Source organism: Pogona vitticeps, chromosome 5, assembly GCF_051106095.1.
Source record: "Pogona vitticeps strain Pit_001003342236 chromosome 5, PviZW2.1, whole genome shotgun sequence".
NCBI classification, from domain to species: Eukaryota; Metazoa; Chordata; class Lepidosauria; order Squamata; family Agamidae; genus Pogona; species Pogona vitticeps.
This window is the reverse complement of record NC_135787.1, coordinates 20,573,920-20,862,277: the sequence shown is the minus strand read 5'-3', so window position 1 is coordinate 20,862,277 and position 288,358 is coordinate 20,573,920. Positions and strand designations below refer to the sequence as shown.

The 288,358-nt window shown below is 40.7% G+C and overlaps 12 protein-coding genes across 21 annotated transcripts; 10 read left to right on the top strand and 2 right to left on the bottom strand.

Moving 5' to 3' along the window:
* Positions 1 to 8,449: 8,449 nt before the first annotated feature.
* C5H4orf54 (chromosome 5 C4orf54 homolog) lies at positions 8,450 to 31,019 on the top strand. Its single transcript, XM_073001880.2, has 2 exons — positions 8,450 to 19,219; positions 23,335 to 31,019. Exon 1 carries the CDS (start codon positions 14,183 to 14,185, stop codon positions 19,190 to 19,192), a length of 5,010 nt encoding a protein of 1,669 aa, XP_072857981.2. The 5' UTR covers positions 8,450 to 14,182; the 3' UTR covers positions 19,193 to 19,219; positions 23,335 to 31,019.
* A 10,184-nt stretch (positions 31,020 to 41,203) lies between these two features.
* On the bottom strand, positions 41,204 to 87,846 carry MTTP (microsomal triglyceride transfer protein). Of its 6 annotated transcripts, none has more exons than XM_078394618.1 (22): positions 87,717 to 87,843; positions 84,334 to 84,587; positions 82,875 to 83,051; positions 79,134 to 80,110; positions 78,317 to 78,408; positions 69,062 to 69,249; positions 67,992 to 68,135; positions 66,081 to 66,188; positions 64,057 to 64,164; positions 62,677 to 62,816; positions 61,945 to 62,095; positions 54,993 to 55,153; positions 53,223 to 53,391; positions 52,261 to 52,368; positions 51,033 to 51,245; positions 49,872 to 50,083; positions 47,119 to 47,216; positions 46,912 to 47,033; positions 46,105 to 46,332; positions 44,724 to 44,848; positions 44,086 to 44,256; positions 41,204 to 42,941 (listed from the first exon to the last, which is right to left on the bottom strand). In XM_078394618.1, exons 4-22 carry the CDS (start codon positions 79,160 to 79,162, stop codon positions 42,773 to 42,775), a joined length of 2,736 nt encoding a protein of 911 aa, XP_078250744.1. In that variant the 5' UTR covers positions 79,163 to 80,110; positions 82,875 to 83,051; positions 84,334 to 84,587; positions 87,717 to 87,843; the 3' UTR covers positions 41,204 to 42,772. The 6 variants fall into 6 exon arrangements, with proteins under 6 accessions (XP_078250744.1, XP_078250741.1, XP_078250743.1 ...); XM_078394615.1 differs by having other exon boundaries at positions 79,866 to 80,110; XM_078394617.1 differs by having other exon boundaries at positions 79,866 to 80,098.
* On the top strand, positions 87,757 to 101,369 carry TRMT10A (tRNA methyltransferase 10A). 2 transcript variants are annotated; one of them, XM_073001888.2, is made up of 8 exons: positions 87,757 to 87,845; positions 89,283 to 89,565; positions 91,164 to 91,326; positions 93,905 to 93,976; positions 94,931 to 95,005; positions 96,404 to 96,553; positions 98,679 to 98,784; positions 100,947 to 101,253. In XM_073001888.2, the coding sequence occupies exons 2-8, from the start codon at positions 89,366 to 89,368 to the stop codon at positions 101,114 to 101,116; spliced, it is 936 nt and encodes a 311-aa protein (XP_072857989.2). In that variant the 5' UTR covers positions 87,757 to 87,845; positions 89,283 to 89,365; the 3' UTR covers positions 101,117 to 101,253. The 2 variants fall into 2 exon arrangements, with proteins under 2 accessions (XP_072857989.2, XP_020671307.3); XM_020815648.3 differs by lacking the exon at positions 87,757 to 87,845 and adding an exon at positions 87,862 to 88,410 and having other exon boundaries at positions 100,947 to 101,369.
* A 6,126-nt stretch (positions 101,370 to 107,495) lies between these two features.
* On the bottom strand, positions 107,496 to 121,127 carry C5H4orf17 (chromosome 5 C4orf17 homolog). The gene is made up of 8 exons (XM_073001889.2): positions 117,984 to 121,127; positions 116,402 to 116,581; positions 115,063 to 115,130; positions 113,717 to 113,866; positions 111,763 to 111,844; positions 110,392 to 110,563; positions 107,988 to 108,031; positions 107,496 to 107,730 (listed from the first exon to the last, which is right to left on the bottom strand). The coding sequence occupies exons 1-8, from the start codon at positions 118,093 to 118,095 to the stop codon at positions 107,519 to 107,521; spliced, it is 1,020 nt and encodes a 339-aa protein (XP_072857990.2). The 5' UTR covers positions 118,096 to 121,127; the 3' UTR covers positions 107,496 to 107,518.
* An 8,310-nt stretch (positions 121,128 to 129,437) lies between these two features.
* Positions 129,438 to 145,657, top strand: LOC110091497 (alcohol dehydrogenase 1A). Its single transcript, XM_020815644.3, has 9 exons — positions 129,438 to 129,595; positions 134,240 to 134,341; positions 134,758 to 134,896; positions 136,603 to 136,690; positions 138,090 to 138,309; positions 139,420 to 139,683; positions 141,706 to 141,841; positions 143,106 to 143,244; positions 145,340 to 145,657. The coding sequence occupies exons 1-9, from the start codon at positions 129,578 to 129,580 to the stop codon at positions 145,362 to 145,364; spliced, it is 1,131 nt and encodes a 376-aa protein (XP_020671303.1). The 5' UTR covers positions 129,438 to 129,577; the 3' UTR covers positions 145,365 to 145,657.
* Positions 145,658 to 158,497: 12,840 nt separating this feature from the next.
* Positions 158,498 to 178,191, top strand: LOC110091492 (alcohol dehydrogenase 1B). The gene is made up of 9 exons (XM_078394614.1): positions 158,498 to 163,652; positions 166,370 to 166,471; positions 169,282 to 169,420; positions 171,284 to 171,371; positions 171,494 to 171,713; positions 173,716 to 173,983; positions 174,872 to 175,003; positions 175,331 to 175,469; positions 177,676 to 178,191. The coding sequence occupies exons 1-9, from the start codon at positions 163,635 to 163,637 to the stop codon at positions 177,698 to 177,700; spliced, it is 1,131 nt and encodes a 376-aa protein (XP_078250740.1). The 5' UTR covers positions 158,498 to 163,634; the 3' UTR covers positions 177,701 to 178,191.
* An 865-nt stretch (positions 178,192 to 179,056) lies between these two features.
* LOC110091498 (alcohol dehydrogenase 1B) lies at positions 179,057 to 193,339 on the top strand. Its single transcript, XM_073001896.2, has 9 exons — positions 179,057 to 181,907; positions 182,466 to 182,567; positions 185,181 to 185,319; positions 187,046 to 187,133; positions 187,233 to 187,452; positions 189,273 to 189,536; positions 190,701 to 190,836; positions 191,183 to 191,321; positions 192,754 to 193,339. The coding sequence occupies exons 1-9, from the start codon at positions 181,890 to 181,892 to the stop codon at positions 192,776 to 192,778; spliced, it is 1,131 nt and encodes a 376-aa protein (XP_072857997.2). The 5' UTR covers positions 179,057 to 181,889; the 3' UTR covers positions 192,779 to 193,339.
* Positions 193,340 to 201,011: 7,672 nt separating this feature from the next.
* On the top strand, positions 201,012 to 213,971 carry LOC144582975 (alcohol dehydrogenase 1B-like). 3 transcript variants are annotated; one of them, XM_078394612.1, is made up of 9 exons: positions 201,012 to 201,150; positions 202,183 to 202,284; positions 204,234 to 204,372; positions 206,661 to 206,748; positions 206,872 to 207,091; positions 208,267 to 208,530; positions 209,733 to 209,868; positions 211,942 to 212,080; positions 213,173 to 213,971. In XM_078394612.1, the coding sequence occupies exons 1-9, from the start codon at positions 201,133 to 201,135 to the stop codon at positions 213,195 to 213,197; spliced, it is 1,131 nt and encodes a 376-aa protein (XP_078250738.1). In that variant the 5' UTR covers positions 201,012 to 201,132; the 3' UTR covers positions 213,198 to 213,971. The 3 variants fall into 3 exon arrangements, with proteins under 3 accessions (XP_078250738.1, XP_078250739.1, XP_072857999.2); XM_073001898.2 differs by lacking the exon at positions 202,183 to 202,284 and having other exon boundaries at positions 201,049 to 201,150; XM_078394613.1 differs by lacking the exons at positions 211,942 to 212,080; positions 213,173 to 213,971 and having other exon boundaries at positions 208,267 to 208,655; positions 209,733 to 209,865.
* Positions 213,972 to 217,622: 3,651 nt separating this feature from the next.
* On the top strand, positions 217,623 to 228,870 carry LOC140707633 (alcohol dehydrogenase 1B). Of its 2 annotated transcripts, XM_073001893.2 has the most exons (9): positions 217,623 to 217,759; positions 219,093 to 219,194; positions 221,355 to 221,493; positions 223,724 to 223,811; positions 223,937 to 224,156; positions 225,343 to 225,606; positions 226,039 to 226,174; positions 227,508 to 227,646; positions 228,074 to 228,870. In XM_073001893.2, exons 1-9 carry the CDS (start codon positions 217,742 to 217,744, stop codon positions 228,096 to 228,098), a joined length of 1,131 nt encoding a protein of 376 aa, XP_072857994.2. In that variant the 5' UTR covers positions 217,623 to 217,741; the 3' UTR covers positions 228,099 to 228,870. The 2 variants fall into 2 exon arrangements, with proteins under 2 accessions (XP_072857994.2, XP_072857996.2); XM_073001895.2 differs by lacking the exons at positions 227,508 to 227,646; positions 228,074 to 228,870 and adding an exon at positions 226,387 to 226,610.
* Positions 228,871 to 234,176: 5,306 nt separating this feature from the next.
* Positions 234,177 to 249,402, top strand: LOC140707632 (alcohol dehydrogenase 1B-like). The gene is made up of 9 exons (XM_073001890.2): positions 234,177 to 234,330; positions 235,264 to 235,365; positions 238,095 to 238,233; positions 240,684 to 240,771; positions 240,896 to 241,115; positions 242,865 to 243,128; positions 246,885 to 247,020; positions 248,333 to 248,471; positions 249,230 to 249,402. Exons 1-9 carry the CDS (start codon positions 234,313 to 234,315, stop codon positions 249,252 to 249,254), a joined length of 1,131 nt encoding a protein of 376 aa, XP_072857991.2. The 5' UTR covers positions 234,177 to 234,312; the 3' UTR covers positions 249,255 to 249,402.
* A 2,392-nt stretch (positions 249,403 to 251,794) lies between these two features.
* On the top strand, positions 251,795 to 262,781 carry LOC110083977 (alcohol dehydrogenase 1B). The gene is made up of 9 exons (XM_020802930.3): positions 251,795 to 253,083; positions 254,320 to 254,421; positions 257,061 to 257,199; positions 257,416 to 257,503; positions 257,624 to 257,843; positions 258,059 to 258,322; positions 259,593 to 259,728; positions 260,832 to 260,970; positions 262,227 to 262,781. The coding sequence occupies exons 1-9, from the start codon at positions 253,066 to 253,068 to the stop codon at positions 262,273 to 262,275; spliced, it is 1,155 nt and encodes a 384-aa protein (XP_020658589.3). The 5' UTR covers positions 251,795 to 253,065; the 3' UTR covers positions 262,276 to 262,781.
* An 8,800-nt stretch (positions 262,782 to 271,581) lies between these two features.
* LOC110083973 (alcohol dehydrogenase 1B) lies at positions 271,582 to 287,949 on the top strand. Its single transcript, XM_020802926.3, has 9 exons — positions 271,582 to 271,714; positions 272,895 to 272,996; positions 278,312 to 278,450; positions 284,136 to 284,223; positions 284,330 to 284,549; positions 284,779 to 285,042; positions 285,810 to 285,945; positions 286,354 to 286,492; positions 287,498 to 287,949. Exons 1-9 carry the CDS (start codon positions 271,697 to 271,699, stop codon positions 287,544 to 287,546), a joined length of 1,155 nt encoding a protein of 384 aa, XP_020658585.3. The 5' UTR covers positions 271,582 to 271,696; the 3' UTR covers positions 287,547 to 287,949.
* Positions 287,950 to 288,358: the final 409 nt, after the last annotated feature.

The window sequence follows — 288,358 nt, the reverse complement described above, 5'->3', positions numbered from 1 at the left end:
TTTGGGAATCACTAAGCATATTGGTAGGGACGTGGTGGCGCTGTGGGCTAAACCGCAGAAGCCTGTGCTGCAGGGTCAGAAGACCAAGCAGTCATAAGATCGAATCCACACAACGAAGTGAGCGCCTGTCGCTTGTCCCAGCTCCCGCCAACCTAGCGGTTCGAAAGCATGCAAATGCGAGTAGATTAATAGGGACCATCTCGGTGGGAAGGTAACAGCGTTCTGTGTCTAAGTCGCACTGGCCATGTGACCACGGAAGATTGTCTTCAGACAAACGCTGGCTCTATGGCTTGGAAACGGGGATGAGCACCGCCCCCTAGAGTCATTGTCAAGGGGAACCTTTACCTTTACCTTTAAGCATATTGGTGCCATAAAGTACAGCTGTACATGGAGAACACAAATATAACTTCTACAGAATAATTACATAACTTTAATATTGACAATGAACAAATAAAAAGGCTGAGGCATTTCTACACCATTGTTTAATTAGCTAATAAAATTTCAAGTCGAAAAAGCAGTTATGGAGGAAGTGCAAAGATGTGTTGCTGGAGAATAAGGTAATGATCATCCACATCAAATTCCACACTATCCCAATGACTATGTAAACTGGATAATGAAGACGACTAACGGGAAAAAAACCTTGACAAATTCTAAATATGGTTCTGTAAGGGTAACATTACCATGGGCTCCTAAAAAGAAATAATCTGGTTTAAAATCAATCCTAAACTCTTACTAGAAACTAAAGCAACTAAATTGGGGCATGAGAACCTGCGACTCATTGTCAATCGCTTCAGGAAAAGTGGAAGGCAGTCAGAAAAGACAAAGATGTAAGATGAAATGGATTTACTCAATAAAGGATGCCTTTACTCTGCAAGAACTGAGCAGGGCAATATTTGGAGGTCATTAATTCATTACGGGTCATCGTAAGCTGGAAGTAATGTGACATGAGGAAAAAATTGCATATTTAAAGAATTATTTCCTGCTTTTCAAAACAGATGGGCACTTTTCAGAGGTCCAGAGCCACCGCAAGTCCAACCTGGGGCTTTGAGGAAACCTACTCACTCTGATGTAACTCTACACTTAAAATGTTTCACTTCTTTTTTAAAAAAAGGAAAAGCTCCCTTGTGCCCTCTCATGGATGTAAGGAGCCATTTCATAACTGAAACTTACTCTTGAATTTTAAATGACATCTAGCTCTGAAAACAGGGCCCTTTACAGGGGAAGTTTTGAATAACAGGGCAAAACATACAGACTTTTGGAGGGAAATACACTTTTAAAAAAAACAGGGGGCATTTGAGACCTTGGGGAGTCAGATATGTTGAAAGAAGCATGGAGCCCATGGTTTTCATTTTATCCATCCCAGTTAAAAATAATCTAAGTGTTTGTACTCACTAAATACAGGATTAGAAATCCAAATAAAATTGCAGTATAGTAACAAATGGCCTTTATACAAATGACAGCCATCTCTTAAGATTTAAATGGAAATTCCCATCTCATCTAAAAATGCAATGGCTTTTCCAAAAGCCTAAACTTACTTGGTTCTTATCCAGTTGGTGACTAAGAAAAATTAGTTTCGGACTGTCTGAATTCCACCATTGTTGTTTTGGCACAATACCTTGGACATTACCATATTAGTGAATACATTCTAGCAATGACTATAGAAAAATAACAGTAATCACATGCTACTGAGTCACTTCTGACTTACAGTAACCCTTTCCAGGGTTTTCTAGGTATAGAGTACTCAGAAGTGGTTTACCATTGATTTCTTCGGGGGGGGGGTGTCCTTAGACTGTGCAAGCTTGCTAAAGGCTTCATAGTCTGACTCTTTCTCCTGGGATACACAGCTCTGCTGCCCGGTACATAACTCTGTGAGCTATCCAGCCAGCGTTATAGTAAAACTAAGCCATTGCATATTTGGGAAGACACACAATAATCCACTAAAAAAAAGCAACAGGAAACTACAATATTTCAACACTAGAGGGCTGTTCTGCACAAGGTAAATGAATTATTGGTGCTAGGAATAATCAGTCCGTGAATGACCTGTTAGCTTCAAAAAAGATAAGTAAAGAAATACTCTGCAGTTCTTGTATTCCACCTTGACTTTCTTTATTGGGAGAAAGGTGAGATATAAATAAAATGAATGAATGAATTTTATAAAAACATAATTAAACATACTGTATGATAAATGGCAAGCTGTAACTGGAAAGATCTTTACAGGTATATAGTATGTTTTATGAGATACTGGTCCCTTCATATCAATTTCACACTCAAATTTCTTTCCTGGAAAACTTGTTTCTCTCATCTGACTTTCCAAGATAACTTGAAACAGTCCTTAATGAGATGCTAAAGTGTGAAATTGCAACGCTTTCCTTTTGCTTCCCCAAGGACTGAAATCCTTCCTGCTTTATCTCGGACACAGATGGCCTGATATGTGATTCATGATTCAAGCTGATTCCCAAATTTGGGTATCCTGTATAGTCGCTTGTTAGGTTATGAAAGCTGCATGACTGGCTCAGTGCCTCATTCTGACTGAATGTTCAGCGTGTAATATAACCTGAACATTCCCTTTTCTTAGAAATGCTATATTCACTCTAATCAAACTTCAAATTGTCTTATTTTGTTCTCAGTAAATCTCTCTTAACTAGTTGTTCTTTTTAAATTACCAGACATCAATAGACTACAGAACAGTACAAAACAGATTATTTTATGCTTCTTGATGTACTCCATACATTCTGCCACTGGTGAACCCACTTCATTCTTTTATCACATCTGAAGAACCAGAAATTAGCACACATTTCACTGTTTTTGCATTGTTTATTTGGATGTACTCCCATTCTGTTTCAATATTAATAGTCGATCATGCTTTTCTCTAAGAAGGGACCCAACTTCTGTTCTATCAGAACAGTGATACCTTACTCAGCAGCTTAAGATTGTATTACTCATAACTAAGTCTAGAAACCCCTTCACGGATTGCTGCCTTGTCGTGGCAAAGGGGCTTGAGTAATTCAGACAAGCTATGGGCTATGCTGCGCAGGGACACCCAAGATGGACAGGGCATAGTGGAGACTTCTGACTAAACTTGATCCACCTGGAGCAGGAACTGGCAAGCCACTCAATGGACAGAAAAAAAGGCTAAAAGATATTGTGACAAACCCAGACCTACTGGGATCTGCCACACGTTAACTAAGCTGCCACCAACCATTCCCTATAAGAAGTCACACAGACCAGGGATGGATTTTTAAACAAATAAAGAATAAGGTTTATTTAAATCACACACAGGGAAAATAAAATGATCAGGTGAATAAGATTCAGTAACGTGGCTTAGTTTCACTCATACATACACACAGTTTGGTTCACACAGAACCCTTAACTTGAAGCACAGACCCTGAACCTATCAGTTCTGGCTAACCATTCAGACACCTGAACCTATCAGGTTGGTACTCTGACACACAGTAATACCCTGTCTGACACACAGACTCCCACACCAGCTTCTTCTTCCCAGCTGCTGCTTCGTCACATCCCAGCGTCTCCTGCTTCTCCACACACGCATCACATATATATCCAGTACAGCCCCTCCTCCTGATGTCCCGCCTTCCACTCCCCATAGGATGGAACTTTCCCTCCAAACCCATGACAGACAGGTAACATCAGTGCTGTATGTAACACCTCCCCTCTTTATAAGTTGTTTTGTAGGGGGAAAGCTAAGGTGCTTTTTCCCAAAAAACAACCTGGATAAAACACACAACAACAGTTATACATACCATATCATACTTACTTATACTTACATTCTAAGTTAACCATAGCAATTAGGCATTTAAACATTTACCATATACATTACAACAAGTTACCTTTATTCATACAAACCAAATTCAAAAAACAGGTACATTTAACTTTTTGTTCACCAAAATATATACATAGTCCATGTTCTTTCGCCGTCTTCAATCTTCAGGTCTTCTTGACAAGGCGTCAGCAACACAGTTCACTGACCCTCTGACCACCTTCACTTCAAAGTTATAGTCCTGTAGATTTAAAGCCCACCTCATAAGTTTGCTATTGTGGGTTTTCATTGTCTTTAACCATTGCAGTGGTGAATGGTCAGTGCACAGAATAAAATGTCTTCCCCATATGTAAGGCTTGGCCTTCTGAATCGCGTAGACTATTGCCAGACACTCCTTCTCCACGGTTGCCAAATGTCTCTCACCTTTCTGAAGTTTCCTACTCAGGTAGGACACTGGATGCTGGTCACCATTCTCATCCTCCTGGCACAGAACTGCTCCTACCCCGCTGTTAGACGCATTGGTGTAGACGATGAACTCCCGGTTGAAGTCTGGAGCACGCAGCCCTGGACAGCCGACTAACGCCTCCTTCAACCTCTGGAACGCCGCCTCACAGTCGCTGGTCCACGGGATGCGGTCATCAGCCTTCTTCCTCGTCAGATCGGTCAGCGGAGCCGCAATCTCGCTAAACCTCGGGATGAACTTTCTATAGTAGCCCACCAACCCAAGAAATGATTTGACTTTTTTCTTGGTGTGGGGTCTAGGCCAATCACGAACTGCTTCTATTTTGGCCTCTAGGGGTTTTATCACTCCTCCCCCTACTATGTGACCCAAGTATTTTCTTTCCGGGATACCCAGCTGCAGTTTGCTCTCTCTGCAGGGCCCAGGCCACAGCACTTCCTCCCCTGGATTAAAGCGCCTCTCCCTGCCTTCCTGGTCTTCCCAAGTTTTCTTTCTGACCTTTTGAGCTTGCAGGGTCTCTGCTGCTAGCTCTAGGTTTCTCTTTAGGTCTTTCCTTAAAGAGTCTATATATGTCACAACGTCTTGTGGGTCATCCTGGGTGATCTGCTCCCAATTTTGTTTGATCAAATCAAGGGGCCCTTTCACTCTTCTCCCAAATAAAAGTTCAAATGGACTGAACCCGGTACTGGCTTGTGGCACTGATCGATAAGCAAACAAAAGGGATTGCAGCTTCTGGTCCCAATTGTTTGGATTCTCTGCCAAGTAAGCCCTAATCATGCGCATTAGAGTCCCATTGAACTTCTCAGTTAACCCATTACTTTCAGGATGATAGGCAGTAGTTTCCTTGTGCTTAATTCCACAGATTTGCCATAAGCGTTTCATGAGCTTTGATGTGAACGATGCGCCCAAATCTGTGATTATTTCTGAGGCAAATCCCATCCTGGACATATACCCCACCAAGGCATCTGCCACTGTGTTAGTTTCAATGTTAGTCAAGGGTATGGCTTCAGGGTACCTCGTGGCATGGTCCACAATGGTGAGAATGAACCTGTTCCCCCTCTTTGTGGCCTTGGGCAAAGGTCCCACAATATCCACCCCTATGCATTTGAACGGAGTGTCAATCACAGGCAAAGGGCACAACTTTGCTTTGGTCCTGTCGCGGTTATTCCCCTGCCTTTGACACACATCACATTGTTTACAGAACTCCCTGATCTGCTTCCCTATGTCAGGCCAGTAAAAATTCTGTGTGATTCTCTGCTGTGTTTTGTTCACCCCTAAGTGTGCAGCAAACATGTCAGAGTGCCCCCTTTGTAAGATCATGGGGCGATACTTTTCAGGTACCACCAGCTGACTTCTGATCCCATCTCCCCCTTTTGAGATATTCCTCAGGGTCTCTCTATATAAAATCCCCTTTTTCTCCAGAAATCTCACTGGGGTTTCAGGTGTTAGCTGGGCGCCAGTCACCTGTTCAAAACACTTTTGGAGAGTGGCGTCTGCCTTTTGCTCTTGTCCAAATCTGCTGTCTGTGGTTAAGGTTTCCACCACAGCTTCTGAACTCCCCTCTGCTTCCGTCTCTGGCTCATCATTACCCCCCTGAACTGTCCCCGTGGTGGCTTGTGAACGTGTAATCACTAGCACCCTTTTCACATGTTCAGCCAGGTCATTTCCCACGAGCACGGCTGCTGGCAGAGTCGATGAAATCGCTAGCCGCCAAACTCCCCCCCAGCCTTGAAAGTTGACAGGTACCTCCGCGACTGGCAGTGAGATCACCTGCCCCTCAATCCCTGCCACCTTCATGCTCTCATTTGGGATCACATATTCCCTAGGAATAATATCTGGATGGCACAGGGTCACCTGAGAACAAGTGTCCCGCAGCCCCCGATACTGACGGTCAAGTATTCCTACGTCCACCCCTGCTGTTTCAAACAACTGAGAATCTGTTCTCACCAGCAGGCAGCGCCTGACCTCTACAAGAGGACCATTTTCCTCAGCCTGATCAGCAGATGTAGCTGTTCCAGATTGAGTAGCCATGGCAACAGGCTCCCTCCGTGGCAATGAGCCTTGCTCTTTCTGGACACAGAACACAGCTTTTGGCTTGGTTCCACTAGAATCCTGAGGCACCATTCCTTTTAGCTGCTTTAATTTCTCACACTCTGAGATTAGATGGCCCTTTCCCTGACAGAAATAACATTTTCTGGTGTATTTTGATTCTCTCTCATCTTGTTTTGGTTTTCCCTCCAAAATCTGAGGTCTTGGTTTCATGTCTGAGGGCTTCCCTTCACCATGGGCCCCTCCCCCTTGCTGGCTTTTCCCTGGTCCCTGAGAGTACTTGCTGTAGGTTTCTTTGGGTTTTCCTACAGATTTCTCCTCACCTAAGGGCTTTCTTATCTGGTGAATAAAATCTGCAATCTCGGCGGCTTCTGCCACAGATTTTGGTTTCCTTTCCCTCACCTGGAATTTCAATTCCCCATGCAGGACTGAATAGAACTGTTCCAGCGCTATCAAATCTTTAAGCTGCTGAAAGGTCTCTGTCCCCTCCTGCGATAGCCATTTCTCAAGCAGCCTCACCAATTGGGCCCCCACTTGGGTAAAAGTCTGCTCTGGCTTTTTGGTGATTGACCTAAATCTTTGTCTCAACTGTTCCGCATTTATCCCATGTCTTGCAAACACCAGTTTTTTAAACTCTGCAAAATCTTTCATCAGTTCCTCAGGCATCTCGGCATAGACCTCAGCCAGGCTACCACTGATTAAAGATCGCATGATGGTCATCTTCTCAGTTTCCCTCACTGAGAAGTCCACAAACGCTCTTTCCACTAGGGAAAAGAACACCTCAGGACAATCTCCCTTGTGGTACACAGGGAATTTCTTCAGGTCAGCTTTAGACAATTGGCCTCCCTCAGAATCCCTATTGTTATTATTGTTCTGGTTCATCATTTCCAGTTTTCTTAATTCAAACGCCATCCTTTCTTTTTCCAGAGCAATTTTCTCTCTCTCTCTCTCTAGTTCAAATTGCCGTTGTTTCTCCCTTTCCTCCATTCTTTCTCTCTCTAACCTTTCCTCCATTTCCCTCACCCTCAGTTCATGCTGTTGGGCTAGGAGCAATTTTCTGAGTTCTGGGTTCTGCTCTCCTGTGCTGTCACCCTGCACTGAGCCAAATTCATCCTCAGAACCTTGGTCAACCTGGGGGTCTCTCACTTCACCCATTTCTGCCACCTGGCCTCGAGTCAGGGGCATAATCCCCCCTCAGAACAGGCTGCTTTAAAAAGTCAAGCCTCAAAATAAAACGACCACTTTTTTTTTTTCTCTTTTGCCTCAGAACCAGCTTTCTACAGATTGCCGCTGTTCTTCAGCACTCAACTTGCAACTGTAGCCAGCCAGAGTCTACCCCCCTCTGCTGGGCCTCTCAGCAGGCAAGCTAGCTCACTTCTACTACAGTTTTGCCTCAGCTTTTTTCCCGCCAAAAACAGGCTGCCTCAGAGCACCCTAATCTAGTCTCCCCAGTTGGCACGTTCTTCCACTAGCGCACCTCCCCGTGAGGTACACCTAGAAGATTACCTACGCGCCTCAGATTGTCCCTGACTAGACCCCCCTTGCTCTGGGCACACTTGCCAAGGCTTTCCTGGACCGCTGGACAACTGGACCAGTCGTATCCCACACGCTGGACACCAATCAATGTGACAAACCCAGACCTACTGGGATCTGCCACACGTTAACTAAGCTGCCACCAACCATTCCCTATAAGAAGTCACACAGACCAGGGATGGATTTTTAAACAAATAAAGAATAAGGTTTATTTAAATCACACACAGGGAAAATAAAATGATCAGGTGAATAAGATTCAGTAACGTGGCTTAGTTTCACTCATACATACACACAGTTTGGTTCACACAGAACCCTTAACTTGAAGCACAGACCCTGAACCTATCAGTTCTGGCTAACCATTCAGACACCTGAACCTATCAGGTTGGTACTCTGACACACAGTAGTACCCTGTCTGACACACAGACTCCCACACCAGCTTCTTCTTCCCAGCTGCTGCTTCGTCACATCCCAGCGTCTCCTGCTTCTCCACACACGCATCACATATATATCCAGTACAGCCCCTCCTCCTGATGTCCCGCCTTCCACTCCCCATAGGATGGAACTTTCCCTCCAAACCCATGACAGACAGGTAACATCAGTGCTGTATGTAACAGATATGACGATGGAAGATGAGCCCTTCAGGTCGGAAGGCATCCAACATGCTACTGAGGAAGAGCGGAGGAAAAGTACAAGTAGCTCCAGAACTAATGAAGTAGTTGTGCCAAAGCCAAAAGGATGCTCAGCTGCGGATGTGCCTGGAAGTGAAAGGAAAGTCTGATGCTGCAAAGAAAAATACTGCATAAGAACCTGGAATGTAAGATCTATGAACCTTGGGAAGCTGGATGTGGTTAAACAGGAGATGGCAAGAATAAACATTGATATCCTGGGCGTCAGTGAACTAAAATGGACGGGAATGGGTGAATTCAATTCAGATGATTATCATATCTACTATTGTGGGCAAGAATCCTGTAGAGGAAATGGAGTAGCCCTCATAGTCAACAAAAGAGTGGGGAAAGCTGTACTGGGATACAATCTCAAAAATGATAGAATGATTTCAATACAAATCCAAGACAGACCTTTCAATATCACAGTAATCCAAGTTTATGCACCAACCATGAATGCTGAAGAAGCTGAAATTGACCAATTCTATGAAGATTTACAACACCTTCTAGAATTGTATTTTAATTGTCTTATCTTTTTATTGTATTTTAATTGTTCTAAGCTGCCCAGAGACCTTTGGGTAGTGTGGGCAGCATATAAGTTAAACAAACAAACAAACAAACAAACTGACACCAAAGAAAGATGTTCTTCTCATTATAGGAGATTGAATGCTAAAGTATGGAGTCAAGAAATAAAAGGAATAACAGGTTAGTTTGGCCTTGGAGTTCAAAACAAAGCAGGGCAAAGGCTAACAGAGTTTTGTCAAGAGAACAAGCTGGTCATCACAAACACTCTTTTCCAACAACACAAGAGGTGACTCTACACATGGAAATCACTAGATGGGCAATAACAAAATCAGATTGATTATATTCTCTGCAGCCAAAGATGGAGAAGCTCTATACAGTCAGCAAAAACAAGACCTGGAGCTGATTGTGGCTCTGATCATCAGCTTCTTATACGAACAAAACCCAAGTTTAAACTGAAGGAAGTAGGAAAAACCACTGGCCTAGTCAGGTATAATCTAAACCAAATCCCTCATGAATATACACTGGAAGTGAAAAACAGATTTAAGGAACTAGATTTGGTGGACGGAGTGCCTGAAGAACTATGGATGGAAGCTCATAACATTGAACAGGGGGCAGCAAGAAAAAACATCCCAATAAAAAGGAAATGCAAGAAAGCAAAGTGGCTATCCAACGAGGGCTTACAAATAGCAGGGAAGGGAAGGGAAACAAAATGCAAGGGAGATAGGGAAAGTTACAGAAAATTGAATGCAGACTTCCAAAGAATAGCAAGGAGAGTTAAGAGGGCCTTCTTAAACGAACAGTGCAAAAATATAGAGGAAAATAATAGAAAGGGAATAACCAGAGATCTGTTCAAGAAAATTTGAGATATTAAAGGAACATTTTGTGCAAAGATGGATATGATAAAGGACAAAAATGGGAGGGACCTAACAGAAGAAGAAAACATCAAGAAGAGGGGGCAAGAATACAGAGAGGAATTATACCAGAAATATCTGGATGTCCTGGATAACACAGATAGTGTGGCTGCTGACCTTGAGCCAGACATCCTGGAGAGTGAAGTCAAGTGGGCCTTAGAAAGCTTGGCTAACAACAAGGCCAGTTGAACTATTTAAAATCTTGAAAGATGATGCTGTTAAGGTGCTACAATGGCCAGAGGACTGGAAAAGATCAGTCTACATCCCAGTCCTAAAGAAGGGCAGTGCCAAAGAAAGCTCCAGCTAGTGTACAACTGCACTCATTTCACATGCTAGCAAGGTTATGCTCAAAATCCTCCAAGGTAGGCTTCAGCAGTAGGTGGACCGAGAACTCCCAGAAGTACAAGCTGGATTTCAAAGGGGCAGAAGAACTAGACACCAAATTGCTAACATGCGCTGGATTATGGAGAAAGCCAGAGAGTTCCAGAAAAACATCTTCTTCTGCTTCATTTGCTACGCAAAAGCCTTTGACTGTGCGGACCACAGCAAACTATGGCAAGTCCTTAAAGAAATGGGAGTGCCTGACCACCTTATCCATCTCCTGAGAAATCTATACGTGGGACAAGAAGCAACAGTTAGAACTGGATATGGAACAACTGATGGGTTCAAAATTGGGAAAGGAGTACAACAAGGCTGTATATCAGGGGTCTCAAACTGTGGCCCTCCAGATGTTCTTGGACTTCAACTCCCAGAAATCCTGGCCAGCAGAGGTGGTGCTGAAGGCTTCTGGGAGCTGTAGGCTAAGAACATCTGGAGGGCCACAGTTTGAGACCCCTGCTGTATATTGTCTCCCTGCTTATTTAACTTATATGCAGAATACATTGTGCGAAAGGCTGGACTGGGGGAATCCCAAGCCGGAATTAAGATTGCCGGAAGAAATATCAACAACCTCACATAGGCAGATGATACCACTCTGATGACAGAAAGTGAGGAGGAATTAAAGAACCTTTTAATGAGGGTGAAAGAGGAAGTTGCAAAAAACAGTCTGAAGCTCAACATCAAAAAAAAAAAAAAACAACTAAGATCACGGTCACTGGTCCCATCACCTCTTGGCAAAAAGAAGTGGAAGATATGGAGGCAGTGACAGATTTCACTTTCTTGGACTCCATGATCACCGCCGATGGTGACAGCAGCCACAAAATTAAAAGACGCCTGCTTCTTGGGAGGAAAGAGATGACAAACCTCGACAGCATCTTAAAAAGCAGAGACATCACCTTGCTGATAAAGGTCCGAATAGTCAAAGCTATGGTTTTTCCAGTCGCGTATGGAAGTGAGAGCTGGACCATAAGGAAGGCTGACCGCCGAAGAATTGATGCTTTTGAATTGTGGTGCTGGAGGAGGCTCTTGAGAGTCCCCTAGACTGCAAGGAGAACAAACCTATCCATTCTGAAGGAAATCAACCCTGAGTGCTCACTGGAAGGACAGATCCTGAAGCTTAGGCTCCAATACTTTGGCCATCTCATGAGAAGACTCCCTGGAAAAGATCCTGATGTTGGGAAAGAGTGAAGGCAAGAGGAGAAGCTACCAACATGAATTTGACCCAACTCCCCGAGGCAGTGGAAGACAGGCGGGCCTGGCGTGCTCTGGTCCATGGGGTCACAAAGTCGGACATGACTTAACAACAAAACCACAACAAAAGTCTAAAAAACAGCTTTTGAAGGTTTTATTCAGAGGCCTAGCCCAATTGTTTCTGCTGTAGACACATTAAACAAAATGCCATGGATAAAATGTGAAGTCTCACATATAAAAAAAACGCACCCTATGTCATTAATCTCCTTCCCTTTTCAAATTTGCTAATAATGAAAAGTGGTATGTTCAAAGAACCATTTTCAAGGCAAAGCAATGTCTGTGCTCAGCACAAAAGGGGAACAGGTTGTCACAACTATGATTTCTGTCATACTAACTTACATGAACCTTAAGATCTGCTTCAGAAGTCCTGATCACTAGCCTGACACCTTGGAAGCAAAGGATGCTATCCTCACTTTGACTCCCTCTATATCATACAGTAGTTGAACGAGGTATCTTACCTAGTTTGGGCATAAGACAGAGCCTTTCTGGTGACAAGTGTCATGATTACTTTCTCTTGAGATCTGATTCGTTTCCTCTAGTCTTGTTTTCAGGAATTCTACAAGTTTTCAAATTTAGCCTAGAATCTGATGTATTCCTATACCCCGATGTTCAGTTTCTTGCTGTGTGTTCTTTTTAGCACTAGGCTGTCATTTTATTCTGCTTAATCTAATATTTTTATACACAATCGTTTAATGCAAAAGTGGCTTTTAAATGAACACAAACAAAACATGCAAATTCATGAAATTGTTTTATTGATTTGTATACCAGCAAATACTGCTTTAAGGATTTTATTTTACAACTCAAAACTCTAATATAGAAAAGGGTATGTTTTGAACACTGTTTTTCCAAAAATAGGTCTTCTATATTTTATTTTTTAAATCTAGAGCCAAAATTCTGTTGAAAAAAACATGCACAAAATGATAATTGTACTAAAGATTTGTACTCTTTGCGGGAATGTCTGCCATGCAACTGATTTCACAACCTGTACATAATTAGCAGACACCTACCATCTGCACCATTACCACTACACAGGATTCTGACATACATTCCCTATGTAAGTACATGCTTGCTCAGTTCACTCTACCTGATCCTTAATCTAAATCTTTCACATGCTTTATGTCATTTACATTTTGCTTCTAATTTGCCGTCAATAGCAGCTTCTCATCTTAAATAACTGAAAGAAGAAGGATAGTCAAGAATATTTTATTAGAAGGGTTTGGGCTTCTAGCTGGGAGTGATGGCTGAACACATTTATTTTTGCTATGTACAAATGCAATAGTTTAAAATAGTACTTTATTCAATCGGCTGAAATGACACACAGTCTATGTATAGTTAATGGTTCTGACCTAGCATGCTATACTGATCTTACAAAAATGCTCCTCAGTTTTCGTTCTGACCAAATGGCCATGAAAATCCAACCCTGTTTGACATTTTAACTTCGATTCCTTTCCCATTCATTTAAAGACAACTGAAGATCTGTATGAAATTATTTTCTTCTTGTGATATACAAAGAAGTGCTTGCTTCCATGGATCCACACCACAGAAGTCAGAGAAAAGGTAAATGATTTGTTATCTAAGATTAGCATTTGTCTATGTTGAAATGTGATTAGAACTTATTATAACAGGTGGCCACTATCCAGCTTAGTTAGAGAAGCTTAAGTTTCTTTGGCTCTAATGGGACACAAGGGCAATTAATTTTGGCTGACACGCTTTGAGTAAAACTCTTAACTTTTATGGGTTTATGGGTTTGAAAGCTTTAAAAATAGCTTGTATAATTTAAACTAGCTAAATTCATCTATTTCATTACTTGTGTCAAACTGGGTATCCAAGATATCCAGAGGCTATCTATTTGGGGGGGGGGCAAGAATCCTGATATGGAAGTAATTAAAAATATTTGGGGTGAGCTGGAGGACATTTTAAATGTTTTTTGCACAAAATTTAAACCATGTGGTAGATAAATGAATATATCTTAGTAGAGTATGAATTGGAAAGCTGACCTTTTTAAACATTTATCATTAAAATGCAACTGCTTCATATGTTCAATGCCTTATTAAGGCTCAGTTCTTTGTTATGCTCTTGTAAACATTATCTGGGGACCTATACCTTTAACAGTAGTATTTCTTGCAAAAATATGTATTTTCCCTAATATCAACTACAGAGTTTTCCCACCACCTAAACTACTAATAGTCTTTTAAAAGAGCTGTACAATGAACAGGATTCCCCATCTTCACTTCAGATAACCAGAAGTATAAGAATTTCTATTTGCTTTATCTTCATTTTGGGATGTTGGGGGAAGCTGAGCTGCAGATGCTGCTAATGCTGCTACTTCTATTACCAATGGCATTCAGACTGACAGCTCTTCGTGCCAAACCAACAACTGTACTTCATAGCTCTGGAATAAGACACTGGAAGCAGCAGCAGCAACAGCTACCCCCCCCCCATCTCTGCAGAGAAAACAGCAGCCAGCAACCCTACTACTATCCCAACACTTTCGGGCGTCTCTCCAGGGTCTACCACTAAACTGCAGGGAGTCAAGTTCGGAACCACACTGCTGGAGACACGTGTATGTCTCCCAGCTTAGAGCTTTGGGTCCAAAATTCTTTGTTCCCTTCAGCAAGCTTGCAAAGCGATCGGCATGGAAGCAGTTACAAAATCGCCTGCTGAACAGATCACTGTTCAAAAAGGGAACGTTGGAGAAAGCTGCCGCGGAGTGATGAAGCAACATTCTCAAGAGCCATCAACCTCCTCATCCGAGGAATCAAAATATGTGGAGATTTATGATTTCCCTGGAGGGAGGGGAGAGAGTCCTCAGACTCTAAAACTGACTTTGGCAGGGAATGGAAATAAAGTGGCCTTTATCAGACCTAAAAATGGACCTTGCGGGATCACTGAGGTGAACAGATTGGCTAACAATATGCTGGCAGACGAATCTGGAAATCGAGAATCCCAGGATTATAAATCTAAAATGGAAGGCTCTCTTTCTCCCATGGGGATGAAAGCTGGTGAGGTGGGGGGAAGCATCACTGGCACCAGTTCAGAAGGGTCTGAGAACACTTTGTGCCCTAGTATCTCCAACATTCAGCTTTACACAAATGGCTGCTCAGAATCATCCTCATCCTCTTGTCCTTCACCGGTAGAAAAAACAGGATGTTTTCCAAAAATGGATGACTTGGGAAGAGGGGGGAAAACCTCATCCTCTTCATTTGGATATGACAGTGATGAAGACGACGATGCAGACTGCAAAGAAATCTGTATGACTAACCAGAGAGGAGGATGTCGGCGTGCTTCACAATTGCTACAGCCGGCAGCACAGAGCAACACCATTGAAAACAGCAACAATAACGATGAAGCTCATTATATTACAACCCATGAAATCCAGCTTAGCGAAGTGGACCACGATATGGATTTTGATTATGGATTAGCCTCCCGGTGGGACTTTGAAGATAACAACGTGATTTATTCCTTTGTGGATTATGCTTCTTTTGGAAGTGAAGAGACTCTTGCAGATACACAGACAGAGGAAGACAATAGTTGTTATCTCAGCACAACCACCAGTGATCCCAATAATCAGACTGACAGTATCGATAATACCAGCAGTACAGAGATAGTCAGCATTAATTCTGAAAACGATACCCCTAGTACAGACAAATGCGCCAGCTCGGAAGAAAGTCAGTCCAAGAACCTCAGCAACATGAGTGAGAATTCTGCAGGCCAGATACTCCTATCAATCAAACCAACTTCCAGAGCTATAAATGAGCCTAGCAACCAGCACGAAAAGCAAAACATTGTTTATGCTGCCAAGCATGAAGGCGACATGAGCCTCTGTGTCTCCACAGCTCATGAACGAAATGCAAGTTTAAAACAAGATGTGTTTCATGACTATGCAAAAAAATTTATTGCAGTTCCTGCAAGGTTGCAAACCAAGTGTGGAGCCATAAGAGCAAGGGAATTGGGAGGATATTCAAGTGGTGCCTCCAGCGTGGTAAGTGAGTTGGATGATGCAGATAAAGAAGTAAGAAGCCTTACGGCACGAGCATTCCGGAGCCTAGCTTATCCCTACTTTGATACCTTGAATCTAAGCTCCAGTGAGTCTTCCACCTCTCTTTCGGATCATAACCTAGGAATCAACCGGTGGTCAACCTACTTGGATTTAAAGTGTGGCAGCCTTGGGCAAAAAGCAGAGCAAAACCTTTTCAAAAGCACCACTGCATCAGCTGCATGGAACAGAAGCACTGGAACAAAGACATCCAGTGACCAGTTCTACATTCATTCCAATAAATCACAGACTAAAGCTTTGGAGTTTGTTGTCAGTAAGCTCGATGGGGAAATAACACACGTTGAAACACCAGCTTGCTTTGAAAAACGGATCCAGTCAGGGTCCCGGGTTGTTACTTTGTTAGAGACTTTGAATTTCAGCAGCAATAATAATGGGGGAGTCCCCAGACCTGCTAAACCTTCTGAAAATGCTGCTGTTGGATCAAGTTGCACAGATGAAGTTACCGAAATATTGCCAAAGGAGCTGGGCAATGAAGCCTGCAAACAAACCAGGGTGGCTGCAGAAACCATGGAAGGCACACAGAAGAAATCAAAATTTGCATCTAGCCTTCTCAAAAATGTTATCTCAAAGAAAATGCAACTGGAACATGAATTCAAAATGGAAAGAGGAGAGATCACAGACACCACATACTCTGGTATGTCTACTTCCTTATCTTCTAAAGAGGTAGATAGTACTGTAAAAGAGAAATTTAAGGATGGGGGGTTGCAGAGGCAGAATTCTAGATATTCAGAAGGCAGTTCTGATTACACTATTTTAACAGGAGATGATTTGGGGGAGTTTTTTGATAGCAAATCAACTACCTCCAAGCCATCCACTCCTCGGGAAGGAAATATTAGCCTGGATCGATCCCTTTCTGAAACATTCATAGAAGAAACATGTAAAATAAAAGACAGCGCTTCTGAAACACTCAAGGCAACTTTTCTCCGTAGCCAGAACAGTGCATTTAGAACATGGAAAGAAAAAGAAGCAGAGAAAAAGGAGGAAAAAGCTCCTGTGGGTAAACTGAAAATTTCATCAAAAGGAGATTGGAAGGCTGATTTGGGAGAAATCTCAGTTGGCAAATCAACTAAAATGTCTCGTCTCTTTGTTCCAAATATTCAGCAAACAACTAAAGAAAAGCAGTCCAGCATGCAGGTGACAAAATATTGTTCGGCAGCCAATGCAGCAGCTCAGACTGCAATTGCCACCACAATGTTAAAGCCAAAACCTCCTGAGATCAAGATCAGCTTAGGCAGCGTGCAGCAGAACAAAGATCCTTCTTTCAATATTGCTAAGCTCCTAACACCCAAGATAGTTGGAAGTATCCCAAACTTTTTTAAGACAGTTGAAGATACACGATGTCAGCCACAAAAACAATTCAAAGGAGAGTCAATGGATAAAGTGCCTCAGTTTCAGGTACGTGATGTAAGAGAAAGCAAGCCTAAGGTCCAAGGGCCTATCCATCAGGTGAGAGATGTCAGGAAACTGATCAAGAGTAACTATGGCCATGAGTCAGGGGATAACAACAGTGACAGGGCCAGTGTCAACTCTGAGCAGGGAAACTCTGAACAGAAACCCAGGCAGCTGGTGGCAGCAGGCATCCCCAGGCCTCTGTCTCCCATGGTGATAACTTGTCAGGCAGTGAGCAACAGCAAAGAGGACAAGAAATTCAGCAAGACTTCTGAGGTGGGAGCCAAAGCCAACAGCGGTGGCAAGATGTTGCCTTCCAACCAAGATGGGACAATCCTGGTGCACAGGACCTCAGGAAGGCTACCTGTGGCTACCATTGCTCCCAATAAAAGTGACCCTCGCCAGCCTGCTGTGCTGAAGATAGTCTCCAAAACATCTGTACCCTGGAGACAGCAATCACACCCTCAGCCCACAACAGTGGAGAAAAGCAACAAGGTAGGGCCACTGGTGGCAACCAGAGAAGAAGAATCTCCACCAGAAGAGCTGACCAAGGCACCAGTCACTGTGAACCATCAAGCCCTGGAGAAACTTACAGCAGCGGTACGGAGCATGGAGGAGCTCTACAGCTTCAACAAGAATGAATGGAAGCGCAAGAGTGACCCATTGCCCATAACTGACAGTCATGTCTTGTCCCTCATTGCCAGTGAAGAAGGGGCCACCGGAGACATGCCCAATGCCAGGGAAGAGTCAGCGACAGGTGCCAAGGCTGGGGATCTGGAAGCAGGCCAGGCTGGGGGGGTTGCAGCATCCCCTAGCAGCATCCCCAACAGCAGGTCTGCCCCTGAGCGCCCACCCCGCGGCAGGACTGCCAACCCAACCAAACAGGCGGATAAGGTTTCAGCCAAAACAGCCGCCTTTGAGAGCCTGGCGCTGGCCCGCGACCGTCCACGGGGCCCAGGGTTCCGTGGCGAGGCAACCGCTGCAGCCGCCACCGCCGCCGCCGGGCCTGCCGAGAAGGGGCGAGCTCCCGTGGTGCCCCGCAGCACTTTCACCTTCAATGCCCAGGCCCAGAAGGCCAAGGCGCCACCTCCAGAGCCTTCTCCGCCGCCACTCTCCAGAGGCCTCAAGGGCCAGTCCAGGCCCCGCTCCATCAAACTCTTTGGGGACAGGCAGCAGGGGGGCTTTGCGGAGGCTGACAAGGGGCCCAAGCCCGTGGCTCCCGACTGCGGGAACTACTTGGCCATCCCTCTCAAGACGTCGTCGGGGGAACAGCCGGGCACAGCCGCCTCAGGGGACGGAGAAGGCCGCCCGGGCCTAGTCTCCGCAGCCTCGACAGCCGCCGCCCTGTTCAGTCACCAGCCCTACAGCTCGGGAGGGAACCCGACAGGCTCCAACCAGGCCACGTTGCCACAGCAGCCTGGGGACCGGAGCAGAGGCCCTGCCACCGCCAGCGCCGCCCCTCAGGCTCAGCCGCCTCCTCCTCCACAACCTCAGGCGGCAGCCGCTGCCCCTCAGCTCGAAATGTCTGCCGCGCCCATCTTCCCTCAAGCGTTGTCCCTGGCGGCCGCCGCCGCCTTGACCGGGGCAGCGGCCCAGCCCGCGCCTCTCCTGTGCTTCTCGCCGCCCATGCCCACGGCGGCCGCCGAGCCCTCCGCTTTCCCTCAGACGCAGCGCAAGGTGCTGTTGGACCTCAGCACCGGCCAGTGCTACCTGGTGGACACGCCCGTCCAGCAGCCGCCCCAGAAGCGGCGCCTCTTCGACCCGGAGACCGGGCAGTACGTGGAGGTTCCCTTGCCCGCCCAGCAGCCTCCGCCGCCCGCTGCCGTGGCCCCCATGACCCTCCCCATGTCCCCCCTAGCGCTGGGCACGGCGGCGGGAACCTACGGCGCCCCGGCCGCCGCCTACATGATCTACCCGGGCTTCCTACCGGCCGTTTTGCCCGCCGGCGTCTTGCAGGGACAGCTTACTCAGCAGCCCACGGGCGAGCTGAGCACCGTCGCCCCTTCCAGCCCCGGAGCAGACAGCCCTTACTACATGCCCACGGGCAAAAGTGTCCAGCAGCTGCAACCCCAGCCGGCTGCCCCCGGCGAGGGGAAAGCGCCGCTCATCAGCATCACCTCGCAGCCTTTGGGCCCCAGGATCGTCGCCCCGCCATCCTTCGACGGCACCACCATGCGCTTCGTCGTGGAGCATCGGTGATGGAGAGCCCGAGGGCAGCGGCATCGTGTAAGTTGACCCTTTTGTCTTGCTAGCACCCTCCTCAAACCAATGCCATTTCACCATAGTCTGCTGCCAGAACTTGGAAACGATTCTTGGTGTTTGTGTGTGTGCGCGCCTGTGTGTGTGTGTGTGTTGGATGACAGCTCCCTGATTTCTGCAGCCAAGGTGCTTGCTGGAGGATACGGGGAGCTCCCCACCCCACTCCAAGTAACTTTTTCTACCAGCTACTCAAAAGAGTGAAGTTGAAGGCATTGTGTTTCATCAACATTGCCACTGGTGAAAAAAAAAACCATGGAAATGTCTGTGTTCCAGTGTTGCGTACAGTGTATGTCTGTGGGGAATGGTACACTGGACAGAATAAAAATATGAGTGATCTTCATTTCATCAGGTAAGTTCATGATTAGCAGGAATTAAGTTTCTGCTGAATTCTTGTGTGTTTAATTCTAGGGATATATATTTGGAGGCAATGAAAAATGGCGGGATATGGGTGCATTTACACTTGATGGCGTATATGCAGTTGGCACATTTGGACATGAGAAGAGCTAATCTGACCTAGACTAGAGGTCTGTCAAAATCTAGTATTGTCTTGCCACAGTGACCTGTGGGAAAGCTACAGGCAGTAAATGAGTACGATAGAAAGCATCCTATCAGTTATGTTCCCAGCAACTGGTACGGTGGTACTGTTTCTGATATTGAAAGTTATACAGTACTGTATATGGCCATTGTGTGTAGTAGCCATTAGTAGTATTGTCTGTGCTTTTAAAGCCATCCAAAGCAGCCATGATTATATTTTGCAAAGTTTGATTATGCGCTGTGTGAAAGAATTAAGTTATTTTCATAAAGGCAATTATTCCATGCACAAAGATTTTGATTAGAGCAAGTGAAGCATTTCTATGTACCCATGTTCACATTATTGCACAGCTGAGGGGCAAGAGGAGGAGAGTGTAAATGAGGAAATGTGGGGATGCTTATAAAAGGAGATTGTATAGCAGAATAAATCATTGAAAGATCAGACATACCTGTTCAATGCTCCCTTTCTGACTCAGGATAAATTCAGATATTCTATTGTGTTGGGGAAGCCAATACAGAGTGTTTATACTGTTAAGTGTGTCAGTATTCTAACATACCACAGAAGTGGTGAGATTTCAGATCACCACCTGGCTCATGCTACAAACTTCAAAGCAATACCACTAACCACTGAGATGCAATTTCATCACTCATCTGTGATATATGAGACTGTTCATAGTGAGAGGAGAGTTGCCAACTCTTTTCTCTTGTGGCTTTAGCAGCAGCTGCTCAACAACAGAAATTCCACAAACTGAGCTTTTTCCCATTAGGTAGAGATATTAAACGTTTAAGATTCCTGCCAGGATAAAAAAAAATAGCTAGAAGTCATGACTTTCGCCAACACCAAGCAAATTATTGCACCACATCATCTGAAAAATGTATAATTTTAAAGATGCAAGGCATCCTTTTCCATAAAGAGAAAGACATGTTAGTCCCAAGCACAGTAGTAAAAATATAATTAAATTAATGTCTGCTTTGGCTTTGGTTCCATCTGAGAGACAAGAATAAGGTAATTGAATGTTGTATTTTTTCTACATGGGTTTAATAGCAAAGGATTTTTACGCAGTGTGTTGTGCCTTTATTTTCTGGGTTGTTTGTCCCACAAATGAAACATAGAAGTACTGTACCCATATTTCTTCAACTGTCTGAAGAAGGACACTTTGTGAGTAATAAATCCTTCATCTAAATGGGAGGAACTTATGGTTATAAATAGCCAATATAGATGTCTCTGTACACTAGAACTGCAGGCAAGCATGCTCTTTTAACTTGAGGAAGCAGCAGGAGATCCACAGTCACTCACTCATTTTTAAGATTTAAAACTGCTACGTGGGAACCTACATTAGGATTACAGGATTTGTGGTGAAATTAAAGGTCCTCCCATACCCACATTACAGATATAAATGTGCCTTCAGAAGGATTAGTTGCTGTACATACAGCAGTAGGGAACCAAACAGTTTAGGGCAAAGGGTTAAACAATCCCTCCCATGGAGCTATGTCTCCAGGCAAGCTTGAGTTTCCTAGTAGCTGACCTCTTTTTCAAAAAACACAGGAGTTGCACTATTTCATCTAGTTTGCTCCTAATTACGGTGACTTAATTGAGATATAACCTCTAATAGAGCATTAAAATGTATTTAAATGTTGCTTGAATGTTTGAATCCTTCCAGGTGCCCTCATTTGTTTTATTATAGGCACTGCCCCAAACATACACACACAAGTCTTTGTCCAATAGAGTTCAAAATGTATTTTGGATTTGCACCAGAGAAGTGCAGTATATAGAAAACAATGTGAAGCTTTTTCTTCACCCAGTTGTTTCTTGAGTTGACAGCCAGTAACAATCATTCCCTTTCCAGGGAAGGTTATCTAACAAACCTTCCTTTCATTCAAAATATTGCACTGTTGCTCATGTGCAGTGTTTAGTTACCCAGTAAGTAAAACAGATACACAGAGAGAAATTGTAATGGATAAATACATATTTTATTTATATTATTTATGTATAATTGTGCTTAACAGGAACTCAGTTTTTAAATGGTGTGATTGAGATCTGGAAATATGTATTGAATTATTTAAAGTTAGAATAAAATACAATAGAATGGCAAATGTATGTCCTACTTGGATTTTATCATGGATTTTTTTTGTATGAAATAATACCCTGTTTCCCCGAAAATAAGACAGGGTCTTATATTAATTTTTGCTCCAAAAAACACATTAGGGCTTATTTTCAGGGGATGACTTTTTTTTTCATGTATGGCAATCTACATTTATTCAAATATAGTCCTCCCATCTTCTTCTGGTTGCGGCACAATGGTGGAGGCTGGGGCTTCACTCAACTGGGACTTATTTTTGGAATAGGGCTTATATTACGAGCATCCTGAAAAATCCTACTAGGACTTACTGTATTTCCAGGTTAGGTCTTATTTTCAGGGACACAGGGTAAAAATCCCTTTGTTTGGCTTTTAAGATAGAACTAGCATACATTCAAGGTCTTGCAGCTGTTTGAGCACCACTATGAATTGTGGGACTGCAAGCATCGCCAAACCTAGCTACCATCAACATTCATGGGGAAATATGGGACTATCGAACAATGCCCAGGAGGAGGGCCACAAGTTGGCTATCTCTAGTTTAGAGCCTGTGTAAAGCTGAACAGATCTCAGGCTCACACATATTCTTATGCTGGTGGGTGGAAGACTTAAAACATGATTCAGTTTCTGAGACTCCCAACATTATGCACAGCCCTAGAGCTGTGGCTTAAAACAACTTCTAGATACAGTAGCTAAGACACCTAGAGAACCAACCAGAAGTTTAGAAATGACTTGAAGTCCTGGCTTCTATTTTATATACTGTATAATGGAAAGTGTATAATGATAGAAACTCAAAATAACCATTGTTAATTCATCTTTCCAGACATAAAGGACAAGAGAGCAAAAGACGGGAGACTTATTTGTGTAGGAAATTAAGAGATATTTATTAAATGCTGTAGTACGTCATAGACATAAGTGCTTGTAGCGCTATGGGGCGGTATATAAGTCCAATAAATAAATAAATAAATAAATAAATAAATAAATAAATAAATAAATAAATAAATAAATAAATAAATAAATAACTATCTATCTATCTAGAATATGTTCATATTGGCCTTAATATCCTATTGACATCCATATAGTGTTTGTGTAATTTTCCGTAGCTGGTTGCAGCTAATTGATTAGGTGCCAGGCCATGTCTCTGTTGTGCAATGGGCACGTGACCAGGATGTTCCCAAGACATATCCCGTCACTTAGCTCCAGTTAACTGCGGCAAATTATGCAAACATCAGTAGGATCCTGGTCTTAATTCTCTACGTTTAAGAAAGATATTTGCTAATTTAGCAAAATGTTTAGAATATATATTTTATTTATATAGCTTCTCCACTATGTGCTGTATCAGAGTGAAGCAGAGAGTCCAGACCGAATTATGCTGTGGATAGGATTAATCATAGGAGCTTTAGTTTTAAGATGCTTTCCAGTAGTTTTTATGCATTAAGTCAGCAATTTAATTTGTTTATGTGATTTATCTTACAGGTCACAAAGAACAAGAATTTGCCTCCCTTAATCTGAAAACAACTTGGTAATGTTAAACTCCCAGTTAAGCTGCTGCTGCTTCTCATGTATTTCTCAAATAGTGCTTTGTATAAAACAAATATTATTTTTCTTGTTTGCTAAACACACACATCTAATTCTAACTGTGTGTAAATTTAGTTATGCATATGTGGATGGATAGGTTGTGATATTTTGGGTAAAAGCATTTTGTTTAATCTACAAGCCAAAGGATCTTTACACTTGTGTAATATAGATACTACATGATAAATGCAAATGTATTTGAAGACACACCAAGCATCGTTTTTAAAAGTAGAAAAGAGTTAGAAAAGCCACAAACTTTAGCATGAAAGCAAGCACTTATCCATTTCTCTGACTTCTCTTTCTATTTTACTTCTTTCCATTGCTTTTTTAAGGTGGCTATAGGTGCTTTGTTTGTATGACATGTCATGCGTAACATGTAGCTCACCCTTAAGATTAACTTGATGCATATTATAGGCATCACTCCATTGTCTCAGGGAAAACATGTATGTAAAAAGCAACATAAAGTCATTTCAAATTTAGTTCTGTCTCTTTAAAAGGTTTTCAGAATTTGCAAATAATAGCCAGTGGATACACACTATATTTAGAGAAACTGGTTTCTGTTGAAATAAATTGCCACTTTCTGTTTAGTAGGAGCTGGATTAAGATCTGATTTACATTACAGATGTGCACTTTGATAATAGTTCAGAGCATCTACATCTCAGTTTAACTATAGTTATCTCCATGTCCCACTGAAACATTTTAGTGACATGATTAACTCGTCCCATTGATTTCAGTGGAATTTGATGCCTAATCCTTTACATATTTGCTTTGGTGTAACTCTCAATAGTGGAAATCCTGTTGATATTTGTATGAGGTTGGCGTAACGTCCTGTGGCTAATTGCTGCTAACTGATGATATGCTGAGTGTGTGACCAGTCATGTGACTGAAATGCGCACTAGCATCTTGTCATGAAGTGACAATTAGCAGTGGCAAGTTAAGCACATGTTATACCAGTTGGTTTGTGGCAAGTTCAATGGGGCTTGCTGCCAAATACTCATAGTATCATAATCTTAATTATGATTAGCATTTGCTGGATTGGGAGAGTGATCTTCAAATGATATTTAACATGGTTACCCCTCAAACCTGGTTGTGGAAATAGCTGGAAACATGCTTTGGTTGCTTTATTACTTAAAATTTGCTGCTTTGTATTGTGATATTGTTTGGAGCCTTAAAGTCCAACTTGGAAAAAAATATAAAAACTAAGAAAAGAATATAAACACATAGTTATCACCATTTTCCCTGACAGGGTTTGGTGACTATCGGTTTTGAAAAAGGCAGCACTTCAACTGTTGAACCTTTTCTCTCTCGTTATTCCCATGTTGGCAACAGTATTCCAATGACACCGTAATGTTATTCAGTTACTTCATTGGTATTAATCCTGTTTTGAGACCTTTATTCCAAAGGAGAAAATAATATTTATTTTCCTTGCTATCTAATAATTTAGGTATAAGCTATTTTGTTTTGTTTGCAAGTGTTTGCATTTGACTGTTTTTAGAACATATTTTGTTAATGTTAACATAGCTGTTTCTTGTCAGTGTCCTAAGCCTGAGTAATAGGTAGCCAAAGCTTAAACATTTAATTTGAGAATCCATTAAGACAAAATAATGAACACTTTAGTGAGCTTTAGCGAAGTGGAGAAGTTTACATAATGCAGGCAAGTATACTATACACAGGACACAAGAACTAATACCCCCAAACACAGACACCGCATCTTCCAATTCCTCCTGTATCTTTCTACTACATAAGCTGCATCTCTGATGTTTACTTTTACGATTCTCCTCAGCCTATCATGTTATATAGATATAGTTTCCATGTGGCTTACATTGACATGCTTTGTCAAATATGTAAGGATGTCTCATGGCTGAGCGGAAACGGGTTGCCTCATCATTTGAGGGTAAAGCATGCCCCCAATTCTGATCATGACCACCTGTGAAAATATGCTAATTGTTACTCATCCCCATCCTCCAAGCAACCAGGTATCTCTTCCTATCACAATGGCTGAAGTCCTGTTGCTTAGCATAGTATGTCTCACTACAGCCACAGTATGTCCACTGAATGAATGGAGATTTGATGAGTAAACTCATAAGTTCCATTGATTAAAAAATAGGCCTACTTTACTTGTAACTTAGTATGCTAAAATAAGTTGCAACTAATGTAGGCCCATTTGAATCAATGGAACTTACAGAAAAATGGACTCACTAAATCTCAATTCATTCAATGGACCTACTCTAGTGTAATTTACTGTGCTAAACAACAGAATTTCAGCCTCTATTTTACACTGAAATCAATACAGACCAATAACAAATCTGTTCGTTTTGAGGTGCCACTCTTCTTTACAAAGATGTTGCATTGGCCTGTTTTGATTCTAGCTGAATTGACAGTGGAGTAAATTTGTTTTTTTCTCTCCAGCTGAAACATCTGGGGAAGTTCAAGGTAGGCGAAAATAGTTTTCATAATGTCCTCAGGGTGATATTTATAAGCTATTACAATATTTTGAAGAAATTCTGAGAGAAGCAAAAATAAGTTTTAATATTACTTGTATCATTTCTCAGGGGAGATTTCCTGCATTGTTAGATCTACATGAACATATGTTAACAGTGTGTTGACATTTAGTGTACAGTATTAACTTTGTTGGCTAGTTGAGTTTATTTTCTGTGTTGCATTTGTTGTGAGACATGCATTGTGCTGCTATAAGAAAAGTGTAGTAGAATTCAAAACTAGAAACATGTAGATGCCATGCAAGGAAATGTTTAATAAGAATATTAAAGGTTGTACCGTATGTATGTTACTGCTGTGTAACATGTTAGGATGCCAAAACTTAAGAAAAACAGATATTTTATTTAATGAACCATAAGAGGCTGTGGATTTTCTGTTTCAATATTAACAAGTCTATGACCAAAGCATGTCAAAACATAGGGCATAAACTGCAACTGGGTCATGCTGTGCTGATAAACCCAGCAATCAAACCACATTATCTTATTACAGTACTTGTTGGCACGTCTTGTAATTAAGAGGAGTTGCAGCAGTTTGCAGCCAGCAGTAAAGGCACTGTAGGCATGTGGCTTCCAGGTGGAAATGTTTGGAAATGCTTCTGCCTATCACAGCATCTGTCAGGGCTCTTGCACAGCATATGAACTCTGCAATTTCTGGACCTAATGTAGTCTTCAAATTGCTGCAGCTGGTGGACCATCAACACAGTGAAGCACTTGGCTGGTTACATTTTAAATCAGGGATGGGCAAAGTGTGGCCCTTCAAATTTTCTTGGACTGAGACTCCCAATAATCTTCTCCATTGGCTTTGCTAACTTAGGCTGGTGGCCATCCAAAAGTATCAGGAGGGCTGGACATTGGCCATCTGTGGTTTAAAGCAGACAATCATGATTATTTTCTTAAGTATTTGGCTCAGACAAATAAGCTGTGCCCTGAAAATGAGCCTTACTTTTCCCCCCATTGCTGACCTGTAAAAAGTATGTTTTGAGGAACTTAAAGTTATCTATCTCTTAGGCCACAATCCAGCACAATAAGAATTAAGTACATATAACCATCCCTTTGATTGTGGTCTTCATTTCAAATCCTGAATTTAAAACATTGATAGCACTTGTTGGATGGTTTCATTTACCACAGTGTAAGAGCATTTCCACATGATGATTTTTACACAAAATAATGCAATAGTTTTGGTGGACTGGAATTTTTTTCATCAGGTAGCTATATAAATTCTGTGCATTAAAATTCTTGTGCTAATTTAATCTACTGCAGAAAAGGGCATTCTTCCACATGCTTGTTCATATTTACTGGTGGCATCAAAATCTCTTGAAGGGCTGAAAATATAATTCACCTTCTTTCAGTCTGTTTAACTTATTTAAAAACTAGATTCCTGCACAGCTAGAGCTGCATTGTAGTAATTCAAGATACTTTCTGTGGCATATGTGAACAAACTCTAATCTCTTATATCATTATTAAATGCTCTGCAAGTACATACCTAGTTAGGGAGTGATTTCAGACTTGTCGTTTCTGTTATCTTGCATTATGAAAAGAAGTCATCTTAACTCTAAAGAATGGATATATGAAGATTCCCTATTTAAGCTCTACCTATTTCTATAGAGTCTAGTTTTCATTTGAAGCTGGGGGTATGCTTTTGTTTTTCAACTTAAAAGGCTGCTTAAGACAACGGTGTTGGGGGTTTTTGTTATAAAAGTTCCCCTGATTCTCAAAGTGTCCTTAATTTCATAAACCTGCTTGTGCTGCACAAAAGACATCTGTGTGATCAAATACATGTAAGTTTTTTCTGACTGCTGGTCAGTACAGGCACTCAAGTAGTGCATCATATCTGCAGGCGCATATCTGCAGGCACTAGCATCTCTTCTTCTAATGGCATGTTTTTCCTTCGTCTTGGTGCTCACAGAGATGATTCATCTTATAGTTTACAATACAGAGATTTGCAAACATACACACATAGAGACACACATCACAACCTGATACAGATTTAGACACATTTAATTCTTGTCTTGGATTTGTGACCTAGCAATCTCAGGGCCTACAGCTTTGCCAAGTGTCCTTGAAAATAGTAGTAGACCTATATCTTATCAGAAACATAAGGCTGCTATTTTGCTGCCCCAAATAGCAGCTGTATGTCAGGTTTGCTGTGCTTCCATTTCCTGTACAACACATCATTCAACTTGCACCATTTCCTGGCTTAGTTGCCTGGAGGATTGTGACACCCCGCCTTTGACTTTTGGCTAACTGCAGCATCATGTCATCAGACCATCAGATAAGCAATTCAAATGGACACCTCACACTTAAATGTTTGTAGAGCTTTATATACCTATAAAAATATTTTCTCAGGGCAACTCTGAGTTGTATTGCCAGATGCAAAAGCAGACCATGCTTCTGTAATTCTAATAAATGGGTAGGCAAGATCATTTCAGCAGGTGCACTACACTTTAAATGTCCTTCTCAACACAGTTAGTAAAGTGGAAGATTACATTTGGCCATCCTACTCCTTGTTTAATGTTTTATTCCTGATGTTGGGTTGTACTTAATTTTTACTGTAAAATTCTACATATACACAGTGGTCGCAGAGAGGAATCTGTAAGTTTCTGCGAATTTCTTGACCCAGTATTCTGAACCCAAGCCAGCACAGCAGTTAACTACATGACTTAATCTTAGCATGGCAACTCTCTTGGTGATTGCACTGGAAGTTAAACATAGGTGTAAATACCTTACTGCATCAGACCCAGGAGATTTACAGCATGTTGCAGGATTATGTCCCAAATCCTTATGATTAGGCAGATTTCTGAAAATGGTCAAGCTGAAAAAGGTTAGGAAAACTGAGTAAATATGGTGCTCTACGTATGCCTCAGTCTTTTAGAGAGGGGCAATTATTCAGTAGTAGAGTATGTGCTCTCATGTATCATCTTGCAGATTCAGTGCAGCTGGAGGATCTCAGATAGCAGAGCTGCAAAAGCCTGTCTGCCTCAGACCCTGAAGAAGTTATGCCAGGGATCATTGATAGTACTGTACTGTATTAAATAGTTCGTTGTCTTCTGTATGCCAGTTCCTTGCTGATCACTGGAGTGATCCAGCTAGTTAAATGCAATCAGATGTCTGGAATTCAATCAGGGATTTGGTGTATAGCTTCCCCAAAAGCCCACTGTCACCTAAAAATAAACAAGTGTATAGTCCTCATGATTGCAGAGATTATAAAGTAATGGGAGCAGCCTTACAGTCATTTGTCTTATCTTAATCCTTTTTTAAAAAAAGAAAGAATAGAATAAGCTTTGAAGTTGAAAACCTTTCAAATTACATTCAGCCTGAAAGTGAGGGAAATGTGTGTGTCAAGAGTCAGATTCTTCCTTGCTTTCATATATCTCCGTCATTGTCAATAGATATTAGTTTCATCTGTTTCGCTCCTGTACTGAATACCATTCATTCTCACTTTATTTATTTACAGTTGTCAAATCAAGACCAAATATCTAACTTGATATGCGCTGATGCAGAACATTACTTAATAAATCACATGTGATCAAATAAATTTAATTTATTAACTGGGCTTTGGTGTCCAAGCTATAAAGTTGGATGAGGAACTGTAAGCAGAATAGTCGTGTTGGTCTGGAAAAGCCTAAGAATTTGAACTTCTCTTTTCTCAAACATTCTAGCATAGATGTGAATAAGCCTCATTGAACTCAAATGGGGCTTGCTTTCAAATAGCCACGCATAAGCTAATACAGTTAGTGCATTGTATCCAATCGGTGAATAGCATTTATAGAACAAGCTCTATTCAGGTGTTATGCCTGAAACTGTGTAGAATGCTGTCTTCATCATGGGGAGGCCACACATGTAAGCCTAGGTATATGCCGTCCCCAGATGTTAGTCATACTGTCACACCATGCCTGTGAAATCTGGAGTCTGCAAGCACCTTTGGCTGAAGGTGCTTACAAGCCCCAATGATCAGAAATGGAAGGCAAGGGCTCCCAGAATTCTTCACGTCCAATGAGCTGAATGTGTTTATGGAATCTACTTCAGACTTTTGCACTGCGTACATGAAGGTCTGATTGACATCTTGGAGTAGGGGGAGTCTTGCCTTTGTGTACCCATCCCAGCCACAAATCTAGTCCTTAGCATACATTTAGGCATAACGCCTGAACAAGGTTAATCTCTGGTAGAATTTATGTTTCCATGTCACAGCAATTTGGCTTTTGATTTGTAATGAACCATAGTCTCCAAGCTGGTAGTTCAATGCGTTTCACGTTACAATGTTACAGGTAAAAATCATCTCATGTTTTATATGCGGCCACAGTTCCAATCCTGAAATGGTTTACTATAAGTGTATACCTAAGGATGACATTGGCAGTTATTCATGTTTAATTCTCTTTGGAGGTGTTGCCTTATGTCCGCAGTGAAAGATACCTTTGCTATATACCTTTATAGCCATGGTGTCATTCCTTTTCTTTCTTCGTTACAATTTATGCCAAAGTTTTGGCTACCTAACAGTAGCAATTCTAAAAGGCTTGCTTCACAAGGCCCTCTTTGTGGTGGTGGTATCTCCCTTTGCCTTCTCCCCCTGCATTTTCTGGGCAAGGATGATTAATTCATAAGAAGTAAGAAAGGAGACATAAAGGAAGTGCAATGGTCATGACAGAGAATGTTGGTTGCATGTTTGATTTGAATGCTGTTGAGCAAAATAGAAGGAGCAGAATGTTTTAAAGACTGTTTTGATGAAATGGACTGCTGCTTATGGGAAGTGTTAACAGAATTATCCTGCAATTTTTTACTCTCTTGTTATTTTGGCTGCTTTTCAAATATATGACATTGTAGCATGTTCTTGGTTGAAGTCAGAAATGGTCCCAGTCCAGAAAGTTGTGAGCTTGGAATTTTAAGGACAAAAAACCCAGCAAAGAGCTTTGGGAATAGCACTGCCAGTGTATTGCACATAGCGAAGATTTAATTGTATTTCGATCATGAGAATATATAATAAACTGTTTAAATCTTTTATGCTCCAACCTTTGTAAGCATACAGGCAAGCATTTGTATATTTTTTGAATGTTATGACAAATAAAATGTATTTTTCAATAAACTATATTTAAAGAAGTCAGTATATTGTGTGATTTTTAAAAGCATTTTGTAATAAAGCTGTAAACATACAAACCAAGTTCAAAAATTATTTGCATCTTATTAATCTTAAAGTACATCAGTAAAGTTTAAAAAATCTGCCGATTATTTTTTAAGTGTGCCTTCCCTTCCTAGGATCTTTTCAGACCTTAACATTGCTTTATATCTGTAACAGTGACATGTTTCTTACATCTGTTATAGTAGCATATCTAGGGATATTTCTAGCAGTGTACATATTTTGGTGCCACTTTATTTTTTCAATCAGTGTCATATCTTCAGCTATTAAGCTGAAATCAATTCATGATGCTGTTGTCTGATGGATTTATCAAAGAAGGTAAGAAGCATTAGGTGAAGATTAAAATTTACAGGAAATTTAGCACATGGTACTGTATATCATACAAGCAACTGGCAGGATAGCTCAGTGAGTTGAGTACCTGACTGTGGCATCAGAGGTTGGGAATCTGATTCCCCATTATGCCTTTTGGAACAGGAACCACCCTGGGTAGCCTTTTGTAAATTGTATATTCCCAGGGCATCCCCACAAGAAGGCACTGGCAAACCACTTCTGAATACTCTATCTAGAAAGCTCTGGAAAGGGATGCCATCACTATTTGATGGCATATAATTACTATTTCTGCATTGGGTTGGAAGGACCAATGGTCTGAATCAGTATAGGCTACCTTTGTCAATTTTTCCCTGTCTTTAGGAATACCTTTTTTTTTCTTAAAAAAAGGCACTGGGCTTGCCTGTTTTAGCTAGTTATCTATTTTTCAACTATATACAGTAGTGGTTTCCTGTTTTTGTGTGTGTGTGTGTGATTTGTTTTTATATTTCTGTTAATAAAGTGATTTTATTGGGGGACAGTTGAATTACAGGAGTAGGGAACCTAGTTCTGAGAAGAAAGATTATTATTATTATTTTATTATTTTTTTAATTTATATGCCGCCCACTCTACCCAGAGGTCTCTGGGCGGCTTACAATAAATTGCTAGATATATATAATAAATAAATAATAATAAATAATAGATATAATAAATTGCTAGATAGTACAAAGCCCTGAATAATGATTATAGAGAATAATGATTGTAGAGATTATAAGCAGGTTATGCTTAGCTGTGGCAGAAAAAGACTGCACTTTCACTGTCCTGGCACAGCATATTCCTATCAATGCAACCATGGAATTCAGTCCTTTGAGATTGGTGTGAATTTAAACTTCATCATTCAGCCATACATGGAATACAGATAAAGATGATCTAAAGGGCACATGTTCTTTTTTTCAGTCAGAACAAAAAGAAAGCACTACATAACAAATATACAGTATAATAACAATATATTTTATGTTAATAGGGGGGCAGTTAAAATAGAAAAATATGCTACGAGAGGTTTTATTTATTTTTATTTTATTTATTTTATGTATTTTATTTTTTTGCCATTCTGCCAGCAGCAGGTGGCAAAATTTACAAGGTTAAAGTTAGCAGTACATTTTCAAAGTACTGCTGAGCAAGGGCATTTCTTGCTTAACTAGTGCAGAGTACATTTCAGGCTGTCACAAACCACTTTAAGGCATGAGACTGAAATAGTCTCCTCTTGAATAGTAAACTTATGAATACCATCAACTGCATAGACATTGACTTCTGTCTGATTATTTGACTTCCTTTTAAAAAACAGTTCTAAAGGGGTTTTTCTTTCTGTGATCTTTGCTGTGAGAGCGCCATCTTGTACATGGACCGGAGGTATTCTTTGGCCAACAAATATCCATTTTAGTTGAAATTCTATAGCAAATTATTAGTAGTAGTACACAATTCCATGGCAGGTTCACTTTGAACCTACAGAATTTTGGGCTAGCCTATTGTATATATGTTTGTAATAACATGTATTTGTTACCGCTGAATACCAAATAATATCAAAAGAAAAACAGTAAAAAATCATTTTATAATTACAGCAATGACTTCAGCTGGATAGATCATGAAAATACATTTATCATTTACAAATGGGTGTGCTACAATGTATATTGCCCTGATGCCTAACCTATACCATGGACAAGAGTCTACAGTTACAATAGAATCTGGAGAAACAGAATGGTTTCCAATTGGCATAGATTTTGGGCAAGGGTATATTTTATTTTTCTGTCCAATCTATATACAACATATCATAAGGAAAACTGGGTTAGATTCAGATGAAAGTGGAATGAAAATTGGAAGAGGAAGCATTAATGATTTAATATATGTGGTGACTACATTAGCGACAGTAATAGTAGTTATTTGACACTATGGCTAAAAAAGGTTAAAGGACAAAGTGCAAAAGCACGATAACAGTTGAAAATTAAGAAGACAAAAATAATGACAACAGAAAATTGATAATTTAAAGTCTCAAAATGAAGAGTGAACTTGTAAAAAATATATACCTTGGTCAAGCATTACTCTAAATGGAGATAGAGCCAAGAGGTCAAAATGTGAGACTTGGAAGGGCAGCATGAAGGAGCTAGAAAATATTCTGAAGAGTAAGAATATGTCTGAAAAAAAGAGCAATCTATGGTACACCTAATTGCAATTTATGGTGCAAAAGTTGGAACATGGAGAAAGTTGACAGGAAAACACTTGATTTGTTTTAAATGTGGCTTGAATCAGGGCGTTATGAAAAGGCAAGTAATTGGCTTCTATATCAAACAGCCTGAACTCTCATAAGTTAAAATAACTAAAATGAGGTTATTGTACCTCAGGTGTATTATGAAAAGGCAAAACAATCATGATGGGGAAAATGGAAAGTTATTGGAAAAGAAGAAGAACAAACTTGGAATGGATTGACCCAATAAAGGAAGCCTTATTCTGCATGACCTCAGTAGGTCTGTTAATGATAGAACCTTTTGGAAGTCATGACTTGATGCCAAGTTAACATTACTGCTTGTTGCCATGTGCACAGGTTTCAGTCCTGGAAAGAACAGTAATAGAGTGAATAAAGACAAAACAGGTGAATTTGCATCTTCCAATAATGCATGTACGAATAAGTCCCAATAAAACCAGAAGGCCTTTGGAAAAAACATATTCACGATTTCCCCTCAGGAAATCAAAGGGTGAGTAGTTTACAACCATTAGCAAACTGAGGATAATGTTTTCCAGGGATGATCCCAGGCTTGAGAGGACCCGAAATCAACTTAGTAGGTCTAGTGAGCCTAGTCCAACTTTCAGAACACGGTCAAAGAGCCCGAAAAACCCACAACAACCACTAGTCCAATTTAATTTCCCACAAAAGCCCTTGGTGATGCTGAGGTTGTAGAACAGTGGTTCCCAACCTTGGGTCCCCAGATGTTCTGGGGCTTCCACTCCGAAAAACTTTGGACAGCACAGCTAGTGGTGCTGGCTTCTGGGAGTTTTAGAAAAACTGGGGGTCCAAGGTTGAGATTCACTATTGTAGAATTTTTAAATGACAGTCAGACCGAGCTGTTTGGAGATCTGGATTGGAAGAACATTTGTTAAAAGGGATCCCCAGGTCAAATGCTGGAGGGGCTCCCTACAGAGGCATTGTGGCTTGAGGATATTAGCTTCTGACACTGGCCCTCCAAAACTCCTGATACATAGTTGCACCCACATTTGTTTTTCTGAGTCCTGAAAGGGGAGTTAGAGATAGCCCAGAACTGGAAGAGGAAAATTCTTAACTAATTTGTGCATCTTCCTTTCACACGTTACCTTCTTTCACTTCCAGGATTATGCTGGTTAGTTTGCTTTGTTTGGTGACTGGTCTTCAGGATGTAATCAGAAGAGGAGGAGCATGTTACTCTGAGGTTTCATTTCATAAACATGAAAAAGCTACCTTAGTCACCTCTCTGGGACCTTAATATGCTATCAGCTCTAATTATGGGCTGTCTATAATGTCTGTTTCTGGCCTGAGTCAAAATCACAGGCACTTATATAACCAAAATGTTTTCCTTCATTACTGTATAACAAGAATGACTATCTGCATATACTTAGTTCTCTTCTGGAGTTTGGAAACTGTAACGTTAAATGCTGCTAATGAAACTAATTTTTATATATATTTTTAAACGTAGTGTCTGCTTAATATATATGTTTAATTGTGTTTTAGCATTGTAACTTGATGTCTTCTAGTTCTGTCTGCTTTTTAATTATGCTATAAGCTACGCTGGGTCTCTGAGTTGATAGAAAAGTAGAATATAAATGAAATAAATAAAAATGTTAAAATCTTTTGTTTGAATTCTCCCTGTCCTATGAGAATGACAACGAAAGGTACCTGCATGTTAAAACTAAGCTAAACTACAACTCTTATCTCTATTGTTTGATGAAGTAGATCAGGGGTGTCCAACCTTTCACCTTCCCTGGGCCACATTAGAAGATGAAAATTTGGTTTGGGCCACACATAAATTTGGTTTGGGCCGCATTGGGGGGGGTAGCCCTAGCTGTCCTCCGCAGCCCCGCTCCAAGTGCGCTTACCGGCAGCTGCGATCTCAGACAGCAGAGGCTGCCAGCTTCGACTCAGGCGGCTTTATGGGACCGGAAGGGGGTCCACCTATTGACTGGGACAGCACAATGCAGTCACACAGTCCCCCCCCTTCCCTCCCCTCCCACACCTTCCTTCCTTCCCTCTCCCCCCCACTGTTGTGACATGACCCAGCTGCATTCCGGCCGCAAGCGCCGGCAGAGTAACTTGAAACTTTGGAATTTCTTTAAAAATAAAAATTTGCACTGGGCCGCATTATGAGCCAACCTGGGCCGCATGCAGCCCTCGGGTCGCAGCTTGGACAATCCTGAAGTAGATCCATAAAAGGATGTTTCCTAAGAAATTTATTAGTTTTTAAAGTGCCACAGGATCCATCCTTGTGTTTTGTTGCAAAACCAACAAGACGACAACTCTAGTAATGCATCTTTTCTATGTGTGTTTAGGGATTTTAAGGGAACATTTGAATTGCAATTGCACCTGCAGATTCTAGTGGTACAGTTTGTGCCATGAGATTTCTCCACAAGCATGCTTGTATTCTAAATTATGATTTCATATGTATGCTGAGGCTGCCTTTGGCTGTGACCATATTTTTGTTCATTGCAGGGTTGCCATAACAACATGGTTCTTCATGTTAGTAAACTATTTCCTCCTGATACCCAGCTGCTGAGCTAAAAAACCTTCCTAGAATTCCCATTATGTCCAGCTGTTTGGGATCAGATATCTTCAGAACCACATGCATGGCTACGATACAAGGGAGAATCCAGAAGGGCATTTATCACATCTGAAGGAGCAAAGCTGGGCTTCAGAAGCTCCCATTTGCTGACAGCTCTGTTTGGATTTAGCTAAAAGGGGCACAGTCAAAAGTAGGGGCTGGTAGAGCTCTCGGCCTGACTGAACAGAGCAGCTGCTGCCTTGGGAAGGTCTTATTTCCACTACATCATATGCCTTTCCCTAGTACTGTGATCTGTGCCACTGACAAATAGTCAGTGAAGAGAGAGACAGTGTGGTGTAATGGTCAGTGCAGTAGACTGGGAATCGAGAGGTGCCGGATCAAGGCCCCACTCAGCCATGACGTATTCCAAGAAACCTTGGGGCAGCCACTTTCTCTTACCCTGACCCTCCCTCAGTGTATTGTTATGAGAATAATGTTGGGAGAAGGGAAGAGGTGTGAACAACCTCAAGCTCATTTGAAGAAAGAGCATATAACTGATAACATCAATAAATAAAAGCAGGTGTGTGTGTGTGTGTGAGAGAGTGAGTGTGTGTGAGAGAGAAACAACTCACTGTAAACTATGTAAGCTCTCACAGAAGAATTGTCATCTATGCAAGAGCTGTAACCTGCTCTGAAAAGCAGCTCCTTCTCTTACCCTGCTCCCCGCTGGCTGTATGCCTGAAGTACTGTAGCAAGAGAAGCAATAAAAATGTATTAGAAGCACAATTTGAAATGATGGCTCAGTATCTGTCTGAGGTCTCCAATACCATAGTAGTGTTTAGATGACTTGTGGTGATGCATCTTAATGTTGGTCATGTTGCTGATAGAAAGCACACCTATTATATTTCTTCCAACAAGCTTCTTCTCCCAACAAGCTCTGTGCAGTATCCATGGCCCTCTTTACAAGAGTCCATGAGGTAAGTTAGTAAAAGGTCTGGAGTAAGCTTCCAATGGTTGAAGTCCCTTATTAGATCTTTTCTTGTGACCAATATAAGGTGTAAATACAGTGGTGCCTCGCACAATTATGTTAATTGGTTCCAAAAAAACACAGTTCTGTGAAACATCATTCTGTGAAACACCATTTCCCATAAGAATGCATTGAAAACCGGCTAATCCGTTCCAATTGGAACGGATTGCCGTCCTTAAGCGAAAATCCCCATAGGAAACATCGTTGAGGGAAACGCGGTTCCCCAATTGAAATGCATTGAACCCGACTCAATGCATTTGAATGGGTTTGCGAAGTCCCTTTTTGCTCCTGTAAAAGTGCCTTAAACTGTTTGAAAAGTGTTTTAAATGCTTGCTATCGTTAGCCCACCTCCTGAAACGTATGCAAACTTAATTTGGTGTTGTTCTGAGGCGTCCTTAATTTTTGGTGATTTTTTGTTTTCTCCATTGAAAGCCATTGGACGGTCCGTCCAATAGTAAGATATGAGGTAGTTTCATTTCCAGATTATCAAATAATGGAGTCAATATTTTTTTTGGCAGAAACAGCTTCCATCACCGCAGTTTTTTTTTTACACAGTAGCATGGGGGCGGGGATTAGAATGACTTCAACCATTTCTGAGGAATTTGACCAATGGCATGTTCAACTAATATCTGGGAACGCATTCTCTTATTTGGGCTCATGTACACTATTACAGGGGGACGTGGTGGCGCTGCGGGCTAAACCGCAGAAGCCTGTGCTGCACGGTCAGAAGACCAGCAGTTGTAAGATCGAATCCACGCGAAGGAGTGAACTCCCATCGCTTTGTCCTGGTTCCTTGCCAACCTAGCAGTTTGAAAGCATGTAAATGCGAATAGATAAATAGGTACCATCTCAGTGGGAAGGTAAAACGGCGTTCCCTAGTCACGCTGGCCACGTGGCAATGGAAACTGTCTTTGGACAAGCGCTGGCTCTACGGCTTGAAAACGGGATGAGCACCATCCCCTACAGTCGGACACGACTGGACAAAAAATGTCAAGGGGAACCTTTTACCTTACACTATTACATTCGGATCCGGCAAGATATGAGGAGTAATGATATTGCATAGGTTCATCAGAATAAGGAGGTGACCTCAGCCAGCAGAGGTGGAACAGCAGCAGCAAGAACTTCCTGGCCATTCACTTGCCTATGGGCTTTACCATGTGGTCTGTTCACCACTCTTTGAGCTACTTTACTCTCGTGGATGAGATGGGAGAATCTGGTCCATTACCAGTGTTGAAGCTGATTCATAGATTCATCTGCCGGTCAGGTCAGATGCTGTATGTGGAATGCAAGGGTGCTATCCTGTGCTTTGGCCAGGCAGCAAAATATCTCGAGTTGGCCCTGTTACTGCTTGCAATTCTACCAAAATGAGGAATAATTGTTACTCATTTACAAAAAGAGAACCCTCTTTGGTAACACTGTACACTTCTCCCTTGAATAGCACAGGTTTGAGCAACACCATTTTACATTATAGATTGCTTTTTAATAAATAAATACATATTCAGTAAATAAATATTCAATAAATATTGTGCTGCTATTCAGCTCCAGGACGTGGCCTGAGAAAGGTGAGTCTTGGACTTACTGAGGCCTCTCTTGTTGGCAGTGAGGCACCCCCCCACCCCCCCATCCAAAGGCTAGCTCCCTCTCCTGCCATGGCAGCTTTACATGACAGCTGGCAAGAGTGTTATGGTATGCCGTGCAGCTAATACAGTCAACTAATCTGTTCTCTCTTATGCACTTGCGTGTTAATCAACTGTTTATGCTTTGTAGCTATGTTCTGAGGGGACATAAGAGTTACACAGATTTTGAACTACATGGGGGTCCAGCGTTTTGGAAGGGAGAACTGTACTTTCACAGGAGAAGGTATGCAATGTCCTACTCTACTCTAGAATCTTAAAACCGTTTAGATAGTTATGGCAATGCTTTAAAGGCTGTGAAGACTAAAATGGAATGTGCCTAGGGGACCAGAGTGAGCAGCTGCTGCAGTGGAGCTGCAATTGGAAAGCAGATTAGAAAATCAATAGACAAAATTCTCTGAAGAATGGAAGTGCTAAAATGGAGCCCACGCCACTCTTCAAAACATGACTAGGATTCCTCATTCTCATCACTCCAGCTAAGCAAAAGAAGTCACGAAGAACACTGACATAACACCATCCTAATGTGTGGTGAAGGGATAGCTTGGAGGCCACCTGGTTTCAGATCATGAAACGCTCTTGCAGAATAAAGGCAATAACAATCACTTATTAGCAGCTTGGATCTCAGATTCATTAGAAAGAGGCCAGGAGGAAAGAAGACACCACATTGTGGTGTATAGAAACAGTGTGGGTACTGTCTAGGATCAGAGGGAACAGACTTTGTCAATTTATGATTTCAGGAGGTCTCTAATCCAAAGATCCTGTTTAATGCCATCTAACATTTCCTCTGGTATTATATGTCTCGAATAGCCAAAACAAAACACTTATCAAAAGTGGGCCCCATCATTACCTTACTCATTAACTCTATTAGCAAGCTCAGTAATGAATATAGATAGTGTACTATTGTATAGCCAGTGTCTTATTGAAAACCTGTAAGCCCAATGCACGAAAAAGTGAAACATAGTATCAAACAGGGTATCTGCATTTTCTCTGCCATAAACAAGTAAAGAATTAACCTTATCGTGTTACTGTACTTTCTGTTCCAGACCAAGCACATACCTGGTTCTGAGGACAGAAAAGACAATCTAGATTGATAGCCAAATGGCTTAGAAATATATTCTTTTTAGGTTTTATCATGAGCAATGCTTACTTGAAAGAATCATGTCTTTAGACCTTTGTTATTGACTTTGTTTATAAAAAGCCCACCTTTCACTTTGTATTCCATACTTGGCATGCAGGTATGTTTTCTCCACTAGCACAATAAATGGCCTTTGTTGCCCCAAGATTGTTTTCCTAAGGTAAAAGGTCTTGCTACTACCATGTTTTGCCCCAAAATACTTAATCTGAAAATAAGATCTAGTATGATTTCTCAGAATGCTCAAAATATAAGCCCAACCCCAAAAATAAACCCCAGTTAAGTGAAACCCCACCCTCCACCATTGTGCAGCAACCAGAAGATGACGTGACTGTATTTCAATAAATGTAGATTGTTGTACATGAAAAAATAAAACCTCTCCTAAAAATAAGCCTTCATGTGTTTATGGAGCAAAAATTAATATAAGACCCTATCTTATTTTCGGAGAAAACATGGTAGTATCAGACAATGTAATCATTTGACATTTTGGGGAGGCATAAATACAGTGGGGAAGAAATGGATGTGCTTTCTCCAAGTAATTTCAGATGTTTTCACAATATCTTCATCCAGTTTTGAGACAAGTCAACACATTCTGACCTTACTTTAGAAAATAATTTTCAAAAGTATCGAAATGCACTATGTATATTTCCACTGAACAACAAAATTCCAGGGCAACAAAATTCAAGTTTTGAACATTAGCCTCTTCCAGTTTTTTCGTTAAGTATGTCTTAACATTTTCACTCAGATTTTAAAGTGAAACCTAAGAACCCATGGGTTGTTAAGCTAGGTTTTTTGAGACAATTGATTTCTGATTAAATAATCAGGTGGTGATGGGGTGAAGAATCATAAAGGAATACTAGCATAAGTCTCCATCTTACGTGGTCTTGCTAGGGTACTGAGCAAAGCAGGTAGTACTTTTGAGAAGCCATGTGTAAATTCTGAACAGTTCCCTACACAACCAGCAGAGCTGGGATAATATATGGACAAATTATGTATAAATACATATATGATGTGGATTTAAAAATAATCAGTTTCAATGTTGTATAGTGTGTGTTAAAATATCTTCCTAACACATCAAGGTGGTTTTTTTTCTTTCTGCTTGTTGTTGTTCCAGCTAGATGAGCCATGCAAGAACTCACACATTTTTGTACTGTAACTATTCCATTCAGCTAGGTTTACACAAATGATAGGTCTGCATAGGCTATGCTAACAATATCTTGAGATATCTCGGCATGGAGCAGGGATGGACAGAGAAATTCACTCCATTAAGTTTTGTTTGTTTGATTGTTTTATTTACCCAATTTGCTCTTTCCAGATCCAAACGTAAAACCAAATGCAATCTGAAGTTAGAAATGCACACATTTCTAAGTCTGAGGTGTACTCCATGAAAGAAAAAAGAAATTATTCAACAACAAGTGTAGATTTGAAATATGCATGAAGAAATATATCCGGTTTTCCAGTTGCACACAAACGTACCATGTTTCCCTGAAAATAAGACAGCATCTTATATTAATTTTTGCTCCAAAAAAAACTCATTAGGGCTTACTTTCAGGGTATGCTTTATTTTTTTCCTGTACAATCTACATTTATTCAAATACAGTCATGTCATCTTCTTCTAGTTGCTGCACAATGGTGGAAGGTGGGATTTCACTTAACTGGGGCTTATTTTGGGGGTAGAGCTTATATGACGAGCATCCTGAAAAATCATACTAGGGCTTATTTTCAGATTAGGTCTTATTTTCAGGGAAACAGGGTACTTTAGTACGTTTGGGTACATACATTTGAGGAACATGCACAAAAATACATTTGAAAAATGCACATAAAATACATACAAATTTCTGTGCCACTAAAAAAAAATCCTCATACACTACCAGCTGAGCAGTGGCAAAAACAAGAATCTCAACAAAACCAAGCTTGACAGATGCACCATACTAGTACAGAAAACTGTTGCCATCAGCATCTGCTTTTAAAAAACATGCTACTAAATTGATCAATTTTTGGCAGCAGGTCTGGTATGGAGTAAGGTCACTGTATAGTGCACTATCTATAGATAGGGAGACATAAATAATAATTATTTTTCTATGTTACAACCTAATTTTCAAAAACACCAATGAAAGCCATATACATTTACATTAGCTAGTTTAAAAAACAATTGTATGCTTAATGTGTTTCTCAACAAAGTGGTACTGAGTCTCAGTGACTAGCCATGATATTTGTACGGTTAAAAACAGCTGGGTGCATCAACAATTTGGAACAGAGCTGTTGTGTTGAAGAAAGGAAGATTAATTTGTTCCCAGTCTGAAAGTACTGAAATTATTATATGTAGGGGTGTGGAAATGGCAATACAGTACAAAACGTTTTCCTGCCTCTAAGAGATTTTCTGGCTTTAGTATCAGCAGGAGAAAAGCATACATTGCAGAATTAAATTGGAATAATTTTTGGAAAAAAAGAAAACATGTCCAGCATTATAGCACCAATTCAAGGTGCCTGCTTGTCCTGGTATTTTTCAGCTACTTGGCCCCCTCTCTCGAAAGGAGATACTTTGAAAGAACCAAGCACATGTCTTCATATTACCTCTAGTTAGGCCCTCTGTGAGTACCTGGAATTGCATCAAGTTAAATTCTTGCTATAGCTTGTTACCGACAAAAAAATCTTTTAAATATATGAAAATATGTAAACACAGTGCACATACGCTCAAGATTTGATTCTGGGCCTCCTGAAGTTGTTCTCAAAGTTCTCATCAATGTGAGCGTCATAGATTTAGGCCCTAAACTAGTGCAGCGTCATGGGAAAATCAACACCAGTCAAGATCGGCCAAATTAAACTTCAAATATTTGTCTCAAAACCAACTTTCTGAAGAGTCAGGCTGGTCACTGAAAACATTCCTGCACATGTTGGAGTTTTCTTGGTGAAGTGGGTATTCGGAACCCTCCAGCAGTCTTACTTTTCCTTTCCGGGAAATATAATGTTTTCCAGATGGTAGGCCTTCATATTTAGTTAAATATTGCCTAAAGAAAAGACAGACATTATGTAGTTTAACTTCAGTGACAGAAAATACTTATTCTCCAAGTATTTATTCCTAATGGGGCTGAGCACTGCAATGACTTAATAGCTTGTGATACAATCTCATCCCATCTAACATTTTCTATAGCAGGAATTAGCAACGTGTGGCCCTGAAATGTCATAGGGAAAGCATGGCTCTCTGATGCCATGGTATTGCAACTTCCACTAGCTTGAACCAGCAGAGTCAATGGTAAGAAACTATTGAAGTTGCAGTAGAAGAACATCTGAAGTGGCTCACATTTCTTTCTTTCTTTCTTTCTCCAAACCTTTATTGGCATAAATACAGCTGGGATTACTAACAATAAACACAACGGGTTATAATTTGAAAGTTAATTTAAGAATCTCAAGCAGAAAAATAGCGACAGCTTCAGTGATACGGGAGGAAGAATCATTCAGAAAAATCTCAGGGGTGGCTCACATTTCCAGGACCTGCTCCAGGACCTCCTGTGGCTAATTTCAGGTGGCCCTCAGCTTCAGGTGACCTTCTGACTTCAAGAATCATTTGCAAGCAATCAGATTAGACCTCTTGGAAACGGGTGGGGGAACCCAAGGAAAAGGCACAATAAGTGCTACCAACTCTGAGAGAGTATCAGTCCCAATGCATCAGTACCCAGTGCATTTCAAAGGAAGCCTTCTTCAAGAATACACTCATGAAAAGACCACATTATCTTGGGAAAACCTTTTTCTCTCCCCAAAAAGTCATATTTGTGAAATAGGATGCGTCCTCTAAAATTCTGCGTACCAATAAAATAAGACACTTTATGGAGATCCTGGTTCTCTGGCAATAACCATCCATCAATTCTTTAGCTACTGATACTGACAGATAACTGGGCTTGACACAGCATCCAACACTTAACTTGAGCTTGTAACAATAATAGTGTCAAGGTCACTGCGGAGACAGACAATATTCTCCTCAAAGGGCTTAGCAAAACAGCTACAGGGGGCTATCAAAGGTTCCAGACCTCCATTCACTGGAGCAGGCATTCAATAATCCCCAGACAGCAAGCAAGAAATCTCTCAGATAACTACTTTAAAAGTTGTTCACCCTGTCAATAGGGATGGAGCAACCCTGCACCATCAAATTCCTACCTGAATGGGCTTTCACTTTTGTCCATCTGTATGCAGACTAAAAAGGGATACTGTGAAAACTGCACAGTTGAGACAAAATCCAGTGTTGCTTCAATTTCAGAACTAGTTTCCATGCCAGCTTTCACAAAAGAAGCATCCACAACAATGTTGCCAACTACTGCCACTGCACCTCTGCAAGAAGAAATTGTGGAATGAGCAGGTTGTTAAATACTGAGTGGAAATAAACCATCTGAATTTCCCCAGTTCCACAAATTACAGTGAAGCAAGCTGCAATATGCCATGATGTCATCAAGTCATGTCATTCTCCCCAGCTCTCTCCACATCATTAGCACCAAAATGCAAACCTTTAGTGGTCCTATCCTGGAAACCAGAGTCCATCAAGTCAAATCACTAGAGGCCTTCAGGAAAGCCTTCAGAACATATTTATTTTCTGTCTACTTTTCTTGAATTGTTTTTTTTTCCAGGTCTGCTGATAATTTGAGTCTTGAACGTATCTTCACCTGACTATTTCTGCCAAAAAAATTGTACATCTAACTATTTAAGATTTCAATTCCTAAATCAGATTTTAAAAATCCCCCATGTGTAACAATATTTTCCAAATCACTTCTTTTAATTATGCCTAAAGTTACGCAACTCACCGGGTTTTAACAATAGTTTTGGATTCTCTGTACCAAAGGCTAAACTCCATTCTTCCGGAGACATCAATGGCTATGCCTGCTTGGAATTCAGTGCTGCAGGTCAGCCCAGATTGCAGCTGGATTTCCTAACATTTGAAAGAAGCATTCAATTAAGTATTCTTTGTTCCAGTCAATGCATGGAATATCTCCTGTGGCTCTACATTTGCAAGTGGAAAGGCACATATAAAATGACTTTCATCCAATGCTATCAATACCAAGGCTTGCTTAAGCTTCCCTCCTACTTCTGGCAGGAAGCCAGGGGTCATCCTCCCTACATGACCCATGACTATTTGCCATTTGGTGAGCATTGCACACTCCAGCCACCACAGAAGAAGATGGCTTCACCTCTAGTCAAAAGCCAGTTCTACACACAGCAGTTCCTGGCTACATACCTCTTTGTACTACGATTTGCTAGAAAATAGTATGAAACCCTCATAGCAGAAAATCAGTAGATTTGTTGAAACATTTTTAACCTATTTTTTTCTTTTTTGTGAAAAAAGGTGGCTAAAACTCTGAAAGTGGCAAGTGGCTAAAACTCTGAAATAATGTTTATAACAATCAAAGGGTCAATGTCACAGAATCCCTAAACATTGTAAGTCAATTCTGAAACAAATTAACTAAAATTCTTATTTTAGTGCATGAAGTTTAAAAGTAGAGGCAGGCACAAAGGCAAAAATACATCAGTTATCATATATCAAGTGCAATCAGGAATACTGTACTGCATTACATGGAACTGTTACCACAAAATGAACCACCCCTGTCATCTTTTCATAGCCACTTCCCCTCATGTACGTGCAATCAAATGATGAACTAGTGGAAATAAACCACTGGAAGGGTTAGGGGAAGATATACAAAATTGTGTTGAATATTGCACCACATTAGAAAAATGGTTGATCTTCTATAATTAAGAAAAAATATATAGACGTGATTTCGCCTTCTGATGAGACTTAATTTTGCAGCACAGCAGCACAGTTCTTGCTACATTGTTCACCCTCATGATTCTTTCAAGAGAAAATTTTGCATCCCAGTTATATGCGTATGCAGTTGGAATCAACACCACCTTACATTTCCAATGGTTCTTACTTCCAGGTAAGCATTAGACACAGGTTGCAGCATTAGATTTTTGTTTTGTTTTGTTATACCATTCCCATAGCTGGTTAATGCATCAGTTGATGCATCAGTTGGCACAGACACACAAGAGCAGACCACCAATCAACCTTGCTATATGTATTTTGGATCCCCCTTGACGGTAGAACTTGTAAGAGTAGAACACACTAAGTATGATGCAGAGTACATTATGTACATTAGGAAGAAAGTTAAGTATCTATTATGAAACTCCTACCTGTGAGTAATCTGTCAGGAGAATGAGTCCTTTTACAACATTTATGGGGTCTCCAGTAGCTGAGAACATTTTAGACATTAAATCGCCATATCCATGGAAAAAAGTAACTGGCCTAAGCTGAACATCACACACAATTGCTGACATGCCAGCAAAGGACTCCAGATCTTCTTCTCCTTCATCTGCAGATGCTGCTATAATCGATTCCAGACCCTGAGCTTCAATCACAACCTAAAATGAGACAGCGACACAACGTTTGCATGACAAAGGCTGATGGCCAGTTGCATGCAAATATATGCTTTCAGTTCAGGATGGCAGGTTTGCTTAACTTCATTGTCTGTTTTTCCTCAAGGCCAATCAAATGGGGAGGGAGGCAGAGCTCTTCTTGGTAACAGCTGCCTAATCATCCCCGATAACTATCTTTGAACATCTCGAAGACTATCAGGCAGAAGATGGAAAAGACTGGTTCTTTGTTGCTTAAGAGCAGAGTGGGCAAAGCACAGAACGCATCAGGCCCAATCATTTGTATCTCCATTTAAAAGGCTCAGGTGATGTGAGAGGCTTAGACATCAGAGAGCCTTTGCTAGTCAGAATAAATAATACTGAACGATGCAGACTAAATAATACTGAACAAAAAAAAAAAGGTAGATACCATATAAGACAGATTTCTGTGTTTCTTATGGGCGATCATAACCCTACCAGTTGCTAGAAGACACTGTGGTAGAACAAACCAAACGTGTACATTTGGTACAAGCCATAAAACTAAGCTCTTTTTGTGGAGTTAATATTCCAGAGGTACGTCGCATTTACCTGGTTGGCATGAAATTGACCAAATTTGTTGAAAAGTAAGATATTCATGTTACTTCTTCTTAAGATGCCGGAGCCAGAGTAGAGTATGTCCAGGCTATACGTAGAGGAAAGATCTGGGCTACCTTGATTAAACAGAGGCACATGTGGGTAAAACTGGCCATCAAGAAATAACAATGAAATCTATGATCTAGTATGTTAGTCACTTACGTGTCAGATATCCAGAGAAAGCCGAAGAAGAACCCATCTTTGAGAAGCGGTCATAGTTATGAATCAACATGTCCTTCAGAGCTCTGCGGATCATTTTACTGAAACAAACAAGTCAGGAATTTTAAGTTACCACAATATTAGTGACCATTTTATCACTAATCATTTTGCAAACACAAACCTCTTGAGCATACATGATTTTCAAAAATGAAAAAATAATAAATGTGGCTTGATAGCTATAACTAAAACATAATGATTTGCCTTGTATTGCATTCTGAGTTCCTAGTATATACATGGAACTGCCAACTTGTTTAAAAAACATGGACTAGAATTTTGTTGGTGTATTTTTGTTGCATGAGTAAGTTAAATTGTGTAACTTTGTGGTGAATTGCCACTAGCTACCAAGGTGCTGGTTGTGCTACAAAGTGCACACCTGATTGCTCAAAAGGTATACACTTAGTAAAGCAACCAAGCCTCTTTAAGTAGCAGCAGTTCACTACAGTGAGTTATGCAGTTTAATATGTCAATGTAAGTCACTAATAGGATTCTGGTCAAACAGAAATTATCTGGATAAAAAGATAATAAAGGAAATATCATCCATACTATTGTATTCCTGATCACTATGTAGGGGTGTGAAAGCAGGACAGTAAAAAAAGCCGACAGGAAAAATATTAATTCATTTGAAATATGAAATAAGAAGAGATTTAGCGATACCCTGGCCTGCCAGAAAGATGAATAAGTAGGTCCAGGAGCAAATCAAGCCTGAACTATCTTTGGAGGCAAAAATGATGAAACTGTAGCTGTCATATTTCGGATACATCATGAAAAGGCAAGACACACTGGGGAAAAATAAAGCAAAAACCAAATAAGAAATGGATTGACTCCTTAAGGGAAGTCGTAGACTTGAGTTTATAAGAGCTGAGCAAGGCTATTAAGGACAGGACTTTTTTGGAGATATTTCATTTATAGGGTCTCTGAAAGTCAGAGAGGTGTTGACAGCACAAAGAAATCTAATTCTCAAGTGAACTCTACTGTGAGTTCAACTGGACCATAGATCCTGAAACTTTTAGGATTCATAATGAAAAGATTAGCATCTCAAGAAGGATTTGGTTTGTACTCTACCAACCTAAAATGTGAAGAACAATTTAAAAAATTGAAATATTAGATTGCCTTATAGAGAGCATTTAGCTCTTTGCACTAAGAATTAGAGAGCCACTCTGCACCTGTTCCATTTCTGTTCTCCTTAATCAATTTCACTGAATAAGAAAAAAGACTGAAGGAGGGGTAGGGAGGAGGACAGAAAGGATTATGAGTCAATTTCTTCTGGCACTCTCTTAAAACCATTTCTTTTCTGCTCCTTTAAATCACTGGTTCTTAACCTTTGTTACTCAGATGTTTTTGGACTGCAACTCCCAGAAGCCTTCACCATCAGCTCTGCTGGCTGGGGTTTCTGGGAGCTGCAGTTCAAAAACACCTGAGTAACAAAGGTTAAGAACCACTGCTTTAAATCTTTGTTTTACTTTCCCAGTTTTTTCCTAGTAAAGATTCCCCTTGACAATTTTTGTTCTGTCGTGTTCGACTCTAGGGGGTGGTGCTCATCCCCGTTTCCAAGCCACAGAGCCAGTGTTTGTCCGAAGACTATCTTCCGTGGTCACGTAGCCAGTGTGACTTAGACATGGAACGCTGTTACCTTCCCCCCGAGGTGGTCCGTGTTTATCTACTCGCATTTGAATGCTTTTGAACCGCTAGGTTGGCGGGAGCTGGGACAAGCGACAGGCGCTCACTCTGTCACATGGATTCGATCTTACAGCTGAAGACCTACAGACCTTACAGCACAGAGGCTTTTGCGGTTTAACCCACAGCGCCACCACGTCTCTTTCCTAGTAGTGCTTCTTAAATTATTTTAAGATGGCTCACACATCAAGGAGTGCAGTGCTAAACTTACAACTGCAGAGCTAGAAAGGATCCTATGGGTCATCAAATCTAGCCCATCAAGGAGGGACAGCAAGGAATCGAATGTCCAAACTTGACAACATAACTCTCAGATTTGGATTTTATGGGAGTCTGTTTACAATATGCCTCTTGAACTGCCCTCAGTGAAGGTGCAGGATACAGTAGAAGTGTTCTTTCCTTTCTTTTCCTGTCAGTTTTTCCCCCCTGCAACTTTGCTCACAGTACATTCTTGGGATATGATGAGCATGTGCAAAATGTCTTGTTCTTGTCAATTTTCTATGGCCCATACCAGTGATTACTGCACAGGCAATGTGCAATTCTGTACAAGAACTGTAACAATCCTGCTCAGCTTGATGTTCCTGTTGCCCTTTCCAGATGAATCCTGCATGGTGAAGATGCCATTCCGCACACAGATTTTAGCAATCTTGTGCACCTTGGCAGTTCTTTCAGAAAAATTATTATAAGACATCTGCGAGATTTTGAAAGCTTTCCATGGGGGAGGTGATATCGCACCGTCTTGCCAGTTTCTCTCTTACAGCGAGACCTACAAGATTCATATCCTATACCACTCTTGACTCATAGTAGCGTTTTCCTAGAGCAAGGAAGTACACAGTACTTTTCTCTTCAGATGCTGAAGAGGTTGCCGAAGCTACAAACTGCTCTACCTATCATGGGAGTGCTCATGCTGTTGGTGGGGCCACTGCCCCCTAGAGATTATTTTGCTACCATACTGTTCTCCCATATGCTATACTGTATGCACAAACACATGGAGACACATAAATAACAAATGAAATTTGATATACCTGGCAGGCATTTCAAAACGCAGAATGTCCTGGACTAGAGAAAGCATGTACTTATTCATTTCCAATGGCAGTTCTCCAATGGAAAGCAGGAGGTTTTTAACTTCCATAAAAGAAGGATTGTTGCTGAGGATAATGGCAGCTGCTGTGGTACGGACAGTCTTCTCATGAACCTTACGATTCTGGTGATAAATTCTGTTCATTGACTTCTTCACCTAATTGAGATACAGCCCAGTCAGTTACATTAAATGCACCAGCGAGGGAAACCCACTTGTCTCAAACTGGAAGGAGAAAATAATCAGAATAGCCTCTGATTAACAAGCAGCTGGTTTCGTAGGCTAAACAGATGGGAAGTCATGGGGATGTTGTATCTAGCCTCAACATTGCAGACGTGACTGCCAAATGGTTCACATAATTGCCCACAATTCTTCCCAACACCTCTTCCCAAAATTGCTTTCCCCTCTGTCTAGGGCTATAAACCCCAGATAGATGATCCATCACCCAACATCCTGTAATAAGGGTACAGACAGAAAAGAAACATATTACTACAGCCATCTGCAGCCTTCATCACTTAATTGGAACTGCTTTTGTGCAAAGCAAGGGATGAAGTTCCATTGCACAATTCTCAATCTGGTGCCCTCCAGATGTGCTGGGCTGTTCTTGCCATCATTTCCAGCACCCAGGTCCAATTGTCATGCTGCCTGGAGTTGATAGAGCTTGTAGCTTAATGAGCTATGGATGACAGATACTGTATTCCAACACTCAAGACAGTCATAAAAGCTATTAGTGTGTCCATGACTCCATAATGGCCATAATCCAATAGTGAGTCGCAATTGGAGTAGGCCTAGTGCATCAATGGAACTTAAGGGGGAGTTGATTCACTAAATCCCTACTGATTCAATAGGCCTACTCTGGTTGTACCTCCCTACATGACTTCAGCCTTCTTGGGAACTACTATGGACTACTTTTGAAGTTGCTTCTTAAGACTCTTCTGGATACAGAAATAAAATGGCAAAAGAAAGTGTAATGAAATGTTTTGCTTAAAAAAACACCTATTAAAATGAGAGGCCATTATTGGGCTACACTTAATAGCAGAAAAATCTTCGAACACTATGGATTGTTATCTTCTTATGGTTTTTGTGTTTGTTTGTTTTGGTTTTTTACCTCACTGTTTATGAAAGAGTAGTCATATCTCTGCAGGGCAGTAGCAGCAACATTGCTGATGGGTCCTTCTCCTGACTCTGCATATTTCAGGAGCACCGGGATAGCTTCTGGCAAAAGGGCATTCTTTAATGCCAAAAGATAGACCTTCACATCATCAGCTTTATTTGTCTTTTCCAAGTTGCCCAGTATTAATTTTTTGGCTTCCATAACAGCCTGGAAAGAAAATGTCAGAAATCCATCTGTTTTCAGTTTTTGAAGAGACAATTGGGAAAGCTGCCAGAGCAGAGATTTTGAAGAAATCAAGAAAAGTGGAGAGAGAGAGAGAGAGAATGAGTTTCATGTAGGATCAGAGAAATAAAATTAGGTTATCAACCATGCTATTAAGAACAGAAAACGGACAGAGTGCTGTACAGGAGAGGGACAAATGATGAACAGGAAGTAGGGATATACAATGCTGGTGAAGCAGAAATAGTAAAGTATGAATAGTTTGGGAATGGGAATGGTTCTGCTAAAGAAATGGAGCTTGAGGGGGAACTGGGGAATAGGCGGAAGAACAGATATTTAGAAGAGGGTTCCACATACAGTATACAGAATAGTAAAGAAGAAGGCATCAAGGCAGTAGTGGGTAGAGAGAAAAAGGAAGTGGGCTTTGCATGCTTCAGGGTAAAGACATGCCAGTATTTCTAATCAAAAGATATTGTGAAGCTATTCTGTATATTCTTCCTTAGCATGGTAATTATTTTGTTTTATTTCATTTTATTTTTCTGTGGAAAGACAAGGAAGAGAAGATGTTGTGAGAAAATATAAAAGGTTTTTGCCATTGGGGCATGAAAACACATTTGACAGCATCAACACAAGAACTTTAAACTGTTGAGGTACTTTACTTCATCATTGACATAAAACCACCTCTAACCTCTGTGCATAGAAGCCCCTCAATTTTTAGAGTAAGGATTTTAGGAAAAAGTAGTGTCTTATACACGGAAAAATACAGTAATTTGTTAAATTAATAATATTAACTTGTTACTTCATTTATAACAAATTATTTTCAAGTTCTACTGGACGTACAGATAGACAGACAAACACACACAGAGAGAGAATTTGATGAATGAGGTACGGTGGTTGTCTGGCAAAGGGTTTTTCTATGAGCACACTTCTAGACAAGAACCACCTTATTTTTTGTGTTTTAAATATCCACAACTTTGAAAAAAAGATAAGAGAAAATACATACAGGCAGTTTGCAGCCACCAATGTCACACAGCTTTCTTACGAGTGCTCCAGCAATGATAACAACCATTTCTCGAATTTCACTGCTCCCAATCTGGCTGTTATATATTTTCTATTATATAAAGAAAAATACTTTGTTACTGTCTGTGATGGAACCCTAACAGAAATGTGCTTGATCCCTCTGGATCTGTCTGCTGTGGATTTCCACCTACCCACAGGACAAGATTCTCAGGAATGGGAAAGAAATGTGTAGAACTTGAATTTTCACAGAGAATTGCTCATTTTGCATGTTCAAAGATTGCCAACAGAAAGTAAGGTGTCATGAACATGTATAATTGTGATCCCTATTGTAGGAAGTAAATCTGCAATTAAAACATGTGAACTAAAAGGTGCACAACTAAAAAAGATGTACATTTGAAATATGTGCTGTCAAAATCGGGTTCAGTGCATTTCAATGGGGGGGGGGAATTCGCCAAAAATTAACGAAGAGTCAGAACAAAGCCAAATTAAGTTTGCACACATTTTAGAAGGTGCACTAACGATCCCAAACATTTAAAACTGTTTTTGAACCTTTTAAGACACTTTAAAAATAGCGAAAATGGAACATCGCTAAGCGAAACAGGGGACCTAAAACTGTCATCGCTAAGCGAGGCAAGGTCCTGAACATCGCTATGCGAATTTTCCCCATAGGAAACATCATTAAACGGAGTGCAAAATCGCTCCAAAAACCTCATTGCTAAGCGAATACATCGTTAAACTAGGCAATCGCTAAGCGAGGCACCACTGTATGTGCAAAGATGCTTACTTCCAGCAGTAAGTACACAAGACTTCAGTCTTTCTGTCCTATTCACTAGTTCATCACCAGTTCAAGTGAAAGATTGGGCAATCCCTTTGTACAGCACCATTTTTGCTCTTGGATCAGTGAAGCAATCAGCATTATGTTTGCTTTGCAGTCAAGACACTTACAATTAAAGATTTGAGTAGTAACTCATTAGGATGAGACGTGAACCCACAGGCATAGAGGAACCGTTCCTGAAGGACAGACCCACTCTTGTTCTTGAAATCCAGAAAATTCACCATAGCTTCTAGAGAGGCTGAGGTCTGTGCAGACGCTACAGCGTCAACTAGCTGGGGACTGTATGACAAGGCAAGGGAGAGAATTAAATATATATGTATGTATGTATATATTGAAGTAAAATAGCTTGAGGGAGTATGGGAAAAAGTTGTTTTTCCCTCCCCTTTTTTCTTTTTCATGGAGTACAAAATGCTCCATGCCAGAACAATTTGAGTACCTTTTAAACATTTTTCAGAACACTGTTTCGACAATACAGGGTTTTTTAGCAGTATGATTTAGTAGATCCATCATCTAAAACAGGGGTAGAAATACTGGGTCATGGCCTCACACAGCCCCCTGCACCCCTGGAGTACCTCATGTTCCCCGAAACTTTTTTAAAAAACAATAAGTCAGGGGGCATGAGGAGATAATTTTGCCATAATCTGATAGCCTCCATCACCCCAGGAGCCATATATCATTATTTCAAAAAAATACATTTTGGGGCAGTAGAAGGAGTTGGGGCTTTTCAGTCATAAAATCCAGTTTTTTTCAGTTAAACATATGTTCTCAGTTATCAAAAACCCATGGTAGCAAACTTTGCCATATATAACCAACAGATTTTAAGGAGTAATATGTGTGTATGTGTGGGTTGGTGTGGGTATGTACCCATACAGACATATAAAGCAAAGTATGCCACTTATATATAGCATTTAAAGCACTCTCTGGGTGGTTTACAATGGAATTATGAAGGCTACACATTGCCCCCACCCCAGGAAGCTGGGTACTCAGATTACCAACCTCAGAAGGATGGAAGGCTAAGTGAACCTTGAGCCAGCTACCTGAGATTGAACCCAGGTTGTGAGCAGAGTTTTGTCTGCAGTACAACAGTTTAACCACTGTGCCACAAAGCTCCTGTACAAACATATATGAAAATTAGCTTCTTTGGTTACACACTTCCTATCTATCTATCTATCTATCTATCTATCTATCTATCTGTCCGTCCGTCCGTCCGTCCGTCCGTCCGTCCGTCAGCTGCCTTTCTTTTGGTAAGGGGACCCAAGGAGGCTCACAGTATTAGAAGAACAGAATTAAATGAGCACCACCTCTTGTACAACCCTTTGACTCATGGCAAATATGGAAAACAGCACTCATCCCCACCGAGGTCTCCCACCCTGAGCTACCAGAACACAAAAAAGGGCTATAAGGGAGAATCAGGTATATACCTGTGGTTAAACCGTTGTACTGCAGCCAAAACTGTGCTCACGATCTGGAGTTCAATCCCAGGTAGCCGTCTCAAGGTTGACTCAGCCTTCTATCCTCCCGAGGTTGGTAAAATGAGTACCCAGCTTGCTGGGGGGGGGGGCAATGTGTAGCCTGTATAATTAACTTGTAAACCGCCCAGAGAGTGCTTGAAGCACTAGGGGGCAGTATATGAGCAGCACGCTTTTTGCTTTTTAAATTGCCCCAGACTGGTTTGGTCTAAATTTTTCCTTATAGATTGCATCTCGCTAAACCTACATAATTTTTACTATATTGGAAGCCGCCTAGAGTGGTCTTTTAGACTAGATGGGCGGGGTATAAATCAAATAAATAAATAAATAAATAAAATAATCCTCCTTCAGTATATGCCCAAAATTATGAATATTCTAGAACCTACAAGAATGGGTGGCAGGTTAACTCACAGTATTTCTCTGTTGCTTTCGCTTCTCAGTATCTGAAAGATTTCTTCTTTGGTAGCTTTCCTCAGATTTTTAATGAAGGACAAAAATCCTTTTGCAGCATCAGCTTTTGAAAGGTTTTCAGGTTGCAGCCGTTTTCGGATGTCCTGCCACTGCTGGAAGAGCTGCCAAAAACGGGAGAGCAATCGGTGGTTGACAAATATATCAATATGATAGAACTGTGAAGTATTTATATGGGAAGGCAGTTTTGAACATAAGCTCATCAGACACAAGACTTTATCTTTACTTTGTGTTACTATGGATTCTCCTACCAGGGAAATTTTATCTGGTTCCATTTGTACTGTATTGCCTTTCCTTGAGAAACCAAGTCTTATTTATTTCCTCAGGTCTCTGGTTTCTAGTTGGTTGTCTCTGATCATCATCATCATAATGTGCCATCAAGTCAATTCTGACTTATGGTACCCTTTTCAGAATTTTCCAGGTAGAGAATACTCAACAGTGATTTCCCATTCTCTTCTTCTGGAGGCACCCTGGGACTTTGTAGTTTCCTCAACGCTTCACAAGTTAGAATCAAGCTCCCAATCTCTGGCTGTGCAACGAAATACTACTTTATTCAGCAAACAACACTTGATATGTAATTTATCATTATTTAATGACACATCTTGATGACACACATGTTCCTTCAGCCCTCAAAAATGTGGAAAATATATGATGGGGCCCTCACACTGAAAAGTTTGGAGACCCCTGATGTAGAGGAACAGTAAAGCACTGCCGAGATCTGCTGAAACGACGGACAGCCTGTCTTTCACATGACCATGGCAGAGGCAGTAGATTCTTGAGGTCTCTGCCCACATTCCCTTCCCATCTAGTTCTCTGATACAGGCTCAGTCACAGTGCATGCTGGTCATCATAACATCAGGCATTCAGCTACTGATTTGCATCTCTTGTACTCTACACTTAAGTTACTTACATTATCAGAAAACCAAATGGTATTTTGATACTAGGTTTCAGAGAAAATATTTTGATTCTGATTTCTTATACCAGAATGCATGTATAGCCAATGGTTTCAATTAGCAGTGCTATGAATTTGTAAGTGAACTTGTTTGGCAATTGAAAAGTGAACCAGTAAGCATGAAAATTATCTACTACTAACTGCTTTAAGAGGGTGCCAGGCAAACCTACAGAAAGTATTTATGGGATCATTTAACATAAATTGTTACCTTCCACATTTATAATGTATCTGCCACAAAATAAAAAAAAATAATGTGTTTATCTTTATATGATGATTTAACCACTGCTTGAATAAACATAGAATCATAAAAAAGTGAAGTTGAAAGGGGCCTACAAGGCCATCAAGTCCAACCCCCTGCTCAATGCAGGAATACAATCAAAAAATAACTGCCAAGTGATCATCTACATTTTTCTTGAATGCCTCCAGTGTTGGAGCAGTCACAAGTTCCTGGTTCCATTGTTGTATTGCTGTAACAGTTAGGAAGTTTTTCCTGATATGCAACCGAAATCTGACTTTGTTTAACTGGAGCCCATTGAATTCTTATAAGCTGTACAGAACTGTTTTTTAAGAAACTCTGCATAAATACTGGATAGAGCCATCACTACCCACAATGAAGACCGCCATTGCTTTTTCTCCCGTCAATATCTTTATCCAAGTTTGTTTTGCAAGTACTTCAAATAGCAACAAAAGGATCTTGCAGTAGCATGAATAGAGCAACCATAAAAGTCTGCAGATACTGTATTTTTCTGTGTATAAGATGATACTTTTGTCTAAAATCTTTAGACTAAAAATTGAGGGTTGTCTTATACATAACCTGAGGAGAGAACAAAAAAAAGGGGAGAGGAAGGGATCAAAGCAATCCTGCCACGCTTTAATCATTGCTTTCCCCTTCCACTTGCTAAGCCCCACGGAACTTAGCAAAAAGAGGGGGGAAACAACAAAGGGCTGCAGGATTACTTTGACCGCTGCTTTCCCTTCCACTTCCTAAGCCCCATGAGGCTTAGCAAAAAGAGGAGGAAAACAGCGGTCAAAGTGACCCAGAAGCCCACTGATTGCTGCTTTCCCCCTCCTTTTGCTACGCCCCATGGGGCTTTGGAAGTGGTGGGGAAAGCAGTGGTCAAAGTGATCCTGCAGCCCTTTGATCCCGGGGAAAGCAGCGATCAAATTTTCTAATTTGGGGTTAGAAAAGGGGGGCATCTTATACATTGGGGTATCTTAAAAATGGAAAAATGCGGTAGCTTTATCTGTTGAGCAGAACCTCTGAGATCACTGAAAGTCTTGAAGAACTTTAGAGACCAATTTATTGTACCTTACGATTTCTGGACTACAATCTACTACAGCAGATGCATGAAGTGTTGTCCGATTGCTGTTAGAGGCAAGAAAACATCCCTCAGAAAATGAAAATCTTGATGAGGAAGAAAGAGAGAGAAAAAGAACAGAAAACTTGGATAAGAAGGAAGATGCAAGTAGAAATGGGGAATGCAGAAAGATAATTTAAGGAACAAATCATTAGATCATTAAGAACCAAAATTTTAAGAGAGCTATCAGAAGCGAGAAGCTTATCAAAGGACTAGATGGGCCATTAGACGACAGGAAAATCAAAGGTGCACTGAAGGAGCACGAGGATAGTAGAAAATATGGACAATGTCAAGCAGGTACCCACACCAAAACTGAATTGCTCAGGAAAGCAGCCCAAAGAACTGAGCAAACCAGTGGTGATACCATCTAAACCTTAAATGGAAATAGTGAAATTGGTAGGTCTTGCAATTACCAAATCCAGCTTAGTCTTAATTTAAAGGATAGGGCAAGGTCACCTCCTTCCCCTACTTCCAGCAGGGGTTGATAAGCTCTTCCTCGCTATCTCACTTAACCTTTTTCAAATGCAATATTTAATGGACTATTCTATATTTTATGGACAATTCTGCGCCACTCCAGTGCAATCAAGAACATTTTAAAGGAATATCTTCTTAAGCATGAAATTGGTACGAAATGAAGCTTTTGTAAGCAGTTATAGTCAATTTTACTCTTCTAGAAATTAAAAATTAACAATATTTTGCAGGCAAATTCTATTTAGAACATTACTTTTGCCAACTTCTCAACTGTTACATGTATATATAGACGTACATAGGATGACACTGCCATTGCCCAATAACATTTTTAATCCTAAAGTCCAATCCTCTGCTTAGAAATATATTCCACTGTCCTCGGAGGGTCTTACTTTTATAGAGGACTGCACCTTGAGGGTCATTGACCACATTCATTTTCAAATTCTGTTCTGCCACTCAAGAGAAAAGCTAAACATTGAATTGTGTCCTTTCAGACAAACTCCCATAGAGAAACTAGGTACTTCGGCCCAAGCTATCACATGCCTCCGCTTCTGTTATCTAGGGATATCTATAGCATTCATTGGAGAAAGCACAGCTGTTCTTCCCAGTAATGTTTATTGCAGCTCTCCTAACTGGGAAACCACACCAGACCCAGCTCAGCCTTGGCTAAAATATCCTTATCTGTGTATGCAGTTGGTGCTGTTAAGACCACAGATGACACAACCCACAAATAGCAGTACTAAGCTACAGAGTTCATTCTACCAGCATTATAATTAAAACAAAATTAGGTAATGATGTGTGAGCTGGAGGCTGTTTCCTGTGGATCAATGGCCAGCAGGAGTGTATTAATGGCCAGGACACAGGTGAAAGCTATTAAGCTCAGCTGGCCAGTACGGCACAGTGCCATGTCTTAGGGGAAACTCAGAACAATCCCTGACATGATGTGTAAGACAGGTGGCTTTGTAAATGAATGGCAGAGTTTACAATGGCAGAGTTTTTATAAAATAACATTGGGAAATTTAGCAGCTGACTTACGAACGGCTCGACATACGAACGTTTCGACTTACGAACTGCTCTCATAGGAATATATGGACTCGACTTACGAACTTAGATTCGAGTTACGAACTCTTTTTTTCCCTTTTTTTAAAAGCTAAGTCATCTTAGGTTAAAAGGGAAAAAAAGAAAAAATATCCCCCTCTAGTGGCAGAAGGCGAATAGCAGCTTCCCATTAGTTTCTATGGATGAAAAGAGCAGATACGGATTAAATGGTTTTCAATGCATTCCTATGGGAAATGCAAATTCGACTTAAGAACTTTTCGACCTGAGAACTGCCTTCCAATACGGATTAAGTTCGTAAGTCGAGACCCCACTGTAAAAGCAAAGACATCCCCAGTTCAAGTGCTGCCTTATTGTTAGAAGACTGTGATAACTCGGCCTCAACCCTTTCTCCACATCTCTAGTAATAATAATAACTGTGTGCCATTAAGTCAACTTCTGGCTACCCTTTCCAAGGTTTCTAGGTAGTGAGTACTCACAAGTGATTAAAAAGCCATACTCTTCTGCTGGTATTATGTATTGCCTAGCAAGACTACACAATGTTTTATTTAATTTGAGCTAGAAATGTAATTATAGTAATGTATACATTGCTATAATAATAATGTAATTATAGGGATTCCTAGTGTGGTGTAGTGCAGTGGCCCCCAACCTTGGGCCTCCAGATGTTCTTGGACTACAAGTCCCAGAAGCCTTCACCACCACCTCTGCTGGCCAGGATTTCTGGGAGTTGAAGTCCAAGAACATCTGGATGCCCAAGGTTGGGGACCACTGGTGTAGTGGATAGATTGTTAGACTACAACCCTGGAGAACAGGGTTCAAATGCTCACTCAACCAATGAAACTCATGGCTGAGTGGAACAGTAGAACTGGTAAAAACACTCCTTATATATTTCTCTTGTCTTGAAAGTCCTATTAAGGACACTGTTAGTCAGTTCCGACTTGACAGCACATAACACACACAATGTAATTATAACCTGATTATGTTTTTCTTTACGCTTTATTTAAATGTTTCAGAAACTGTTCTGATATTTTTCTTCAACAGGAATAGATCACTGCTATTTTTCTGCCTTGCTTTGTTGTAAACCACTTTATTTTGGTTATGAAAAGGCAATATATAAATTAAGTGGGTGGTTGCTCAATTATAGGTGCAGGTTTTTGTTCTAATTTCAGATTTCCTAAGGTCTAACTGAAACAAGGTAGCATGCAAACTCAACTGTGTGAAAAATATGTGGTTAAAAAAAAGGAAGAACAGCTGGGCAGAAAAGTGAGAATAACCTTCTTTAACTACACATTGATATATAAAGGATAAAAATGCACTGCTGGATGTTGTAAGCTCTACAGGAGACCAAGGGGCAGGTAACGAGCTTTCAATCAATATTCTTTTTATGGGCGTCATGTTTGAATAGATCTAGACCATGTTGTTCAGCAAAAGGTTAAAACTGGCTGGTCTATCATCTCCTAGAGGCTATCATCTGCTCAAGGCAACTACAGACATCTCATAATTCTGAAATGTAGCTGTGCTGCTTATTTATATCTGATGCTATAGTTTATGTTTCAGTTGTAGCAGGGTAAACTTTAGTTACAACAGCATCCGATTACTGGTGAGCAAGATGGAATAAGTTGGGAGTGCCTCCCACCCAGGGAGAGACCCATGCCTTGTTCCTAGAAAAGACCAGCATGAAGTTATATTGATTTTCCTTTTGTGGGCCATCCCAAGTCCCAGCACCTTCATATCTATGTAGCAGTCACCTGCTCAGATGCAGGAATGGGACTTGTTTTGACTCATATTTGGAGACAGTAACTGTCTGAAGAATAATAATCAATGTTTTGCAAAGATACAAACACAGCTTTTTTAAAAAGCAGTCACAATGGATTTGAAGAACTTAAAAAGCCCAAAAGTTCGGGGCAGGACGGATTTGGCTAGCCATGGTTTTCTTAGATGTAAGTCAGGAAAGATGCAAGTTGCATTTTTCCCAACCAAACAAAAACACACCATTTCAAAGAAAAGCCAAACAGTGTGCATGGTCCTGCCCCTCTTTGTTTGAAGAATGAGGGTGTGATATACAATCCGCACCTGCCTCTGCTGCAACTTTAAAACAACTCTAATGCAGTCTGCATCTTTCCTGACTTAACATCTAAGAAAAAAACGTATCTGTTGAAATCTATCTTGCAAAGAACTTTTGGACTTCCAGGTTCTTCATAGCAGTACATGCCTGATGAAGTGCACAGCCCTGATCCACAAAAGTTAGGAGATTGTATGATTTTTTTGATTTTTTTTTTTTTTGCAGTGGTCTTGCATTTGTGTTTTGCAATGACCACACCCTTTTAACCCTCTTATTTCAAAAGGTTTGAAGGTGTCGCATGCCTTATTTACCTGGTGAAGAAAATTCTCCATTATACCATGTTATATATGCCTAATTAGAATGAAGCTCCATTGAGCTCAGGAGAGTTAATCTAAAATAGACAAGTTGATAAATCAGAAGACTTAATCAGTGAAACAAAGTTACACAAATGGGATTTCACAAAGCCATTCATCATTGACTCAGTTTTTGAGCCTGTCACTGTCTCTAACGAGCATTAAGGAGTCTAAGTTTTTTTAAAAGAGAAATATTGACAGTGTTAGTCAGGAAGCTGTTGCCAAGAAATTTAACCCTATCCAGGATACTGCTTAATTCTCCAGTACTTATGACTCATACTCTGCTGACCTGCAATTCATGTCAAATATTGTTCTATATAAACTCCAACAGAGTCAAGAAAAGCCCTCATACTTTCTGAACAAAACATTTGAAGTACAAGAGTTCAGCTCTGATGAGCATATTCATTAATAGTGGCATTCACTGATGGACATTTCATAACAATCAATTAAAAAAATTAAACAAGCTTACTAGGAGGAGGAGGAGACGTTGTTCTTCATATGTAAGGCCAAATCCTATGGCTCCCTACGCTTTACTAGCAAGTAAGCAATTAAAACAGGTAATAAAAACAGTGTAAGCTTGACACTATACTGTGAATTTTGCAAAGCTGTTCGGACACAACTGCAGAACTCAGATGTACTTACTTACCGAAGGACAGTTTTTGCATTCATCTGAGACTGGCTCTGCCATTAGTGAAATGGAAACATAATTTGAATCCAGAGCCTTGATAATATTAGCAACTTGCTTCCCAGCCATCATTCTTGGGCCACCTTCTATTGACTTCAGTTCCAGTTTCTGCCTGTATGTACACATATTTAAACAAAGCTTTTAATCTTGGTTGGATCACTGTGCACGTATTCTGCACTGAATAATATATCCCCAGTGTTAATGCCAGCTCTATCTACTGTATGCATATCTCATACGGGCATTTGCAGATATGAACTACAAGACTCTCACATTCCAAGCTATGCAGAGTTGAGTGATGTGCTTGATATATTTTATTACAATATCACACAGTGAAGGAATAAACTGGACACCTCTGCAGAGTCCTGGGAAAGTCAATTTTAAAATGTTTACCTCTGATAGCTCACTTGGATTTTGGAGTAGGACATTTAGTCAACAAACAAAACAAAAACAGGAAATTTAGCACAGAATGATGAAAGCATAATAAAAGCAAGTTCAGGTTAGTACAGTACAGTATAGTATGTTTAGTATTCATGCAATACTAAATGACTTTCAAAAGGCTTTGCAGTTTTGTTTTGTTGTTGTTTAAAAATTGCATTATTGATAACAATGGAAGGGATTACACTGGGTATGAAAACATCACTGCCCAGATTTCAGCCTTAAATGTTTTCTGCAAAATAATCAAAGGAACCTTACTTTGAAACTATTTTTGCATCAGTTGCCCGCCGAACATTTGCACTTAAAACATGGTTCTCTTCTGCTCGCACAGACTTAACAAAAGTGTCCTCCAGTACATAAATGGTGGCTGAAGTGGATTTCTTGCTGACACCTAAGAACTGAAAAATAATTTCATGACCAGAAAATTCAGAAATAAATTCAGCTCCTAACTCCTCAAAACACAAAAACTTCATTCTAGTTTTCTGGGTATGTACTATTACACAGTTATTGTTTTCAAGTAAGAATATGTTTACCTCCCCATTCAAAGACATACATGTTTCATGTAAGCTGAGTTGCACCCATTCACCTCCAGCATAAACATCCACATATATACATGGATGTTTATACTGGAGATGAATAGGTGCAACTCAGCTTACACAAAACATGTATGTCTTTGAATGGGAAGGAATACATAGAGAAAGAAGGACCTCATTGGTTTTGTAGATTGTCCTTTCACCTGCTCTGATCTATGCTGATCTTCCTCCAACTTTCGACTGGTATTCTTTGGGTGACTGATGTCAATTCCTTCTCACACTTCTCTCCTGCTCTTCCTATAAAGTAGCCCCCAAACCAAAAGTGTTGTGTCCTGCATAAGAATTTTAGGAAGGCTATACAATTTTTATTTGCTGGAGGATCAAGAACCAACTGAGGTTCAAGGTGAGGTTCTAAACAGCCTTAGCTGACATGTCTGCTAGACAAGGTATGCTACTGTCCTAAGAGAGGACAGGATTGACCTTTCTACAATTAGGATGTACAGACAGGAAGAAGAAAGTGAAATGATCTTCCTCCTTCTTAATGCTAAAACTTTGGGCCATGCAGTGAAACCCATTAGCAGCAGCTTCCAAACAAAGGAAAAGCAACGTTTATTGATAATTAACCTAGAACCTATTGCCACAGTTCTGAGTGGCTGTCGATTTATATATCTCAAAAGTTTTGGTGAAGGCTATATTAAAAGCTGTTTATAGGCCCTGGTAGCCAAAACCCTTGCAGCCGCTTTATTCAGCTTTTTTCTTTGCCATATTCTTGAAACAAATGGATGCTCTTTGGCAACATTCTCTCTATTTATGTGGTCTCTGAAGACAGCTGGTTGGTGACCACTGAAGTACTGTTCTCGCTGGCTCTTTGGTGGGATCAAACACAGCAATCCTTATATCTTACCATCAGCTCAGGACTAAAACCTGAACATATCAGCATTGAGAAACATATATCCTTCATAAAACTTCATAAAACAATAATTCTTTATAAAACAATAATATCTAACCCAAGATTAGCTGTACAAGCAAGATTCCATTGTTCTTTGTGTTTCATCAGTTCACATTATGCCTATAGAATGCATAGGAGATGTTAAGCATACCGTACCCGATTGTGGCTGGTAAAACCCGTCCTTTCTAATTTGCAAGCTTTAATTTTAGTGATTTGATTTTGTCGCGCTTGGTAAGTAACATTACATTTCCCACAGATATCCACCTGGAAAACAGATGACAAAAACATGTCATGTTGAAGCATCTAAGACCTGCTGGCCCAGAGGCTGACCAGATATGATATTTTCTTCTGGGATAGAGAATGTCCACCTGAGGCCAAAATGGGATTTTCTTTCCAATACAAACAGTACCTTTAAAGGAAGAACTTTCCATAGGAATACAACAGGGGAGGAAAATACTAAATTTCTCCTCCACATCTGGCACAATCTGGATAATTTTCACATCTCCCAAACCATTGCTATTAACATTTTTTTAAAACTCTTAGTATTGAAGCAAAGATGCACTTGATGTAACATCTAATTAAGTCTTCAGGACATACAGCAGAAAGCATAAACAGGAAGAATATTTATGCTTAAGTAGCCACATATTAAATAATTTCAGCCTTTTCAGTTCCCTCTTTAATCTGTAATTTTGTTACCATAGATGCTTGTTTGCTATGTGCCATCAAGTTGAAACCAGCTTATATTGACCCTAACAGGACCTTCGAGATAGGTGAGATATTTAACTGGCTTTACCAGTTCCACTTCCCCAGTGAGTTTTCATGGCTGAGGGAGGTTTGAACCCAGGCCTCCTGAGTCCCAGTCCATCTTTAGTTAGGCATCCTTCAGTCTCGAAAGACTATGGCAGGGGTCAGGGAACTTTTTTAAACCTTTTACCCCCCAAAATTTTTTTTATATACACCGACATTACCCCCTTGATTTGAAAGGAAGGATCTCGGTCACACGTCTCTTGGTCATGCGCGGCCAGTCGAGCACCACCACCGCCGCAACCTCGCTGCCCACGCCTGGGTCGCTGCTGCCACCTCCTCCTCCACCTGGCAGGGCCACACTCAGTCCTTGGCCCCACGGGTGTGGCTCCCCTTCTCCACTGGCAGGTGGCTCCTGGGTGGCCATCGAAGAGCAGCAGGTGGCTCACCCAGCGGGAATGCCCGACGCCGCCTCCGGCACCAGACCAGCACTGGCGGCTGCTTGCCGGGGTGGCTACATCAGGCCTTGGCATTGGGGCTTCTGCGAGCCTCAGCGTTGAAGTGCCGTGACAGCTGCTGCATGGAGGGTGAGAGGCTCTGCCAGGCCTGGCCAGCTGTCGCGGAGGTGCTGCCGAAGGAAGCCGTGCAGCCGGGCAAGTGCCGCTGCCACCCAACGGGCTCCTCCAGGGACAGGGAAGGGGAATGGGGCAGCGGGGGCGGCATCCCTGCACCGGGAGGCTGAGCCTGGCCCGGGCTGCCATTGTGGCCATGCTCACCCCCCTCCACCACGATCCACCTCTCCAGGCACTGGAAGGAGAGGCTCCTCCTGGTTGGGGCGCTCTGGCCACTTGCCCTGACCTTGCCCTCTGCTACGGTCGGCCCCACCGTCACTGCCTTGGCTGCCCTATGCCGCCGGCCTGGGCCCGTCACCGGCCGCCATCCACCATGGCTTGGTTGCAGCCGGGCCAGAGAAGGAGGTGAAGAGGGTGATTGGGCAGCCAGGGACCCCCACCCCCTCTGGGCAGAAGAGGAAGAATTGGAGGAGGTGGTGGAGGAGGAGGGAAGGGGGTTAGGGTCGTGTCCTCATTACCCCCATGATTTTCATTTTTATCCCATTTGGGATAATTTACCCCTGTTCCCTGACCACTGGACTGTAGTAACGTGCTCTGTATGGAGGACTTGGAACAGCATCTAGTGTGGCTGAGAAGGCCAATTCGAGAGTGATAATCCCTTCCACACTGAAAACAAATGCAATCTGCAGTCCATCAGTCTATCCAAAAATTAGCATATATTAATTTTGCTCGAACTGATTTTCTTCTCTATTTTTTTTTTTTGGTACTAAGTGTCTACCCGAATAACATCAAGGGCACAAAAATATATTTCATGCCAGCACTGAACATTTTAGATGGCTTAGCTTAAGTGATATAGCACAGTACCTCACGAGCATCTCCAGAATGCAACTGTATCTGGAACAAGCTGGCCAGACCTCTCTTGAGATTCTGAGTAACAGCAGGTTCTTTTTCATATGAATAAAAGCTTTTAATCTGGATGAAAAGAGAAGGAAGGCAAGATGCCGGGGTGGGGTGGGAAAAGAGAGAAAGAGAACAATATGTATTAAGCACAGCATTTATAAAATAGACTTGAAGAGTGCCTCTCAGAATTCAGGCCTGATTACACTATTGCAGAATTCATAGATTTTTTGGACAACTATTATTGTTCTTACTCTGTATGCCACTTTCCCACCTAAATGTGCCCAACCTGGTCTAAAGCATAAACAACATCAGTGTAAGAGTATAGCAAAGCATTACTGCAAAGAACAGCCTCACATCAATTCATTTCAAAGCATAAGCATAGCAAACTGAAAAAGTAACAGTTGCATTCAATATTTTAACAATTTTAAATTATGACAAAATAGACAGTATCAACCATTAAAATATAATATGAATTGATATCATTTATCAAATGTTAAAACATACAAATGAGAGCCGTTTCAGGCCAAAAAATTAAAATAAAATAAAAAATAAAGAAGACAAAAATGTTGTGGTGCCTTAAAGTCTAATTGCTATATTTTAATGGGAGTGTTCATGGACAAGTCCACTTCATCAGATGGGGGCTTATGTACAAAACCTCCCTTTGCAGTCTGACATAAATCAATAAACACATAAGCTGTCAAATGTTGGAAACAGTGCTATAAAACTGCTAGATGCAGAGGTATGTGTGGAATGTCCTTAATTTTCTTGGCACAGGAGCATAAGAACACATATCTCATATTCAGAAGACATTAGGTTCAAGTGCTAGCATCTTTTATTGTAAATTAAGATGACGGAATAGTCTCTCTGCCTAATCGCGAGAAGAGCTGCTACCAGTCAGAGCTGGTATACTTAGAAGGAGAAATAGCCTAATTCTCTTTGGGTATAATGGAACTTCCTATGTCTGTATCCTCAGATGCTAATACGGCTTTTGTGAAACGGGCTTTGGTCTTGAAGAATTTGCACACATGCAACAATTTACCATTTCATGACAATCTCTCTCTCTTGCCCATCCCAGCAGAAATGTAAGGATAACATATACCTTGCACTTTGACCGAGGCTATAAGCAGGCAAAAAAGAGCAGTGAGTAAAACGGTAGCACTGAGACGTGTCAGGCACTCAGTGACCTTTGAATCACCAGAGAATGCTGCTGCATCAGAACTTAGGACAAAACTTTGCTCCTTCAACTAGCTAGCACTCAAGAAGTTGCAAACTACAGGCTCCCTTCTTCCTGCCGCATTACAAAATGTGACCACAACATAACATGTTCTCTGTTTCTGGTACCCCACAGCTAAATCTATGAATCATTGTGACAAGTGTCATCAATGTCTTGTGCCATTGTAATGAAGCTGTGTGCTGCATGACACAAGTACAGGAAATCTGTTTTATTGTGCCATCTCACCCCTGACACATCATCACTCCATTTGGTAGTGAAACTGATTGGCAGTTGACTCTGCTTCCATCACAGCTGCAGTGTCAGCAGTTCTGACATAAGCAAGTGTTGTCTCACTAGCCTTTGACCTTGGCTTTTTCTCCCTGTCAGAAAACGGTGGGGAGTAATAATCTAGGCTGCTTCTGTATAAATTTCCAAGGCACCTGAGTTGCACAAAGAATATAACATGTGACTCCAGATGTGACTCTATTGCATTCTAAACATAAAAGGTGATGTAATGCCAGATGCCTGCTGAGATTTCTTCAGAGCATGACAATGGCTTGGAAAATATGGAAATGATCTCCAGGAACAAATTGTTTCAATCATACGGGAGGCAGATTTCCTAATGAATAGGCTTTATATTTACAATAAAGATTTCTGCTTACCTTTCCATGAGTCCAGTGCAGAATTACAGGCCTTTTTAAAGACACCAGATGCTCCTTTCCTATTATTTGATCTGTCTTTTTTCTTTCAAAAATGTTTTTCTGCGCAGGTCTCTCCTTTAAATTTTCAACTGTTACATCTGTAATCTGTAACAACAAAAGGGAGAAACAGATGAAACCACCTGTTCTGCACTGCCAGAGGAAGGTAACCTACTAGGATTTTAATTTCTCTCTCCCTTCTCTTTTCAGTACTCATGTCCTGCTAACCATGTATGATGCCTGCAGACTTTGAAAAAAAAAACACCATTAAAATAATCATATAGTCTGGAACTTCTAATATGATCTTCCCAAACCAATGGAGTCCAATGCAACATTAAGGGGCAATTGCAATCCCTGCAATTAACATGTTCTCCAGAAAGATATTTCCGCTATCCCACAGAATGATATTCTGAGGTTTTACTTCACTTCCTGCTGCATCTCTTCCTCCCTTTTCAGTTTGGACTACATGATACGCTCAGCACAGATGCTCCTTCAAATTGTGAAAGATGTTTCTTCACCATCATATGTGCTTTCCTTCACCAATGTAAACTGAGCTTACTCTGCAAAGCCACATATTGCTGAGGCATGCATTTCTGACAAAATCCCTTCCCTGGAGGAAAAACATGTTAACTGTATGGAAAACAATTAACCTGAAATGGCTAAAATAATCAATTTAGCAGATACATCTTCCCTAAAGAACTTTGGATTATAGAAATCTTCTGGCCAAGAAGACGTTAAAATTTGTCACTGGGACTCCATTCCCAGAGTTTCCAATCTTGAGTCCTTACAGTCACATATAGTTAAGACTGCAGTTTTATCCAGTGAATTCAATGGTCCATACTTTAAAGTAATAAAGTTCCAACATTGCAATTCTAACAACCAGAATCTTAAATTTAAGACAAACACAATCCATTCTGTTTCTTGGAGAAACCGAACATTAATTTTATTTTAACTCATGGTCCCACATGATAGAGACTTGACTTTTCTCACATAAAACAATCAGCAGAAAATTTCATTTCATGTGAGCAGCCTACCGTGATTTTGATCAACTGATCATCATAGTTATTGGGATTTCTCCACAACAGGTTGATATCCACTCCAGATGAAATTCGGTAACCCACACTCTCCTGTGGCAAATCTTTTACTCTATTGAGAAATACTTCTGTGGAATAAGTGAATTTATATATCTTGTCGTTGTTTATTCGTGGACCAGTATTGTGGCCTGTGTGAGGGGAAAAAAAGAGTAAAGTATCATGTCGGTGATTATCGTAAATCCACCATTATCTCTCCCTCTCAAGCATTGCATTAAAAAGAGAGGTGGCACAACTCTTGCTCAGACACATAACCATCTTTAGTAATACAGTGGTGCCTCGCATAACGAGCGCACTGTTTAATGACGAATTTGCATAGCGATCTATTTTTTTAGATCGCTAATGCGATCGCATTGCGATGGTTAGATAGGGCGAAAATCGCATTGCGACGATCAGTATGCGTTTCGCTTACCGATCTTCGCATTGCGATGTTCCTAGAACAGCTGATCGGCAGTTCCAAAATGGCCGCCGGACACCCAAAATGGCCACTGCAAGTGTTTCCGCGCCCTGCCCTCGCTTACCGAGGGCGCAAAAAATGGTGGCGCTATGGAGGAACTTCACTCAACGGTGAGTTTGGGCCCCATAGGAACGCATTAAACCAGGTTTAATGCATTCCTATGGGTTTTTTTGATCCGTTTAGTGATGTTTCCTCATAGCGACAATTAATCCAGAACAGATTAACGTCGCTATGCGGGGCACCACTGTACTTAGGATGGCAATCAGAAAGAAATAGTTATCTTTTTAAAAAAACAGCAACCCATATCAGGAGACATAGCTGGAAAGGTAAAATGGGAGACAGAAGTTTGACTGCTGCTGTGATGCAGTAATGAATGGGGTGTATGGCATTTCATCCCTTTACTACTCTTATGGATTGACAAGGAGAGGCAGCAGGAAGACCATATCCAGGTCGAAACAACCAGGGCTATGCCTCAGAGCACCAAATTTCGAAGAAAGAGCCCTTCCCCACTTGTCCACGATGGGTCCATCAGCCTGGACTACTGGCATCAGAAAAGGCAGGTACTGTACTTCTTCCACTGCAGCAAGGGAATTTACCTTGGAACAGATTCTCCAAATGCCATCTTGGCCACTGTATTTCTACTGCCCATTCATATTTATTTTGAAAGCCTTCAAATATTAACTAATAATAATAACCTTAGAACTGAAGAGCTGGAAGGGACCTTCTAGATCATTGAGTCCAGCCCCTGTCAAGGAGGCACAATGGGGAATCGAACTCCCAACCTCTAGCTCTGGAGCTTGATGTCTAAACCACTGAGCTATCCAGCATTTCACGCCCTTACTCTCCCTGCTCCAATGAAATATTTGACTTCATCCAACTACTTCGTCCTTCTCTCCCCAAGGGTAATGAAGCATCTAACAGCAGTAGCCCACATTCTTCCTTTGTTACCTTTGATTCTCCCTTTTCTCCCCTCCTTTTGGTGCTTCCATATGGAGGGACCCCAGCTTTAACATTCAAGAGGCATTTTGCAGCTATTCTGATGTAGTTGTTTTTTTCCCTTTGATTAATTTATTTCTGGAAGAAGTTGCAAGAAAACTTGACAGAATTACCAATGGAAGGCAATGTCATGGACCTCCTGTAACATTTTGTGAACCAGGCAGCACAACTGCACAGGAGAAGCTTTGCCTGGCAGTGCCCTTTGTCGTCACCTCTACCACTATTAAAATTTAGATTGTAAGCGCTTGCTGTTTTTCCTGTAAATGGCCATGTATCCTAATGAAAGGATCTTGCTAACTACCTTCCCCAATGGGAGAACCTGTTAAGTAATGGTTTGTATGGGCTATTTATAAAGGTATTCTTTTTTAAAGAGCTGTCCAGTCCAAATCCAGACTAAAGGTAAGGAATCATGAGAAGTTAGAGAGCACTGTGGACCTTGAACTTGTCTGCCCACAATTGACACCTCAACAGCCAACTGACCAGGCACCTACGTCACCTATTCATGGATTTGCCCACGACAATGGATATGCACTATATTGTTATTTCAAATACATTTCTCCCCTATAAATTATCATTTAAATTAGCTATATGCATATCCAGGTCCTCTTGCTTTTTTTGGATATATTTCTTACTTTTTGATGACTCAGAATGACTATCCTAGGGGAAAAAAAACAGACAGCTGCAGGAATGGCAAGAAGAAAAAGGAGCATCATAAAAGAAAGACTTCATGATTCCTGGCTCTTATTAGGTTCTGATTTCAAATACAGTATATATTTGAAACTACCAGAACTGGTAGTTTATCATCAGTAGATGTTAGAGAAAGAGCACTTAATATCCCAGAATTAAAACAGGGGCCTTTGGAATGTATGTAAACCCCTGTTCCATTCAAAAGGTATCTGCTGAGCCTGCTTCAAGTTCCACTTCATGAAACTTTCAAAAGTTACATCTTGTGGTCACTAACTCTTCTTCAATAATAACTAGTTGGATTATGCTGTCTTCTAACTGAAGAACTTAGTGTTCATAAACTGACCACATCAATTTCTTCTATTGAAACTTCAAAACCTTCAACAAGATTGAGTCACTTACTGCAATAGGTGGTAGTGGTAAGAATTAAAGGCAGTGGGTTATCATGTGTACTGCATGTATCTGCCTCCACTCCAAGATATGAATATGAAGAATATGAAGAACTTGAATACATTTGTATTGTGCCTGTTAGCATAAATAGAAAAGAGCCCCTAATGTTTCTTCCCAAAAGTCGAAATAGGATATAATTAAGTCAGTGTTCTCCCTGAGACATAGTGACTAGACCTGGTAAATGGGATAGTCAAAGCTTATGGAGCAGCTTTGCAACACAGAAATATAATTGATATTTGTGGATCGCTAACTAGAGTTTTTGGAAAGAAAGTCAAAAGTAACAATGGGCTCTGCCGAAAAAATGTTGCAGTATGGAGTTTACCTACATAAAATTTTGCCTATACAGAATTTCTATGATACTCCATTCTGCTCAAATCTATGATTTAACCATATCTGGTATATTGTGCACAGTTCTGATCACTGCACCTTTAAAAAGAGAGTATTTTAGATGTAGAAGAGGTTTAAGAGTCTTTTGGAGCAGGGGTTAAACCGCAATACTGCAATCAAGACTCTTCTCAATATCCAAGTTTGATCCCGATAGGCTCATTTTGCTGGCTCAAGGCTGATTCAGCCTTTCATCCTTCCAAAGTCATTAATTTGACTATCCAACTTGCTCTCTCTCTATGTGTGTGTGTGTATAATTAGATTGTTAACCACCCTGAGAGTGCTTTAAGTGCTATGAAGTGATATATAAGCAGCAAACTTTGCTCTTGCTTTATAGAAAAGGATGTGACACAATCAAGGGACTGAAATAACTCTCCTCTGAGGAAATGTTACAACATTTCAGACTGTTTAACTTTGTTTGCTTGTTTTTAAGGCATGTAATGAGTAACATGACAGGTGTGCAGAATCATCCAATTTCTCATGATTTCTCCATTTCTTATCATATTAGAACCTGGAGCTGTATACTGAAACTGAACAACATAAAATTCAAATGAAATAATAGGAAAAACAAATAAAGGAAGCATTTCTTCACACGGTACTCACTATCATTCCGTAGCGATGAGCCACCAAATTAGACAGCTTTAAAAGAGGAATGATATACAGTAGATCCATGGAAGATAAAACTGTTAATGCATACCAATATTGGAGGCAGGCCATATGCTTCTCAGTACCAGGAAGATGCTATTGTGGCCATGTTCTGCTTATGAGCATCTTATTGGCATCTATGGACACAAAATCTTGGACTGAACTGGTCTTATCCAGGATAGTCCCTATTAGCAGTGACCCAGCATGGTTCTTGTTTCTTCACCCATTACCAGCATTGAAAGTGAATGCTAATAAAAATGTCAGGTTGCTTCTAAATCATGTGTCTGACCCTACGAAAGAGCTGTGACAACCCCAATCATGACTCTACTTATTTAAAGTGAACAAAACACAGAGTCAGTGAGGCTACAGAAGTGAAACTGTTTCCTCCAAAATCCTTATGGTCTGCCAGGTCTTAGGTTTGTACAGTTTGTTTCTAACATTCTCCCACAACAAATATAGGGCTCCAACCTTGAGAAAGATGAGGTGCTTCAAGAAAGCGTGTGTGGCATGTTGGATGGGCTGGGTCTTCTCCTGTTCCTTAGGCCTCTCACTAACAACTTAACTTGATACAGAGCAGCAGCTGATGCTGGAAGTGAATCAGACTGGGAAGCCTGGCCATGGCTTGAAACCACGGAATGCAATGAGGTAAAATATATACCATGGTGGTGTTTTGCTCCCTTTAATGAATGAGACAGACTCCTCACATTTTGTGAGAGGACATGGAAGAAACCTGCCCCATTGTGTCCATTTCTCCAACTTGAGTCTGAGGGATAAGTGAACAACCAACCTCCCATACATTGGCTGCGTTAGGAGGTCCACCACTCATTTGAGTGCTTCCTACCCCCAAATTAGCCTTTTGCATTGACTACACCAGAGTGCATTCCAATAAAATCTATATTTAATAATCTTAATATTGTGTGTGTATGTGTGGAAAGAGGGGAGGAGGGAAAGGGAGAAGGAGGGAGGGAGAGAGAGAGAATACACATACGCACACACACACTATATATACCTGTACTGTACATCAACATAAAACTCATCAGAATAGGTCATGATCAGGAAGAATTAACCAACTGCTATCACCCAGTTAAAAAGTTCAAATAAAAAACTGGTTGCAAACTACCCAACACCAAGTTGACGAGAGAGGTTTTCAAACCTCATCGAAAATTTTCCAACTTTGATTCCATACATGTAAGTAAAGCCAACATTAATATCAAAGTCCACATTATAACACTTGGTACGATACCCATACTACTTGCTTTTATTTAGTTACTCTCCCAATCAACTACATAGCAGTCTTCTAATATTGCTGTAGAATGCATTCATATGTTTTTGAACCTCTCATTTCCTTAAATAGCACCAGACCGGGACTTTAATACAGTATTTTGATATATTGACTCAGGGTCAAGATTGTCTCTGCAGTCTATGTATCTTGCAGGGAAGAGTGGGTGGTTACTAGTGTCTGTCATTATGACAGTCTATAATTAAATCATGATACCTTATAATACAGAAAGTTATGCTGCCTGAGCTGAGGCAGCTGTCAGGTTGTGTACCTTTTATTAGTACTTTTGGCATGTACGATATGTGCAGCTCTGACCACTATGACGATGAAAGTGTACATTTATCCTTTCTGATTCTTACAACATTAGATAACTCTTTAAAGAAAAAAAAAGAACAGCCAGCTATTTGGCAAAATATTGGACTACTTAGAAAAAATATTATTAATTATAATGCTAGGTAATATCACATGATTTGATGTAATCTTACTGAATCAAGTCACATAACAAGTATTATAAAATATTACTGTGTAATATGTTTGGCTAATAATACATAATTTGCTATAACCTGAGTGAATCAACCCAGATTATGTGCAGTTGAAACACAGTATCACAGTAATTTAACATAAATGTAGCTTAGTTATGTCACTGCCTACCTGATAACTCAGATTGGTAATAGACATATCTCTGTGCATGTGTATATATAACAAAAGAATGTTTATTTCTATTCCAACCAGACAGAATAAAATAAAGCTTAGAAATTTTTCCCCCAGATGATGAGTTCTAGCATCCACTAGTTCACATATGATTCTGGAATTTTTAATCCTCTTTTTGAAAAAACAATGTACAACACTCCACAATTCATTATAAGCAGCCCTTGTTCAGGTGGACTTAAAGAGCTTCCGCATTTAAATCTTCCAGCAGGATAGCCATATTAGCCTTTTGCAATAAAAACAGCAAAAAATATTCTTTAATCATTACGGTACTGCAGGACCGTTTGTTTTCTTCCATTAGGAAGTATTACAGTTCTTGCCAAAATTAAAATTGTAGATATGTAGTCTTAACAGTTGCAAAAGTCATCTAACCTTGTTGTTGCTGTTATATAATGACAAATCGTCTACAACTTATGGAAACCTTGTGAATGAGTGACCTTCACAAGGGCTTGTTGTAAAGAATCTACTCAGCTCTTTACCGAGTCAATCCATTTCTTACTTAGCTTTCCTCTTTTCCTGCTGTCATCAAATTTTCCTTAGCATTATTATCTTTTCCAGTAAGTCTGGTCTTCTCATGATGTGCCCATAGGATGATTGCCTCTGTTTTGCCATTTTTGCTTCCAGAGAAAATTCAGGGTTGAGAACTAATATTGCCTGCATATTATTTAATAATACAGGTTTCCAGAAGACATCAGGGGCTTGATTATCTCTGCTTGTTAATCAGTTCAGCACAAACTATACATTCACCGGACATTTTAAGCATACACACATGCACAACATCACTAGTAGCTTTGTTTGAGAAGGCAAAGAAACCACATAGTACCCCAATTTGGTCCCATCATCTCAATTTGGATCAGGTCTGTTTCAGTTTGCCACTCAAAATCTCCTCCCCCAACTCTTATTTGCCCAAGTGGAAATACTTCTCACATTTTGTATATAGTACTATGTGTCATTGACTGAACTGGTCCTAGCACACTGTGCACATCCTCACGTTCTGAAACCTGGAAGCCATCCATGATCAGAGAGTACCCTGGACACTTCTACTAACTGGCTTGTTATATTTGAATAATCATCACTGCATTCCATTCTGCTACCTCAACCTTCTACTGTCTGATTTCCAGTCTATTATCTGGAAAAGGTAACATCCTAGGACATTTAGGGAAAAGCTATAAAAATGTCATTCTCAAAATGTCTCAAAAATGTTACAACATTCTATTAAGGATTGCATCATATCACCAACTAGGCCAGTTTGGAAAGGATTAATAATTATGCAGAATTCCATCAGATGACAGCACGCAATCACAATGGAGGGGAAAATCTAACCTCTTACCACTATAATAGGCTCAGTAATGAACACTTGCTTGTGCTTACCTAAAATCATCAAGAGAGCACCCCCCCTTTACCTATATTCTAGATTAGCATTCATTCTGTGCCATCTTTTAGACATATATCATAGAGTCAAACAAGTTCTCTTCAGCAGGACAGGCCACTTGAAAGCAGTTAGGTCAACTATATACAGTAGATCATCACTGCATTCCATTCTGCTACCTCAGCCTCATACTATTTGATTTCCTATCTATTATCTGTAAGCGCTCGTCTTAGGGGAAAGCTATAAGTTATAGACAACTCATCATTAGAGCTGAAATCACATTAGCATTCAAGAGATATGCATCAGGTAGACCTCCATGTCTGAAAACTCAGACTTGCAACATAAGAACGTTCTTATGTCCTGTAGATCAATCACAAACCTCAGCATGTTTACTCACACATTATGGGAGGTAAGAAAAACTCTTGCTCTCACTTGAAACATTTCCCTCTTCTAATAAAAGATTGTCTACAATGCATTTTTCAGCCCTTCAACAAGCATGGATTTTCAAAACAAACAAACAAAATAAAACAAAACATGATATATAGTCCTGTGAAGTGATCTTAAGTAAAATATATTTCTTAAAACCCATTGAAAACTAACTGCAATTCCTGCTCTGTAATAATTTAGAAGAACATACAGTAATTCTGGATGTAGTTCTAGAGGCTCCTACCTTAGTCATTTTTGTTATATGAATGTTTATATGTTTTTGCAGACAATGGGCCTGGCTGACTTTCTGCCCAGGAACATAAAAAGTCAATGTTTCTAGACACTGACTAGACAGATGCTGAAAAAGTCATTACTTTGGCCTCTTCCGGTGTTTATTTTCTGACTATAAACAAAACACAAGGATGGGGACCAGTTAAGTTCCCTACTTGCATATTTTCTTCATCCTGTATACATGGCAAGTGACTTTCTGAAGGTGAGGCCTCCTCTAATTCATGGGAATCTCCACGTGGTTTTAAATCCTGGAAAAGAAGAGTTCTTACAGAGAAACTTCATGGATACAGAGTGCTGTTCTCTTTGGAAAGTTGCCCGACAGCTCTAGAGGGCACCAGATGTTGGAGAACTTAACAATCTTGTGTGTAGCTGGGTGCAAGCCCTTGCCTCTGTCCTCTCTTCCTGTTCATCTGCTTCCTGTTGCTTTGTTTGCTGTCTCTGCTTCCTGACCTTCAGATCATGTGGTTGCATGGATTTCTCCCTTTTCCAGATGGTTGAGAGATCTACCTCCTTTTTTATTATTTTACTCTTCCAATTGTAACTGAAGATTAACAGTAAGTAAAGATGCTCTGTCAGCCCTATGTACATAGTTGCCATTTGAACTATCTGAAAACATCCTATATTTGAAAGGCTTTCCAGATTGTCTGTGTTAAAGATAAAGAACTATAAATAGGAAGGGCAGAGGCTTTGAAGTTGCCCATCAACCATTAGCATCTGAACAGCAGATTGAACATACACAGGTCATGGTCTTCTATACTGTAGCTAGGTGCAAAATATTTCTGTTTGAATCATAAATGAGTTATGTTTATAAATATAAATTTTATAAATATAATATAAAATATCCGTTGGCACATACAAATGTTATTCAAATCAGTATCCTCTCTCTCTTTTGGCAAAGTGATCTCCTAGTATATTCCACAACTAAATGAGCATTTTACAATGATGATTGAGCACTCTTGGCACAAAACCCATAGGTTAATCACAGTGAATTCCTAAAGAGCAGTTGGATGAGTGGGGTGAAAAGGAAGTCAGCAGCTAACAATCCAGTTTTATTCTATGTAAAACTTTCAACTATGTTAGTAGCATCAAATTTGAATTCCATATCTGTATCAGGGAAAGCAAATCAAGTTCTATTCCTTCTGTAAATGACTCTTCTGCTTACTTTTTCAAATTATAGAAAAGTTGCACTCAGCCTGCCCAAAATCTCTTGAGAAACAGCAAGTTGATCCAAATATTATAATTTGAAATATTGGTAAGGTCGATGTAGACATAAAAAGCCTGACAATAAAGAAGCGTTTAGCACTTTTTCTATTTTGTTTGGTTATTATTCAGTAGCCCTGTTGTCAGTTCTTTTTTTTTTATCTTACTTGTTCACTGCCCACAGTAGCCTTGGTAGCCAGATGGGCAGTATAAAAATCAAATAAATAAATAAGTACATTCTTTTTTTATCAAAAGTCACACCGACACGTTCACCAATGCAAATAAAGACTGTCCAAATTAGTACCTTACCCTTCACAGATGCTGAGTAGGTAGCAATGATGCAAGGAAAAAGCACAGCAAGAAGAATCATGTCTGCTTCTTCTAAGACGTAATCTGTAATACTGAGAAAATAATGTAAGACTACAGAGAAGTGAACTGCTTAGATTGAAGTCTGAAAAGAGGGCTTCTGAATTGGTTACAATAATGTTTATCTAGATGTAGTAAAGGTCAGATTCCAAACTCCACACTTGGGTACTAAGTTCATTGAAGGTCTTCCCAGTTAATGATTAAGGACTGAGGCAACTTGCAGCATTCCGTTTATTGTTCTCTGTCACTGTCATTAATATACATTAAAATACATAAGCATTCACATTGACTAATACCTACTTTCTAAAAAACATAGTTCATATCATAATCAGAACTAGAGACAGGCAATGGTTCACTCCTGTATTAAAAATTGCTCATTCATCACTGGTCTCTATAGAGTGTAGCATCATTTGGATAATAATACTGTATGAGCATATTCAATAAAATTCTGTTAAGTAACTCCGTGGGTGTACATATCAATGATGTTATCACTTGGCAGAATTACTCTTAATTCAATTCAATTCAGGAATTTCTTTCTCCCCCCCCCCCCCCGCCCCCAGGCTCGAAGGCTCCCTATGGATCCCTTTTGACCTAGGGAAACCTTTGGGGACCTGTCTGAAAATCACCACTGACAGTCCCACTGTCTTAATAAGAACTAAAAACAGGCATTGGTGAACAAATACGCCTGCATTAAAAATTACTTGTTCTCTCTTCCTCTCTGTAAGTGGGTAGCAACATTCGAGTAATCATGCAAACATACCATGTTTCTTCAGAACAAGTTTTGTCCATGCCTTGTTCCCCTTCTTGAACATTTTTCTATTGCCACTGGTAGTAAATACCACTCTTGCCTGCCTCCTTATTTTAGTTTTCAAAAACCAGATTTTTCCTCCCAGAACAGCTGATCTTAATTATCAGCACTGTTCTTGAAAAGCACCTGAAGGTCAGCTGAGGCTCTGTTCTGCATGGAGCATTAATGACATTTTGGCTGGGATCCAAAGAGTGACCTCAGGCCTGCCCTTTAGAAATTTTTTTACTTTTAACAAAAAAAAATGTGCACAAGACCACCTCTTCTGCACCACGCTGACTCACAGTCTATGAAGGAAACACAACGAAGAGTCAGGGGGCCCTTTGCGTGGGGAGAGTTGCCTCCCAAGAAACACCATCCCCACAAAGCCCTTCACATCAGACGTCTCTGCAAACAGTCCTGGAAGGCATGCTAGCACTATCCTTCTGGTTAGAAAAATGCCCAGGATTATGATACACAGAATATGGGAAGAATAAAAGAAGTCAAACAATTGGGGGTCCTGCACTGAGGATCTCAAAGATAAAATTCCAATCCACAACACAGTATATTGGGGGGGGGAGAGAATAATTCTCTCTCCTTTTCTTTGAACACTTCATATTCCATTCTGGTTGTGATCAGATGGACAACATTTCTAACTCAGTTGATCCTAACTGGTTACGATTTATCCTGAGCGGTGTTGGAGCTTACTCGTCATTTTGTCCACAGTTAAGTTGAAACATCCATATCTCCTAAAATGCTTTCCTTTGGGAGAGGGTGGGTTCTTGAAACTCTTGCTTGAAACCCACATCCCTTCTGTGGCTCATCTCCTAGAGAATTTTCTTCCCAGTTAGTCGAGTATTAATTGGACAATTCCAATGTGAAGTTCTTATGATGCAGAAATGAATGGCAGAAGAGGTACAGAAAGTGTCTTAGTATTGAATCTGGAAAAAATCCTAGAACAAAAAGAAACCATGTCTTTAGCAGAGATAGAAAAGCTCAGAAAAGCAATTATTTGTCTTATTATTTAAACAACCAAGACATCACATGGATAATAAAAAAAGACTGAAATCTGCCATAAAGCAGATTCTTTCAGAAGAACAAACACTCATCTGGACACTCTCTCAGTTTTTCCCATTTCCATTAGCCATTTTGACTTACCAACAATCCTCATAGCTTGAAGACATCAGTGTATTCCATGTGTGGATAGTTATCTCAGTGAGTACTGCCAGAATTCCAGATTCAGTTCTGAACACACAACACTTGCAATTATATATGGGTACTTGTACTTCCACTCATGTGGCCCTACATTGTACCTTTAAGGAGTTCCATTGTTAAATCTGAGTTAGCAAATCAGAGAGAGCGGAGGGAACTCACTTCAGACATGAAAAGTGGCATCATTAAGTTTGAAAACATCTGGCTTTTTATTTTGTACCTTTTCCTCAACCACCTTCCAAAGGTGGCACTTTCCTAGGGTGAATCTTCTCTCCAGTATTATATTATCTCCAGTTCTTAAACAGTATTTCACACATCATCCCAAATCCTGTTGCTTTATTCAATAAAGTGCACGGAGAGGTAAAGGTTCCCCTTGACAATTTTTGTCCAGTTGTGTTCGACTCTAGGGGGCGGTGCTCATCCCCGTTTCCAAGCCATAGAGCCAGCGTTTGTCCGAAGACAATCTTCCGTGGTCACATGGCCAGTGTGACTTAGAAACAGAACGCTGTTACCTTCCCACCGAGGTGGTCCCTATTTATCTACTTGCATTTGCATGCTTTCAAACTGCTAGGTTGGCAGGAGTTGGGATAAGTGACGGGCACTCACTCCGTCATGTGGATTCGATCTTACAGCTGAAGATCTACAGACCTTACAGCACAGATGCTTCTGCAGTTTAACCTGCAGTGCCACCACGTCTCCAGTATTATAAGGGTGATTAAATCAGAAGAAGACTGACATTCAGAAAGGCAGTCGTGAAGGGACTAAGGGGAAAATCCTAGAGTGTAAGGATGTGTCGCTGGAGACCAAGGCCGCCATCATACCAGTTACTATGTACTATGTAAGGCTGGATTGTAATGAAAGGTGACAGGACAAAATCAATTCCTTTGAAGTGTAGAGAAGAGCTTAATATACCGTGGGCTGCCAGAAATACAAATAAATGGGCCCTAGATCAAACCAAGCCCAAATTCTCACTGGATCCTAAACTGAGGGTTTGGGTAGATGACCAAATTGGAGCAAGCTGGTTCTGGCTAAATATCAGGTCATTTAAGGTCAGGTAAGAATGCATAGAGGTTTGTGGTATAATCTTTGCATCCACATGCAAGGATCGGGTAGGTTTGGATCAGGAAACCACAACACACTGTTTAGCCAAATTCAGATCTTCTCTCCCTTTTAAAAGGACATACTCTTTCCCTTTAAGTAAAGATTTCTCAGGATTGTTGTGGCTGGCTGTCCCTTTAGAGAAGACTCTTTATTACTTTAATGATCTTGCTCTTAACAATCTGGAGAAATTGAAGACGTCCATCTCTCCTTTGGAGAACAGGAGAAGGAAGTTTTGTATTTCTTTTTCATGGTTGGTAACTGACACAGCACATCAGTGATGCTTTGATGGGGCTTTTAATATATAAAATAAAGAAAAACCCTTTCAAAGCATCTCTGATAAGTTAGTAAAATAAACACAGGCTGGAATTGAACCAAAACAGAGCAATCCTGCCTGCACCTAAAAACAAACAAACAAAAAAACCAATAGCCCTGACAGTGAATCAGAAAGTTGCAGGTAGGAATGCTCCGGGTCAGGCTGGTTTGCACTGGTAGTTACATTGTATGGTTGCCCATCTGGCTACCATCCCCAGAGCTGACCAAAGAGCAGGACAAATGCCTGTGTCATCAGGCACTGAAGCTATTGTATTCCAGAGATATCAGAAAAAGACAAGACTCACTACAAATAACGCTAGGAAAAATAGAAAGGAAAAAGGCCTAGCAGAAGATGTACTGATTCTATAAACAAAGGCTGTCTTTAGATTGAAAGAATTGACTAGGACTCAACTAGTTAACTGGCAAAGCATTCTGGACTTCATTAATGTGTATAGTTGCCATAAATGGGAAGCAATGTGAAGACACTTAATGACAGATAGCAGCAACTCTGGAGAAGAGGAAATTAAATCAGTTAGTAAGTCTAAGGATTTACTAACAGCCTGCTCATACCAGAGGTCTATGTGGTCCAGCATCCTGTTTTCCATAATGGCTAATTAGATGCCTAACAGAAGTCCCAAAGCAGGATGTGGGGCAACAGCCCTTCCTTGTCTTTATTCCCCAGCTGGTCTCCCTTGTCACATCTAATTTGTTCCTAAGTAGATGGTAGCTCCACATAATTCTAAAGCAAACACAAACCATTGCTCCGCAGAAACACCAAGAGCTTCCAAAGAACAATCAGACATGTATTTCCCGAAAGACTTTGCCATCCAATGATCCAAGTGCAATTATTATCTTTAATTTCAACAAAGGCTCCCTTCCTGTACATTTCAGTTAAGCCTTGCTGGCCAGCTTTCTGGGGTTAAAGTACTACCCTGTCATACATTTCCAGAGTCCAAGCCATAAATGTCCTATCATTATCACTTAATGAAACTAATTGTGCTTCCTTTGACCAAACGGAGTTCAATAAAAGCATTCTCCTTTTGCTCATCGCACAAGCCAAAGTAAACCTTTAGTAGGTGAAATGTCACCAACCTCACAAAGCTGTAATTTCTTTCATGTTGTCATTCCAAAAGGGTGAGTCCAAAAAGGGGTGATCCATGCTGAAAACTGTGTTCCAACAAAGCAGAAAGAAAAGCTTTTTACAGAAGATTCTGTAATTCACATAAATGCGAGACAAGCACACCTGCTCCTTTATCTCCGGTATAAAGTCTGAGGGATGATGAGAGGAGAGAATTGTTAAAATTGACAATGGTTCATCTTTTTTTTGCATACTAGCACAGGCATGTCACAAACAAGAAAGTGTAATGTGGGAAGCAAGTCATATTAAGAGTGGTACTGAAAATAGGGCAGCAATGAAAGGATTAGAAAAGATTATCAAGTGTAAGGATTATCTTGGAGACCAAGATCATCCACGCTCTTGTATTCCTCCTGATCACTCTGTGCAGGCGTGAAAGCTGAATAGGAAAGAAAGCTGAAAGGGGAAAAAATTATTTGTTTGAAATACTGTGCTGGAAGAGAGCTTCACAGGTATCCTGGACAGTCAGTCAGAAAGATATCATTAACATAAGAATAGAATAAAAATTCAAAAATTAAGGTTTTAATGACTACAGCTATTACATATTATACCAAGCCCTAGTGGTAATGCTTTCAAAATTTTGCTATGTTCTCATTACTCCGAAAAGCACCTAGTTAAAGGCAGCAACCAACATCACCCCTAACAGTAACTGATCACAGGTACTGCTGTTGTTCCTATCAAGGTATGTTCTGATCTCCATCATTAGTGAATGCTCCCTCGTGGTATGTGTGCACATGCCTTTCTCTCTGCTTGGTTTAAAACAGACCTTAATGACTAGCTGCTCCATACTGCTTTAAACTGATTTTTTAAAAAATAAATAACGAAATAATCTATATTATTTTACTACTGTTACACTATTTTCAACATTTTAGTTACCTATACTTTGCTTTGTTTTCACATTTTATTTAAACCAGTGTACGGAAGCTTTGCCTGTAAAGGTGCTGCAAATTATTTTAAATACATAGCTCTTATTTATTTGATTTCTATATCATCCTGTTTAGCGCAAAGGACTATTCTGGGCGGTTTACGAACAATGGATACAATAAGCAATCAGTAAGCAAGAATTAAAGCCTTAGCAGAATAGTAACACAAGGGATAGTAAGGATGGCAATGATCTTATACTACAATACTATATTTTTTTTTAAAAAAAATTTCTGGAAATATCTCTGTTTATTCAACGCCAGTTATTTAATAAAAAAAATTTAGTCGCAAAGAAGTGAGGCATATCAGCAGGACCTGAACTGAGTTTTATACTGAATGATACCCAGCCACAGGCGGATACACACAAGTTAACAAAAGCAACAACCCAAGTTCTGTTGACCAGTGCAGAGGCAGGAGAAACAAAAAGAGTTCTGAAGCAAATCAAGTTTGAACTATATCTGGAGGCAAAAAATTGTGAAACTGAGGTTGTCTTACCTTGGGCATATCATAAGAAGGCTAAAATACTCCAGAAAAGACAATAATGCTGGGAAAGTTTAGAGGCAGCAGAAAAAGAAAAAGATGAAATATGAGATGGATTGCCTTCCTAAATTCCTTCCAGAGTCTTGAGGTTACAAGAGGTGACCGGACATTTTGGAGACTACTCATTCACGCAGTTGCCATATATTGGAAGTGATTTGATGGCATGTAACTGGAAATATGCCACAACCCACAGAATGATGATGTAATTCCTGTTACAGTGGAAAGAAAAATACTAGAAGTTGTAGGAATTCTATTATACATTTCTGCTGGTGTTGACTCCAGCAACATAACTGTCAGCAGCAAATTGCCATGAATAAACTGATGCAGGCATTTTCTATTGCACATGTATCACCTGACTCAGTGTGCAAGAGGAAGTGCTTACACTAGCTTCTTAAGTGATGGCATTAAGTGATGCTGAAAATTACATCACTGGCGTTACTGCTGCATTTTAGTAAATAAAAGAACAATGGTATTCAAGCAGCTAAAGACGACGTAAAGCTGAGTAAAAACTTTAGATAACCTTTCATGTATCCAAATTTGTATATTTTTTAAAAAATAAATATTTTGGCTACCAAAATATGTTTGCCAGCTTCACATGCTTCATTTCACAAATTAGATAAATATATTTGGAAAGGTAAGACTTGCATAACATACTTGGTATATCTAATCAGAAAATAAAGTTAAAGTTTCACATGCCAGCGTGGACTTTTGAGATCAACTCTATAGTGCCTACTCTCAAATGTGTAGCACAGCCATATTTATCTACAGACATATAGGCAAGATTACACAGTTTAATCTGAATTTATGAATCAGTTATGAAAGAACTACTCACATCCCAGCTTTCCAAGTCTTATCAACATTTGACACATAAGAACTGACTCATTCTAACCAACAATTTAGAGGGCAAAATCCTGTCGCTTAGTGAAGCAAATTGCATTAGAGTAGGCCCACTGAATCAGTGGAGATTCAGTGAATCAACTTGGTAAGTCTCATTGATTCAAATGAGCCTACTCTAACCGACTGACTTTAGCATAAGTTACAATTGGAATAGGCCCATTTGAATCAATGGAACTTATGAATGAGTTGACTCACTGAATCTCCACTACCGTGTTTCCCTGAAAATAAGACAGGGTCTTATATTAATTTTTGCTCCAAAAATGCATTACGGCTTATTTTGTACTTCTGGGCTTATTTTGTACTTTCGGGAGTTCTCGGTCCACATACTGCTGAAGCCTACCTTGTAGGATTTTGAGCATAACCTTGCTAGCGTGTGAAATGAGTGCAATTGTCTGGTAGTTGGAGCATTCTTTGGCACTGCCCTTCTTTGGGATTGGGATGTAGACTGATCTTTTCCAGTCCTCTGGCCACTGTTGAGTTTTCCAAACTTGCTGGCATATTGAGTGTAGCACCTTAACAGGGCCATCCTTTAAGATTTTAAATAGTTCCACTGGAATGCCATCACCTCCACTGGCCTTGTTGTGAGACAAGCTTTCTAAGGCCCACTTGACTTCACTCTCCAGAATGTCTGGCTCAAGGTCAGCAACCACACTATCTGGGTTGTCTGGGATATCCAAATCTTTCTGGTATGTTTCCTCTTTGTATTCTTGCCTCCTCTTCTTGATGTCTTCTGCTTCTGTTAGGTTCCTCCCATTTTTGTCCTTTATCATGTCCTTTTTTGCACAAAATGTTACTTTAATATCTCCAATTTTCCTGAACAGATCTCTAGTTTTTCCTTTACTATAATTTTCCTCTGTTTCTTTGCATTGTTCATTTAAGAAGGCCCTCTTGTCTCTCCTTGCTATTCTCTGGAACTCTGCATTCAATTTTCTGTAACTTTCCCTGTCTCCCTTGCATTTGGTTTCCCTTCTCTGCTATTTGTAAGGCCTGGTTGGACAGCCACTTTGCTTTCTTGCATTTCCTTTTCTTTGGGATGGTTTTTGTTGCTGCCTCCTGCACAATGTTACAAGCCTCTATCCAAAGTTCTTCAGGCACTTTGTCCACCAAATCGCGTTCCTTAAATCTGTTCTTCACCTCCACTGTGTATTCATAAAGGATTTGGTTTAGATTATACCTGACTAGCCCAGTGGTTTTTCCTACTCTCTTGAGTTTCAGCTTGAATTTTGCTATAAGAAGCTGATGATCAAAGGCACAATCAGCTCCAGGTCTTGTTTTTGCTGACTGTATAGAGCTTCTCTATCTTTGGCTGCAGAGAATATAATCAATCTTGTGTTGTTGGAAAAGGGTGTTTGTGATGACCAGCTTGTTCTCTTGACAAAACTCTATTAGCCTTTGCCCTGCTTCATTTTGAACTCCAAGGCCAAACTTCCCCTCACCTTCCAACCTGAGGGGCCCATCTTCCAGCGTCATATCTTTTAGCTTTTTGTTTCTGTTCATGTTTTTTTTCTTGGCAAATATACTGGAGTGGCTTGCCACTGCCTGCTCCAGGTGGATTGCGTTTAGTCAGAACTCTGTGCTATGACCTGTCTGTCTTGGGTGTCCCTGCACGGCATAGCCCATAGTTTCTCTGAATGCTCAAGCCCTTTCACCATGACAAGACAGCAATCCATGAAGGGGAAGTCATTTGTTTAGATTTCTTAAAAGTAAGGTGTGGTAAGTTTACAAGAAGTGCAAAATTAAATTCATCCAAAAAAGCCCTCTCCATTTTATGAATGTGGGATATTGGGCTTCTGTATCTGATTCAAAATGCAAGGAAATGACCCAACATTGCTACACAAATTCATGCCCTCATTGCCAGCAAGAAAAAAGATGCCAAGCTTTACATAGCTTGGTGTCACTTTGTGAATGTTAGTGAGCACAAGAGGGTACCCTGTATACCATTTTTACTGGTGCCATTGATGTTGTCAACATTCAGGCTGCCCTTTCATTGTATAAAGCAGCTTTTCGGGAAGGGAAGGAGGGCGGGGGAAAAGATGTGGACAGCTTGCCTTTAAAAAAGAAGGGAAAAAGCCAGAGGCAACCCCATGCGGGACTTAGTCACGCTGAAAAAAGGAGGAAGACCCCACCCGAAAAGCGCCTACCCAGCGGCTCCTCAGGATCACAGCCGCACAATCATCCTTTTGAACCCAGAGGATTCAGATGGGAAACCGGGGGGGGGGGGGGAATGCGATCGCGGGAGCCTCGCGACGGCTTGGCAAGAGGAGGACTTACTTCCGAGCAGTCCTCCACCCTCCGCGGCCGGCCGGACTTTACTCCCGAGGAAGACCCGAGGAGTGTTGGAGCCGCCGCCGCCAGGCCCACCCGTGTTGACTCATCTTCCCCCCCCCTTTCTCCATTACGTTTCCCTTGGCAGGGGTGGGGGGGGAGAAAGAGAGGCTTACTTTTGAGTAAATGCGCTTCCTCCGGAGGCGGGTGGGTGGGGAGGAGGCGGAGGCCAGGGCGCGCCTTGCTCGCGAGGAGGCCGCCTTGGCCAAGCTCCAGCCCAGCGTACGGAAGCTTTGCCTGGAAAGGTGCTGCAAATTATTTTAAATACCTAGCTCTTATTTATTTGATTTCTGTATCATCCTGTTTAGCGTAAAGCATTATTCTGGGCGGTTTACGAACAATGGATACAATAAGCAATCAGTAGGCAAGAATTAAAGCCTTAGCAGAATAGTAACACAAGGCATAGTAAGGATGGCAATGATCTTATACTACAATACTATATCTTTAAAAAAATATATTTCTGGAAATATCTCTGTTTATTCAACGCCAGTTATTTAATAGAAAAAATTCAGTCGCGAAGAAGTGAGGCATATCAGCAGCATCTGAACGGTACGCAGCCACAGGCGGATACACACAAGTTAACAAAAGCGACAATCCAAGTTCCGTCGGTCAGTGCAGAGGCAGGAGAAACCGCTGCGTCTTATTAAAGCGACTGCGATAGAGAGGGAGGGTGTGACGTCATTAGAATGCGCCCCCTGAGTTAAGGCTGTTTCTTGCTGCCGGAAGTAGTGCAGGTGGAGTGAGAAGGGTTTGTTCGGGGTCGAGGCGATTCCTGGTTGGCCTTTGGGGATCTTGCACGTGCAGATGCGAGTAAGTATGCGTGTCTGTTGCGTGTCTTCTGATTTACTTCTGTCAACGCGGAAGAACTTCTTCGCCTCATTGCCCTTCCTCGCCTTGGTATTTAGTTATACAGTATTCCTCTTCCCCCTCCTCCCCCATCTCTAGTCGAGATCTGGAGAGAGATATAAATTTTCGTAGGCCATTGGAAAATTCGCCTTTCAACTCTTGTTATAGACCCGAACCTATTGGAAAAGTCTAGGGGGGAGGTTAATATAAACGAGTAAATAAAACTTAAGGGGTGAGTTGTGTTAGCTCCATCACAAAAGAGCCAAGCGTCTTGTGGCATTTTTGAAGTTTGGCAGTTTTATATTCTTTCCTGAAGGAAGACAAGTGTTTGAAAAATTGGTGTTATGAATGGCAGGGCGGAAATCAAAGAGTTGCTGCCAAATCCTCTAATAAAACCATTAAAAGAAAGACATTGACTCAGTAATATTAAGACTGTAATCAATACTGCAGTTATGTGGTGTAACTAGTATTGATTGCAGTCTTAAAGAAAAGGTGATGCAGCACAGCATATAATCCTTGATAATGTCCCTTTACCATTCTGGTGCATCTGCCTATCATTTGGTATATATGACAAGTGAGTTGTGTTAACTGTTGGACATGTTCTTTTTGCTTATCTGAATAACAGTCTTTTCATTTTAGATATATACTCATAACATACTATTTTCTGTGTGATGCATTAATTTCTATGCATTGGTGACTTTAATGTTATAAATATGCCATGGGGTGGGAAGAGTATTCCCCTTTCCTAGTTATCAATATTCGGTGACTGACTGGGATTAATTTTTAGATGTACCTTTCTTTTCTTAGTGATGTTACATATTCTGTTTTGCATGCAGTTTCAGCAGTTGAAGTCGTACAAAATAGATCTTACAACTCATAGCATCTTCAGAAAAGACCCACTCAGATACATAGAAGGCTCATGTCATCAGGAATGCCTCCAGAAAGTGTTACAGCAACCAGCAACAGTGATGTTCAGTCAAAAACAACATGTAGCATTGATCAGATGAAAGCCAAAGACTTGGTGTTGGAAAAGGTGGACAATATTAAAACCATGTCAAAGAGACAAAGGAAGAAGCTAATGAAACAGAAACAGTGGGAAGAACAGAGAGACTTGCGCAAGTATGTTTTTTTTTCTTGGCAATAATTGGCTTTTTTTGTTTTGGCACCTATGGGCAAATTTACATTTCCTCCTTGTATTGTTATAAAATAAGAGTTTAAAATGGTGGTTAGGATGGCATGCTGTATCTTTTGTTTCCATTACAGCGGGGAGAAAGGAATAAATGTACGTAGTGAACCAATGCCTGTTTAGACATGAGATCTCTCTCAGCCCTTGTGATAAAAATGTCCAACAAGCTGCTATTAAATACATGAGCACACATATCTGTTTGATATCACACAGTACAAGTGGTCTACCCCTTTGGTTGTTTGGATCAGTGGTTCTTAACCTTTTTGAAAGAAACGCCCCCTTGAGCCATTGAGGAAGTTATCATCGCCCCCCTCCCCGCGCTGATATCCTATTTATTTATTTATTTATTTATTCATTTATTCATTTATTCATTTATTCATTCATTCATTCATTCATTCATTCATTCATTCATTCATTCATTTATGACACTTAAATCCAATGACCCCTGAAAACAAAATTCAATTCCAAGAAAATGAATTGCCCCCCAAAAGTAACATTTAATGATTTAGTTGCAAGTAAATTTTAAGACGCAAAAAGAAATATAAAAAGGGCATAAAAACAAACTGCAATGCAGGAACTAAAAATTTCAAGACGAAAACTCTGAAACTAAATTAAGATTGGAGGAAAATATGTATTCATGCACACTGTAAAAAGGCTGCAGCCATCTTCACCGGTTTGGCTTGCTCCAGCGCCCCCCTACCGCCCCCCTTCTGCTCCAGCGCCCCCACGCCACCCCTTTTCGTTTTACTGCCCCCCTGAAAAATGAAATCGCCCCCTGGGGGGCATTATCGCCCACGTTAAGAACCACTGGTTTGGATCAATGAGATAGTGGCCAAATATCTATTAGGCTCATGCACCGTAAATCCAAAATTATATCACTATTCCAATTATAGACAGTTGATCCATTTGCCTGTCAGACATTTGGGTCATGAACTCAGTCATGTGTTCAGTTGCAGTTCAGTGGTGCCTCGCTTAACGACGTTAATTCGTTCCAGCAAAATCGCTGTAGAGCGAAAACGTCATAAAGCGCAAATAAAAAACCCATTGAAACGCATTAAAACCCGATTAATGGGCTAAAAACTCACAGTCCAGCGAAGATCCTCCATACGGTGGCCATTTTCGGTGCCTGTATAGTGAGGAATCCATCCCTAAGCACAGTGGGGAGCCATTTTGAAAACCCGATGATCAGCTGTTTTGATCGTCGTAATGCGAAGAATCGGTTCCGGAAGCAGGGAACCGATCTTCACAAAGCAAAAAAACCCCATTTAATTGCGATCGCAAAAGCATCGTCATGAAGCGAATTTGTCGTCATGTGGGGTAATCATTAAGCGGGGCACGACTGTAGTCTGAAAATTATTGAAACCACTTGCTCAATTACCCTTGCACACAAAGTATTTTGTGATATGATTCTGGCCAGGAGATAAAGTTGCACTGGTTCCTACTGAGACTCAGAAGTCATTTGTGGAGTAGGAGTAGTATAGCACCGTACAATGTACTAACAGTTGGAAATTTGAAAATGCCAATGTTTCAGGCAGAGACGTAAAGAAAAACGCTTGAAAAGAAAACTGGAACGCCGGTCTCAATTGGAATCAAGCAATGAAGGAAGTATCAAGAAACAGATGCGTAGAGATGTTGTCCCTAGTACACTTCGCCTTATTATAGACTGCAGTTTTGACTGTTTAATGGAGCTAAAGGTAAATTGAAGTAATATATGTAGAAGCAATTTATTCAGGGTGCTTTAGTTTGGCTATTTTTAGAGCTTTACTAAGATATGGAGACAAATCAATATGGAATCAGCTGTTAATTCACAGAAAATGTTTTCAAGGAGTGATTTTTCACTCTGCTAATGATGGCTTTATATTGATGCTGTGTTATATTACACCAGAGTAAGACCAAGTTCTTGTAGAAATCTTTCTTTGTAGTTAATGTGGAAAATACTTAGTGCTAGATACCTGGCAAACATCACAGATACCCAGTAAACCTCAGGAAGTTTTCATTACTTAATGTTTTAAGATTGTTTCTATACTTTAGTCTAGGAATGAAAATGTTTATTCTCTTCCCATAATTCTACAGTGGGGTCTTGACTTGAGAACTTAATCCGTATTGGAAGGCGGTTCTCAAGTCAAAATGTTCTCAAGTCAAATCTGCATTTCCCATAGGAATGCATTGAAAACCATTTGATCCGTATCTGCTCTTTTCCGTCCATAGAAACTAATGGGAAGCTGCTATTCCGCCTTCGACCACTAGAGGGGGATATTTTGTTTCTTTTTTTCTTGGGTCAAGAAAGGTTCAGGGAAGGCAGGGAAAATACAGTCCAGGCAGTCCAGTACCAGGCAGTCTGAAGACTGTCTCCCAATCCACTCTCTAAATGCTGGGAGGAGTGAGGAAGCAGACAGGCACCCTTTTCACTGGCCAACAGTTAACTGAAAGTTCAAATTTTGCCTCCCACTTGGTTTTTTTTCAGTTCTTAACTCAAATCTAAGTACTTAAGTCAAGTCAATATTTTCCTATGAGAGCGGTTCTTAAGTCAAAATGTTCTTAACTCAAGCCGTTCTTAAGTCAAGACCCCACTGTATGGCATTTAATGACTAGGAGCTGGAAATATAAAAAGATACTGTAACAAGGATGCTATAGCAGTATAGGAGCCTCGTGGCGCAGTGGTTAAATCGCTGTACTGCAGCTAAAACTGTGCTCACGACCTGGGGTTCAAATCCCAGGTAGCCGGCTCAAGGTTGACTCAGCCTTCTATCCTTCCGAGGTCGGTAAAATGAGTACCCAGCTCGCTGAGGGGGCAATGTGTAGCCTGCATAATTAAATTGTAAACTGCCCAGAGAGTGCTTGAAGCGCTATGGGGCGGTATATAAGCAGCATGCTTTGCTTTATTACCATCATGTGTATTTATATTTAGAAGCAAATCCCATTCATTTCAGTGAGACTTACTTTCAAGTAAGCCAGCACAGGTTTGGTTGCTGTGGATTTTTCTGACAGTTTTTCTTCCTAATGTTATGCCAGTCTCTGTGGCTGGCATCTTCAGAGGATAGGAGCTAGAACTCTGTCCGTGTTCTGGTGTAGTGTGTGGGTTTACCAGCAAAAACAAGATAATTTTTTTTTTAAAATCTGACTGTGAAAATGGACTCGTCTATGAAAGCTCACATTAAAATATAGCAGTTAGTCTTTCAGATGCCATATTTTTTGTCTCTTAATTACCTCTTCTTTAAAAAGCACAGGTTTGTCAGTGTACTTCCTTCAAACTGACTTGTAGATTAGGTTGACCTTGTTATTAAGTACGCTAGCAAAATTAAGCAGGGACAGGGGAAAAGAGAAAAAAAGGCAAAATATTGTGGCACTTTAGAGACTAACACATTTGTTTCAGTGTGAGTTCTCATAGATCAAAATCTCCTCCAGACAAAAGGAGTAAAAATACATGACCTGTATATTTATGCATACCCCCATGGTGGGGAGCATCATGACCAGGTAAGGATACTAATGAAGTGACAATCCTTTGCTAACACAGGAATGGGACTGTCAGTTACTTGAGGTTTTAGTCAGGGTGATAAACTGTATGTCAGGTAGATTTAACTCTCCATGGAAATAGTAAGCATTGTTTCTAAGACATATATCAAAAGAGGACAATTATTTTATATCTGTAAGATATTACAGAAAGCCAGATTATAAATATTTGTAGTCTGTTGAGAAACCGTGATCTCTATTTAGGCCATTAGAGACACATTGGAACTTGTTTATGTAGACAGTTTCTGCTGTCTCACTCCCGCAATTCCCTTTTTAATTCCTTTTTTTCTACAGTATCCTTTTTAAAATTGATCATGACTTTCACCACCATAGGGATATGTATTTGCACTCCTTTTGTCTGAAAAGGTGGATTTTACAAAAGTCCTCACTGAAATAAATCTGATAAAATGCTACAACATATTACTTCTCTCTGTCTTATTATTTCTTGTTTCCCTTTATTTTTGCCAATCTGATGAGATAGACTAACATAGCTACTTTTAGGAGCTTGTTTTAATCATAATTTTTGTATGATGAGCTAGTACTGCATAAACGATATGTGGGAGAAGGGAATTTATAACTGTAAGGCTTACAGACTTTCTTTGTGTTGATATAACACATCTCTCTCCAGAATAATTGTCCTGTTTTAAAATACCTTTGAAAGTTAAAAGTGTCCTTTCTCTCTCTTTAGCGTCTCTCTTGGTTAAAGCGTTTTGTGATGCTTTCTCTGAAGGACAATATAAAAACAAATTGTGTTGTATACAGGATGTCAAGAAACTTCACAAGCAAATTCAGAGGTGTTATGCAGAAAATCGTAAAGCACTCCATCCTGTGCAGGTATGCCAGTGCAATTTTTTCCTTGTTCCATTTTGTTGCCACGGATGTGGGGGCACTGCGGGCTAAACCGCAGAAGCCTCTGTGCTGCAAGGTCAGAAGACCAGCAGTCGTAAGATCGAATACACTCGATGGAGTGAGCTCCCGTCACTTTGTCCCAGCTCTTCGCCAACCTAGCAGTTCGAAATCATGCAAATGCAAGTAGATTAATAGGTACCACCTCAGTGGGACGGTAAAACGGTGTTCCCTAGTCACGCTGGCCACGTGACAACGGAAACTGTCTTCGGACAAGCGCTGGCTCTACGGCTTGAAAACGGGATGAGCACCGCCCCCTAGAGTTGGACACAAGTGGACTAAAAATGTCAAGGGGAACCTTTGTTGCTTAGTCGTGTGCAAACAATAGAATTGCAGCTCTTACTAAAACGAAATTCAGTCTCAATCTCCAATACAGATGAAACTTTACAATATTTTTGTCACATGTTTTAAACATGGTTAACGTTTACGTTTGAATATGGAACCAAACAAATGTCTGTGTATTCCTAATTTAAGTGTATTTTGTATCATAATGGTTTTCTTAGAATCTTAGAACTGCAGAGCTAAAAGGAACCCTGTGGATCATCGAATTCAGCCCCCATCAAGGAGGCACAGTGGGGAATCAAACTCCCAACCAGTGGCTCCACAGCCAGATGCCTGAACCATTGAGCTATCCAGCAGTTGTTGATGATTAAGCTTTTTTCCTGCAGAGTACAGATATGTCTAGAATGTAATATCTATTTGAGCTTCTGGTTCTAAGTAGTCATTCACATGACTGCTTAGTCTTTCATATAAAACTAGAAGAATGAAAATTCATTTGGACAACTTCAGAATAATATTTGCATAGAAAGTATAAGAGAATGGTTAACTGGGAGTTAATATTAGCAATTATGATTCTTTTTTTTTTCTTTCCATCTCCCAAAGTTTTATTTGACCAGCCATGGAGGCCAGTTGAAAGACAACATGAATCAGACTGACAAAGGTTGGATAAACTGGAAGGTAAAAGCAATTTAAATGCATGCCTTGACTAAGCTTTGACATGATTGATGTTTCTTCATGAAAAATGTTAGACATTTTCAAAATAGAAGTGAAAAACCAATCTCTCCCCCTGTTTTTTAGAAACATATGAACTGAGGAATTTTTCTTTCGTACAGCTAACTACCTCACTGTTGGCTTATGAGATTGTGTTTGTAAAGTCTTCACCTTGTGCTTATTTATCTGAACTGATGAAGGTGTAGTTGAAGGCAGGAGGTAGAGTTCCTGTAATGATAGGTGAAGCTGGCCAAGCCGTTGTTGTTGTTTTTAAGAGTACTATGTTGCCAAAGTGCATAGAGTTATCTACAGAAGGATCTTGTCACAGCTTTTGAATTAGAGATCCAGAAAGTTATACCCTGTTTCCCTGAAAATAAGACCTAACCTGAAAATAAGCCCTAGTATGATTTTTCAGGATGCTCATAATATAAGCCCTACCCCAAAAATAAGCCCCAGTTAAGTAAAACCCCGTCCTCCACCATTGTGCAGCAACCAGAAGGAGATGACATGACTGTAAAATAAAACATCCCCCCAAAATAAGCCGTAATGCGTTTTTGGAGCAAAAATGAATATAAGACCATGTCTTATTTTGGGGAAAACACGGTATTATTTTGGAGGCTAGTTGTCAGCCAAATTGCTGCTCTATTTCTAGCCTAATTGCAATTGTTTCTTGATTAGGAAGTGACTTGGTTTGGTTTACAGCAATGGTTCTCAGCCTTGGGTCCTGCCAGGATTTCTGGGACTTGTAGTCTTAAGAACATCTGGTCACCCAATGTTGGGAAACTATAGTCTACAGATTCTTTTTGAGATAGACAAATTGACTTTTGCCTTACAAGTGGGGTTGGGAATTCTATGTAGACTCCTCAATAAATCTGGTGTGATTATACTGGATAATTAATTGAACTTTGGTCTGAGAATGATGTGTTGAGATCCCTCTCTGGCGGTAGGGCTTAACAGATACATTATTGACCCAATCAAAAGGGATAGATCCAAACATTTCATCCTTAGCTCTTTCAGAACCAGCTTGGCACTTTCCAAATGTTTTCGAATACACTGTCTCGGCAGCATGGCAGAGATTCGGGAATGATAGTAATTGTAGTGTGAAACGTATTTGAGGGCATCGTTTGTGAAACCAGCTTTAAAGAAAGCAGTAGGTGCAAGTGTGTTAAATAATCTTAAAAAGTCACTGACTAGATCCTCCTTTTCATAACTAGCATTGACCAAAAAGCTCTTATAGCCATATTTACAACATTGCTGCTGTTCATGTCTTACATTAGAATCAAGATGAGTCTGAAAAACACCTTATATAACCTGAAGGTCTTTGGGTTTTTAAAGTTAGTTTCTGTATGTATTTATGTCTTGAAGGACATTCACATTAAATCAGAGCATTATAGTGAGCTGGTGAAGAAAGAAGATCTTGTATACCTTACATCAGACTCTCCCGATATTCTGAATGACCTAGATGAGTCTAAAGCCTATATTATTGGAGGATTAGTGGATCACAATCATCACAAGGTAATTTAATAGAGACTGCAATCCTGTGCATGCTTAGGAAGAAATCGTGACTTACCTTTTTAAATTAAGAATGTACAGGATGTTATAGAACTTAATTCCTTTAAGTTGTTATTTTGTATTCTAATTCCATTACACCACACAGGTAGTTTGTTGTTTTCCTGGACATCTGGGGGAACATCTAAAGAAATAATGGACTTCTAATCTCTATGTCACTTTATTGCTTCTCACTTTCAAAGCAATCAGACATTTTAACAAGGCTTGTTTTGGAGCCTTGGAGCCAGAGATTTTTTTTCTGCCCACTTCTGTGGCTTTCAATAGTTTTTACCTCAGCTTGTATTCTAGGAATGCAAGTTCTTTGTTATGGATTATATTTAGAGTTGGGTAGTTACTGTTGCCTGCCGAGTCAGCACAATTCAGAGGATTGGACCCACAGGTGTTGCATGGGCGCCCTGGATTCCATTCCCATTGGCGCCCACTCAGAAGAGGAGGGGGCAGGGCAGGGAAGCCTGTAGTGCTTCTTTCGACAGGTCGTTCGCGGGAAGAGGTAAGGCGTGGAATCTGGGGTCCCCACAAAATACCTGTGGGACCGGTCCTTAGACCTGCGCTGACCTGCTGAACCATGGTAAATGCCCATCTCCAATTATATTCAAAAAAAGAGATAACAAACTATGACTTTAAGTGGATATGCTAGAAGAGATGTACTCACTTTCACCTCGTGATTATGAGAGGTGGAGAAGAAAATGGAGGACAAATTACTAGTATCCTAGTGCTCCATTTTGAGACAAGTCCTTTTGTGGGTGTGAGAATGGAGAGAAAATTAGCTGGGGAAACAAAGATGTTAAAAAGCCAGGCTGTTCTCTAATGAAGCCTTGTGTAAGATGCTTAGAGTATGCTGAACTGTCTCTATAAGCGGGTTGATCAGAAACATTTGAAAGAAGTGTGCAGTTTTAAATGGTGGCTTTAGCCCCCCGAAACCATTCCCTTCATAAACTTGATAATCCTGTATTCATGACTTATGCTATTTTGGATGACTAAAATAGCTACAGCAGTGTCAGCAATGCATCGCTGGCTGCCAGAGCTATTAGCAGACCATCCTCTGTGATTCTGTTATTTTTAATTATGTTTATGTAGTCGCTGACCAAGGATAAACTCCCAAGTAATGAAGTCCCCAATAAAAGTGCTTATGACATAAGTAGACAAGGTGGACAAAAGCTTAGAGGGAAATGTTTAGAATGTGCCAGTATGGCAAACTGTTCAATGTTTGCCATGTTTATTATTGTTATCCATCACCATCTTCTTCCTGAGCTCCCTTTAGAAAGTTTTAATAGCTTTTTTGGGATTCTCAATAATTTGCTGTTCAGACAGAGATTCAGGCCACACCCTTTTAGCTTCTTCAGGATGATTTTTAAAACTTCTGTTGACTGTATGTGCTTAATAATAGTTTTTATTTATTTGTTTTCCCTTTGTTTTTAACTTCTGTATGAGCAATCGGTTCTGTTTATTTGTAAGTGGATGAATTTGGGAGCATTGGTAGTAGAAATGTGCATAGTGGCGACAGAAATAAGGAGGCAATATCACATGGATCCCGGAAACTAATAAGACATCTTTCTGTAGACATACAGTGATATAAAAACCAGGGTGAAGATAGTAAGACTTCTTAACTTTGCCTGGAGCTCTCAGGGGCTGTACAGTGGTGCCTCGCATTATAACGTTAATTCATTCCAGCAAAATTGCTGTAGAATGAAAACGTCGTAATGTGAAAATTAAAAGCCCATTGAAACGCATTGAAACCCCTTCAGTGTGTTCCAATGGGCTGGAAACTCACTGTCCAGTGAAGATCCTCCATAGGGCAGCCATTTTCGGTGGCTGTCTTGCGAGGAATCCGTCCCAGAAAACAGCAGGGAGCCATTTTATTTATCTGGCGGCCATTTTGAAACCGCTGATCAGCGGGAACCGATCATCGCAAAGTGAAAAAACCCTATTCAGACCATCGTTTTGCGATCGCAAAAACATCATATTAATGCAGTTTCGTCGTAATGCGGGGCAATTGTAAAGCGAGGCACCACATTACGCATCTCTCATCAACTATGACTGCCTTACTTTTTCTCTTCCCCTGCTTTTTCAGGGAATCACATACAAAAGAGCACAAGAAGAGGGCATCCGCCATGCACAACTTCCGTTAGGTGTCTTTGTGAAAATGAACAGTAGAAAAGTTCTGGCAGTTAATCATGGTAAGAATTAAGCTAAGAAATAAACGATCATTGAAGACTTGGCTCTTCCGTCAGGTTTTCCTGGAGCATTAAGATCTCGGCCTCCCCTTTACCATCCTTTGTGTCATCATCTCCATCCACCCTTTTTACCACCTTTATTGCCATCTGTTTTAATTTACCCTGTTTGGCTTGTATTAATTTGTTCATTTTTATTGTGTTTTAATATTGTTGTTTATACTGTTGTTAGCCGCCCAGAGTGGCCTGGTTGCCAGATGGCGCGGAGTACAAATTTAGTAAATAAATAAATAAATTATAAAGATTGGTATAAATATAAGGATGCATCTATCCAGAGGTTATTACTTATTTTTCTTTTAAAAGTGGCTGGTTTATGAGGGGTACTTGGCACTTTTATCCTAATTTGTGATTATGTATCCATTTAAGATAGCTGCCATCCATTCTATCATTCAGCCACATGTATTTTTGACTTTCCATCCATATATTCTTGGTTATCCTACCACTGGCAGTATCACTTCATAGCAGGAAGCAGTCATCAGTACAGTAGCATAACATAGCTTCTACACATAATATAGATAGTCAATTTGTGTGTGATAGATTGTAAAGATCTGTAAATGAGTTGATTCTAAGCAGTCTTATAATTTTCTTCTTGATTTGGGATGCTGGCTTCCAGACTTGAGTTCATAAATAAAAGAGACTTTCACCATCACTACTTAGTGCTGACATTTTTGATAGCAGGTTGTATTTTTTGTCCATTCAACTTCAGCAGTAATCTCGTAGTTATAATGTATATAACATGAATAAATCAGTCATGCAGTTAATTGAGACAATATGCTTTATACTTCATTTCCCCCCAATTAGGTAAAGGTAAAGTTTCCTCTTGACATTTAGTCCAGTCGTGTCCGGCTCTAGGGCGCGGTGCTCATTCCCGTTTCCAAGCTTTTTGTCCAAAACTGTTTCCGTGGTCACCTGGCCAGTGCAACTAGACACAGAACGCTGTTCTGTGTATAGTCCCCAATTAATTTGTTATAATAGATGATCAATTAGATTTACCAGCTAATGTAACTTAGTTGCTATATCAATTTATATACTGTTAAAGAATTGTTTTTTTAAAACTAGATATTTATCTACTCCCCCCCTTAATTTTGAGCACATTCATGTATGTTTAATATTGCTGGTATCTCTTTATTTTCTTTCTTTTTATAGGAAACGTACATATAATTTTAAATATCAAGTAATTGTCTAATACTGTATTTATGGAATTGTAGATTTAAATATTCTATAAATTTCAATTTATAGAATTCAGTTCAGCTATGAAATATTAGAGGAACCTCATGTACCTTCAAAAGAAACATCATGCCCTTTTTATATTAACAGTAACTGAAAAAGCTGTATAGGAAAATCTGTAAGATAAATATGCCATACTTTAGTTGTTGAAACTTACTGTGGTGGTCAACAAAAAATTATACAGTGGTGCCTCACTAGATGATGATAATCCGTTCCACTGAAATCGCTGTTTAGCGAAATCATTGTCTAGCAAAAAGCATTTCCCCATTGGAATGCATTGAAACCTGTTTAATGCATTCCAATGGGGAAGAATCGTCGTTGTCTAGCGAAGATTGGCCATAGGAAAGCTGCTTTACGAACTGCTGATCAGCTGTTTAAATTGTTGTCTTGTGAAGCTTAGGTCCTGAAAACACCTGTTTGCGAGCGCGGAGGGAGCTGTCAAAATTGTCGTCTAGCGAAAATTGGTTTGCATTGTCCAGCAAAATTCTCCCATAGGAATCACTATAGCGATCGCAAAAAGCCAGTGTCTAGCAAAAAAACTGTCATGCGGGGGTAACTGTCTAGCGAGGCACCACTGATAGAATGCTATTACTTCTATACCGTGGTGTAAGTCAAACAATGTACACTATAGTGGCAGGTTGCTGCTAGTTAAGGAGTTGAGACATGTATTGCTTCTCATGGGCCAAGCCACAGGACTGGTCCATGATGGAGAAATACAAGCATTGTCATATTGACTATTTACACTCTGTGACTTAACAGTGGTATACATAGCTATCAAGGTTCTAACCATTATTTAGTTTCACAGCATAAATCAAAGAATAAATCTTACTCTATCAATCTCAGTTTTTATTTATTTGAAACATGTCATCTTTTGGTTGCAGTATTTGAGATAATTCTCGCATACTTGGAGAAAAGAGACTGGAAAGAAGCATTTTTCACAGTTTTGCCACAGAGGAAAGGAGCCAAGCCTCTGAATGAGACAACTGATGTGCCTACGAGCAAGTCTCAAGATTCTGAAAGCATTCAAGATGAAATCTCAGATAGTGACTAACCATCACATATTCATTAGTGGAAAGGGGCCACGGATACCAAAGTGTGGAAGCTGAATGTATATACAGCAGTGATACGCAGACTGCTCTGGAACTCTTTATGAAATAATGTAAATATATACTCCAAATTACAGTAGGAATATAAGACATAAGACATAAGACATAAGAAATTTATTTGTCATTGCGCTCACAAGTGGGTGCAACGAAATGAGGTGCTCTTCCCCAAGGTAAAACTGGACAACACTACAAAAAAAAGTTAAAATATACACAACTGTATATTTACCTATAAAATACTTGATTTTTAATATGTAGGTACTAAGCAAAATTGCAGTTAAGAGTTTTATGTTTCCCAAGGAAGCTGATATTTGATGGTGGTTATGGTTTTTTTGGACTCTGGCCATGTTCTGAAGGTTGTTCTTCTTAACATTTCACCAGTCTCTGTGGCCGGCATCTTCAGAGGACAGGAGTCAGAAATCTGTCTGTGCTCTGGTGCAGTTTGTTTGGCTAGTTGAGTTAGCTGATATTTATTTGTTATTTTTAATGTTTTCTTTTAATATTGCTAGAAGACAACTTTCTCACTCTGAAGCAGGTAACGGAATTTTAGACATAGTGAACCTTTAGTTGACTGAAATGTTTAACGATACCATGTTTATGTTCAATTTCTTCCTGTTTTTTCTGCCACTATAGTGTCTCTTGCTCTGCATGTTTGCTTATTTTTTGTGTAGTTTCAAGACTTTTTTGACGGGATGTCATGTTGCAGTTGAAGTTCTAATATTGGACTGAAATAAAGATTTACTTTTTCCTCACCCCCTCAACCATCCTCTGTAAAAGTGACCAAAATCCTATTGGATAAGTTACAAGAAAGGTGATGGTGTCACTAGCAGAGGGAGATGTTTTTGTTGAAAACATCCTCCTTTTTTCCTGCAGCATGTTCTGATTCATGAGTAGTCCATTTCATTGCATGGAAGGTGTAGAAAGGAAGGAGGAAGTAATTAATTGCCCGAAATATCTGCCATTGGTTGACATCACTGACCGAGACATAATCTGTAATTAAAGGCTTCTTTCTTCCATCTTACAGCTCCTGCAGCTTCTGTGCAATGAAATGGGTTATGCACAAGTCGGACAGAAAGAGGAAGTCTAATTCCCAAAAAATCTCCCCTATACCAATGATATTAGCAGTCTTCCACAGGCATAACTTATACAATAGGATTTTGGTCACTTTATCTCATGTATGTAGAACCAGCACAGACATTTTTATTTTTTGCTTAAAATGATTCCATTACAGCTGTCTAAAGCATTTTTCTCAAAAACTACTAAATTTTGAATTTGAACAGTGGAGGGCACATGTGGCTCACATATAGTCATTCTTGTGTTGGGGTGTTTTGTAAACATTGTTAATGGTGCGGCTAAAAAATCTTGTAAAATAAATAAATACATATTCTATATAACGGTTCCAAATCCCATTAAAACTTTGTTCCTTCAATAATCCTTTTCTAACTTTCAATTCACATGTTGCAATTTTAAAAAGTAAATCATTTATCTTTGCTTCCTTAGGCAGTGTGTTCATCTTCTGGGCTCACATGGTGTTTTGTTTCAACTTTTGATTATAAACAATATGTTTATATTGTAATTTTCAAGTGGCACTACTGGCTTATTTTGTAATAAATAAACCAAAAAATTGAGCTATCCAGGGAAATTGCTTGTTTCAAGACATGGGCAGCTTCCCTACCCAACACACATAGCTTCCCAGAAAAATCTATGACTCTGATAGCTCCCTTTAGGTCATGGAGTTAAAAAATAACCACCTCTGGGGAACAGCAGCAGCTGTCCTGAGTTTCGGGGATGTTCGAGTGGTGGCAAACTGGTCACGGCAGGAGGGCTATTGCCTAAGACAGCTGCCTAATTTTGGCACCATACACCACACTGCTGACTCACGGTTAGGTTGTTTGTTTAGTTGTTAAGTCATGGCAGACTCTTTGTGACCCCATGGACCAGAGCACGCCAGGCCCTCCTGTCTTCCACTGCCTCCCGGAGTTGGGAGGCAGGGTCAGACACAATATCAAAATCCTTTTTCAAGTACTTTTGCTAAACCAATATATTCTCTATCCTATACCTGCTGTTCTGTTTTGTTTTCCCCCCTAAATGCAGAACACTGCAGTTTTTCTTTCCAATTTTTTGTTAGTTCTCAACTGTCCCTTTTTAATGGCAATTTTTATATCTCTCCCCTGCCCCATCTTTCAACACATTGATTTTGTGTAATCTACCAGGTTGAATAAGCAGTCCCTTGATTGAGTCATTGCAAAATTTATTCCATGTTGAAGTTCTTGCTAAAATCACTGTGCCAGTGTATTTTAATTCATTATATACAGAAGTGTACCAAGAAGCACCTTAATCAAAACTTTTCCCCAGTTTGCTAAGAAATCAACAATGTCTTTGAATAGAGTTTGGCAGCCAACTGAAAATATAATCACTGGTACCACATTTGACTGGTGTATTGACAATATGAGGCATTTTCTAAAACCTTTTGCTGAAAACAAGCCCTAGGTTAAAGAAAAAAAGCGATGGGAAATTCTAATTGATTTATCTTGGCTAACCTAACCACCTTAGGGTGTGATCCACAAATCCAGCAAGCGAGGAACTGTTTCTTGTTGCTGTTTATTCATGAAAATAATATGCAACCATAGTTTGTTTCATTTTTACTAATGCAGTAATACAGCCTTTAACCAAGGTTAATAATCACACCTTTCATATGATAATTTGCGTGGTCCTTCAGTATGGTGTGTTGCTGTGAAAATTGCAGGAATAACATGAGGTACAGTTACAGTCAGCTGCATACCCAAAGTGGTCAACAGCAAGGTTTTTGGTATCAGTGGAATGTAACTTAGACAGTACTAGCCTGGGACACTAATCAACTGCATGGACACTAAAATACTTTCACCTTTGTGTTACTGTGCTTCTAGGAGAGACTAAGGTAATAGAACAGCTGCAATGGAAACTCTTGAATCCTTTCAGTTTTCCCTTTGCACCCCCTTAAGAATGAGAATGTCTGTTTTTGTTAGGTTTAAAGTATTGGTTTACAGCCAAAGGCAATTTATGGTTTTCCAGATGATGTTGGAATGTATGCCACCAACAATTCTAGCCAACATTGGAGGGCTATAGATTGCCTGCTCTTTGTAGGATGTACGCCCTCCACACCCCACTGGTTCTTAAGCAGTACGAACCTTCCACATAAGTGGGGTTACTAGTACGTGTTGCCCATCTCGTGCAATTTTTCACATCTTTTCAACTTTCTTGCGTACATATTGAACATTATAGTGTGGCTCCCTTTAAACCATAGGCTATTTCAGTTTTTTAAAAATTAATAATTGACTGCTTGTAGAAAAGGCTTTCATTCTTGGTACTAGTGCATTGCTAGCCTTTTAAGAGAATAGTCTCATGCAAAAAAAGGCATGCTTATTGTGCATTACTAATGTTTTTCATTTTACTGACAAGTTACAGTTCTAGTGATATGTTTAATGGCTCCCTAGAGTAAGCTGCCTAAATATGTGCCCAGGAATATTAGGTTGCAGTCTGAGCACTTTTATGAAGTGTTTGACATGGATGTATGACTGTTTAAATTAGTGTATCTGAGTCTTTTCAGTAACCCAGACAGACAGGACCCTAAAGACTGTAGACTCAGCTGTTGATGTCTGAGTAAAAGAGTTTGAAGATGTGCCGTATTGCTTTATTATAGTACTATGAAATGTGACCACCTCACCAGAATAGTCTTGTGTATCTCTTGTTTCTGTGCTCTGCCTTGTTTTGGTTCTGCTTGTTTTGGTGGAGAACTCATGAGCAAAAAGAGCAGGTGGACATGGATATTGGATAGACGGAGGCACAGGAATTATTTCCCCCCATGCAACTTTAAGCTAGTTAGATTGCTATGCATTAGTTTAGAACATGCTCTCCAGAGCCAGGATCCAAAGGGCCATGTATGCCACACATACAGTTCATGGGACTTCTTTGTCTCCCAACCCACTGCAGCATTTCTCACATGCATGTAAAGCTTCCCAGAAGACTGGAAAACCATACATTATGATATTCTATGTGACACAAGGAGCTATGGCTGGAAAAAGAAATAGTTATCCTGCCTACATAGGTATATGCAGAAGGAGTTACTCTTTTGTATATGTACTTTGGATTCCATTATTTCTTGTAAAGTGCTGTGTAATATAGGAAGACTTTAATTCTAAAATAACTATCCTGCTATATTAACACAGTATGTGTATAAAAATACGTTGCAACAATTCATATTTGTATTTGGCAGCATTTTTTTTGTTATGGTTATGCATCTCCATGAGCAAATTACTCTAGTGCTGGCATGCAGGGTACGTGAGTATGCTGTTCCCACTGACCTCACACATGTGAAGCTGTAATTAAACTGAATTTTTAATTGTGGCTTCATATTGCTTTATTGGCCAAAATCTTCTTGCGTAGCTATGCAAATATGTAGCCCTTAGAGGTAAGTTGTGTCAAGTTTATTAACTACTATATAGACATTAACAATTGCATACTGAATTACACAGATCATTGTGTAAAAGATGTGTGCTCATTTCTTGAGGCAATTCATCTCCAAAAGTTACACCATTTGTGTTGCACTGGTGTAACTAGGCAAGAGGATTTTGGCCATTGATTTGTATGCACTTTGGCCTCATATCTTAAAGGAACAGTTAAGCTAGACATCCAAGAAATGTCCATATAATTCTATATTCCGCCAGCATCTGTTGCCCTACTGATTAATAAAATTAATTAAATTTTAAAGAATTTTGCTTGATTCACATATACAGCAAACACGTTCGTGCGCCTGTGATTTAAAAAGTATTGGCATTCTCCTTCACTATCCCAAAAAGGAAGGAAACGTTCAAAATGGTAGTAGCACCACATTCATTTTTGCCTTCATGCTCAAGTTTCTTAATACGACTGATTTGAGATAATATCTCAGACAACCATTCAGAAATGAGTCCCTCGATATTGACAAACCTAAAAAATAGCTGTCAACGGTGAGGATGGGTGGGGGAAGAAAAAAGTAAAATACTGTAGCACTTTTAAAAATTAACAGATTTATTTCAGTTTGCACTTTCATGAGTCAAGACCCACGTCTTCAGACACAGGAGTGCATACACATATCCTCTGTATTTATTACCTGGTTGCGAGATTCGTGTCTAGGTAAGGATATTGGTAATAGACAAATGGACAGTGGTTTGTTCACATAGGAGGGGGACGCTCACACTGTTAATCAGGAAATCCCAGTCATGCTATAAGATTTGACTGTCACGGGAATCCTAAAAGTTGCGTTTGGGAGAAAGGTCAAGGTCTGTTGAGGCAGACAACTTATATATACCCATATTACAGAAAACTGGATTGTACACTGGGAAGCCTTGTTCTTTGCTGAGCCCTTAAGAGATTCATTAAAACTTGTTTGTATAGTCAATTTCTTCTGTCTCCTTTATGTAGCAGAAATTGACTACATAACTAGAAATTGGCCACTATGAAATGCAGGTACATGTCTTTGTACTCCTGTGTTTGAAGAACTGGTTTTTAATCTGAAAACTCACACTGAAATAAACCTCTTGGTCTTTAAAATGTTACAATATTTTCCTTTTTTCTCCTTTTCACCAGTGTGCTAAGAGAGACTTAACACAGCTGCATCTTCGGAAACTGCAGAAAAGAAAGAGAGAAAAAGAGTGTGGATATGAGTTTAACGTGAATCCATAACTTATAGATTTGTAGGAAGCCCAGTAAAAGTACAGTGGACCCTTGACTTACAGACTTTTTGAGTTACAGACTTCTCTGGCCGCAAAATTTAGGTTTGACTTGCAGACTGAGATTTGACTTACAGACCAGAAAAAACCCAAAATGGAACAAAAACGGCCTGTTACGGGATTAATCGGTTTTCAATGCACTGTAGGTCAATGGAGACTTGACCCACAGACTTTTTGACTTGAGAACCACCTTCCAATACGGATTAAGTTCTCAAGTCAAGACCCCACTGTATAGTAAATTATAGTCTGTTAATAGATCTCCTAGAACTGACTTTTGTTATATTAGTCAAAAATACATTCAAAACTCACGTTTATGAAGGAATAAACTGTCATCTCCCTTCTGACAGCATGAAAAGTGCCAGGGTTGCTTTTTCTATTAAGAATCAGATGTCATGAATTCTTACAAAGCAGCAACAAAATTTATTTATTTCAGTGTACTATTCACGATTCAGATGAGATTTTGTATGCTCCCATCAAACTAGGTGGGACATAGCAGGTTTGTTGCTTCAGTGAAATCTCAAGAGGTCTGGGCTGATTATTAGATGTTTAAAGTACATGTTTTGGGGTGGTTTTTCTTAAATTGTGCGTTGCTTTTCATAGGTGCTAAACATGAGTATATTCTCTTGAAGTCCTCTGTGACCGCTTAGAGCGTGACTTGCTATATAGCAACTGGGTGCTGTTTTGTGACGATGCTGGAGAATAGGCTTGACTTCCGTGGACTGTAGATCTGCTAGTGGAATGTTCTAACGGCAGGTGATCCGAAGTCGGGATTCTGATTTTTCCAGTCCTGGAGAGTAAACGACCTCTGTCTTTATCTAAAAGAGATTTTGCCAAGCAAAATTGCCCTAAAAATCAGAGCTATGAAGATCCCTTTTCATGCATCTGATAATGCAGCTATTACAATTTATGATACCATGAAAGTAATTGTGTGAGGTGCCAAATGGCAGGCAGAGCAAGTTGGGAGAGGGAGGCTTAGTCTTGTTTTGCTAAATTACTTGAGTTCTTCTAGTCTCCTGAAAGCAGAATGTCATTTTTTTTTTTGGGGGGGGGGTTCCAATTGCTTACAACTTACCTTGTTTTGATCCTTTATTGGTTGCTGGAATTTGGCTTGGAGTCCTAAAGGGAAGAAGGAAGGCTTATGTACTTCAAAATAACATAAATATTAGATACATAAAACCTGATGAGGAAAAAGAGACAGAAGAAAATTCACAGTATACAGAATATAAGGAATTAAATAAAAGGATACATTGCATGCCACAACAAGCTACTGTATTATGTTATTTTTTGAAATCTGCCATGTGGAGTGGAAATGTATATGCTCGTAAGTCCTGATTCGAAAGGACAATGTGAATTCATGGTTTCTGCTTGGCTTACAAATTCTGACTGGTTTAAGCCAGTGGTTAACCTTGGGCCTCCAGATGTTCTTGGACTACAACTCCCAGAAACCTTCACCACCACCTCTGCTGGCCAGGATTTCTGGGATTTGAAGTGCAAGACCATCTGGAGGCCCAAGGTTGGGGACCACGGGTTAAGCCATGGCTTGCTCTGCTGCATAAATCCACAACCATAGCTTCTTTTTTGCTTCCTTTCCCAGTTTTTCACCCCAAAATGGTAGATAGCAAGAATCAAACTAGAAGGAGGAAAGATAAACCATGATTTGTTTGGTCTTCAGCAATGTAAGCAAAAATGAATGGATAACACAAACCATGATTTATTGTGATGTGAAAGTGCCTGAATTGAGCACAGTGATCTAAGCATTGCTTCCTTTTTTTCCTATTTCCTTTCAGTAAATATTCTAAGTAAAGGAGTATTAACATCATCACTTTTCAGCTTTCTTTATTATAGTGAGTAGTTCTTAGTTCAGGATCTCAGGAACAAATAAGCTTCCGCATCTGTCATTTAAAATTGATCACTGCAGTGAAGTCCAATAGAAAGCAAATCTATTTGATCACTGGGCAGTTGTGCCCAGTTCCCATCCAATTTATTATCTTGGAAGTACTGCTTTAAAATATGACCTGGACATTTTTAATTATGCCCCCATTACAACTGATTTGCAGGTTGTGCCAGTATGTATGTGTCATTTGTGGGCTGAAATTTACAACCAAACATCTTAGGAAATGAAACTGACTTTATTTCTTGCATGACACACTTGTGGGCAGAGCTTTAAAAGTTACTTCTTAAAAGTAATTTATTTTCACTACTCACAATAGTGTTTGAAAAGTAATCTCTTGCCATTACTTGCTAGTGTGGGGGAAATAACAAATTACTTCTTGCTTTTTACTTTTCTATTAGTTTTCAATATTTCTTTAAGACAAAAATTTGGAGAATAAGAGAATTGATGAAACTTGTAAAGCTCTCATGTTTCTTGTAACATTTTAAAGTAGCTCTACAAACTAATTAGAAAATTAGAAACTTCATTCTCACTTGTAAAATTTCTTTTGAAATGTTGATTCATTCTATCCTGTTGCAAACAAAGAAAACTGTTTACATTAATTGTGATCCTTGTAATATGTTTTTTCCCCAAGCTCTATTTCTGGAAGAATAAATTATGAGAGTTGCTGTAGTGCCAAGTAAAGTTATAAAACACAGCATTTCCATATTTGCTGAGCAAAGCACTGGTTGTGAATAATCTCTTAAATCTAGGTCAATGAATTCTGACAATCAATTTCAAATTAAAAAATGGATTTAGTAGGATTTTCGTACTAAACTCTTGGCTCTCCAGATGTTTTGGTCCACAGTTCTCATGAAGAACAAGTTTCTTTTTGGCAAGGGGGTTGGGGAAAGGACAGCACAAAAAACAACTAAAAACATGGATGTTTCGGCAGGCCTTCCCCCCCCCCAGCCAATTCCTGATCTCCCCTTTCTTTCCTCATCCCTATTGTCTGTCCTATCTTGTTGAAAGTTTCTCGTTATGTAAAAATCGTTTTTATATATATTGTGTATTCTTTGTTGTAAGCCGTCTAGAGTGGTCTTAACTGACTAGATAGGCGGGATATAAAATGAATGAATGAATGAATGAATGAATGAATGAATGAATGAATGAATGAATGAATGAATGAATGAATGAATGAATGAATGAATAAATAAATAAATAAATAAATAAATAAATAAATGAATAAATAAATAAATAAATAAATAAATAAAATAACAACCTTCAGATTGGGAGTTGTAATTTGGTTCAGTAGATAGGAACAGCCAATTTTCCAAAATTAAAGTCAATGAACATTTTTACCTGATGAGCATAAGGAGATGTTTCTTCAGTTTATGGTTACCTCTGTTAGATGTGAAGTCCCCATGAACTTTCCCAGCATGGCCAGTGATAAAGAATTATGAGAGTTTTAGTCCAGAACATCTGAGGACACAAGATTTTCCATCTCTCTTGCCAATGCTCAAACAAAGCATATGCTGAAACATATGATAATTGTCTATCTCACTCTATTTCCTAGAGCAAGTTCTCTAAATGTATCTAAATTTACCTGACTTGGTTTGTGTCGTCTGCTGTTCCTTGCTGAACTGCTTGCTGATTCTTCAGCATACTCTGCAAATTCAGCCTCTCTGCTTCATTTTCCTTCTGCGGTTTTTGCTGATAATTTAGCAGCTCTCTGCTGGTTATATCAGCACGTATGAAATTCGACACAAATTCCTTCTCTGAAACACCAGGAACATGGGGCAGCTTCTGTTTAAAAGGGATGCCTTCCAACTCAAAAACAGGCACAATATCACTGAAATGTAATACAAGCAATTGACAGTGCAAGGTTTTTTGAGAGTAGAGATGGGCATGAACCTCTGGCTTGGCAGTTCAGCATGGTTTGTTTCCTGGCTGAACAGCTGACCCATGATTTGGCATCCCACCTTTCCAGTAGGCATCCACTCAGAGGCAATGCCCAGAGGAGGTGGGGTGGAGTGCTGCTGCTGCTAATTGGACGCCTGCTGGAGGAGGGTGGGGCACCAAATCATGGGTCAACCGTTCAGCCAGGCAACAAACCACTCCGAATCATTGAGCCAAGAGTTTGTACCCATCTCTATTTGAGACCTTGGAAATTTTACTTTTTTGGAAAAAAAAACCAAACTTCCATGTTCTGGAGTTTGTAAAAAAAAAAAAAAATTATATTTCCATATTCTGGTGCTCTTCTGTAGGCAACATCCATCCTCCTTTGTTGCTAAGAATGTTTTGCACAAGCCCATCATGTAGACAGAACATCTCCAGAAACAGAAAAAGATCTCTGTGGACGTCAGTAGGTCCTGAATGTACAGAAGGTCCACTGCTTCAGTGTGACCTAGCCTTGTAAGGAATCCAGTAGATACCTGAATTGGTAATCTTACCAGGGAGGGAGGACAGTGCATATATATACGTCTCTCACTCACTCACTCACTCACTCTCTCTCTCTCTCTCTCTCTCTCTCTCTCTCTCTCTCTCTCACACACACACACACACACACACACACACACACACACACACACACACACACACACACACACACACACACACACACACACACACACACATACGTACTGTCCTACCTCCCTATATATAAAAACTGACAGAAATGAAGATCTTTTGCCTTAACCTTTATTTAAACAAATGTGATCTTAATGTAACTCATCTGTGTTATGAAATATCACAATATTGTGAGATGAAATCTTCCAAATTAAACGTCACAGTCACCAGAGTTTCTGATTGGAAGGAATGATGATGATCTGATTAGAAAACATCTAACACCAGTTGTATGCCTCTTGAGATATATCTCAAACATAAGTTGCAGGAATCACCCACCCACATATGCAGCTTCCTATTTGCATAGCCAAAGATCAGTTCACGTTCTACCTGTGCACATTTTTTTTCATACCTTGAAGAGTTGCCTTTCCCAGCCATTCTTGGATCTCTGCAAGGGAGTCTGTCTGTAAAATATCACGAAGCTTCTCAAGGATCTAGGGGAAAGGCAGACCGCTACTCAATGGAGGAATTTCAGCTAGATCTATTGTTCAGCTATTACAGCTGTGCAAGTTTTGAGAATGTGAACTGCATGTCTCTCTTCAACAATGCTGGGGTTAGGGGTGCAGAACCCCCCTGTAGTTCAAAATCCATCTATAACACTCATGCCCCCAAAACATAACTACAGAGCATAAACACTTGGTTCATATATAGAGACACACAGACGTCCTCTGACCCACATCAGCCTCCCTGCATGCCCTGACACCCTCCCTGACCACTGCATGGAGCCACAATACCAGGAGAGGGGGACCATCTGGGCTGCTGCCATCAGATCGGGGACTGTCACACTGCCAACAACAGGGGCTTCAATAAGTCTGAGTTCCACCTTTCTCAGGCCACTTCCTGGAGTCAAATAGCAACATAGTATTTATTGATTTTTTTTCATATTATTTATTTTAAAAAATCAATGCATAACTAAATCTGTGTTGCTCAAAACCATGCAATTCAAGGGAGAAGTGTACATTTTTTGTAGAATTTGTCTGGCTCAGGATTAGGGCTGAGCTAGAAAATGAATGCACATTTTATGTGAGTCCAGTACATGTTCTCATACTGGGCATACAATGTCACTTAATTTACACTGTTCAATTAATTTTGTTCATACATACATGCATGGTATGTTCTGATTACAATATTGTCCTTTTCCTATGATCTCAGTTGATGGGATTTAAGCAAATTGTAATTGAGGAAACAAAGGGCAAGGTGTGTGTATGAAATTTTGCAATTTCTCTAGCTCCACAAATACTGTACTGTAATTTATCCATTATAGTTGAGCAGGATCTAATCTAGAATTGCAAAACATCTGTTTTTACTTCTATCTGAAATTTTTGGGGGACTCTGACTCTGTCCTCCAGTTAGATCTACTATAATGAGAACCAGTTTTCTTATTTTTCTGAAATTATGAAAGCTGAAACTTGTTCCCTTGAAAGTATAGTAATATTGTAATTTGTTCCCATTAAGTAATAGAAATAGATGCTATTTTCAAGATAATTCTTGGGTATCAGTAATTTCAGCTCCTGTCTGCAGGCTTCATGCATTATTCCAGGGGAACAGTGACAACACAAAAGAATGCAGGACTCAATAAGACTGTTTCAGACCCCTTTCTGTGGAAAGCTTACAGGAGAATCAGTGCATATTCTCTTATCTCAGCATTCATATATTCTGTAATCTAAGAACCACTCACTTTGTGGCTCAGTTGAGCACTCATCTGAGAACTTAACACCTCCCCACAATCCATCATGTGACTTTTTTTGTGATGGTGGACTAGAACCGAGGGAAGCCTGTTAAGGCACTCGGCACGTACTGAAAGAGCCATCAGAGTGAAATTCTCACCACAAACTGTTTAAGCTCTAAAACATTTCAAGTGGGGCTCTGTGCAGTTTCAAGACTGCTGTTTGCAAATTTATAGAAGACCACTCAGGAAGTTCCAGTTATATATAACTAACCTGTCCTTCTGCTGTTTTGGTACTCTGAAAACTCACTGGACTTGATGAAGAATTTCATTAAACTTAAAAGCTTGTATCACACATATCCCAACATTCTTAACTTTTTAACGGGAGCATTGTCACCGACAACACATTTTCAAAAGTTGTCTTTTCAGTAGATTTAAACAGGTTGGTTGCTTTCACACAGACAGTGCAATCCAATGATGTTACTCACAAGTAATTTCGATATTACTTTCGAATAAGAATGTGCAGCATGGTAGCCTGAGGGTACTATATGCTGTCCTTCTAGTTCATCTTACACGAGGGAGGTATGTAATATAGGAGATATGGGAATATATGGAAATATAATTATTGATTATATCTTACTTTTATTTCATGCTCCAAATAAGATGGGGTATAATTAAAATTCTCTGTGATTTCTGGTCTGTAACGCATTGCCTGGCCAGATGAAAGACGGTGGTCCGGGGCAGTTCTACTATGTGGACGATCTCCAAGATACTTCCTCAAAGGATCATCCTGAAGACAAAGTACCATATAAAGAGAAGCAAAAGAAATACAATTCCCTTCCTCACTTTTTTTCTGTTCAAGTGTGGTAGCACTAGAATACATAGTTGACCTTTGGGTTCTTCAGTCCCATGCTAGATGGATGTTTTCAGTGGTCCTAATCTATGATAAGTAATGCAGTAATCTTCTCCGAACTGGTGTGCCTTTCACATTATGGTGGATGACAACTTCCAGAATGACACAGTGGCTTGAATCCTGTTGGTGTAAGTTATGCCCTAGTTTTCTGATGATATCATTAATCACAGCATTAAAAGCTTCCCATTGCTCTGCTCTACATCACCAGGCTCTGAGGATCCCTAGGGATCCCCTGTCTTGGGGCAGCCTTTGGGAACAGTGAGAGGAAATGGGGAATAATTTAAAGCCAGAACATTTTTGTTGGCTGGTGAGGAGGAGGGAGAAGTTTTTTATTTCCTGAAACAGCCCCAGCGTGGCCCTGGCTGATGACATCACCAGAGTGCCAGGGCATAACCTCTGCCAACAGGATTCCAAACTCCAATTCCCAGAAACTCCTAAGTGGAGGAAGACCATCTGTAGACACCCCCTGTGTTTATGCCTGTAGAAACTGAAGCTTCCATTCACAAGATCATACACGCACCTGCATGCACAGGAGTTGAACAGTCATTTGGTTCTATTGTTTGTTTTATTATTTTGTTCCTTTTGGGGGTATTTTCATGTTTTAAAAATAAAACCCGATCAGAGAATGTCAGTTATTGGGCAGGTTTAAAATGTGACAAATATGTGTAGATTCATGTTGAGGCTTGCTAAACCATATACTGTAGGGGGCTGGACTGTCAGACCAAAGAGGCAGCGAGCATATAACTCTGTTTATCCTTTGTGTGTTCAGACAAAGAGAAGGCAGGCTGAGAACATGGCTAGAAATACATTCAAACAAGCCCTTGGAACAAAATACTGCAGTGTTCCTGTTCAGGATGCTGAGAGAGGAAGACACCTCGGTGTGTGGATACAGGCTTTAAAATTAAAACCAAAACAAGACCCAAAGTGTTTGATAGTGCCTTAAAATACATGCAAGAAATGCAAGAACAGAGATATTATGTGCATTTTTTTCCTGTGGTTCAGAGGATCTGGCTTTAAAAGAAGTCTTGGTGATCTGAAATATTGACGGTGCTAGAAATTGCTTTTCTAATTACCTTTCGCTTTAAAAGCGGGGTGTTCCCTGCTCTTTTTGTGAGGTCCACTATCTCATCTCTTGCATGATCTGGAATAGAAGAAAGTTTTTTGATAAATTAGTGTTGAAATGGTTAAGGATTAAAAACTACTAAAAACAACAGCCCCACAATTCATCGTGATATTTAGTGGAGGGAGAATGTTTCCAATTCAGGTGTGGGACACTGTAGTACTAGCACACAGGAGATCAGTTAGTATTGTGCTCATAATTTTGCCCCATGAGAATTCTAGCCATTCTCATTGGAGATTGGAAAGAGATTCCTTGCAGAAAAAATGTTGATGATGTGTAAATTTTTGAAAACTTCTCATGACTGAGGTTCAGGATTACCCTACCTTGCCAGGTCAAGGGCGTGTCAAATGTTCTCTCTTTCATTGTACAATCATCTTCGTGCTAATTGGCAGCTCTACCACTTCCCACATCTCAAGGATAGGGACCATAAGGCAATTGATTTCATAGGCTGTTTTAAGGTCAGGAATTGGGCAACCAGGGAAGTTGCAAAGTGATAAGGAGAGGTGTAACAGAAAGCAAACAAAAGGCACACATGGAGGAAGCAGAATGGTAGCCAAGGTGCCCAACAATTGTTTTTGTAACTACTTCTAGTGGCGGGGGGGGAAACACCCAAAAGTTCATCATGAGCAACCGGGGGGGGGGGACCCTCTGCTATAACTACCTCTAAAGTTCAGCTGCACCTTTGAGAAACTGTTAGAGATTTTCCCTGTCCCTTTGAGAAGTCTGGTGAAATTGTCTTCCCAAATTTTCCCGCTCACAAATAGTAGGGAGACTTTTGGGGAGCCATTCGCTCAGAGTTATAACATAAATATTTTCATAAACAAGGTACAGCCCTGTGCCTGCATCTGCTGGAGAACAATCAATTCTTCAGCAGCAGCTAATTTTGAAACAGAATTTGAGGAGGTGCTGAGACAGGTTTTCTTCCAGAGACTGGAGAACGTTTTGTTTTGTTTTGCATGTTAACTCCCACTAGCTAATGTGGCTGGGGAATTCTGGCAGCTACTGTCCCAAAGAATAACTTTCCCAAGCTCTAATCTCCCTACAAAGCACTCTTGGCTGTCAAGTCAGAAATTCACCCAGAGACAGCAGGAGAGACTTGGGTTCCTGGGCTTTTAGCTTCTGATGTTTATTGGAAAAGGTAATGGGGAGAAAATAATTCGGATGTGTGAATCTCAGAAGCCTAAGGCAACAAACCAACTTGATCACCGTCTGATCTTTATAGGGAGAATTCGAGCTATAATTTTGAAGCAGAAGGTTCATATCACTGTATAGTGATAAGAGTGGCTCCTTACCAGTAACATCCTCCCTCCGTTGGATTTGTACCAGGTTTGGCAAAGTAGTTCTGGGAAGAGAATTATCAGCAGCTGTTCCAGCATTTCTGTAAAATTGACCATGATCAGGGCCTGGTATGATGAAATGTCCTTCATTGTAGCCTCGATCTTTAACGACACAGACAGGTGTATCGTTTAATCCTGGGAAAGAAACCATGGCTTTAATGTAACACTTTCCTTATTTGTGTGATTGAATCTTCTAAAAGGATGCAATCCAAATGTAGATCATGAACCACATCTTGGTTTCTTAGGAATAGCTCATCTGTGCATCTGCACTTGACTATGCAAAGTTCAGGGCTCATTGGCACTCATCACAGGCTTATAAAATTAAGGGGCTCTTTTGTATGTGCAAATGCGCTATTAGAGATTTATCAGCACAAACGGAACAACCATTTAATTGGCTGTTCAAAAAAAAGTAGTGCATTTGAGTTGACATTGCTCAGTAGGATTTTTGGTATCACCTGGCAGGACAAAGTTCCAAACAGAGTAGTCCTAGAATGAGCTGGAATTTTCAGCATGTATACATTACTGAAACAGTGACGTCTACATTGGCTTGGGCACGTCATGAGAATGGCTGATGGTCGGATTCCAAAGGATCTCCTGTATGGAGAATTAGTGCAGGGAAATCGCCCCAGAGGGAGACCACAGCTGCGATACAAGGATATCTGCAAGCGGGATCTGAAGGCCTTAGGAATAGACCTCAACAGATGGGAAACCCTGACATCTGAGTGTTCAGCCTAGAGGCAGGCGTTGCATCATGGCCTCTCCCAATTTGAATAGACCCTTGTCCAGCAGGCCGAGGCAAAGAGGAAGTCACAAAAGCAGCAAAACCAGGGAGCTGGCCAGGGGACAGATTGGATTTGTCTTCAGTGTGGAAGGAATTGTCACTCTCGAATTGGCCTCCTCAGCCACACTAGACGCTGTTTCAAGTCCTCCATACAGGGCATGTTACCATAGTCTTTCGAGACTGAAGGATGCCTGAGTGAAATGCTCAGTAGGAAAACGCTTGTACCAAGTCAGAAGTGGACCTCTTTGTATAGCCTGATATTGCCAACACTGACAAGCAGTTGCTCTCCAGAGTTTTAGGCAGGCTTCTTTCCTAGCCAGAAACTGAACTCAGGACTATAGTTTCAAGCTTATGTTCTGTCACTGATCTGTAGCCCCTTCCAGAGGCTATATTAATTAGCCTAAGAGGAAGAAAGCACATTAGCATAGTTTGTTAATTTATCATATTTCATTAGCTGCAGTTGACTTGCTCTAACCCCTGATAAATGTGAAAGAAGGTCATTAGTAACAGTCATTATTGTGTCTAGAAGTAATACAAGCTGTGCATGGTCTGGAAAGAAATCCTTTTCATGGACAGAAATAACTGAAGTAATTTTTCTAAGCTCTGTCATTATGCAAACAGAGAGAAATGGTGATTGTTTTACATCCTGCAAACACTAAGTGCATTTTAACCCACTCACCCCATGCATAAAGCCAGCCATTTCTCTCTAGAAAACCAAAAGCAGATGCAGAGATCAGCATTGAAGGAGGCTTTTACCTTTCATGTGGCACACAGTCTTAGGATGTGGGGTATGTCTGCAAGCAAAATAAGTTGTTTTCCCATATGGGGTCAGCTGAGGCTCAGGTTGTGCTTTGAAATTGATGTTCATGCTACAGCTTTTCTGTTCTTGTTAAAATTCTTGATGAAGCAGGGAAGAGCGGCATCTCATCCGGAAAGCTCTGTTACTGGCAGTGTGGAGGAAATAATGGTCACACATGTTCACATGACATACTCTTTTGAGATTTCCTACCTTTTTAAAAAAAACTCCTTTTTACATATCTTTTTGGGCAAGTACGGAGAAGGAAGGTTACAAATAAAAATGCCAAAAGCAGCAAATGTGTTATATATAAAAAAATAAGTGTTTCATTCTTCAGAGTCATTTCGCTGAATATTATCATTTTGCAATGGAGTGCGCTCTGTGTTATGTTCACACACACAAATCTGTTCCATTGAAATTGTGTTTAGTGTGCCATCAAGCTGATTCTGACTTACGGCAAACCTTGTAGGATTTCCAGAATGTCTGAGATATTTAAGTAGTAGTTTTACCAGTGCTCCTCAGCAAGTTTCCACGGCCAAGTGGAGATTTGAACCCAGGTCTCCTGAGTCCTAGTTAAACACTCTATCCCCTACAATACACCGGCTCCCTCACTGAAATTAATGGGAGATCATTCCAAAGTATAGTTCTTCCAGACTGTCTATAACACAACTAGGACAAACTAGACAATGAATCAGCCTATCGCTTCCAGCTCAGAAATGTTTACATGGCTGGATTGTGCCCCCTCTTTACTTTAATTAAGGGACAAAATGAAACAGAACTGAAATCCTTATAAAAGGATAGCTCAAAGAAAACACCTGCAGAATAGGCCGAAGAGGAGATATATTTTGCTCAACAGTGAAAGCTTTGTAGAATTTTTCTTATTCTATACTAGTTCACAGGAAGCTAGCTTCTGCTGAATCAGGTATTTTGGCTTTTTTGAAGCTAAACTATCTTTTTTTTTTTTGGCTGAAGAGGCAAAGCAGTTTTTGCAAAGGCGTATTAAGTCTTTATCACAGCCTCTTTGAGACTGTCAGAGCTCAACATACCTATTGCTGTCTGTCACTCACCCTTCTCCTCACTGAATATCTCAGGAAAACAAGCAAGTAGGCACAGAAGAAACAGCACCTTCACTTTGGAACCCAAGAATTTTTCTTTCTCCAGGGTTCTACATACATCACTTCTTTTATGACATATTACAATGGTAACGTAAGCATGGGATTTCTCATCTCACTGTGAAGTAAGGAAGAAACGATTGCATTCCACGCTCCTTACTGGGAAAGGTATTTATTTATATGGTTGCTCAGCTTACATGAGTTGATCATGCCAGTGTGAAACAGAATAAAGTTTTACAATAAATATTGGCCACTGAATTAACATCAGGCAGAACATAGAAAACTATCCGAATAAAGACTGGCTGTGTTTTGTTCACAAACTAAACAATCATCACTGTGTATGGCTCTATAATAAGAATAAATCAGATTCTTAAAAATGTTACATTCTTTACAATATACACACCCACCTTGAAGACACTTTCAAAATAATAATCTTCTGTCATTTGAAAAGAGAAATATATTGTTTTTATGCAATACCTTTAACAATCTGCCCACTGCAGAAATTCCCTACATATTTTGTTAAAATGCAACAAGCCTAACAGTTTATACTTACAGGGTATGCAAGGAAATTGCACCATCCTGTGCATTGAAATTTAGGATAAAGCTTGTGCACCACAGTGTGGTTCAGTACGCCACTAGATGGCGATGTTTCATACCCTGCAGTATGCCACAGAGGAGCATTTTCCCCGCTTTTGGGACCCTTTAGCAGCAGTGTTTTGCTCAAATCTGTAAGACACTAGTCTCTACATATGAGTCATTTAACCTACCCTGTTCTGCCTTATCTGAGATTCTGAAACAGGGCATATTAATAACCAAGACAGAACATTTTTCGTCTTTTAAAAACTTAATATTTAATATTTGTTGTTCTTATTGAATATTTAAAGCCTTCTTGATCTTACCATGGATTCCAGTTTTACTATATTCCCAATGTAGTGTAGTGGACAGAGTGACGGACTAGGACTCTGGAAAATAGGGTTCAAATCCCCACTCAGCCGTGGAAACTCACTAGGGGAATGGAACTGGTAAAATCACTTGTTAAGAATCTCACTTCCCTTATTGTTTAGTCTTTAAGTCGTGTCCGACTCTTCATGACCCCATGGACCAGAGCACGCCAGGCCCTCCTGTCTTCCACTGCCTCCTGGAGTTGGGTCAAATTCATGTTGGTTGCTTCGATGACACTGTCCAACCATCTCATCCTCTGTCGTCCCCTTCTCCTCTTGCCTTCACACTTTCCCAACATCAGGGTCTTTTCCAGGGAGTCTTCTCTTCTCATGAGATGGCCAAAGTTGGAGCCTCAGCTTCAGGATCTGTCCTTCCAGTGAGCACTCAGGGTTGGTTTCCTTCAGAATGGATAGGTTTGTTCTCTTTGCAGTCCAGAGGACTCTCAAGAGTCTCCTCCAACTCCTTCAAAAGCATCAGTTCTTTGGTGGTAAGCCTTCTTTATGGTCCAGCTCTCACTTCCATACATCACTGCAGGAAAAAACATAGCTTTGACTATGCAGACTTTTGTCAGCAAGGCGATGTCTCTGCTTTTTAAGATGCTGTCGAGGTTTGTCATCGCTTTCCTCCCAAGAAGCAAGTGTTTTTTAATTTCTTGGCTGTTGTCACTATCTGTTGTGATCATGGAGCCCAAGAAAGTAAAATCTGTCACTGCCTCTGAAGCCCTGTTAGAGTTGCTATAAGTCAGTTCCGACGGGACAGCACAAAAAACACACACAAAGAATATGCCACATCACGAACACATGATCTGGGTGGAAGGACTCTGTGGGTGTTGTGACTTGCTATTCTGTCTACCATGTGAATGTGTTTACATACAAGTCTTCACCAGGAATGCAGGTCAATAGATCTGGTGAAAGGAATTGAAAATTGCAAGAGAAAGCATCTCCTTTGTATTATTAATGTTGAAATGCTTTTAAACTAGTTGCAGTTTGACTGTGTTTTAATACCAACAGGTTTTTATTTGTAACTGTTTTGAATCTTACAGTGGGCTGCCTTGAGCAGTTTTGAGCAAAATAGAAGATGTATTTTTTTACATGTACTGTATTCCCATTTTCTTCATTGACTGGAATTCAAGGCAAAATGTAAATGACATAAAATTTTAAAAGACAATAAATGTATATTTCATTCACTGTTGAGTACTTGGCACTGGATAAATGAGTTGTTGTCTGTGGAGTGAGCCCACAGCTGGATGGTGTCCTCCAGGACCTCTGAGGGTAGTTTAAGTGGCACAGGATAAGCTGGGAATAAGGAAGAAGAAAGCAGTCTGTGTTTAGAAGCACTGCATCCTTAAAAGGAAAAGACAGCTTGGTTATTTAAACAGAATAGCTTGGCTTTGTTTGTGTATCTGCTGTCTCAGGGCCATAGCACTAAAAGGTTTGCCTGACAGGAGGAATAATATTGCAAGAGAAGGAAACACAGATTTCCATTAACCTGTGTCGTAGCCTTCAAGGGTCAGCAGGATTGGCTGAGGGCCTGCCACTGCCGATTCCAGCCTGCAGTATCTGCGACATGAGGCCATTGTCTCCCTCTGTCCTAATGACAGGACTGGCCCATCATGATTTGAGGCATAATTTCTAAAGGTGCAAGGTGCTGAAAATAAGGACCCAAACAACAACAGCTGCTTCAAGCAACAGTGGGAATCTGGAAACCTGATTGAGGCCTTGGGGTAATGGTGTTATTTCTATTCATGTAGCAATCCTAAGGCTAACACAACTCTGACAAGTGTTGATTTGAGCCAAATAATCCCCAGTGTCAGACCAAAGGGTGCAACCAGACAGGGAAACAGCTTGCATTTTGGACTCCATGTGGACCAGTCCAGTGCAGGGTGTTGTTTTCTGGTGAGCACGCAATGTATGGGCAATAATGATTCGAGCTGACCTTCAATCCATCCAATCCATGCCCAAGCTGGATCCCTTTTGGTCTAATGGCAGAGCTAGTCTTTTGGGGGACTGGCCTGGAGCAATTCCTGCTGGATAGAAGGATCACTTTATGGGAGATCACCCTTAGCAAATCAACTCTTTCCAACGCAATCAGATGCAATTCTTTCTGACCATCTGATCACATCCTAAGTATACTATATTCACCACCAACCCTCCATCTATCCAATATTAGCAGCAGTGGGTGTCAGGGGAAAGGTGGGGAGAATGTCCTTCACACCACTTTCTTCCTCCCCCAATGCTTTTTTGTTTTGGTCAATAAGATATACCTCTGGCTGTGGAGCCAGAGGTTGGGAGTTCAATTCTCTACTGTGCCTCCTTGATAGAGGCTGGACTTGATGATCTATAGGGTCCCTTTCAGCATTGCAGTTGTAAGATTATACCCTTGAACTGTTCCCAGACTTTTACATGAATGGGCCAATTTCTTATAGCATAAAAGATTGTGTTTGTGTTACATTATCCATGTGCAGCTTGGTAATGTTAGATCGTGAGAAGTTTGTTTTACACTTAGGTGTTGTTGGGAGGAATGTGTTCACCCACAAAACTTTGGTTCAAATATTTCAGCTGACATCAGTCTTCAGAAATCACCATATTATTTTCTTAATGAGCTCAAGTATTGATCTCAGTTAAAAAGCTACACAAAGCACTTAATGTAAAGAAAGCACCTTAGCTAGCAGAATGGGGGAACTCAGCTCCATGGCTCTGAATGCAACATTCACATATGCCTGATATTACACAGGGAATTCAGAATTTCGATTATTCAGTTTTTTAGTCTACCCAGCTTCTACTTACATAAACACATTCTGCAATCCCATAAAATTGGATAATCTAGGCTACAGCAACCTTTCACTCCTAAGAAAACCCACTTGCCTTCATAGCCGATCTTTAAAAATGCCAAATAGGACTTTCTTTTACAAGTGCATGTGTTTTACATTTCATGATAGTAATACTTGTCTTACTGAGCAAGCGTTATACAGGCAACACAGTGCTATGTGAAGATTTCAGGCTGTTACAGATTATGAAATCGTTTACACAAGCTGAAAAATCAATAAAATTGAGGGCTAAGAGCCAGTCAGGAGAAAGCTTGTTATCATTAACTAGTAGGGAAAAGCAGATGGAGAACCTGAACCTCCATGGAGAAGAGTGAAAAGCCATATTTTAATTTAAAAAAACTTGTTTTACTGCATAATTGACTTAACCAACATTTCCTGCACTGATAAAAATGATTACCATCACTGCAGGTTTTAGCACAAGGAGAGATTAAAGGGGCTGGGTAGCTCAGTGAGCTGGGGTATCTGGCAGGGGGTAGGGAGTTTGATTCCCCACTGTGTGTTGCAGGAGAAGAGCCCATCTTTGTAGTCTCGGGTAAACATCAAAGCTCCAGGTCACCCTACAGAAGGAGGGGAATGGTAAACCTCTTCTGAATACTCTGTACCTAGAAAACCCAAGCAAAATTCACCATAAGACAAAATTGACTTGGCAGCATAATTATTCATTATTAGAGCATGAGCAGCAGCCCAAGACATTTTGCTGTCTGAAGCGGAAAAGCAAATCTCTCTTTCTCACACACACAGAGGAAGCTGCATTATACTGAGTCAGCAATTTGACCCATTTAGCCTTATATTGCCAACTCTGACTGGAAGCAACGGGTCTCCAGTGCTTTAGACCTTATCCTTCTGTAACCTTACCTGGAGATCCTGGGTATTCCCTAGTAGTCTCCGATTCAGGTGGTGACCAGGCCCAAAGCTAATTAACTTGTGAAATCAGATATGTTCAGAGTGATATGGTGGTATGTCTCGTATTGAAGAGCAGCCATATTACAAATGTTTTGCACATGTGATGTATATTTGAAAAGAAATAAGTGAAACAGATATTTAAATATGTAGGATCTTGTCAAAGAGGAGCTATGTTCTTGGCACACACAAAAGCTTCATGTTGTGCATATACCTTGAACATCCCATCACTGGGGAAAATATTTTGAGCTTAATCATTGATCATGATGGACTTTGCTGCTATATACTCAAGTTCATGAAGATAACATATGTCAGTGATTCTACAGTCAAGTTAAAGGTAAAGGTGAAAGTTCCCCTTGGCAATTTGTCCCATCGTGTCTAACTCTAGGGGGCGGTGCTCATCTGTGTTTCCAACCCATAGAGCTAGCGTTTGTCCACAGACACTCCTCCGTGGTCATGTGGCCAGTGTGACTAGACATGGAACACCTTTTACCTTCCCACTGAGGAGTTACCTATTTATCTACTCGCATTTTTGCATTTTGCATGCTTTTGAACTGCTAGGTTGGCAGGAGCTGGGACAAGCGACAGGGGCTCACTCCGTCGCACGGATTTGATCTTACTGTACGACTGCAGGTCTTCTGACCCTGCAGCACAGAGGCTTCAGCGGTTTAACCCGCAGCGCCACCACATCAAGTTACCTAGTGGTATTTCATTATATGTTGAGAAAAGAACCTGTGGCATTGTCCATTTGTTAAGCCAATGTCTCCTAATTAGAAAATTTTAGGGTGATTTCAGTGAACAGATCTTGATAACAATTGTCACAATCATGACACCCAAAATGGTATTCAAGTGAGAGGTTTTACACATAGACATTCCCTCAGCATGGACAAAATCATGACAGTAACCCTGTCATGGCTACATTCATCAACACAGTAAATTATTATTCCAAAGAGAGAGAGAGAGAGTAAGATTTCACGAGATGGAACTTCACACGAACTCTTTTTCTCCTGTAGCTTAAGTAGGAACACAGGCTTTTATGAATCACCCAATATGTTTAATCAGCTCATCTATTATTGTTTGTGGATGGCAGCTATTATGATACCTACACTGTTAAGATACTGCTATCTGTACTTGTCTGATTATGACTGTAATCCCCCACTCCACTAGCAGAAACCTTCCCCCCCACACACACACACACCAGTATTCACACTGGTTGGGAGATTATTGGAGTTGTAGTCCAAAATGTAACTTTTCCAAACTCTGTCTAGGAGAGCAGTAAATTTGACTGAGATAGCATTGACTAGCATTATTCACAACATCCATTCCTGAAGAGGGATGAAGGAGAGCAATTAGAGGGAGGTACTTATGCTGTTTCTTTGAAGGTGGCTTTTTGAGTGATAGCCTCATCGTCAGCCAGAGAGCAGAGGTTCATATAAGTGAAGAACCCCTCAAGAAGAGGGGACTTAGGACAAAAGGGAACAGGAAATGGTGGAACCCTGATTCATCTCACCCAGGTTTATCAACTGTGACCAACAGCAGTTCTGGAGGACTTCATGCTGCCATACTTGTGGCTCTAGCTATAGATGCTTGGAACTGAATCTGTGACCATTTGCATGCTAGATGCTAGTGTACTCTACCACTGAGCTACAGCCCCTCCTTACCTATCTGTGAAAGTGAGCACTGCGAAGGGGTTAATCCTTTCATGTTATATTGCTTTGTGTACCTGAGAGTTATATTATAACTGTTATAGCTTGGATGTGACAGTTCGCACCAAACAGAAGCTATTCTTCTATCTGCTTCAAAGAAACTTGTAATTTCAGACCTATAGAATTCTGGACCAGTTTGACAGGATTCTTCTCCGCAAGGAGTTTACTGGTTCAGTTCCAATTAAGCAAGATGTGATAAGGTGAGTAAAAGAAAATAGATTTCTGGAAACTTCCATTGCTGTGGTAAATAATCAGGTAGGTTTTGGCTCCTGCATAAACGGCAGTCTTTCCTGGAAAAACGTTTCTAAACTCAGTAGATTTTCTATATAAGCCACTACCACTTCCTTCTACCTGAGTGGAACAGTTTGTTCCCATAATATAAATAAGACACAACAGTATTAGAAACATGAATATATTGAAAAGCACCTTTCACACTTGTTTACTTACTGTTTTAGCTCATAGAACTAAAAGGAAACGTTTTCTAACACATAGATCCAGAAAAATATTTGGTCTGCAAGTTACATAATTCAATGAAGAAGAAGAAGGAATTGAAGCTGGAGATGCAGATCGCTCTTGGAAAAGTTCCTATCTGACACATCACACATAGGATCTTTTAAGGCCTCATTCCAAACCCATGTCAAATAATAGCACTTGTATACAGTGGTACCTCGACTTATGAACGTCTCCACTTACAAACATTTCGAGTTACAAACGGCTCCGTTTGCAAAATGTTGCTTCGGCTTGCGAATGGAGTCTTAACTTATGAACAAAAAAACCCTTTCCTCCCCCTAGCGGTAGAGTATGGATTAACCAGCTTTGCATTAGTTCCTATGGGAACTAATGCCTCTACTTGCGAACGGCGCATCAATATAAGAACGAAAAACAGCCAGAATGGATTAAATGGTTTTCAATGCGTTTCTATGGGAAACTTTGCCTCGACTTACAAACTTTTTGATGTACGAACACCGTTCCAATATGGATTAAGTTCGTAAATCGAGGTACCACTGTAATTTGGAACAGAATGAATAAATAAGGCTTTTGTCTCAATTTATGTGGTGCTCCAAGCTGTACTCCAGATCTCCTGCTCGCCTTCCTTACTGCAACCATGCTGGTTTGAAATAAAAAGATAGAAGGGTAGGGCAGGAGTGAGGGATGAGGTCGGGAACTTATTTTGCCAGTCCGTCTTTGTTCACAGAGCATGATAGAACTGTAACTATCAGTTTTGATGTTGTCTAAACTTGGGTTACATGACATTGGCATATGCTTGGTGGGTACAGAGGAATGGTTAGGGACATGTGAGATTAAGGGCATGGTGGCCATATTGGTTCTCTACTTTGTTTGCCTGAGTTCCCTTCTGACCAGGAGAACAATACGTATGCTTCCCCAGCAGCAAAGTTTTCCACTGTCTGGATTTCAGCACCCTAGGCCAAAGCTCCTGTTACCCCATCTTAGTTATGGCACTGATGTGAGTGTAGTTTAGTGGTTTGAGTATCTGACTGCTAGGCCAGAGGTTGGGAGTTTGATTCCCCACTGTGCCTCCTTGGCCTGGCTAGGCTTGATGATCCATAGACTCCCTTCCAGCCCTGCAGTTCTAAGAGAGTTCTTTCTCACAAATGTCCATCAGTGACAGTTAGAACGGCATGAACAAGATAGGTCCCGGCAAAAGACGCGTACTGTTTACTAACTTCCACTATAGTCCTAAGTGGCCAAAAAGTCCAGCTGTGTTGACCACAGGCCAGTTCAAACTGTGCTAAGGAACCTCCCCTAGATTTCACTTAGGACTAACCTGCCAATGTCTTTGTTTGCTTATTGATGTATAGCAAATACATGCCTGTGCCAGCATTGTGGATTTGTCCTTGGGCTTTGATCGGTTTCTCAGTCAGTTCTCTGGCCTTTTTGCAGCTTTTCTTCCTCCAGATCTTTCTAGCAGAGAGGCTGTGTCTGCAGAGCACTGTGCTGTCAGATCTCTGAGGATCGAATCATACATGAAAGCAGAATGGTATTTCTTCTACTCACAAAATTATCCCCCTTGAAAGCATTTCAGTAGGACCCATGCAATTTCCTAATTCATGAACCACAAACCAAAACCAAGCTAATTTGCCAAATGTAGTTGAACTGAGCTTTTGTTAGAATATACACTCTTTTCTTCTTAAGAGTGCACTGCTTCTGAATCAGCAATCAACAACTTATTTAATGGTGCCGTAGGTCAACAGGCAGAAGAGGATTTTCCCCTCTGGGGTTACTTGTAGTACTCACAGTAATTGGCGCTGAATGGTTTTTCCCAGCTACATCTACTGTAATGGACAGTATTGGTCTTGATTTGGTCTTGAATTGGCAACTGACAATCATTAACTTACAAAACACCTGACTGTCATTGATGTGGGGTGATGACATGGGCTGATCTAACTGCCTGCCTTTTTACATGCTCTTGGGAGGGGAGCTGGTTATGGCAACTGTTATAAGGAGCATGTGCCCTTCCAAATTTACTACCAATGTGTACCATCAACAACCATTGCTATCAACCACCAGTACGGCACAGGATATTATAAGCTTGAAGCCTAATTCATAAAGAGTCCCTACCCAGCTTTGCATTTGGTTTGCCCATCACACTCTTCCAGATTGGGTTAATCCAGCCCAGTGACTGAAATTAATAATAACCTTAGAACTGCAGAGCTGGAAGGACCCTACGGATGATCAAGTCCAGCTCCTGTCAAGGAAGCCCCATGGGAAACCGAACTCCCAACCTCTGGCTCCACAGCCGGAGACCTAAACCACTGAGCTATCTATCCAGCAATTCTACTGCCACAACTGTTTCTTAACAATAGCTTCAGCATAGTTGATTCTAAATCTTCGGGACAGAATGCAGATAGGTATATCATGTGTATTGCCATGGCATATTGCTATAACATTCAGAACAGACAATACTTGCATTCCAGCGGACTACTGGCTATGGATTCTCCGAGGCAGGAGGAACCAAGCCTAAACATGACTGACATTCTTATATGTTCCTCTTGTTATTATAATCCTTGTAAAACTCTAACAAATTATTTCCACATATACTTTCTTTCTGCAAATTAATTGTAACTAGCAATTGTAACCAAGACAAGCAGTCTTAACTTGGTGATACACAGGCTTTAGGGGCGTTGGGATTAGTCGCAAGCTTCTTTTATTGGCAGAAATCAGCTTCTGCCAAGAGAAACATCTTCCACACGTGATCTCCAAGATCTGCTGACAGATTAGTCTGCCAGCAGAACTGCTCCATGGGCTAAGAGTTGCCTTTATAAAAGACGGGGAAAGGGGGACGGCAAAGAAGGGAATGGGATAATGGAGGAGCCAAGTTACACTAGCTCAAACGTCTTCCAGTTCAGTGATATTGCCACAGTGAGAGTGCAAAGGTCAGGACAAGGAGAGTCCTAAGTAAATTCCTAACACCTTTTTGGTGGGAAGGGTTTGGATTCTGCTCAGCTTCAGCTCAACTAGTCTTTAACCACTTTAGCCAGTGAGAACTGTGCTCTAAAGCTTCCATTTCCAAGCTTTGCCCAGAACTACTGAAGGCAACACTAAAAGCTCACAAGTGTCTCTCCCTCTTTCCCTGACAGTGAAAATGCAAAAATAATCCACCAAATAACTAACAGCTGCTTTCATGATGAAACCGAACATCTGCAAAGATGTTTGGTTTCCTTAATGGCAGTGTCAGCGATGGGATTTTCCCGTCTTTATTGGCCATGATAAGAATACAGGAAATCTCTCTTTTTGTCAGTCTTCTAGAAAACATTTATGCAGTTATTTACGAACCTGTGATAAATATCAGCCCACTTCTGATACCTAACGGCCACTAAGCTGCCAGGAGGACAGAACTGACATTTAGTGGAGGACTGTATGTTTTCTTTCTGGATTCCGGGGTGGGACTTGGCATTGATGGGTTTGTTTAAAAGGCAAACAACTCTGCTCTTGTAGTTAGAAAAGGAACTGTAAAGCATCTCACCAACATTCACTGAACCAGGAGGAGAGGGCTCATTCTCTTGACTTTTAAATCAAGAAAGCAGAGACCGCAAAGCAGGAACACTATGAGTACTGCAGGCAAAGTAAGTGGACAGTTTCATGTTGCTTCAGAGCTTGGAGAAGGTTTTAATTTTTTTTAAATTAATGATCAAAATTTTTCACTAGAACTGTTAGAACTTTAATATTTTTAGACTAAATCTCCCAATAGACCAAAAAATATTTTTTCCAAACTCTTCACTGTTTTTTAGAGGACAAAATGAATGTTCCATTATACTGTATAATAATTTTGTATAATACTTCTTAAAGTCATGTTGGCTAAAAAAATTTCCTGGTTGTTGTTGCTCTCACTGTAAATTTGTTTCATGATAAGTAATCCAAAAGTTATATTTATAAAATAATCCAAACAGTGCAAAAAATAGTAAACTCCAAATCTCAGCACAGACATATACAATACACAACTTGGGTAGCTGGAGAAACAACATGCTGTTGAATGAGCAATATCCCATTTATTTTAGTTGAAAATTAAAGCACTTAATTCATCACAGTTGACAGCAATCAGCAGTGCTTAACATGTACAATTTTTTTTTCCTAAAGCAATTCATTATCTCTCACTTCCAAGTACCTCTCATTCTTCATGGTCATGTGGGACTGGAGAATGAGATCATATGTTTTGAATGGCTCTTTATTTTACATCTGGATGCATAAATATCACAAGAAGAGTATTGCATTCTTTTCAAATGACATGATAAAGCAATCAACGATTGCAGAACTCAGACGAGAGATTTCAGCTTGATCACAGGAGGGAACACAGATATAAAGTGAGCAGTTAATGCAATATTTCCTTTACATTTCACCCATCATTGAAGCCACTCAGCACAGTGCAGGTGGCTCTCACTAAGGCAGGAGGGCATCCAATGTCATCAGCCTAATTCTTTAAGAACAGGTCATATCCTGGTGAAAAGGTGGACGTTGTCCCCTCTAAAGAGGTGAGCCCAATTTCCTGTTTGTGCTGTCTGGACAAATGAAAGTGAGCATTTCTCTTGCATCTCTCTTTGCCTTGTTTATGACTAATGGGTTTCCTGCCTCCTGCACAGCATGCCCTGGGATCATCTTCTCCCAAACAATTATTACACCAGGGAACGACTTCTTCATTTGTAGGAAGTTGCAAATGGCAGTGAAATGTCAATCACAGGTCTTTCTAAAAGGTTATTGTGCCCAAATTGAATGACTAGCAACTGTGGTGGTGGGTCCAACACAGCTATCTCAAGAAGCTGAGGGTTTCAAGGCATCCTACTGCACACCGCCTCACCAAATTATCTGAAGCTGGCCAGATGGCTGATGCCAACCTAAGTGCCAAGACTGATGCTCAGACATGCCCCTTTGTTCCAAAGAGGATGCTGCGGTTAGATACAGAGATTCTTGGTGGTTGGGATTCTGAGCTGGTTTGTATAGTCTTAATGGCATCATCTTGTAGAGAAGGTCCCTATCCAGCCAACCATCTCCTGAACCTTTCCATCCCTGGACCATCTTCTTTAGTTTTTGGAAGTACCATTTCCATGATCTTGTAAATTTTCATCTTGCCTATACTCAATGAATTTGCTCTACCTGGGACTAACTGTTGGATTTCACACAAGTGGTTCATTTTTTAGAACTAGTTTCTCTTAAGCTTTTCTTTTACCCCAAAAGCTGAAAGCTTCATTCAACTCAATAATCATTTACTAGTTCTACTAGTCAATTGTTTTCATAGGACTATTTTTGGATTTTTTCTGAGTTTTGCTATAAAATTTTTTGCAGATAAGGATTAATGAATGGTGTACATTTTCTTAAAATTTTTAGGCAACATACTTAATGTAAGGTCAAATGATATTTCTGCCACTGTGTAATTCTGTGCATACCTCTATGCTGCTGTTCTGACTCACAACAATGAATGTATTAATGTATTTGTGAAGGCTTTCACGGCCGGGATCTAATGGTTGTTGTGGGTTTTTCGGGCTCTTTGGCCGTGTTCTGAAGGTTGTTCTTCCTAATGTTTCACCAGTCTCTGTGGCCAGCATCTTCAGAGGACATTATTAATGTCTTCCAAAAGGTACTGCCATTAACTCCCCAGCTTAAGTCTTTCAAACTAAAGATCTCTCTTTATTGATTCAATCCATCTTATGTTAGGTCCTCCTCTTCTCCTATTGCCACTCATTTTTCCATAATATATCCAAAGTGCAAGAAAACCAGTTCAGTACTTTAGTGTGTAATGACAAACTTCATTTTAGTCTAGAGTTCAACCTCCTTATCTTTTTCATGAACCACTAAAATGTGTCCAACACCACATTTTGAATGCCGTTTTTATATCACTTTCTTTGCTGTCCAGCTTTCACACCAAACTGCAATTAGATTAAGATGAAGGATGAGTGAAAATTAGAGAAAGAAACATCCACAATTTAAAACAGGCAGATGACATCATATTAATGACAGAAAGCAGAAATGACCACTGAGAGATGTTAAAGAAAAACATTCAAAAGCAGGATAAAAGCTGAACATTAATAAGAGGGGAAAAATCATGGTTACAGAACTAAGTAACTTTAATGTCAACAATAAAACTTTTCCATACCTTGGTTCAATGATTAACTAAAGTGGAAACTGCAACCAAGAAATCAAAAGGAGATTTGAGACTTGGAAGGGCAGCTTGAAGGAACAAGAAAAGATTCTAAAGTGTACGGATTTGTTACTCAAGAATAAGGTTAACATACATGGGCTGAAATCTTCTTTATTAAATAATGAGCCTCTAAAGAGAAGGGGGGGGGGCAAACACTCATGCACCAAACCAGCATGTGCACACACCCCTGAGAATTGCAGCAGGAATCTTTTATTTGAAAGGGGCCAAAGCATACCACTTTGCTTATGTTGTGCAATTTCAGCCATGAAATACTGTGGCCAAAATCCAACTATACTAAAGTAAAATTGCAGATTGAGGAGGCCCATTTGAATCACAAATCCCCACTGATTCAGTGGGCCTAATCGAATGTGATATAGTAAACTAAGGAACAAGATGTGGGTGAATATCTGGGCCACAGGTTTACATACAGTGTGTGTGATGGCTGGAATGAGAGTGGGACTAAGTGGAAAAATAAGAATTATGTATTTTGTTGAACTTCCAGTGTGACAACTGCATTATTAACACAGGTGGTGAACTTTCAAAGTGTTAATAGCAACATTCTGGGAACCTTGTAGATACATGTAAACGACTTGAGTTTTCAGGATTTAAGTTTGTACTGTACCCCATATGTCTGGAGAATAATCAATGAAAGCTCACACTAAGCTGCAGTAGGTCTCTTAATCTTAAAGATGCCACAATACTTTTGTTTCTGTTCTTGTTTAATATAATTGCAAAATATGACTAAAGTAAATGTAGTATTATGTTTTTGTGGAAACAAACTGTTGGGATAAGAGAGGTATCAGCTGATGCTATTGTAGGGTATTGGTTTGAGGAATCATTATTAGTTAAGTACACTATCATTCATATACAGTGTTATACCGGAAGCTGAAATAATGTTGCTTAGCATAGTAAGTTGCAACAAGAGTAGGGCCATTGAATCAGTGAGGATTTGGTGAGTCAACTCCCCAAATAAGCTCAATTGATTCAGTGGACCTACTCTAGTAGGCTTTATTACACTGTGCAACAGGATTTTAGCCATGATGTTGGATTCCCTGATATAAACATACACTGACCTTGATACATTTTTAAGATCTCTTTACTTCACAACAGCAAATGCAATGTTTTAATTCAGCGTAGACCAACACGCTGCGGTTACTCTGGAAGAAAACAGAACACTTTAAACTTTTGCCCTCAAAAATATGGCAGAGGAAGTCAAAACAAATCAAAACCGCAGTTTTGGACTGAAGAGTTCCCTCTTTATTCCTTTCAGTAACTTCAGATTTAGGGGCACGACTAATTATTGCCACAGTCAAGAACAAATGTTGTAATACAGGGCAAGTAATAAACATACAGGACATTGTATTTTAAAAATGTTGGTTGTTATTTCATATTTGCTTTGTCTTTCTGCTTAAAAAATAGTACCAACATTGCTACTAAAAACAAATTAAACAATAAAATGATTAAAAAGTTACTAAAAATGAATTAAACAATGTCACTATCAAAACAGTTGAAAAGGATAGCTTGAGGAAATAGGTGTTCATATTAATGGTTGTTGTGGGTTTTTCGGGCTCTTTGGCCGTGTTCTGAAGGTTGTTCTTCCTGATGTTTCACCAGTCTCTGTGGCCGGCATCTTCAGAGGACTGGAGTAGGAACTCTGTCCATGCTCTGTTCATACTCTTTCTAAAAATAGCAAGAGGAGCACTTTGAGTGGCTTTTACAATGTGAGAACAATACCAGAGAAATGTCTCTTCCAGGAACCTGTTAAAGGGACATTTGAAAATGGAGTAATGTCAAGAGAACCCTTCCTGAGGGTATTAGAAAATGGACAGGCTCATAGCCAGAACATGTGTTTCCATAGAGAGCTAGATTTCAAGACATCTTGGTCCTCTAAAAATTGTCTACTTAAGGCAGAAGGAAAAGTTGGTCTGTATTTATTTGTATGATGACTGCGTCGTGTTGGAGGAATGCGCTATAAGCCATAAATGTATTGCGATTAGTACTACTGATAAGATTCCAAGCTTGCTCGAGTCTAGCATACAATAACAAATGTCATTCTGTCCCTTGTTTTCTGTTTTTACAGGTCATTAAATGCAAAGCAGCCATTGCTTGGGAAATTAAGAAACCCCTATCTATTGAACAAATTGAAGTAGCTCCCCCAAAAGCTCATGAAGTTCGCATTAAGGTAGATCAAGAAGAAAATGTTGATGGATGTTAAACAAATTCAGCATTCATCCCCAAGGCATTGTTCTGTTTCATTTGTTTATTGGAACTATATTATTGTTACAGAGGCGAAAAATGAAATTTATGAAATTAATTTCCGAGCATGTTTCATATTACAGCTGTAGAATATCACTGATATAACTCTAGGAAGGCGGTTGCCTTGGAACTTTCATAATGCAACACTTGTTTTTGAAAAGGATGCTAGCAATGAAGTGGGGGGGAAATTAAAATATGAATGAAGTATGGTGCTTTGATTTTCAGAATGCATTAAAGAAAGTGTAATAGAGATTAGACCTCCTTTTAACTGATGTTATATGAAACAGGGCAAAAACACAAAGAAAACTTTACCCCTTAAAGCATAGTTTTATTTTTGTGCAGATTTTGGCTACAGGGATATGTCGCTCAGATGACCATGTGATCAGTGGTGCCTTTGCCATGCCTTTGCCAATGATTTTGGGTCATGAAGCAGCTGGCGTTGTGGAGAGTGTTGGAGAAGGAGTGACATGTGTGAAACCAGGTATGATAAAAGAAAGGGAGAATGAATTTCCAAAGTCTCATTAGTTTAAACCGGACAGTATAATCAGCCCATTATTTCAAACAGGGCTTTGTTAAATGTTGAGAAGCATTTGCTTGTCTTAGCTCAAGATTTTCTTTCCTTTTGCATGTTTTCCTTTGTGATTGGTCACTGGCAGGTAAATGTGGGCTCCATTTGCAAATCTGATAGCTCTGGTCAGGATGTCCAAGGAGATACAGTATTGTCACTGGAGAGCAAATATGCTATCGCTGTCTGCTTACAAGCTGAGCAATTTGTGTAGTTTGAGCCACTAAAAGGCACTTTACACATAGAATCTAATTGGCCTTCTGGCTGAAATAACAGTCACAAAATAAATAAAACACTGTGCATCAGGATGTAAACATTGGATTTTAAGCAGCCACATGGTGAATTATTAAAAAAACAAAAAACAAAAGCACAATCTTAAGATAGTTCTTTGACTTCTGTGTACTCCTTTCCTTCAGTGCTAGAGAGATGAACCATGATCTCCTCACAATCAATCTTCTTTGTGGCCAGGAAATAACTCTTGTGGGCCTGAATCGGCACAAACACTAAAATGACATTCGAGGGGAAAGAGTATGGGCTAATCCACCTGGTAGTCACAACTGCAATAGAATCAACAAACAGAAGTCAGATTGAGTCAACAGGTCTAGTTCAGTTGCAGCTAAAATAGGATTTAGCCCTATGTTTCTAATTATTTTTAATTTTCTGCAGTCTTTGGTTGACTACTATCAAACTGGACTGTAGGTCCCCAGTTAAGCAACATTTCATTTAAACCTCACTGTTATAGCTCTTGTTTTTTGGAAGGGAAAAAGTTAAGTAATTTCTGATTCAAATCCAAAGTCAGTATATATTTTATTCGCCTCCTAGTTTTTGGATGTCTCCTTTAACTCTCTGTCCTAGGCTGTACCAAAGACATTTTAAAGTGTGTGGCACATTCTGATTAAACCAGAATCAAAGTAGCACGTTACACGTGCAGTCACATATACACTTACTTGAAAGTGGCCCTAGTAGGGCTTACTTTTTATAGACATGCATTCCATCAAGCTTTCTGCTTTCTGCTTTCTGCTATTTGCTTACATTTGGTCTGGTTGGAGTCCATGACCACCAAAATGTTTGCTTACAAGACAAATCTTATGGGCTCAGGGTACAACAGTAAAAAAAAAAAATTATTGCCATTGGAAGCCTGCAATGTATCCACCATGTGTTTATCCAATTTAAGGCCTTTGGGTAAAAGGAGAAGAGACTTCTATAAATAGAAATGCACACCATGTGGCTGAAATCTTGTCACAGCTCTGAGCATGCAAGGCTGATGTAGTTAGCTATGGCCTTTTATAGCTAATTAATTGTTTCAGAATCCATCTACCTCCAGTTCTGATGGGACTGTTATTTTTTATTTTTGGACATTAATGACACGCATGCCCCTACTCTTCCCAGAATAAAAGGGGTCCATAGGGAGTTTTGAAACCTGGGGCTGGGGAAACTTCCTGTTAGCTATAAAAAGATGTAGCCAACCATAAATGTTTTAAGATTTATTAAGCATCTGGGGTACAACTGAATGTAACATTGTTTTGCAACCTGAATGCCATGTGTCACTGATCTAGCCATGCATATAAGCTTGCATAGTTGATTGCAAAATTTAAAACTCTTAATTTCTCTTTTATTTCTAGGAGACAAAGTAATTCCACTTTTTGTTCCACAGTGTGGAAAATGCAGTTCTTGCCGAAGTACCAGAGGCAACCTGTGTTCCTCAAATGAGTAAGTTTCATTACTGGTTTCAGTACAAGTATCTTAACCTATTGCATCACGGCTATGATTTAGACTAGATAGGTGAAAGGGAGTGAAGTAAGAAATAACTTAAATGTAGCTCATTTTCTATCTCTGTGCCTTCATATAATACTTCCTTTTTCATTCTCTCAGTTGATATTAGCCTCCAGGAAAACTCTTCTATCTCTAAGAGTGGCTTGGGGACCATCTGTAACCACTGCTGTAAAAAAGTTAGTTTTTTGGACTACATCTCCCAGCATTCTCCAATGGCTATACTGGCTGGGTAATTCTGGGAGCCATAGTCCCGAGAAGTAGACTTGTCAAGTTGTAAATGCTGTATATAAATGCTGAAAATAAAAATTAAAAAACAACAAACCAGATCTGTCCATGATTCTACAAGGAAACGAGTTCTCGTGTCTAAACAACTGAAGAAAAAGTGATTATTAACCATCACTAGGTTCAGTAAACCATACTTCATCTCATCCCCAATATCATCAGTGAATTCAGTACTATTTCCTTTTAACACAAACTGCATGCTTCTTGTGTGCTCTCTAAAATAATACTTCCAAGAATTTAGTGTAAACAAGGCAAGAAGAAACTGCTTACCTGGATAAGGACTTGACCTTAAGTCTTCTTGATTCCACGTAGCATTCGCTCCACATTCTGGATAAAACTACATGTTACCTTAAGCACGTCTTTGCATTTAATATGTGAGCTATTCAAAACTGCAAATAGCTACAATTTAAGGGGATTGAAATCTATCAGGACCACAACTTGTGGGGAGCAGGGAGGGAGGTGAATATCCTCCCCTGCTGTGACCCTGTGGAAAATCTCTCTTTTGAAACTGATATTTATACTGTGAGGAAATTCCCCTTTGGGTCCAATGGAAGATTGCACATAGCATTTAGAGAAAGATTTTTGTCAGGGCCACAGCAGAGAAGAAACAGTGAATGTCTGCAGTGATCTCAGTAATTATCAGCCTCTTCCCACCTCTGTGATGGATGATGTTAACATTTTTCAGTTCAAAAAAGGCACATTAAATAATTAATTGCATGCCGTCAAGTCAATTCTGACTTACGCTGACCTTTCCCAGGGTTTTCCAGGTAGAATACTCAGAAGAGGTTTGCCACTCCCTTCTTCTGGAGGTGCCCTGGGACTGTGCAGCTTGCCCAAGGCCACACAGGCTGGCTCTACTCGCAGGAGGCACAGTGGGGAATTGAACTGCCGACCTCTAGCTCCACAGGTAGATGCCTAAACCACTGAGATTTCCAGCCAGCTATATTAAATAGAAAGAGGCATCGAATTTCACACCTATTTCAGCTTTTGGTCTTAGTGAGGTTCCATTTTGTGAAATCTCACTTAGTCATCTCCGTGTGTCTCTTTTCAACAGTCTGAGTGAACCCAGGGGTTTAATGCCTGATGGCACCTCTAGGTTCACTTGCAAAGGGAAGAACCTCTACCACTTCATCAGTACCAGCACCTTTACTGAATACACCGTGGTGCATGAGAACTCCGTGGTCAAAATTGATGCTGCCGCCCCATTGGAAAAAGTCTGTCTGATTGGCTGTGGGTTTTCTACTGGTTATGGAGCAGCCGTTAAAACAGCCCAGGTGAATTCCAGAGAATTTGTTTCAATAATTTATCCATTGTTTTGGTATAATTGCAGTTAGACACAATTTTATGTAATTTATGAGCATCAGCGGAGGCTCTGTTATGTGCCCCATCAGTTAAAAAGCTTCATCTTGTCACTCTACATTTTTCATTTTTAATACTGGTCTCAAAAATGTGCACACACACAGAGGAACAGCTCTCTCTGCATCTGTGCTTTTGATTTTATGAGCAGCTGTAATTATATTTTCATTGTTTATTGCCCTAGCCTTCTTGTGGGTGGAGGATATAATTTATAAATTTAGCAAAGGAATGAATAATAAATGCATGCCTCAGCACAATAGATCTGTTGTTACTGCCATTTACCTCTCTTTCGGATTTGAATCAGAAACCATTTGTCCACTCTCTTGTCTTGCTCCCTGATTCACCATAAAAATCCTGAACTGGAAAACAAAATTATGTAAAGGAAGCACCATTGACATTGAACCTTCAAACGTTACTTTTATGTCCACATTTGCTGGGTGTGTGTGTGTGTGTGTTGAGAGTTGCAATCCCAAGAAATAGGTATTGCTTCCAAGAGAAACGCAGTGTGCTGTAGTGAATGGAATGACAACTAGGTCTCAGGAGACCTGGGTTCAAATCCCTCCTCAGCCATGGAAACTCACAGGAGGTGTGGAACTTGTAAAACCATTCCTTAAATATCCTACTTACTAAGACCCCGTTGAGGTTGCTATAAGTCAATTCTGACTTGACAGCACATAACAAAGCAATTATTTCCAAGCTCTCACTGGTATTACATATATTGACTCTCTTGTCAACCCAGTTCAATGGCCAGCATAATCAGTGATGAGAAATATGGAAAAAACATAGTGAGGGCCACACCTTCTCTTCCTGATATACAGACTCTCACTGGAAGGAGCTGTTAACCTCCACGTGCAATCTGTGCTACCAGGAGTTTGAATTAAGGGCCACAACTCCAGTATATAAAGGATAAATTTAACTACATGTTTGTCATACACTGGTTGGCTGACTTATCCCAGTGTTGTTCTTCCTGTACTGAATGGCACCAGGTACACAATCATACAATATGTTTTCATTTTATGGTATTCCAGGTGGAACCTGGGTCTACCTGTGCAGTCTTTGGCTTGGGAGGAGTTGGCCTCTCAGCGGTCATGGGCTGTAAAGCAGCTGGCGCTTCCCGCATCATTGGAGTTGACATCAACAAGGATAAGTTTCCCAAAGCGAAAGAAATGGGAGCCACCGAATGTGTCAACCCGCTGGATTACAAGAAGCCTATCAACGAAGTGTTGTTCGACTTGACAGATGGAGAGGGTGTAGACTATTCATTTGAAGTGATTGGGCGCGTAGATACCATGGTAGGTGGCTTTGGAAATGTTCAGATCCAACAAATAAGATAATCCAGATGTATACACACCTACCCATGTCCAGAATTCTTTCCTGTGACATATTTATGAGAAGAGAACAAAAGCAAACTCTTACAGTATCTCTGTCATTGTCTTAGAGTTGGTGATCTTTTAGCCAACAGGCTGAATTCATCCTATCAGCTAGTCTGTCCAAAGTACATAGAAGACATAGGGGTTTGAGATAAAAATATAATAAATATTTGCATTTTTTTCCTTGACCTTGACAAGAAAGGGTGTCAGACTCTTGACATATTGAAGTGCATTATCCAAAAAAAGATTATTTTTTTCACTCCTGCAACAGAGTGAAAATATTGATGTCTTTTTTGCCAGCAGCATTAACAGAAACAAACATGTTTTTGTGCAAAAGACATTTATTTATTTATTTATTTATTTATTTATTTATTTATTTATTTATTTATTTATTTATTTATTTATTTATTTATTTATTTATTTATTTATTTATAAATTAGTGCAAAGTTCCCCACCCACCCAATTTTTGCTCATTTTTTCCCAAAAATTTCTAACAGAATGGTAGAACATTTGAAAAATGTATGTCAAAGCACCTTTTGAAAACATTGTTCACTAAGGTTGGGACTTCCAAATTAGCTTGATTTTAAAAACCCATGAAAGAGCCTCTTCCTTTCAATTTTGGGGTCATTCATGGCTTTCTGATTGAGAACATCTGAAACCTGTACAATTGGGGATCCTGAAAAAGCGGGAGCCAAAACTTACAGATTTCTAATGAATTTCTTCTATCAGGTAACCTCTATTTGATAATATTTGTAAGCTCTTTCCCCTCCTGTCATTGCCTTGCCTCCTTCAACCCTCGTGCTCTCCTGTTATTTTCTTGCTACACACCCTGTTCTTCACCCCTCTCCTCTCATTTCCTCATTACTGCAAACCCAGTAATTCTTCCCCTGAAATGAAAATATCCTGAAGAAAAAAAGAAAGTAACATGTGTGGCTTCTATACCACTGCATAGCGCTTCAAGCACTCTCTGGGCGGTTTATGAGTTAATTATGCAGGCTACACATTGCCCCCATGCCAGCGAGCTGGGTACTCATTTTGCTGACCTCGGAAGGATGGAAAGCGGAGTGAACCTTGAACCAGCTACTTGGGATTGAACCCCAGGTTGTGAGCACAGTTTTGGGTGCAGTACAATAATACACGGCTCTGTGAGGCTCCTGAAAGATTTGGGTGTTTTCAGATTTACCGAAAGGCTTGATAGCTATAAAAAAAATGCCCAAATGAAAGAGGAGCCATCTGAAAGACCCTGAAACGAAAGCAAAACAGCCACGAACTCACCCATTCATCCCTAGTGTTCCACTATTCGAACAGAGAAACTTTGTTTCTGCTGGTTGTGTTACTTCTGAAATTCAATAATGAGAAATGTAACCTCTCTTGACAAGATGTTCCAGAGCCTGGGTGCAGCTACTGAGAGGGTATCCTTCATGACTGCATCCAGGCCATGCAATTCCTGCCGCCAGGGGCTATATTTAGCCCTCCCTCTCCTTCCGGCACTTGGCAAATACCTTTTTATTTAGGAAGACCTTTGGCAGTTAAGAAACCCCAGTGATAAGATTGGAGCTGATGAGCTACTTTTCAGTGTTTGAGATTAAATATTATTACTGTCTTTAATTATGTGGTTTTGAAGAGTTTTAGTTTTAATTACTTTTTAATGGTACAATTGACTTCAATTCTATTTTTAATATTTGTGATTTTATTGTATTTTAATCTTCTCTTCTTTCAGATGTTCTATAAGCTGCACTGGGTCCCGATTTTGGGAGAAAGGCAGCATAATAATAGCATTGCATCATCAAAATCTAAACACTAACTAGTTACATGTAACTATATTATTTACAAGTTATTTCCACAGTCTGGTTTGAACTGTTGTCCTGTTTTAGTCTATTTTAAAGCACCCATTGAAAGTGTTGCAAGTAAATAAACGGGACATGTTTTTGTGTTTCACTTCAGACTGCTGCCCTGTCTTCCTGTCACTGCAACTTTGGGACCAGTGTGATTGTGGGAGTACCTCCTTCAGCATCTGAAATTGCTTTTGATCCATTGTTGCTTTTCACAGGTCGTACCTGGAAAGGATCTGTGTTTGGAGGTAGAGTGACAAGCTTGTTCAAAAATAAAAATGGTATGGCAGACAAATAATATTATTATTATTTTCAAAAAGATCACTGAGGACATGACAATTGTCTCTGTGTGTCTGTGTGAGGTATTTCTGCGTTATACACTGAATCTTTCAAACAATACATGAACTAAAGTTCTGAAAGAATCGTGCACACAAGGATGTCAAAGCCAAAGCTCCATCAGACCAAACCATTCCATGCCACAGTCTGAAGAATTTTTTTAAAATGGCAAGGCTGTTCCTTGTCAAGGATGACTCTAACATTTGAAGAGTAGATTCTGCATAGCCTAGAAGTTTGTATACATATGCAAAATTATGCAGTTATCCATGAATTTTGTACTTCTTAAGGCTATAAACAGCTCAACTAAGCAGCTGAAGATGTGAGGAGGAAGAGGGAAAGGTGCAGATTCATGGCTCAGGAAATGAAGCCCAACTGAAAGATGTGCCAGCTACACCAACGAATGCAGGCTCTTATAATTGGCAAAAATACTGTATTTTTCCATTTATCGGATGCCCTCGTGTATAAGACGCCTCCCCACTTTTCTAACCCAAAATTAAGAAATCGAAGTGGGGCTTAGCAAGTGTAGGGGGAAAGGGATCAAAGCAATCCCGCAACTGCACAATCATTTTGATCCCTTTCCCCCTTCTACAGCCACAGGATTGCTTTGATTCTTTCCCCCCTCCTTTTGTTAAACCCCATGGGACTTAGCAAGCAGAGGGGAAAGCAGGGATCAAAATGATCCTGAAGCACTTTGATTCCTGCTTTCCTTTTGCTAAGGATTAGCAAGTGGATGGGAAAGCAGAGATCAAATCCCTGCAGGAACAATTTGATCCCTGCTTTCCCCTCCACTTGTTTTTGTACTCTCCTCAGCTTACTTCCGTGTATAAGATGACCCTCAATTTTTAATCAAAAGTTTTTAGACAAAAGTATAGTCTTATACGTGGAAAAATACGGTAGGCTATTGTGCAGCCCACCCTGACTGTACTGCCTCTTGGTGACCAGCTATTCTGCTTCACAGAGTAGATGTCTAATCCATTGAGAAGGGAAAACCAAAAATAAATAGGAGGTATCTATGTTTTGTGAACCAAAGAAACTAGTGAGGCTTCACAGGATTGTAACGTAGCATTAAATAAACTCTGATTTGCAGGGGTCTCAGACTTCTCCCACCATTGATTTCACAAGCTGTGCTGACCTTGTTTTGTTGGTTCCTTCTGACTGTTCTTTACTGATTTTCAGGCTGGAAAAGCAAAGATGCTGTTCCTAGACTGGTTTCCGATTTCATGGGGAAGAAATTCATTCTTGATCCATTGATAACTCACACGATGCCTTTTGAGAAAATCAATGAAGGATTTGATCTGCTCCGGTCAGGAAAAAGGTGGTACTTGCTTGTTTACTTGCTTTCTTTCTCCATACTTGTACATCAATTTGACTGTAGGGCAGTTTGTTGGGCTACTAATCCATCAGGTTTGCAACCAGGCCTAGTTGAGTTGATGCTTCCATATGAGTGGTGTATGGAGGAGAAAGAGTTCTGATTCTGTTCAGTAGCAGAATCAGAACTAAGAGAAGTTACCTATTGAAGTGCAGCCTGCAGAATCTCCAAGCCATTTGGCAGGCTCATCCAAAAAGTGACTTTTCCAAACTCTTGCGTGTAGACAACCAAGCTCAACATCCTTTACCTATAGCTTTAAAAGGGCCAGGTAGCAGATGATGAGAAAGAACTTTGCCAAAAAACCCTGAAGATCAGCCCCCAGTGAAAGGATCAAGCTTGGTGGATAAACAGTTTGACCTGGTATTAAAGCCAGCTCAAGATACTGGCTGTCTGATGCAAAGGATAAAGAACCACCTGGTCCCATTTTCATCTGATCCCATCTACAAAAGCCAGACAGGCAGACAGCTGGATCTTATTTCTGCACTGCACATAGGAGAACTTCCTCCTCCTTTATAGCCATGGGCAGCAGCCTTGTTAAGGGGAAATGGAGCAGATCCAATGCTTTCCTCTCCATGCCTGTCAGCATCACCTGAGCCAGTTGCTTCTATTTGACTAATGGTAGGGCCAGCCCCTATGCTTCTTCAGCCCACAGCAGTAGTTGGTTGAAATAGAATATTTCCATCACTGTCAAGACTTATATATTATTCATGTGTGGATGCCAGTTTGAACAAAGGATGACACCACGCAAGTCCAGAGGTTGCCTTTTACATGCTTAAGAAGATGACAGCTCTCCCTGCATGCATACAAACAAAGTGTCCATTCTCCTCCTTCAGTGGTTCAGACTAGACTAGTGGTTCCATTTCCTAACCTCACGTGTCCAGATGTTTTGAGACTACAGGTTCCAGGGGTACTTGAATTGTAGGTTTCCTAGCCAGTGTGGCTAATAGTCAAGGATTATGGACTAGATGGTTTGAAAATGCAGGTACTGTTTAATAAGCAGAAGAAAACTGATGCTGTTTGAGAAGATAGTGTAGGGGGAAGAGAATAACATTTGCCTCCCTTGGGTTCCCTACATTGGAAGAAAGCAAGCAAGTAAGTAAATCCTCTGCCCCTGCCATGGATTCAGAGACTGGAATATCTGCACCTACCATTTTTATTGCCCCAGATTGAAAGCCAAGAACAGGATGGGAGGCTAGAGAGGAATTTTAACACCCTTCTACCAGTGTGGTTACAATCCATTTGTTTCACTATATCAAATTTGAGCTACAAAAATGGGACACAAGACTCAGATCCAGATTGTGACGTGGTGGCGCTGTGAGTTGAACCACTCAAACTTCTATGCTGCAAAGTCAGAAGACCTGCAGTCATAAGATCGAATCCATGCGACGGAGTGAGGCCCTGTTGCTTGTCCCAGCTCCCACCAACCTAGTGGTTCGAAAGCATGTAAATGCAAAAATGCAAGTAGATAAATAGGTACCACCTCGGTAGGAAGGTAAATGGCGTTCCGTGTCTAGTCACACTGGCCACGTGACCATGGAGGATTGTCTGTGGAGAAACGCTAGCTCTATGGCTTGGAAACGGGGATGAGCACCGCCCCCTAGAGTTGGACACGACTGGACAAATTGTCAAGGGGAACCTTTACCTTTACTAAAATTCCTCTCTAGCCACCTACCTTATACTTGACTTTCGATCTGGACTAGATAATAATCTTAGTATTACAGAGCTGGAAAGAGCCCTATGGAGTCCAGCCCCTGTCAAGGAAGCACGGGGGGAAATTGATCCCAACCTCTAGCTCTGCAGCCAGATACTTAAACCACTGAGTTACCCCCTTACTCTTGTTTCTGTTCTTACTCTCTAAGAACAGAAACAAAAGATGTAACTACCAGTGGCATCTTACAAATACTGTGTGGTTTGGCACTATTCCTCCCTTCACCAAGAACAAATTTGACCTGGACAATGTTAAGAGCTCTGTTTGAATGCCTGGAATCTGGGACTCTTAAATCTCATTTAAATATCTCTTTTTTGTTTGTTTGGCTTTCAGCATTCGCACTGTCTTGACCTTTTAAGATTTTGGAGCGAGAAAAAAGATGACGGAATAATCACCGAAGTCCGAAGCACCAGAACTGCAACCTTTATAATCAGTAGTATTCATGGCTGTTATTGTTTCTTTCTTTCTCTTCTTCTACCCTCATGTTTACATGAAGAACCAAATGGAAGAATGTCTCTTGTCATGACGTTCAGCATTGACCAGATGATGGCAAAAGGCCATCTCTTTCTGCCAAAAAATTATCTTGTTTTGCTGAAATATTTTCTGCACAATGATCTCTCTTTGTTTCCAAATAAAGCTACTGAAATCACAGTTCTCCAGTGTTCAGAGGCTTGCCATACACATGATTTTCTTTTTTAGTACTGTTGTTTGTTACCAAACAAAGAATGGCATATTGTGGTGGACTAAGAAGGAATCCATAGCACGGATGACTCTAGAGCAACATGGAATTTGAGTTAAGATTGCATATACACCCATAGGCTGCTTATAGGCAGTGGCTCTATTTAATGCACAAAGTCCCTGGGCTTCAAGTCCTTTCCCAGCAGATTCCATAAGGCAAGCATTATATGCGTATAGAACTGGATGAGTATGCAAATTTGTTCCTCTCTTCATATAAACGAGGACATTCATCAGCCTACAAACTATTTATTTATTTATTCAATTTATATCCCCCCCCCATCTAGACCGAAGTCTACTCTGGGTGGCTAACAACACAACATTAATACAATTGAAAATAACAAATAAATTAGGTATTGACAGGAGGGAAGGCCTGCCTAAAGAGCCAGGTCTTGTGTTGCCTCTTAAAAACACCCAGAAAGGCAGCCAGACAAATTTCTGGGTGGAGAATGTTCCAGAGGGGAGGGGCCACTGCTGAGAAGGCCCACTTTTTTGTTGTTTCTCTTCATGCCTCCCTTGGCGTTAGGCCCCTCAACTGCCCACCTGGACTAAACCGAGTGATTTGGGTAGATCTAGGTGGGAGGAGGCATTCCGCCAGATACTGAGGTCCTAAACCGTTTAAGGTTTTATATGTCACCATTAGTACTTTGAAATCAATGTGGAAATGAATGGGCAACCAGTGCAGGGCAGCCAGAGAAGGGGAGATATGCTGATGTTTTCTCACTCCAGTAAGAAGTCTGGCCTCCACGTTCTGCCCCATTTGAAGCTTCCATATCAATATCAAAGGTAGCCCCATGTAGAACACATTACAGTAGTCTAATCTCAAGACTACAAGCGCATGGACCAGAGTGGTGAGGGGCCCCACATCAAGATAGGAATATAGCTGGACAATCTGCCAAAGATGGAAATAGATGGTACGGACCACTGATGCTACCAGGGTCTCCATGGTAAGCGCCAGATCAAGATAGACCCCCAGACAGTGAACTGAATTCTTTGTGGTGAGAGTCACCCCCCAAAAAGAGAGGGAATTGTAAGCAGAATAGTCACATGCTCAAAATTAAGATTTTTGAGATGCATGGTGGCAGCCCATCATGACAAGTACTACAAAGCTTTCAGAATGGAGGCCTGCTTACAACACGTGCCACAGCTGGCACACGGAGCCCTCTCCATGGGAACATGAGCCATAAGTCACCATAGAGAAATACTGACCCATCCTCCCATCCCGGATTTCGGCACTCCTCTCTGCTGCTGCAGTGGTCCAGAAGAGGGGTGCAATGGTGACCATTACCAGTCTAGCCCAATGGGGGATTGGAGGACCAGTAAGTATTTATTTGTTAATACCGTCCTTGGGGGGGGGGGGGGACACAACCAAGCATTTAACCCTTGCAGTGCAGGAGTTGTTTTTTCTAAACTAAAACCTCAACATTTGGGTTTTAATTGCAGTATTGGCACTTTGAAATAAATAAGTTGATTTGTGTTGCAGTTTGGGCACTCTGGCTCAAAAAGCTTCACCAACACTGCACTAGGCGCTTAGAGGCAGCCACTGCCCTCAAGCAGCAGATTTTGCTGTACCAGTGTATTTTTGCCATCTATCCCTGGCATGCATCCACATGAATTTCCAAATCATCTCCAAATCATTGCCCATCTCCATTTCCTCGGTCGTGGTACTGACATGAGAGGTTGGACTCGAAGCTTCTTTGAAGTGGCATATTTTCCCCACTTGTACTCTGCAAGGAGCTGTCCATGGAGTGCTCATGGTGTTGATGATGAAGATGAGGCTTGCCAGGTCTCAGAGAATGAGCTGCTATGCCAGGAAATGGCTGAATCTTCAAGCCAGGCAAACAAATGTGAGGAGCAGTGGTGGAAGGGAAGGAGCAAGTCTCGTTTATTGTTACAGGGCGGCCATAGTGTTTGGGTACCCAAATCCAACCCTCTCCGAATGGCACCAGAGCTCACTGGCTTCTTGTGTCTGTCCAACACAACACATAATATACTTGCTTAGGAGCTCAGACAGGGAAACCACAATGCCTAGCTCACTCCCTCACACATGCATGGAGAAATATTATGTTCTGAATTCCTGTGACATCACAAGGCCCCACATCATGACTTCACAAAGACCCATCCCAGGCATTGGGCCCCAGATATAATGAGGGGATGGGGAAGATAATCCCATGACAGCCCCTGACAAACAAGACAACACATGAAAACAATTCTGGAAAAATTTTATTGGTTTTGGAAAAGAGGCTAAACAGGTATCCTCAGCGGAGACAACGGCCTGGTTCACCTCCAGCAAGACGCCTACCTTCTGGTCCCTCCTTTCCCCCTGGGGAAGAGGAAGCTTCGGGCCCTACAAGAGAAAGAGAGAAAAACAACTAAGGGGTGAGCTTGTCCACTGCTGTCAACCAGCTTCAACCCAGGCGTATCCACCAACCAATGTTCTGGCAACTTCATCCCAAAGCTCTGCCTGCCAACATCCTTTGGCTTCCACCAGGAATATCCACCCGTTCATTTCCACTCCACTTCTGAAGCCAGCCTTCGCCAGCTCCCGAATGCTAGGATCATGCACATGCCCTGACGACATCCCCACGGAACGCCAGCCAGCCCATTCACACACACATTCACACACACACACACCAGCCACTCCCCAATACACACACACACACCTTCACTCCACCAGCCATTCACACACACCTGGGCTTCCATCCCCCGATATCCACCAAGCTTCCGCCAGCTGGTTTCAGGAGGTTAACATCCCCCAGCTTCATCTGCCAACCTCTGCAGGCCTCCGCCTTGTGGCCTCAGCCAGCTTCTGCAGGGAGATTCCGCCAGCTTCTGTCTGCCAACATCCACAGACTTCACCCCGAGTTGTTAACTCGCAAGCCCACTTAGCAAGTTCCTCTGCTTTCATGAGAGAACTTGCCTTGCGCAGAAGGGCTGGGTCCCCTGCAGCCGCTGCCGCTCTCTCTGCCAGACTACCCTCTGGCTACTGGCCTCCCTTCTGGTCTCCTGCCCTGCCCAGCAAGCCCCTTTTATCTGCCAGCAGAGAGGTGGGGCCCCTGTGAGGTCACAAAGACCCAGGAGGATGGGGTTGGGTTCCCTAGGCGACAGCAGCACCCTCGGGATTGGCTGAGTCTTGAAGATGATGTCAACAGTCCCTCTGATCATGTGATTCACCCAGAAAAGCTTGCATTTTGCATGATTTTTTAAAAATATTTTTTTAATTAGTGGCCTATAAATGTATCCAATGTCACCAATCCCTCTGATTGTTAAATCTCCCCATGTTCTTCTAGATCTTCTGTTAAAAGAAGTTGGGACTTGTTTAGGCTTGTGTAACGGAATCCAAAAGATGACATCATCCCTGTCTGTCAATCAGAGGATAGAGCAAGAGGGGCGGAGTCAGAATGACAGTTAAGACAGCTGGAAGAGACAGTTAGGGAGGAATTGGAATCACATAGGGATAGAGAGAGTCAGGGACTAGAAGTTATTGAGAGTGTGTTAGGGTTTAGGAATAGAGTAGAGGGGTTAGGAAAGAGAATTGAACAGTTTACATCATATTGAACAAGCAGGAATGAAAGCATAAACATAATATGAGTAATACCAGTGATTGAATACATGATTTAATATAATTGAACACCTGAAACAGTTATATTTGATTCTCCTTATAATTTTTGTTCATTAATAAAAGAATGTTTGATCAAATCCCCTGATTCCTAAGTATATGAGCAGCTCCTATGTGTGTGGGACTTGAATTGGTATTAGAATAATACCTGGTGGCAGCGAAAAGGGCGAGTTTACCTTTGTGGAGAAATAAGGGACCACAAGGGGGATCGCCACAGCTTGCGCTCATCTTTGCACACAACTCTGACGTCAAGTAGACATCCCTGGTCCACGGCCTGTACTGGTCTGTGGACTTGGCAAGACCTGTCTGCAGAGACAGATCTCCTGCCCCCTGCATGCACAGATGCACAGACACCCCCACATGCACACATGCAAGCTGCCCCACACATGGACGCGCAAACACGTGCATGCATGGATGCACACATGCCACCCCACACCCACCCACACCCATGCACGCACACACAGATGGACACACTCCCACCAAGCACAAATGCATGCATGCCCCCGCATGCACACATGGATGCCCCCATGCACGCATGCATGCCCCTGCCCCCCGCACATGCACAGACGTACTCCCACATGCATATATGCACACATAGACTCACCCCCTGCAACCTCCACCTGCATGCTAAACTGGTCCACTGTGCCAAAAAAGGCTGGGGATCATTGAAGTACAGTGGGGCCTTGATTTACAAACATCCATACTTACGAAAAATTCGAGTTACAAAAAGCTCTGGCCGCAAAATTTTGCTTCAACTTGTGGCTGGAGCTTCCAGTTACGAACAGAAAAAGGCAGGGGAATTCAAACCGTTGGTGGCAAAGAGGCTGCTTCCAACACTGCCCCAACCACTGCGCTGGGTGCCAGTGCTTTGGAAGCCTGGGAAGCTGGCACCCAGTGAGGCGGTCAGTGCCAGCTTCCCGGACTTCCAAACCCCCTCCGCTGCCCTCTGCCACCCATCCCCACAGAGACGCGAGGCAGAGGGCAGTGAGGACATGAGGCAGAGGGCAGTGGGTGCAGCTTTCGAAGCCCGGGAAGCCGAAAGCCGCCCTGATCTCCGTGACGGTTGCTGGCTTCCCGGGCTTCCAAACCCCCTCCTCTGCCCTCTGCCTCCCATCCCTGCTGCCCTCTGCCTCCCATCTCCATGGGGACGGGAAGTAGAGGGCAGCGGGGACAGGAGGCAGAGGGCAGCAAGGGCAGCTTTGGAAGCCTGGGATTTTTTTTCTTTCGCCAGAATGGATTAATTGATTTTCAATGCATTCCTATGGGAAATGGTGCTTTGACTTATGAAATTTTAGAGTTATGGCCACTGGTCCAATACGGATTAATTTTGTAAGTCGAGGCACTACTGTAGATGGCCTTGGCTAGATCCTCACCCAATCATAATGTTACCAAAGCATTCTTAAACTGACTGTTTTTCTTCTGAATGAAAAGCAGTTGTGATTCTCCATTCTGGAATGTGCTCCTGGGCCTGACAGGGGTGACTTCCTTTTCCCAGGGGCTACTTCCTGTTGAAAACAATGATCCCTGCCCCGATGCTATTTATTCCCTAGCAGCACTCTTTACTGCATTGGCAGTCACATGACATCAATAGTGGCAGAAGATTTCTTGCAGACAGTTCCTTTGAGGACATCCCAATCTGACTGAGACCACGTTCAGAGGCAACACCGACAGGAGGCAGGACAGGGAAGGTAGGGTGTTGCCTCTGAGTGGCTGCCCAACAAAGAAGGTGAGGCTGGGAAACGCTGAACACCTGTTTGGCTGAAAAATGAACTGGTATAAACTGACGGTTCAGTTGTTCGTGCCCATCTCCAGTTCTAAGGTAAAGGTTCCCCTTGACATTTAGTCCAGTCGTGTCCGACTCTGGGGGGTGGTGCTCATCCCCATTGACAAGCCGTAGAGCCAGCGTTTGTCCATAGACAGTTTCCGTGGTCATGTGGCCAGTGCAACTAGACACAGAATGCCGTGACCTTCCCACCGTGGTGGTAACTATTTATCTATTCTCATTTTTACATGCTTTCGAACTGCTAGGTTGGCAGGAGCTGGGACAAGCGACAGGAGCTCTAGTCCTGCTCCCTCACATACTGCATCTGAGTCATCTTGAGGCCTTTCTCTGACTTTTTCCACATGACTGGACAGTCAGATCCTCCAGACGGGTAAGCATTTTTGACCCCAAAAATTAGTCTAATGAAGCATCTTTGATTCCTATGGGCTCCAGTCTCCTATCATAAACAAGTACTTATTATGAGAAGTTTAGATCATCCCTCTTTGATGATTTAATTGTGTTATTACTGCTGATTCTCTGGAGATCACAAAAGTTGCTATTTTTCCTCTGCGATATCACTGCCATTCTTTCCCCTTGGCTGTTCATATGTTTTTGTTATACCTTTGTCCTTCATAAAAAATGTGATTAAAAAACTTAAGATACTTCCACTAGCCTAAAGACAAAATGAAAAAAAATCAATCTTCTACATGTCTTTTATGATTAATAGCACCGTGCAGCACTTCTGCAGCCAATTCCCTTGCTTTCTGAAGCTGTGTTAATCCCTCTTGCACAACATACCACACTTACATATGAAGAAATCGTACTTGGTGTACAAACCTCGGACAGCCCCAAAAAGCATGCCCAGTTTTGATTTCACTTTTAAGTCAATATGCTTTCTAACAGATTAAAGGCATCGGTTTAATGTTTGTCTAAGCTCTAGGGCTTGGTTTTGCACTGTTAGGATGACGGTGCAAAATGTGTTGGCCATGCCTTCTGTGAGCCGAAGTTTCCCAGCTCTGAAGCCAGGATGTTTGACAAGGGGTTTCCAGAGGCCTCAGAATGAAGTGAAGACAGAAGAGGAGTCTCCTGCCAGATTATTTTTAAAAAACAATGAGGCGGTTTGGGTTAAATGTCTGGATATTAGGGTTGGGTGTCTGGAATTGTATAGAGGTGATGGAGTGCATCTGTCAGAGTTAGAGATTGACCTTTTTTTCAGGAACTGCAGCGAGGCCTCTGGGCGGAGATTCTCGGCTTGCTGGGGGCAAGGAGCTTGCTCTCGAGTGTCTGAGATGACCTATTTCTTGCCAGTCCTTGCACAGGCATCCTTCAATCTCGAGGGACTATGGTAATGTGCTCTGAATAGAGGTCTTGGAACAACATCTAGTGTGGCTGAGAAGTCCAATTTGAGAATGACAGTCCCTTCCACACTGAAGCCAAATATAATCTGTACCCTGTCCAGCTCCCTGATTTTGCTGGTTTCAGGACTGCCTCTTTGCCTTGGCCTGCTGGACAAGGGTCTCTTCAAAATGGGAGAGGTCATGCTGCACCACCTGCACCCAGGCTGAACGTTCAGATGTCAACATTTCCCATCTGTTGAGGTCCATTCCTAAGGCCTTCAGATCCCGCTTGCAGATCTCCTTGTATCGCAGCTGTGGTCTCCCTCTGGGGCAATTTCCCTGCACTTATTCTCCATACAGGAGATCTTTTGGAATCTGACCAACAGGCATTCTCACAACATGTACGAGCCAACGTAGACATTGTTGTCCAGAATAATTGACTCTTCTAAAAGAAAGAAAAATGTATAGTGTTTGAGGAATACTGTCTTTGGATGATCCCCTGCAGCCTTCTGCCTCACTGAGATTGACAAAGGCTCTGACCAATTGCCAAATTCAGAGGGTGACTACACAGGCATTTAGTCAACTGTTTGGTTTGCTGCCAGGGCCATTTAGCCAGCAATCAGGTGACTTATTTGCTAGAATGAACCAGCCCACCCTGCAGAGCATTCCTCCATACACCTTGTAGGTCCCTGTCAAAGGCTTTTTTTTTTTTAGATGAAAGTGGGATTTGCTCCATTTTGGTTCATTTCCAGAGTATCTGATCACTGAGATTGAACCAAAGTGAGCTTCCTGCTTCTATCTACCAGCTGGCTTCCCTATGTCATTAATGGCCAAACAAACACCTTAACTAATGTACTTAATGATATAGGAGAATATGGAAATTAAAAACTCCCCATGGAGCAGAGGGAGGAAGCAAAGCAATTTCTTTTAAGCCAATTATGGCAATGCTGAAATCTTCCTCCCCGAAACAGGAGGGGGCAAGGGGGGTCATGGCTGGAGGATCCAGGAATTGTCTGGAGTAGTTCTTGAGAAGAGGAGAAAGATGAAAGCTCTGGCTACCTGGGACTTGTAGGATCAGAAAGAGTTAGCAGGAGGGCTGCAGCAAAACGAAGGTGAGACAGAGACCAGCCTCATAATTCCCTTGTTTTGCAAGATTGGGACCAGAGAATACAACAGCTCTAGCAACTCCATTTTGCTTTGCTTTTTTAAAGAAAGTGGACCAAACAGGGTTGCATAAGATTGCACCACATGGCATATTGGATCTCCACCTGACCTTAAGTGATCTACCTAGCCCATACCACCCTGCTTCAACCAACCAGCTTAGCCAAGCCCTCAGTAAACGAGACAATCATAACAGAAAAAATATTTGAAATGGGCAACTGACAAGGCGGTGAACCTGAGTCTCAGGCATGAGAAAGAAACCCAGACATCACTCACAAATACACTTAAATCACATTAATCACTGAGTGAAACAAGTGGCTTAGAAATCATGCCAAGATTATTTATTCACCTGGCTCAGTCTTTAAACAAAGATTCATATTGCTTTGGGTGGAGGCTATCAGACTTTTCTTATGCTCCAATGCCATGGGCTAGCAATGGCAAGCAAGTATGAATAGGATAGCGATGGTGTTGGGACAATGAATATTTGTGCTCTGTTTTGCTCTTTATGGTGATATAAGAACATAATAAAGCAATACAGATCCCAAGCCAGTTAACCTAGCAACAAAAATGTTGTATAAATAGCCTCAAATAAAACAGAGAGCCGAGCCCAGCAACTGATAACTAAGCCAGAAAACCAGAAAAGTATTAAAGCCAACATATATGTTCAAACTAGAGATGTGCAAATTTCTGCTCTTGGATTGGGGAATTCTGGGAGATGTAGTCCAAAAACACAAATCTATGCACCTCTAGTTAGGACCAGATGGATCTTCACTCTTTGTCTCAATGAGTTTCATGATGAGAAGAGGAAAGCCAAGCTTCTCCCCATCAACATGTCTTTAATCTGGGTGTAACTGATGAAAAGGCTCAACACTACACTGTTTAAAATGAAAGACTATGCAAATAGATGTCTCCTTGTGACTCTACTGAAAGAAGAAGTGTGGAAATACTACTTCAGATATACCAAGTTTCTAGTCCTTCACAGTATAATATAAAACTGGCATTTTGAAAGACACCAACACAATAAGGCTGTATTTCCAGAATGCCTTTAAAAGCAATCTCACACAAAGAAAATTACACTAATCTTATTGTGAAGTCAAGATGTATAACTGCAGTGGCAATTGTTCTTTCTGGTTGACCCGGAAAACTTCAGATTCCTACCATAAAGGTATAGTTTCTCAATTGCACAAATTCTACATTCCTCAGCATTATGGAAGATAAACTAAAAGATTGCTGGAAACTTCTACATTTCTCTATACCTTATAATTTCCTGTAACAATACTATAGTAGGAAACAAAGTGGAAGGAGTGGTTAAGGGTCCCCTCAAAGTAACACAATACACAGGCATTAATGTCTAAACTACTGGTAACAAAAGTGAGTACACCCCTAAGTGACAATGTCCAAATTGGGCCCAAGTAACCGTTTTCCCTCCCTGGTGTCATGAGACCCGTTAATATCACAAGTCTCAGGTGTGAAGGGGGAGCAGGTGTTATCGCTCTCACTCTCCCAGACTGGTCACTGGAATGTCCATGTGGCACCTCATGGTAATGAACTATCTGAAGATCTGAAAAAATGAATTGTTCCTCTACATAAAGATGGCCTAGGCTATAAAAAGATTGCCAAAACCCTGAAACTCAGCTGCAGCACGGTGGCCAAGACCATACAGTGGTTTAACAGGACAGGTTCCAGCAGAACAGGCCTCACCATAGTCGACCAAAGAAGTTGAGTGTGCATTCTCAGCATCATATCCAGAGGTTGGCTTTGGGAAATAGATGTACGAGTGCTGATAGCATTGTTGCAGAGGTTGAAGGGGTGGTGGGTGTCAGCCTGTCAGGGCTCAGACGTACACAGCACACTGCATCAAATTGATCTCCAGGGCTGTCGTCCCAGAAGGAAGCCTCTTCTAAAGATGATACACAAGAAAGCCCACATATGGTTTGCTGCAGACAAGCAGACTAAGGACATAGATTTCTGGAACCAACAGTCTTGTGGTCTGTTGACACCAAGATAAATTTATTTTGTTCAGATGGTGTCAAGTGTGTGTGGCAGCAACCAGATGAGGAGTACAAAGACAAATGTGTTGTGCCTACAGTCAAGCATGGTGGTCATGGTCTGCATGAGTGCTGCTGGCACTGGGGAGCTACAGTTCATTGAGGAAACCATGAATGCTAACATCTACTGTGACATAGTGAAGCACAGCATGATCCCATCCCTTTGGAGACTGGGCCACAAGGCCCAACATGATAACGACCCCAAACACACCTCCAAAATGACCACTGCCTTGCTAAAGAAGCTGAGGGTAAAGGTGATGGACTGTCCAAGAATGCCTCCAGACCTAAACCCTATTGAGCATCTGTGGGGCATCCTGAAATGGAAGGTGGAGGTGCGCAAGGTCTCTAACATCCACCATCTCTGTGATGTTGTCACGGAGGAGTGGAAGAGGACTCCAGTGGCAGCCTGTGAAGCTCTGGTGAACTCTGTGCCCAAGAGGGTTAAGGCAGTACTGGCAAATAATGGTGGCCAAACAAAATATTGACACTTTGTGCCCAATTTGGACATTGTCACTTAGGGGTGTACTCACTTTTGTTGCCAGTGGTTTAGACATTAATGGCTGTGTGTTTCGTTATTTTGAGGGGATGGCACATTTACACTGTTATACAAGCTGTATACTCACTGCTTTACATTGTAGCCAAGTGTCATTTCTTTAGTGTTGTCACATGAAAAGATATACTAAAATATTTATGAAATGTGAGGGAATGTACTCACTTCTGTGATATACTGTATAGCAGGGGTGTCCAACCTTTCACCTTCCCTGGGCCACATTAGAAGATGAAAATTTGGTTTGGTCCGCACATAAATTTGGTTCGGGCCACATGGTGGGGCAGTCCTAGCTGTCCTCCACAGCCCCGCTCCAAGCGTGCTTACCGGCAGCTGCGAGACAGCAGAAGCTGTCAGCTTCGACTCCTGCGGCTTTATGGGGCTGGGAGGGGGTCCACCTATTGACGGGGATGGCACAATGCAGTCACGCAGCCCCCCTTCCACCTCCCCTCCCCTCCCACTCCTTCCTTCCCTCTCTCCTCTTCTATTGTTGTGACGTGCCCCGGCCGCAAGTGCCGACAGTGTAACTTGAAACTTTGGAATTTCTTTAAAAATAAAAAAATTGCACTGGGCCACATTACGAGCTGACCTGGGCCGCATGCGGCCCTTGGGCCGCAGGTTGGACAAGCCTGCTGTATAGTATCCAATAATAAACCATAAACCTACTGCCTGCAGCTTTTTCTTGCATAGTTGCACTACATTGAAAATAGTGTCAGAGTCATGTGGAAAATACAATTCAGAGCTGTGGATTATGAGAAACTGGCAATTACAGAAAAAAGTTTAAACCCTCACTATATTTCAAATTGTACTTATTAACAGAATGAGACACATTTGGAAGGCAGTGTTGTGGAATGCATAAAGTTGATAGAGTCTAGGGTACCAGCATTGTCATCCAGACCTAGAAGCCAGCTTGTAGAAAATTATTAATTATATACTCTGGTGTGAATTACCATGCTAGCTTGTTTATACTGTATGCCTCTAATAAATAAATAAATCAGAGTAAGTACATAAATAAATGCATCAGAGTAAACATGCAGAGAATCAACCTGATAGCTGTATATAGAATGCCAATTGATCTTCTGTTATTTTCACAGTTCGAGAACCTAAGAAACCATTTAGAATTGTGGAAATAGAAGTGGCTCCACCAAAAACACATGAATTTCTCATTTAAGGTAAGAGAGACAAACCCCATACTGGATTAGGGTACCTGATCAGTAACATTTTTCTCAGATTTACTCAGCTCCACCTTAAGGCAGAGTGAGGCAAATCTTTGACCCCTGAGCTAAACAATTGCCCTCAGAGGATATTGCACATGATCATAGCCTCTGCACTCATATTTCTCAGATTTACCCAACTCTATCCTGAAGCAGAGTGAGGCAAGTATTAGATCGTGAGCTGAGCTAAACTATTGCCCTCAGATGTGGTGGAGGAATGCACTTCTGTGCTGAATTCAGATTTGTTGATCTGATTGCACTGTGTACATGGAGTGGGGAACAGACACGTTGCTGTTTATCTCATCTGAAATAGATCTACAGGAAAAGTACTTGTAGTCGAAGTTTTTCAAGAAATCTAGATGAGCTTTGGGCCACATAAAATACTGTGGGATACAGGTGTAGCCTGAAAATCCACTCTCCATCTGGTGAACTTTTCAGTTCCACATCTGAATTGTTTGGGAATATTTGTGCAAGAAATGAAAAAAGTGACAGCTGAGAGAAGTTTAAAGAACAAACAAGCAAACAAATTGCAGCTCACAGAATGCCATAGTGGCCATGCTGCATGCAACTTTTTGAGATATAGTTCCTGAACCAGTTGGACAGAGCTTTCCCATTGATTACCTATCAAATATACTCCAACAGTATACCAAGCTAAGGTGTACTCTGCCCCTAAATATTGGAATCTGACAAATCATGACTAGAGATGGGGGCCTCGTATTTGTATACGAATATAAAGCCCACTGGCATAGGCAGCCGGCTTGATGAACACCCACCCCCAGACCCCGCCAGACCACTTACCACACGGCGTGCAGTGTATGTGGCCAGTGTTATCTTCTGCGCCCCAATGGTAGCAGTAGCTCAGCTGCCACAGCCCTGGCTCCCTGCTCACTCAGCTGCTCCATGGCTGGGCAGGGAGACTCGTCCTTCCACCCCCTTGCCAGAGTGGCTGAGTGAGCAGGGAGGCAGGGCTGTGGCAGCCAAGCAACTGTTGTGATTTGTATATGAATGTTTTAAGTGTGTTTAAGAGAGGAATGCCAGGAGAGTGTTCCAGAAATATGTACGCTGGAGGTATAAGACTGACGGAAACATTTCACATCTGGAATTGTTTTGTTTTCTCTTCTAACTTTTCACAAATATTTGCCATTTGTTCTTTTTCATGTTACCCAGAAGACTGGAAATATGTGTGTTGTGTCACCAGTGTGTGAGTTCATTAGCAGAAAATTATAGGAGTTTAAAAACAGCAAAAAAATGGAAACAAGGCTTCACAAGCATATTCCTGATGGCTTCCAGCCAGTTTGTAATTGTGCTCCACCACCTCATCAAAAGCTTGACCCGAGCAGGCTAAATAGGGTCACTTAAAGTTCAGCACTCAGCACAGATCCTGTGTGCCTTGTGATGGGATCTTTGCATTTACATGAAATATTGACTCTATTTTCAGCTGCACCCTTTAGAGAAGAAGCCTACATAGAGGCTTGCCCCTTTCCTGTCTCCTCCCACTTCCACGAAGAAGCTTTCAATTTTTGTTCACTTTCTCTAATAGGTAAGGCACATCAGCCCTGCCGTGTGTCCTGTTTTAGTCTCCTTCTCCAGATGATATCTCCCCCAGCTGAACATCAAGGCTGCTATTGCTCTCCCTCTTTAGATGGCACAGCCAATAAAAGACTGATAAGATTGTATCAGATTGATAGAGGCTAGAAATCTGCAGAGACTGAAAGACAGTTATTTATGTGCATTTTTATGTAATCCCAATCAGTGTGTTACGTACTAAATACATATACTTTTATTTGCAGATTTAAAGGTACATAGTCTGTTTCTAAGCTTGTTTCCAGACATCAAAGTAAAAAAGTGTACTTTGGATCCATTAAATACCCACGCACTGCCTTTTGAGAAAATCGATGACGGCTTTGAACTACTCTGAGCAGTGAAAAGGTGAACCTTTTCTTTCTTTTCTTGAAGAAGTTTCTAAAAACATTTTTATTCCATCAGGCTTTTCAAAATCTGACAGCCTAAGATTTCTAAGAACATCAGCTTTTTATCCATTGGCTGCCTGTTTTAAATTCTGTTTTAGATGTTTATTATCCAGTTGAATTTGTTCATTTAATCTAATGCACTTGATTATGCCATGTTTGTTTTTGTTCTTGTCTGTGAACTGCACAGAGTGACCATTGGTAAGATGGGCAGTATAAACATGCATATATTCTGGAATAGCCCAGATTAAAAAGTGAGCAAATGTGATACAAAATGTCATTATCTGGACCAGGATAGATTTAAAACTGATTTAACAGTTGGAGAGTCCAATTCCATGCTGAGCATGTGACTTTAACCCAATTTCAAAAACAGTGATCATGGTATTGACTCATTTTCATAGTGTCACCTCACTCTAAGCAAACTAATTTGCAACATGTGGAGTGAGCCAAGCTTGTAGTAGAATAAGCAGATGTCTTTCACCACCTCAAGCAGCTCTGCTTCTAAAGATCTGTTTTGTTGTCTGTTTTGAGACTAAGGGTCTCCTGAAGGAATCCTCCCTAAGTCTCTGCATAATGAATTGGAGGAACTGGTGTTTGGGCTTGTCTGGGTTTGCGGCTCCATCTAACAGAGGAATGAGGGATAGGGGGCTGGTCCCTTAGGACAAGTGGAGCAATGCACTTCCCCCAAATTCAGGCTATCACTAGCCAGCTTACATCTACTGCCCTCCATGTTTACAATCATGTTAACCTCCTACTACTCTGACATTTGGCTGCCCATAAATAGTCAAACGAGCAACAGGAGGTTAGACAGAAACACTGACTGGCCCAATAAATGGGCTGTTATAGATTCAAATAACCCAGGAGGGATGCAGCAGGATTCCAGCCTCTAGCTAGGCCAGTTCACTTACGCTCTAGTTCCTGCGCTGGGTGGATTGCCTGCCTGCTGCTATTTCCCTCACTCCCATCTCCAGATGCCAATCCCTGATAGAGATGGGCATGGAATGAACCTGGAAGCAAAAAATAAAAAATAAAAATAAAAAAATCCCACAAATTGGGCTGTTTTGTGGTTTGTTTCATGTCACTTCAGGGAAATGCACCTGCCCAGAATGAAATGAAACATTGAACTATTACTAGCGTTGGCAAACTTTGTCATTTATGCATTTTGGAACTTCCGGAGAGGTCGGATGGCCCTTGCATGAGATAGAGATTGCAAAGTCACAGCACATCTTCAGCTGACTCTCCTTTCCACACCCTACACATTTGGCAATGATTGCACCCCCATAGCCTGATGCCAAAGAGCACTTTTGTGGGGATACCTACTTTGGAGGGTAATAACCTGGATGTCCAAAATCCAGTCTTCACCAAACTTGGAGGTAGTGGGGAGGAGACTCAGCTGAACACTTGCTGTGAGTTCCCCTTTTCTAACTTGCTAAGGGGCCATTCTACCTCTCTGGAAGTTCCAAATTGTGCAAACCACAAAACAGTACTTTTTGTCAGAAACATTGTGGTTTGTGAATAGCATCAAACCACAAACCATCACGAACCACCATTATCCTGGTTCATGCCCATCTCTAGTCCCTATCCACCTCTTTCAATGAAATCACGCCACACTGTTCCAAAGTATACCTCCCCCTCTCATTTACAGCAAATCACCATCCACATGCAAATGTGTACTCTTGTCAATCACTCCCCATCCATCACTGCAACTACTGATCATATACTGTATATTATACATTTATAAACGTATATTGTGTGATATCACATCTTATATCACAGGAACTCTTGAAGAGTTCATCACCCTTCACTTTTAACTGTTTTCTGATGTTTCAGTATCTGTACTGTTCTGATATTTCAAAGTTCCTGCTGGGGAGCAAAATACAAGGTTTCTAGCAGCTGACTTCCAACCAGATCAATCAAGTGCATCTTGATACTCAGATATCTGGACTAATGAGTGGTCCCTGCTGTGTTGGCAGCTGCTTTATCAGCATGTTGATTGATCCAAATATCATTTTCTTCTTCGTATATAACAGAAGGGACTTACTGTAATTAGAAGGTCAATGTCTTTTCATGATAAATACTTCCAGTAACAGAGAAGTTGTATTTAATGTAGCAACAACAGAAATAATGTACTTGAAAACCTGAGGGGGTGATTAGGGCACTGTTCTGTACATATGTAGTACTCATTCCTGTTGAATTCAGTGGGAAATTTACGAGTGGGTGTGCATAGGCTCTCACTGTCACGTTTGGTGTGGATTTACGCTGTCATGTAAGAAGGGGAGAGTTCAAAAAGGTGCATGAACTACAAAGATTTCCTAAACCCTGTGTCTTTGGCAAGTATTCGTGTATTTTGATAAGAAATGTTAGCAATGGTTAGAAATAAATAAATAAAGATTTTTTTCTGAGTGATCTTACATCAGCCGTATTTTTAGGTGATACTGAATATTAAAATAAAAATCCAAATAAGAAGAAAGAACTGATATGATCCTAAGCTTACTAAAATAATGAAAATAGCTTTCATGAAATATACCCTAGCTGAAATCCATTTTGTGCATGTTTAAAGGACACAACAAGGGTGACGGAGTAAGGAAGCCTTTCATGTTCAAAATCAGTGCTGGACTACAGCCTCCAGCATTGGGACTGCTAAATGGTCTGAAAAAAATAGCACTCATTCTTTCCTTTGGATTGTGTACAAGAACCACAGAGTTTATATTTCTTTCCCTCTTTTTTGATCCTGTGGTTGTCACAGTTTGTTAAAAGATTGTGTTTGTTTCATAGCTGTTGCACAGTAGAGAAGCTGCTAGGAAAAGAAGTAATTAAGATTAAAAGACAGAAGTGAATTGCATTGACCACCAGGCTTTCAGGGAGCAACCAGTTAGGTTAAAAAATATAAGTATTCAGTCAGTGTGGTATGAGCAGCCTGCTTAAATGGAAGGGAGTCTGTACAAGTCCCTCCAAAGAAGATGGAATAGCAGAGATCATATATCATTCAGTTTCTCAGTTAGGATGAGGCTGGAGATGGGAGGAACTGCTATGAATCTGTGAAGAGGCCTTTTCCTAGTCTGTACCTAGACCCTTACAGTAAAATGAAACATATAAATCATTTTTTAGACATTCCAAGTCTCTAATCATTTACGACTTAACATAAAAAAGGCATTTAAAAATATACTAATGGAATATGGTTGTATTTCCAGGCTTCCCTTAGTTACAATCTCACTCAGTTTTTCTGGATGTATGTGAATTTGTCTGTACTATGCTATGATGTTTAAATAATTGCTGGTATTCACACAGAAATGTTTAATTATGCCTAGCAGGTGCATTTCATGTGTCCACACAACACAAAGCTCCTTTTCTTCATCTTCCTTCTGTCATTATCATCACCCTCTTGCCCACCCCTTTGGCTGGTATTAAAATCCCTTCTCTCTCTCTCTCTCTCTCTCACTCATGCTAAAATGTTTAGCAAGTGAAATATGACTGAACTTACAAGACGTGGTAAGCCTTTGAACTAGCACTGTATCAATTTAGTGCTTTATTGCTACATTTAGTATAATAGTGCTAACCTCTGGAAAATATTTTTTTAAAAATACAGTTTACAAATTATGTTTCAGCTGTAGTTCTTTTCAGTGTGAGTATAAAGCGGACAAAATGAGTAGGGTTCACTCCCACCCCACACTAAGTGATCACACAAGCAAGAAAAGAAAAGAAAAGAAAAGAAAAGAAAAGAAAAAATAATGTGACAGGAAATGCTTCCGAACACAAATATACATACTGCTGGGTGAACAACTTAGACCACATAGGCATGCCAAAAGAACATGTCTATTTGTGATCAGTGCTAGCACTGTCTATTTCAGTGGAATAAGCATTTAACAGAACAGTGTGAACCATGAAACACAGTAGGAGAAATATCTGTCTAGTCACTCCCTGAATTACACTAATCTGACTGTGAATTCAGTAAGTGTAGCCGTAATGGCAGTTCTTCTCTTGACATGTTGAACTTATCATAGAGGTCCAATTTCTTAATAGCACAGATTCTACGTTCCTCAGAGATATCCAAGATACACTAAATTATTGGTGTTGAATTCAAGGTAATGGGATGGGGAGGGACTTGTAAAATATTAGTCAAACGCAAGGCACTGTTCTTGCAACAACTGCTGTCCAAGTGAACCTTTGCACATCCAGGAAGGCAGCCAGAAAGCAGTGAAGCAACACAAGGAGGCAGAGGCATCACAAAGCCTAGAACCATGAGCACTGCAGGGAAAGTAAGTACTGCAGACATTTTCTTTTAAGATAGCCTTTTCCTCCCAGAGATACATTGTTTTTCTGAGCCATGAAATTGCTTCTGACCCATACAGATCCTGAGAATTTACAGCCTTCCAAATATCCTGTCATTAGCAGCTTTGCTCAGGTCTTGCATACTAAAGTCAGTGGATTTCTTTATTGGGACCAGAGAAATATGGCACCTAAAAAGAAAAAAAATATATAAACATACTGAACTTTTGACCATAAGGAAAGGTTGTGTTGAAGGTCATCTGAGAGTTTAAACAATGTTGCTTGATGCTACTCTTTTTTTGAGCAGCACACCTGCCTCTGAGCATGTGAAACTTTCCAGCTTCCCAAATGTCATTATCAACTGAATTTCAGTGGAGGTGGGAACGGGGCTGCTATTCAAGAAAGAGGCTTCCAAGCCCTCAGATATTCCAATGTTGAACCTCTTGCATGGTTCTTTGGCATTTTCTCTTATGATAACAAGAAACAGATTATCATGTTCTTTTTAATAAGCAGAAACTCCCTTTCTAGTTCCATAAGAGCACACTTTCATTAATGACCTAGTCTGCAGGGGAATGTGGTGGCGCTGCAGTCTAAACCGCAGAAGCCTGTGCTGCAGGGTCAGAAGACCAGCAGTCGTAAGATTGAATCCACACGACGGGAGTGAGCGCCCGTCACTTGTCCCAGCTCCCGCCAACCTAGCGGTTCGAAAGCATGCAAATGCAAGTAGATAAATAGGGACCACCTCGGTGGGAAGGTAACAGCGTTCCGTGTCTAAGTCGCACTGGCCATGTGACCATGGAAGATTGTCTTTGGACAAAAACGCTGGCTCTATGGCTTGGAAACGGGGATGAGCACCGCTCCCTAAAGTTGAACACGACTGGACAAAAATTGTCAAGGGGAACCTTTACCTTTACCTTTAGCTGCAGGGGAAAAGAATGTCATGGGAATCAAGTCAATATGGAGAAGAATGGACTCTGCCATTTCAGACAGCAAGTATGTAAATATGCTTTGCAGGGAATGTACCTGTCCAGCTGCCTACAACTTTTTTTCAGCTGCAATCCTGCACAGTCGCATCACAAAGAAAACAGTATTAGGCATGCAGAGAACACAGTTAAGAGCCTCACATTATAAATGGCTGTGTAAATGAAGAAATTTTTTAAACCCACGCTGTATTTCAAATGGTTATTATTAATAGAACAGTACACATTAGGACAGCAATGCCGTGGAGACAATTTAGGCTCTTAATATGGGTGCCTTCATCTAGACTTAGGAGGAAGGCCATAGAATATTGTTAAGAGTACAGTGGTGCCTCACTAGACGATGATAATCCATTCCACTGAAATCGCTGTTTAGCGAAATCATTGTCTAGCGAAAAGCATTTCCCCATTGGAATGCATTGAAACCTGTTTAATGCGTTCCAATAGGGAAGAATCGTTGTTGTATACAGTGGTGCCTTGCTAGACAGTTACCCCGCATGACAGTTTTTTCGCTAGACATTGACTTTTTGCGATCGCTATAGTGATTCGCAAAACAGTGATTCCTATGGGGGACAATGATTTCGCTAAACAGCAATTTCAGTGAAACGGATTACCATCGTCTAGCGAGACACCACTTTAACTTTTTTAAAAAATACTCATAGGAATATGCTTATAGACCTCTAAGTAGGAAATAAATCATGTTTACTCCATTATCTCCAGACCCCGGAATAAGACACAAGACAACTGTTATGGAATAAAACATGGGACACATTTTATTTAAATTCCATATTCATCATTTATTTATTTATTTATTTATTTATTTATTTATTTATTTATTTATTTATTTATTTATTTATTTATTTATTTATTTTGTTTATATCCCGCTTATCTGGTCGATTAAGACCACTCTAGGCGGCTAACAGCATAAAAATAGGACAATAAATATTTTAAAAACTGGGAGCAAACAAAGGGAGAAGGAAGGGTATCTCTAGGTTCCTGGGGAGCCATTTTAAAAAGGGGGGTCCTGCGGTAGTGCAGATTGAGGTTCTGCAGAGGGGTCTCAACGGACTCCTACCAAACTATGGGTGAGTCCCAAGCCCCAAGATCTTGCAGTCATGAAGACAGCAAGACCCCGGCCAGCCCAAATTTGACCACCCCTGGACCTCGTCCCCTTGTTCCTGTTGATTGTTTGTCTGGGAGTGGCCCTAATGGATCTTCTCCTCCAAGTGCTGTAATTGCACGATCCGCAGCGCTGGGAGATCAGATGAGCTATACCTTACCTGTATTTTTGATGGGACTCACCAAAACCTGTTTTATCCACACTACCCACTTGTGTGACTGATTGACCACCTTATTATGCCAACGCATCCTAGCCAGAAAGGGATAGGTGAAAAATCCCCGCTTCCAAAGGCCAATCAGGATGTGGGTCAAAAATTCCTACCCGGCCCCAAAACCGGCAACCAGTAGAATTCATACTAGCATTCAGGGCGGGTGGGTGGGATGTTGAAGAGAAAGAGGCCCAAGATAAGTGGACCTCTTCCTTAAATATCCTCTGTTTCCGATGACCAGTTGTTTAGCGAGACCCGGATGTCTCGTGCTATCCCGGGCAGGGGATAATGGCATCCTGCGCCAGCATATAAAATGCCAGTGAACTAGACAAAATAAACATGCAGAGGATTAACTTGGTAGTTGTATATAGAAGCCCATCTCATCTTCAGTTGTTTTCACAGGTCATCAAATGCAAAGCAGCTGTAGTCTGGGAACCCAAGAAACCATTTAGCATTGTGGAAATAGAAGTGGCTCCACCAAAAGCACATGAAGTTCGCATTAAGGTAAGAGAGATAAACCCCATCCTGGGTTAAGGCAGCGGACCAGTAGCATCTACACTCATTTTTCTCAGATTTGCCCAGCTCTAGTCTAAGGGAGAGTGTGGCAGCTTCCCAAACCAGGAGTTGCAGGAGACGGGGGCAGGTCCCATCTACCATATCTCTTGATACCCTGGCCCTGATCTAAACTGTTCTAAACTCTCAGGTGTGACAGAGAAGAACTTCTGTGCTAAGTTCAGATTTGTGAATCTGATTGGATTGTACATGTGGAATAGGGAGAGAGATTTTGCTGTTCACTTTTTATAGATTTTATCGGAGAAAAGGTGAAGCAGATCCACGTGTGAAATTGCTGTACATTAGAGTTGGGCACACACTGGAAAAATGGCAATTCATTTCAATTTGAGATTTGTAAAGGTCAATGAATCATGAATCATGAGTTTACATTTTTTTTCCTGACAAACTGACAAATTTAAAACCCTATAAAATGGCTCCCCAGGAACCTAGAGATACCAAAATCACAGAAAGGCTTCCCCTGGCTTTCCTCTACAATCCCTCCACATGTGCTGACGATTGGGGTTCAGACATCCAAGTTATACACCCACAACATGGATGCCCCCTTGGAAAGACCCCTTTAGCAGCTGGCTTGTGGAAAACCCTATATTCACCAAACTTGGAGGGATTGTAGGGGAGAGTGAGGGGAAAGTTCCCCGAGATTTTGGTGTTCTCTAGGTACCTGGGGGGAACTTTCCTGTTGGGGGCTCTTTGTGAGTGTATAACTCAGAAGCCTGAAACTTAAACCCAATCTTCATCAAACTTGTTAGGATTGTAGAGGAGAGTCAAGGGAAGCTTCTCTGAGATTTCAGTATCTCTAGGTCCCTTGTGGGGCCATTTTATAGTCCAACAAATTGAGAAGATGTCTTCTCTGTCTGTGACTTATAGCAGTTGAAGAGAGAAATGTGACAAGGAAGGAAGTGACATCAGCAACCCCAAGAATATCAGTTTATATCAGCATAGGTCAGAGGAGGTAAAGGACAATCTAAGAAATCTGAGAAAATCCCTCCCAATGTCTACCAATGGAAAGTCACACATCTTCCTCTGTGTAAACTCAGTAGTACTGTACATTTATCATATTAGCCATAATGGAAAAAAATTACAAAAGTGCAACAACAACTACAACAACATGTACTCAAGTCAATTCCAACTTATGCCAAATCAGTGTCTTCTATCTACAGAGTACTCAGAAGTTGTTAATCATTCCCTTCTCAAGGTGATCTGGAAATGGCAAGCCTGCATGACGCTGAACAGTCTGCCTCTTGTCCCAGGAGGACCACAGGGGAATCAGACTCCCAATCTCTGACTTTATAGCTAGGAGCTTATATGACCTATTCAGCCAGCATGCATGTGCAAATCAAGATTCAAAGTCCACAATCAGTGGGGTAAAAGCTGGCCATTGATTTTAAGGCATATTTGTACTGTAGACTTGAAACATTCCAGTCACATACTTTGTGGATAGAGGGAGGAGAATAGTTTTCAGAACATCTACCAGAGAATTTCCTATCCTCACAAACCTACAGTTCCTAGGCTTCTTTGGAGAAGCTATTATAGTTAATAAATCTGATTCAAGTTTGTGGCCCATGGTAAACTGTTTTCAACGAGTCTCACCATTTTCAGGCCCTTGGCAGCCACACACACACCGTTTACTAGATGATGGGAACTCTAAGCAACCCCACCAAAGTTGATAGTGCTGAGCCAAGTCCTGGAGCTGCCCATAACATGTTAGTACCATGAGAATTACATTGTCTCCTCCTGTATTTTGTTTCTGTTGGGGCAGGGCCACCATACTTTAACATCATCATATGAGCATGTTTAATTAAGCACATGGCTTTATTATTGTTATTGCTGGGTTGCTTCCTCCCCATCATTTCTCCATGGGGGAAATTAGCTTGGAAAGGACACTGAGGAAACGTTGATATGGAACCATATACCAGAAATTGTCACGTTGATTACATAAGTATGATAAAGGCTAGGCTGCTCTAATTGACATGCTAGCATCCATGGGATTAAGCATGGACCCAGGAATACTCCACTGACAAGCCAACCCATTAGGGATGCTACTAGGAATGTGCAAAAGTGACATGAGTTATCGTGTCTGCAACCAGTGGCAGGGACAGTGACCCCAGCATTTGTCCATCTTTGTGATATGTTAGCTTAACCAATATGACAACTTAACCAATATGAAAAATCCTAGTAAGATTGCAGTAGGAGTTTACAGATTGCAATAGGAGTTAAATAGACACCTGTGCTTCCTGGATGTATGTGGAACTTTCCTTGAAGACAGCCCAGAGATTTCAGTTTGTAGACAATGCAGCTGCTATGTTGCTGTGGAAACAACCAGTTGTTGTTTTTTTTGGTCAAATTCTGCACTCCATGCAAGGTGCTGGGACTTATTAGTAAAGTCCTACGTGTCTTGCACACCAAGTATCTGATGCAATACCTATAGCTTGCTAAGCCACCCTGTTGCCATGTGCTGATACCCTCTGCCAAGTGATCCTGGTGTCTTGAGGGTGACATGATTTGTCCCTTAAAATGAGCTATATGAAATACTATTCAGTCTGATTTCTGATAATGCTTTCAAGAGTTTAATATCTCCCCCATCTGCCTTTTGGTTAGCTGCCATTTAAAATCTTTTTATTTATAAATCAACACTGGAATTGAGTTGAAAGGCAGTATACAGAGGCAATACATAAATAAACTGCATCACACTTCCACATCTGAAACACTTCTTTGCTGCAAGATGTCTTTTCCTTCTGTTTCAGATTTTGGCTTCTGGCATCTGCCGCTCAGATGACCATGTCCTGAGTGGTGCAATAAAAGCAAATTTCCCCATTATTCTTGGCCATGAAGCAGCTGGTGTTGTGGAAAGTGTTGGGGAAGGAGTAACCAGTGTGAAACCAGGTATGGCTAAACACAAGGTGATACAAGACAAATACTGTACTGTAACATTTTTGACAACAATAAAGCAAGCCACTGGGAGAGGATGGAAGTACATAGAAGGGTAAAAAGAAGTAAAGGATGTAGAAGTAAAGGATGTAGAATCTCAATTGTGTTTTTCTTGTACCCAAGAAAAACACAATTGAGATTGATAATTTTATTATTAAGAATATATCTGATAAAGAACTATTTTGACTAAAACCATCCAAAATACACGAATAAATACTTTTCTCTAATTTTGAGGTTTTTAAAAAAACCCTCCCAGTTGGCTATACTGGAAGTTTCCCTTTATGTTTGAACACCTACACTACAAAGAAGCACGTACTTAGGCCACTGTTCTGTCCACCATCAGCCACAGAATATGTTTGGCTGTTAGTTCCACTCCTGCTGGGGTTTGCTAATTATCTGTATGCCTGTCTGTGGCTTTATCTCTTATCCCTATCCAGACACCAGAACATTTGACATTTGAAGCTGGTGGCACTCCGTTAGAACTGAATGCAATATTTTGCAGCTGTGATTGACATTCCCAATTTCTTGTTAAATCAGCAGTGTTTCTTTCAAATATGGTGATTTTCCTTGAGTTTCACCAGTGGCACCTTTTGCAAAATTATACCGAGACTACTTAAGAATCCTGGCTCACTGTGAATGAGGCGGCATGCTGGTTTAGGATGATCTAACATTCCTGATGCAAGTGGGAGCAGTTAAACAAACTTGGGATACTCCCATGTATGGTCTGTTTATGTTACCAACTGTTTATGCATTTATCTCATTCCACATTTCTCCAACATCCTGTTGGTTTCTGTTATCTCACTTTATACCGCTCTTTCCCACCAGCACCAAATGAGAAAAACATCATTTTTCTTCTTCTGAAACCAAGGGTATTTTCTTATATTGTTTTGGACAGGGGGCAGATTTTAGCACTACTGCACTTCCCAAGTATTAGTGCTGCAGCAACAAAGTCGATGGAAACACACATCAAATGTTGTTGTAATCAACAATGGAAGTTGACTGAACACTAAAAATGGTGGCTCTTACAGCTTCAACTATGGGGCTGCAGCATTGGAGCCCTTTTGCACAAGAGTTAGGATATAACTCTTGATGTGTCTCATGATTTCCCTCTCAATAAAAGGGAAAGGGAAAGGGGGAAAATAGAAAATAATTTGTTACTCTTCACACTGACTGACAGATTTGTGAGCATCATAACCCACTTTCTTTTCTTTTGCTTGTTTGTTTGCTTGCTTACCAGCATGCTGAAGCAGACAGTCATGGCTATCTCTTTGGTAAAATTACAAAAAAGGGAGACAAAATGGCACATCCTTTGGAGGGCTCCTCACTAAAGCCATCAAACAATTGAACCTAACAGTTTCATTATGTTCACTTGATTTTAAATTGTCCTGTAAGAATAAATATATTTCTGCCTTATGCTTAGGTGATGGAATGACAGCAAACCTTTATTAGGAAAGTATTCCAGAAATGTGTTTGGGAGGGAAACACTCTTGAGACATTTACAAATATTCCTATTAATGTCCTGCCCATGGGCTTCCTACAAGCCGCTTGGTGGAATGTAGGAATCTGAATATTGCATTGGAGAGGGCTTTGAGTTGATCAAACACGGCTCCTTTTAAGGCCTTATGTTATCTGCTCAAAACCTGTTGGGGCTCCATCACAACAGAAAGGAATTAATAATAATTAACACTAGGATGTACATGAATTGGATGTTATGTTTGTTACACAAATGTCTGCATTTTATTAGTGTCCATTCTCATGCTGTTAAACTGTCTGGGACTTCCAGAAGGGCTCACAAGACCCTTTTTTTGTAATACGCAGGAGACAAAGTCATTCCACTCTTTCTGCCACAATGTGGGGAATGCAGCTCTTGCAGACATCCCAGAGGCAACACGTGCAAAAAGAGCGAGTGAGTTTCTATTACTATTTCCTGCTGTTTTAGAAGGTATTCATACTAGCCTAGTACTATATTTTTCCATGTCCTTGGTGAGAATCACATCCAATGCTGATTTTTCTCTATATATTTTAAAGATGTGATGAGCCCACTGGATTAATGGATGATGGAACCTCCAGGTTCACATACGAAGGAAAGCTAATCCACAATTTAGCGGGCACCAGCACCTTCTCAGAATACACAGTGGTCCATGAGGATTCCGTGGCCAAAATTGATGCTTCAGCTCCTGCTGAAAAAGTGTGCCTGATTGGCTGTGGATTTTCTACTGGCTACGGGGCTGCAATAAATTCTGCAAAGGTAAGGATCAAAACAGAGGGTTGACATGTAGTTCAGATGATTTGTGGGATCTCTGTTTTGAAGTGAAGACTCTGTTTTGAAGTGAAGACTGCTGCATGACTCCTCACAAGTGTTTGGTTTTATTCTAGTTGCATCATGCTAATGGATAATATGTTGTTTGTTTGTTTGTTTGTTTGTTTGTTTGTTTGTTTGTTTGTTTGTTTGTTTGTTTGTTTGTTTGTTGACACTTATATCCTGCCCAACTTAGTGGAACCATCACATTTGGCAATCATTACAATATAACATAAACCCTAACCCCCAACCACCATTCCCTTACATAATATATAGACAGTACACCCCAAACTCATAAGACAAAGGAAAAATTGAATAAAACTAAGTGATGGTGACAGCCTTTGGGTAGCACTGAGTCAAAAGGGGAGAGAATATTTTTAAAGGCTTCCCTAAATACTTAAGTTTTTTACTGCCTTTTAAAACTTTGGAGGGAGGAGGCATGCCTGATCTCTGATGGAGGGCAATTCCAAAGTGTGGGGGGCACTACTGAAAAGCCCCACATTCTAGCTGAGGCCTTGTTTGCTTCCCTGGGACCTGGGAAGATTGAGTGGAACAGGCAGCATTTACGTAGGAGAGATGCTCCATCAAGAAGCACAGTCCTAAACGAACACCTTGAACCTGGCCTGGGACACAACAGGTAAGGAGTGCAGGCATTATATTGGGGATATATGATCAAACTTTAGTAATCAGCTCTCCACCATATTCTGCATCTGCTTTAATCTCTTGGCCAGCTTCAAGGGAAGCTTCACAGAGAGAGCATTATGGTAGTCAATCCATGAGAGAACCAGCATGTGAACCAACATTGTCAGGGTCTCCCCATCTAGGAATGGGGACAACCGTGCAATCCACCAGAGGTGACAAAAAGCATACCTAACAGCAGTGGAAATTTAGAATTCCATGATAAGAGTCGGGTCTAAGATCACTCCCAAGTTGTGCCCTGCCCCCTAGGGTAGAGGGCAACATCATCCAGGCTACGGACAGTTTCATCCAGCCAATGATTTGAACGCCACACTTAGTTACTTCCTGTCCCATGGGCTAAAAAACAGAGGACCACTTCAAAGTAGATGCTGAACCAGAAGAGAAACTGATTCTCCCACTACTCAAAGAACCATCAGCTTCCCCTCATATGCCCCTGGAATCAGGAACGTGACTTTCTCTTCTGTTTTCACCGCCATGGCAGGATCTCTTTTTTAAATATATGGCTAATTACCAGGTCAAGGAAGCTTCCACCCCTGCCTCCACTCTGCTCATGACCTCCCTGGTTTCCAGTCCTTACATCTCTCTTAGGTATGAAAGAATCTGAAGACCAGATGTTGTGAAGAATAAATGTTTTGCTAAGGACTGCAGCTAAAAACTACCAAGGGAAAAGGTCTACATTTATACTCCTCCTTTCCATGAGAACGTTCTGATCAAGGTGGCTCACTATCTTTGTAGAAGAATAAAAATTTAAAAATTGAACAATAAAATAGAGTAAATCCAATCTCATTGCAAAAATAAAAAAGCATGAACATTGACTAGATGCTTTAAAGCAAGTCTAGTTAAAAACAACACAGAGAGCAGGTTTTGAGGGGTATAATTTGACCAACCTATTTAAGTTCTCAGTTCCTGGACATTTCTTGTGAGCACCAATGACTCCTTTCCTGAGGATCTACTCCTAGACGTACACTTCCTAATAAACTCCAGCTAAGCTTCTCAAACATTCCTTGTGCTCGAGCCAATCTTCGAAGATGATTTATATGTTTCCATCCTTTAACTGGATAACTGAAGCACCCGAGGATCAACCAATATCATAAAACTCTCATTACAAAAAACAAACAAACAAAAACAGATAAAAGTTACAAAGTCTCTAATGGCTGTATAAAAGTGTGGTGAAATTGTTTATTGCAATGGAAATTTTTCATAATAGTAAAGGTTTTCCAAATTAAGTTTTACTATTTTGATATTGACATAGGTGCGGCCTGGGTCTACCTGTGCAGTCTTTGGCTTGGGAGGAGTTGGCCTCTCAGTGATCATGGGCTGTAAAGCGGCTGGGGCTTCCCGTATCATTGGAGTTGACATCAACAAGGATAAGTTTCCCAAGGCTAAAGAGCTGGGAGCCACCGAGTGTATCAACCCGCTGGACTACAAGAAGCCCATCAATGAAGTGCTATTTGACTTGACAGATGGAGGAGGTGTTGAGTATTCGTTTGAGGTGATTGGGCGCACAGACACCATGGTAGGTGCATACAGCTAGAATTATGGTGCAGATCTGAAAAGATGGGGAACATTGTTGTTTAGTCATTAAGTCATGCCCGACCCCATGGATCATAAAGACTGGATCATGAACATACTGCTTCAGCAGTATGTGGACCGAGAACTCCCAGAAGGACAGAAGTGCAAGCTGGATTTCGAAGGGGCAGAGGAACTAGAGATCAAATTGCTAACATGCGCTGGATTACGAAGAAAGCCAGAGAATTCCAGAAAAACATCTCCTTCTGCTTCATTGATTACGCAAAAGCTTTTGACTGTGTGGACCACAGCAAACTATGCCAAGTTCTTAAAGAAATGGGAGTGCCTGACCACCTTATCTGTCTCCTGAGAAATCTATATGTGGGACAGGAAGCAACAGTTAGAACTGGATATGGAAGTCTGGGAGGCAGTGGAAGACAGGAGGGCTGTCATGCTCTGCTCCATGGGATCACAAAGAGTCGGACACGACTTAATGACAACAACAACAACAACATAGAAAGGATCACAGTGAAGGGAACAGAAAAACCAAATTGAGAAAAATGATAACTGGTTACTTCTCTCAGGACTCTCCACTGTCAATCCTAAATGGTTGAGTAGCCCCCTCCCAACCTTCCAGAGAGATTGAAGAGTGGGCTGAAATGAAGAGATTGAAGAGTGGTTTTGGAATGGAGGTTTTCTATTCCATTACCTTCCTTCAATTGGCCTGTTTTCGGTTCCATACCACTGACACTAAAGCATCTTTCTTCTGTCACAATGTGCTTTGTTCAGCAATACTACAGTAGAAAAAGCTACACAGCTTGAAAGCAGCATGTGTCATAGTGAGCATGGCATGTCTTTGAGTTGATTCTCATGTGTGAATCTGGATTTGCTTTAGGTAGCAGCCTTAGCTTCTTGCCATATGAACTATGGAAAATGCATAGCTGTGGGAGTGCCTCCTTCTGCGTCAGAAATGTCTTTCTCTCCAGCACTTATCTTCACAGGACGCACTTTGAAAGGATCTCTGTTTGGAGGTATGGTCCAATAAAATTTATATTATTTGGCTGCTAAAGTCTTTATTAAAAACCAATATCTAGCTCTTTGATAAGTTTCCTTACAGTGTATAGATAACAAGGATCAAGAGGCCACTGTGTTGCCTTGGCATAGCAGAGCATTTTCTGCAGTCTTGACATCTACACAGATAACTGACTTCCACCATTTTAAGGCCTTCCATTGTGGCCCTGCAATTCCATAGATAACACAGCCAACAAAAGACTGATAAGATTTTAGCAGATTGATAGAGGCTAGAAATCTGTAGAGACTGAACAATGTTTGCTAAATACAAACACTTTTATTTACAGGTTGGAAAAGTAAAGCTTCTGTTCCTAGGCTTGTCTCAGATTTCATGCAGAAAAAGTTTACTCTGGATCCATTAATTACCCATACACTACCTTTGGAAAAAATCAATGAAGGCTTTGACCTGCTCCGAGCAGGGAAAAGGTAAACCTTTTCTTTCACCCAGATGAAAATGTGAGTGAATTTGGTACAAGAAGCAATATTGGGACTAGGAGTGTCTCTTAGATTACAGCTGCAAAACTGATGTAAACAGTTTTAGAGTCAGATTGGATGTTGGGCAAATTTCTCAGTGCCTGAGCAATCAAAACTGCCAGTGAAACCTGAGCCTACATTTCAGTAGCTAAGCAAACTAATCTGCAACATGTGCACTGAGACAAGCTTGTATTAGAAAGAGCAGACATCTTTTATCACCTAAAGGAACTCTGCTTCTAATGTCCACCCACCAGTTGCCCTGAAACATAAACCCCAACTAGATGTCCTCCAAATGGGCAGGCAGGAGGAGGAGGAAGACTAACTAGATGTCACATTTGGCTAGTAAGGCTTGGGGAATCCTATGCTCCAACTAGGCTACAACATGGCTGAAAGATGCACAACTATGCAGTATTCAGGAGGAATAGCATCATGACTGATGTGCCGCTAGGATAAAAGACCTGGTGGATTAAGCAATAATTCAATAAGGCAGGGTAGGAAGATGGGCCTGACACAGTCCTGCTAGATGTTCCTTATTGATATTCAACTCCATCACTTGTGGTTGCTTCCATGCCAACTTTAAGTTGCTTGCATCCATTGCTACCCATGGCCCTGCATAAGGGATTCTCAAAGGTATGGGGTAGCTTTTCAATTGGGGTAGATGAGAAGGAGCAGACATAATGATGGCATCCTGAAGAGAGTGCAGGCTAAGGTGGATAGGCTGCCTTTGGACACCCTGACCTCATTTCCCCAGCTCTGTGGCAGGGGCTGAAGGGACCCCACCATTACACCCTCCATCCTTTTGTGAGATACCCTTGGAGCGTGGTTGGGCTCTGCAACAGGCAGCTGTCCAGCCAGATGGCAAGGGCATGAGACTCAAGAGTGTGGACTGAAGCAGATGTTGTAATCATGGTCATATTTACAACTCCACCTGTTATAGGCCCAGGAGGTTTGGGCACTTCTATTTTGCCCTGGCACTTTGCTAATTTAGTCCCATCTACCTGTCCTTGACATGGGAACACACATTGATGAGGTCCCACTGAGCATTGGCTCTGGGAGAGGCCCTCTTTCTGAAGGCTTCATCATAGTCCATAGTTAGCCCATCTCCAGCTAAACCTCTGACCCACAGCCATTGCACAAACAGTTGTTGAGATGCCACTCCCCTCTCTAGATAAGCTGCAGGCTTAAACCCCATAAACATTGTATACCCAGCTAACCAGTTATTGAAAGTAACTGGTTGCATCTTCCTCACTCTCTGGCTTCAGAAGGGTGAAAACACTTATATAATAGCTCTCCAGGATCTGTTCTCTCACCTTATATGGGACATGAGTGCCTGGTGGGTCTGTTATCTATGAAAGATGGTCAGAATCCCACCCAGAAGGCCTCTGCTGCTGCCAGGTCCTCCTTGGGGCATACTGCACCTGCAGGATGCCCACCAGGGACACCCTGGAACTTGTGTTTGCTCCTTCCAGTATTTATTTATTTATTTGATTTATACCCCTCCCATCTGGCCTAAAAGGCCACTCTAGGCGGCTTCCCCAGAAATAGTAGAAGGAGTTATGTCCTCATCCAAGGAAGATTCACCAGTGGTATTGTACATCCCTGACAACTCTGAGCGCTTCCTGAAACTCTTCCACTTATGTCTGGAGCCATGCCTCCGTTTCCTCTTCCTCCTAGACAGCTAGCATTCTGGATTCAGGCTGCTGGACTTACTTGCTGAAGAGGGCACACCAATTGGTAACCCTCCCTCAGCCACCCAGCTAAGGCTGCCAGTGTGGCCTGTGACGCTTAGTGGTGCTGCTTGAGCCACTGGTTCTAGCTGCTCCATGATATGGACCGAGATGTGTGAGATGTTTTGGAGAATAGCTTGCTGACTGTCCACCTCTGCTATTGGTTCAGATTGCCCTTGAGCTGGCATCAACTGAACTTGGGTGATTGTTTGCCTTTGCTGTCAAAGAGGAGCCTAAGACTGCTGCTTCTGGCATGCCTGGTTTCTCATGCAGGGCAAGAGGTTCACATCAGCTGAGGATACCATATGTAGTTAACACTTAGAGACTTAGGCTAGTCATTAATAAGTTAAGTCCCATTGATTCCAATGGGCAAAGCTGAAGAAGAACAGAGTTCAATACCTTTAACTTTAAACTTTGTTTTGATGTTTCAGCATCCGTACCATTCTGATATTTTAAAATCCCTTCTGGGCAGCAAAATGCAAGATCTCCAGCTGAACTCCACAACATCAGTGAAGTACACCTTGATAGTGATTGATTCCTGCTGTGCTATCATCTACTTTACCAGCTTACTGACTGGTCTGAAGATCATTATCTTCTTTTCCATGAATAACAGAAGGGAATTGATGTAGTTACAAACTAATGTTCTTTCATGATTCATACTTCCAGTATTAGAGAGATTGTATTCAATGAAGCAAATACAGAAATAATAATGTGCCTGAAAAACTATAGGGTAATTAGGCAATTATTCTATACACATATAGTACTCATTTATGAATGAATATGCTTAGAATCCCACTGTCAATCAGTATAGTCAAATCACTTGATAGAAATGCATTTGTTGTATTTTTACACTGCCACTAAAACTGAAATGAAAAGTTCTAAGTGGTGCATGAGCTAAGAGGATTTCTTGAACACTCATGAATAAAACATTGCACCTTTGGAATGTATTAATATATATTCATATAAAATGTTATCAGTGGTTTATAATAATGAATTTATGAGTGATCTTATACCACACATATTTTCCTTTCTCCATATTATTTTGAATATTAAAACAAAAGTCCAGACAGGAAAAAACAATTGATAGGTCCTAAAGGTACTGAAAGGTCACCAACCAACCAACCAACCAACCAACCAACCAACCAACCAACCAACCAACCAACCAACCAACCAACCAACCAACCAACCAACCAACCAACCAACCAACCAACTAACTAACTAACTAACTAACTAACTAACTAACTAACTAACTAACTAACTAACTAACTATTGCCCTGAGGCTGATGTGAAATGTAACTCAGGCTGAAATCCATGTGGCATGTGTTTAACGTGCCTAACAAGGATGACTTCATCACAATTTATTTCAATGAAATTTATTTGTTCCAGTCAAAACTCAAAGCCTTGGGAGTTGCTTCATATTTGCATAAGAAATAGTTAATGGATGAAAAAGGAGTCAGGCTCAGGGTTTCTCCCTTGCTTGGGTAATGTTTTGTGAATGGTAGTGACCCCAAGAGGGTATCCTATAGGCCATCTTGACTGCTGTCATGGGCCTTGTCCACATTCATTCCTATGTAAAGCTTGACAACTTTTTAACTGCTGGCAAAACAGGCACAATACTGCACAGAAATATCATGCTATTTACTGGTATTTTCAATCATGGATACAGAAGCACAATATCCCACTTTCATAAACTGGAGGTTTTTTTTAAATAATTGAATTTTCTGGCTTTTAAAAACAGAGTACACATATACTACACGCAAATTCCAACAGCAGCATCCCTCATGCACAATTACTCAGTGCTGGAAGATCCCAGAAGATGACCCCATGATCTGTACTGCGGTTGCTGGGTTAGGGCAAAACCAAGAACAGCTGGAATATGGTTGCATAAGAAGAGAGAAAGATATAACATGAGATGGACTGATTCAGTAAAGGAAGCCAAAACTGTTGGTTTGCAAGGTCTGAGCAGAACTTACAAGGAAAGACAACATTGCTGGAAAAGGGGAGGCAGTAGGAAAGGGTAAAGTTGTAACATGAGATGGATTGACTCAGTAAAGGAAGCCACTGCTCTTAGTTTGCAAGACCTGAACAGGGATGTTAATTCAAATCTCCAGGGCCTGATGGAGTATTGTAGTATACATCCAAGAGTATTGAAGATACTGGCTGGGGAGATTGCAGAACCACTATCTATTATTTTCTTGAAATCATGGAGGATGGGTGAAGTGCCTGATGATTGGAGAAACATTAACATTATCCTGATCTTCCAAAAAGGAGGATCCGGGGAACTATAGGCCAGTTAACCTGACATCAATTCCGTAGAAAATTCTAGAGCAGATTATAAAACAGTCACTCTGCAAATACTTTGAAAACGGTGCAGTAATAATCAAAAGCCAATATGGATTTGCCAAGAACATATCCTGCCAGACTAATCTTATCTTATCTTGTTTTTTTTTATTTTATTGGGTAACCACCCTGGTAGATGGTAGGAATGCTCTAGACATTATATATCTTGACTTCGGCAAAACGTTTGCTAAGATGCTCCATGATATCGTGATTAGCAAGCTAACTAGGCTGATAGAACAACTGTCAGGTGGATGTACAATTGGTTACAGAATTGTACTCAAAGAGCGGTTTAGAATAGTTCCTTCTGAAACTAGGAGGAGGTAACAAGTGGGTTACCACAGGGCACAGTCCTGGAGCCCAGTGCTCTTTAACGCTGTTTTAATGACTTGGATGATGGGGTACAGAAAATGCTTATCAGATTCGCAGATGATACAAAATTGGGTGGAATAACTAATACTGTACCTTGGAAGATAGAAGCAAAATTCAAAAAGTTGTGACGACTGCCCACGTCACTCATGCCATTCATATTCATGAGCTGATTTGCATGAACCTATGAGAGGGCTGGAGAGGCAGAGTCAGCAGCTACATGAGGCTTGGCTGGAGAAGGAGGAGTCAGGGAGCAGATAGGAAAGGGAGAGAGAGTCAGAGATGAGAGTCTGAAGTAGAAATTAGTCTGTGGTAGAGAGGGTAGCGTTAGGAATTAAGAGTGTGGAACTTGGAGAGCTGAAAAGGTTAAGAGTGAAACAAATTATTAATAATCTAATGAATACCTTAAAGTCTGTGAAGAACCTGTTTAAGTGAGCTGTAATCAATAAACCTGTGTTCTACTTTATAATCACCTTGGACCTCATTCTTTCTAATTAAAGAGTGTTGACAGAAATCGACTGGTGGCAGTGGGGTAAAGTACGTGTTATCAACACGTGTTATCTCTGTGTTGGGTGAAACAAGCAGGGGTCATGTGGGTAAATGTCACAGATGTAGATAGGCTCAAACATGGGGCTGAATACAATAGTATGAAATTTAACAGTAAGTGCAAAGTTCAACACCTAGGGATAGAAACCAAATGCACAGTTACAAGATGGAGGATACGTGGCTCATTAATACTACATATTATAACCATCTTGTGTATTATAGACCACAGGCTGAATATGAGCCAATAGTGTGATGTGGCTGCAAAAAAGGCCAACATTAACATATGGTCTCTAAAGCCTGTGAAGTACCAGTTCCCCTCTATTTGGCACTGGTTAGCCCACATCTTGAGTACTGTGTCCAGATCTGGACACCACACTTTAAGGATGAAGGCAGCAAATTGGGACAAGTTCAGAGTAGGGCAACAAGGATGATCAGGGCACTGGTAACCAAGCCCTATGTGGAAAGACTGACAGAAGTGGGCATGTTCAGCCTTGAGAAAAGAAGACTGAAGGGAGATGTGATACAATTCTTCAGACACTTGAGAGATTGCCATATAGAGCAGGGCAGGATCTGTTCTCAGTACAGTACTCTCAAAGATACATAATAATGAGATCAATTGACAGGAAGCCAGATTTTGATGGCATATCAGGAAAAACTTCCTAACTGTTACAGTAGTACAACAATGTACTCAGTTACCTTGAGAAGTGCTGAGTACTCTATTGCTGAAGGCGTTCAAAGGAAAATTAGATCTGTCAAATCTACTTTTATCCAGTCTCACATTGGAATTAACCCTTGTGACGGACAGTCCAAATGTCACGCCTGTCCATCACAACAGAGGAGCTGGAGGTGTATGACAACCCTTAATAAGGATAATTGTCAGCAGAGATGGACTTCACAGATTCAAAATAATAGAGAATATTACAATGTTTTGTACTGTTCTTTGGTCATTGTTTGAGTGGCACATTTGACCTTGAGAACTCCTAGAAATACACTAATCTCATAGTGAAGTCTGGACATTTATCTCTAGTGGCAATTATTCTCTTTCTTTGACGCACTGAACTTCTTATCATAAGCATTCTTATCATAAGAGCATAATTTCTTAAGGATTCAGAATCTGCTTTTTTCAGATTTATTTAAAATACATTGAATGACTCCTTGAAATTCCTGAAAAGCTCTAATCTTAGTCACTCAGTGTAATAAAACAATAGGAGGAAAAAATGTAGCAGGAACGCTTAAGTTTCTTGGGAGGAGCTTGGAAAATGCTAATGTTAGTTGAAACCAAGGTCTGTCCTTGCCAAAGCTGTGTAGAGTGTGAACCTTTGTACATCTAGGAAGGCAGCCAGAAAGCAGTGAAGCAACACAGAGAAGCAGAGGCGTTACAAAGCCTATAGCCATGAGCACTGCAGGGAAAGTAAGTAGATAATTTCTTTTAAGATTGCTTCTTCATTCAAAAGATGTGTTATTATGAGCCATGAAAGTACTTCTGACTTAAAGATCCTGTGAATGCATGCCTTTCAAAGGTCCTGTCATTAACAATTCAAGGAAGGTACTTGTACAGCTGCTTGCAACTTTTTGAGGCTGCAGCCTTGCACAGTTTTGCTACCAGGAAAGTAGTTTCACAGAGAAAGGAATGCAGAAAACACAGACTATGAGAGGCCCTGTAAATGGAGGGGGGAAATTAAAACTCTCACTACGTTTCAGATTACATTTATTAATAGAATACACATTAGGATGGCAATGCTGCGAGGCTGCATAGAGACAGTTTAGAGTCTTAGCACAGAATCCTTCATTCAGCCTTTGAAACAAGACCATAGAATATTGTCCAAAGTATACTCTGTTGTAAACAGCCATGCAAACTTGCATCTACATCTAAGGAAGAAAGGAATTGTGCTTAATGCCAGAATACAAGTGCAGAGGATCAACTTTAGCTGAATGGAGAAGACCATCTCATCTTCAGTTGTTTTCACAGGTCATCAAATGCAAAGCAGCTGTAGTCTGGGAACCGAAGAAACCATTTAGCATTGTGGAAATAGAAGTGGCTCCACCAAAAGCACATGAAGTTCGCATTAAGGTAAGAGAGACAAACCCCATCCTGGGTTAAGGCTGCTGACCAGTAGCATCTACACTCATTTTTCTCAGATTTGCCCAGCTCTACTTTAAGGCAGAGTGTGGCAGCTTCCTGAAGCAGGAGGTGCAGGAGATGGGGACAGGCCCTTCTGCCATTTTTCTTGAGAGCCTATTACCCCCAGATGTTCTAGAGCAGTGGTCCCCAACCTTGGGCCTCCAGATGTTCTTAGACTTCAACTCCCAGAAATCCTGGCCTGCAGAGGTGATGGTGAAGGCTTCTGGGAGTTGTAGTCCAAGAACATCTGGAGGCCCAAGGTTGGGGACCACTGTTCTAGAGGATGACACTTTCTATGGTGAATTCAGATTTGCCAATCTGATGGGATTGTGCATGTGAAACGGGGTGGAGTTTTTCTTGTTGAGCTCTATACATTTTATGGAAGGAAAGGCAAACCAGATCCACAGGAGAGGTAGCTTTGGATCTGGTTTTCTAGGAACTCTGGGTGAGCACCAGGGCACTGAGAGCCAACGCTTCAGCTGGTGAACTTTTCACTTCCACATCTGCATTGTTTGTTCATATTTCCATGAGAAAGGAAAAGATCTAGTGCTGAGAAAAGGTTTTTTTTTTTTTTTTAACAAACGACAACTTCCAGAATCTGATAGAGACCGTTCTACATTCAGAATTCTGGTATTTATACCTCCTAAACCTAACTTTTCCAAAGACTTGGCCGTGCTTATCTACATCCTTTTTAAAATTTCTTGTAAAACATAGCTCAACAGTGTGCTCGGGTAAACTGTACTTTACACGTGAATATTGGAATCCTAGTTAGCAGACCATATTTCCTCCTTTAGAAAGAAATGGCGGGCACACTTCTTATTCCAGGAAAATGAGAGAGTCAGTGTTTATTAGAGCAATACACTGGAACGGGACAGATATTAGGAATCCTAATTCTAGGTAACAGAAGTGGAGATGCCCTTCATGGCTACTCATCTCTTGAGAACAAAGGCAAGCTATCTGCGATCCAGGAGCACTTGAAGGGAGAAATGTGAGAAGGCAGGAAATGACATCAGCAACACTACGGATATTAGTCTATGTGAGCATAAGTCACAGGAGGTAAAGGACAATCTAAGAAATCTGTAGAGGTCTCTCCCTCCTTATTTCTATCCACCGAAATGTGTGCATTCTCTGTGCAAATCAAAGTTAGGTAAAGGTAAAGGTTCCTCTTGACAAATTGTCCAGTCATGTCCGACTCTAGGGGGTGGTGCTCATCCCCGTTTCCAAGCCATAGAGCCAGCATTTGTTCATAGACAGCTTCCATAGTCACATGGCCAGTGTGACTAGACATGGAACGCCATTACCTTCCCACCAAGGTGGTGCCTATTTATCTACTTGCATCTTTACATGCTTTCGAACTGCTAGGTTGGCAGGAGTTGGGACAAGTGACGGTCTCCCTCCGTCATGTGGATTCAAACTGCTGATCTTATGACCTTGCAGCACAGAGGCTTTGCGGTTTAACCCACAGCACCACCATGTCACTTAAATCAAAGTTATTATGTCTTAAATATGAAATATAAGAATCATCATGGTCCAAGGTCTATGCCCAAGACAAGCACAGGCTTCAAGAATGCCCAGATCTGCTTTTTGGAACACTGCCACCACCCTTAAGGGGAAAAAACTGGAAAATATTTCCAAAACTGTAGAATGACCAAGTAGAAGGACTGGATATTACTCACTCACGTTTCAGACCGGACATATGAGTTTTATAAAGTTTATGTTAAAAAAAAGTGGAAAAGGCAAATGAAGGAACAAAAGGAGGGAAACAATTCTGGAATTATAAAGAAGATGGGTGCAGATTAGGACATATGAAACTGGGTTTCTAAAACCTAACCAACTTACTTTAACCTAGAGGTAAGTCTAGGCTTGTGAAGGGTGTATTTGCAAGGCATGGGAAACCTTTGCAAGAACACTCAATCCCTTCCAGGGGAGGAACTGAATTCATTCAGAGAGGGACATTGAAGTGAGACAAAGAGCCATGGTTCTCCATTCACCATATAGCCATTATTGTTGTTATGTGCCATCAAGTCACCCCTGACTTATGATGACCCTATGAATGAGCCATTTTACAGAATAGCCTGTCTTCAACAGCCCTGCTCAGTGCTTGCAAACTCAACCCTGTGGCTTTCTTTGGGGAATCAAACCACCTCTTCATTTTTTCTTGCTTCCTTCCACCTTTCCCAGCATTATTGCCCTTTCCAGAGAATGATGCCTTCTCATGCTGTGCCCAAAGGAGGACAAGCTCACTAGGACAACATGTTTCAACATTTTTGCCTCTAGAGATAGTTCAGACTTGATTTGATCTAGGACCCACTTGTTTGTCTTTCTGGCAGTCCAGAGTATCTGGAAGGCTCTCCTTCAGCACCACATTTCAAAGGTATCAATTTTATTTTCCTGTCAGCTTTCTTAACTATCCAACTTTCACGCCCATATATGGTGATTGGAAACACAAAAGTGTGGATCGTCTTGGTCTTCAGTGACACACCCTTACACTTGATGATCTGTGTTACACATCCACATATGAAGCAATTCTCTGTCACGAGACATCTTTCACTTCTATTCCAGATGTTGGCTTCTGGCATCTGCCATTCAGATGAGCATGTCCTGTCTGGTGATTTAAAGGTGAATTTCCCCATTATTGTTGGTCATGAAGGAGCTGGTGTTGTGGAAAGTGTTGGGGAAGGAGTTACCGGTATGAAACCAGGTATGCCTAAATGCAGGGTGATACAAAATAATATCAGCATACAGCTGTTTTCAACATTGATAAAATGACACTAAACATATATAACTGATGCCTTTTATTACCACAAAAAAAAAACTGTGATTGAATTAGATAATTTCATTATTCAGAGTTTATCTGATAAAAGCCTGTTTTAACTAGAAGCATCAATAAACTTTTTTGCTACCCTCTTCTTTAAAAAAAACCTCACTGTTGCCTATACTGGAAGTTTCCCTTATGTTTGAAAACCCACATTGTGTAAGTCAAGCACTTAGGCCATTGCTCTGTCCTCCATCAGTTGCAGAAAATGTTTCAGCATTAGTGCCAATCCTGCTGGAGTTTGATAACCACCATCTCTATGGCTCTCTATACCTTTATTCCTTATCACTGCCCAGGCACCAGAATGTCTGACATTTGAAGCTGGCAACAGTCAGTTAGAACTGAATTGAATACTTTGTTCCTGACATTGGCATCCCCACTTTGCTTGTTAAACTAACCGCACAAGTTAAATGTTCTTATTTGAAGTGTAGTTATTATTCCTGAGTTTGGGCAGTGGTACCTCGTGCAAAAATAATGCAGAGGCCTCATGAGAATTCCTAAAAATTCTGGCCCAGCCTGAACGAGGAGGCATGCTAGTTTATGGTGGTCTGCACTTTTTGCTGCAAGCATTTATTAGTTTTTGTGTGTTTATGAAACAAGATGAAAACATCAGAAATAGAACATTTAGCACTAACATGGGAAGCCAGGGAAGAACAAAACAGAACAAATGCTGGTACTAGAAAAAAAGTAAAACCTACCTATATTTCTGACAGACAAGTGTTCATTCCATTTTAAGGATTGTTTATACATTGATCTTAGGAGAGATCTCCCAAATATCCAACTATGTTCTTTTAATCTCATTTTATTTTACTCCTTTTCGCCCATGAGTTAGCACATCTTTGTTTTCTTCCCAAACTTTTATTTTCTAGGTACCATTTTGTGCATTGGGCAGAGTTTAGTACTACAGTGCTTCCTTAAACTTTAGCACAACATCATTATTTTCCAGGTACTAAACAATGTTTAGTATTTTGTCCCCTCTAGTCAACATGGAGAAAGAAAGTGCCCTAAAACTGAAGAACTGCCAGGGGAAACCTTGCATGATGAAACGCCTTCCAATATTGCCTTCTAAACTTTTGCCTATGAATTTAAATGCTGCTTTAGCTATATATATATAGGTATTTTAAATAAATATAAACAGATGAAGCAATTTTAGAGCAACATGACATCCTCAGAGCCAGCTGGCCTGGCTTCTCTGCCAGGAACCATCTGTTGCTTCTGAGCATGTGCCTGCCTATCAGCTGGCAGAGAAGCCAGGCCCACTGCCTCTGAGGATGGCACTTGCAGCAAACATAGGAGGAGCATGTACAACCATCCCCACCCCCATAGGCATGAACCAGAGAAACAAAATGGCTAACCACGAATCACCATGGACCACCATTTTTCCAGTTCATGTCCATCTCTAGTCTTGTGTCATGTGCTCACAGCCTGGTCAGTCCAAAGGGACAACATCACAGCAGAAAAGAATTAGCAACAAACAAAACTAGGATGTGCATTCGCTGGGTGTATCATTGTGACACGAAATGTCTGCATTTTGTGTGTGTCCATTCTCATGCCATCCAACTGTCTGGTACTTCCAGGGAGCCTCACCAAGACCTTTTTTTCTAACATCCAGGAGACAAAGTCATTCCTATTGGTCTGCCACATTGTGGGAAATGCAGCACTTGCAGAAATCCCAGAGGGAACTTGTGCAAAAGAAATGAGTGAGTTTCTATTATCATAGTGCTAGTATTATATTATTTTTGACATGTCCTTGGTGGGAATCACAACTGAGCTCTTATTTCCTTCTCTGTATATTAAAGCATCGTAGCACCTGTTGGCTTAATGTATGATGGAACCTCCAGATTCACTTATGAAGGAAAGCCAATTCACAATTTTGCGAGCACCAGCACTTTCACAGAATACACTGTGGTCCATGAGGATTCTGTGGCCAAAGTTGATGCTTCAGCTCCTGCTGAAAAAGTGTGTCTGATTGGCTGTGGATTTTCAACAGGCTACGGGGCTGCCATAAATTCTGCAAAGGTAAGGATCAAAACACAGAGGGTTGATCTGCAATATGGGGAATTTGTGGCATATCTGTATTTTGAGTCAAAGACGCCATCAAAATCCAATTTGCTGAATGTTTTCTCACAATTGTTTCCACTCATTCTAGTTTTATAATGGTGGTGGATAATATGTTTCATTCTGTTTACTGCATTAAAATATTTACAAATTATATTCCATGGTAATTTGCTAATTAGATGGTTCCAGGTTCCCATGCTCAAAAACAGAGCAGATGCAGGACCAGATAAAGAGTTGGTTACCTCACTTCTCAAGGAACCATCAGCATCTCCTCATGTGTACTTTGGGACCAGAACCGAGGTGTCTTTTCTGCTTTCATCAACATGAAAGGTTCTAGTCATAAATGGCTGATTACCAGAGAAGGAAAGACTCCACCCCAACCCACCCTCAATGAGCTTTGAAATCTTTCCATATCCCTCACATGTTGTAAAGAATAAATGTTGCTTTAAGTACTGTAGCTAGTAACTAGCAAAGAAAAAGGTTTTCTTCTTCTTCACATTTGTACCACATTTTCATGTGGAAGTAGTGCTCAAGGTAGCTTACAAACTTTGTAAAATAATAATTTAAAAAGGAAGCACAAATTTAACTACAAAACCAAGTAAAACTAAGACCACAAGGGGGAAAAATACACGCATTAAAATCAATTAAGTCCATTAAAACCATTAAAATCAGCAGAGTGCCTTTAAAATAAACTCAAGAGGCAGGGTTTGAGGCCTCTAACTTGAGTGACCTATAAGTCCTCAGTTGCTCAACATCTCTCGTGAGGATGACTTCCAGCTTTACGCTGTGATGAGACAGCAGCAGGAGGACAGAACTCCGTCCCCTGGGCTGAATTTCAATATGTTTGGGACCCCCCAGGGGGTTAAAACTACCCCGTAGAGGTGGTGAAATGGGGCAGAAGCCTGTTAATCATGGGGAGGGGGACTGTGGTTACCCACGTTTGATCCAGGAAACTCCCCAATCAACCAGTGGGCGGAAACAAGCAGCTGAATTACTGTAGCTTGCTTGCAAGTCGTAGCTTGCTTGCAAGTCGTTGGCAGCTGGCAAAAGAAGAAGCAATAAAACAGCCAATTTAACATTGTCGTTACCACTGGGTGAGATACAAAATCTTAACTATATGGCTCCGTGATTATCCCTGGACAGAATAATTCCTTTAATAGAAAAAAAGTGTCTCTTAGTCATACCACCAAATTGAGCAGCGGTGGATCTGGAGGGGAAAGAGACACAAAGAGACGCAAAGAAAATAAATTGGACATTGTGAATACATTAATTAAACACTTATTTATTTATTTATTTATTTATTTATTTATTTATTTATTTATTTATTTATTTATTTATTTATTTATTTATTTATTTATTTAATTTCTATCCCACCTATCTAATCAATTAAGATTATTCTAGGCGGCTAATTAACTTAATTATACTTCAAGGAAGGAAGTTTGGTATAGCGTACTTTGGTGTTAAGAAATTTTGGATTAGCTAAGGCTTTCACAGCTGGGATCTAATGGTTGTTGTGGGTTTTTGGGCTCTTTGGCCATGTTCTGAAGGTTGTTTCGCCAGTCTCTGTGGCCAGCATCTTCAGAGACTGGCGAAACATTAGGAAGAAAAACCTTCAGAACACGGCTAAAGAGCCCGAAAAACTCACAACAACCATTAGATCCCGGCTGTGAAAGCCTTTGTGAATAAAAAGTTACATAAATTAGGTGGGGGTATTCTAATGGACGAATTTTAGATCAATATTATTTTCCAAATTAACTTCTACTATTTTGATGCTGATGTAGGTGCGGCCTGGGTCCACCTGTGCAGTCTTTGGCTTGGGAGGAGTTGGCCTCTCAGTGGTCATGGGCTGTAAAGCAGCTGGCGCTTCCCGCATCATTGGAGTTGACATCAACAAGGATAAATTTCCTAAGGCTAAAGAACTGGGAGCCACTGAGTGTGTTAACCCACTAGACTACAAGAAGCCCATCAATGAAGTTCTGCTTGACATGACGGATGGAGAAGGTGTCGAATATTCATTTGAAGCGGTTGGGCGCCCGGAGACTTTGGTAGGTGCAGGCCTGAAAGGAAAGGGAAATGTACCCGTTATTTCCGAGCAGGGGTCTTCAGTTTGAGTTTATTTCCAGTTATCACACATGCTTGAAATGATCAAAGATGGAGTCATCCTACCTGACAGTGGCCATTAAGGTGTGGGTAGGAACATTCTGGGGGTTGCTTGTTCACTCCAACAAAGCGATTGAGTGACCATTGGCTTTAGGAGCAACCAGACCATCCCTGCAGCAGGCCAAAAAGCAGGCTAAATGCCACTGTAGTCATCACCTTAATCAGCTTATCACCAAGTTACTTTTTAAATGAGAAATACCATATTTTATTTTATTTTATTTATTGGATTTATACCCCACACCATTTGGCAACCAGGCCACTCTGGGCAGCTAACAACAGCACAATAGCAAAACATGATTAAAAATGCATACATTCAAACACATATAATAACCAACAAGATAAATTAAAACAGGTGCCAGTGAAGGTGGTAAAAGGATGATGAAAAAGATGGTGAAAAGGATGGCAAAAGGGAGGCCGAGACTAGGAAAACTAGGTGGACTGAGTCCTGTTTTAGTCTCCTTGTCCAGATGATACCTCTTTCCTCTCTCTCAGGACTTGTCACAGTCCCTCCCAGATGGTTCAATACCCCCCTCCCAACCTTCTAGAGAGATTGAGGGTTGGGCTGAAAGGAGCTCTTTTGGAATAGAGCCCTTCTCTTCCCTGGTCTTCCTTCAGCTGGTTTATTTTAGGATCTACGCCATTATTGCTATGGGATTAGAATTTCTTTCTTACTGCTCTCACCATGTCCTTCATACAGCAATACCATAAGAGAAGAGGTTGCCCATCTTGAAAGCAACATGTGTTGTACTAGGCATGGCAAATAGAGATGGGCTTGGTTCTTGCTGCATGGTCCTTCAGCCGAACGAGTGTTTGTTACTTCCCAGCCCCACCTCCTTCAGTGGGCACCCACTCAGAGGCAACACCCAGAGGAGGTCGTGGAGCAGGGAGGCTGAGGTGCTGCCTCTGAGTGGTGGGGCTGACAGAGGAGGCAGGCCTGTGAAGCACCGAAACCTGTTCAGCCGAAAGATGAACCAACATGAACTGCCATGCCCATCTCTAATGGCAAATCTTTAGGTTGATTCTCACGTGTGACTTTGGATTTACTTCAGGCAGCAGCCTTGGCTTCTTGCCACCTGAACTATGGAAAATGCATTGGTGTGGGAGTGCCTCCTTCTGCATCAGAAATGGCTTTCTCCCCGGCACTTGTCTTCATAGGCCGCACTTTGAAAGGATCTCTATATGGAGGTAAGGTCCAATAAGATTTATGTTATTTGGCTGCTGAAAGTATCTTTGGAAGTCAATATCTCACATTGCAATGAGTTTTAGCACAGCATATGGATAACAAGGACCAAGAGGCCTCTGGGTAGCCTTGGCATAGCAGGACATTTTCAGCAGTCTTGACATCCACCCAGATAACTGAGTTTCACGGCTCTGAAGCATTCCACTGTGGAATAGCTGATAAAAGATTGCTAAGTTTGAACCAGACCGATAGAGGTCAGAAATCTGTTTAGACTGAAAGACACATATCCATTTTTTTAATGCAATCCTAATCTGTATTTCATACGCTAAACATGTACACTTTTATTTACAGGTTGGAAAGGTAAAGAGCCTGTTCCTAGGCTTGTTTCAGATTTTATGGAGAAAAAGTTTGCTCTGGACCCATTAATTACCCATACACTGCCTTTTGAGAAAATCAATGAAGGCTTTGACCTGCTCCGAGCGGGGAAAAGGTAAATCTTTTCTTTTCTTTCACTGAGAAGAAAAAGTGAATGACTATGGGACAAGAAATAGTGATCCGGACTAGGGGTGTGTCTTAGATTACAGATGTAACACTGATTTAACAGTTACTGAGTCAGATTGCATGTCAGGTGAAATGTTCCATTCCTGTTCCATTCTATCTATCTATCTATCTATCTATCTATCTATCTATCTATCTATCTATCTATCTATCTATCTATCTATCTATCTATCTATCTATCTATCTATCTATCTGTCTGTCTGTCTGTCTGTCTGTCTGTCTGTCTGTCTGTCTGTCTGTCTGTCTGTCTGTCTCTCTCTCTCTCTCTCTCTCTCTCTCTCTCTCTCTCTCTCTCTCTCCTAAAAGATTAAAGGCTGCTTACAGTATTAAAAGGAACAAAGTTTTAAAATGAATAGTAAATTATTACAATATTAGGAAAGCATTAAAAAGATACCGTTTTAAAACTCATAAATAAGAGCAATATTGAAAGCTCAAGTAAAAGAACAGAATAAAACAATCCCTTTTAAAGATCCCCTTGGTCAACCAGTCATTTGAAGGAAAGCTTGCCTGAAGAGAAATGTCTTTGTATGCTTGTAGAAGGACAGCAAAGATGGGGCCAGCTTGGTTTCCCGTGGAGAGGTGGTGCCCAGAGTCTGGGAGCAGCAACAGAGAAGGCCCTCTCCCATTTCCCCAGCAAACGTGCCTATGAAGGTTGAGAGACCTCTCCTGCTGATCTTAATAGGCTCATAAAAGGGGATACAATCCTTAATGGAGGAAGAGAGAATGTTAACAGCACGGGAGGTTGGTTCATTAGGACTAGTGGAGCAACATACCTCTCCCAGACTCAGGCTATCACTAGCCAGCTTACGTCTACTGGCCTCTATGTTTATAATCATATTAACCTTCTACTAAGTCCATTACTCTGACATTTGGCTGCCCATAAATAGTCAAAGGAGCAACAGGAGGTTAGACAGAAACATTGACAGGCTCAATCAGTGGGCTGTTACAGATTCAAGTAACCCATGAGAGATACAACAGGAGCCAACCTCTGGCCCGGCCAGTGTGCTCATGCTCTAGTTCCTGCACTGGGTAGATTGCCAGCCTGCTGCTGTTTCCTTCACTGCCTTCTCCAGACCCTGATCTCTATCTATCTCTCAGTGAAACCACACCACACTGTTCCAAAGCATACCTCCTCCTCTCATTTGCAGCAAATCACCATCCACATGCAAATGTGTACTGTCTGTCAATAATACTACACTTGTCAATCACTCCCTACGCATCATTGGAACTACTTAATATCTATAATTACACTTAGGGACTTTGGATAGTCATTAATAAACTAAGTCCCAATGATTCTAAGGGGTTCAGTTGAAGAAGAACAGAGTTCATTGCCCTTAACTTTAAACTGTGTTCTGATGTTTCAGCATCCGCACTGTTCTGATATTCTAAAGTCCCTACTGGGGAGCAAATACGAGATCTTTTCTAGCTGAATTCCATGACATCAGTGAAGTACACCTTGATACTGGGGCATCTGGGAAAGTGAGTGATCCCTGCAGTTTGGCAGCTGCTTTATCAGCATATAGACTGAGCCGAAGATCATTTTCTTCTTCTTCTTCATATGCAACAGAAGGGACTTGCTGTAATTAGAAGCTTAATTTCTTTTCATGATTCATACATTTGATATTGTATTCTATGAAGTAACCACAAAAATAAAAATAGTGTACTTCAAAACTTATGTGTGGTAATTAGGTTGTCATCCTATATGCATATAGTACTCATTCCTCTTAAATTCAGTGGGACATTTATGAATGGACATGCATAGAATTTCATTGTTATATATGGTCATTAAAAATGTGGTGGTGGGGGGTTTCAAAGTGGTGCATGAATGACACTGATTTCCTGAACATTCATTGATTTTAAAAAACTGTATCTTGGGTATGTATTCATATATTTTGATATGAAATGTTAGCAATGGTTAAATATAAATAAATAAAGCTTTTTCTGAGGGAATTTACATGGCATGTATTTTTCTTTCTCCAGGCAATTTTCAATATTAAAAAGTTGAGGTCAAGGGAGGAGTGATATGCCATTTGGTGTGATCCTCACATCTAAATGCCACATTGACCTCAGCATTTCTGGTATCCTGAAATGGCCAGTCTGTGCAAAGATGGATTTTGAGAGAAACGAAAGGAGTCGGGGTTCAAGTACAGCTGGGAAAAGGCAGACAGAGGCAGAGAAAGAGACTGAGGCAAGCTACATCTGGTGGTGCAAGGGGAGAAGTTGCAGCAGATCGCCAGCAAACAGCAGACACCCGTCTACCTTTTGCACTCTGCTCTGGCTACACCAAGTTCGGAGAGAGTAGGAGGGGGTGGCAGAGAGAAAGGAGTGGGACATGCAGAAAAGGGGTGTGTGTAATCTCCCACCTCTACCCCAGATCTCTCTGGTGGAGACCAAAGGAACAGTTCCTCCATTTTATGCGTTGTATTGTGTAGAAAGAGGGGGGAGGGGAAATTGTTTGGAGGACACAAATCTGATTGGCAATGGGCAAAAGTTTTATTTTATTTTATTTTTAAAAATTTCTAAAACAAATACAAGAATATAAAATACTTACTAATACAATCTAAAACACAGTGCACCCCCATACCCACAGGACCCTTTGAAGCAATAGTTTTATTACAAACCTCCGTTCCAAAATTGTATCGCTTGTTGCTTAGAGGCTTTTCCCTTTCCTTTCACTCATACATATTCAATGAATCTACCCCAAATAGCATAAAAATATTTAAACTTATTTCCCCTCTTTTCATCTTAAATTGAGTAATCAATTTATCATTTCACGAAATGTCCCATACTTCATTATACCAATCTTCTAATTTAATATCATTTTTATCTTTCCAGAATCTAGCTATTAATATTCTAACACTTGTCATAAGATTAGAAATAAATTCCTTTGAGCAATAATCAAGTTCTATCTTATGAAAAATTGATAGCAAAGCAATTTTAGAATTAATTTCGATATATTCTCAAAATATATTACATATTCCCTTAAAAATCAATTGCCAAAGTTTCTTAATTTCTGAAAGAAATTTCTACACTCCCACCACATATGACAGTATGTGCCAATTTCTTCATCACATTTCCAACAGGCCTTAGAATAGTATGAATTTATTATGTTCAATTTCACTGGAGTTATGTACCACCTTAAACTTTTTTTTTTAAAAAAAACACCTTTATTCTTACCAACATTAAACTTAAAACTCTCATCTTCCAAATTTTGTACAATCCTCTGTTTTAATTTCTGTCTTTAAATCATGTTCCCAAATTGATTTCAAACCTTCTATTTCAGTCTCTTTTTCCTCTTGTTCCAAAAATTAGGTTATAAATTCTACTTACTACTCCCTTCCTCAAAGCATCTTGTATTTGATGGTTGTTCTGGGTTTTTTGGGCTCTTTGGCCGTGTTCTGAAGGTTGTTCTTCCTGACGTTTCACCAGTCTCTGTGGCCGGCATCTTCAGAGGACAGCCCAGAACAACCATTAGATCCCGGCCGTGAAAGCCTTCGCGAATATATTGAATCTTGTATTTGTTTTGGAAATTTTTAAAAAATAAAAATAAAAAGCAAAAGGCAAAGGTGTGATAGATTACATTGTTCTTTCACATTCAGTATTGCCATACTTTTGTTAGGCCCGAGAACAATGATATGCCAATTCAACTGTTGCTTTCTTTATTAATTAGAATATCATTAATAATAAGGCCTTGAAAGGAAAATGTGATAGTTCATGTAGAGAGAAAGTTGTGATGGACTGGAAATTTACAAGAACAGATAAATTTATTTCTAATGTCTCCCAAGCTCTTATTTTTAAGAGAACAATTTTTTACTTCCTCTGACCATTTGGAAATTTTTAACATCTAGAGAGAGAGTGTCAGAGATCATTGAGCCAAGGTACATGAAATCATGAACAACCTCCAGTTCTTGTGTAGAGATTGTAATAGAGGGAGGTGAGTCCACACCCTGCCCCTTGACTTGTGTTTTCTTCAGGCTGATTGTTAGTCAAAATCTTGGCAGGCTTTACTAAAATGATTCATAAGTTGTTGGAGCTCTTCAGCAGAATGGGCAACCACAGCTGCATCATCAGCGAAGAGGACGTATCGCATGCATTTCAGCTGGACTTTGGTCTTTACTCTCAATCTAGAGAGATTAAAGAGCTTTCCATGTGATCTAGTCCAGAGATAGACACCTTCTGTTGCAGTTCCAAAGGCACACCAGCATGACAACAAAAAAGACCCCAAACAGGGTCAGCACAAGGACACAGTCCACTTTTATGTCAAAGCAATCTGATGTTGAGCCATCAAAAACTACAGTGCCCTTCATTTCCTCACGAAAGGACCTGATGATGTTAAGGAGCTGAGGTGGACATTCAATATTGGGAGGTATTTTAAAAAGGCCATCTCTGCTAACCAAATCAAAGGCCTTTGTAAGATCTATGAAGGCCACAAAGAGTGGCTGTCATTGTTCCCTACATTTCTCCTGCAACTGTCTGAGAGGAAATAACATGTCAATGGTGGATCTATTGGCTCAAAATCCACACTGTGATTCTGGATAGACTCTGTCTGCAAGCACCTGGAGCCTCTTCAGCACAACATGGGCAAGCTGCTTCCCTACAATGCTGAGAAGAGAGATGCCATGGTAGTTATTGCAGTCGCCCCTGTCTCCTTTGTTCTTATACAATGTGACAATGTTTGCATCCTTCATGTCCTGTGGTACTCCACCTTCCCTCCAGCAAAGACAAAATATTTCATACAGCTCAGTGGTAATGATCTCTTTACAGCACTTCCCTTGCCGGAGGCGAGGGAATCCAAGGCCAATCTTATTTCTGCTAAAGTTGGTTCGCTGTCCAACTCTTCCAAGACAGGCACACACTCAATGTTATTTAATGCCCCTTTGGTTACTATGTTCCCTCTAGAATATAGCTCAGAATAGTGCTGCACCCAGCGGTCCATCTGCTGTGCTCAGTCCTGGATGATCATGCCTGTAGCAGTCTTCAAAGAAGCAGATTTCTTCTGTATTGGACCTAAAGCCTGCTTGATACCATCATACATCCCCTTGATGTTACCTGTGTCCACTGCTATCTGTACCGGAGAGCAGAGCTGACGCCAATAATCATTAGAACATCTCTTGGCAGTCTGTTGGACTTTGCTATGAGCAACTCGAAGAGCCTGCAAATTGTACTCACTAGGACAGGCTTTGTATGCTGCTAGAGCTCTCCTCTTTTCCTCAATGGCTAGCATCAAGTTCTCCGAGAGCTAAATACAACAAAAATAGCACAAATATTATCTTATAATATTAATAATGGCACAACCAATTTTTGAAGTGAGGTAAGACTGGAGGCGAGGCATTAATAAATGTTTAATTGTTTTAATATGATTTTAAAAAAAAAACCCTCTTGTCTATTATGTAGTTCAATCAGTTGTGAACCACCTTTGGTCCCCTATGGGGAGAAAAGTGGAATATAAATAAATAAAGAAGGAAATAAATATCAAATATGATGGCATTTCTGGTATAAATGGTTTCAAAAAAAAGATCAATAAACTGGGATAAGGGGCTCAAGGACAGAATGGGATCCTGGGACTATGGATCTTCCTGCCACTGGTTTATTTGCTTTATGAATCTTGGGTAAGGTGTAAAAAAACTGGCATTCTGGAGTTATTGTTAAGCAGAAATTTATATTCATTACTGATGCAACCCAGTCTTAAACCCTCCTCTAGTGTCATTTTAATTTCTTTAATGATTTCATTAGTGGGGTCATATGCACATAGTTCATATGCTGTTGTGTCTGACAGTTGTCTTAAGAACTTCTTGCTTATAGTTACTGGGATTTTGTATAAGTGCAGCACCAACCTTGTCTGCTCTTTTTATAACTATGGATGGATCAGAGGAAAGAGATCTGAGGGTGCACTGTTCTGCCTTACTCATATTTTTCCATGGGAATTTTGTTGACATATCTAGTTTCTCCAAAACCAGTTTTTCAAAAGTTATGATAACAGGAGCTGGATTACCAGGGGGCATGAACAAAGATTTACTTCTGAAGTTAACCCTGTGTCCCCCAGAATATTCCTCTGACTTAGCAAAGAAGTGCCTCAATTTGACATTCCTAAAGAAATGAAACAAATTTAGTCTCACTTGAGTAGAACTATGTATGCATGAAGGTACAAAAGATAGTCCTTTTTCTAAAAAAAAAATAATCGGTCTTTCATTTGTACTTTTGTCACTAGTGGATGTACCACTTCCCCCTGCTTTGTTCCATATTTATACTGATGTAATGGCCTGGGATGACATATTCAGCTATTCTAAAGAATATCTAGATAAATTACTATGACAGTCTTCCATTTTTAATGGGAAGATGGATGTGCTGACATTAAATGGGACTAATTATGCAATATGCACAAAAGACTGGTTAGAAGTAAACTGCATGGCTCCACATTATTAGAATACTGCTGAGTACAACAGATTCCCAGAGGCCTGAGAATATTGAAAGAACCCGGCATGTATCGAGATAAAGAAGGGTTTATGGACAAATGGAGTTAGAACAGAACTTAATTATAAATTAACTTAGAATTGAACACTACAAGAAAATATGGACAGATACAAACAGCACCTCACCAAAGAAAAGGAGCAGAATTTGGCTAATTTGGATAAAGAACTGAAGAATTTTTATGACGAGCTCAAAGCATTCACGCACAAAAAGTTTCTAAGAGATGAAAAGGACTATGCCTCCAAAAGGATTTACCCCCGGCATTGCAAAAAAAAATCTTTAAAAGTATCCTTCGACGACAGTGTCATACACAGACTGGGAATCGGCAGCCGAGGGCAGCAGCAATACAGACCACAGACATTAATCTTTTTTCAGAGGAAAGGCAAAGAAAACAGAGAAGATACGGTCACAGTGCAAAGGTCAAAAAAGCATCTACAAGGGAAACTTAGCCTCTGATCCAGTTTATCAGGAGTCGACAGTTATAAATCTTTCTAACAGGCCTCTGAATGACGTTGAGCGGAATGCATTAGAAAAAAGACTACATATCTTTTGTACCTGCATGATGGTGTACATGAACCACAATTTTTCTTTCTCCCTTGCCCCAAAGTTTGCCACAATTTGTTAACTGGTTGTATCAGTTTCACAATTGTAGAGAAGCTGCTAGTACCTGAAGTAATTAAGATCAAAAGATAGAAGTGAATTGCAATGACGCTCCCAGCGTTCTCCAGGAAGTGTGGTTTCAAATTTAGTCTGAAAGGCCCGCATTTTTAAAAGTTGTAATTTCCATACAGAAGACCCACCAGAAGTGCCAGGGGAACTGTATGTTCAATGGTGTGTGGTTTAGATATCATTTCAGTGCAACAGTCCTTTCCAAAGAAGATGGAGTAGCAATGATTTAACATCTTTAATTTTCACAGTTATGGACATAACTGGAGATGGGAAGGACAACTATATATTTGTGAAGGGGGCTGTACTAGTCTCCACCTATGCCCCTAACTCAAGACGACTGCAGCTGCTGGAGTGCTATCAAAGAAACTGGATTTATTCCAGACTGGAAAAACATTTGACTACATTTTCTCCACAGTGACTTACAAATAATTCCAAAATTCTTTGTTCAACTGGCTCAGTCTTTCAAGAAAATGATCAAGACTCTTTCGGTGGAGAGGAGGCTGTAGGGCCTTTATCATGATCATGTATAATGCGTGGTGGGAAATGAGCTAGCAGTGGCAAGCAACTAAGGTGTGAAAAGGGTACTGGTGAGGTTGGTACAATGGATTTTTTTTGTTGTTAACATTTCTTGATAGATGCCTGTATTGCTTGATTATGCTTTTTATGATGTTACATAGGGATGGGCATGAACCACCGGCTCGCCGGTTCGGTGTGGTTTGTTTACCAGCCCAACAGATGTTCCGCAGTGCCTGAAGGAGCGAAACCAGGGTGCTGCCTCTGAGTGGGCACCCCTCAGAGGGAGCAGGGCGCTGAATCATGGAAGACCTGTTGGGCTGGTAAACAAGCCTCACCAAATCACCGAACCAAGAGTTTGTGCCCATCTCTAATACAATAACATAACAAAGCAGTGCATTACCAGGTCAGTCACGCTAGCAACAAAAATGTCCATTGTATCAACAGCCTCAATTTGATATCATTAACAAAATAAAGAACAGAGTGTAGCCCAAGAACCACCATTAGGTCAGCACAACTAGAAGAGTATTAAACGCAACATACTGTATGTGTTCAAACTACGTAGAAAAATGGTGTGGAAATCCTTCTTCAGATATTCCGAGTCCCTAATCATTTATGGTTTAATATGATTTTATGGTTTTTAATATGGTATTTCTTTCATCATTTTTAGTAATTGTATACTCACTGTTGTTAACTTTAAAATACTGTCTTTTAATGATGTAAGCTGCCTTGGGCCCGTTTTAAGGAGAAAGGTGGGGTAAAAGAAAGAGAGAGAGAGAGAGATAAAACTGGCATTTTAAAAATTCATTAATGGACTATGGTTGTATTTCCAGGCTTCCTTTAAGGGCCTCCTTTAATATATGTTTAATTCTTTTTAAATTTTGTAATAATTTATTATTTTAGCTTTTAGATTTGTTGAATGAATGAATGAATGAATGAATGAATGAATGAATGAATGAATGAATGAATGAATGAATGAATGAATGAATGAATGAATGAATAGCAATCTTGTCTGAACCACAACCTGGTATTGAAATCATGGTTACCGTTCTTCCACAAATGTTTTATTACTCCAGAAAGGTGAATTTCAACTGTCTACAATTTGCACAGCCCCATTCCTCCCTCCCTCATTCTGCATCATTATCACCACCCCTAACCCATCCCTTTGGCTGGCATTAAAATCTTCTCTCCCTCTCTCTCACTCACTTTTTGAAATGCTCAGCAAGTGAAATGCTACTGAAACAGGAAGACATGGCAAGCATATGAATTAGTACTGCATCAGTTTAGCAGTACTGTATACTGTTAAGGTTGGTACTATATTGCTAAACCAGGAACAAAGAATACTTCTAAAATACAGCTTACAAATTGCATTGCAGTCATAGTCCTTATCAGTGCAAACAGAAGGGAGACAAAAGGAGCAGGGTTCACTCCTACACTATGCCCCACTCTGTGCACGAACAGTGATGAAATCTGGACATGCTCAGCAACAGCCCCAAAGGAGCAATAAAGGTGATGGCACAGCCAGAAGCAAGACAAAATAGCGCAGCTGGAACTGCTTCTGAAATACACAGGTTCTGCTGACTGAACAACATAAATGACATATTTATAAAATCATATCTGTTTCTGATTGGCACTAATGTTTCGATGGAATAAACATTGAAAGGAACATAGCTGAAACAACAGGGTATATACCTACCTGGCGACTCCCTGAATTAGTAACTCATAATGAAATCAAGAAGTGTTGCTGCAGTGACAGTTCTTCTCTTTCCTTGACAGACTGAATTGCACATAAGGGCATAATTTCTTAACCATACAAATTTTGCTTGTCTCAAGAATTGTCAAAGATTTGCTGCGTGACTGCTGGAAACTTCTACACTACTCTTCAGCTTATTGTTTCCTGCAACAAAACTCTAGGATGAAATAAGAATGCAGGAATGGTTAAGTTTCTGAGGGAGGAGCTTGCAAAGTGTTAAGGTTAGTTGGAAACTCTTTTGCAACAACTGCCTTTTAAGTGAACCTTTGCACACCCAGGAAGGCAGCCAGAAAGCGGTGAAGCAACACAGGGAGGCAGAGGTATCACAAAGCCTAGAACCATGAGCACTGCAGGGAAAGTAAGTAGACATTTTCTTTTAAGATAACATTTTCATCCCAGAGATAACGTTGTTCTTCTGAGCCATGAAATTGCTTCAGACTGATACAGCATTTCAAAGGTCCTATGGCACATACTGAACTTTTGACCATAAGGAAAGGTTGAGTTGAGGATCATCTGAGAGCTTAAAGAATTTTAATGAGCAGCACACTTACCTATGTGCATGTGAAACCTTCCAGCTTCCCAAATGTCATTATCAACTGAATTTCAGTGGGGGTGGGGAAAGGGCTGTTATTCAAGAAAGAGGCTTCCAAGCCCTCAGATATTCCTGTGTTGAACCTCTTGCCTGGTTCTTTGGCCTTTCTCAGATGAATATGCTCTTCTCAATAAGCAGAAACTCCCTTTCTAGTTCCATAAGAGCACACTTTCATTCTGCGTGTCTTTAATGACCTAGTCTGCAGAGGGAAAAGAACGTCATGGGAATCAAGTCAATAGGCAGAAGAATGGACTCTGTCATTTCAGACAGCAAGTGTGCAAAAAAGTTAAAACCTTCACTCTATTTAAGCTTGTACTTGTACTTGTTAACAATATAATACATATTAGGATGGCAGTGTTGTGAGGTTGCATAAAGTTGAGAGAGTCTTAACAAAGAGCCCTTCATCCCGACTTCAAAGCAAGCCTATAGGATATCATTGAAAGTACTGTATACTCTGTTCTAAACAGCAATAAAAACTTGAATATACGTTGTTAAGAAGGAAAGAAATCATGCTTAATGCCAGAATAAACTTGCAGAGGATCAATTTAATACAGTTGTATATAGAATACAAATTGATCCTCTGTTGTGGAGACAATTTAGGCTCTTATTATGGAGGCCTTCACCTAGACCTCGGAGGAAGCCCATAGAATATTGTTAAGAGTATTTCTAAAATAACCATAGGAATATGCTTATAGACCTCTAAGTAGGAAAGAAACCATGTTTACTCCAGAAAAAACATGCAGAGGATCAACTTTAGTTGAATGGAGAAGCCCATCTCATCTTCAGTTGTTTTCACAGGTCATCAAATGCAAAGCCGCTGTAGTCTGGGAACCGAAGAAACCATTTAGCATTGTGGAAATAGAAGTGGCTCCACCAAAAGCACATGAAGTTCGCATTAAGGTAAGAGAGACAAACCCCATCCTGGGTTAAGGCTGCTGACCAGTAGCATCTTACACTCATTTTTCTCAGATTTGCCCAGCTCGCCTCTAAGGCAGAGTGTGGCAGCTTCCTGAAGCAGGAGTTGCAGGAGACCGGGGGGGGGGGGCGAGGTCCCATCTGCCATATTTCTTGAGAGCCTATTACCCCCCAGATGCTCTAGAGCAGTGGTGTCGAACTGTGGCCCTCCAGATGTTCTTGGCCTTCAACTCCCAGAAATCCTGGCCAGCAGAGGTGGTGGTGAAGGCTTCTGGGAGTTGAAGTCCAAGAACATCTGGAGGGCCACAGTTTGACACCACTGCTCTAGAGGTTGACACTTTCTATGGTGACTTCAGATTTGCCAGTCTGATGGGATTGTGCACGTGGAATGGGGTGGAGTTTTTCTTGTCCAGTTCTATACATTTTATGGAAGGAAAGGCAAAACAGAGCCACAGGAGAAGTAACTTTGGATCAGGTTTTCTAGGAACTCTGGGTGAGCACCAGGGCACTGAGAGCCAATGCTTCAGCTGGTGAACTTTGCACTTCCACATCAGAATTGTTTGTTCATATTTCCATGAGAAAGGCAAAGATCTAGTGCTGAGAAAATATTTTTTACTTAATTTTTTTTTTTACAAATTGCAACTTCCAGAATCTGACAGAGACCATGCTGCATGCAGCATTCTGGGAGTTATACTTCCGAAACCTAACTTTTCCAAAGACTCGTCTGTGCTTATCTACACCCTTTTTTAAATTTCTTATCAAACATAGCTCTACAGTGTGCTCAGGCCAAGTGTACTTTACACCTGATGTTTGGCAGCTTCCCAAACAAGGAGCTGCAGGAGACGGGGGTGGGTCCCATCTACCATCTCTCTTGACATCCTGGCCCTGATCTAAACTGTTGCTCACAGGTGTGACAGAGAAGAACTTCTGTGCTAAGTTCAGATTTGTGAATCTGTTTGGATTGGACATGTTGAACAGGGAGAAGAGATTTTGCTGTTCACTTTTTATAGATTTTATCGGAAATAAGGTGAAAAGGAGAAAAGGTGAGGCAGATCCGCATGTGAAATAGCTGTAGATTAGAGATGGGCACGAATTGGAAAAATGGCAATTCATTTCGATTTGAGATTTGTAAAAGTCAATGAATCATGAGTTTATTTATTTTAGCCTATTAATCCATACCCTATCACTAGGGGGAGAATTTTTTAAAATTTTTTTCTTCTTTTGACGTAAGATGAACTTAGGTTAAAAAAAAGGGCAGGAAAGGTAAGTCGAAGCTCCGTTCACAAGTCGAAGCAGCATTTTGCAAACGTAGCCATTCGTAACTTGAAATGTTTGTAAGTGGAGACGTTCGTAAGTCGAGGTACCACTGTACTCAGGAGTAATTAATCATTCCTTTCTCAAGGTGATCTGGGACTGGCAAGCCTGCCTGAAGCTGAACAGGCTGGTTCTTCTCCCAGGAGGACCATGGGGGAATCAAACTCCCAATCTCTGACTTTTATAGCTAGGAGCTTATATGACCTATTCAGCCAGCATGCATGTGCAAATCAAGATTCAAAGTCCACAATCAATGGGGTAAAAGCTGGGCATTGATTCTAAGGCATATTTGTACTGTAGACTTAAAACATTCCAGTCACATACTTTGTGGATAGAGCGAGGAGAATAGTTTTCAGAATATCTACCAGAGAATTTCCTATCCTCACAAACCTACAGTTCCTAGGCTTCTTGGGAGAAGCTATTATAGTTAATAAATCTGATTCCAGTTCTTTGTGACCCATGGTAAACTGTTTTCAATGTGTCTCACCATATTCAGGCCCTTGGCAACCACACAACCACTGTTTACTAGATAATGGGAAATCTAAGCAACCCCACCAAAGCTGATAGTGCTGAGCTGAGTTCTGCAGCTGCCCCTAACATGTCTTCCACTTCTATTCCAGATTTTGGCTTCTGGCATCTGCCGCTCAGATGACCACGTACTGAGTGGTGCATTAAAGGTGAATTTCCCCATTATTCTTGGCCATGAAGCAGCTGGTGTTGTGGAAAGTGTTGGGGAAGGAGTTACCGGTATGAAACCAGGTATGGCTAAACACATACAAGACAAATACAAGACAAATAGAAGACAAACAACATTTTGGCAACAATACAGCAAACCACTAGGAAAGGATGGAATTACTGTACTTAAAAGAGTAAAAAGCAACAGGATTTATAAGCATATTGAACTGACTCTTTTCATTACCCAAGTAAAACACAATTGAGCTTGATAACTTCATTATTCAGAATTTATCTGATAAAAGATTATTTTGACTAAAAGCATCCAAAACACATTAATAAATGCATTTCTCTACCTGTTGGGTTTTTACAAAACTTCCAGTTGCCTATACTGGAAGTTTCCCTTTTTGTTTGAACGCCTACACTATAATGCAAGCAAATGCCTAGGCCACCCTTCTTTCCACTATCAGCCACAGAATATCTTTGGCTATTAGTTCCATTCCTGTTGGAGTTTGCTAACCACCATCTCTATGTCTGTCTGTGGTGTTACCCCTTACCACTGTCCAGGTGCCAGAACTTTTGACCTTCGAAGCTAGCAGCACTCAGAACTGAACTGAATATTTTGCAGCGGAGATTGGCATCCCCACTTTGTCTTTTTTTATAAATCAGCAACACTTATTTCAAATACGGTGAATTTCTTTGAGTTCAACCAATGGGCTCACTGTGAATGAGGCAGCATGCTGGTTTATGATGGTCTAGCAGTCCTACTGCAGTGGGACCAGTTCAACTGTAGACTCTCCATATCTGGTTAATTATTCATGAGGCCTGGACTCAGCACTTTGGCTTGCCTCCTCCTAAGGCAGTGAAATAACCCATTGTTTGTTCATCATTTGCTTCTGTCGCTTGATGGAGGACTGAGAACCCCATACAGCCAGGTCTGAATATATTAATCAGAAGATCCAGGCTTTGATTAATTGTTCACATCTGCAACAAGAGCAAATGTGCAATGTGCACTATCACACTGTTGTGCTCATGGGAAGTGAAATGTCTTAAGAATATTGGTTTACCATGACATGCAAACTCAGATCCTGTAGATTCCTAATGTGCCAAGAAGAAATCTTTCTGATGTCTTTTAACTAGCATCAATTGGGATTATGCCTTATGTTCTCTATGCATGAAGCATGTCCAACAGCCAAACAATGTTCCTGCTATCTCATTTTGTACAGCTCTTCCCTTCTCCTGAGTCTGCCTATTTTTTTTCCTTTTATGGGCCTTTTCCTTGTACTACTTTGTACAGATTTTGCACAGTTAACATGGAAGTTAACTGGACACTAAAGAAGGTGGAATCTACAGCTTCAGCTATAGGACTGCAGCACTAACTAGAGTATTTCACACTAGATACTTAACAGTTAGGATATGACTCTTGATATGTCCCATGATCTCCCGCTCTAAAAAAGGAGAGACAATGAAAAAAAAAACCAACTAAGGACAAAATACCGTGGTATCTTTAACACTGGCAGGTTAGCTTCAGTGTGAGTGGTTTTGCAGTAAAATCCACATGCTATTCTCTTGCTTACTTGTTTACCAGCATGCTGAAACCGACAGACATGGCTACGTCTTTGTAAATGACAAAAAAGGAGAAGAAAATGGCACATCCTTTGGAGGACTCCTCTCTAAGGACAAAAGCAATCAAACAATTGAAACTAAAATTTTCATTGTCTTCCACTGATTCTAAAATGGCCTAGAAGAGTGGTTCCCAACTTGGGGTCCCCAGACGTTCTTAGATTAAAACTCCCATAACATTTCACCACCAGCTGTGCTGGCCAGGATTCCTGGGACTTACAGTCCAAGAACATCTGGGGAACCAAGACTGGGAACAACTGGCCGAGAAGAATGAAAATGTGCTTAAGAGGGGAATGTCAGGCAAAATTTTATTAAGAAAGCATTCCAGAAATATGTATATACATGGGGGGGGGGCAGAACACTCTTGAAACCTTCCTCTCTTTGTACCTGTTCTACACAGTCACAGAATATCCCTCATGTCCTGCCTGTGGGCTTCCTACAAGCACCTCGATGGTATGTTGGAAGCCAAATGTTGGATTAGATAGGGCTTTCAAACATGGTTCCTTTTATGATCTTATGATATCTGCTCAAAACCTGTTGGGCTCCATCACAACAAAAAAGGAATTAGCAATAATGAACAGTAGGATGTGCATCAACTAGATATTGTCATTGCTGCACAAATGTCTCCATTTTACTTGTGTCCAATCTCATGCCATTCAACTGTCTGGAACTTCCAAGCAATTTCACCAGGGTCTCTCTCTCTCTCTCTCTCTCTTGCTTTTTTTTTTTTTTTTTTTTTTGGTAACATTCAGGAGATAAAGTCATTCCAATCTTTCTGCCACAATGTGGGGAATGCAGCTCCTGCAGACATCCCAGAGGCAACATGTGCAAAAAGACTGAGTGAGTTTCTGTTATCATTTGCCACAGTTTTAGAAGGTACTACACCTATACCTGTACAATTTCTTTCATGCCCTTGGTGAGAACAACAACCAATGCTTAAATTTCCTTCTCTATATTTTAAAGCTTTGGTATACCCACTGGATTAATGGATGATGGAACCTCCAGGTTCACATACGAAGGAAAGCCAATCTACAGTTTTATGGGCACCAGCACCTTCTCAGAATACACAGTGGTCCATGAGGATTCTGTGGTCAAAATTGATGCTTCCGCTCCTCTTGAAAAAGTGTGTCTCATTAGCTGTGGATTTTCTACTGGCTATGGGGCTGCCCTAAATTCTGCAAAGGTAAGGATCACAGCACAAATGATGTGCAATATGGTGGATTTCTGGGATCCCTATATTTTCAGTTGAGACTCCACTATAATTGCTTTTGCTGAATGTTTCCTCACAATTGTTTGATTTTGTTTATCCATTATTATCAATAGGACATTTAGTTTACTTTACTGTTTTCAGATATATTATGAATTACATGCCATGATTATTTGCTAGTTAGTTTCATGCACCCAGGCTCAAAACTGGAGCATCACTCCAAAGCAGATGCTGAACTAGAAAAAGAGTTGGTTCTTTCACCACCCAAGGGACCATCACCTCATGTATCCTCTGGGGTCAGGTATGAGGCTCTTTCTTCTGCTCTCAACCATGGCAGGGCCTTTCAAGTCATAAATGGCTTATTACCAGGCAATGAACCTCTCCATCCACCCTCATTTCTAGTCCTTTCATCTTCATCATATAGGAAAGAAACTGGGGACCATGTGTTGTAAAGCATAAAACGTGCTGCAATGACTGCAGCTAGCTACTGGCAAAGGTACCAAAGGTGGTAGTGGTGGTTAATTGTAATTATATCCCACTTTTTCACTAGAAAGTAATACCAAGCCCACCATAAAAACCCAGTAAAATCAACTAAGTGCATTAAAAGGATTAAAATCAACAACAAGTACAGTGAGAAACAACACTTCGGGCAGGTTTTGAGAGGTTTAACCAAACCAACCTACTTAAACCTCAATTGCTGGACCTTTCATACTAGTCTGGTATTTCTTTTCCTGAGAATTGGCTTCACGCACGGAGCTCCTGCCAAACTCCAACTAGCCTCCTGAACAGCTATATCATAGTCCTGGCAGAACTGAGGACTATCCAGTGAACTGACCACTACCATCCTAAAGCCGGTATAAATATTTATGTCTTCCCTCTTAATAACGTGAATACTTAAGATTCAACCAATGACATGACATTTTCAGTACAAAATTAAACATATAAGAGACTACGTGTCTAATGGCTGTATAAGTGTGTGTGTGTGTGTGTGTGTGTGTGTGTGTGTGTGTGCGCGCGCGCGTGCGTGCGTGCGTGCGTGCGTGCGTGTGTGTGTGCATGCGAGCACTCATGCACGTGCTTATTGTAATGGAAGAATTTCAGATTAATAAAGATTTTCCAAATTAGGTTCTACTATTTTGATGCTGATGTAGGTGCGGCCTGGGTCCACCTGTGCAGTCTTTGGCTTGGGAGGAGTTGGCCTCTCAGTGGTCATGGGATGTAAAGCGGCTGGGGCTTCCCGTATCATTGGCGTTGACATCAACAAGGATAAGTTTCCCAAGGCTAAAGAGCTGGGAGCCACTGAGTGTATCAACCCGCTGGACTACAAGAAGCCCATCAATGAAGTGCTGTTTGACTTGACGGATGGAGAAGGTGTTGAGTATTCATTTGAGGTGGTTGGGCGCCCAGAAACCATGGTAGGTTCATACAGCAAGTATTATGGTGCAGATCTGGGGAACATACCCATTATTTATCTGGCTCGGCTTTCTCTGTAGATTCTGCTCCAATAAACTGCTTTGGGAAGGGTTTTGAGGTGTGTGAGGTAAAAGAAAATATTCTGGATAATAACAAAAACAGTGGCTTACAAATATACATGAAATTAAGGAAAAACAGATCTAAACATGAAATATTTAGGAACTATACACTAGCTTCATTCCCAGCTTCTCACCTGATATAAGATGGGGATTCCTCCCAAGCAATATAAATACTGTAAAGCTTATAGGTAGCATTAAAACATTTCACTCCAAGATTTATTTTATTTCGTCTCCTGTTTTTGCCAATTGTTGTTTTTATTGTCCACAAGACTGGTGAGTTGTAAACGGCAATGCCACTCTACCAGTTTACAACAGAGATTTAAATCCATGGAGGTAGGGCCTCATTAACCTTTATCATCCATCCAGTTTGTTCTCCTTACGGTTCCCTATCCTGTCAAAAGATTTATACACTCATCATCAAGTTGTATGTTAACATAGAAATAAAATGCATAATGGGGAAGGCTCCGACCGGATGACCTGTGTTCTTTCTTAGTGACTTTGGCCAGATAACATTGTCAAGACTCCTTCTGGCTCTTTGTAGATTGGACTAGACGAAGACACAAAATAAGCACACTGGTCACTTGATAAGACCTTTCCCCATCATGGTGAGATGCATTTTATTTCTGTGTTAAAATACAAAATGATGATGGGTATATAAAGCTTTTGACAGGGTAGAGGAGCATAGCGAGAAAAAACTGGCCTGAAGACAATGGGTAGTCATGCCCTAATACTGGACTGTCTTGACTAAAATAGGAAACATGGACACCTTTTTCTATCTTTTGACAGCCTCTTACTATTTTTTTAGTCCCTCACCACCCCAGCATGGGACCTCCTCAACCCTCCAGAAAGATTGGAGTTTAAGGCGAGGAAGAATGAGATCTTCTCTTCCAATACGTTCCTTAAACTCCTAGGAGCCAACCCACTATCGTTATGGGATTGGGGTTTCTTTCTTACTGCTGTCACAATGTCCTTCACACAGTAATGCAAAAAGATAAAAGGTTACAGGGCTTGAAAGCAGCTTATGTCATAGTTGGGATGACAGGTCCTGGGCTTGATTCTTATGTGTACCTTTGGATTTGCTTCAGAAAGCAGCCTTGGCTTCTTGCCACATGGACTATGGAATGAGCATAATTGTGGGAGTGCCTCCTTCTGTATCTGAGATTACTATCTCCCCGGGAGTTATCTTTACAGGCCGCACTTGGAAAGGATCTATTTTTGGAGGTATGGGCAAAGAAGATTTGTTATTCGGCTGGTAAAAGTCTTTATGGTGGTTTCATTGTGGTATATGAATAAGGAAGATGAAGAGTTCTCTGTATTGGGGGGTGGGGTGGCTGGTATTTTAAGATTATAGCATAACTACAAAGCTGTGTTGATTACCCACTAAAATGAGCATTTGAGACACTAAAAATCTGCCTTACTCCACCCCCAAAAGGCCTGCTAGCTCAGAAAAAACAGCAGAATGAGGTCCTAGAAATAAGCATTGCATAAGAAGAAAAATTAATGCACCTGCAGGATATGAAAACAAGCATAGATACAAGGCAAGCTTGAAGATTTGGAAAAAATGTTTACATTTCCATAGTTTTCCAGAGCATGAAGAGGAAACTGTTGTTAAAAAAACTGGGTACCTCTCCAAAGATCTGGCTACACCAATTGAAACATCCATTATCACAGGACAAGCAGGAACCAAACTTACATCAACAGGATCTGTACGAACTCTAGCCAAACACGTTACAGAAGTGTCCTAAACTTCACAAACAATAAGCCTTGCTCCAAATAGGCACTGTTTTGTCTGTGCCACAGTTATAGTTTCTGTTGTTATTTTTGTATGGTGTGATTGGATTCTTTGACTAAAGTAGGCAGGCCCAGGAATTCGGCAGGAATGACAGCTGGAATAGACGTAACAGTTCCAAACGGTTTAGTTTTATTATTTTTAACATCAGATAATTCAGGACCAAACGGGTCCTACAATTCCGCTTCAGTCAACAAATCATACTTTTGGGGTTTAACAACACTACCCACATCTTCAACTCTTATGGTTTCTTCACCCCAAAAAGGGGGGTTATGTTCTGGCTCATTACGGGAGTGCTCAATGCCGCACAAGTTGTCCCGCAACAGGGATGTTTCACGACGGAACCCTCCAGCCTGGGTAGAAAGGGGCTGACCCCATAAGGGGTCTCGTAATCCTCCGAGGGTCGGGTAGTCGAACCCACTTCCCGATTCCATCCCTTCTTTCGCTCACCTGCTCCAAGCTTCTTCAGTTCTTTCGGTAAAGGCAACAGTCCATCCTCTTTCATAAGATTAGGAAAGGTCTTTACTAGCTTAACTATCTTTTCTCTTTCAGCCCCTGTTTCTTCTGTCTGTACCTCTCTATTCACTCCAGGCAATCTGACTCCTCCCTCTTTTCCCCCTTCTTTTATATCATCATCCCATCTCCACTCTCCAAATTCCTCCCCCCCCAATCTCTGGACCTCTCTGCCAAGAACACTTCTACGGCTTTGTTGATTCCACTTTCTTCCTCCTCTAGTTTAATCAATTCCCCCACCACACAGCCTTCGCTTTCTTCCATCGTTTTCTCCAGCGAGGACGGCTCACTCCTGTTCCTCTGCTCACATACGGTCATTTTAAAATGTGAGGAAGGAAGGGAGGGAGGGAGGGAGTGTTGTCTTGGCATAGCTGAACGTTTTCAGCAATCTTAATTTAAGAATGTGTTTTGTTTTGTCTTTTAATTTAATGGACTACAGATCCCATAATTCTCAATTCTGTGAGTTTTACCAGACAGACAGACACCGTACAGACATCTAAATGTGACTCAACTTGGAGGAAGGTTTCAACTGGAAGTCTCTGAAGTTGAGCGAGGCCCAGCTCTGCCTGGCTTCCGATCCAGATAGAAAGCTCCCAGATACAGTCGCACCTGGGCAGCAACAGGAAGCTTGGCAGACCTAAGCCTAGTCAGCCTCAAAATCTTCATGTTCAGGCCTTTCTCCAAGGTGAGCTGTATTAACTGTCTGTCTGCCAGGCAGAACTCCCAGAATAGAGAATTATGCGATTTATAGCCCCAAAAATCTAAAAATCCCATCCTTAATTTTAACACCCACACAAATAGCTGAACTTTACAATTTTGCAGCCTTCCAGTTTTACACTGCAATTCCTTAGTTGGCATAGCCTATAAAAGACTTATATGATTTATCACATTGATAAAGTTTAGAAATTTGTGAGATTTACAGACATTTATCCATATTTTAATTGCATTATAATCTCTGGTGTTTTTTAAAGCATGTACACTTTTATTTGCAGGTTGGAAAAGTAAAGATTCTGTTCCTAGGCTTGTTTCAGATTTCATGCAGAAAAAGTTTACTCTGGATCCATTAATTACCCATACGCTGCCTTTTGAAAAAATCAATGAAGGCTTTGACCTGCTCCGTGCAGGGAAAAGGTAACTTTAAAAAAAGAGAGCCTCTTCACCCATCTGAAAATATCAGTCTACTGTACAAAATGTAATGATGTGGACTAGGAGCTTTTTTTAGATTACAGATGTAAACATTGATGTAACAATTAACAGAGTCAGATTAGATGTTGGTGAAATGCTCCTTCCCTGAGCAATCAAAATTACAAATGAAGTCTGTATTTACATTTAAATGACTAAGAAAATAAAAGTAAACGTGATTTACAATACGGGAAGTGAGGCAACCTTCTGCCGGAGGAGAAGGGTTTTCCCTCAAAAAATTAATGATATGTTAGCTGTCTTGCAGGTTATTTTACAATTATATATGTATTGCACACTGTATGACATCAAAAAATTAAAAACAAAGCATGCTGCTTCTACCAGCCCATAGCGCACCAAGCACTCTCTGAGTGGTTTACAATTTAATTATGCAGACTACACATTACCCACCCTAACCCCCCAGTGAACTGGGTACTCATTTTACCAAACTCAGAAGGATAGAAGGCTGAGTTGGCTGCCTGAGATTGAATCCTGGGTCGCAGGCATAGTGTTGGCTGCTGTCCAGCAATTTAACCACTGTGTGATGAGGCTCCTACATCATGTCTTATACAGTGGTGACTTGCAGGACGAATTTAATTCATCCCACGAGAAGCGCTGTCTCGCGAAAAAATTGTCTTGCGAAAAGCGGTTTTTCATAGGAATGCATTGCAATGCATTCCTATGGAAACCTCGCAAGACAAATGAAATTTTTTTTGTCTTACGAGGCATCAGTCTCGGGGGGGGGGAACCCATCTTGCGAAGCACGGCCATAGAAGATGCCATCTTGCGAGGCACCATAGTGATTTCAAAAACCAATCACCTTGAGGGTTTTTCGTTCCGTGAGGCATTCCTCTTGTGAGGCACCACTGTATTTTATTTATTTAAAATATTTTTACCCCACCTTTATCCTTGTAAGGACTCCAGGCAGCTATAGTGCAAGGGACTCAGGCAAGTCATTAATAAGTTGACTCCCATTGATTCAAGGGGTATGCTAGAAGACGGGTTCTTCATTTTTTAACTTTAAACTGTTTTCTGATGTTTCAGTATCCGCACTGTTCTGATATTTTAACATCGCTGCTGGGGAGCAAAACACAAGATTTCTGCAGCTGAATTTCACCAGATCAATCAAGTATAAACTGATATAAGGACACCTGGGAAAATGACTGAATCCTGCTGTGTTGCCAGCTACGTTATTAGCTTGTAGATTTATCCAAAGATGATCATCTTCTTCTTGTGTAATAGAAATTGCAAGAAATTGTTTGTATGATTCAAACATCTAGTACTCCAGAGATTATAGAGACTGTATACAGTGAAGCAACGTTAGTAATAATCATAATAATCATCATAATCATAATCATAAAAGCAGTTGCAGATCTCAGAACTCAGAGCTCCAAAAAACAGCAATATTAGGAACAGCATACATACTGAGCCAATATTTAACAGATACTTAGGGTTTTTGTCTCTGTTACATAATGCCAGTCAATGTTTTTATAATTTTGACTACCTGCTGATTTTGAATGATAATATTGTAATGATAATAATAGTATATTTGAAAACTTGTGGGGGTATTTAAGCTGTTATTCTATATATCTATAGGATTCAATTCAGTGGGGTATTTATGAATGGGCATGCATAGAATTACACTGTTAATCAGTATGCTGAAATCGCTAGAAATATGTTTGGTGAGTCTTTACACTGAAAATACAAAAGAAAAATAAATGCTAAGCTGCAAAGATTTTCTGAATACTTATGAATAAAAATTCTGCTCTTTGGAATGGATCCATATATTTTCATATGAAATGCTGATAATGGTTTAAAATAAAGCTTTTTCTGAATGATCTTACATTGCTCACATTTTTCTTTCTCTGTGCAATTTTGACTATTTTAATAAAAATCTAAACAGGAAGAAAGAATTAATATGATCCCGAACTTACGAAAAGAGCAAAACAACTTCCATGATGATAATGTGAAATATAACCCTTGGTTGACATCCACTTGGCACACATTTACACCACACAAGACTGACATCATCATCCAGTTATGCAACTCTTTATTTTAATATGATTTAAATCTTACTTTCTCCCCCCACTTCAGGTTCTGAGGCTCCCTGTGGATCCCATTTGTTCTGGGCAAATCTTTGGTAGCCTTGGGATGGGGCTGTGTGCTTTCATATCAGAAAACTATGGCCAAATTGTTGCTACTTGGATCAAAACCACAGGCAATGATCCAGCATTGATTTTTGGGTAGTAAAACCTCCCACTTCCTATCCAGAGGCTCCCAGATGCTTCCCCAAAGCAAAAGGGATCCCTAGGGAGCTTCGGAACAAAAAAAGGGGAACAGGAAATTTAAATTTTAATTAAATTCATCTTTATTAAGAGTATCATTGTCAGGTAATGACATTATCCTTGAATGGCATAAAGTTGCACAACAGGACTGAGCCACTAATTAAAATATAAGAAAGGTACCTTTTTCAGGGTACACACTGGATTTCAATTTCTCAAAGTCACATTCTGTCCTGCAACTTCCAGCAGAGAATATGGTTGCTATTATCATTTGAAACAGTATTACACCATGAAAATGGCCTTTCCGAGGCTCAGCAATATAGCGGTGTGTGTGTGGAATGGTGGGTGGAATGGAGCTAGACCATATATTCCCAGAGGCTTTGAATATTAGAGAAGGCCTAAAATCAGCTATTTTGACCCCTAAATCTAGTCCTACTAGAAAAGGAGTCAGGAATTTACTGTCTGAACCCATGCACTATTCTCAGATAATTGTCATTTTGCCCTAATTTTGTGTGGCTACAGAGATGGTGTGACAGAGAAATGGAGTGGCATAGAAACAGTGTTTCTCTGATACAATCTGCAGTTCAGACTCTACTTTCATCTATTTTCAGCTTTCAGAGCCATATTCTCTGTATGAGAAATTGTATGCTTAACTTTGAATTCTTCCAAAGAGCTTGGTGGGTGATTGGTCCATAGCAAAATGTATGGTTTTTAATAGTCTAAAGAAAATTATCACTTACACTTGTCTTTTGATGCTAGTGGATCGGATGGTATGTGACAACACCATTTTTGTGTCTTTTTTTTGCCACAATTCGCAAACTGGTAGTATCAGTTTCATAATTGTTCCACACTAAAGGAGATACTGATGCAAGAGGTTATTAAGATAAAAAGAGAGATGCTAATTTGATGAACCTTGTCTTCTACTTTTATTTATTTATTTATTTATTTATTTATTTATTTATTTATTTATTTATTTATTTATTTATTTATTTATTTATATCTATCTATCTATCTATCTATCTATCTATCTATCTATCTATCTATCTATCTATCTATCTATCTATCTATCTATCTAGTCTGTCTGTCTGTCTGTCTGTCTGTCTGTCTGTCTATCTATCTATCTATCTATCTATCTATCTTTTATCCCACCTTTCTCTTTAAAATGGGCCCAAGGCAGCTTACATCATTAAGACAGTATTTTAAAGTTAACAACAGTGAGTATACAATTACTAAAAATGATCAAAGAAATACCATATTAAAAACCATAAAATCATGTTAAACCATAAATGATTAGGGACTCGGAATATCTGAAGAATGATTTCCACGCCATTTTTCTACGTAGTTCTAAGACATACAGTATGTTGTGTTTAATATTCTTTTAGTTGTGCTGACTTAACAGCAGTTCTTGGGCTAGACTCTGTTTTTTATTTTGTTAATGATATCAAATTGAGGCTGTCGATACAATGGACATTTTTGTTGCTAGAGTGACTGACTTGGTAATGCACTGCTTTGTTATGTTATTGTATTAGAGATGGTTGGTGGTTTGGTTCGGTGGTTTGGTGAGGTTTGTTTACTAGCCCAACAGGTGTTCCATGATTCAGCGCCCTGCTCCCTCTGAGTGGTGCCCACTCAGAGGCAGCACCCTGGTTTCCCTCCTTCAGACACTGTGGAACATCTGTTGGGCTGGTAAACGAACCACACCAAACCGGCGAACCGGTGGTTCATGCCCATCCCTATGTAACATCATAAAAAGCACAATCAAGCAATACAAGCACCTATCAAGAACTGTTATCAACAAACGTATCCATTGTCCCAACCTCACCAGTACCCTTTTCACACCTTAGTTGCTTGCCACTGTTAGCTTATTTCCCACCACGCATTACATATGATCATGAGTGGTCATATCGACCAGATAGGCAGGATATAAATAAATAAATAAATAAATAAATAAATAAATAAATAAATAAATAAATAAATAAATAAATAAATAAATAAATAAATAAATAAATAAATAAAACTAGCATTTTAAAAATTCATTAATGGACTATGGTTGTATTTCCAGGCTTCCTTTAAGGGCCTTCTTTAATATATGTTTAATTCTTTTTAAATATTGTAATAATTTATCATTTTAGCTTTTAACTTTGTTGAACGAACGAATGAATGAATGAATGAATGAATGAATGAATGAATGAATGAATGAATGAAAACAATTAATTAATTAATAGCAATCTTCTCTGAACCACAACCTGTTATTGAAATCATGGTTACCGTTCTTCCACAAATGTTTTATTACCCCAGAAAGGTGAATTTCAACTGTCTACAATTTGCACAGCCCCATTCCTCCCTCCCTCCTTCTGCATCATTATCACCACCCCTAACCCATCCCTTTGGCTGGCATTAAAATCTTCTCTCCCTACCTCTCACTCACTTTTTGAAATGCTCAGCAAGTGAAATGCTACTGAACCAGGAAGACATGGCAAGCATATGAATTAGTACTGCATCAGTTTAGCAGTACTGTATACTGTTAAAGTTGGTACTACAGTATATTGCTAAACCAGGAACAATGAATACTTCTAAAATACAGCTTACAAATTGCATTGCAGTCATAGTCCTTATCAGTACAAACAGAAGGGAGACGAAAGGAGCAGGGTTCACTCCTACACTATGCCCCACTCTGTCCATGAATGTGATGAAATATGGACATGCTCAGCAACAGCCCCAAAGGAGCAATAAAGGTGATGGCACAGCCAGAAGCAAGACAAAATAGCACAGCCAGAACTACTTCTGAAATACACAGGTTCTGCTGACTGAACAACATAAATGACATATTTATAAAATCATATCTATTTGTGATTGGCACTAATGTTGCATATTTTGATGGAATAAATGTTGAAAGGAACATAGCTGAAACAACAGGGTATATACCTACCTGGCGACTCCCTGAATTAGTAACTCATAATGAAATCAAGAAGTGTTGCTGCAGTGACAGTTCTTCTCTTTCCTTGACAGACTGAATTGAACATAAGGGCATACGGTAATTTCTTAACCGTACACATTTTACTTGTCTCAAGAATTGTCAAAGATTTGCTGCGTGACTGCTGGAAACTTCTAAACTACTCTTTAGCTTATTGTTTCCTGCAACAAAACTCTAGGATGAAATAAGAACGCAGGAATGGTTAAGTTTCTGAGGGAGGAGCTTGCAAAGTGTTAAAGTTGGTTGGAAACTCTTTTGCAACAACTGCCTTTTAAGTGAACCTTTGCACACTCAGGAAGGCAGCCACAAAGCGGTGAAGCAACACAGGGAGGCAGAGGTATCACAAAGCCTAGAACCATGAGCACTGCAGGGAAAGTAAGTAGACATTTTCTTTTAAGATACTGTTTTCGTCCCAGAGATAATGTTGTTCTTCTGAGCCATGAAATCACTTCAGACTTATACAGATCCTGAGAATTTACAGCATTCCAAAGGTCCTATGGCACATATTGAACTTTTGACCATAAGGAAAGGTTGAGTTGAGGATCATCTGAGAGTTTGAAGAATGTTAATGAGCAGCACACATACCTACGTGCATGTGAAACCTTCCAACTTCCCAAATGTCATTATCAACTGAATTTCAGTGGAGGTGGGAATGGGGCTGCTGTTCAAGAAAGAGGCTTCCAAGCCCTCAGATATTTATTTATTCATTTATTTATTCAATTTATATGCCGCCCACACTACCCAGAGGTCTCTGGGCGGCTTACAATAATTAAAATTCAATACAGTAAAAGATAAAATAATCAAAATACAATTAAGATACAATTAAAATTGCCATCATATTCCAATGTTGAACCTCTTGCATGGTTCCTTGGCCTTTCTCAGATGAATATGCTCTTCTCAATAAGCAGAAACTCCCTTTCTAGTTCCATATGAGCACACATAGTCCATAGTCTGCATAGGGAAAAGAACATCATGCGAATCAAGTAATAGGCAGAAGAATGGACTCTGCCATTTCAGACAGCAAGTGTGCAAAAATACTTCGCAGAGAAAGTACCTACACAGCTTCCTGCAAGGTTTTTCTGCTACAACACTGCAAGGTTGTATCATAGAGAAAACAGTATCAGTCATTCCCAGAACACAGTTCAGGGTCTTGCATAATAATAGGAAAACATGTAAATGGAGGGAAAAAGTTAAAACCTTCACTCTATTTAAGCTTGTGCTTGTACTTGTTGACAATATAATACACATTAGGATGGCAGTGTTGTGAGTCTGCATAAAGTTGAGAGAGTCTTAACACATAGCCCTTCATCCATCCTTTGAAGCAAGCCTATAGGATATCATCGAAAGTATACTCTGTTCTAAACAGCTATAAAAACTTGGATATACGTTGCGAAGAAGGAAAGAAATCATGCTTAATAACAGAATAAACTTGCAGAGGACCAATTCAACAGTTGTACAGTATATAGAACACCAATTGATCTTCTGTTGTGGAAACAATTTAAGCTCTTAGTATGGAGGCCTTCATCTAGACCTCGGAGGAAGCCCATAGAATATTGTTAAAAGTATGCCCTTTTAAAAAATAACCATAGGAATATGCTTATAGACCTCTAAGTAGGAAAGAAACCATGTTTACTCCAGAAAAAACATGCAGAGGATTAACTCGGTAGTTGTATATAGAAGACCATCTCATCTTCAGTTGTTTTCACAGGTCATCAAATGCAAAGCAGCTGTAGTCTGGGAACCGAAGAAACCATTTAGCATTGTGGAAATAGAAGTGGCTCCACCAAAAGCACATGAAGTTCGCATTAAGGTAACAGAGACAAACCCCATCCTGGGTTAAGGCAGCTGACCAGTAGCATCTACACTCATTTTTCTCAAATTTGCCCAGTTCTCCTCTAAGGCAGAGTGTGGCAGCTTCCCAAACCAGGAGTTGCAGGAGACGGGGGGGGGGGGCAGGTCCCATCTACCATTTTTCTTGAGAGCCTATTACCCCCCCCCCCCCGAAGTTCTAGAGGAAGACACTTTCTATGGTGAATTCAGATTTACCAGTCTGATGGGATTGTGGATGTGGAATGGGGTGGAGTTTTTCTTGTCCAGCTCTATACATTTTATGGAAGGAAAGGCAAAACAGATCCACAGGAGAAGTAGCTTTCGATCAGGTTTTCTAGGAACTCTGGGTGAGCACCAGGGCACTGAGAGCCAACGCTTCAGCTGGTGAACTTTTCACTTCCACATCTGCATTGTTTGTTCATATTTCCATTAGAAAGGCAAAGATCTAGTGCTGAGAAACTTTATTTAATTTTTTATTTTACAAACGACAACTTCCAGAATCTGACAGAGACCATTCGGCATGCAGCATTCTGGGTGTTATACTTCCTAAACCTAACTTTTCCAAAGACTCGGCCGTGCTTATCTACACCCTTTTTTAAATTTCTTATCAAACATAGCTCTACAGTGTGCTCAGGCAAAGTGTACTTTACACCTGACGTTTGGCAGCTTCCCAAACCAGGAGTTGCAGGAGACGGGGGCGGGTCCCATCTACCATCTCTCTTGACACCCTGGCCCTGATCTTAACTGTTGCTCTCAGGTGTGACAGAGAAGAACTTCTGTGCTAAATTCAGATTTGTGAATCTGATTAGATTGTACATGTGGAATAGGGAGAGAGATTTTGCTGTTCACCTTTTATAGATTTTATTGGAGAAAAGGTGAGGCAGATCCACATGTGAATTAGCTGTAGATTAGAGTTGGGCACGAATTGAAAAAATGGCAATTCATTTTGATTTGAGATTTGTAAAGGTCAATGAATCATGAATAATGAGTTTTACATCTTTTCCCTGACAAATTGACACATTTAAAACCCTATAAAATGGCTCCCCAGGAACCTAGAGATACCAAAAATCACAGAAAGGCTTCTCCTGGCTCTCCTCTACAATCCCTACACATTTGGTGAAGATTGGGATTCAGACATCCAAGTTATACACCCACAAACGGTCTGCCCCCTTGGAAAGACCCCTTTAGCAGCTGCCTTGTGGAAAACCCTATATTCACCAAACTTGGAGGGATTGTAGAGGTGAGTGGGGGAAAATGTCTCTGAGATTTTGGTGTTCTCTAGGTACCTGGAGGGAACTTTCCTGGGGGGGGGGCTCTTTGTGGATGTATAACTCAGATGCCTAAAACCCAATCTTCACCAAAGCCGATTAATCCATACTCTACCACTAGGGGGATTTTTTTCTTTTCTTTTCTCTTTTTTCCTAAGATGAATTTAGGTCAAAATAAGGGCAGGAAATGTGTTTTTCATTCGTAACTTGAAGCTCCATTCACAAGTCGAAGCAACATTTTGCGAACGGAGCCATTCATAACTTGAAATGTTTGTCAGAGGAGACGTTCGTAAGTCGAGGTACCACTGTAATCAGGAGTAGTAAATCATTCCTTTCTCAAGGTGATCTGGAAATGGCAAGCCTGCCTGAATCTGAACAGTCTGCCTCTTGTCCCGGGAGGACCACAGGGGAATCAGACTCCCAATCTCTGACTTTATAGCTAGGAGCCTATATGACCTATTCAGCCAGCATGCATGTGCAAATCAAGATTCAAAGTCCACAATCAGTGGGGTAAAAGTTGGGCATTGATTTTAAGGCATATTTGTACTGTAGACTTAAAACATTCCAGTCGCATACGTTGTGGCTAGAGCAAGGAGAATAGTTTTCAAAACGTCTACCAGAGAGTTTCCTATCCTCACAAACCTACAGTTCCTAGGCTTCTTGGGAGAAGCTATTATAGTTAATAAATCTGATTCCAGTTCTTTGTGGCCCATGGTAAACTGTTTTCAACGAGTCTCACCATTTTCAGGCCCTTGACAGCCACACACCCACTGTTTACTAGATGATGGGAACTCTAAGCAACCCCACCAAAGTTGATAGTGCTGAGCTGAGTTCTGCAGCTGCCCCTAACATGTCTTCCACTTCTATTCCAGATTTTGGCTTCTGGCATCTGCCGCTCAGATGACCACGTCCTGAGTGGTGCATTAAAGGTGAATTTCCCCATTATTCTTGGCCATGAAGCAGCTGGTGTTGTGGAAAGTGTTGGGGAAGGAGTTACCAGTATGAAACCAGGTATGGCTAAACACATACAAGACAAATACAAGACAAACAACATTTTTGGCAACAATAAAGCAAACCACTAGGAAAGGATGGAAGTACTTAAAAGAGTAAAAAGCAACAGGATGTATAAGCATATTTAACTGACTCTTTTCATTACCCAAGGAAAACCAAATTGAGCTTGATAACTTCATTATTCAGAATTTATCTGATAAAAGATTATTTTGACTAAAAGCATCAAAAACACATGAATAAACACATTTCTCTACCTGTTGGGTTTTTACAAAACTTCCAGTTACCTATACTGGAAGTTTCCCTTTTTGTTTGACCGCCTACACTATAATGCAGCCACATGCCTAGGCCACTGTTCTTTCCACTATCACCCACAGAATATCTTTGGCTATTAGTTCCATTCCTGTTGGAGTTTGCTAACCACCATCTCTATGTCTGTCTGTGGCTTTGCCCCTTACCATTGTCCAGGTGCCAGAACCTTTGACCTTTGAAGCTAGCAGCACTCAGAACTGAACTGAATATTTTGCAGCGGAGATTGGCACCCCTCCACTTTGTCTTTTTTATAAATCAACAACACTTATTTCAAATACGGTGACTTTCTTTGAGTTCAACCAATGGGTTCACTGTGAATGAGGCAGCATGCTGGTTTATGATGGTCTAGCAGTCCTACTGCAGTGGGAGCAGTTAAACTGCAGACTCTCCATATCTGGTTAATTATTCATGAGGCCTGGACTCAGCACTTTGGCTTACCTCCACCTAAGGCAGTGAAATAACCCACTGTTTGTTCATCATTTGCATCTGTCACTTGATGGAGGACTGAGAACCCCATACAGCCAGGTCTGGATATCTTAATCAGAAGATCCAGGCTTTGATTGATTGTTCATGTCTGCAACAAGAGCAAATGTGCAATGTGCACTATCACATTGTTGTGCTCATAAAATATCTTAAGAATATTGGTTTACCATGACATGCAAACTCAGATCCTGTAGATTCCTAATATGCCAGGCAGAAATCTTTTAACTAGCATCAATTGGGATTACGACTTATGCTCTCTGTGCATGAAGCATGTCCAACAACCAAACAATGTCCCTGCTATCTCATTTTGTACAGCTCTTCCCCTCTCCTGAGTCTGCCTAATTTTTTTTCCTTTTATGGGCCTTTTCCTTGTACTACTTTGTCCAGATTTTTCTCAGTTAACATGGAAGTTAACTGGACACTAAAGAAGGTGGAATCTACAGCTTCAGCTATAGGACTGCAGCACTAGAGTATTTCATACTAGATACTTAACAGTTAGGATATGACTTGTGATATGTCCCATGATCTTCGACTCAAAAAAAGAAGAGAAAATGAAAAAAAAACTAAGTACAAAATATTGTGCTATCTTTAACACTGACAGATTAGCTTCAGTGTGAGCGGTTTTGCATTAAAATCCACATGCTATTTTCTTGCTTACTTGTTTACCAGCATGCTGAAACCGACAGGCATGGCTACATCTTTGTAATTGACAAAAAAGGAGAAGAAAATGGCACATCCTTTGGAGGACTCCTCTCTAAGGACAAAAGCAATCAAACAATGGAAACTAAAAATTTCATTGTCTTCCACTGATTCTAAAATGGCCTAGAAGAGTGGCTCCCAACTTTGGGTCCCCAGATGTTCTTGGATTAAAACTCCCATAACATTTCACCACCAGCTGTGCTGGCCAGGATTCCTGGGACTTGCGGTCCAAGAACATCTGGGGAACCAAGATCGGGAACAACTGGCCTAGAAGAATAAAAATGTGCTTAAGAGGGGAACGTCAGGCAAAATTTTATTAAGAAAGTATTCCACAAATATGTATATATGTATAGGGGGGGGCAGAGTGCTCTTAAAACCTTCCTCTCTTTGTAGCTGTTCTACACAGTCGCAGAATATCCCTCATGTCCTGCCTGTGGGCTTCCTACAAGCACCTCGATGGTATGTTGGAAGCCAAATGTTGGATTAGATAGGGCTCTCAAACATGGTTCCTTTTGTGATCTTATGATATCTGCTCAAAACCTGTTGGGCTCCATCACAACAAAAAGGAATTAGCAATAATGAACAGTAGGATGCGTGTCAACTGGATATTGTCATTGCTACACAAATGTCTGCATTTTATTTTTGTCCAATCTCATGCGATTCAACTGTCTGGAACTTCCAAGCAATTTCACCAGGGTCTTTCTCTCTCTCTTGCTTTTTTTTTTTTGGTAACATTCAGGAGATAAAGTCATTCCAATCTTTCTGCCACAATGTGGGGAATGCAGCTCCTGCAAACATCCCAGAGGCAACATGTGCAAAAAGACTGAGTGAGTTTCTGTTATCATTTGTCACAGTTTTAGAAGGTACTACACCTATAACCTGTACAATATTTTTTCATGCCCTTGGTGAGAACAACAACCAATGCTTCAATTTCCTTCTCTATATTTTAAAGCTTTGGTATACCCACTGGATTGATGGATGATGGAACCTCCAGGTTCACATACGAAGGAAAGCCAATCTACAGTTTTGCGGGCACCAGCACCTTCTCAGAATACACAGTGGTCCATGAGAATTCTGTGGTCAAAATTGATGCTTCCGCTCCTCTTGAAAAAGTGTGTCTCATTAGCTGTGGATTTTCTACTGGCTACGGGGCTGCCCTAAATTCTGCAAAGGTAAGGATCACAGCACAAATGATGTGCAATATGGTGGATTTCTGGGATCCCTATATTTTTAGTTGAGATTCCACTGCAATTGCTTTTGCTGAATGTTTTCTCACAATTGTTTGATTTTGTTTATACATTGTAATCAATAGGACATTTAGTTTAGTTTACTGTTTTCAGATATATTATGAATTGCATGCCATGCTTATTTGCTAGTTAGTTACATGCACCCAGGCTCAAAACTGGAGCATCACTCCAAAGCAGAAGCTGAACTAGAAAAAGAGTTGGTTCTTTCACCACCCAAGGGACCATCACCTCATGTATCCTCTGGGGTCAGGTATGAGGCTCTTTCTTCTGCTCTCACCACCATGGCAGGGCCTTTCTAGTCATAAATGGCTTATTACTAGGCAAGGAACCTCTCCACCCGACCTCATTTCTAGTCCTTTCATCTTCATCATACAGGAAAGAAACTGGAGACCATGTGTTGTAAAGCATAAAATGTGCTGTAGTGACTGCAGTTAGCTACTGGCAAAGGTACCAAAGGTGGTAGTGGTGGTTAATTGTAATTATATCCCACTTTTTCACTACAAAGTAAAACCAAGCCCACCATAAAAAACCATTAAAATCAACTAAGTGCATTAAAAGGATTAAAATCCACAAGTACAGTGAGAAGCAACACTGAGGGCAGGTTTTGAGAGGTTTAACCAAACCAACCTACTTAAACCTCAGTTGCTGGACCTTTCATACTAGCATGGTACTGTATTTCCTTTCCTGAGAATTGGCTTCACGCACGGAGCTCCTGCCAAACTCCAACTAGCCTCCTGAACAGCTATATCATGGTCCTGGCAGAACTGAGGACTATCCAGTGAACTGACCACTACCATCCTAAAGCCGGTATAAATATTTATGACTTCCCTCTCAATAACTTGAATACTTAAGATTCAACCAATGACATGGCATTTTCAGTACAAAATTAAACATATAAGAGACTAGGTGTCTAATGGCTGTATAAGTGTTTTGTGTGTGTGTGTGTGTGTGTGTGTGTGTGTGTGCGTGCGTGTGTGTGTGTGTGCGCGCACACACACGTGCGCATGCATGTGTGCATGCGAGCACTCATGCATGTGCTTATTGTAATGGAAGAATTTCAGATTAATAAAGATTTTCCAAATTAGGTTCTACTATTTTGATGCTGATGTAGGTGCGGCCTGGGTCCACCTGTGCAGTCTTTGGCTTGGGAGGAGTTGGCCTCTCAGTGGTCATGGGATGTAAAGCGGCTGGGGCTTCCCGTATCATTGGCGTTGACATCAACAAGGAGAAGTTTCCCAAGGCTAAAGAGCTGGGAGCCACCGAGTGTATCAACCCGCTGGACTACAAGAAGCCCATCAATGAAGTGCTGTTTGACTTGACGGATGGAGAAGGTGTTGAGTATTCGTTTGAGGTGATTGGGCGCACAGAAACCATGGTAGGTGCATACAGCAAGTATTATAGTGCAGATCTGAAAGGCTGGAGAACATACCCATTATTTATCTGGCTCCGCTTTCTCTGTAGATTCTGCTCCAATAAACTGCTTTGGGAAGGGTTTTGAGGTGTGTGAGGTAAAAGAAAATATTCTGGATAATAACAAAAACAGTGGCTTACAAATGCACATGAAATTAAGGAAAACCAGATCTAAGCATAAAATGTTTAGGTACTATACACTAGCTTCTCTCCCAGCTTCTCACCTAATATAAGATGGGGATTCATCCCAAGCAATATAAACAAAGCTTACAGGTAGCATTAAAACATTTCACTCTAAGATTTGTTTTATTTCATCTCCTGTTTTTGCCAATTGTTGTTTTTGTTGTCCAGAAGATTGGTGAGTTGATTCTTAAGTGTAACTTTGGATTTGTTTCAGAAAGCAGCCTTGGCTTCTTGCCACATGGACTATGGAATAAGCATAATTGTGGGAGTGCCGCCTTCTGTATCTGAGATTACTATCAACCCAGGAATTATCTTCACAGGCCGCACTTGGAAAGGATCTATTTTTGGAGGTATGGGCAAAGAAGTTTTGTTATTCGGCTGCTAAAACTCTTTTTGGTGGTTTTATTGTGGTATATGGATAAGGAAGATGAAGAGTTCTCTGTATTGGGGGGGTGGGGTGGCTGCCATTTTAAGATAATAACATAACTATAAAGCTGTGTTGATTACCCACTAAAATGAGCATTTGAGACACTAAAAATCTGCCCTACTCCACCCCAAAAAGGCCTGCTAGCTCAGAAAAAACAGCAGAATGAGGTCCTAGAAATGAGCATTGTACAAGAAGAAAAATTAATGCACCCGCAGTATATGAAAACAAGCATAGATACAAGGCAAGCTTGAAGATTTGGGAAAAATGTTTACATTTTCATAGTTTTCCAGAGCATGAAGAGGAAACTGTTGTTGTTAAAAAAACTGGGCACCTCTCCAAAGATCTGGCTACACCAACTGAAACATCCATTATCACAGGACAAGCAGGAACCAAAGTTACATCAACAGGATCTGTACGAACTATAGCACGGGGGAAATTCAAATCAAAAGGACACACCTTCTACTTTGGCCAAACACGTTACAGAAGTGTGCTAAACTTCACAAACAATAAGCTTTACTCCAAATATACATTGTCTGTGCCACTATTATAGTTTTTTATTATTATGTTTGTGTGGTCATTTTAAAATATGAGGAAGGAAGGGAGGGAGGGAGGGAGCGAGTGTTGTCTTGGCATAACTGAATGTTTTCAGCAATCTTGACTTAAGAATGTGTTTTGTTTTGTCTTTTAATTTCATGGACTACAGATCCCATAATTCTCAATTCTGTGAGTTTTACCAGACAGACAGACACCGTACAGACATCTAAATGTGACTCAACTTGGAGGAAGGTTTCAACTGGAAGTCTCTGAAGTTGAGCGAGGCCCAGCTCTGCCTGGCTTCCGATCCAGATAGAAAGCTCCCAGATACAGTCGCACCTGGGCAGCAACAGGAAGCTTGGCAGACCTAAGCCTAGTCAGCCTCAAAATCTTCATGTTCAGGCCTTTCTCCAAGGTGAGCTGTATTAACTGTCTGTCTGCCAAGCAGAACTCCCAGAATAGAGAATTATTCGATTTATAGCCCCAGAAATCTAAAAATCCCATCCTTAATTTTAACACCCACACAAATAGCTGAACTTTACAAATTTGCAGCTTTCCATGTTTACACTGCAATTCCTTAGTTGGCGTAGCCTATAAAAGACTTATATGATTTATCACATTGATAAAGTTTAGAAATTTGTGAGATTTACAGACATTTATCCATATTTTAATTGCATTATAATATCTGGTGTTTTTTAAAGCATGTACACTTTTATTTGCAGGTTGGAAAAGTAAAGATTCTGTTCCTAGGCTTGTTTCAGATTTCATGCAGAAAAAGTTTACTCTGGATCCATTAATTACCCATACGCTGCCTTTTGAAAAAATCAATGAAGGCTTTGACCTGCTCCGTGCAGGGAAAAGGTAACTTTAAAAAAATAGCCTCTTCACCCATCTGAAAATATCAGAATACAGTACTGTACAAAATGTAATGATGTGGACTAGGAGCTTCTTTTAGATTACAGATGTAAACATTGATGTACGTAACAATTAACAGAGTCAGATTAGATGTTGGTGAAATGCCCCTTCCCTGAGCAATCAAAATTACAAATGAAGTCTGTATTTACATTTAAATGATTAAGAAAATAAAAGTAAACGTGATTTACAATACGGGAAGTGAGGCAATCTTCTGGTGGAGAAGGGTTTCCCTAAATAACTTTAATTATGTGCAGGCAGCTGTAGTGTAGGGGACTCAGGCAAGTCATTATTAACTTGACTCCCATTGATTCAAGGGGTATGCTAGAAGACGGGTTCTTCGTTTTTAACTTTAAACTCTTTTCTGATGTTTCAGTATCCGCACTGTTTTGATATTTTAACATCGCTGCTGGGGAGCAAAACACAAGATTTCTGCAGCTGAATTTCACCAGATCAATCAAGTATAAACTGATATAAGGACATCTGGGAAAATGATTGAATTCTGCTGTGTTGTCAGCTACGTTATTAGCTTGTAGATTTATACAAAGATCTTCTTCCTGTGTAATAGAAATTGCAAGATAACTTTGTTTGTATGATTCAAACATCTAGTACTCCAGAGATTATAGGGACTGTATGCAGTGAAGCAATATCAATAATAATAATAATCATAATAATAATCATAATAATAAAAGCAGTCACAGATCTCAGAGCTCCAAAAAGCAACAATATTAGGAACAGCATACATACTGAGCCAATATTTAACAGATACTTAGGTTTTTGTCTCTGTTATATAATGCCAGTCAATGTTTTTATAATTTTGACTACCTGGTGATTTTGAATGACAATAATGATAATAATAATAATATATTTGAAAAATTGTGGGAGAATTTAAGCTGCTATTCTATATATCTATAGGATTCGATTCAGTGGGGTATTTATGAATGGGCATGCATAGAATTACACTGTTAATCAGTATACTGAAATAGCTAGAAATATGTTGGGTGAGTCTTTACACTGAAAATACAAAAGAAAAGTAAATGCCAAGAGATGCATGAGCTGCAAAGATTTTCTGAATACTTATGAATAAAAATCCTGCACTTTGGAATGTATCCGTATATTGTCATATGAAATACTGATAATGGTTTAAAATAAAGCTTTTTCTGAGTGATCTTACATCGCTCACATTTTTCTTTCTCTATGCAATGTTGACTATTTTAATAAAAATCTAAACAGGAAGAAAAAATTGATATGATCCCGAACTTACTAAAAGATCAAAACAACTTCCATGACAATAATGTGAAATATAACCCTTGGTTGACATCCACTTGGCACGCATTTACACTACACAACAGGACTGACATCATCATCCAGTTATGCAACTCTTTATTTTAATACGATTTAAATCTTACTTTCTCCCCCCACTTCAGGTTCTGAGGCTCCCTGTGGATCCCATTTGTTCTGGGCAAGTCTTTGGTAGCCTTGGGATGGGTGTGTGTGTGTGTGCATTCATATCAGAAAACTGTGGCCAAATTGTTGCTACTTGGATCAAAACCACAGTCAACGATCTAGCATTGATTTTTGGGTAGTAAAACCTCCCACTTCCTATCCAGAGGCTCCCAGATGCTTCCCCAAAGCAAAAGGGATCCCTAGGGAGCTTCGGAACAAAAAAAAGGGGAACAGGAAATTTTAATTTTAATTAAATTCATCTTTATTAAGAGTATCATTGTCAGGTAATGACATTATCCTTGAATGGCATAAAGTTGCACAACAGGACTGAGCCACTAATTAAAATATAAGAAAGGTACCTTTTTCAGGGTACACACTGGATTTCAATTTCTCAAAGTCACATTCTGTCCTGCAACTTCCAGCAGAGAATATGGTTGCTATTATCATTTGAAACAGTATTACACCATGAAAATGGCCTTTCCGAGGCTCAGCAATATAGCGGTGTGTGTGTGGAATGGTGGGTGGAATGGAGCTAGACCATATATTCCCAGAGGCTTTGAATATTAGAGAAGGCCTAAAATCAGCTATTTTGACCCCTAAATCTAGTCCTACTAGAAAAGAAGTCAGGAACTTACTGTCTGAGCCCGTACACTCTTCTCAGATAATTATCATTTTGCCCTAATTTTGTGTGGCTACAGAGATAGTGTGACAGAGAAATGGAGTGGCATAGAAATGGCGTTTCTCTGATACGATTTCCAGTACACACTCTACTTTCATCTATTTTCAGCTTTCAGGGCCATATTCTCTGTATTAGAAACTGTATGCTTTAACTTTGAATTCTTCAAAAAGTGAGTGATGGGTCCATAGCAAAATGTATGGTTTTTAATAGTCTAAGAAAATTATCACTTACACTTGTCTTTTGATGCTAGTGGATCGGATGGTATGCAACGACCACACCGTTTTTGTGTCTTTTTTTGCCACAATTTGCAAACTGGTTGTATCATTTTCACAATTGTTCCACAGTAAAGGAGATAGTGATACAGGAGGTTATTCAGATAAAAAGAAAGATGATGAACCTAGTCTTCTACTTTTATTTATTTGATGAACCTTGTATTCTACTTTTTATTCATTTATTCATTCATTCAACAAAGTTAAGAGCTAAAATGATAAATTATTACAATATTTAAAAAGAATTAAACATATATTAAAGAAGGCCCTTAAAGGAAGCCTGGAAATACAACCATAGTCCATTAATGAATTTTTTAAATGCTAGTTTTATTTATTTATTTATTTATTTATTTATTTATTTATTTATTTATTTATTTATATCCTGTCTATCTGGTCGATATGACTACTCATGATCATATGTAATGTGTGGTGGGAAATGAGCTAGCAGTAGCAAGCAACTAAGGTGTGAAAAAAATACTGGTGAGGTTGGTCGAATGGATATGTTTGTTGTTAACATTTCTTGATAGGTGCTTGTATTGCTTGATTGTGCTTTTTATGATGTTACATAGGGATGGGCACGAACCACCTGCTCGCCGGTTTAGTGTGGTTCATTTACCAAACCAACAGAAGTTCCACAGTGTCTGAAGGAGGGAAACCAGGGTACTGCCTCTGAGTGGGCACCCCTCAGAGGGAGCAGGGCGCTGAATCATGGAACACCTGTTGGGCTGGTAAACAAGCCTCACTAAACCACCAAACCAAGAGTTTGTGCCCATCTCTAATACAATAACATAACAAAGCAGTGCATTACCAAGTCAGTCACTCTAGCAACAAAAATGTCCATTGTATCGACAGCCTCAATTTGATATCATTAACAAAATAAAAAACAGAGTCTAGCCCAAGAACCGCCATTAGGTCAGCACAACTAGAAGAGTATTAAACGCAACATACTGTATGTGTTCAAACTACGTAGAAAAATGGTGTGGAAATCCTTCTTCAGATATTCCGAGTCCCTAATCATTTATGGTTTAATATGATTTTATGGTTTTTAATACGGTATTTCTTTGATCATTTTTAGTAATTGTATACTTACTGTTTTTAACTTTAAAATACTGTCTTAATGATGTAAGCTGCCTTGGGCCCGTTTTAAGGAGAAAGGTGGGATAAAAGATAGATAGATAGATAGATAGATAGATAGATAGATAGATAGATAGATAGATAGATAGATAGATAGATAGATAGATAGATAGATAGACAGACAGACAGACAGACAGACAGACAGACAGACAGACACACACACACACAAACAAGCAAACAAACAAACAAACAAACAAACAAACAAAACTGGCATTTTAAAAATTCATTAATGGACTATGGTTGTATTTCCAGGCTTCTTTTAAGGGCCTTCTTTAATATATGTTTAATTCTTTTTAAATATTGTAATAATTTATCATTTTAACTTTTAACTTTTTTGAATGAATGATTGAATGAATGCAATTAATTAATTAATAGCAATCTTCTCTGAACCACAACCTGTTATTGAAATCATGGTTACCTTTCTTCCACAAATGTTTTATTACCCCAGAAAGGTGAATTTCTACAATTTGTACAGCCCCATTCCTCCCTCCCTCCTTCTGCATCATTATCACCACCCCTAACCCATCCCTTTGGCTGGCATTAAAATCTTCTCTCCCTACCTCTCACTCACTTTTTGAAATGCTCAGCAAGTGAAGTGCTACTGAACCAGGAAGACATGGCAAGCATATGAATTAGTACTGCATCACTTTAGCAGTATACTGTTAAGGCTGGTACTATAGTGCTAAACCAGGAACAAAGAATACTTCTAAAACACAGCTTAGAAACTGCACTGCAGTCATAGTCCTTATCAGTGCAAACAGTAGGGAGACAAAAGGAGCAGGATTCACTCCTACACCGTCCCCCACTCTGTGCATGAACAGTGATGAAATCTGGACATGCTCAGCAACAGCCCCAAAGGAGCAATAAAGGTGATTGCACAGCCAGAAGCAAGACAAAATAGCGCAGCTATAACGGCTTTTGAAATACACAGGTTCTGCTGATTGAACAACATAAATAACATATTTATAATGTCGTTATCTATTTGTGATTAGCACTAACATTTCATATTTCTATGGAATAAATGTTGAAAGGAACATAGCTGAAACAACAGCGTATATACCTACCTGGCGACTCCCTGAATTAGTCACTCATAATGAAATCCAGAAGTGTCGCTGCAGTGGAAAAGAATATCATGGGACTCAAGTCAATAGGCAGAAGAATGGACTCTGCCATTTCAGACAGCAAGTGTGCAAAAATACTTCGCAGAGAAAGTACCTATACAGCTTTCTGCAAGGTTTTTCAGCTACAACTCTGCACAGTTGTACCCCAGAGAAAACAGTGTCAGTCATTCCCAGAACACAGTTCAGGGTCTTGCATTATAATAAGAGAACTTGTAAATGGAGGGAAAAAGTTAAAACCTTCACTCTATTTAAGCTTGTTCTTGTTAACAATACTGTATACAGTAATACACTTTAGGATGGCAGTGTTGTGAGGTTGCATAAAGTTGAGAGAGTCTTAACACATAGCCCTTCATCCAGCCTTCGAAACAAGCCTATAGAATATCATTGAAAGTATACTCTGTTCTAAACAGCTATAAAAACTTGGATATACATTGTTAAGAAGGAAAAAATCATGCTTAATGCCAGAATAAACTTGCAGAGGACCAATTCAATAGTTGTATATAGAATACCAATTGATCTTCTGTTGTGGAAACAATTTAAGCTATTATATGGAGGCCTTCATCTATACCTCGGAGGAACCCATAGAATATTGTTAAGAGTATGCCCTTTTTAAAAATAACCATAGGAATATGCTTATAGACCTCTAAGCAGGAAAGAAACCATGGTTCCTCCAGAATAAACATGCAGAGGATTAACTTGGTAGTTGTATATAGAAGACCATCTCATCTTCGGTTCTTTTCATAGGAATGCAAAGCAGCTGTAGTCTGGGAACCAAAGAAACCATTTAGCATTGTGGAAATAGAAGTGGCTCCACCCAAAGCACATGAAGTTCGCATTAAGCTAAGACAGACAAAACCCTATCCGGGGTTAAGGCAGTGGACCAGTAGCATCTACACTCATTTTTCTCAGATTTGCTCAGCTCTACTCTATGGCAGAATGTGGGCAGCTTCCTGAAGCAGGACTTGCAGAAGAATGGGGGGGGGGAAGGTCCCATCTACCATTTTTCTTCAGATCCTATTACCCCCTCAGATGTTCTAGAGGATGACACTTTCTATTGTGAATTCAGATTGGCCAGTCTGATGGGATTGTGCATGTGGAATGGGGTGGAGTTTTTCTTGTCCAGCTCTATACATTTTATGGAAGGAAAGTCAAAACAGTGCCACAGGAGAAGTCACTTTGGATCAGGTTTTCTAGGAACTCTGGGTGAGCACCAGGGCACTGAGAGCCAACGCTTCAGCTGGTGAACTTTTCACTTCCACATCCGAATTGTTTGTTCATATTTCCATGAGAAAGGCAAAGTTCTAGTAGGGAAAGAGTGAAGGCAGGAAGAGAAGGGGACAACAGAGGATGAGATGGTTGGACAGTGTCACTGAAGCAACCAACATGAATTTGACCCAACGCCGGGAGGCAGTGGAAAACAGGAAGGCCTTGCATGCTCTGGTCCATGGGGTCACGAAGAGTCAGACACAACTAAACGACTAAACAACAACAAAAGAATGTTTTGTACTTTTCTTTGGTCATTGTTTGAGCGCACATTTGACCTTGAGAACTCCTAGAAAGACACTAATCTCATAGTGAAGTCTGGACATGTATCTCCAGTCACAATTATTCTCTTTCTTTGACGCAATGAACTTCTTATCATAAGCACTCTTATCATAAGAGCATAATTTCTTAAGGATTCAAAATCTGCTTTTTTCCAGATTTATTTAAAATACATTGAATGACTGCTTGAAATTCCTGAAAAGCTCTAATCTGAGTCACTCAGTGTAATAAAACAACAGGAGGAAATAATGTGGCAGGAATGGTTAAGTTTCTTAGGAGGGGCTTGAAAAATGCTAATGTCAGTTGAAACCAAGGCCTGTCCTTGCCAAAGCTGTGCTCCATGTGAACCTTTGTACATCTAGGAAGGCAGCCAGAAAGCAGTGAAGCAACACAGAGAAGCAGAGGCGTTACAAAGCCTATAGCAATGAGCACTGCAGGGAAAGTAAGTAGATAATTTCTTTTAAGATTGCTTCTTTATTCCAAAGATTTGTTATTATGAGCTATGAAAGTACTTCTGACTTACAGAGATCCTGTGAATGCATGCCTTTCAAACGTCCTGTCATTAACAGCTCTGTTCAGGTTCTTGCAGACTAAAGGCAATGATATTCTTTTTTCACACCAGAGATCAATGGCATCTAATTTTTTTTTTTTTAAAAAAGGCTTACAGAACCACTGACCATAAGCAAAGGTGGTTAAGGGTTAAACTTTTAAAAAACACTGTTGCTTGACCTTTATTTTTAGTTTAAAACAATTAGATAATCCGCTCTTTTTGAAAAGCTGAAACCCTCCTTCTCCTACCACAGGAGAAAGCCTTTGTTCTCAATGTTTTTATCAGCCTTCCACAGATGGAAGAATGTCATGGGAATCAAGTCGAGATAGAGAAGAATGCACTGTACCATTTCAGACAGCAAGTGTGTAAAACTGCTTTTCAAGGAAGGCACTTGTAGAGCTGCTTGCAACTTTTTGAGGCTGCAGCCTTGCACAGTTTTACTACAAGGAAAGTAGTTTCACAGAGAAAGGAATGCAGAGAACACAGATTATGAGAGGCCCTGTAAATGGAGGGGGGGATTAAAACTCTCACTACGTTTCAGATTGCATTTATTAATAGAGTATACATTAGGATGGCAATGCTGCGAGGCTGCATAGAGACAGTTTAGAGTCTTAGCACAGAATCCTTCATTCAGTCTTTGAAACAAGACCATAGAATATTGTTCAAAGTATATGCTGTTGTAAACAGCAATGCAAACTTGCATATACTGTACATGTACTGTACATCTAAGGAAGAAAGGAATTGTGCTTAATGCCAGGATACAAGTGCAGAGGGTCAACTTTAGCTGAATGGAGAAGCCCATCTCATCTTCAGTTGTTTTCACAGGTCATCAAATGCAAAGCAGCTGTAGTCTGGGAACCGAAGAAACCATTTAGCATTGTGGAAATAGAAGTGGCTCCACCAAAAGCACATAAAGTTCGCATTAAGGTAAGAGAGACAAACCCCATCCTGGGTTAAGGCTGCTGACCAGTAGCATCTACACTCATTTTTCTCAAATTTGCCCAGCTCGCCTCTAAGGCAGAGTGTGGCAGCTTCCTGAAGTAGGAGTTGCAGGAGACGGGGGGGGGGGGGGGAGGTCCCTTCTGCCATTTTTCTTGAGAGCCTATTACCCCCAGATGTTCTAGAGAACTGATTCTTAACCTTGGTTACTCAAGAGTTTTGGACTGCAACTCCCAGAAGCCTTCACCACCAACTGTGCTGGCTGGGGTTTCTGGGAGTTGCAGTTCAAAAACATCCGAGTAACAAAGGTTAAGAACCACTGTTCTAGAGGATGTCACTTTCTATGGGGAATTCAGATTTGCCAATCTGATGAGACTGCGCACGTGGAATGGGGTGGCGTTTTTCTTGTCCCGCTCTATACATTTTATGGAAGGAAGGGCAAAACAGAGCCACGGGAGAAGTAGCTTTGGATCAGGTTTTCTAGGAACTCTGGGTGAGCACCAGGGCACTGAGAGCCAACTCTTCAGCTGGTGAACTTTGCACTTCCACATCTGAATTGTTTGTTTGTATTTCCATGAGAAAGGCAAAGACCTAGCGCTGAGAAACGTTTTTTATTTATTTTGTTTAACAAACTACAGCTCCCAGAATCTGACAGAGACCATGCTGGATGCAGCATTCTGGGAGTTATACTTCCTAAACCTAACTTTTCCAAAGACTCGCCCGTGCTTATCTACACCCTTTTTTAAATTTCTTATCAAACATAGCTCTACAGTGTGCTCAGGCAAAGTGTACTTTACACCTGACGTTTGGCAGCTTCCCAAACCAGGAGTTGCAGGAGACGGGGGCAGGTCCCATCTACCATCTCTCTTGACACCCTGGCCCTGATCTTAACTGTTGCTCTCAGGTGTGACAGAGAAGAACTTCTGTGCTAAGTTCAGATTTGTGAATCTGATTAGATTGTACATGTGGAATAGGGAGAGAGATTTTGCTGTTCACCTGGAGAAAAGGTGAGGCAGATCCACATGTGAATTAGCTGTAGATTAGAGTTGGGCACGAATTGAAAAAATGGCAATTCATTTTGATTTGAGATTTGTAAAGGTCAATGAATCATGAATCATGAGTTTTACATTTTTCCCTGACAAATTGACACATTTAAAACCCTATAAAATGGCTCCCCAAGAACCTAAAGATACCAAAAAATCACAGAAAGGCTTCCCCTGGCTCTCCTGTACAATCCCTCCACATTTGGTGAAGATTGGGATTCAGACATCCAAGTTATACACCCACAACATGGATGCCCTCTTGGAAAGACCCCTTTAGCAGCTGGCTTGTAGAAAACCCTATATTCACCAAACTTGGAGGGATTGTAGAGGTGAGTGGGGGAAAACTTCTCTGAGATTTTGGTGTTCTCTAGGTACCTGGGGGGAACTTTCCTGTGGGGGTCTCTTTGTGGGTGTGTAACTCAGATGCCTGAAACCCAATCTTCACCAAACTTGTTAGGATTGTAGAGGAGAGTCAAGGGAAGTTTCTCTGAGATTTCAGCATCTCTAGGTCCCTTGTGGGGCCATTTTATAGCCCAATAAATTGACAAGATGTCTTCTCTGTCTGTGACTTATAGCAGTTGAAGAGAGAAATGTGAGAAGGAAGGAAGTGACATTAGCAACCCAAAGAATATCAATTTATGTCAGCATAGGTCAGAGGAGGTAAAGGTCAATCTAAGAAATCTGAGAAAATCCCTCCCAATGTCTACCAATGGAAAGTCACACATCTTCCTCTGTGTAAGCTCAGTAGTACATTTATAACATTAGCCAAAATGAAAAAAGAATCACGTCGAAAAGTTCGTAAGTTCAGGCAAAACTTCTCATAGGAATGCATTGAAAACCATTTAATCCCTTCCAGCTGTTTTTTGTTCTTATGGCGAGGCGCTGTTCGCAAAGAAATAATGCAAACTTGATTAATCCATACTCTACCACTAGGGGGATTTTTTCATTTTTTTTCTTTTGACCTAAGATGAACTTAGGTCAAAATAAGGGCAGGAACGTTTTTTCGTTCGTAAGTCAAAGTTCTGTTCACAAGTCGAAGCAGCATTTTGGGAACAGAGCCATTCATAACTTGAAATGTTCGTAAATGGAGACGTTCGTAAGTCGAGTACTCAGGAGTAGTAAATCATTCCCTTCTCAAGGTGATCTGGGAATGGCAAGCCTGCCTAAAGCTGAACAGGCTGGCTCTTCTCCCAGGAGGACCACAGGGGAATCAAACTCCCAATCTCTGACTAGATAGCTAGAAGCCTATATGAGCTACAGTATTCGGCCATGATTCAGCATGTGCAAATCATGATTCAAAGCCCATAATCAGTGGGGTAAACGTTGGGCATTGATTTTAAGGCAAATTTGTACTGTGGACTTAAAACATTCCAGTCACATACTTTGTGGATAGAGCGAGGAGAATATTTTTCTACCAGAGAGTTTCCTATCCTCACGATATTACACTCAGTTCCTAGGCTTCTTTGGAGAAGCTATTATAGTTAATAAATCTGATTCCAGTTCTTTGTGGCCCATGGTAAACTGTTTTCAATGTGTGTCACCATTTTCAGGCCCTTGGCAGCCACACACCCACTGTTTACTAGATGATGGGAACTCTAAGCAACCCCACCAAAGTTGATAGTGCTGAGCTGAGTTCTGCAGCTGCCGCTAACATGTCTTCCACTTCCATTCCAGATTTTGGCTTCTGGCATCTGCGGCTCAGATGACCACATCCTGAGTGGTGCAGTAAAGGTGAATTTCCCCATTATTCTTGGCCATGAAGCAGCTGGTGTTGTGGAAAGTGTTGGGGAAGGAGTTACCAGTATGCAACCAGGTATGGCTAAACACATACAAGACAAATACAAGACAAACAACATTTTTGGCAACAATAAAGCAAACCACTAGGAAAGGATGGAAGTACTTAAAAGAGTAAAAAGCAACAGGATGTATAAGCATATTTAACTGTTCTTTTCATTACCCAAGGAAAACCAAATTGAGCTTGATAACTTCATTATTCAGAATTTATCTGATAAAAGATTATTTTGACTAAAAGCATCAAAAACACATGAATAAACAGTTCTCTACCTGTTGGGTTTTTACAAAACTTCCAGTTACCTATACTGGAAGTTTCCCTTTTTGTTTGACCGCCTACACTATAATGCAGCCACATGCCTAGGCCACTGTTCTTTCCACTATCAGCCACAGAATATCTTTGGCTATTAGTTCCATTCTTGTTGGAGTTTGCTAACCACCATCTCTATGTCCGTCTGTGACTTTGCCCCTTACCATTGTCCATGTGCCAGAACTTTTGACCTTCAAAGCTAGCAGCACTCAGAACGGATCTGAATATTTGCAGCTGAGATTGGCATCCCCACTTTGTCTTTTTTTATAAATCAGTGTCGCGACTGCCACCTCCTCCTATGTCACCACAAGAGATGACAGGTCACGATCCTTCACACACACACACACAACTTCGCTGCCACCAACCACACATAAACCTGACACTTCAGACTTAGTATGGATTTCAAAATAAAAATGATGATTTATTGAATACAAAAATAAAATGTAAAGCACTGAGTAAATGAATCACTTGTCACACTATATTTCTCAGACCTTAACCCTGCACAGTTCTTTGTTACTTAACACTCAATTACTCAATTACCTAACCTATATCTAACCCTCTCACTCTCCAACTCTCTAATTCCCCAACTCTCTAATTAAATCTCCCCTCTTTGCACTCCCCCCTTATATACCAAAACTCCACCCCTTTTAGACCCACCTCCTGCCCTGCCATAGGCCAGGAAACTCCAGCCTTAGCCAAGACAGGCAGGTGACGTCATGGCACACGTCACAATCAGCAACACCTATTTCAAATACGGTGACTTTCTTTGAGTTTAGCCAATGGGTTCACTGTGAATGAGGCAGCATGCTGGTTTATGATGGTCTTGCAGTCCTACTGCAGTGGGACCAGTTAAACTGCAGACTCTCCATGTCTGGTTAATTATTCATGAGGTCTGGACTGCAACAAGAGCAAATGTGCAATGTGCACTATCACACTGTTGTGCTCATGGGAAGTGAAATATCTTAAGAATATGGGTTTACCATGACATGCAAACTCAGATCCTGTAGATTCCTAATATGCCAGGCAGAAATCTTTCTGATGTATTTTAACTAGCATCAATTGGGATTATGCCTTATGCTCTCTGTGCATGAAGCATGTCCAACAGCCAAACAATGATCCTGCTATCTCATTTTGTACAGCTCTTCCCTTCTCCTGAGTCTGCCTAATTTTTTTCCTTTCATGAGCCTTTTCCTTGTACTAATTTGTACAGATTTTGCTCAGTTAACATGGAAGTTAACTGGACACTAAAGAAGGTGGGATCTACAGCTTCAGCTATAAGACTGCAGCACTTGAGTATTTCACACTAGATACTTAACAGTTAGGATATGACTCTTGATATGTCCCATGATCTCCAACTCAAAAAAAGAAGAGAAAATGAAAAAAAAAAAAACTAAGTACAAAATATTGTGGTATCTTTAACACTGACAGATTAACTTCGGTGTGAGCAGTTTTGCATTAAAATCCACATGCTATTCTCTTGCTTACTTGTTTACCAGCATGCTGAAACCGACAGGCATGGCTACATCTTTGTAAGTGATAAAAAAGGAGAAGAAAATGGCACATCCTTTGGAGGACTCCTCTCTAAGGACAAAAGTAAACAAACAATGGAAACTAAAAAATTCATTGAATAAAAATGTGCTTAAGTGGGGAACGTCAGGCAAAATTTTATTAAGAAAGCATTCCAGAAATATGCATATACATATAGGGGGGCAGAGCACTCTTAAACCCTTCCTTTCTTTGTAGCTGTTCTACACAGTTGCAGAATATCCCTCATGTCCTGCCTGTGGGCTTCCTACAAGCACCCGATGGTATGTTGGAAGCCAAATGTTGAATTAGATAGGGCTTTCAAACATGGTTCCTTTTATGATCTTATGATATCTGCTCAAAACCTGTTGGGCTCCATCACAACAAAAAGGAATTAGCAATAATGAACAGTAGGATATGCATCAACTGGATATTGTCATTGCTGCACAAATGTCTCCATTTTACTTGTGTCCAATCTCATGCCATTCAACTGTCTGGAACTTCCAAGCAATTTCACCAGGGTCTCTCTCTCTCTCTCTCTCTCTCTCTCTCTCTCTCGCTTTCTCTCTCTCTCTCTTTCTTTCTTTCTTTCTTTCTTTCTTTCTTTCTTTCTTTCTTTCTTTGGTGGTAATATTCAGGAGATAAAGTCATTCCAATCTCTCTGCCACAATGTGGGGAATGCAGCTCCTGCAGACATCCCAGAGGCAACATGTGCAAAAAGACTGAGTGAGTTTCTGTTATCATTTGTCACAGTTTTAGAAGGTACTACACCTATACCTGTGCAATATTTTTTCATGCCCTTGGTGAGAACAACAACCAATGCTTCAATTTCCTTCTCTATATATTAAAGCTTTGGTACACCCACTGGATTAATGTATGATGGAACCTCCAGGTTCACATACAAAGGAAAGCCAATCCACAATTTTGTGGGCACCAGCACCTTCTCAGAATACACAGTGGTCCATGAGGATTCTGTGGTCAAAATCGATGCTTCCGCTCCTCTTGAAAAAGTGTGTCTCATTAGCTGTGGATTTTCTACTGGCTACGGGGCAGCCCTAAATTCTGCAAAGGTAAGGATCACAGCACAAATGATGTGCAATATGGTGGATTTCTGGGATCCCTATATTTTCAGTTGAGACTCCACTGTAATTGCTTTTTCTGAATGTTTTCTCACAATTGTTTGATTTTGTTTATACATTGTTATCAATAGGACATTTAGTTTAGTTTACTGTTTTCAGATATATTATGAATTGCATGCCATGATTATTTGCTAGTTAGTTTCATGCACCCAGGCTCAAAACTGGAGCATCACTCCAAAGCTGTTGCTGAACTAGAAAAAGAGTTGGTTCTTTCACCACCCAAGGGACCATCACCTCATGTATCCTCTGGGGTCAGGTATGAGGCTCTTTCTTCTGCTCTCAACCATGGCAGGGCCTTTCTAGTCATAAATGGCTTATTACTAGGCAAGGAACCTCTCCACCTGACCTCATTTCTAGTCCTTTCATCTTCATCATATAGGAAAGAAACTGGAGACCATGTGTTGTAAAGCATAAAATGTGCTGTAATGACTGCAGCTAGCTACTGGCAAAGGTACCAAAGGTGGTAAAAAAACGTAAAGGTAAAGGTTCCCCTTGACAATTTTTGTCCAGTCGTGTTCGACTCTAGGGGGCGGTGCTCATCCCCATTTCCAAGCAATAGAGCCAGCATTTAGTCCGAAGACAATCTTCTGTGGTCACATGGCCAGTGCGACTTAGACACGGAACGCTGTTACCTTCCCATTGAAGTGGTCCCTATTTATCTACTCGCATTTGCATGCTTTCGAACCGCTAGGTTGGCAGGAGCTGGGACAAGCAACGGGAGCTCACTCCATTGCATGGATTCAATCTTACGACTGCTGGTCTTCTGACCCTGCAGCACAGACTTCTGCGGTTTAGCCCGCAGTGCCACCACGTTCTGTACCAAAGGTGGTAGTGGTGGTTAATTGTAATTTTACCCCACTTTTTCACTAGAAAGTACAGTGGGGTCTTGACTTGAGAACTTAATCCGTATTGGAAGGCGGTTCTCAAGTCAAAAAGTCTGTAAGTCAAGTCTCCATTGACCTACAGTGCATTGAAAACCGATTAATCCCGTAACAGGCCGTTTTTGTTCAATTTTGGTTTTTTTCTGGTCTGTAAGTCAATTCTCAGGCTGCAAGTCAAACCTAAATTTTGCGGCCAGAGAAGTCTGTAACTCAAAAAGTCTGTAAGTCAAGCCGTCTGTAAATCAAGGGCCCACTGTAATACCAAGTCCACCATAAAAACCCATTAGAATCAACTAAGTGCATTGAAAGGATTAAAATCAACAACAAGTACAGTGAGAAACACCACTTAGGGCAGGTTTTGAGAGATTTAACCAAACCAACCTATTTAAACCTCAATTGCTGGGCTTTCATACTAGTCTGGTATTTCCTTTCCTGAGAATTGGCTTCATGCACGGAGCTCCTGCCAAACTCCAACTAGCCTCCTGAACAGCTATATCATGGTCCTGGCAGAACTGAGGACTATCCAGTGAACTGACCACTACCATCCTAAAGCCGGTATAAATATTTCTGTCTTCCCTCTCAATAATTTGAATACTTAAGATTCAACCAATGAAATGGCATTTTCAGTACAAAATTAAACATATAAGAGATTAGGTGTATAATGGCTGTATAAGTGTTTTGTGTGTGTATGTGTGTGTGTTTGCATGCGAGCACTCATGCATGTGCTTATTGTAATGGAAGAATTTCAGATTAATAAAGATTTTCCAAATTAGGTTCTACTATTTTGATGCTGATGTAGGTGCGGCCTGGGTCTACCTGTGCAGTCTTTGGCTTGGGAGGAGTTGGCCTCTCAGTGGTCATGGGCTGTAAAGCGGCTGGGGCTTCCCGCATCATTGGAGTTGACATCAACAAGGATAAGTTTCCCAAGGCTAAAGAGCTGGGAGCCACCGAGTGTATCAACCCGCTGGATTACAAGAAGCCCATCAATGAAGTGTTGTTTGACTTGACGGATGGAGAAGGTGTTGAGTATTCGTTTGAGGTGGTTGGGCGCCCAGAAACCATGGTAGGTTCATACAGCAAGTATTATGGTGCAGATCTGGGGAACATACCCATTATTTATTTGCCTCTGCTTTCTCTGTAGATTCTGCTCCAACAAACAGCTTTGGGAAGGGTTTTGAGGTGTGTGAGTTAAAAGAAAATATTCTGGATAATAACAAAAACAGTGGCTTACAAATTTACAAGAAATTAAGGAAAACCAGATCTAAGCATGAAATGTTTAGGTACTATACACTAGCTTCACTCCCAGCTTCTCACCTGATATAAGATGGGGATTCGTCCCGAGCAATATAAACAAAGCTTATAGGTAGCATTAAAACATTTCACTCTAAGATTTGTTTTATTTCATCTCCTGCTTTTGCCAATTGTTGTTTTTGTTGTCCAGAAGATCGGTGAGTTGTAAATGGCAATGCCACTCTACCAGTTTACAGCAGGGATTTAAATATATGGAGTTAGAGCCTCATCACCCTGTATCTTCCGATCAGTTTGTTCTCCTTACGGTTCCCTATCCTGTCAAAAGCTTTATACACTCATCATCAAGTTTTATTTTAACATAGAAATAAAATGTGTAATACGGAAGGCTCCAGCCGAATGACCTGTGTTCTTTCTTAGTGACTTTGGCCAGATAACAATGTCAAGACTCCTTCTGGCTCTTTGTAAATTGGACTAAACAAAGACACAAAACAAGCACACTGGTCACCTGATAAGACCTTTCCCCATCATGGTGAGATGCATTTTATTTCTGTGGTAAAATACAAAATGATGATGGTGTAGCGGGCACACTGAAGCCTCTACTAACTCAGGCCTCCAGGAGGTGCTCACTCTTCTTCCCAAGTTGCTGCCACCAGGTATTGCTGTTTCAATACCAATCATTCACTGAGACATGTGTTTCATTGAAACTTAAACTTGTTTATTTGATCAATAATAAGAAATAGGTAAATCACAAGTTGCTAATCTATCTCTCTCACTCACTGAACTCTCTAATACACAGAACCCTACTCTCACTGACTCACTGGCTCACTGCCTCACAGACTCACTAAAACTCTCAAAATCTCCCTCTCATACTCCATACACCCCCCTTTATATCCAGCCCTTCCCCCTTTAGCACCACCTTCCATTCACTCATTGGCTCCTTTTACACTGCTCAGCTGTGACGGACAGGTGAGGGCAGGACTGAACGCTACAGACCTCCCCCCTTAACAAGTTGTTTCATGGGGGGAAAGCTATAGTGCTTTACCCTCATGAACAACGAGGAACTTAACTTATCAAATCATTACAATATTACACACAAACTTAACACGACATTTACACAAATTACATTCAGACGTACCACATTTGAACATCTACAATAAATCAACATCTTACCTGCATGCTATATATTAACTTTGCAATCCAGTTACTAATTCCATTACATACTTCAGCACTTCAGTTGTCTATACGGGTGCATACTTAATAACATACCATAACACTTAAATACTTACATATAATTTCTTTTGAATACACAGCGTATAACATTTAATAATGTGTACATGAACATTTTATTGCTTTCACCATTATACTAGAGTCCTTTTACTTCTTATTTAGTCTTTGGGTCTTCTTGAGAGGGCATCCGCAGCACCATTTTGAGTCCCTTTAATTACACGTACCTCGAAATCAAAGTCCAGAAGAATCAAGGCCCATCTCATCAGCTTGCTGTTGTTGGCTTTTATGGTCCTTAACCATAATAATGGGAAATGGTCAGTACACAGGACAAAATGTCTCCCCCATATATATGGCTGGAGTTTCTGAAGAGTGTACACTATTGCAAGACATTCTTTTTTGATGGTAGAAAGATGTCTTTCGCCCGCCTGCAGCTTTTTGCTCAGGTACGCCACGGGATGAAGTTCTCCACTGTCGCCCCTCTGGCTCAGCATGGCTCCTAACCCGGTGTTAGATGCATCGGTGAAGATGGTGAACTCGCGCTGGAAATCTGGAGCTCTTAAGACTGGGTTGGTCATCAACGCCTCCTTCAGCTTTGCGAACACCTCCTCGCAGCTGCTGGTCCACTGGATACTATCTGTACTCTTCTTGTGTGTTAGGTCAGATAAGGGAGCAGCTATCTCGTTAATGATACACTTATACATGTTCAGGCCTATATTCTATATTCTGACAATTATTATATTCTGACAATTACTAAGCTGTATTAACTCAGCTGGGTCACTATTGTCTGTCATTATCTCCATAGGACTTTCATTTTCTTCCTCAGCTGTCCTTTCATTTTCCTTTTGGGAACGAGTCAGTACTAAAACTCTCTTCACATGCTCAGAGAGGTCAGTCCCAATCAAAATCGCCGCTGGCAATTGCGCAGATACACCAGCCCACCATTTTCCTTCCCACCCTTGATATCTAATTGGTATTTCAGCGACTGGCAGAATAACAGCTGCTTCTCCAATCCCTTTAACCGTTATGCTTTTCCCTTTCAAAATGTATTCCTGAGGGACAATATCAGGATGACATAAGGTTACTTGAGAGCACGAGTCCTTCAGAGCTGTATATTTATTGTTATTAACATAAATACTGTCACCAGAAGTTTTAAATAGCTCCTGGTTCGTTTTAATCAGGTAACAATGCCGAATTTCTGCCACAGGAAGATCTGGTTCTCTGTTTTCAGCTTGTGTAGGGAGCTCAGCCTGGGTTGCCATGGCGCCTAACTCCTCCCTCTGAGTGGTAACTTGGTCCTGCTGCACACAGTATACAGCTTTAGGCTTAGGCAAATTTCCTTTTTGTGGCTCAACTTCTCTGTTTTTACCACACTGGGTTGAAATGTGGCCCTTTTGCCCACAACAAAAGCAAGTTCTAAAGGTCATTTGATCATTACCAGAGCTCTTAACTCCTTTTCCCTCCAAATTCTGGTTTCTGATCTGGTTATGATCTGAGGGCTTGCCTACAAAATGGCCCCCAACCTTCTGTTGGATCTTAAACTGCCCTCTGGGGTTTTTATTTGTGTCCCCCCAAGCTTTCCTCACAACTTTTCTCTCAGAAAAGCTTGGTTTTCTATTCTGGGAAATAAAATCAATAATAAGAAATAGGTAAATCACAAGTTGCTAATCAATCTCTCTCACTCACTGAACTCTCTAATAAACAGAACCCTACTCTCACTGACTCACTGGCTCACTGCCTCACAGACTCACTAAAACTCTCAAAATCTCCCTCTCATACTCCATACACCCCCTTTATATCCAGCCCTTCCCCCTTTAGCATCACCTTCCGTTCACTCATTGGCACCTTCTACACTGCTCAGCTGTGATGGACAGATGAGGGCACGGCTGAACGCTACAGATGGGTATATAAAGCCTTTGACAGGGTAGAGGAGCATAACGAGAACACACTAGCCTGAAGACAATGGGTAGTCATGCCCTAATACTGGACTGTCTTGACTAATATAGGAAGCATGGATACCTTTTTCTGTCTTTTGACAGCCTCTTTCTATTTTTTAGTCCCTCACCACCCCAGCATGGGCCCTCCTCAACCCTCCAGAGAGATTGGAGTTTAAGGCGAGGAAGAATGAGATCTTCTCTTCCAATACGTTCCTTAAACTACATTGTCCTAGGAGCCAACCCACTGTCGTTATGGGATTGGGGTTTCTTTCTTACTGCTGTCACAATGTCCTTCACACAGTAATGCAAAAAGATAAAAGGTTACAGGGCTTGAAAGCAGCTTATGTCATAGTTGGCATGACAGATCCTTGGCTTGATTCTTATGTGTAACTTTGGATTTGCTTCAGAAAGCAGCCTTGGCTTCTTGCCACATGGACTATGGAATAAGCATAATTGTGGGAGTGCCTCCTTCTGTATCTGAGATTACTATCTCCCCGGGAGTTATCTTCACAGGCCGCACTTGGAAAGGATCTATTTTTGGAGGTATGGGCAAAGAAGATTTGTTATTCGGCTGCTAAAACTCATTATGGTGGTTTCATTGTGGTATATGGATAAGGAAGATGAAGGGTTCTCTGTATTGGGGGGGTGGCTGCCATTTTAAGATAATAACATAACTATAAAGCTGTGTTGATTATCCACTAAAATGAGCATTTGAGACACTAAAAATCTGCCTTACTCCACCCCCCCAAAAGGCCTGCTAGCTCAGAAAAAAACATCAGAATGAGGTCCTAGAAATGAGCATTGCAGAAGAAGAAAAATTAATGCACCTGCGGGATATGAAAACAAGCATAGATACAAAGCAAGCTTGAAGATTTTGGGAAAATGTTTACATTTTCATAGATTTCCAGAGCATGAAGGGGAAACTGATGTTGTACAAAAAAACTGGGCACCTCTCCAAAGATTTGGCCACACCAACTGAAACATCCATTATCACAGGACAAGCAGGAACCAAAGTTACAGAATCTGTACGAACTATAGCACAGGGGAATTCAAACCAAAAGGATGCAACTTCAACTTTGGCCAGACACGTTACAGAAATGTCCTAAACTTCACAAACAATAAGCTTTACTCCAAATATGCACTATATTGTCTGTGCCACTGTTATAATTTATTATTATTATAATTATTATTGTGTGGTCATTTTATAATGTGAGGAAGGGAGGGAGGGAGGGAGTGTTGTCTTGGCATAGCTGAACTTGACTTAAGAATGTGTTTTTGTAAAATTTCATGGACTACAGATCCCATAATTCTCAATTCTGTGAGTTCTACCAAACAGACAGACACCGTACAGACATCTAAATGTGACTCAACTTGGAGGAAGGTTTCAACTGGAAGTCTCTGAAGTTGAGTGAGGCCCAGCACTGCCTGGCTTCCGATCCAGATAGAAAGCTCCCAGATAAGGTAGCACCTGGGCAGCAACAGGAAGTTTGACAGACCTAAGCCTAGTCAGCCTCAAAATCTTCATGTTCAGGCCTTTCTCCAAGGTGAGCTGTATTAACTGTCTGTCTGCCAAGCAGAACTCCCAGAATAGAGAATTATGGGATTTATAGCCCCAGAAATCTAAAAATCCCATCCACATACAGTACCTATAATTTTAACACCCGTGATCTTTACAATTTTGCAGCCTTCCATTTTTACACTGCAATTCCTTAGTTGGCATAGCCTATAAAAGACTTATATGATTTATCACATTGATAAAGTTTAGAAATTTGTGAGATTTACAGACATTTATCCATATTTTAATTGCATTGTAATCTGTGGTGTTTTTTAAAAGCATGTACACTTTTATTTGCAGGTTGGAAAAGTAAAGATTCTCTTCCTAGGCTTGTTTCAGATTTCATGCAGAAAAAGTTTACTCTGGATCCATTAATTACCCATACGCTGCCTTTTGAAAAAATCAATGAAGGCTTTGACCTGCTCCGTGCAGGGAAAAGGTAACTTTAAAAAAATAGCCTCTTCACCCATCTGAAAATATCAGATTACTGTACAAAATGTAATGATGTGGACTAGGAGGTTCTTTTAGATTACAGATGTAAACATTGATGTAACAATTAACAGAGTCAGATTATATGTTGGTGAAATGCCCCTTCCCTGAGCAATCAAAATTACAAATGAAGTCTGCATTTACATTTAAATGACGAAGAAAATAAAAGTAAACATGATTTACAATACGGGAAGTGAGGCAACCTTCTGGTGGAGAAGGGTTTCCCCAAAAAACTTTAATGATGTGTTAGCTGTCTTGCAGGTTATTTTACAATTATATATGTACACTGTATGACATCACAAAACTAAAAGCAAAGCATGCTGCTTATACCACCCCATAGAGCTCCAAGCACTCTTTGGGTGGTTTACAAGTTAATTAGGCAGGCTAGACATTCCCCACCCCCACCTCCCAGTGAGATGGGTATTCATTTTACCAACCTCAGAAGGATAGAAGGCTGAGTGGGCTACCTGAGATTGAATCCCGGAGTGTTAGCTGCAGTACCACTGTGCCATGAGGCTCCTACATCATGTCTTATATTTTATTTATTAAAAAAAAATTTACCCCGCCTTTATCCTTGTAAGGACTCCAGGCAGCTGTAGTGTAGGGGACTCAGGCAAGTCATTAATAAGTTGACTCCCATTGATTCAAGGGGTATGCTAGAAGACGGGTTCTTCGTTTTTAACTTTAAACTCTTTTCTGATGTTTCAGTATCCGCATTGTTCTGATATTTTAACATCGCTGCTGGGGAGCAAAACACAAGATTTCTGCAGCTGAATTTCACCAGATCAATCAAGTATAAACTGATATAAGGACACCTGGGAAAATGACTGACTCCTGCTGTGTTGTCAGCTACGTTATTAGCTTGTAGATTTATCCAAAGATAATCATCTTCTTCCTGTGTAATAGAAATTGCAAGATAACTTTGTTTGTAGAATTCAAACATCTAGTACTCCAGAGATTATAGAGACTGTATGCAGTGAAGCAACGTCAATAATCATAATCATCATCATCATCATCATGATCATCATCCTCATTATAAAAGCAGTTAGAGATCTCAGAGCTCAAAAAAACAACAATATTAGGAACAGCATACATACTGAGCCAATATTTAGCAGATACTTAGGTTTTTGTCTCTGTTATATAATGCTAGTCAATGTTTTTATAATTTTGACTACTTGGTGATTTTGAATGATAATACTGTAATGATAATAATAATATATTTGAAAAATTGTGGGGTATTTAAGCTATTCTATATATCTATAGTATTCAATTCAGTGGGGTATTTATGAATGGCATGCATAGAATTCCACTGTTAATCAGCACACTGAAATAGCTAGAAATATGTTGGGTGAGTCTTTACACTGAAAATACAAAAGAAAAATAAATGCTAAGAGATGCATGAGATGCAAAGATTTTCTGAATACTTGTGAATAAAAATCCTGCACTTTGGAATATATCCGTATACAGTGGTGCCTCGCTTAACGAGCGCACCGTAGAACGAAGAAATCGCATAGCATTTCGCTTACCAATCTTCGCAAAACGAAGCCGCAGCGAAGCCGTGGGTCAGCTGTTCGGCGGCTCCAAAATGGCCGCCGGAAGCCCCGAAATGGCCGTGCACAGCGTTTTTGCGCCCTCCCCTCGCTTAACGAGGCCGCGAAAATGGCTGCTGGCCATAGGAAGCATCGCTGGGAGATCTAAATTCCCTGCCTTAAGAGGTTCATTGGGTAACGAATTCTTCCAGCAGTAGTTTACACCACGATAATATTCCTGGGCATTTTGCTTGGGTGTAGAGGACACATGCTTTATTCCTTAGTATAACATTCAGTGACATTTAGACATCTTTGCACAGTGGTGGAAAATCCTCAGAGCCTGGAATCTGACACCACCAATGCACAAGACAAGAAGCAACTTGAGCTCCAACAAAGCTTTATAGTGAGTGAAAGAGGTTTTTAAAAATCTGAACTAAAGGGAGGAAAAAACCAGATGAGTAAATAAGAATTAAGATTCTACTCTGCATGTCCTGGCAAACATAACTTTTATCATAACATTGGCAGCTTTACATGAAGTTTCAGGGAAAGGGTTCCTACATTTTCAAATCATTTCTTTCGTCTTGGAAACACTGGTGAACACTTTGTGGAAACAAGCAGCCAGATTTGCATGAAACAAATCTCTGGACAAGGAAGAAGAAATGGCTATGTTTGATCAAGCATAGGGGTTTGAGGAGTCTATGATGTTCATTTTACTTTTCACAGTATCATTATCATTTTACTTTTCAAATTATACATTTTTACATCACCTAAGATTTTAAAAACTCTGTTACTTGCCTTTTGAACTGTGCAGCATGTATTTTGCATCCATAATGTTTTGGTAGTGCCAAAGAACAAGTCTATAATTTCTGGTAAATTTGGTAGCAGACTCAGACAAGGGGACAGGGCAGGGAAGCCCGCTATCCTGCCAATGAGTGGAAGATTGCCTGAGGAGGCAGAGGAAGGAAGTGCACTCCTCCCAATGAGTGAGCAATCACCCAGAGGAGGCAGGGGAGGGAAGAATGCTGTGCCCATGGAGCACCTGTGCAGGAACCATGCCAAACTGAGCAAACTGCCAAAACACAATTCATGCCCATCTCTAGAGTTCAGTAGCCCTTGGTATATATTTAGGCTCAGAACATATTAGAATGTGCTCAGAACATGTCTCCCCACCTGCTGCTGATGGTCTCTGTTCTTTTCCTTGTTCTTTTAGCACATGTAACAGCTTTTAGGCTTGATTAATGCATTAATAAAATGGAGAGGTTTTATTTTGAGCTGGCAGTCCATCCCTACATTCTGCTGTCCAGTCCAGATTTAAAACATTTAGGCTGGCATCTTGTTGCCTAGCTCCACTGTGCAAGAAGAATGACATCATGGGCAGCAGCAATTGCCACTGGTTATTCAGTTCCTTTTTCAATTTGGGGGTCCATGTGACTTCATATCATTGCATGTGAGTCACACACACCCCAAAAAATAAAAATAAAAAAGAACTAATGAAAAGGTTAGTAGCAATTTGCCCTCACTACTGACATCACTCCCATTGTACATCTGGAGCTATGCAATAGGAGAGTTGCCTATGATTCAAAAATATATTTGGGCAATACCTTTATAAAGTGAACTCCAATAACAGGGAGAGATCAAGGTTGTTTTTAATCTAGTATCCTTTGTAAAATTAATGTTATTCATGTTTTTAAAGTATTTTTATGGTTTTATGATGGGGTAGGTTTTTTATATTAAGTTATTGGGGTTTTAGTTATCTGTTGGTATTATGTGTTTCAATTTCTTTTCATAACTTTGTAAGCTGCCTTAAGCATTATCTTTTAGTGGAAAGGTGAAGTCTGAAAGAAAGAAAGAAAGAAAGAAAGAAAGAAAGAAAGAAAGAAAGAAAGAAAGAAAGAAAGAAAGAAAGAAAGAAAGAAAGAAAGAAAGAAAGAAAGAAAGAAAGAGTGGAATGGCATTTGCCCTAGAGTAGGTTACTAATGATGCCGTGGTTGTTTGTTCATTGGCTAAGTATAAAACAGGACGTTTCTTATGTTAAAACAGTATGCATAGTGGGAAATGTTCCAGAACTGGCAAGCAATTAAGTTTTTTGTCCCCTTGACTGTTTCGCCAGATTCGGGGGACTGGGGAGGTTGAGAATGGGTTCCATCAGATCTTAAATATAAGGGAGGAAATATAACAAAAATCCTCCCATACCTCCTTAGAGTGCAAAAGAGCTCTCTTTTTTTGTTTTAAAGCTTGGGTGTGTGTCAGAGTTCTGGAGCGGGGTCACGGAGGGACACATGGAGGACCCGTAGGGCTCTGCTCAGCCTGCAAGCTGCAAGTTGTCTCTCCTTTATATATAGCGGATGAGTGCAGATTTGTGTATTTTGCTTGCAGTTCCTAGAATTTCCCAACTCTGCTGCCTGGGGAATTCTGGAAATTGCATTTTTTTTAAAAAAGCCACAGATATGCATATTTCTTGCATATCATCACAAAAGTGTCCTTCATCTCACATCTCCAAGTGAACAACAAAACCTAGCAAAAGAAAGATACAGGAACACAACATACGAAGTCAGAAAAACAAGAAACAAGCTAATCAAGCCACATCTCAAGATCTCCAATTATGGGAAAAAGGCCCACCTTCCCCACAGTGCCAAAAGCAACATTGGCAATGCCACAAACGCCCTCTGTTTCACATTTAACGGAATGCATATGTTTTGCATTTAAGCAATGGGGCCCCTGAAACTTGTCGTGTCATAGTGCTTCAGCATGTCTTAATCCAGCCCAGAGCCAAACACTCCCACGTAACCTAATCATAACCATTCCATTATTGAAACTTTTGAAGAGAAGAAATTGACTCAAGGGGAGTGGCTCGGCTTCTTTGGGTGGGACTCTGTAGGTATAATACTCAATTGAGAGACAAGTTCTGTTGCCATGACAACTGCTTTCAGAGGAAAGCCTTTTAAATACCAGAGGGCAAACTAAGGACCTTCCAAAACCGCACAGAGACGCAGATCTGTTCCGAAGACTAGAACCATGAGCACGGCAGGGAAAGTAAGTAGACGATTCCTTTTAACGTTGTTGTTACTTTTTGGAGTCATATGGCATCATAAGATAAAAACAAATTTGTTGCAATTTTTTGTCGGGAGCAAAAATCTGCTTCTGCTCAGGAATCTCAAAAATGCTGCACATGAATTGTTTTCTTCCACAAAACAAGTCATCTTAGAGCAGCTGAAACTTTTCAGAAGAAGTAGCCGTCTTAGTCTGTGCAAGCATATTGGGCAAAATCCAAAGAACCAAAACAATAAAATAAAAGACAAAAAACATGTGGCACCTTAGAGACTGACCATTATATTTTAATGTAAGTTTTGATGGAAACTTTCCAGGCTTCCAAATGCCATCAGCTACACATCACAGACTAGAGAGGAGGCTGCAGGAAACACACAGTCAAATCTACCAGGTATTGCCATTGAATTCACGAAGGCTTTCACGGCCGGGATCTAATTGTTGTTGTGGGTTTTTCGGGCTCTTTGGCCATGTTCTGAAGGTTGTTCTTCCTGACGTTTCGCCAGTCTCTGAAGATGCCGGCCACAGAGACTGGCGAAACGTCAGGAAGAACAACCTTCAAAACACGGCCAAAGAGCCCAAAAAACCCACAACAACTATTGCCATTGAACTCGTTGCAAGGTTCTTGGCCCTTCTCTATAGAGTAAGACAAACCAATAAACCTGTTCCTTTTAGAAAGGCAGAAAGCCTTCTTCCAGCACTGAAGGTGCTTAGCTTTTATAATTTCGTTTCTTCAGTCCAGTTGATAAACACAGAAAGAATGTTGTCAGGGGAAAGAGTCCTACGATGGTACACTACCATTTGAGACAGCGTGTGTAGAAAAATATGTGTTGTATGGCATCCTTGTTAACTTAAGGCAACTCTAATAAGGGGTTTCAAAGGATGTCAAATGTTCAAGGACTGATTTACCATGGGAACTTCCTACTCCTAGTGAGCCTCCACAGACTTTCAGGGATTTGAACCCAGGTCTCCTGAGTCTGGATCCAACATTTTCTCCACAATGAAGGTGGGTTCTCATGTGGAAAAAATATTCTGCATATCATTAACCAGCACAATTGAGAGCAGACAGTTTGGGGTGCAGGGAAAAATTAATAAACATTTCAAAAGTAAAACATATTCTTAGAAGGGAGGGAGGCTTCATTCCAGCAAAAACATTCATGGGGTTTATTTTTAGTTGCATATAGAAATGCCACCTCATCTTTTATTTCCCCCCCCCCCCCACAGGTTATCAAATGCAAAGCAGCTGTAGTCTGGGAACCTAAGAAACCTATCAGCATTGTGGAAATAGAAGTGGCTCCACCAAAAGCACATGAAGTTCGCGTTAAGGTAAATGCAATGAAACCAAAACCAGATTAGGGCAGATAATCAGTGTCCGTACATATTCATTTCAAAGCAGGCCGGCTCTGCCAGTAGCTATGCTGAAGCAGCTGCCTTAAACAGCCACTGCTAGGGTCCGCAGCAGGTCTCTGCTGTCATTCTCCTTGACATGTCAAGCTAAATTATAGCATTGTGACATGGGGAGGACTTTCCCCTGTGGCCAGTATTACAGTAAGATTCATCTGTCGATCCATACATATGATCTGCAAGGGGGATATCTTGTCCTTTGTTTCAGGCACCATGTATTTGACTCTCGGAATGCAAGCTCTGATACATCGGTGGGCCTCTCCCATCTAGGACACTTCCCTGTTTTTTGGGGATTTCCACAGGAGTTACCTGTAGACTAGGAGTGTATCTTAATGACACAGTTACAGGGGTTTGGGTGCCCTAGTGCCAGCCTATACAATTCTGGTAGCAAATTTAGAATTTGCTGCTATATTCAGAAGAAAACACTAGAGCTCTCTGAATGAGAATTTTCGTTATCGGACCAAACTATAAATCCCAGGATTACATAGAATGCAGGCAGGATGGTTGGAATGGTACCAAACTGTTCTGATTGTGCAACACAGATACCAATCCAGCCCTTTGGGATTTAGCCATATGTCCTTCTCCCCATCGTATCGCTATATACAGTGGTGCCTCACATAGCGACATTAATCCATGCAGCAAAAATCGCTGCTAAGCGATTTCGTCGCTATGCGATTTTTAAAAGCCCATAGAAACGCATTAAAACCTGTTTAATGCATTCCTATGGGCTAAAAACTGACTTTAAACCGAAGATCCTCCATACAGCGGCCATTTTCGCTGCCTCTTAAGTGAAGAATCCATGCGAAAACACAGCGGGTGGCCATTTTGTTTACCCGGCGGCCATTTTGGAACCGCCAATCAGCTGTTAAAAAATCATCGCTTTGCGATGATCGGTAAGCAAAACAGGGAACCAATCATCGCAAAGTGAAAAAGCCCCATAGGAAACATTGCAAAGTGATCACTTTTGTGATCGCAAAAAGTTCGTTGCTATGCGGTTTCGTCGCTAAACGGAGCACCCGTTAAGCGAGGCACCACTGTATCTGTTTTCTGTTCTAGAAGGCTGCATCTCTTAATGCTTGGTTAGTGGCAGTAAAAGCTGCAAGCTGAAATGTGCTAATTTATTTGCCCCACCCTTTTTGCCTTTGGCTCTGTCAATCACCACAACACTTTCTCTCCCCTCTCTCTGGAGAACCTCCTTGAAATTGGATGTAGCCCATGGGCTGAAAAGATTCCACACACTTGCTCTAATCTCTTTTCAAACAGTATGTACGGTTTGTTGAATAACTCAACAGTATGTTCACCTGAATTTGATTACATAAGGAACAAAAGTATATGTTCTCCAATAGAATGTTCAGAATAATTGAAACCTTTTCTAACACGTTTCTGCTAGCATTTAAGTCAGATTTGAGGCACCCAAATCCAAACTTCATAAGTCTCAAATATCACATACATCATGCTTGTATAAATCCAGGTTCATAGCCCACATTCCTTAGTCAGTGTGGTTGATTAGGGGCATGAATGCATTAGGGAGGAGGAGAAGGTTTTTTAGAGATAATAATCCAAATTAAACTACAGTTCCTGGGATACTTTGGAAACTGACACCAATTAACAGGTTCGGTTCCAAGAGTTATTGGGGGAGCACTAGGCAAGCTGCCCTCAATAGGCCTCACCTCTACAGTGCCCCTGCTGGCTTAATGCTAGCAGATCATTTTGTATCAAGAACTCTAAGCAATTCAACGTGTGGCGGCAGTGCTAAGCTTTTTGCTTGTGTCTTCATAATTACACTGCCCCCATACATGATATATTTATGACCAGCAAACATAATTAACATGATATTGGTACTTTTTAGAATATGAGTTTCTAGCTGTGATTCCTCATTTCTGGGATATCCACCTTTTATCCACATGTTAATGAATTAGCAGGAGCACTCAACAAGCATATGGATTAGAGGTGGGCAGGGGGCGGGAGGATGAGTCTCCCTGCATGGCTGCTGAGTGGCCAGCCAAGCAGGGAGACAGCAGAGCTACTTCCACAATTGGTGGAAAGAGTGGGATGTGGGTGGTGCCAGGACACACAAGTGGATGGGCCACTTCCAAGTGCTGGACACACATTCGTTGCAACTGGGACAGGGATATTCATATTTATTTACAAATACGACTATCCGTATCTCTAATCTGGATATATATGCCATATTATTATTATTATTATTATTATTATTATTATTATTATTATTATTATTATTATTATTATTATTATTATTATTATTATTATTAAAGGAGCTTAGAACTAATGATCAAATGATTATTATTATTATTTACTTGTCTTTCATATTATATTATTAGTTTTCTATTATTGCTTTGATTTTATTATTTGGTGCTTTATGTTTTCTTCTGTTCACCGCCCAGAATAGTGGGTTGCCACTAATCAGGTTGTCTATAAATCGAAGAAATAAATAGAAATGAAATGAATAAACTTGCCAGTGCTGCCACTTTAACTGTATAAACATATCACAACCAGAAACAGTTCTCTTTGCAGTGAGCTGTCTTTCGCCTTCATTCCAGATTTTGGCTACTGGAATCTGCCGCACAGATGACCATATCCTGAGTGGCTCAATAAAGGCGAACTTTCCCGTCATTCCTGGTCATGAAGCAACCGGTATTGTGGAGAGTGTTGGGGAAGGTGTTACCAGTCTGAAGCCAGGTATGACAAAGTCCACAGTGGCACCAGGGAATAACAACCCGCAGCCTGTCAACAATGGTAAAATGTAACTAGGATGCCACCAAACTCAGGCAGGGTAGGGGGTCGTTCAAATGAACACGATTATAGTTGTAGAACTATCTGCATTTTTTCCTTGTGGGCACACTCCTACTGTCAGCCTTCATGGAGACTTCACAATTATCTCTTTGTAATCCCCAGGAGACAAAGTCATTCCACTCTTTCTCCCCCAGTGTGGGGAATGCACTGTTTGCAAAAATCCTGAAGGCAACCTGTGTGAAAAGAATGAGTGAGTATTTATTATTTTTTGTTATATGGAACGGAGTAACAATGCTCTGGTGCTGCAATCTTTCTCGTCCTTGTGGAAGACCAGAACCAACATTCCAATCTCCTTTTTCATATTTTAAAGCCTTGGTGTACCTAGAGGAGTAATGTATGATGGCACCAGCCGGTTCACTTACAAAGGGAAGCCAGTTCACAATTTTTTTAGCACCAGTACCTTCACGGAATACACTGTCTTGCATGAAGATTGTGTGGTCAAAATTGATGCTGCAGCTCCTCCTGAAAAAGTGTGCTTGATTGGCTGTGGATTTTCGACCGGCTATGGGGCTGCCATCAAATCTGCAAAGGTACGGATTACAACACAGGTGGGCGATTTGTTGCATGGGGAACTTGTGTCATGCCCTAAATTCCTTTCTATCACTTATCAGTTATGAAACTTTTCCCACAATAACTTACTTCATTTTAGTTTCATAACAGAAAGTATACAATATACAGCACATAAAGATTACTTCCACATTGCTGAGATTCTCCAAATGAAATGATATTATTTTTTATGTTGCAGGTTCAACCTGGTTCTACCTGTGCTGTTTTTGGGCTGGGAGGAGTGGGTCTCTCTGCAGTCATGGGCTGTAAATCAGCTGGAGCTTCCGAGATCATTGGGATTGATATCAACAAGGATAAATTCCCTCTGGCTAAACAGCTGGGTGCCACCCAATGTATCAGCCCTCTGGATTTCAAGAAGCCCATCAATGAAGTGCTGTATGACATGACTAACGGTAGAGGCGTAGACTATTCATTTGAAGTGATTGGGCGCACAGATACCATGGTACGTGCATCAAAACAGCATTTTAACAGACTGGAACTTTTTAAAAATAAACCCCGTATTCTTCTGATTTTCATCTTTACCCAGCTTTTCCTCCAGTAAATTATTTGATCAAGATCGCTTGGGTGTGTGGCATAAACAAAAGTCCTCGGCATTTTAAATCAAGGGGTCTAGAAGATGCTTTTTGCTATTTACTCCCTGTGGACTCAGGCCAGTTTGCAAGCAGATTTAAATGCTAGCCTTATGTCTGTTCCTCTGTAGTCCACCACTACAGGTGACCGGAGAATGTATTGCAGTTTTAAAATAATTGGGGCGGGGGGGAGGCATATGACTTAAGGCAGTCATTCTGAATAGGGGCCATATGGCCCCCTGTGTTGCCCTGGCACATTTGAAAGGGGCTACAGACTGGAAACAATTCTTCACACACCACCTTATAAGTTTTGTTATGCAATTTATACAATCCTGATTCAGCCTATACTGTATTTCTTTCATATTGTGTTTGTGGTCGTGGCAAAAAAAAAAGGTGAGAAAGGCTGACTTAAGGAATCAATAGGAAGCATCTTGCTTTATGTAACTACTAACTTTCCTCTCTAGCTGCATCATCCAATTGCTTAATCAAATTATACTCTTCGTCTTGACTTTTCTGTTAGTTATGACTGAGCCTCACATGATCAGATAAGAACTTTTCTGCTGGCTGTTATGCAATTTTAAGAAGCAGCTTCAGAAGTTCGCCACCTACTTGTATTTTTGAACAGAAAAAAAATGGACCTAGGAAAGCACAAGAAAGAAACAGACATTATAGCTAGCCCGTAATTAGAGCTTAAAGAACATGGCGGTTGAAGAGACAAGTCTAGGGCAGTCTTTCATGTTGTAAAAGCCAGACTCTTGTGGAATCTTGTGCTTAGGGCCTGAAGAGTAACTGTAAAACAAGGCAAGTTGCATATATGTCAGAAGGTCCTGGGCTAATGGTGACTCTTCAGAACAATTCCCTCCTCCAGACATCTCTGCAGCTAGTCTTTCACTTTTCATCTCTCAGCCTTCCATATAGATGGGAAATGGTTACAAGAAGAACGAGTGACTGGAACATTCTTCTTTGGATTTCTGTCAATATTTTGTCTCCGGAGCCTAACTACTGTCGTTATGCAGCTTGGTCTCTTTCTTACTATGATCGAACAGTAAAACCATAACTGAGAAGAGCAGTTCGTTGAAAGCAGTTTCTGTCATGGCAGATCCTCTGTTTGATTCAAATGTGTGATTCTGGATTTTATTCTAGATTGCTGCCTTGGCTTCCTGCAACATGAACTATGGAATTAGTGTCGTGGTGGGAGCACCTCCTTCAGCAGCTGAGATGACTTTCTCCCCAGCACTTATCTTCACAGGCCGCACTTGGAAAGGATGTGTATTTGGAGGTATGGCCACAATTATTAATTTATTAATCTTATTTGACTGTTGAATGCTGTACAGTGGACCCTCGACTTACAGACGGCTCGACTTACAGACTTTTCGAGTTACTGACTTCTCTGGCTGCAAAATTTAGATTCAACTTGCAGCAAGAGAATCGACTTACAGACCAGAAAAAAACCAAAATGGAACAAAAATAGAATAAAAATCACTGGTTATGGGATTAATCGGTTTTCAGTGCATTTAGGTCAATGGAGATTTGACTTACAGACTTTTCGACTTGCAGCCACCATTCCAATACGGATTAATTCCTTAAGTAGAGGGTCCACTGTAATTACATGTTTACCTTATGGGATGTATACAATAGACCAGTGGTTACCAAACTTGGGTAACCCAGGTGTTTTTGGCCTGCAACTCCGAGAAGTTCTTACTACCAGCTCTGTTGGCCGGGATTTCTGGGAACTGCAGTCCAAGAACACCTGGGTGATTCAAGGTTGGGAAGCACTGCAGTAGACCATTGCAACAGATTTCATTGCAGCAGACCGGCAATGAGATTCAAGAACACTGCTGGATTGGAGTATCCACAACTTTTCAGCAATTTCAATGCCCTCATAGATAGCTGGTTACTCTACATCATGGCTAGGCAATTTACAATTGGACTACAATTCCCATCAACTGTAGCCAACATGACTGCTGTAACATGGATAGAAGGGTGTAAATCTGACTTGCACCAGAAATCAGTTGGTTTACCAAACCTATGAAAACATTTTGTTTGGTTGGTTGGTTGTTTGTTTAATTTACTTGTATGACACCCAATTAGTGCCAGGCACTATACTCCAAGCAGTTTACAGTCAAAAGGAAATCCAAACAATATAATATACATAAATGAGCCAGTGGTTCATGATGGGTTTTGGTTTGTGGCTCCTGAAAAACGAACTGGTTCGTGGTCCGCTTTTTAGGTTGGTGCTGGGGGGAACCACCCACCCATCTCTCTCCCTCATCAGTAATAAAATAAAAAGATAATCAAATCTAATTTAATAAATCTAACATAAAACCTAAAATCTAAACTTTGCATGGTTTTGTAATCTATGTTTTCTTTTCTCATCTGCAGGGCTGAAAAGCAAAGATGCAGTCCCACAGCTGGTTTCAGATTTCATGGCAAAAAAGTTTTGTTTGGATCCATTAATAACTCATATTTTGCCTTTTGATAAAATCAATGAAGGGTTTGAGCTGCTCCGGAAAGGGAAAAGGTAAACCTTCCTTCTCTTTTCATAGCTGTTCTTCACCCAGTCAAAACCAAACAGATTTGGTCAAAAAGGCAGTGGACTAGGAATCTCTGCATACATCATAAATATAAATTGATTTTAGTATCGCAGTGATTCCTTAGGAATCCTAGGAGCTGATCTTCCAGGACTTAATAGGTGTATGCTAAGAGAGAATTATTAAATCCCTCACCAAATTGCAATGGTGTCTGCAGAGGAAGTGGGACGTGGTGGCGCTGCGGGCTAAACCGCAGAAGCCTTTGTGTGCTGCAGGGTCAGAAGACCAGCAGTCGTAAGATTGAATCCACACGACAGAGTGAGCTCCCGTTGCTTTGTCCCAGCTCCCGCCAACCTAGCGGTTCGAAAGCATGCAAATGCAAGTAGATAAATAGGGACCACCTCGGTGGGAAGGTAACAGCGTTCCATGTCTAAGTCGCACTGGCCATGTGACCATGGAAGATTGTCTTCGGACAAAAACGCTGGGTCTATGGCTTGGAAATGGGGATGAGCACCGCCCCCTAGAGTCAAACACGACTGGACAAAAATTGTCAAGGGGAACCTTTACCTTTACCTTTACCTGCAGAGGAAAAGTTTTGATAGTTAGAAATGCACGAATAGAAGGTAGACAGGTTTTAGGAACTTGAGATGTTTCTTTGAGGGAAACAACTTGGCTTTTCCATCTGTGAAATGCAGTTTTAACAGGCTGCTATGTCATAACGACAAACTCTCTGAGCAGAACACACAAATACATTACTGTGTCCATGGATGCATTCTAACACTGGATGTTGCATTTGCTTTTCTGAATAGATAATATATGGAGAGAACTCAATACTCTGTAGGCAACAGGGTGATGCCCATGAAACAAAAGCATTTTTGTGATATTTCTGTTAGATGAAACATAAGCAGTGGCCGCTGTTTGTTTATTTCAAGGGACAATTTTCTTTTTTACCCTCAGTGGAATCAAAAAAAAAGTTTAATTTTGGCAGAAATTTCTCATTCATTTCTGTTCATATTTGCCTGTCTCAGATATTCAGTGTGCATTTAAGAATTAAGTTCGCAGTGCAAATTTGGCAGGGAAAAATGAGAAATAAACCATTTTTTAAAATTGGATCCATATTTAATTAGCTACATCCCACAGATTTCAGTGGCTCTGCTTGAAGTATGACAAAGTCTGGATCCAGCGTATTCACTTTGGGAACAGATGTCACTACCTTTAAACTTAAGCTGTCTTCTGATATTTTCAGTATTCGCGCCATTCTGGTATTTGGTGATGAGCAACACACCAGAAAGTGACCTCTCCCGCCTGAGTTCCATCACTTTAAACGACCACACCAGGCATCATAGAGGAGCTGCGGTGGATCCTGCTACCAGTTTATGGGTCATTCTCAAGTCAATCTTTCTTGCCATAGAATAGAACAAAACTTTTGTAAATACAAGATAGCCTTGTCTAGTACTTCCAGGAGCAAAACAAAGCAAAAGCAAAACAATAATCAACTATGGGTGGTGGGAATTAGGCTGCAACTCTACAAACCCATGGAAGTAAATTCCCATTGAATTCAATGGGATCCTTATTTCTTAGGGAGCATGCACTGTTAATCAGTATGTTGAAACTGTTCTACATAATACATTTGATATTTTTATATTGTGAACAACAATAATGAAAATTATTAGTGATACATAACTACAAAGATTTCTCGAGTATCGACAGTAAAAATGCTGTTGCTCTGAAATGTAACATTTTATATTTTGATTTGAAATATTAGCAGTGGTAAAAAAATAAATTCTTCTCAGTGGCTTTACATTATATATTTTTTCTTGCTCTTTGGGACTTCAAATATTTAAACAAACGTCTGAAGAGGAAGAAAGGAGTGATACAGTCCTAATACTTAAATCAAGTTCTCTCAGTCCTAATGGAATATACCTCTGCAGATTCTTTCAATGTCCATGGGAAACACCCACATATTATTAGGAGTGTGCAGAAATTTCCTGACTCACTCTCTATCCAAATAAAAGCAATACAGATCAGGACTGACCCATCTTGTACCTTATAGAAGACATTACAACTAGAGATGGGGGTAGTTGTATACAAATACTTTCCCACAGGTGGAGATAACGAGGGTCAGCCCCCCCTGGGGCCAGACTGTCCACTCACCTCCCGCTGCTCTGTGAGCTCTGTACTCCCTTCCTATCGCTCCGGAGCTCGCGATGGATTAGCCACTCCTGGCAGGATGTGGGATGATGAGCCTCTCTGCCAGGTCGAAGAGTGGCTAATCCACCACAAGCTCTAGAGTGATAGGAAAGGAGCGCAGAGCCCATGGCAGCAGCACAACAGTGAGTGGAGTGTTATCTCAACCTGTGGGGAAGTATTTATATACAAATACCCTCTAATTACAATCTACTTTCTCCAAGGGCCATGACATAATGTGTGTGTCTGAATCTCTATTTTCCAAATAAATTCTATGAATGGGAGGAGAACACAAAATGGTATGTCCTGGGAGAGAGCTTCAAAGGATTTCATACAATGCCAACTCTAAGTGAGATGTATCCACTCAAACCCATACAATAATCCACACAACATCTGCAATCACACACATTCCATCCTAATAGAGTCACAATACTTCAGTTAGGGTTTGGATAGACACCAAATTGGAGCAGGCTAAATAAGGTCACTTAAGATTGTGGAGAGATGTGGGGTACGGTGTGGATGCAAGGATCGGGAGGTTTTTGATCAGGAAACCACAAGCAACCCTGTAGCATCATTAGATCTTTCAATTTTAAAGGAATTTGCTTTCCTTGAAATGGAATAAATTCTCAGAATCATAATAGCTGTCACTTGAGAGAAGTTTTTTAATTGAACACTTCCTCTGAGCTCTCCTTTGGAGGGCAGGGCACATCTTTTTAATTGTTGTGAACAGTATCAGCGATGCTTTGAAAGGATGATGTGGTTTTTTTTAACTGCTGGCAAAGCATCACGGATTTGCTGTGCCAGTTATCAAACATTAAAAGTAGTGGTAAACTTTTGTCTTGGTTCCTTTCCAAAGACTTGGAAGATTTAAAGGGAAATCTTCCTATAAAGACGCGTAACAATTTGGAGAAATAGGAAGCTTTACCTGTAGATCTTTCTAGTCTTTGGAAAAGAACTGAGGGCCTGACCATACCAGCCAAAGTTTCTCCAGTTATATTCCATTAGATTATTACATAAATTTCCAGTCACACGATGCACAACCAATACCAAATCATTTTCCCAGTCAGTGGTGTAACTGAGGAATATTTCCCCCTCACCGGGAGCGTTGTTTTGATTTGTACTGATGACGTATCAAAAGATTCCTTACCAGTATTGATTGTGTAAACATCCCTATTGATTCTTTTCCCCCTCTCTTCTCCATACTCTCCAAAGCTGCCTCCTCCCTTTCTCTACTCTTAGTTTCTCTTTTTATCGATTTCTCCACAATAAGAAGGTATATGTTGGGGTTATGGTTTCGCTGTAGATAAGCCTCCCCTCAAGGAACATTAGCTTTTCCCGCCTTTGGGTTCAGAGGTTGATTTTCCAGATCCATTCCCAGCCAAGGGGGTAAAGACACTCTGCAATTCACATAAAGCCATCTACCATCCTCCCACATGCTTCTTGTCACAGCAAGCAGGGAAAGAGGGGAGAGGTTGACCCGGCTTCATTTCACCAATGCAGGCACAGATCTTCCTCCCATGCCTACCCAACAGTCCACCGTCTGTCTGTCCACCCACCACCTTGCCTTCTTGCTTCGGACAAGGCAGAAGGTTGGGTTTTTGTTCCCATCTTACTGTGCTTATTTGCCACTTGTGGGTGCAACCAAGCCAGCACAGGTGGTAGTGGGGGTGGGGAGTGTTGTTTGCGGAGCTGACTGCCCAACTGGCTCTGCTTCTGTCACATCTGCTGCACAGCCAAGCTTGGGAAGTTAACTTGGCATTTGTTTGCCAGAGGAAGGAGGCACTGCAGCTGGGAGAAACTTCCTTTGCCTACTGTCTAGGATGGAGAGTACGAGGCGGGGGCATTGAATGCAAAATAATATAAATCAGTTCCACGGTGTAGCCAGTCGTAATGTTTCAAACAGTAGGAAATGGATTGGTGATGTTAAAACATATGGGGATGCTTGCCCTAGTATTATACAGTGGTGCCTTGACTTACGAACTTAATCCATAACTGAATGGTGTTCATAAGTTAAAATGTTCATAAGTCAAATCAACATTTCCCATTGAAATGCATGGGAATTAATCTGTTCTAGCATTTAAAAAAAAAAAACAAAATAAAAATAAACAGAGCAAGTCCTACACTGGGACTGCAAAAACAAAACAAAACACAAATCCAAAAACAAAACAACATAGCACAGAAACATAACCCCCCAGTCCAAACCCACTATCCAAAACCCACCCAGAACAGTTTTTAAAAAAGGAAAAAGCAGCACTTTACCAGTTTGAAGCCTCCTCAGCCTCCCTGCTTCCACCACTGCTGCCAGGAGGCCTCCTTATGGACAAAAAAAGGCAGGGGAAAAAGGTGGGAAATTCAAATGGCTTCCCGATTGGGCTCTGGCTCCCGGCGCTGAGTCTGTCCCCGCTGATCACTTCCAGGCTAGCTGGGAAGCGAGCAGCACGGACGGACCCAGCGCTGGGTGATAGAGCCCGGCCAGGAGGCCATTTGAATTTCCCGCCCTTTTCCCTTGCCCTTTTTTTTTTTTGTTCGTAAATCAAACTCCATTCACAAGTCAAAGCAAAGTTTTGTGAATGGAACTGTTCGTCAATCAAAATGTTCGTAGGTCAAGGCTTTTGAAAGTCAAGGTACCACTGTATACTATATGTCTGCAATTTAGCACAACAGAGGTATGGGAAGTATCGTTAGAACTGGGGAACATTTGGCTAGTGTGCTCAGGCACCAGGATAAAACACCTGAAGAAAATTACTTTGACCCATAAGACTAGTCCTACTAGAAAAAGTGAGAATGTCTGGGTTGCTCTGAATGAAATGGGTGCTCCTCAACACTGGATTATCTTGATATATAACCTGTACTGTAGATAGGAAGATACCAGTAGGACATAATATGGAGAGACAGAATGGTTTCATATACGCAAAGGTATCAGACAAGAATGCATTTCATCCCCTTATCTGTTCAATCTGTACTCAGAACGTATCATACAGAAAGCCAGACTAGATGCAGATGAAGGATGGGGGAAAACTGGTGGGGAAAACATCAATAATTTAAGATATGTAATTGATACCATCTTACTGGCAGAAAAACAGTAATAACTTGAAACAACTTTTAGTGAAAGTGGATGGTGAAAGTGAAAAAAGAAAGTGCCAAAGCAGAACTGCAGTTGAACGTTAAGGAGACAAAAATCATGACTACAGAAAAACTACACTGCTTTAATGCTGACAATGAATAAACTGAAATATTAAAAGGTTCTGTGTAACTTGATTCTGCTAACAGGGGCTGCTGAGAATAGGACATTTTGGAGATCATTAATTCAGAGGCTTGCTGTACATCGGATGCAACTTGCTGCCATGTAACAACAACTACTAGAAAAGCAGTGAGAAACCTGAAGCCTGAGGTCACATCCTGTCCTCAGCCAAATATCACTTTGCTCTAATTCTGTGGTTGCAGAAAGAAAGACAGGATGGCATAGAAACCGTGTTTGTACAACATGATCCTGCATTTGTACATTTTCAGCTCTGAGAGTTAGAGGCTGGGAGACTTATATGCTGTGCTTTAGAACATAGGTCTTCATTGTTAACTCTGGAATTCTTCCAGCAGCAGTGTACACCACAAAAACATTCCTGTACGTTTTGCCTGGGTGTGGTGGCCACACGCTTTGTTCCTCAGTATAACATTCAGTGACATTTAGACGTGTATGAACAGTGGTGAAAAATCCTCAGAACCTGGAGCCTGACACCACCAACGCAGAAGACAAGAAGCAACTTGAACTCCAAAAAAGCTTTATCTCTAAAGAGGTTTTTAAAAATCTGAACTGAAGAGGGTGAAAAAAAACCCAGATAAATAAATATCATACTTAAGATTGTATTCTGCATGTTCTGGCACACGTCACTTTCATTATAACATTGGCAGCTTCACATTAATTCTCAGGGAAAGGGTCCCCATGTTTATAATAATTTATTTCATCTTGGAAACACTGGTGATCCCTGAGGATAGCAGGATCTGCATGCAAGTTCTCTGAAGAAGAAGACAAGGCTATGCTTGATTAAGATTAGGAGTTTTATGAGTCTGTGATGTTCATTTTACTTTTCACATGTTATCAGCCACTTTTTACATCATCTAAATTTTTTAAATCTGTTACTTGCCTTTTGAACTGTACATATTTTGTGTCCAAATTTGTTTGATAGTGCCTAAGAATAGGTTTGCCCTTTCTGCTAAATTTAACAGCCTGGGTAGATTTACTGAGGTAAGTAGACCTGGTCTCTGAGAAATCTGTACTGTTATTTAACTTCTCTGCGGTTTCTCAGCAAATAAACCAGTGATCAGAACATGTCTCCCCACCTGCCACTGGCAGTCTCTGTACATTCCTTACTTCTTTCACCACATCTCACAACTCTTGGGCCTGGTTAATGCATTAATGGGATAGAGAGTCACCTTATGATTTTGCAATTCATTCCCACACTCTGTTGTCTAGTACAGACCTAAAATATTTAGTCCAGCATCTTGTCGTGTAGTTTCACCTGTATAATAAGAATTACATCACGGGCAGCACCAGACTGCCATTAGTTAAAAGAGGTCCTTTTACAATTTTGGGACTCATGTGATTTCAGATCACTGCACGCGAGTCATACACACCCCCAATTTTTTTTTAAAGGTTAGTAGCAATCTGCCACCGCTAGTGACATCACTGCCATTATATATCTGGAGGCATGCAACAGATTCTGTATTAAGGCAACCTTATCAAGATTGTTTTGAGTCTGTATTCTATGTAATGTTAATGGTTTTCATGTTTTCTAATGTATTTTTCTGATTTTAATGGCTTTAGAATGGGATAGATTTGGATTGAGTTATTATGTTTCAGCCACACATATGTATACATACATACATACATACATACATACATACATACATACATACATACATACATACATAGTAAGCGAACGACATTTGCCCATGAGTTGGTTATGAACAATGCCATGTGTTTTGTTGTTGTTGTTGATGATGATCTGGCAAAGTATGAAACTGGTTTGAACCAAGCATCACAAAGTTTTGGGTGGAGACTACAGGATTTTTCATATGTTGTTGTTGTTTAGTCATTAAGTCGTGTCCGACTCTTCAGGACCCCATGGACCAGAGCATGCAAGGCCTTCCTATCTTCCACTGCCTCCCGGAATTGTGTCACATTCATATTGGTTGCTTCGATGACACTGTCCAACCATCTCATCCTCTGTCGTCCCCTTCTCCTCTTGCCTTCACACTTTCCTAACATTAAGGTCTTTTCCAAGGATTCTTCTCTTCTCATGAGATGGCCAAAGTATTGAAGCCTCAGCTTCAGGAGCTGTCCTTCCAGTTAGCACTCAGGGTTGATTTCCTCTAGAATGGATAGGTTTGTTCTCCTTGCAGTCCAGGGGACTCTCAAGAGCTTCCTCCAGCACCACAATTCAAAAGCATCAATTCTCCGGCAGTCAGCTTTCTTTATGGTCCAGCTCTCACTTCCGTACATCACCATTCCGCACCATATGTTAAAATGGCACATATGGTGGGGAATGGTCCAGAAGTGTCAAGCAATAAGATGTGAAAAGTGTGGTGATGACATATTTTTGTACAATGAAAGGACAACATAAAGCAACACAAACATCAACAAAGGTACTTCACAAATGGGCAATTTTACAAGTTTAGTGGGCTGTAAATACCCCCTTTGAGACACCGAGGTTGTCCCCAATATTTTCTTTTAACAGAAAGCATCTCACACGTTCATGGTTGGATGAGAAATGTTCTGCTAATTATTGGCCCCTTCTTAGTTTTGAGGTGTGTGTTTATGTGTGAAAATGGCTTCCACCAGGTCTAAATCAGAGTGGGGCTTCTTTATTTTATTTTATTTATTTATTTATTTGATTTTTAACCCGCCCCTCTAGACCATGTCTACTCGGGGCTGAGATATAACAATTCCTTCCTGACCTCCAAGAGCAGTGATAGTGAACCTTTTTGAGCCCGAGTGCTCAAAATGCAACATAAAATCAACTTAGTTGTTTCAAAGTGCCAACACTGTAATTAAACCTGAATGCTGAGGTTTTAGTTTAGAATAAAACAACTGCCCTTGCACTGCAAAGATTAAATGTTTGTGTTTTTTCTAGAGGAGGTATTAACAGTGAAATACTTACTGGTCCTCCAATCTCCCATTGGGCTAGACCAGTAATGGACGCCATTGCACCCCTCCACTGGACCACTGCACCAGCAGAGGGGAATGCCAAAATCCAGGATTGGAAGATGGGTAAGTGTTTCTCAATGGCGACTTATGACTCGTGTGCTCACAGAGCGGGCTCTGTGTGCCAGCTGTGGCACACATGCCATAGGTTCGCCATCACTGTCCTAGAAGGAGTAGCAGCTCTTTTTTGTTTTAAAATTTTGGATTGTGTCAGAATGCTGAAGTGTGGGCACTGGAGGGGGCACATGGAGGACCTGTGGGACTTGTTCAGATTTCAGGCTGTGCTTTGTCCATCCTTCATATAAAGCAGATGTGTGCAGATTAGGGATGAGCACAAAACAAAAAGGAGCCAGTAAGTTTCTGAAAAATTGCTGGTTCATTGGTTCGGGTCAGTTCTGATTCATCTAGACCAGAGAACCTGGACTTTCCTAAATCATGCAATTTCCTGAACTTCTTGGTTCATCTTCCCTACTCCCATAGTCATAGCCTACCCCCACCCCATTCGCAGTACCCCGTTGGCTCCCTACCTTTTGCTGCTGCTCCCTCCGCTGCCATCGCAACCGCCATCTTGAGAACTCAGCTGAGAAAGCCAGGCTTTTTTTTAGCAGCAGCTCAGCTGGCTCCTAGCTGAGAGGTGGGGACATAGGCAGAGGAAGCTGGCCTGTGGGTGCCCGCTGGGCTACCTCTCAAAATGGCAGTGGAGGAGGACACAGCAGCAGTAAAAAGGTAGGGAGGTGACAGGGCAGTGGGAAGGTGCCTGGGAACCATTTCATAGGGCAGACAAAGTGACAAACCACTTCTTGGTTCGTTCTGGAAAAGATCAGAAATTCATGGCTCGTGATTTGTGGACTTTGAGGAACCACAAAGCAAGATGATCCACCATTTTGCTGGTCCATGGAGGGGGAAATACAAAAACTTAACATATGAAGTCAGCAAAACCAGAGTACTAACAAAATATAGAACAAAGTATACAAATTAAAATAATAAATAAATAAATAAACCCCCCAAATTCTGTTCTTTCTCTTTGCCCCAATACACTAAAGCAGTGGTCCCCAACCTTTTCCAAATAGCAGACCGGCTGGGGGTGTGGGGGGCACCCCCATGCTCATGGGTGGGGGTAGTGATGGCAGATGGGTGGGGGCACTCACAGGTGGGCGGGGGCACTCGTGCGCATGTGTGGGTGGGCAGGGCGCCTGTACGTGCATGCATGGTTAGGTGGGGCATGTGTGTGTGTGTGTGGGCCTGTGTGGGGCGAGTGTGTGTGAGGGGGTGGGAGATCTGTCTCCGCGGCCCGGTCCTGCCAAGGCCACGACCCGGTACCGGGCTGCAGACCGGGGGTTGAGTACCCCTCCACTAAAGGATGGGTAGGACTGGAAACATACCTCCTGCAGTACAGAGTGCCATAGATTTGGAGCTACTGAGAAAAATCCCGGGGCAGCATTTCATAGGATCCAGAAATTATGTAAAAGGATCTTGCTGAGTAACCTTGGTATAAGGATAGGTTTGTTGCCACCCTCCTCTCCAAAGAAACTCAGAATAGAGCAAATGGAGATGGTCTTTCACATGCAATACAGGCCTACTTCTCTAACTAGCTATGACAGAGAAGCTAGAAAAAAGTTGAGGGAAAGGAAGAAGGACTAAAGCCTAGGAGAAGCAATCTAAGAACAGACCCAAAAAAGAGAAAAAAGAAACATACAGAGGCTACCTACCTATATCCTTCCCCCACCCCCCCAGTTAAGGTCACTTGCTATATGCACCAGTATTGGGTTCACATGGTTGTATTTTCTACACTGTCTTTCAGGGCATATACGGTATCTTTATTTCACAAAATCCACTTCTGTTCCCCAATGCTACAACACACTGCACAGATAGTTTAAATAATGCTGCCAGAATACCCAAGCTCATCAAGCTACAACTCAGGACCCTAGATTATGGGGGAAAATAATCCTTCCCCACAGTGCCAAAAACAACATTGGCAATGCCAAGAACACACCCTATCTCTCACATGAGTTTTTTGTCTAAGTGATGGGTCCCTTGAAATGTGCTATATCACGGTGCTTCGGAATGTCTTAATTCAGCTTTGAGCTGAACACTCCCCCGTAACCTATTCATTTCCATTCCATTGTTGACATTATTGAAAAATACAAAGTGACTCAAGAGGAGGGGCTCCGTTTGTTAGGGTGGGACATGGTAAGTATAATACTCAACTGAGAGATAAGTACACTTTCTGTGGCAATTGCTTTCATGGAAAAATCTTTTAAATATCAGCGGACAAACTAAGAATCTTCAAAGCCACGCAGAGAGGCAGATCTGATACGAAAGCTGGAATCATGAGCACTGCAGGGAAAGTAAGTCAATCCTTTATTCATCTCAGAGTTTATTCATATTTATTCCTATACATCCCTAATTTTAAGCACAACTTAAAATTAGGGATGTATATGTAAATAGGTTAAAATTAAAAACATATTAAAATGTTAATTAGATTGTGTTTTTTTACCAGAAATAGGCTACTTCAAGAACATTCTCTCAGCCATTTACTAGATATTTTGTACACCTGGTGGGGCATAAAGTGCATGCCCATCAACTAAGTAAATTATTCCTTTAAATGTTGTTGTTACATTTGGGGGTCAGATGGCACCCAAAGATAAAACTGAACTTGTTGCATTTTTGATCTAGAGCAAGATTTGCTTCTGTCCAAAAGTTTCAAAAATTCTGCTTGTGGGCTGTTTCCCCGCCCCCAACAATACAAGTCATCTTAGTGAAGCTGAAACTTTCCAGTCTTCCAAATGCCATCACCTACACAGGATGAAGATGGAGGTGGAGCTGTTCTGCAGGAAAGACACAGTCAAATCCTCTAAATATTGCCACTGAACGTGTTGCAAGGTTCTTAGTGTTTCTCTGTAGAGTAAGACAACCCAATTAATCTGTTCCTTTCAGAAAGGCAGAAAGCTTTCTTCCAGCACAGAAGGAGCCTAGCTTTCATCATTCCATTTCTTTAGTCCAATAGATAACCACAGAAAAAGTGTTGTCAGGAGGTCCTACAGTAGTAGGGTACCATTTGAGATGGCATGTGTAGAAAAATATGTGTGCCATCACATTCCTGATGACTTAAGGCAACTTGAATAGGGTTTTCAAAGCTTGTCAAACGTTCAAGGACTGGTTTACCATGGGCATCTCCTACTCCCAGCGAGCTTCCACAGCCTGTCAGGGATTTGAACCAGCTCTCCTAAATCCTAATCCAATATTCTATCCACAAGGGTGGCTCTCACATGGAAAGATATTTCACAGATTATTAAGTGGAACAACTGAGAGCAGATGGATTGGGGTGCAGTCCCAGCAAGGGAACAAATTATATTGGACATTTAATACATAAGCATGATGTTAGCAGTCCTGGCAATGTGATTAAAAGCTGGCATATAAATGCTTGGAAGAGAGAGAAGGAGTCTTCATTTCAGCAAAAACATTCATGGGTTTATTTTTTAGTTACATATAAAAATGCCACCTCATATTGTATTTTCCCCCTCACAGGTCATCAAATGCAAAGCAGCTGTAATCTGGGAACCTAAAAAAACAATCAATGTTGTGGAAATAGAAGTGGCTCCACCAAAAGCGCATGAAGTTCGCGTTAAGGTAAATGCAATAAATCCAGAACCAGATTACTGCAAATGATCAGTCAGTGTCTATATATATTCATTCAAAGCAGGCTGGCTCTACCAGTAGGCAACTGTGAGGGACTAGAGGAAGTCTCAATTATAGCTTGATGGCTCAAGGACTTTTCTCTGTGGCCAGTGGTGCAGTAAGATTCAACTGTCAATCCATAAATATGTTTTATAAGGAGGATATCTTGTCCTTTGCTTTAGGCAGCAAAATGTCTCACACGATGCCAAGGTCCTCAGCCTAGCTCCCCGTTGCTGGAATGCCCGCTCCATTATATAGACAGACCTCTCTCAGCTGGAACATATTCCCATTTTCTAGAGAGTTACATGAGAATGATCTGTAGACAACGAGGAGACCATCACAGTGGTTCAATACTACTTGAATTGTTCTATCACCAGACTGCAGAATTATGGATTCTGCCCTTTGGTGACATACTTCAAATTTTCTGCCTTATTTTGGCGAATGCACCAGAGCTCTCTGGAAGAAAGTTATAAGTCTCTGACCAAACCACCAATCTCAGGATTCCTTAGAATGGACCAGGACAGTTGAAAGGGTAGCAAACTATTGTGACTGTGCAGCTCAAAAATACCCCTTGTCTTCTGAGAACTCTATACGAACATTGGAGCCCACAGAGAACTATGAATGCCTTAAAGAGAGTTTTCCATCTGGTGGGCCTTATGCATTTTTTTAACACAGTCATATTTCTGCAAGAAAGAGGCAGAACCTTTCTAGTTAATACATGCCTTTTAATCCAGAGATCAGAAACTGCAGAACTTGGGGTCAAGTGTGGCCCCCCAACAATCCCGAACCAGACCACCCATATGCCCCCCATCTTCATCATACTATCATACTATCATTTATTATATATACACACACATATACAGTGCATTTTCCCCACTCTAAAGGGTTACATACAGTATTAATGCTGTATTAGTTACGTTAAACCTTGAAGCTGACACATGCAAACTATTTGTCCCACCCTTTTGCCTTTGGCTTTGTCAAATCAACACAGAACTTTCTCCCCTCTCTCTGGGGAACCTCCCTGAAATTGGATCTGACCCTTGGATCGAAAAGATTCCACACCCTTACTCTAATCCCCTTTCAAAAACAAACAACTCGATAGTATGTTTACCTGAGGTGCCCTTTGATTACATAAGTAACAACGGGCACCTCAGGTAAACATACTATTGAGTGGATTTTTCATAAAAGATTCAGCATAATGGAAACCTTTTCCAACACATTTCTGCTAGTGTTTAGGTCAGACTTCTGGTTCCCAAGTCCAGGCATCACAAGTCTCAAATATTACATACATTATGCCCCTATAAATCCAGGTTCATCGTCCACATTCCTTAGTCAGGGTGGTAGATCGTGGGCATGCAACATGTTAAAAAAGGAAGAGAGGGGTGTTAGAGATAACGATCCAAATTAAACTACAATTCCTGGAGTACTTTGGAAACCAAGAAAATTTAACAGGTTCAATTCTCAGATTTGGGGGGGGGGGGCAATACGCAACCTTCCTACAGTGCCCCTAGTGGCTTAATGCCAGCAGATTGTTTTGTAGTGAGATCTTTAAGCAACACCATTTCTGGTAGCATTGCTAAACTAAGTTGAATGTCTGCACCCAATTTGCTTCTGTTTTCAAAATTGCATTGGCCCCATGCATGATATATTTATGTCTAAGAGACATCACTCACATGAAGGCATTGGTGGTTTTAAGAATATGAGTTTTAGCTGTGCTTTTTTAATTTCTGGGCTGTTCTCGTTTTATCCACATATAACTGGGTCAGCAGTTTGTATAGCTCGGCTGGGATTTGAATCCAGCTCTGCTAAGTGATAATCAGTTACTCTATCCGCTACACTGCAGTGACTCTTGAAAAAACATTCCAATTTATTTGTTGTTGCTGTTTCAACTTAAGAAAGTCCAAAATATTCTCAAAGATCCATCACACCCGGGCCATTCTCTCTTTCAATTTTACCATCTGGTAGGAAGAATAGGATAATTAAAACAAAGACAAATAGGTTGGAAAACAGTTTCTATCCCAGAAACTGCAGCTATATTGAATTCCACTGTATAGTGCAATATTAATGTGTTGTGTGATGGGAAATTAAATGTGAAGGATGTGGATGTGAATGAGAGTGATGTGTTTTATGTGTAATGTGCTATGTTTTCATATTATGGATGCTATGTTCTTGTGTGTTTTATTATTATATGTACTGGAGATGACATTTAATTTTGTTGTATGGAGGTACAATGACAATAAAGAAAATTCAAATATACCCCCTAATGCTTGGACCACTCCCTAGGCAGTTTACAACAAAAGTATGCAAACAACAACTTGCACCCAAGCAAGTGAGGTACTCATTTAACTGACCTCAGAAGGCTGGAAGGCTGAGTCAACCTGGAGCCTTCTAGTTCAACCCATGATTTTCAAACTCAGGTCATGAGCAGAACTTGACTGCAGGACTGCATTTAACCACTGCATCACCAACTTGATTATTTGAGTCTGCTTTTAGCATAGGCTATTTTTAAAAACCCCTTCATGGATTGCTGTCTTGTTGTGGCAAAAGGGCTTGAGTAATTCAGAGAAGCTATGGGCTATGCCGTGCAGGGACACCCAAGACGGACAGGTCATAGTGGAGAGTTCTGACTAAACGCGATCCACCTGGAGTAGGAACTGGCAAGCCACTCCAGTATCTTTGCCAAGAAAACCCCATGGACAGAAACAAAAGGCTAAAAGATATGATGCTGGAAGATGATCCCCTCAGGTTGGAAGGTGTCCAACATGCTACTGAGGAAGAGCGGAGGACAAGGACAAGTAGCTCCAGTGCTGAAGTGGTTGGGCCAAAGCCAAAAGGATGCTCAGCTGCAGACATGTGTGGAAGTGAAAGAAAGTCCGATGCTGCAAAGAAAAATACTGCATAGGAACCTGGAATGTAAGATCTATGAACCTGGGTAAGTTGGTTGTAGTCAAACAGGAGATGGCAAGAATAAACATTGACATCATTGGGCATCAGTGAACTAAAATGGACGGGAATGAATGAATTAAATCCAGACGATTATCATATCTACTATTGTGGGCAAGGATCCCATAGAAGAAATGTAGTAGCCCTCATAGTCAACAAAAGAGTGGGAAAAGCTGTACTGGGATATAATCTCAAAAATGATAGAATGATTTCAATATGAATCCAAGGCAGACCTTTCAACATCACAGTAATCTCAGTCCTTTCCAAACATTGCGTTGCTGATAAACTCCCCTGGGAGACTCAACGCTTCTTGCTCTCTTTGGCTCCAGGCACCACCGGTAATCAAAGTTCTTTAATAAAACAACTTGAGCAGTTGAATACTTTGTAGGTATTAAAAATAAGGATTAAAGATTAAAAAGGGAGCAGAGCTTGATACCAATGCTGTTCCTCCCTCAAACCGGAACCGGAAAACCTACAAACTGAATTGGGCAGAAGCAAGATCATCAGCAGTCTGTTCATCAAAGTTTCTGGAAATCTGGCCAGGCAGCAAGGAATAGCAGGCAAGAGATGAAATTCCGTGTTAACTTCCAGGTTTATGCACCAAACACCAATGCTGAAGGGGCTGAAACTGACCAATTCTATGAAGACTTACAACACCTTCTAGAACTGACACCAAAGAAAGATGTTCTTCTCATTCTAGGGGATTGGAATGCTAAAGTAGGGAATCAAGAGATAAAAGGAACAACAGGAAAGTTTGGCCTTGGAGTTCAAAACGAAGCAGGTCAACGGCTAATAGAGTTTTGTCAAGAGAACAAGCTGGTAATCACAAACACTCTTTTCCAACAACACAAGAAGTGACTCTACACATTGAAATCACCAGATGGGCAGTACCGAAATCAGATTGATTATATTCTCTGCAGCCAAAGATGGAGAAGCTCTATATAGTCAGCCAAAACAAGACTTGGAGCTGATTGTGGCTCTGATCATCAGCTTCTTATAGCAAAACTCAAGCTTAAACTGAAGAAAGTAGGAAAAACCACTGGGCTAGTCAGGTATAATCTAAACCAAATCCCTTCTGAATACACAGTAGAAGTGAAGAACAGATTTAATGAACTAGATTTGGTGAGCAGAGTGCCTGAGGAACTATGGATGGAGGCTCATAACATTGTACAGGAGGCAGCAACAAAAGACATGCCAAAAAAAGGAAATGCAAGAAAGCAAAGTGGCTGTTCAGCGAGGCCTTACAAATAGCAGAGAAGAGAAGGGGAACAAAATGCAAGGGAGATAGGGAAAGTTACAGAAAATGGAATGCAGATACACAGATGATACTACTCTGATGGCAGAAAGTGAGGAAGAATTAAGGAACCTCTTAATGAGGGTGAAAGAGGAGAACGCCAAAGATGGTCTGAAGTTCAACATAAAAAAAAACTAAGATCAAGGCCACTGGTCCTGTCACCTCCTGGCAAATAGAAGGGGGTGATGTGGAGGCAGTAACAGACTTTACTTTTTGGGCTCCATGATCACTGCAGATGGTGACAGCAGCCACAAAATTAAAAGATGCCTGTTTCTTGGGAGGAAAGCAATGACAAACCTAGACAGCATCTTTAAAAGCAGAGACATCAGCTTGCCGACAAAGGTCCGCATAGTCAAAGCTATGGTTTTTCCAGTAGTGATGTATGGAAATGAAAGCTGCACCATAAAGAGGGCTGACCACCTAAGAATTGATGCTTTTGAATTGTGGTGCTGGAGGACACTCTTGAGAGTCCCCTGGACTGCAAGGAGAACAAACCTATCCTTTCTAAAGGAAATCAACCCTGAGTGCTCACTGGAAGGACAGATCCTGAAGCTGAGGCTCCAATACTTTGGCCACCTCATGAGAAGAGAAATATCCCGGGAAAAGACCCTGATGGTGGGAAAGTGTGAGGGCAAGAGGAGAAGGGGATGACAGAGGACGAGATGACTGGACAGTGTCATAGAAGCTGCCAAAGTGATTATGACCAAACTCCGGAAGGCAGTGGAAGAAAGGAAGGCCTGGCATGCTCTGGTCCACTGGATCACGAAGAGTCAGACACAACTTACTGACTAAACAAGAAACAGAATTCTCAAAAAAAAAAAAAAAAAAAAAAGGATTGGTGTGTTGCTAGTTTTTCCTCCCACACACACACACACACACGTTACTTATATTTGTAAACCATCCTTAGAACTAATGTGGAAGGACTATACAGAGAAATTCCCGCAGGAGCAGCAAATAAATAAATTCATTTAATGTACCTAAATCAGAAACAGTTGTCTTTACACTGAGCTATCTTTTGCCTTCATTCCAGATGGTGGCTACTGGAATCTGCCGCACAGATGACCATATCGTGAGTGGCTCAATAAAGACGAACTTTCCCGTTATTCCTGGTCATGAAGGAGCCGGTATTGTGGAGAGTGTTGGGGAAGGTGTTACCAGTTTGAAGCCAGGTATGACAAAGTCCACAGTGGCATCAGGGAATAGCAACCCTCAACCTGTCAGCAATGGTAAAATGTAACTAGGATGCCACCAAACTCAGGTAGGATAGAGTTCGTTTGAGGTACAAAACTAAAGGTTGTTTTGAGGAGCAAATCATAGAATCATAGAGTAATCGAGTTGGAAGAGGCCTTCAAGGCCATCAAGTCCAACCTCCTGGTCAATGCAGGAACACAAATCAAAGGATATGTGCCAGGTGGCTTTCCAATTTTCTCTTGAACACCACCAGTGTATTCTCTCATGGCAAAAACAACAAGAAATGTTGTGGCATTTTAAGGAAGAATAAGGTTTATTGGGAGGGCATGAACTTTTGTGAACTGCAGCCCAGTTTTTAAAACGCAAAATCAAAAAACTCAATGGGATAGATAAAATATTTATTATGGCAGCATGTTTCAGATCTTTTCATACCTTAATTTAAAAAAAGCCTAATCAAATGTCATCACAGTTACTGCAGAATCAGAGGATGTGTCCAGTGTACCGTGCTTAGGTCAAGTATTAATGGATGAGTTTCAATTGTTGAGACCTGAGGATGTGGACAGGGTGCTTGGATCTGTCCGTCCTACCACCACTCCACTTGACCCTTGCCCATCCTGGCTAATTGAAAGATCTGCCAGGAGGGTTCGCACTTGGGTCCAGGAGGCCGTGAACGCCTCTTTGAGAGAGGGAGTGGTCCCTACCACCTTGAAAGAGGCGGTAATTCGCCCACTACTTAAAAAGCCTAACCTGGGCCCAAGGCTGGTGGTTAACTACCGACCAGTAGCGAACCTCCCTTATTTGGGCAAAGTGTTGGAGCGGGTTGTGGCTGGGCAACTCCAGGCGCTGCTGGATGAAACGGATTTTCTGGATCCATTTCAATCAGGTTTCAGGCCTGGTTTTGGTACAGAGACTGCCTTGGTCGCTCTGTATGATGACCTTTGCAGGGAGAGAGACAGGGGGAGTGTGACCCTGTTGATACTCCTGGACCTCTCAGCAGCTTTCGGCACCATCAACCATGGTGTTCTTCTGGATAGGCTGGCTGGGTTGGGAGTCGGGGGCACTGCTTTACGGTGGTTCCACTCCTTCCTGGCTGACCGTGTCCAGAGGGTGGTGCTGGGGGACAGTTGCTCTGCCCCATGCCGTTTATGTCATGGGGTTCTTCAGGGCTCAATACTGTCCCCCATGCTGTTTAACATCTACATGAAACCGCTGGAGGTTTGGGCTGAGGAGTCAGCAATATGCTGACGATACTCAGCTCTACCTCTCGTTTTCCACCAATCCAGGTGAGGTGGTTTCTGTGCTGAACTCGTGTCTGGACCTGATAATGGACTGGATGAGGGTTAATAAATTGAAACTCAATCCAGACAAGACGGAAGTGCTGTTAGTGGGTGCTTCACCGGACAGGTTGGAGGGCCATTTCCCTGCCCTGAATGGGGTTACATTCCCCCTAAGGGATAGGGTCCGCAGCCTGGGGGTGCTCCTGGACCCCAGTCTAACACTGGAAGCCCAGGTGGACTCGGTGACCAGAGGCGCTTTCCTTCAGCTGCGGAAATTATACCAGCTGCGGCCCTACCTGGATGAGCGGAGTCTCATGACAGTTACACACGCACTGGTAACATCTCGTATAGATTATTGCTATGCGCTCTACGTGGGGCTGCCTTTGAAGACGGTCCGGTGACTGCAACTGGTCCAGAATCGAGCTGCACGGCTGGTGAGTGGTGGAGCTGCTAGAGATCACATCAAGCCGATTCTGTTTAATTTACATTGGCTACCAGTTGCTGCCCAGGCCCAATTCAAAGTGCTTGTTTTAACATATAAAGCCCTAACTGGCTTGGGCCCTGGATACCTGAAGGACCGCCTCCTTCCATATGAACCTACCAGGCAATTAAGATCTAAGCAGGGGGCCCTTTTGAAAGAGCCGTCCCTCAAGGAGATAAGAGGGAGGGCTTGTAGAAAAAGGGCCTTTTCGGCAGCTGCCCCCAGACTATGAAATGCCCTCCCGACTGAGATTCGTCTGGCGCCGACGCTGATGACATTTCGGCGCCAGGTCAAAACCTTCCTGTTCCAAATGGCTTTTAACTGAAATAATATCAGCTGTAGGTCTGATGCCAATTTTTATAATATATATTTTAATTGCATTTTAATTATTTTGCCCTTTTATTTTGCCTTTTTATTGTATTTTAAATCAGTGGTTCTTAACGTGGGCGATAATGCCCCCCAGGGGGCGATTTCATTTTTCAGGGGGGCGGTAGAACGAAAAGGGGCGGCGTGGGGGCGCTGGAGCAGAAGGGGGGCGGTAGGGGGGCGCTGGAGCAAGCCAAACCTGTGAAGATGGCTGCAGCCTTTTTACAGTCTGCATGAATATATATTTTCCTTCAATCTTAATTTAGTTTCAGAGTTTTCGTCTTGAAATTTTTAGTTCCTGCATTGCGGTTTGTTTTATGCCCTTTTTATATTTCTTTTTGCGTCTTAAAATTCACTTGCAACTAAATATAAAATGTTACTTTTGGGGGGCATTTCATTTTCTTGGAATTGAATTTTGTTTTCAGGGGTCATTGGATTTAAGTGTCATAAATAAATAAATAAATAAATAAATAAATAAATAAATAAATAAATAAATAAATAAATAAATAAATAAATAAATAAATAAATAAGAAAGAAAGAAAGAAAGAAAGAAAGAAAGAAAGAAAGAAAGAAAGAAAGAAAGATATCATCACCTCGGGGAGGGGGGCGATGATAACTTCCTCAATGGCTCAAGGGGGCGTTTCTTTCAAAAAGGTTAAGAACCACTGTTTTAAATGCTGTAAGCCGCCCAGAAACCTTCGGGTAGTGTGGGCGGCATATAAGTTAAATAAATAAATAAATAAATAAATAAATCAATCAATCAATCAATCAATCAATCAATCAATCAATCAATCAATCAATCAATCAATCAATCAATCAATCAATCAATCAGATAAGTTCATAACGGAGAATGTCCCTAATGAAGGACCATTACAATTAAAAGGGTACAAAATACATTACAATTTTTTTAAAAAATGTTTTGATCTATTCTATTGTTGTTTTAGGAAGAACTGCTGGATAGCTCTGTGGTTTCAGTCTCTGGCTACAGAGCCAGAGCTTGGGAGCTCGATCCCCCACTGTGCCTCCTTGATAGGGCCTGGACTCAATGATCCAGCCCTGCAGTCTTAAGATTAGATGACATTAGTGTTCTAGTCTTTGGCTTCTCAATGAATGGGGAAATGATGGGGGGGCCTCTGTGCCCATTAAAACATCAGAATGTGGTGGGAGAATCAGATCTCCCCAGAATCCCCTAGCCAGCATGGCCACTCTCAGGACTGCTTCCTTCATTGCTTTCTCCAGAAACCCACCAGTCCATATCCTAGTGTAACCACATGCTCAGGCCACTATAGTGTCCAGCCACCGAAGGCCCTCCCACTTAATGGCACTCCCATTGGAATTTGCTGAAAACCACCCTTATATCTAAGCAGCATCTCATATATATATATATTGCCATTACCTTCATGTCAGAACTCATGACATTTGAAGTTGCGAATGAATAAAATAGTTAAGAGTTAAATTAAAACTGAATAAAGTAGTATATTGCATCTGGCTGGATTGCTCAGTGCGTTGGGTATCTGGATGAGGAACCAGAGGTTGGGAGTTGAATTCGTCACTCTGGGTGTGTGGCCTTGGGCAAGCTACCCTCTCCCAGGGTGCCCGCAGTAGAAGGGAACGGTATACCATTCTTTCGCTACCAAGAAAATCCTGAAAAGGGCTACTGTAACTAATAATTGATGTGATGGCACAAAATTATTATTACAAAGTATATTGTGGGTAAGATTCATGTTGTGTCAAAACAAGGCTCATATCACTACCATTTCTTTTAAACACTTGAGCACTCTCTATTTCTATAGCCCCTCTTATTAAATTCAGTGTAGACGGACTCTGCACATTTGGACATCATGGAAAGCCAGGATTCCTGGATGTGGAGAGAGGTGGCACTAAGCAAACCCTTCTCAGGAGAGCACTCCACAAACAGTGGGTATTCCCAACATTGCCCTTCCCCATGGAGCCTTCTACAGAATAACAGATTGAGGGGGAAGTTGCATAGTAGGGCCTCCACAGATGATTTTAGAGCCCACATAGTGTATATATGAGAAGAAGCATTCCTTAAGGTACAGTGGTGCCTCACTTGATGATGTTAATTCGTTCCAGCGAAATCGCTGTAGAGCGAAAACATCGTCAAACAGAATTAAAAAGCCCATTGAAACGCATTGAAAACCCTTCAATGCGTTCCAATGGGCTGAATACCTGCTCGTTTTGTGAAGATCCTCCATATGGTGGCCATTTTCGGTAAAGTGAGGAATCCATCCCTAGAAAACAGGGGGGGGGCATTTTGACAGCTGGTGGCCATTTTGAAGCCGCCAATCAGCTGTTCAAAAATATCATTTTGCGAAGAATCGGTTCCCGAAGCAGGGAAGCGATCATCGCAAAGTGAAAAAACCCCATTTAAAACATCATTTTGCAATCGCATTTGCGATCACAAAAACCTCATCGTAAAGCGATTTCCTCATTAAGTGAGGCAATCGTTAAGCGGAGCACGACTGTATTGAGATTCTAAGCCATGTGTGCATTGATACATAGAAGACGGCGATGTAGTTTAGGAGGAATAAAAAGGAGCGAAGCAAAACAACCACAAAACACAGATTTGTTGCAGAAAAACTGCAGTACTCACATGACCAATCTTGGCAAAATCAAATTAACCCATCAAAACTACCAAGTGATTGTGAAATGATTTCTTTCAGAGACTGGATGAAATCATTAAGAACACAAGTTAATTTTTCCCACAGCACCTTTTTCCTGATTAAATCCATCGGTTCTCCATCTTTCCTATCTTACATCCCACTTATCACTGAGTCCTACCAAGCCACAAAAAGTGTACATTTTGTTACGTACAGCTGGGGGCTCCTTTCGCCAATAACCATTATTGCTATTTACACAACAAAGCTTCAAAGGAAAAGGACCAGGGGTCTTAAACCATCACTAGGTGAGATTTGACTCATATAATTTGCAATTTGTGTCTACTAACCATTTTGGGGGCACGTATATATGTATACATATTTGCCATGTAGTCTCATGTCTGAGGAAGTAGGCGTGTTCCATGAAACCTCACACTAAAATATAGCAGCTCGTCTTTCAGGTCCTGCAATGTTTTTGTCTTCTGTCTTGGGCCCTCACCATGCTGCCCTGCCTAGCATTGCCCCCCCCCCCCCCTGGGCTTTTCCTGCTAGCTGCTGCTCCCCTTCTTTGCTCATCTAGCATCTTTGTAGTGTTGTCATGTGTTGACAATGTGGTGGATTTGGGTCTCATTGACACCGTCACAAGAATTACTAGGTCAGCACTAGGACTTTCATCAAATGGCCAGGATTACTGTTGTAGAAATATCTACAGTTTTGCTGTCCTCTGAAGATGCCGGCCACAGAGACTGGAGAAACATTAGGAAGAACAACCTTCTGAACACGGCCAAAGAGCCCGAAAAACCCACAACGACCATTAGATCCCAGCCGTGAAAGACTTTGTGAATGCATCTGCATTTTTACTTGTGTGTACTGTTACTACCAACCTTCATGGGGGCTCACAATAATCTTTGTAATCACCAGGAGATAAAGTCATTCCACTCTGCCTCCCCCAGTGTGGAAAATGCACCGTTTGCAAAAATCCCAAAGGCAACTGGTGTGAAAAGACAGAGTGAGTATTTATTATTATTTATAGACGGTAGGAGTAATGTACTGTTATTTCTTGTCCCTGCTGAAGACCAGAATCAAACCTTCTGATCTTTTTTCATGTTTTAAAGCTTTCTCGAACCCAGAGGAGTAATGTATGATGGCACCACCAGGTTCACTTGCAAAGGAAAGCCAGTTCACAATTTTGTTGGCACCAGCACCTTCTCGGAATACACCGTGTTGCATGAAGATTCTGTGGCCAAAATTGATCCTGCCGCTCCTCTTGAAAAAGTGTGCCTCATTGGCTGTGGATTTTCTACTGGCTATGGGGCTGCCGTCAAAACTGCAAAGGTAAGAATTAACAACACAGGTGGGCGATCTGCTGCATGGGGAACATGCGTTGTGTCCAAAGTTCCTTTCTATCACTTATCTGTTATGAAACTTTTCCCACAAAAACTTACTTTATTTTAGTTCCATAATGGAAAATATATAATATGCAGCACATAATAATTACCACATACTAATTTCACATTGCTGAGATTCTCCAAATGACATTTTCTTGCTTTTTATGTTGCTGTAGGTTCATCCTGGTTCTACCTGTGCTGTTTTTGGCCTGGGAGGAGTAGGTCTCTGTGTAGTCATGGGCTGTAAATCAGCTGGCGCTTCCCAGATCATTGGGATTGATATCAACAAGGATAAATTCCCTCTGGCTAAACAGCTGGGTGCCACCCAATGTATCAGCCCTCTGGATTTCAAGAAGCCCATCAATGAAGTGCTGTTTGAGATGACCGATGGTAAAGGTGTAGACTATTCGTTTGAAGTGATTGGGCGCACAGATACCATGGTACGTGCATCAAAATAGCCTTGTAACAGACCTGAACAGTTTTAAAGCATCCAGTATTTTCTTATTCTCATTTTAATGCAGATTTTGCTCCAGTAATTATTTGATCAAGATCTTTTGGATGTGTGACATAAACAAAAAATATGGGTGGTACAAATAAAGGGGTCTAAAAGATGTTTTCAACACTTATTCTGTGTGTCCTAAGGTTTGCCTGCAAGCAGACGGAAGTGCTAGCCTTATATCTGCTCCTTTGTAATCCTGCCACTATAGGCGACCACAGAATGTATTGCAGTTTTTAAATTCTCAGCGGCACATATAACTTAAGGAACTAGTAGTGTCTATCTCACTTTACATAACTGCTGCATTTGCTGTTTAACTGCATCTGATTCACCACTCAGTGGAAGCTAAGATGCTTCTTACAGACAGAATGCATCTTTAGTTGACTGTCTGCTAAGTACTAGGTTGTTTCCCATCTCTCTACTCAAGCTATGAGTCTTGGCATTATTAAAACACAGCTAATAATGATTGAGTGTATCATAGGGATGTGGCTTCCCTTCATGCAATTATATTTTCTTCCCCACCTGCTAGTCAAGACAACAGGTTGTACCCTATGATAAATATAAGGTCACTCTGGGTCTGGGTTTCTTTCTTACTGTGATCACACTTTAAAACCATAACAGAGAAGAGCTGGTGCTTGAAAGCAATTTCTATTATACTGGGCAAACAGATCCTCTGTTTGATTGAAATGCGTAACTCTGGAATTTCTCCAGATTTCAGCCTTGGCTTCCTGCAACATGAACTATGGAACAAGTGTCGTAGTGGGAGCACCTCCTTCAGCATCTGAGATTACTTTCTCCCCAGCACTTATCTTCACAGGTCGCACTTGGAAAGGATGTGTATTTGGAGGTATAAGCAGAATTATTAATTAATATTAATTGACTGCTGCAAGGTGTAATGACATATTTTCCTTACAGGAAGCATGGAGCAGACCATTGCAACATTTCATGCAGTAGACTGGCAAGGAAGTTCAAGAACACTGTTGCAGTATCCATAATATTTTCAGCAATTTCAGTGCTCTCATAGATGTAGAGGATAGCCCTCCTTTACATCAGGGTTAGGCAACTTGCAACTCCCCCAATATTCCTGGATTACAATTTTCATCAACTCTAGCCAACATGACTAGAGTTAACATGGACAGAATGGTGTAAATCTGATCTAGGCTAGAAATCTGTTGGATTGCCAAATCTTGAAACATTTTCATGGTTTTGTAAGCTCTATGTCACACATTTTGATGGTTTGCTTTCTCATCTGCAGGCCTGAAAAGCAAGGATGATGTCCCAGAGCTGGTTTCAGATTTCATGGCAAAAAAGTTTTGTTTGGATCCATTAATAACTCATATTTTGCCTTTTGATAAAATCAATGAAGGGTTTGAGCTGCTCCAGACTGGAAAAAGGTAAACCTTCCCTCTCTTTTCATAGCTGTTCTTCAGCCAAAACTGAACAGATATGGTCATAAAAGTAGTGGACTAGGAATCCTAAAAGCTTATGTTCCAGGACTGAGTACAGATATGTTAACAGAGCAGTATTAAAGCACAAACGACATTACAATTACAAATGTGTCCGCAGAGAATGAGCTGTGATAGTTAAATTGATAGACATGCACTAATACAAGGTAGACTAGTCTTTAGGAACTGAAGAGAACAACTTGGCTTTTTCATTTCTGAAATGCAGATTTAATGGGCAACTACGCTGTAGCTACAAACTCTCTGAGCAGAACACGCAAATACATCAGTGTGTCCATGGCTACAATCTAATACTGGATGCTGCATGAACTGTTTATTTACAAAGAAAGAGAAGGCAGAAGAAAATAAAATAGGTGCTCAAAAAAGGAAACACTTGATAGGTACTTCCAAATAGAAATAACTGCATGTGTTTTAATGCTTGTAAATAAAAAAAATGGAATTTTGTACACAAGGTATTCACCCAAATGATATCTGATAACCATACCATTAGGGTCTAATTTCTTTTAATCCTCCTAATAAGCAGCAATTCCGTTTGAAAAAGAAACTGAATCCATTCTGGACAGAGGAATAGTATACATTTATGGTCCATCTACCTTGATTTTTTTTTTTTGTTAGTAATATAAACATTTTTGCCTTTGTGAGAGGGCTATACTGTATGTATGGATGAAACTGAGTGTTTCTGCTTCTTGCTATGCAGCTTTTAAAAATCATCTTTTTAGGCTGATGAGCAGGTTGAACTCTTCTGTCAAGATTCAGTATCCACAGTCTTCACCTGCAAACTATTCAGTGAAGTTTAAACCCGATTGTTGAATCCAGATTTAACTAGTTATTCCCTGCAGATTCTAGTAGCTCTGCTCTAAGTATGACAAAGTCCTATCAACTTTATTTAACTGAAGTCATTACATTAAAACTTAACCTGTCTTCTGATGTTTTCAGTATTCGCACTGTTCTGCTATTTGGTAATGAGGAAAAAAACAGAAAGTGACCTTTTCAAGCTGACTTCCACCACTTTGAATGGCCATACCTGGAATAAGAGGGAATCTCCAGAGACAACTGGATCCTGCCATCAATTTATGTCAATTTGGAGTCAATTTTTCTTTGTGTGTAATAGAACAAAACTACTGAAAATACCTTATCAGCCCATTCAGGACTACACAGGTCATGTTCAACAAAGCAAAAGCAAAATAATAATCTGCTGTAGGTGGTGGGAATTAGGCTACAACCCTACAAACTCATGGGAGTAAATTCCCATTGAATTCAAAGGGATCCTTATTTCTTAGAGGGCATGCACTGTTAATCAGCATATTGAAATTGTTCTACAGAAATAAATTTGTTTTTACATTGTGTACAAAAATAATAAACATTATTTGTGATGTATGAATTACAAAGGTTTCCCAAGTTTTCTACAAGTTAAAAAAATGTCGTAGATATGAAATATAACTTTATACCTTTTGATCTGAAATATCAGCAGGGGCAAAAAAATAAGGTCTTCTCTTTGAGATCTGAACTATTTAAACAAACATCTGACACTAAGAAAGAAATGAAATGATCCTAAAATTTAAATCAAGCTCCATTGAATTTTTTTCACTTAGCATATACAAAATGCAATTTATTTATGGTACTGCAGTAATTTCCAGGTTTTTTATTTAGTTTCTGCTTTGCAATTCCTATAGGAAATACATGTTTATTATTAGAGCTGTGCAAATACTGTACACTCTGACGTACTCTGTAAGGGGCATACAGATCAGGGCTGACCCACTAGGAAACATTACAACCTGCTATGCATTTCTGAATCTT

Coding starts and splice junctions, on each gene's coding strand:
- C5H4orf54 (XM_073001880.2), top strand. CDS start 14,183: ATGGAAGCAGTTACAAAATCGCCTGCTGAACAGATCACTGTTCAAAAA.
- MTTP (XM_073001884.2), bottom strand. CDS start 79,897: ATGTTTCAACTTAACTGTGGACAAAATGACGA. Junction 69,250..78,316: donor CTACTCAGCATCTGTGAAGG/GTAAGGTACTAA, acceptor CCCCTCACACAG/GCCACAATACTGGTCCACGA. Junction 55,154..61,944: donor AATGCAAAAACTGTCCTTCG/GTAAGTAAGTAC, acceptor CGTTTTTGGCAG/CTCTTCCAGCAGTGGCAGGA.
- TRMT10A (XM_020815648.3), top strand. CDS start 89,366: ATGTCATCAGGAATGCCTCCAGAAAGTGTTACAGCAACCAGCAACAGT. Junction 91,327..93,904: donor ACTGTTTAATGGAGCTAAAG/GTAAATTGAAGT, acceptor TGTTGTATACAG/GATGTCAAGAAACTTCACAA. Junction 96,554..98,678: donor TGGATCACAATCATCACAAG/GTAATTTAATAG, acceptor CTGCTTTTTCAG/GGAATCACATACAAAAGAGC.
- C5H4orf17 (XM_073001889.2), bottom strand. CDS start 118,095: ATGAACATCAATTTCAAAGCACAACCTGAGCCTCAGCTGACCCCATAT. Junction 116,582..117,983: donor GACTGTGTGCCACATGAAAG/GTAAAAGCCTCC, acceptor TTTCTTTCCCAG/GATTAAACGATACACCTGTC. Junction 107,731..107,987: donor CAATAAAGGATCAAAACAAG/GTAAGTTGTAAG, acceptor AATCTCTTTTAG/ATAAAGACAGAGGTCGTTTA.
- LOC110091497 (XM_020815644.3), top strand. Junction 139,684..141,705: donor TTGGGCGCGTAGATACCATG/GTAGGTGGCTTT, acceptor GTTTCACTTCAG/ACTGCTGCCCTGTCTTCCTG. Junction 143,245..145,339: donor CTGCTCCGGTCAGGAAAAAG/GTGGTACTTGCT, acceptor TTTGGCTTTCAG/CATTCGCACTGTCTTGACCT.
- LOC110091492 (XM_078394614.1), top strand. Junction 171,372..171,493: donor AACACGTGCAAAAAGAGCGA/GTGAGTTTCTAT, acceptor TATATTTTAAAG/ATGTGATGAGCCCACTGGAT. Junction 173,984..174,871: donor GCGCACAGACACCATGGTAG/GTGCATACAGCT, acceptor TGCTTTAGGTAG/CAGCCTTAGCTTCTTGCCAT.
- LOC110091498 (XM_073001896.2), top strand. Junction 187,134..187,232: donor AACTTGTGCAAAAGAAATGA/GTGAGTTTCTAT, acceptor TGTATATTAAAG/CATCGTAGCACCTGTTGGCT. Junction 187,453..189,272: donor CTGCCATAAATTCTGCAAAG/GTAAGGATCAAA, acceptor ATGCTGATGTAG/GTGCGGCCTGGGTCCACCTG.
- LOC144582975 (XM_078394612.1), top strand. Junction 207,092..208,266: donor CTGCCCTAAATTCTGCAAAG/GTAAGGATCACA, acceptor ATGCTGATGTAG/GTGCGGCCTGGGTCCACCTG. Junction 209,869..211,941: donor GAAAGGATCTATTTTTGGAG/GTATGGGCAAAG, acceptor TTTTATTTGCAG/GTTGGAAAAGTAAAGATTCT.
- LOC140707633 (XM_073001893.2), top strand. Junction 225,607..226,038: donor TTGGGCGCACAGAAACCATG/GTAGGTGCATAC, acceptor GATTTGTTTCAG/AAAGCAGCCTTGGCTTCTTG. Junction 227,647..228,073: donor CTGCTCCGTGCAGGGAAAAG/GTAACTTTAAAA, acceptor CTGATGTTTCAG/TATCCGCACTGTTTTGATAT.
- LOC140707632 (XM_073001890.2), top strand. Junction 243,129..246,884: donor TTGGGCGCCCAGAAACCATG/GTAGGTTCATAC, acceptor GATTTGCTTCAG/AAAGCAGCCTTGGCTTCTTG. Junction 247,021..248,332: donor GAAAGGATCTATTTTTGGAG/GTATGGGCAAAG, acceptor TTTTATTTGCAG/GTTGGAAAAGTAAAGATTCT.
- LOC110083977 (XM_020802930.3), top strand. Junction 254,422..257,060: donor CACATGAAGTTCGCGTTAAG/GTAAATGCAATG, acceptor CCTTCATTCCAG/ATTTTGGCTACTGGAATCTG. Junction 257,844..258,058: donor CTGCCATCAAATCTGCAAAG/GTACGGATTACA, acceptor TTTATGTTGCAG/GTTCAACCTGGTTCTACCTG.
- LOC110083973 (XM_020802926.3), top strand. Junction 272,997..278,311: donor CGCATGAAGTTCGCGTTAAG/GTAAATGCAATA, acceptor CCTTCATTCCAG/ATGGTGGCTACTGGAATCTG. Junction 278,451..284,135: donor TGTTACCAGTTTGAAGCCAG/GTATGACAAAGT, acceptor TGTAATCACCAG/GAGATAAAGTCATTCCACTC.